The sequence below is a fragment of the Ochotona princeps genome, chromosome 1 (assembly GCF_030435755.1).
Source record: "Ochotona princeps isolate mOchPri1 chromosome 1, mOchPri1.hap1, whole genome shotgun sequence".
Lineage (NCBI taxonomy): Eukaryota > Metazoa > Chordata > Mammalia > Lagomorpha > Ochotonidae > Ochotona > Ochotona princeps.
In genome coordinates this window covers 14,179,355-14,467,712 of record NC_080832.1, presented here as the reverse complement: position 1 = coordinate 14,467,712, position 288,358 = coordinate 14,179,355, and the positions used below count along the sequence as shown (strand labels likewise).

The 288,358-nt window shown below is 44.2% G+C and overlaps 1 protein-coding gene, 1 long non-coding RNA gene and 1 pseudogene across 2 annotated transcripts; 1 reads left to right on the top strand and 2 right to left on the bottom strand.

Moving 5' to 3' along the window:
• Nucleotides 1-8,820: 8,820 nt before the first annotated feature.
• Nucleotides 8,821-8,924, bottom strand: LOC118758323 (U2 spliceosomal RNA; annotated as a pseudogene).
• A 49,366-nt stretch (nucleotides 8,925-58,290) lies between these two features.
• On the bottom strand, nucleotides 58,291-69,845 carry LOC131480385 (uncharacterized). Its single transcript, XR_009245482.1, has 3 exons — nucleotides 69,743-69,845; nucleotides 59,346-59,408; nucleotides 58,291-58,520 (listed from the first exon to the last, which is right to left on the bottom strand). It is a non-coding gene; the product is annotated as an uncharacterized LOC131480385 (long non-coding RNA).
• PLEKHG1 (pleckstrin homology and RhoGEF domain containing G1) lies at nucleotides 68,703-280,357 on the top strand. The gene is made up of 17 exons (XM_004598357.3): nucleotides 68,703-68,941; nucleotides 124,088-124,144; nucleotides 199,584-200,089; nucleotides 228,773-228,873; nucleotides 238,058-238,127; nucleotides 245,852-245,898; nucleotides 250,295-250,445; nucleotides 254,441-254,572; nucleotides 256,987-257,169; nucleotides 257,285-257,380; nucleotides 257,478-257,564; nucleotides 262,841-262,874; nucleotides 264,822-264,917; nucleotides 266,267-266,305; nucleotides 268,071-268,093; nucleotides 269,677-271,291; nucleotides 278,390-280,357. Exons 3-17 carry the CDS (start codon nucleotides 199,682-199,684, stop codon nucleotides 279,451-279,453), a joined length of 4,146 nt encoding a protein of 1,381 aa, XP_004598414.2. The 5' UTR covers nucleotides 68,703-68,941; nucleotides 124,088-124,144; nucleotides 199,584-199,681; the 3' UTR covers nucleotides 279,454-280,357.
• The last annotated feature ends 8,001 nt before the right edge of the window (nucleotides 280,358-288,358 follow it).

Genomic DNA, 288,358 nt, shown 5'->3' with positions numbered 1-288,358 from the left:
CTTCCATCTGCTGGTTCACTTTCCAAATGAGTCAAAACAACCAGGACTGGGCCAGGCAGAAGCCAGAAGCCAGGAGCTTCTTCCTGTCCTCCCACGTAGGTTCGAGGGCCCAAGTCTTTGTGTTGTCTTCTCATGGTTTCTTAGGTACACTGGGCAGGGAACTAGTTTGCAAATGAAGCCGCAGGATGAAAAGGCAGTACACATGTGGGATGTTGGGCCACAGGCAATGGCTTTACCCATTAAGCCACAACTCCCTTCCCCACTCCATCCCCTTTTATTTTTGCATTTTGCATTTTCTTTTTTATATGAAAATATTTAGGTGGTACCAATCTCATCTTGATTATTAAAAGCTAACCTGTGCATGATAAAGATTGTAGTCATTTGGTCAACCAGACAATCAACTAGCTTGCAGAGAATGTGCATTAATATGTAAGGGAGTGTGGAGGCTGGGAGAGTAATGATGTCTGACCAGCTTGCGGGGCCTGGAAGTGTGAGTCACGGGTTTTGGCACAGAGTGTGCCCCAAGTGCCTGTCTTGGGCTGTAAATAACACTGACAATTCAGCAATTCTCTAGGAAACACAGTGTTCCTACAAAATTAAAATTGAATACATTAAAATTCAATACATCCCCACTTTTATCCCACCTCTTCCTGATGGCTTGGCTTCATCTCTTTTGTTTGTTATATCTTCTGGAGCCCATTTATCCACACTTACCCATTTTAACAGACAACTTGGGACTTGGGATCTCCCATGACCCTTTTTCTCTAGATGTAATTCTAAACAAGAACCCATTTTTTTTCTTTTAAAAATAAACAACCACAAAGTGGACAATTAGCAGCGTAATTACAATTGTGGTTTGTCTAGTTTGACTATTCTCCCAAAGAACCGTATGTTAAAGGCTTAGTCCCTAGGGTGGCATCATCGATAGAAAAAGGTAGCTTGGGTGGGAAGGAGTGGCAAGTGGTCCTTAGACCATAGGGCTTTGCCGTCGCTGTCAAGGGAGATTGTAGGACCCTGGACTTCCCCATTCCTCCGGTTCCTGGCTCACAATGTGATCATATCTGCATGTATTCCACTGTCCAGTTTGAGCCCCTAACCAGAGTCCAGAACTACCCCATGCCATGCCATTTGTCAGTGAGTTAAGTAAAACTTCTGTCTGTGTAGGTTAGCTGGCTGAGGTGCTGCACTCTAAGAATGAAAACTCCATTAAGACGAAGAGCAGCCCTGGGTGAGTTCCACCCTTTCCATTGCCTCCTGCTGTCTTGTTTGGATCCAGCTCAAAGGCGCTCTGCCTTAGTGTGGGCTGCCAGGCTGATTTCCAGCTGTTGCTGACCTGGAACAGATTCAGAAGTTCTTGCTGTGCCCACAGTGCATGCAGTCCAGGTGCCCTGGCGCCCCCACCCACATGAAGAACCATCTGTATTTTCCTGGATGCCAGTCTGCCCAAACCCGTGTTCCTCTCTACAGAAAGTGAAGAACAATAGTGACGAGATATGGTTAAGAGTGGGTTCCAGTTGCCTTCTGTGAATCCAAATTTTACATGACCTTGGGCACGGTAGTTAACCTATTTCCAAGTTTCCCTTTACTGGGACTTAAAGTGGAGAAAAGCCTGCTCATGACTGTTCAGGGGACAAAATTAATTAATAGGGATGAAAAGCTTGGAGTAGCATAGTTCTTAACAAGTGTTCATCATTGCTGGTAGCATTAGTATTTAGAAACCCCAGAATATATTCATTGGCAAAGCCACTTTGAATCCTGACACCAAATGTAGAAACTAACCTTTATCTGCTTACCTCCTCCCCTCATCCTCCTATTGGCCAAGACAAGGCTGTTTGGGGTTGTCTAAGGTTGATTCCTCGTGCTGAACATCAGATGTGTCCTTACTTTCTCAGAGACCTCCTATGTTGCCCCTCTCCCTGTTTCTTCTACATCTAAGTTCTACCTCCTTCTGACCCTAGATTCTCTCATCAGTTAAACATACTCCAACTCCAGACTTTCTCACTTAAAAGTGACAGTATTCTGTCTTCACTTTGACCCTTTCATGATCACTTTGTCGTGTGAGAACTCTGCAGAGACAGAACACTGGGGAGCCCTAACTCCATTCTGTGCTGCCCCTCACCTCCCACCACTCCTGTAGGTCTCCTCCCTTCACTCCAGTGCCTCTCACTAATGTCCCTTCCTTCTCATTAACCCCAGTGGACACACCTTCTCTGACTCAGTCGTTGAAAGCCCTCTCTCCCACCGGCGTCACACTTTAGCCTTTCACACCGCACATTCCCTCCATTTTCCTCCTAATTATTTCCTGGTTGTTTTCTCAGTTGAGGCTGTTGGTGCATCTAACTGCTTTTCGTTGTGCCTTTTCCTTTTCTATCAGTGTTTCTTCTTATTTAGTTCTTTCAGTATTCTATTTTGAGACTTTCTTCTTTTCCCTGATATCACGAAGCTATTGCTCCACAATACCCCATAAATCTTCATTGTTTGACCACGTGGATCAGCTCTCATTGGCAAAGATCTACATGCAATGAACAGCTCCAACAGGTGAATAAGTTGAAAGCTCTTCCAGTTTGATGCCCAATAACCTGACTGCCACGTGGTATTTGCTCTTGCTTCCTCTCAAGTCATCACTCTTCTGCCATCTCCGCTCTGCTTCCTGCGACCTTCTTCCCTCCCCCGTGTAAACCAGTAAGGAAATTCTCGGCTGGAATTTGGAGTGTACTTTCCTCTGAAAGGTAGTGCTTAGGAATGTCAATACTTGAGTCAGGGTACAGGAAAAATGGGTTTTCTTGCGACTTTTCCTTACTGACGTAAATCCCTCTTCTGCACTAAATACTTGAGACTAAGCATTCAGGAAGTGGGAACCTTATCAGTGTCCTTGATTATTTTCTCATTGTCCATGTGCAAAAGAGTAAGCGTGGGAGAGTGCAGCAATAAAGCATGGTGGGCTGTATGCTCTTCTGCTCCCACAAGCTTCTACAATATCAAGAGGATTAGAAACAGCTCAGAAGAGTGTGCATGGGGCAAGCCTAGTGTGCAGCCTCAGCATTCAGTTCTGTGAAATGAATGAGGTTGTCTTGGGTTGCATTCCTGGCTTACCCTGAGGAAGACAGTTTCAGAGTTGATATTGCTCTTAATGCAGAGGCTGCTAACTAATGAAGCAAAGCCAAGTTCGAGGACAATAAACCTGTGATGCGTTCAGTGACAGTACTATTCAGAGCGGTTCTTGGGCCGGCAGCACAAGCCTTATGCAAGAGAGTACTGAAAATGCAAATACTTGGACCCACCCAGGATAGAATCCAAGTGAGAGTGGGCATTGGCAAGTTTCCTAACTAATTGGTGTACACACCAAAGAGAGCGGGAACTGTGCTTTCCTCCCTCCTCCAGAACCCCTCGGGGTCTGCGGAACTCCTGACGCTGCCCTGCTTGGCTGTCATGGGGCAGAGTTCGGGCCTGCCAAGGAGCAGGCATTTCCTGACTGTGGGAAGGATGAACCTTCCACGGCATCCACGGGCCTTCGGCCTCCCTTTTCACTTTTGTTACTTGCTATGGGCTGAATCGTGCCCTTCCAGAATTCATACATTCAAATCTTAACCCCCATATCTCCGAATATGATTGTACCTGGAATTACATGTAATTAATTGTGCTTATAGCAGAGAACACAGACACCAAAGAAGAGGCCCGTAAAGTCACAGGGAGAAGACAGCGCCTGCTCCTGGAGGGGAAAAGCTATAGAGGAAACTGACTCTACCAACACCATCACCTTGGGTCTGCAGCTTGCGGAACTGTGAGGAGCAAGGCCCTCTTGATGAAGCCCCCAGTTGCCAGCAGCCCTAGCAAGCTTGTAGCCCACTCCGCACTCACACAGCCATGAGGAACGCTTTGTAGAGGTCTTCACCCAGATAGAGTGCTAACTCTTAAGGTGAGGTATCAGTGCCCTGAGGGTAGGGAGCCGAGCAGGTGTTTGTGCTGGGCAGTTTGTGCACAGCCCCTGAGCTCCAGCCTAGGCCTGTGCCCATAGGGCCAATCAAGTGTGCAGTGTGGGCTGCAGGAGAAAGGTACATCAGGAAGCAGCCTTGTACTGTAAGCCCAAACCCAGAGCCTGGACTATCAGTGTTACCACAGACTATACGGTTGTCTCCAGAAAAATGCCTTCCATCTGACTTGTTGCTTTATACAAGGAGCTTCAAACAGCTTTTGAAGAACTGGAAGGAAACAGTAACTATTTTGGTGCAAAACTTTTTTTTGAAATGCATGCAGCTTTTAAAATAATCTATATATTTTATGAACTTTGTGAAGATTCTTCATATTTGTGTACTTCAAAATGTTTTGCGCTGGGGCCAGCACAGTGGTGTAGCAGTCTAATCCTCTATCTGCAGCACCAGCATTCTATATGGGCACTGTCCCAACTGGTTCATGTCCCAGCTGCTTTACTTCCTATCCAGCTCCCTGCTAATGACCTGGGAAAGAAGACAGCAGAGAATAGCTCAGGTTCTTGCGTCCTGCACCTATGTGGGAGACCCAGATACAGCCCCTGGCTCCTAGCTTCAGTCAGGCCCAGCTCTGGCCATAGCGGCCATTTGGGGAGTGAACCATCAGATGGAAGATCTCTGTATCTCCCCACTACCCCTCTGTAATTCTGACTTTCAAGTAAAAGTAAAATCTTTTGAAAAATTTTCTGCACCACAATAAACGTACGTTTTAATTTTTTCATCCATGGATTTTCTGAAGTTCTCTCAAATGTAAAATGGAGACACTAACGATTCACATATTTACAGTTCTCTCTATCACTCCTGATGGAAAGGTCAAATGAGGTGGCATATGGAACAACATAAAATATAAATGAAACGGGAGGTGTGGCTTTTCTTTCCATTTTACATTTAGCTCCTTGTATTATGGCAACGAATCAGAGGGAGGGCATTTTTCTGAAGACATTTGTATACTCTGTGGTAACACTGGTAGCCCAGGCCCCTGGGTTTAAGCTCACAGTGCAAGGTTGCTTCCTGATGTGCCTCCTTTCCATTTTACCTGGACTTGCCAGGCCTCTTTCCTGATGTAGCAATGGTTGGAAGGCAAGAGCAAGGACACCTGTCTTGCTCGGCTCATGCTCCAGGTGGGAACTAGAGCCCCCAGACATCCAGCTTGGCAGCCATGCATTTGGCAACTTGCCAATGGTTCATGTAAATACGTTTGTATTTTTGCAACCTATTTGTTATGAAACATTTTTATCTCAACTTTGGAGTGTGAGAATATGGGAGGGGAGAGACAGATTGTCTAACAGTGTGTGTGTGTATATGTGTGTGTGCACATGAGCGGTTCTATTCCAATTCTGAGCAGATCCAGTCAGTCCATCTCTGTATCTAATCCCACTCCATTGTGTCCATCTCCTTAACCTAAACCAACACTTCCCCTAAGACTCTCATCACAGGACACTATGCCTTGCGTCAACATGGGCACAATTAGAGGAGAAAGGCATCCTTATTTCCGAGTTTAAGAACAAAAGAATCATGTCAAGAGCTCTGTTCAGCCAGGAAATTCAGCAAGGGTGAGTGTTAAATGACACCAGACAAAACAAGGGAATGCTTTTCAGAGATCATCGGTGGAGTTTAGACTCAAAGACTTCTATTTAATTCAAACCACATAACAACTGATGGTGATATCATTCAAATAAATATCCCACATGGGCCATCTCCTTCCTCTCATATCACAGCACTGACATCATTTTTGCATATGATATCAATGACATTTTCCATATTCTGCTGAAAGGTCACATTTGTGTCCATAATGAGACTCAGCCCCCAGGGAAGCTGCTCCGAGCCACCACCGCCCATTTCCAAAACAATCATGAGAGGAGCCTCCCAAAAGCATGAATCCCAGACAGCAGATGCCTCGTGGGGTGTGAGCTGCAAGTGGTATTAGGAAAGCCCACCCCAGATTATTGTGGACATCAATGCTATGGACAGACCCCCTTGGAGGGCACAGGGTCGCTGGGCTGCCACAGAGCAGATGGGTGGAAGCCAGAAGGCACACAAGAATTGTGTCATCTCTTGTGACTGATCCTTAAACCTCCTAGAAGGCAGTCATGATGGTCAAATAAAACCTTAAAATTAAATCAGGAAGACTAAAGATTCAGAGTTAAGCAGAACTGGGACATATTCTGTTGCTTGCATAGCCATGCAGCTTGAAAAGAATTGCCCTAGCCTCACTGAGCCTACTTTCCCACCTTTTGACAGGATTGATAACATCCCTCCCATAACAACACGGAGAGGGTTGTTATAAGAATTATGAGATAATGCATATATGAGAGTCTCCAAAAAGGTAACAGAAAAGGTGTGTGTGGAAACATTATGCAAAGATTTCGAAATTTGCACCAAAAATAAACTGAACACTATTTTCCAAAACTTTTTGAAGTTCCCTTGTGCTTTTCACATGGCATGCTGAAGGAACGTTCAGAGACAAACCTACTGCCAGTCCTCTGGAAGGGCTACCTGTTGCTTCTCTTACTGTGGCTAGAGACTTTACTGTGAACTGGAACACCTGCTGCAACAGGGACCTCATCTCTTCCCAACCCCTCCTGGGGCTAGCAGAAGGGGGGTGTGAGGTGCATTTACCACTTACAGGGTGTAGTGGTCCCCAGAAAAGGACACAGCTCTTTCTCTGTGAACAAAGCAGGCCTGTGCTCGAGTTCAATTTTGAGCTCATTTCCAAAGTCAGTGAGGATTGTTCTGGCTTTCCGCCCTACCAGGTTCGGCTGCACACTTTACATTGATACTAAGAGCCTCGTTTTACCTCCTCCCGGATGGAAAGTGGTCTGTAGACTGCTAATTTATTTTAGAGTGGATTAGTGTAACATGTTACCCTCCCAGGAGTGCTTGCCTTTCATTGCAGAACACATGGGAGAGAAACAAGATCTTTTGACTACTGTATTGGGGAATGTTATTAGACTGTGTGGGCTTCAGCAATTGACAATGGCTTTCAAAATATCCATGTGGAATAAATGGAGAAATGTAGACCAGAAAAGAGCACAGTGCTATTTATAACAAGTTCATGTCCCTGGTCAGAAAGTGCTCATTAATGAAACAAAGGCACAAAAGGGTGGTGTCCTTGGAGAAGGACACAGGGCTGTTTCTCAGACCAAGTCCTGGTCAGCATTTTTGTCAATAACATGAATGAAAACATAAATGGCGTGCAGAGCAGGCTCACAGATGGCTGAATGATGGCTGGCCAGTTCTGATGATTGTAACCGGGCTATGCTCTTACTAGGCCTAAAGGCAGGTGATGTTGCAGGCAGCACACCCTTTCCCTGTCCTTGTAAGACTTTAGTCTGGCCTCCATGTTGTGGATAAGGCAACTGTGACTCACTGCAGTTAAGAAACTTGGAGGATCCCCACAGCTAAGGGTGACTTGTCAGGATCTGAATTCAGACCCACATAACTCCAAAGTCTGTACCATCTCCTGCCCTCACACAGTCTGTATAGAAGAGCCACATTTCCCGCAAGTAGAAGTGTCCAGGATAGGAGTTGTGGTGCAACATGGTAAATTGCAGCTTGGGATGCTCACAGTCCATCTTGAAATGTTTGGTTTGAGTCCCTATGCTTCTGGTTTAGCTTGCATCTAACGTGCCTAGGAAATTAGCAGGTAATAGCCCCTGTATTTGGATTCCTGCTGTCCACATGGAAGATGGAGCTCCTGTCTCCTGGCTTCAGCCTGGGCTGATTCTCAGGTGCTACAGAGATTGGAGGAGTGAATCAAGAGATGGGGGTTCTCAATCTCTCTCTGTCTCTCTCTCTCCCTCTCTCTTTAAGAATGTGTCTGTGGGCCCGGCGGCGTGGCCTAGTGGCTAAAATCCTCGTCTTGAATGCCCCGGGATCCCATATGGGCGCCGGTTCTAATCCCGGCAGCTCCACTTCCCATCCAGCTCCCTGCTTGTGGCCTGGGAAGGCAGTCGAAGACGGCCCAATGCATTGGGACCCTGCACCCGCGTGGGAGACCCAGAGGAGGTTCCAGGTTCCCGGCTTCAGATCGATGCGCACCGACCGGGGAGTGAATCATCGGACGGAAGATCTTCTTCTCTGTCTCTTCTCCTCTCTGTATATCTGACTTTGTAATAAAATGAATAAACCTTTAAAAAAAAAAAAGAATGTGTCTGTTTCCTCTTGGTCACTCTTTCAAATAAATACTCTTTTTTTTTAAAGAAAAAATAACAAGAAGAAAGATGTGTAGCACAGTGTCTGGCACAGAGATATAGAAATATTTGCACAAAATTTTAAAACAAAAGAAGTTGGAGGGAAGATGGAGACAGAGAGGACCATATCTGCTTTATTCTGTGCTGGTAATCACACCTAAGGGTACTTGGTTTGGCAAATGGGAACACAAGGGTTCTCTTTAAGTAGTAAAGGGCTGCCATGTAGGAGTATTAAATGTCACACAGGGGCCTGGGTATCCTGGTCCAGGTTCTTGGACCCACCTGCATGGTGGGTGCCAGGTCCATTAGCTCTGGGAAGGCTGGAGTCGGGTAAAGTCTGGTTCTCCTGGTCTGGGTCCTTGGGATTGCCTGTACGAAGGATGCCAGGTGCAAGAGCCCCAGGGACAAGGGCTCCAGCATGGCCACATTGGGCCCTGTGTTGATACTGGATGTCTGTTCCTCATCCCTGAGTACTGGGTGGTTGGGAGGCTGGGTATTGCCCCTCCCCTTATCTCCTCCCTTCCGGCAAAAACAGAAGAAATTAGAAAATTTGGAAATAATGATCACACCCACTTTTCCCTAACCCTCCATCCTTCCCACCCTGATCAACCATATAAACATCATTAACAATAAAAATTTTTTTAGGTTCGAAAATAAACAAATGTATGTCATCCAAGGAGGAGAATTTTGATTAAATGAATAGAACTTTCTACACTTGATCTTAGCCAAAAGACCGAGAAGCGATGAATAGAACTTTCTAAAATAATAAGCATTTTTGGAACCCACCTCAAGCTAGGTCATGGGGTTGCAACTTGACCCTGGTGGTCCTTGCGCCCTATGAAAGTACTGGGCAAGGAAAGGATGGCATTGGGGCCATGCTGCGGGGTCTCTGCTTCATAAAGCAGTCTCCCTCACACCCCCAATACACACACATTCACATGATTTCAGCTCTGCTTGTGGGTTAAGGACTTTGGAGGGAAGAGAACTTTTCTCTCCTTAAAGTGCAGTACACAGCTCTGTCTCCTTCCTCCACTGGCCTGGCAAAAATATTGTAAGGATCAAATAGATAAGACCTTTCATTCTGCTAAACACCAGCAAACAAGCAGCCTGGTTTAGTTGTTTGTTTGAGAGAAAAGGGCTAAAGATCGCTAGAGCAGGCTTTTTTGGGGGAAAAGAAACCCTCGAAAGTGCAGCACAGGGTGATGAGAGAGGCACAGACAAGGCTTTGTTCTACGGCTCCAGGCTGGTGCCAGAGAGCAGTGAGCAAATGGAAAACCGGCTGGCATGCCCTGTTTCCTACCGTGCCCTCTCGTGCTATGCACAGCTTCGGACACAGGCCTTCTTGCTGGGAGTCTCATGCTGATGAATTTGAGCTCCGCGGAATGTTGTTGGGTGCTTGCTCCCCCGCCCCCTTCATTTTCAAGGCAATAAACCAGGAAGGGCTCGAGACATCCTCCCAGTAACTGGAATACTAACAATCAAACACACCAAGACTGCAGTCTGCTCGATTATTTCCTAATATTCTCTTTATGCCGATTCCAGCCCCAGAAACCCTGCCAGACGTAGAAAGCTTCCTTCATGGCAGCACAAATAGTTTCCATTTCCCAGCTGAGAGCTGGCATCCATGGGGATCTTCTGATTTGAAGCTGAATGAAACAAAAGATGGCCCAGAACTTACTGCAGCCAGGAAACAGAGACTCAGAAGCCAGAAAACTTCTGCAATAACCCAGAAATCCCCGTGGGGCAGAGGGAGGGCACGTGGGCTGCCCTGTACTCAGCAGGCTTGCAGTACAGCCTCCTAGCTATTTTTAATCACAGATTTCTTCAAACACTTGATGAGTTTTGTAAAAGTTCATCCCGTGCTACACTCTCACCGGTGTGCCTTCAATTTTACTATCCTCTCATTCACCTACATGGGACCTTGTCAACTCATGTATCCACTTGTTGACTGCTTCATTTCCTCCTTTCATTAACTGAGTAAACATTTATTGAATGTCTTAGTCCTTTTTGCTTTGCTATGATGAAACAATCAAAGTTGGGACTCCGTAAAGAAAAGAAGTTTATTTGGCTGATGGATTCTGGTGACTGGAGAGTACACAAACCATGGTGCTGACATCCTGGCAAGGGACACCCCAGCTGCATGGCAAACCACTTTAGTTGGAAGGGAAACAATTGTGTGCAGAATGAACACATGGTGAGTTTCTGTGTTTTGTTGTAACTGCTCTGGAAAGACCTAATCCACTCCTACTGGAACTAATCCATTCCCGGTAGACTACACTAATGCATCTTGAGAGGAGACTCTCCAAGACCTAAGTACCTTGTACTCGGCCCCACCTCTCAAAACTTCCTCCAGCTCAACACTGCCATGCTGGGGACCCAGTTTCAGCACCTGACCCTCTGGGGGTCAAATGACATCGAAATCATGACATTGAGCATCTCATAATTTACTCACCTCTTTAGATTTGCTGCGTGCTCATCAGAAATTAGAATAGGGTTGGTAAAAGGGAATCACAGGACAGTTTCAGCTCAGCCCCATCGCCCCCTCCTCATTGAGCGCTACTTGCTAATACCTCTACACTTTCACTTACATGCAAAATGCCTTCAACCATTTCATCTCCATGTCTGCTTCCGAGAGCCACACACCCACTGGATGCAGTCTAAACAACCGCGTCTTACTGACACCCAAACTTCAACATTCTCAGTACTGAACTCACATTTTACCTTTCCAAAATCATTTTCCTTCAGGACTTGCCAATTCTGTTAGAGGCAGGATTTTTGCTCCCATGGGAATTCACCTTAAAGATGTATTTGATGGTTTCTGCTTTACCCAGGACAATAGTGACTCTCCCATCCTCAGTCTCTCTCAAGCACCTGTTTCATTGCATTTCTAATGCTACTATCCAGGCAGGAGCCCACCTGCTCCTTCCTGGACCATTGTCATGGCCTCTCAGCTGATCTTCCCATCTTTGTATCACCACACTCTGGTCCACCCTAAATTGTGCTGCCAGAATCTTTCCCCCAAATTACAGTCTTGCAATTCACTTATTTACCCATGAGCTGTTTGCTCTAATCCTCTGATGGCATTTGCAGTCCTCTACAGGATAGCTTTTTGCTCCATGTTCTTGTATGTTCCACGTAGCCACTCAAACTAACAAAAACACTTTGCCAGACACTCTCTAGTCTTCCCTGCTTCCTCACTTCTTCTCCTGATATTTTCCCTCTTACTGCCTCCTCCCAACACTTTTTTTTTTAAAAAAAAGATTTATTTGTTTATTTGAATAATTAAGAGAGAGGGAGAGAGAAAAGAGGAGAGGGAGAGAGGGAGAAAAAGAGAGAGAGAGAGGTATGTCACTCCCTAAAATGACCACAACAGCTAGAATCTGGCTAGGCAAAGGCCTGGAGCCAGAAGCTCCATCTCAGTCTCCCTTGTGGGTAGCAGGAACCCAAGCAATTGGGCCATCGGCAACTGCTTTTTTAGGTGCACTGGTAGAAAACAGGTATGGGTTAGTTTAGACCAGAATTAAACATGTCTTTTTATTGAGTTCTTGGAGAAGAATGAATGGAGAGGGAACATTAAGGTGATGACAAGTGTGGTAGAGAAATAGGACATCAGAAAGGAGCAGTGTTTCTGCTATCATGAGGGTCAGTATGCCAGAGTCAGCATGCCAGAATGTCATATTCAAGAGCTTGAGCGAGTCACCATCCAAGCTGGCTTCCTCTAGTTTGCAAAACTGGGCAAGAGCTAAGCTGGCATACATTTGTTGTGAATAGCATCTGAAGAGATTTGAGTTAGGGCTTAGCACAGTGCCTGGCCACATAATGTTGACTGAGTTGTTGGGTGCTTGCTGCATAGGTCTAGAAATGGCAAAGCAAAAAAGCAAATGATTTATAAGTGTAAAGCTATCAAAATAGTGGTAGAATTGAGAAGTACTAAACTAAAAAATAGGTGACAATCTGATTGGGTTATAATGGAAATGATAAAGAGTTCATCTGTATCCTTCACCAGGGATGTTAAAGTTAGGAATTAGCCACCTGCAACACTTGCCTCTGATGCAGTGGTTAGTTTGGCTGGGCTGAACAACTAGTAAGCAACTAGTTATCGTCAGAATCTTGTGGGGAGTGACACCAACAGAGGTGAAGAGTTGCACCTCTCCTGAGTGCATTTTCCTCCTTTGCATCACCAGCAAGCATTATTTCTTCTTAATTCTTTTCACCACAGTTTGGATCAGATTTGGCTCCCCAATTCATGTAAAGATGCAAACTGTAAAATCATAAGTTAATAATAATACAGAGGGTGGAGGCTTGATCTGATTATGGTGCCTGAGGTGGGGCTTCTGAGAAGTGCTTCGATGGGGTTAGGTTGCTGGATGGAGTCCCATTACCGAATCACAACCTTTTCATAAGGAGAGACTACTTAGTGTAGACCAGGGTGAATGTGTTCCCTGTTTTAGTGTCTTTTGGCTTGCCAGCCGATCCTTCCTCTAGACAAGTTTTCACCATCCGCCATTTTCATAAGACACCAGATCAATAAGTCTGCCCAACTTAGAGTTGTGAGCCTCTAAAACTGTGAACCAAAATAAACCTTCTTCCTTCATAGATAGCTTTTCTCTATTATGCTAAACATAGTAATTAATATAATGATTAATCCTTCCTATGGCTCAGCTGACACATCTTCTTCAGCTGTCACAGGACTGTTAGGGTGTGTGATGGATGGACTGCACTGGGCACACCTTGCTTCCCAGCCAAGCTCCTTTTACAGTGACTCATATGGAGAATTGATGCTTTTCTATGGAACCGTGATTTGTGGAGTAAGGAAGGGAATTAATGGTATCTTCTTACTCAGGTAAAAAAAAGGTAACTAATTATTGTTTAGGAAGACGAGTTCTAGGGGCCAGCACTATAATGCAATGGTTTAATCTGCTTCCTACTTTGTTAACAACCAGTTGGAGTCCTGGTCATTACACTTCCAGTCCAGCTCCCTACTAATGCTAAAGCAGCAGATGTGTCTCGGCCCCTGCCACCCATATGGACCTGAATGAGAGTCACGTGCTGCTGGCTTGTGGTCATTTGGAGAGTGAATCAACAAATGGAAAATCTCTCCCAGCCGTTCAAATAAATAAACCAAATCCTTCCTAAAAAAGAAAGAGAAGTTTTAGATTATATGCCTAGACGGTCATCAGATAGCTCTTAGAAGAAATTCCTTCCAGTTGACATGATCTGATCTCCCTGCTAGAAATATTTTCAGAGAGTTGGAAGGTTAGTGGCTGAGCAGGTAGTCTTTCCTAAGTACAACTGTACTTGCAGATAAATTCTCTAAAGCCAGGACTGTTGTAGAGACCTCACTGGTGGCTCCAACTGGCTTGATCCATTGGCAGAGACCTGAGAAATCAGCATTCCCAGTAGGAATAGTCAGTCCTTGCCTTGGAAGGCGAATCCACACAGGATTCACTTTATAAATCCGACACCCATTCAGGCAATAGTAGATCATTAACTCTCCAAGTGTGCTTTAGTTAATTGGCATTTGAAGGTAGAATGAAGTCAGGTTTAATTCAGGAATGCCAGAGACAGCACTTTTAAATGAGATCAGGTGGCTGAATTAGGGCTGCAATTTCATAAATAGGAGGTATGGGTTTATTATTTTGGGTGTATATTTCTTTGAATATGGAAAGAATAGTTAATTTCCAGGCAATTTCACCCAAACATCTAGGAGTTGTTGTGACTATTATAATCTTTCTCTATTGATTTTATTTTCTTTCTATAACAACTAATTCTTTTGTTGAAAGGAGACCAGAGTCTCTTCTGGGTCTCCCATGTGGGTGCAGGGTCCCAAGGCCTCAGAGCCATGCTCAACTGCTTTCCCAGGCCACAAGCAGGGAGCTGGATGGGAAGTAGGGCTGCCGGGATTAGAACCAGCACCCAAATGGGATCCTGGCATGTTCAAGGTGAGGACTTTAGCTGCTATGCTACCACGCTGGACCTGGATCTGTAGTTTTTTAATTTAAAGGTTTATTTATTTTTATTGCAAAGTCAGATATACAGAGAGGAGGAGAGACAGAGAAGAAGATCTTCCGTCCGATGATTCACTCCCCAAGTGAGCCGCAACGGCCGGTGCGCGCCGATCCGAAGCCAGGAGCCAGGAGCCAGGAGTTTCTTCCAGGTCTCCCATGCAGGTGCAGGGTTCCAAGGCTTTGGGACATCCTCGACTGTTTTCCCAGGCCACAAGCAGGGAGCTGGATGGGAAGCAGGGCCACTGGAATTAGAACCGGCACCCATATGGGATCCCTGCGCGTTCAAGGTGAGGACTTAAGCAGCTAGGCCACCGTGGCAGACGCCCGAAACTGTAATTTTAAAAGCCATGAATTTGTATAAAATAACTTGCTCTGCTAAAAAAAAAACAGTGTTTTGATTTGGTACTTACATGATACTTTTGGAGTGAAAACTTAGCACCACTGGAATATATGACTCCAATAAAAAAAGGCAATTTTTGCTTCATTAATGAGTACTATGTAGATACCCCTTCCCCTCCCCCACCAAATAATACAGCAAAATCTAGGGTTTCCAAATAAAAATCATAGATTCTAATTTAGGCACTCAGAAAGCCCGACTCTGCACTTTCTAGGTTTATATTATAACTATAATTATTATCATTACTATTTTACTTGAGAGGTAAAGTAAGAAGGAAGGAGAGAAAGAAATTTCCCATTTGCTGGGACACTCCCAAAGTGCCCACAGCAGCCAAGATTGCATTTAGCCAAAGCCAAGAATTCCAGCTGAGTCTCCCATGTGGGTGCCAGGGACCTAAGCACTTAGAACTTAGACCCAGGCATTTCAGTGTAAGTTGCTGGCATCCCACGTATCAGCTTAACTTGTTGAGCCACAATTTCCACCCCAGAATCTGTATTTTCAGCAAGTTTCAATGGTGATGCCGTTCTGCTGTCCCATAGGTCATACTTAGCAAAAAAACTATCAAAGAGTATGGCTGTAGCAACTTTGTCAATAAAAATTTCAAAACAGAACTTACCCATTGCTCACGGTACCTAGCAATGCACTGCTATGTGTGTACCCGTGAAAACAAACACACATCTATAGAATCCATAGAACTAATTTTAACCAATATTACTTGCTGTTAAACTTCCAATATAAACTGGCTATAAAATGTATTCATAAGAAAGGCTAAATAGTTAATCTTCTGTACACCAATTTTGGATAGAAGCCAACTAAACCTCTAAGGTCTTTTTCATAAACTACACTTAAGTTATTGATTTTTTTTTTTTTTACCTTAAACACAGGGCTTTACATTGATTCCTGTTTCCAAGCAGAGTTCTGTTTGATTTCCTGGCTTGAGTCCATGAAACTGGCCTCTCTTGCCCTATATTCTAAACAGCTGAGTTCAGAAACGGCAGCTCCACATTTCAGTTTATGGAACATTTATCAAAGTCAGTCGATGTTCGTGAATTGACAATGAGCAGCATTTTCTATTTTAAGTTTCTCATTTTCCTCGTAGGTTTAATTTCCTCTCTGGACAATTGAGAACTAAAAGTGCCAATCAATGAGTCGTCGAGTCCTTCAGTGTCTGAAGGGCAATGCTTGTGTTCCATTCATCTTCGGATGTCATCAGCTTTTCCTGAGAAACGTTAGCTGCTGATGAATGAGGGAATGGGGAATGGTTTCATATATGAATTAACTTCCAATTCCAAGTGAACTTCCCAGTTAAACAAGATATGTCTTAGTTCAGTGACCACTGTAGTGCCAGCAATAACCAACTGCTGAGTGTAGATTAGTTTTTCTCAGATGGTTTTCCTCCCTCCCACTCCCTGCAGCAGCAAATGTCAGCTGAAAATTTGTTACAAATGTGAATTATGGAGCCTGATCTTAGAGAAACTGAGTGGGAAATTTGGAGTGGGAAAAGAGATCTGTGATTCAAGATGCCCTGCAGGTGATTCTGGCTGCTTTAAGTGTGAGGACCACTCAAAGACAGCACTGCTTCTTCCAGAACCACACACACACAAGGCTGGTGCTTGACAAAGCGCCTTGCTCAGCACATGTGATCCGTGGGGCTAACGACTGTTCTGAGCATTTAGTATGTACTAGCAACTAGGCTAGGCACTCAGGATAAGAATAACAGAGATAAACTCTTTACTATCCTATTTTTCCTCATCAAATGTGTATATTCACAATTAATATGTTGAATCTGCAAAGTGAGTACATTAACGTAAGGCAGTGAAAAAAGCAGCACAGACAGATCCTAGAAACACTGGAGATTGGATAACCGATGCTTGGTATTCAATTTATAACCACCACACAGGTTGACCAGTTATTTCAGTTTGCCAAGGACTGACCCAGTGTTAGCACCACCAAGGCTCAGGTTCGTAGGAACATGTCAGTCCCAGCAAACAAGACAGTGGGGACTCCAGCAGATGTTTCTGCATTAGGTAGGCATTCCGCTCTTGATTTCTGCTTGTGGTGAAGAAAAAAGTCTGAGGACTTCAGGCAGCTACAATGATGGAAGACCCTTACACTGAGTATGTGGCCGTGGCATGTATGGAACGTCCCTGAGCCTGTGAACATTAAAGAACCACAGTGGGCTTCCTATATAGCTGATTCAAAGCAAATGTATGTAGCTCCCAGAACCCTTCATACCCTGGTGCATACCCTCAGTGCTCATGTCCTACCCTCCTCATTGTGGATTCAGTTCCACTCATGTTAGCTTTCTTGCCAATCCCCAAGCACATAGGATGCTTCCACCCCAAGGTCTTTGCTCTGAATGGCTTTTGTCTGTCTGGAGGACTCCTCGTCCAGTGAGCCTTGGACACTGCCTCCATTTACCCAAGTGTCCTCCACCATCCAACAGAAAATAGCAATGGTCCTCCCTCTTCTGCTCAACCACCCTCAACCCTATACACCGAGCAGTCCTGCTCCCGTCCCCAGCTTTATTTTTTTTTTCCATAATGCTTATCATCAGTTGACTTGCACTTTGTTACTTCTGTGTTTTGTGCAATCCACCATTAGGATGTAGGCCGGTTTTAGCACAGGTGTCTGTAATTTTGATGACACAGATAATATCAAGCCCTGTGAACAATAACCATTTGATGAATGGATAAAGGAATGAATGTTTGAAATAGCATATGTGGAAGATCTTTGAAAAAGGGCGATGGTAGATGTGGGTGTCTGACATAACAGTAAAGGCACCCATGTCCTACATGGGGTTAATTCCTGGCTCCAATCATGCTAACTCAGATTCTGAGGGGGCCCAAATAATGGGGTTCCTGTCACCTACATGAGAAATCCTGATAGAATTTATGGCACCTAGCCTTAGCCTAGTTATCACTGACTACTGTGGGTATTTGGGCTGAACCAGTGAGTAGGCAATCTTTGTCTTGCTGTATCTCTCTGCATCTCAAATAAATAATTTTTTAAATGTAAAGGTGGCAACATCTTCATAAATAAATGTGATAAGTTTCAGAATAGGAGAAATTGTTTGTAACACATAATAGACTCACTAAAATGGCATCTGCTGCAGTTTAACATGATTGGACTCATTAAATTATATGGAACATTAACTCCCAAAGTCATAACTTAATGGTACCAAGAGTGGGGCTGGTACTTAATAAGAGGTCTGTAGGTCAATGCACACATATCCTCAGGAGGTAGTTTTTCTGAGAGGGTTGGTTATAAAAGCCAAACTGTGGTGCTGGCATTGTGGCAAAACATGGTAAGCTGCCTCTGGGAATGCCAATATCCCATTTAAGTGCTGGTTCAAGTCCCAGCTGCTGCACTTCCTATCCAGCTCCCTGCTAACACATCTGGGAGAGCAACAGAAGATGGCCCAGGTTTCTGCACCCACATGGGAGATCCAAAAGAAACTCCTGGCCCACTCCCAGTCCTTGCAACCATTTGGGGAATGAATCAACAGATGGAAGAGCTCTATCTCCATTTCTTCCTCTCTCTCTCTCTGTAACTCTGCCTTTTAAATAAATAAAATCTGTTTTCACTAAAAAGATCAAGTTCATTGGTTATGAAAGTCATTGTCTCTGCTACCTGGTTCAGAGCATCATCCTGCACTGTACATATTTGTTGTACCTTTGCATCCACCATCTGCATAGATGCCCTAGTTCTATATATCAGAATGAAAATTGCCTTAAAATTTGATAAAAAATTATAAGAATATTTATGGTACAATTTCATACTGTGCCTATGGACAATTTTGAAATAGCTCAAATTGGTAGAAATTTAAGTTAGCTTAAATGCTTTGTAAATTGATTTAACAATGCTGACTAAAGTTCATTAAAACCACATTCTGGGCCTGGCAGCATGGCCTAGCGGCTAAAGTCCTCACCTTGAACGTGCCAGGATCCCATATGGGTGCCGGTTCTAATCCCGGCAGCTCCACTTCCCATCCAGCTCCCTGCTTGTGGCCTGGGAAAGCAGTCAAGGACGGCCCAATGCATTGGGACCCTGCACCCGCGTGGGAGACCTGGAAGAGGTTCCTGGTTCCCGGCTTCGGATCGGCGCAGTACAGGCCGTTGCGGCTCACTTGGGGAGTGAATCATCGGACGGAAGATCTTCCTCTCTGTTTCTCCTCCTCTCTGTATATCTGACTTTGTAATAATAATAAAAAAAACCACATTCTATGGCCCAGAAATTCTAATTTTCATTACATATCCAGACATGTATGCATACAGTATGTGCAAGAATGTTCATACCACCACTTCTCATAAAAACCTGAAACTGGGGACTAGTGGCTAGTCCTCGTCCTGTGTAAGCCAGTATCCCATATGGGTGCCAGTTCATATCCTGGCTGCTCCACTTCCCATCCAGTTCCCTGCTTGTGCCCTGGGAAAGCAGTAGAGGATGACTCAAAGCCTTGGGACCCTGTACATGAGTGGGAGACCCCGGTTCCTGCTTCGGATCAGCTCAGCTCTGGTCATTGCAGTCACTTGGGTAGTGAACCAACAGACAGATCCTTCTGTCTTTTCTTCTCTTTGTATAACTGACTTCCCAATAAAAACCTTGAAAGTGTTAAAAAGCAACTCAAATGTCCATTTGTGTAAGAATGGATTAAACATTTGCAGTTTGGGGCTGATGTAGTACATAGCAAGTTAATCTTCTACCTTGTGGAGCCGGCGTCCCATTTAAGCACCTATTCGTATCCCAGATCCTCTACTTCTGATCCATCACTCTGCTTATGACCCGGAAAAGCAGAGGAGGATGGCTCAAGCCATTGGGACGCTGCACCTGTGTGGGAAATCTGGAAGATGCTCCTGGCTCTCAGCTTTGGATCAGCTCAACTCCGGCTGTTATGGCCATTTGGGAAACAAATCAGCTGATAAAATACCTTCTCTCTATCACTCCCTCTTTCTCTGTAAATCTGCCTTCCAATTAGAAACAAACAAATAGGTTTTTAAAAGTTGCAACTAATTAATGCAATTGACTATTACACACAATAAAACTGAGTAGACTGTAAGAATATGCAAAAGAATCCACCAAATAAATTCATGTAAGTTTTAAGAAAAAAAAGCTAAGCACAAAAGATTCCATTACTTAGGACTTAAAAACAAATAAGATTAATGCATGATGCTGGCGTGTTGAAATATTATTATAATTTTCTATCTGGGTAGTGGATAATAGGGGTAGGCTTACTATACAGAAGTGTGCTGAGCTGAGACATCCAATGTGAATACTTTATATACAAGTTTTTTGCCTCAGTAAAAAACACTTTGTAATATATCACATGTAAAACATGGAATTAGCCTTGAATTTTAGACCTGAAACTCACCATACCCATGGTATAAGCGCATCACTAGGTTGTAAGAATGACTAAGGCTGGTGGCATTAAGATTAAAGGCTGAAGTGAAGGTAATCTACATTTGTGATGTCTTAATGATCCAAAAAAATGAAAAAGAAGTGAGAAGGCTGGAAGCAAATATATAAAAAATGAAGTTGGTAATTCTGAGTGATAAAATGTTTATGTACCATCGCACTATTCTTTGGTATTTACTTTTAGAACTCAAAATACAGATATATGTATGTATGTGTATATACACATACACAAAATATCTAAAAGACAAAATTTTAAATGCAAGCAGCTGTTGATTTTGAGAGGAAGTAGTTATGTCATACAGATGAACTACAAAGAGAGGAAGTAATTCCTCTGAGTCATTTTAATAAGAGTAACATTTCTTTCAAATCCTCATGTACACTGAACTTGTAGAATAAAATGGAGCAGTCATGTAAGCTATTATACTCGTCACCCCATCCACCCACTGCCACAAAATGCCACAAAAATTCCCAGGATGTACACAATGTCGCTTGTTCTATTCTTAGTAACAAAACTGAGTAAATCTTGTGTGTTTGATGGGACACAAATGTCAGAGGGCACCTAGTCCTGGCTACTGGAGCTGCAGGAATGTATGGACAATAAACGTATGCCCTAATGCAAACTTCACTTTCTCGCTCAAAGAAGGAAAATTCTGTAAACAATGTGGAAAGCTTGTGAGCCATCTGGGACTCTGGAATGTCGACTCTAGGAAAGTCTGTGCTGGTCTTGGGCAAATAGTTCAAGCAGTGCTCCAGGAACAGCTGGGCTGTTCCTAGCTCTGGCTGAGCTGGACTGAGGAGGATGCTCCAGCCAACACAATTGACTTCCTGGTCTCCTTGCAGAGATAAAACTATCCTCAAGGAAGGTTACCAAAAATAGGAAGTCTTACAATACAAAGGAAACAAGCACTGTTTTTTCCTGGCAGTAATCCTTGGGGGTGGCACAGTAGGAGACACTTTTATCCCCCTGAACACAACATGTCCCCCAGACAAGGGAGGAATTGCAGCTACACAATGGGTCACCTGATTTCAAACTCATTGTTTCTGAGCTTCACTCACTGCTCTGTGGCTGAGTCGAAAGCCACAGAACAGCTGGATCTCACACATCAGCATCTTCTCCTGTCCTGCCAAATGCCTCTTTGGCAGCTTTTTGTGTCAGAGAATCACAACCAGAAATTAAGCTTTTAATTGTTGCTCTCTTTCTGTGTCTTTGCTCAGAAGTAAAACCACGTCATACACTGATTACTACACATGCTCAGCCTGAATGGGTGGTTGAACTGAAAATGAGCAGACCTGCATCGAACAAAAGAGGACGGACTTGTGATGAGACCACCGAAATGTCCATTCTAAAGTAATCTTATACTTTATGTTTCTTCCTGTTTGTCTGAATGGTAATGTGTTGCATGATCTTCCAGAAATTCCCACCTTCCTCTCTACAGATTTCTTGCTCTCAAACAGCCACTCTCACATACATTTTGGAAAACATGAAAACGAATACGTCAGTCTGCACCTAGAAGTGCTCCGCTGGGCAGCCCAGGCTGACCTCTCAGCATGGACCTCATTCCACACCAATACCTGCCCAACCCAGTCTACAGAGCAAATGGTTTGGAAACTAGATTTATTTGTATTAAGTTATAATTTTTTTGAGTGGCATAGTTTGCTCAAATGGTTGGGTTGAGGCTAGAGGGCAGAAGTTCAATACTGATTCCTATCTGGGTAGCAGAAATCCATCATTTGAACTGCCACCCAGGCTCTCATTAAGAAGTTGGAATAAAGTTGGAGATAGAAACCACTACTCCTATACAGAATGGGCCTCTTAGTCATCGCCTAACTGCTAAGCCATACGCTTGATCTTTGATTTTGAATTGGTATTTTGATAGGGAGATAAAACTGATGACCTAAATATATTCATCAATGTCTGATATTCCATCCTTCTATAGAGCTGACAAGATTTGCAGGACTGTGTATTGTCGCAGCTGCAGCAGAAAAGAATGGACTTTGATTTTTGTGGCACCAACTCAAAGCCCATATCACATGTCATTGGCTTCAGCTCCAACTTCAGTCATATTTTGAAATTTCCTGACAAAAGTTAGACAGTTGGCTAAATAACAAGAGGGAATATCATGAAGCTGCCAGCATGAGTTAGAAACCCACAGAAAGACTCTACTTCCAGTTTCAAAAAGTTTATTCACCAAGAGAAATGAGAGCAGGAGGCACAGATCCCAAAGGAGCTTCCAAAGATACCTACCAAAGTCATTCAAATTAGTTTCCCTTTTAAAAATGATTTATTTATTTTTATTGGAAAGTCAAATTTACAGAGAAAAGGAGAGACAGAGAGAAGGATCTTCCACCCACTGGTTCATTCCCCCAAATAGAAGAAATGACTGGAACAGAGCTGATGTGAAACAAGGAGCCAGGATCCTTGTCTCCCACTAAGGTGCAGGGCTCCAAGGTTTTGGGCCATGCTCAATTGCTTTTCTAGTCCACAAGCATGGAGCTGAATGGGAAGTGGAGCAGCCGAATATGAACTGGCCCACATATGGGATACTGACACATGCAAGGCAAGGACTTTAACCACTAAGCTACCATGCTTGGCCTATCAAATCAATTTGTATTAATACATCCCCAGTGTCACATACACACAGAGAAAGTTAGGACATGTGTATCTGATTACCATATAGCATTTTAAAGAGGTATTCTGTAGCTGGAGGGGCAGTTGAAAGATGCTGACCCCACAAACAGATCCCGCTCTTCCCACACTTGCCAATGTTTTGACCAATCTCAGCATGAAGGAGCCAGAGAGCCCACAGAGCTGCCGTACACAGCAGGTAGAAAGAGCAGAGAGCACACCTAGAAGGCCACTCTTGCAGATTCCTGAGTTCTCCTGAGCACAACTAATTATCAGAGCAAATCAGTTTTCAAAATGTAATTTCTTATGTCCACATGTGTTCCCAACACTATCCACCATGTGCTCCTCATCACAGCCAAGCCAGGACTACCTTGGCCTCATAGACCTGTTAGACAAACGGATGTCTTCTCTTTCTGAAGGTATCCCACTACAGGTGTTACCCCATAGTCATGAAAAGTGACTCAGTTCTGAAAGACCCCACATAAGAGGGAGTTCCTAGAAGAACTAAGCGACAGATTTGCAAAGAGTCACAAATACATAAAAAAACAGGAGAATCAAGATGGCAGAATAGGGTAATGACACTTTGAAACAAATGGAGAAACATTAGCCAGAATGAAGCAGAGAAGCACATTCCAGGAAATAGGAGAGAACAGAACGACAGCAGAGAAGTACCAGGAGACCGACAGATACAGGAAAGCAGTGGACACAACAGTGTGGCATTGCAGTGACTGATACACCAGCAGCATTCAGCCAGTAGTGACAGTGAATGCCATCAGGAACCAGGTGGGAATGGGGCATTCACCAGGTGTTCAGGAGGTGAACCCAGACAAAGAACTGCCCGTCATGCTGGTCTGTTTGATTTGACCAGGAGCAGAGATAGAGCTGCAGGTCTCAGCCAGGCAATGCAGGAACAGGGTGGATTTCACAGCCCAGTCCACCACTCTAGAGCCATATCGGGTGCCATTTTGTTTAAGGAAGCAAAGGTTATGGGCAGTAATGCACATGCACTGGGCTGAGAGTGAACTCATTTCTGACTCAGTGAACTGCAACAATGTGGCATCCTACAGGTTCCACCCAAGAAAGGCCCAGGGAGCCCTCAGACCTGACGGACAGCAGATCAAGAACTCTAGTAGTGGTGCCATTTCTTACAGTGTGGAAAAACTTTAAGACTGCAGGGACAACAGTGAGCTGCACATTTGCTGAGCTCGCGAGAACTTAATGAGCTCAGTGCAAAGCACTGGTCCCACTGGAAAATATATCAACTTTGGCACTGTATGGATCAAAATAGGTCCATGTGACCCTCAGACCTAATGGCCAACAAGCTCCTGCAACATTAACACCAACAAATATCTAGCTATATAGGACTCCTGGTGTCTCCCTAATCCTGGGAACTAATCAAACCAGAAGTGGGAGAAAGGTTGTACAGACAACAGTGCAGCCTAAGCATGGTAGCACACGAGGTGGAGACTGGTGAGCCTGCAGCTGGGGCAACAAAAGCGTTGGTGGAAGTTGAACATAAGAATCCAGACCTGGAACTCACTGGATGGAGTGGCACAAGTGACTGCAAACAAAGAGCCATGTACCAACTGCAATAAGTAAAATCAAACTGAAAACCTGTGGGTGACACAGCTTAGAAATCTGCCCCAAAGAGAAGAAATCTGATCACCAAATGCAAAAGAAGAGACACACGCACAATGAATATAATTAAAGACTCCCCTGCAAACGAGCAAAACCCTTTGCCAACCTGAGTTAACTGAGGAAGATTTAGAGAAAATGGGGGACATAGAACTCAGAAAACTCATTTTAAAGCTCCTGATCAACAATGAGAAGCACATAAAGCAGGCATTCAAAGGATTCAGGGACCGTGAATCAAAAGGAAGCTGATACATTAGAAATGAAGAATACAGTGGAGTAAATTAAAAGTAGAGTGGAGAGTCTCCAAAATAGAATGAAGGAGGCAGAAGAAAGAATCTCAGAATTGGAAGATATTTTCGGTCACCAGGGGAAAACAAACAAAAAACTGGAAGCAGGGCTGGGTCAAGCTAAAAAACAAGTATTCAAGAATTGAAAGACACTATTAAGAGGTCTAATATAAGAGTTATGGGAGTCACAGAAGGTGCAGAAAGAGAAGCTGGGATTAAAGGTGTGTTCAGTGAAACAATAAGGGAAATTTCCCTAATCTACAGAAAGAATTGGGAAACAAGATCCAGGAGGCGCACAGAACTCCCAACAGAATCGGCCAAAAGTGATCTTCACCAAGACACATGATTATCAAGTCTCTTCAATGGAACATAAGGAAAAGATCCTTAGATGTGCACGTGGAAAAAAATCAATTGACATACAAAGGAATGCCAATTAAATTCACAGGTGACTTCTCCCAGGAAACTCTACAGGCCAGAAGAGAATGGAGTGACATATTCCAGATTCTAAAAGCAAGAAACTTTTTGGCACGAGATAATGCACCCAGCAAAACTTTCCTTTGTCTTTGAAAATGAAATCAAATTCTTCCACAGTAAAGAAAAGTTTAAGGAATTGCCTCTTCCAACCCTGCCCTATAAAGGATACTGAAAGATGCTCTATTGACAGAGAAGAGGAATAGCACCCAACAAAACCAAAGGCAAATGTGAAGAACATCCCAGTAAAATAACAACAGAAGGCTGAATCAATGAACAACCCACTGCTAAAATGACGGGACAAAATTACCACCCATTCATGTTAACCGTGAATGTAAATGGTTTAAATTAAATCAAACATCAGAAATTAGTAAAGTGGATTTAAAAACAAAACCCATGTATTTGTTTCCTGCAGGCAACACATCTTACCAACAAAGATTAGTGTAAACTATATCACATGGATTTTGATTGTTTTTTGTTAGTTTCATCTCTTCAAAATACTTTCTTCTGAATAAATTCTTCACTGACTCCTAGATCACACAGTAGCTTCATTTTCTTCAAGAATATTCTGAATTTTCTTTTTCATTTCTTCAGTGACACATTAATCATTCAGTAACATGGTATTTAACTTCATGGTGTTGTAAACTTCTTTTTTTCCTGTTGTTGATTTTGCTTCGTGGCTTTTCTCTGAAGGGGATGTGTAGTAGCTGTGTAATGGAGACTGTCATATCCAGTAACATGTTATTCAACTTCATGTCATTGTGAATTTCTATTTTTCTTCCTGTTGTTGATTTTGTATTGTGGCTTTTCATTTAATGGGATGTACAGTAACTTTTGAAATGGAAACTATCATATCCAGATGTGAGGATACAATGTAGTATGCATCTCTGCTTCCAGACAAAGGTGGACTCCCAATGAAACTGTTCACTATATCTTGACAATAGGATTCTGGACTCTCTGCCATTGTCCATGCCCACAATGATGGACATATGACTGTGTTTGAAGAACTATACAATATTAATAATATAGGGGAACGCAGTGTGTAGGGACTTGGGGAGGGGATAAGAGAAATTCCAGAAGCCTATGGAGCTATATCATAAAATGATAATAACAATAATAATAAAAGTTAAAAAAAATTAACTGTAATAAAAATAAAGATGTAACCCAGCAGGGCCAGTTCCTCACTCAAGGTCCTTGGAGCCTGGCTCAGGGAGCCTCCCTCTAAGCTGAACACTAGTGATCATTTCAGGGAACAGGTGTTTGGAATGGAGACTAAGACACATCCCTCAGTCGAGTACCAGGGTTTGCATCCTGGATCTACTTCTGATTCTGGTTCCTACCGGTGTGCACTGTACAAGACAGAGGTTATGGTTCAAGCAGGGGGATAACTGCCACCCTATGTGACAGACTCAGACTGAATCGCTGCCTTTGACACAGCCCAGATCCAGGCATGTGAGGGGAATGAGCCAGTAGATAGGAAGTCAGTCTCTCTAATAAGTAAAATAAAGACATTTTTTCATGCCTTGCTGGTTTGGAGGATGTCACAGAATTTATTCTCTCTCACGTTCCAAACCTCTCCCCTCTATCTTTGCCCTCATCTCATTCTTGTCTCTTTAGCCCTCCTTCTCCCATCTTTGTTCCCAAATTCCTCTCCCTCGACCTGCCAGCTATTTGCAAGAGATTTTGAAGGGTTGTGAGCGAGGAAAGAATAAAGCATGGGCAAGACTGCGACGTGCGGAGAGGAAGGCAGGAACTATGGTGTCCTACAATGAGCTGACTCCCGCTCTTGGGCTCTTTCTAAACGCCCTAATTTACCAGGCAGTCCACACCACACGTGTCTTCTCCACAGCACTCTCTATACCCGTGACCAGAAGGCCACCTGGGTGCTCTCTTAGAGAGGTCCACTGCATTCCTTTGATGTCCAAATCTGGAAGAACAGGGTGGAAGGGGGCCGGAAGCAAAGGAATAACTAAGCCTCATCCCCAGTTCTGCCCTTCTCAGTTAGGGACAGCCAGGTTCCAGTGAATTTACCCAGCCCTGGTATGCTGTTATCCTACCTTTGACCTCTAATCTTTTCACAAACTAGTTTTGCCAATCCCTAGACTTTCCTTGGCTTTAATATTCTCTGAAACAAAAAAAATTAGTTAAAGATGCTGTCTGCTTATGCAAACACACACACATACACACACACATGCACACACACACACACGCATACCCCAAGGCTTTTATCAAAGGGGTCTTTATCATTACACTTGTTGTATGTGCATTTTGTTGCTGAACCTAGAGAAGTGACTTCAGAGTGGTACTCGCTTCAGGCTCAGACTGGCTAAGGAGGACTCAGGATTGTTTCATAGAGTCTAGCTGACATTAATGATTGGTTCCAAGTGATCTGAATGATCTCTTCAACCAAGGTCACAGGGAATAAAGTTGGTCTCTCATGTTTTTCCTAGGCTAAAACAAAATTGCTCCTTTGGAAGCTGCAAACAGTCGCAGCTTTTAGTATAAAGGTTTGATTTCACATCAACCAGTCTCCCTTTTGTGGGCAAAGCTGCTTACTGGGCTAAAAATCATCAGTTCAATCATCCAATAATTACTGCACATTGACCAACTGTCAAAACTACCCTCTGTTCTATGCATGTAGTGGTGTCCAGACAGAGTTCATCTCTTGAAGAATAATGATGGGGAAATGCAATCAACCCAAATGAGAGTCTAATTGCTCTGAAGGAGTTAACAGGGTCAGTGCTGGGGTATAATAGCGAAGGGTGGGTTTAGATGGAGTGTTCATTGTTCATGCAAAGTGAAGAACTAAAGAATGAGGAAATGTCAATCCAACAGGAGAGAAAGGGTGTCCCAAGCGTGGGTAGGAGCAACCCTGCATAATGGGCTGGGGACCTCTGGGAGAGACACGGCTTGTTTGAGGACTGAAGAAAACATGCATGGGCCACGCGGAGGCTGGACCTGTGCATCACTATTCCCAATCCCTGTGGTCATGCATGTGGCTTGAGGACTTTGTGAAAAGAAGGAATGTAGAAGGGCCAACTCTCCCCTCCCGCTGAGCCCCCCCCCTCTCCAGGAGGTATCAAGATGCCCCAGGGAGCTTCAGTCTGTCACACAGAGTGTCAAGTTTCATGCTTGTGAAAGGTAGAACCAGTCCTCCCACCACCAAACTAGTAGTGGATTTTATTCACTTTCTATGTTACGCTTCCAGAAGATCCCATTAACCATTCAGTTAGACCTCCACTGTCAATGGAAAATTAGTTCAAGGCCTGGTTTGGAAGATTCCTTCCAAAGGTGGGACCTGAGTGTGCTCCCTGAGACACAGAGGTAGACTCGGCTGTGGACCCACCCTCCTGGTGACAGCCAGCCCAGGGGTCACCTGCTGCCAGGCAACAGTTGGCCTGTTGGCAAGGCTGAGAGCGAAGGCAGGAAGTGCAGCCACCTTCAGATCTCCTACAGACAGCAGGGGCAGGGGAGGGAGGGTGACAGGCTGCGGTGCTAGCTGAGCATCCAGGCTGAGCAGTCACTACAAATCTGAGTGAGTAATCCCTTCCCTGAGGCCAGAGGCGCCTGCAGGCCTTCAGTGTGTCAGATGGCAATGTGTCACTGGCTTTAGCTGCTATTTCCCAGTGTCCCCAACCCTCAGGATTCATAGTCATCTGCAATAGAGCCCCTTCTGCTGGCTTTGCAGAATTGAGATGAAGTAAGATTTGAGGATATGATTTCAAAGTCTGGGAGCTTTTAGACCTCTTCAATATCTAATCCTTTAACATTTGAAAGTAGGTCTTTCCTGTATATTAGCAATTTTAGGTTTACAGTAACACAGAGTGGAAAGTGCAGGGAGTTTCCTGGTAGCCTCCCACCCTGTCAAACACTCATGGCTTCCTCCTCTGTTGGCATCCTTCAGGAGGGTGGGGAACAGTTGTCCCAATCCACACTCAACTCAACTCCTTTTGTCCTATTCTAAAAACTTAGCGCAGTGTTACTTTTTGGTACATCTTTTTTTTTAACACAAATACAATATCAGAGTCCCACCCCCAGACCAACAATGCCGCAATGTGATTACTTTGCATTCAATGTTTTTCTAATTATCTCAGAATCAGGAAATTCTAAATGTGTGTACCAGTTTCACTCAAGTTTCATTTTTGCAACATAACTTCCCATTTAATATTCTAACCTGACATTTCTTGTGCATTTTTGGTTATGGCAAATCAAAAATCCCTTTTTAGAGGTATGGTTAGGAGTTTTGGGAAAAATCTGCATCTTGTGTAAATGTACCTTCCCATCCTAAAACTTTCCACTTGCCACTTGAAGCACAGAATACCTCTCAGCTCAACTGTCTTCTAAAAAATTATTCAAGAGGGAGAAAGAGAAAAAGAGAGAAAGAGAGACATCTCACCTGATGATTCATTTCCCTAGATCTCCACTAGGTCTGTTCTAAGTCCAGGTGCTTCAGAAGGTAGAGAGACACAAAGTCTTGAGCCATCACCTGCTGTCTGCTCCCAAGGCCTGCATTATCAGGAAGCTGCAATCTAGAGAAAGAGAGGAGAACCGAACACAATCAACCCCAGGTGGGATGCGGGCATTTTGACTGGCATGTTAACTGTTGGGCCATATGTCCATCCCCAGCCAACTTCAGAAACAGTTGCTAGGCAATAGAGCTGTAGAAATAATTCTGAAGCAAGTATTATTCCTACACCAGTGACATACATAGATATAAATACTGACAGTTCATTTGAAACCAGCTCAAGCATTTCATTGTGTTTTCAAATTAGGAGCACTTCAGAATAAACACTTCACTGTCAACAAAATTTCACCACTTCGGTCAAATTAGAGAACTACCACTTTGAGTTAGGCAACAAAGATTTTATAGAAACTGTCATCTTTTGAAATTTATAACTCTAAGCAAATATTTTTATGCTATTTGTAATCAAAAGAAACATTTCACACAGAAAACCTCAGTGAATTGACAAGCATTACATACAGTGCAAGCAATAACAACAATGGTGGTTAACTTCTCACTACTAACAATGCATAGCTCAGCTTGCTACTACAAGGAAATACCTGAGTCAGGCTATCTTACAAGGAAAAGAGGTTTGTTTGGGCTCATGTGTCTGGAAATTCACAGCCTAAGATTGGCCAGTTTGTCCTCTGGTGGTGATGTTCTAGCTGGCAGAGTCACCAGATGGCACAGGGCATCACACAGCAAGAGAGAGTCAGTGCCTGTTTCTTCCTAACTCCAGGTAGTTCTTCCTTGTACCCAAAGAGCATGAGGATTCAGTCAAGGGGTTCCTACCTTAATGGCCTGACCCATCTAATTACTATCCACAGGCATCAATCTCTGAACACTATATGAGGCTGATTTTCCACCCTTTCCATATCACTAACATACATGTCTGTGGGGTCTTAAATTCCGGTGCAAGTTAAGAGACACAAATATTCAAACCCCAGCCCAAGAACAATAGTGCAGCACCTTCACAATGTCTAAAGGAGAGGGAAAAGTCTGTTATCTTAGAATGATAGAGTCAATGAAAACATCCATCAAAAACAAGCAATAGGATATTTTTGGAAAACAATATAGCTGGCTAAAATTGTGATTCATGTAGCCCAAGATAAGAATACTTGAGGAAATTCTGGCTACAAGGAAATGCCACTGGACAGAAACCTGAGCCTACCTGAAGAAATGAAGCACACTAGGAAAGATAAGTCTGCTCTGTTTTTTTCCTCTCTCAATTTCTCTAGGAAAGAATGGTTTGAAGCAAAAACAATCCAATCTTGTGTCTGACTAAGAAGGAAAATGTGGGATAGCAGAATAAAAGATAGAAGCAGATGAGAACATGCTTCTTTAAGTTACAGTGTAATAGCAACTTAGGGTAGACCATCCAAAGTTTAGCACATGCATTGAAATCCTTGTAACAACAATTTTAAAAACAAGAGGTATAGCAAATATGTTAGTCAGTAAACAAAGAATTAAACAGTACAAATTATGCAGTTAATGTAAAAGAAGGGAGAAAAATTAAAAATCCAAAGTGAATGAGTAAGTAGAAAACCAATAGCAAGCTAGTAGTCTATATGCATAATGATAATAATCAACTCACTGAGAAGTTATAAAAAATCTAAATATATATGTACCTGATAACAGAGCTTCAAAGTAAAGAAGCTAAAACTGACAAATAAATAAGTAAATCCACAGCTACTGTTTGAGGTTTTTAACACTCTTCAATAGTTGATAGAAACAGGAGACAATGCTATAGACCAACTTCGTCAAATTGAGAATCATAAACTATGTCACACAAACTCAAATAATTCAGTTTTGCAAATTCATGCAAAATTTTGGAAGTTAAATCATGTGCTGGGCCACAAAAGGTCTATAAATTTAAAATAGTTCAATTATACAAAATAGGTTCTCTGGACATAAAACAAGTGTATTATGCATTGGTAACAAAAGGATACCTGGGGCTTCTCCATGATTTGAAAATTAAATTATGGACTGTAACTAAAGCAGTTAAATAGAAAACAGAGAAACAACAAAGAATGATATTTAATGAAACAAAAAAATAGTTCCTTGAAGATCAATAAAATGTGTACCCCAAGTTATATTGATCAAGAAAAAGGAATGAAGGATGCAATTATTGCCTTGATGCGTAAAGGAGAAATAGTAGAAATTATATAAAGATATTGAACGGAAGTAAAGGAAAATCATAAACAATGTTAGTCCCTACATTCCAATTGAAGAAATTCCTTGACCTACAACAATTACAAGTACTGGAAAGTTCTAGCTAAGGAAGCAAGTTGATGGTATTTTACACATGTCTACAGAGAAAACTCCAAGTCTAGAGCTGATCGAACATGGGAGGAAGAACGTAGATCCATGGCACAAATCTCCTTCTGAAAATAAACTGTCAACCATTTCTTTGTATTGTGCTGCTGTGACAAAATACGCAAGACTGGGTCACGTATAGAGAAGAGAAATTGTTTCTCAGTTATGGAGGCTGAGAGAAGTTCATGACCAAGGCACCAGGTTCAACTGACCAGTGAGGGTTTGCTCTCTCCTTCAAATTTCAGGCAACCCTGACACTGCAAACCTGTGAACACAATGGCTTGCTAATGCATCTGCTAGTAGGTCATGAGACCAGCTAATGGTCCCTAAATGCAGGTAGACATTCTAGACCTTTTTGAAAAGAAAGAATTGGACAAGAAAAAATCTTACCCTTTTAATACTTGTTCACTTTCTACTATGCTCTACGGTTGTAAGGGCTGCATGGAAGTACTATTTTTATCTTATGCTGCGCACTGTGGTTCTGATTTCAAGATAAAACAATATTTACTTATTTTGTGAACCTTGAATTATGCTCCCAGATTCTCATAAGCAAACAAACAAAAACCATTCTTTTCTTCCTGGCATTTTCTAGGATATTCTCATCAGAGAAAAGAAGTGCTCCCAGTGTCCCGGGAAATTCATTGTCCCTTTTTAAAGAATTGTTGCACCCAGTTTCCCCCTAGAATATCTTTTCCAGGACTTTCTAAAAACAAGTTAAAGGTTATAACAACCCTCCCTATGCCATCTGAGACACACTTAGATTCCATTGTCGATACGATCCTTATCAGTCTGAAGAGTGTTTGCCATATAGCAAAGTTCTTAGGCAGAGTCAAGAGCTACACTATTCTAACAGCTAAAATCCTGTGGGCTTTGCAAGCTGTTTTACAGGCATAGCTCTGTCACTTAATGTACTTCTTTCTTTTCTCAAGACAGAGCTTAAAGGTTGTCATGAATAGCATAAAATCGCAACCTTCCCACGCTTCAACGTAGAAGCCCTATCATAAAAACATAGTACATTATCCTGACAACAAATTTCTCCCTGACTTGGGTGACACTCAAATGGACTGCTAACAATGGTGCTGGCGCTGGGCCAGAGTTTTTGGACACTGCTTCTTAACATAAATTGAGTTCACAGAGGCTGGGGTTGCATGGGGGAGGATAATGGATACTTGAAAGACTGTGCACTTTTGTGTCTACACATACAAAGTAGAGCAGTGAATTGGGGCAATTATGCTTGCAATTCTAGAGTGCCCTTTCCTCCCCACATACATATTTTGGCTTGGTCTCTCTGAGCATTTAAACAAAAAGTATCTTTTTCTGCCCTTGGATAATTGCTTCATTTCTCACTCTATTCTGTGCCTGCCAATTCAAAGTATTCCCTAGTCCATAGGAACAGAAGAAAGGCAATTTTGCAAGTAAATTGTTTTGGAAGCAATACTATTGTTTGTTCTGACTAAGAACTACACACACACACACACACACACACACACACACACATATACACACACATACACACATTAGGGTGCTTCTAAAAGTTCATGGGAGATAAAATTCAAAGAGGTTGATTTTCCATGACATTCTGTTCTTGTCTTCGTAGCTCCTCATATAAGTAATTCAACAGGCCATGGGCAGTTTCCCTCTGAGGGTCACCCAAGCAGGGCCATCCTCTTTGCCCATCCACCACGTTGAGGGACAGGAAGGTGGCAGAGGTCATATACTAGGCAGAAAGGCAACACATCTTGGCCTGCTCACTATTATAAGCTGCGTTGACAGGTTTGGAGGACTGGGAAGGGGATGATAGCACTGGAGGGAGAGGAGCTTCCTTCTCTGACATCCAGCAGGAGAGAGATTCCACAAGCAGGTTCACGGCTAGACTGGGTGAGTCATGCACAGAAAGTTCCAAAACAACGTGTCCCCCTTTGCGAGGGCTTTGGTGCTGTGGGGCATATGGCACATGATCAGCGGGTGACTTGAGGCCTAAAGGAGTCTCCTATCTTGTGCTGGCAACAGCGGAAGAGCGAAGGTGCTGAGGTTGAAAGTAAGAATTGAGAGGTCCATCTTGCCATTGTTGTTTGTGCTTTTCACCAATGTGTCAAAGGAATATCACATTTCCTCTTCAAATCATGTAAATACATAGAGGTACTCTATCTCAGAACCCTAGATTGACTACAGCTGGGTGAAAGAACCTGTTCTAAGACAGGAGGATCAAGATGTCAGAAAATGGTAAGGACACATTTAAACAGATGGAGAAACTTTAGCCAGTATGAAGCACATTCCAGGAAATAGGAGAGAACAGAACAACAGCAGAGAAGTAACAGGAGACCGACAGATACAGGAAAGCAGTGGACACAACAGTGTGGCATTGCAGTGACTGATACACCAGCAGCATTCAGCCAGTAGTGACAGTGAATGCCATAAGGAACCAGGTGGGAATGGGGCATTCACCAGGAGTTCAGGAGGTGAACCCAGACAAAGAACTGCCCGTCATGCTGGTCTGTTTGATTTGACCAGGAGCAGACACAGAGCTGCAGGTCTCAGCCAGGCAATGCAGGAACAGGGTGGATTTCACAGCCCAGTCCACCACTCTAGAGCCATATCGGGTGCCATTTTGTTTAAGGAAGCAAAGGTTATGGGCAGTAATGCACATGCACTGGGCTGAGAGTGAACTCATTTCTGACTCAGTGAACTGCAACAATGTGGCATCCTACAGGTTCCACCCAAGAAAGGCCCAGGGAGCCCTCAGACCTGACGGCCAGCAGATCAAGAACTCTAGTAGTGGTGCCATTTCTTACAGTGTGGAAAAACTTTAAGACTGCAGGGACAACAGTGAGCTGCACATTTGCTGAGCTCGCGAGAACTTAATGAGCTCAGTGCAAAGCACTGGTCCCACTGGAAAATATATCAACTTTGGCACTGTATGGATCAAAATAGGTCCATGTGACCCTCAGACCTAATGGCCAACAAGCTCCTGCAACATTAACACCAACAAATATCTAGCTATATAGGACTCCTGGTGTCTCCCTAATCCTGGGAACTAATCAAACCAGAAGTGGGAGAAAGGTTGTACAGACAACAGTGCAGCCTAAGCATGGTAGTACACGAGGTGGAGACTGGTGAGCCTGCAGCTGGGGCAACAAAAGCGTTGGTGGAAGTTGAACATAAGAATCCAGACCTGGAACTCACTGGATGGAGTGGCACAAGTGACTGCAAACAAAGAGCCATGTACCAACTGCAATAAGTAAAATCAAACTGAAAACCTGTGGGTGACACAGCTTAGAAATCTGCCCCAAAGAGAAGAAATCTGATCACCAAATGCAAAAGAAGAGACACACGCACAATGAATATAATTAAAGACTCCCCTGCAAAGGAGCAAAACCCTTTGCCAACCTGAGTTAACTGAGGAAGATTTAGAGAAAATGGGGGACATAGAACTCAGAAAACTCATTTTAAAGCTCCTGATCAACAATGAGAAGCACATAAAGCAGGCATTCAAAGGATTCAGGGACCGAGTCATACAGGAAATGAATCAAAAGGAAGCTGATACATTAGAAATGAAGAATACAGTGGAGTAAATTAAAAGTAGAGTGGAGAGTCTCCAAAATAGAATGAAGGAGGCAGAAGAAAGAATCTCAGAATTGGAAGATATTTTCTGTCACCAGGGGAAAACAAACAAAAAACTGGAAGCAGGGCTGGGTCAAGCTAAAAAAAAAAAGTATTCAAGAATTGAAAGACACTATAAAAAGGCCAAATATAAGAGATATGGGGAGAATCATGATGGCAGAATAGGGTAAAGACACATTAATGGACAGAAAAACATTTAATCTGGCTGAAGTAGAGAGGACATATTCCAGGAAATAGGAAAGGACAGAACAACAGCAGAGGGGTACCTGGAGACTGACAGACACAGGAAAGCAGCGGACACAATGGTGTGGTGGTACAGTGACTGATAATCCAGCGGCATTCAGCTAATGGCGACCTGAACTCCACCAGCAACCAGGTGGGAAGGAACTTTCACTGGGAGCTTGGGAGATAAACGCAGACAAACAACTGTCCGTCCTGCTGGTCTGTTTGATTTGACCAGGAGCAGAGGCAGAGCAGTAGATCCCAGATGGGCAATGTGAGAACAGGGTGGATTTCACAGCCCAGTCAGCCCCCTAGAGCCGAATTGAGCATCATTTTGTGGAAGGAGGCAAAGGCAAGGGAAAGGACTGAGCATACGCTGAGCTGGAGGTGAACTCATTTCTGACTCAGTGAAATGCATCAACATGGCATTCTATAGAACCACCCAAGATAGGTCTGGGTAGTCTTCAGACCTGACGGCCAGCAGATCAAGAACTCTAGTAGGGTTATGTCAGGCGCCATTTTGTACGCTATGGCAATAGCTTTGGGACTGCAGGGGACAACAGTAAACTACGCATGTGCTGAGCTCGCGAAAACTCACTGAGCTCAGTGGATTGCACTGGTCTTGCAGGAAAATAATACTGACTGTGGCATTGTACAGGTCAAAATAGGTCCGTGTGGCACCCAGACCTAATGTCCAACAGGTTCCGACAAGATCAGCGCCACCAACAGCCTAATTATATAGGACACCAGATGTCTTCCTAATCCTGGGACCTGCTCCAACCGGAAGTAGGAGAAAGGTTGCAAGAGACAATGGTACAGCCTCAGCACAGTATCACAGGAGGTGGAGAATGGTGAGCCAGGAGCTGGGGCTTTGGAGACCATGGTGGAAATCTAACATAAGAACCTGGAACTCGCTGGAGGGAGTGTCACAATTGGCTGCAAGCAAAGTGTTGTGCACCAACTGCAATAAGTAAAATCGCATTGTAGACCTGTGGGTGACACAGCTTAGAAACTTGCCCCAAGGAGAAGACTCTGTTAACCAAAAGTACAACGATCAAGAGCAAAAGAAGAGACAAAGGCACAATGAATATTGCCAAAAACTCCCCTGCCAAGGAGCAAAATCATATGCCAACCTCAGAGCTAACCGAGGAAGACTTAGAAAAAATGGGGGGCACAGAACTCACAAAACTCATTTTAAAGCTTCTGATCAACAATGAGAAACACATACAAGAGTTCAAAGAATCTAAGGAAGCAATAAAGCAAATCAAGGCTGATATATCAGAAATTCAGAACACAGTAGAGCAAATTAAAAGTACAATGGAGCGTCTCCAAAACAGAATGAAGCAAGCAGAAGAAAGAATCTCAGAATTGAAAGATATTTCCTGTCACCAGGGGGAAGCAAACAAAAAGCTGGAAGCAGAGCTGGATCAGGCAAAAAAAAAAAGTATTCAAGAATTGAAAGACACTATTAAGAGGCCAAATATAAGAGTTATGGGAGTCACAGAAGGTGTAGAAAGAGAAACTGGTTTTGCAAATATATTTAATGAAATAATAAAGGAAAATTTCCCTAATCTAGAGAAAGAATTGGGAAACAAGATCCAGGAGGGGCACAGAACTCCCACAGGCTTGATCAAAAGCGATCTTCACTAAGACACATGATCATCAAACTCTCTTCAATTGAACATAAGGAATAGATCCTTAAAGGTGCACGTGAAAAAAATCAATTGGCATTTAAAGGAATGCCAATTAAACTCACAGGAGATCTCTCACAGGAAACTCTACAGGCAAGAAGAGAATGGAGTGATATATTCCAGATTCTAAAAGAAAAAAATTGTTGGCCTAGGGTAACATATCCAGCAAAGCTTTCTTTTGTCTTTGAAAATGAAGTAAAATTCTTCCACAGTAAAGAAAAGTTTAAGCAATATGCCTCTTCCAAACCTGCCCTACAAATGGTACTTCAAGATGTTCTCTTGACAGAGAAGAGGAATAGCACCCAACAAAACCAAAACAAATGGGAAGAACATCCCAGTAATGACAACAGAAGACTAAATCAATGAACAACCCATGGCTGGGAAGAACATCCCAGTAATGACAACAAAAGACTAAATCAATGAGCAACCCATGGCTAAAATTACAGGACCAGAGCCCGGCGGCGTGGCCTAGGGGCTAAAGTCCTCGCCTTGAACGCCCCGGGATCCCATATGGGCGCCGGTTCTAATCCCGGCAGCTCCACTTCCCATCCAGCTCCCTGCTTGTGGCCTGGGAAAGCAGTCGAGGACGGCCCAAAGCTTTGGGACCCTGCACCCGCGTGGGAGACCCGGAAGAGGTTCCTGGTTCCTGGCATCGGATTGGCACGCACCGGCCCGTTGCAGCTCACTTGGGGAGTGAAACATCGGATGGAAGATCTTCCTCTCTGTCTCTCCTCTCTGTATATCCAGCTTTCTGATAACAATAAAAATCTTTAAAAAAAAAATTACAGGACCAAAGTACCATCCATACATATTATACCTGAGTGTAAATGTCTTAAGCTCAATCAAACGTCATAGATTAGTAGGCTGGATTAAAAAACAAGACCCATCTATTTATTGTCTAGAAGAGACACACTTCACCAACAAAAATCAACGGAAACTATATCACATGGGTTTTCTGTTTTCTGTTATTTTCATCTCTTCAAAACACTTTCTACTGATTAAATCATTCAATGACTCCTAGATCATACAGTAGCATCATTTTCTTCAAGAACGTTCTTGATTTTCATTTCTTCAGCTACACGTTAGTCATTTAGTAGCATGTTATTTAACTTCATGGTGTTGTTAATTTCTTTTTTCTCCCTGATGTTGATTTTGTTGTGTGGCTTTTCATTTAAGGGGATGTATAGTAGTTGTGTACTAGAGACTGTCATATCTAGTAACATGTCATTTAACTTCATGCCATTTAAATTTCTATTTGTCTTTTTATTGTTCATTTTGTATCATGATTTTTTATTTAAGGGGATGTACAGTAGCTGTGAAATGGAGACTATCATATCCAGATGTGAGGATACAATGTAGTATGCATTTCTACTTCCAGACAAAGATGGACTCCCAATGAAACTGTTCACTATATCCTAACAATAGGATGCTGGACTCTCTGCCATTGTCCATGCCCGCAATGATGGACATATGACTGTGTATGAAGAACTATATTTTAGTAATGATGTAGAGGAACTAGGTGGGGGGAGGGATTTGGGGAGGGGATAAGGGAAATGTCAGGAGCCTACGGAACTGTATCATAATATGATAATAATAATAAAATTTTAATGAAAAAAAAGAGTTATGGGTGTCTCAGAAAGTGCAGAAAGAGAAGCTGGGATTAAATGTCTGTTCAGTGAAACAATAAGGGAAATTTCCCTAATCTACAGAAAGAATTGGGGAAACAAGATCCAGGAGGCGCACAGAACTCCCAAAAGAATCGGCCAAAAGTGATCTTCACCAAGACACATGATTATCAAGTCTCTTCAATGGAACATAAGGAAAAGATCCTTAAAGGTGCACGTGGAAAAAAAATCAATTGACATACAAAGGAATGCCAATTAAATTCACAGGTGACCTCTCCCAGGAAACTCTACAGGCCAGAAGAGAATGGAGTGATATATTCCAGATTCTAAAAGCAAGAAACTTTTTGGCACAAGATAATGTACCCAGCAAAACTTTCCTTTGTCTTTGAAAATGAAATCAAATTCTTCCACAGTAAAGAAAGCTAAAAGAACATGCCTCTTCCAAATCTGCCCTATAAAAGATACTGAAAGATGCTCTATTGACAGAGAAGAGGAATAGCACCCAACAAAACCAAAAGCAAGTGTGAAGAACATCCCAGTAAAATAACAACAGAAGGCTAAATCAATGAACAACCCACTGCTAAAATGACGGGACAAAATTACCACCCATTCATATTAACCCTGAATGTAAATGGCTTAAACTGATCAATCTAACATGATAGATGAGTAGACTAGATTTTAAAAAACAACATCCATCTATTTTTTCCTGCAGGAGACACATTTCACCAACAAAGATCAGTGGAGTTAGTTTCATCTCTTCAAATCACTTTCTTCCTCATTAAAATCTTCACTGACTCCTCGATCACACAGTAGCATCATTTTCTTCAAGAATATTCTGGATTTTCTTTTTCATTTCCTCAGCGACATATTGTTATTCAATAGTTTATTATTTCACCTCATGAATTTTTAATTTCGTCTTTTCTTCCTGTTGTTGATTTTGTATTGTAACTTTTCATTTAAGTGGTTGTATAATAACTGTGTAATGGGGATCGCCATAGCCAGTAGCTACTTCATGTCATTGTGAATTTCTATTTTTCTTCCTGTTGTTGATTTTTTGTTGTCGTTTGTCATTTAAGGGGATGTATGGTAACTGTGAGGATACAATGTAGTATGCATCTCTGCTTCCAGACAAAGATGGACTCCCAATGAAACTGTTCACTATATCTTGACAATAGGAAGCTTTATTTTGCCTTTGTCCATGCCCACAATGATGGACATATGACAGTTAATGAAGAACTATACTATAGTAGTAATATAGTGGAACTCAGGGGTCAGAGGGACTTGCGGGGGAGGCAAAGGAAATCCCAGAGCCTATGGAACTGTATCATAAAATGATAATTATAATAAAAAACCTAAAACAATTGAAAGAAAAAATAAATCAGCATAGATGATCAAACTTGAAGTTTTAAGAGTTAAAGTTAGGTACCAGAAACATGGAGTAGTGAGTGCTGGCACCCAATATGGGCACTGGTTTCAATTCTGGCTACTTCACTTCCCTCTCTGCTCCCTACTTCTGGCCATCTGGGGAGTTAAACAGCAGTTGGAAGATCTTTATCTCCATCTCTTCTTCTCTCTGTAAATCTGACCTGCCTTTCCAATAAAAATAAATAAATTTTTGATTCCACCTCTCACAAAAATGTGGTATGTTGGGTGGGCATTTGGCTCATTTGACTCAGCATTTGAGATACTCCTTATGAATTAGCAGATGGAAAATCTCCCTACCTTTTCATGTCTTTGTGTATTTCTGCATTTCAAATAAAAATGGAAACAATTTTTAAAGAAAAAGAAAACTGTTCCAAGAAAACCTGCAGCAAAGTTTATCTAAGTAACTAAGGAGGTTCTAGAACCCAGCAGCATTCCAGGTCAAAGGTTGTTCAAAATGCAGCAGTCCCTTGCCTCTCATGAAGTTTCTGTTTATAACCAGAGGAAAGGAAGTGATTTACACAAGCAACCTGATTAGCTGCCAGTTGGTGTTTGCCTGAAATGGCCATGTTTGGGCAATTTTGAGGTCCTGATTGGCTGGATCTTAAGCTTTTGTGATTGGCTATGGCTTGGTTGCTTGGTTACAAAGGCATATTCAGGCTGGAATCTATTTACAGATGGAGCTAAGTTGTAGTTCACTGTGAGAGAAGTTACTTTGAACCCGAGTTATCTCTCCTGGATTGTGCCAGCTTTAAGCCAATTTTATTTTTTTAAGCACATTGGAGAATGTTATGGATCTGCCAGTATCTCTGAAAATAACTGTGCAACAGAGCAGGAGAGTGTACTGAAAGACCTCACAGAGCTGAACAATGGGGTTTTTATAGTATGGTGGCTTTGGTTCCAAGGTTTCGGATGGCAGGAGGTTCTATGATGCTCTTGATTTCCTTGATACACAGCAGCAAACCTTGTTGACTCCAAAGAAATGCAGAGCGAGTGTGCACGGGTGTCTTCTGCTTGAAGCTAACCAATTGGCAGTGAATACAAGATGTCTTGCTTCTGAAAACAGAAACTTTCTCTATGCCATGGACCAGGTTCATTGATGCTCTAAAAGAGGGAGGTCCTGGCTGGAGCCATAGAGGCCTGGAAAAAGGTCTATTACTGAATCCTGCAAATTGTCAATAACTGTCGTGGCCACAGGGATGAAACAATGCATATTGCATGATACTAAGGGCTTTTCTGTTTATTTACTGGTCACAAATCAATAGTCATTTCCATTGTTTTGCCTCACAATGTGGAGATATTGTGACGCAATTTATTATTGCTTGAGATCCTAAGCCCCAGAAGGCTGAGATCCACAACCCCGTGAGGATGGGTTTGCATGCTGGTGGCTCAGTTGCATGTCAGGACCATCAGCCACTCACTGGATGCCATCACTCATTCGTTCTCTTCCTCCAATCATTATTTTAAGGATCCTAAACTATCCAACTACCCAATGCTTAAAGGAATACCCAACTGCCCACTGTTGGCCCCCTCTGTCATTTTCCTCCTATGTCTTCAATCCTGTAACCAATGTCATCAAGCTTTCATCCGTTTACTTTCTTTGTTAAGCCTGGAATTGTTGTCTCTATGCCCCATCCAAATAGGACCACAGCTTATTGCAATGTTATACCTTCTCTTCCTAATTCAACCTCAGTGGGTTGGTTAAAATTTTGTTCTTTTTTTATTCCATTTTATGACACAGTATATTCTTCTTAACTCTTCTTTGATCTTGGATAATTTTTTCGGCCACTTGAAATTCTTTACAAAATTGTGTCTTTGTCTTCTGCCTTCTTGGACCTTATTTCTAACCCTGTATCATCTTTGTATTTCCACTCTGTTCCTCACACCCTACTGTGGACACCTTCAAGTCCCTATCCATCTTTAGAGCTCCCTCTCTCCCTATCACTTTTACAAGATCTCTTGTTTACTCTGCAGCTCCAGTTAAACCCTGTATCTCCATTATGAACCCTTCATGTCCCTCAGTCAATTCAACACATATCAAACATACCATCCTCTGTGTCCAGCTGCCTGTGAGTTGGCCATTATTATGGTCCTGTTGGTGTCTAAACTTACATTTTCCCTCCTAATGCTACGACCTCTTCCACCACTGGCCATGGGTCCTGTGCCACCACTCTGCTTCCTGTTTTGAAACTAAAACCCCTAACATTTTATCGCTTCCTAGTACTTAGTTTTAAGATCCAAGCTGTTGTGTTTCTTATTCAAGCACTTACTGTACGGCACTTCTTTGGTCCTCTTATACTAGCTACAGTTCTTGTTTGCTTTGTTTCCTGTTTGGCAGAGATGTCATCAGTGCCAGCGCCTGTTATACTCCTCTTCAAAGCACCCCTGCTTTTTCCTGAGCAGGAAGTCAGATTCCCCCTTTGCATTACAACCACCCATCACAATCATAAGAATCACTACACAAGAGCTCACACATCTCCCTCCCCAGGCTGCAAGGGTCACCGGCATCTGACTGCCCACCATTTGAACCCTAATTGTGTGTCACAGTTGACCAGAGCCTTTCATTTTTGTTTCTAACACATCTCCTTCATAGTAACCCTATACATATAGACAGCAAAGGGCAGATGCATGCCCAACACATGAAGAAATTAAAGTTTAGGATGGCATGCTGGTTGCTCAAGATTTCTGAGCTGGTAAGTTCTGGAAGCAGAACTCATATCACTCAACTTGCAGGGTCCGAGTTTGGCAATTGTTTGTAGCTGTCATAAGCTAAACAACAGTCCTATCACTTGTCTGTTGAAATCTTCCAATGGCTCTTGCTGTCTATAGAAGAGGATCTAATGTCATGATCTTGGATTTTAAAGGATTCCCAGGGGCTTGCTCTAATCTACTTTTCCAGACTTACATCTGGAAAAACAATCCAATTTCCAAATGAACTGCACTGTGCTCTATAACTAGGAAAAGGTAACCCCATGCAACTCTCCATGGATCTCCCAGCCACAGCCTGCTTTGTAGAGTACTCTCATGGCTAGAGCTGGAGTGGTCTGTGAGTGAACCCATGTTGCTGCTGGGCATAAGACACTCAGAAGCAAAATCCAGCCACCACTATCAGGCACACCCAGCCCTGAAGGGTCTGGCCAGTGGCTTTTTCAACCTCATCTCCTGTTGCTCATCTCCTCTGCCACCTGGGGAAGCTGTGCCCCTCAGGTTTGCCCTTGTGTCCCCTCCATAGAGCTTTGCATTGCCTGTTCCCTCTGCCTGGAGTCCCCCATCCCACAACACCTACAAAGCAGACTCTCTCATGGCCATCACATTTTTATTAAGAAGGTTTCCTAACTTCTCTCTTGTCACTCTCCATCTCTCCTGCTTTTAATATATTTTTCCATGCCTAAGACCACCTACCATGTTATCCACGTCTCCATGTATCCACGTATCCCTTGCTGTTAGCATTGCAAGGAATGTGAACTCCAAGAGAGCAGAGACTGAAAGTGTTGTTTGTTCCTGGATCCCAACAGCTAGAACCACACCGGTGCACAGTTGCTGCTCCACTGATACTCACCAAGCATAGCAACTGATCATTGAAAACAAGGGTACTTGTCATCGTCTGTCTCCACATTGTTGGGCTGCGCTTACAGCCTGGCCTTAGCAGAATATACCCTTGGCAGCAGATATTGTAAGAAAGTCTGAAGGTCTACTATTCCCTGTCCATAAATACTCTATTCACAGAGCTACCCTCTGCATGTCTTCCTGAACAGCCCTGCTTCCTCCACGGACAAGAGTCCTCATTCTCCTCCCAGCTCCGGCAGCCATGTGCCCGTGTCCCTATTGTAATGTGTACTGTACCCTATCTCTGTGGTGGGAATCTGTGGCCATATTGCAGCTCAGGCTCCTATTATAACCGTGACAGTCCTGACACAGATCTTAACAATCAATATTTGTATGCAGGAATTGTGCAGGTTGAGCATTCAGCATTACCCTGAAAATCTGAAATCGAAATGCTCCAAAATCAGACACCTTCTGGTTATCAACCCAATGCCACAAGTGGAGAATTCTACACTGTGAAATTTTGCTTTATGTGCAAAATTATTAAGACTCTTGTATATGATGTCTTTCAGGTTGTGTGTCTAAATTGTGTGTCTCATCTGTAAGATATCTCATTACGTATGTGCAAATATCCTCAAATCTGAAAAAGTTCAAAATGTGAAGTACCTGTGGTCCCAAGAGTTTTGCATAAAACTAAATTTGTAAATTGATTATAAACATATGGTTACATATTCAATTAAACTAAAAAAGTAAATATGAATGAATGAGAATTGGGCAGGTATCAGGGAATAAGCAGGGAAACAGAAAAATGCAGGAAAAACCAAGAAGGAACAACAAATTATTAATCATCCCAAACATATACATGCTTCTTTCAGTTTTTGTTAATCCACTCTATAGTCATAAGCTTTATTCACTACTAACTATGATATCCAACAGGTAAAAACACAGGAAGACCACAGCTCTACAGAGTATAAACAATGAGACTAAAAACAGCAATCATATCTCAAGATGTCTATTTCATTCCTAGATATTCTTTGTATTCTGCTTTAACTGCCACATATCAAGACAACATATGGTATTTTTCTTTTTGAGATTGGTTTATTTCACTAGGTTTCCAGTTACAACCATTTTGTTGCAAAAGATAAGATTTCATTCTTTATGGCTTGGTTGAGTAATATTCTGTAGTGTGTGTTCATGGAGCACATGTATCACACTTTCTTTATCCAACCGTGAATTGAAAGACATCTGGGTGAATTTCATGTCTTACTATTCTGTCTTTTTTAAATTATTGGATGACAGCCATTCTCACTGGAGTGGGGAAAAGCCTTATTACCATTTTCATTTGCATTTTCCTGATGCTAGTGATCTTAAACAGTTTTTCATGTGTCTGCTAGCCATTTTTATTTCATCCTTTGAAAATGCCTGTTCATGTTCTTTGCCCATTTCTCTTTTCAAACGATTTTTATTTTTATTTGAGAGAAAAACTTCCAGAAAGAAGGAGAGACACAGAGAGACACTTCCAACTGCTGGTTCATGCCCCAAATGGCTGTAATGGCCAAAACTGAGCTGGTCCAAAGCCAGGAGCCAGGAGCCAGGAACATCTTTCGGGTCTCTTACATGGATGTAGGTCCCAAGAACTTGAATTTTCCTGTGCTACTTTTCCAGGCTATTAGCAGGAATCTGGATTATAATTGGAGCAGCCATAACATATACTGGTACTATAAGGAATGCTGGTGCCACAAAGAGAGGCTTAGTTTAACTAGGCCACAACACCAGCCCCGTTCTTTGCCAATTTCTTAACTAGGTTGTTTGCTTTATTGTTGCTGAGTTCCTTGAATTTTGTATTTATTCTAGGTATTAATCCTTCATCAGCTGCATAGCTTGCAAATATTTTCTCCCATTCTGTCAAATGTTTCTTTGTTCAATGTCGGGAGCACTGCACGTGTGCCCTAAGATGGCGCTGAGACCTCTCCTCCCTCCGGAGCCTGGTGGTACACAGGTTTCAGGAAGTGCCTTCTGATTGGCCCGTAGCTGCATGCTTAGCGCGTGTGCTGCGCGTGATCAGAGCCATGATTGGCGTGCCTGCCGCGTGTATCGGTGACCTTTAAGCTGATTGGACTAGGATTGTACTTAGCGGTGGGGGTTTCAGGAAGAAGGGGGCCAGCACAGGGAGACGGAGGACAGAGTACGACTGGGACGGACGGACGGACGGACGGACGGACAGAAGACTAGGGGTGACGAGGAGGTTGGGGAAATGAAGCAGAGACAAACGGGAGGAAAAGGGAGAAGCCGAGTCGACTGGCTGGGAAACAGACTGGTTGGAAGAATAAAGTGCCTCAAGATATAGAACCTGGAGTGTCGGGTGAATTCTGCGGGACGGAAGACCCCGACAGTTCAATATTTTGAGCTACTGAAGTTTCTTAGCTTGACGTAATCCCCCTTGTCTACCGTTACTTCTAGTGCTTGTGCTTCTGGGGTCTTTTTTTGCCTTTGGCAGTGTCTTTCAGAGTTTCCTTGATGTTTTCCTCTAGTAATTGATAAAAGGATCATAGATTAAGATCCTTGATTGATTTGGAGTTGATCTTTGTATAAAGTATAAGCTGAAGTTCTTGTTTCATATTTCTGGACATACAGATCTAATTTTCCCAGTACCGTTTGTTGAAGACTATCCTTTCTCCAGGGATTGATTTTAGCTCTTTGTCAAAGATTAGTTGGCTGTAGATGAATGAACTAATTCCTGGGATCTCTAATCAATTCCACTGGACCCCATGACTATTCTTGTGCTAGTATCAGGGTTTTTGATTAGGGCTGTCCTATAGTATGCCTTGATATCTTGTACTGACATACCCTTCTTTAGGTTAAACCTTTTCCTTGAGAAAATGACCTGGAGTCATGAGCGGTGGATTCCAGATAACCTTGAGTTCTATCTGCTCATGCAGACACCAGCAGGCAGAGATAAGAATAGACAGAGAACTTTTTTCCCATGCGAGGAGCTTGTTTGCATGAGCCCATATTCATCTGTGCTTCCCCTGCTCTGCCAACATTTTTCTGAAAACCAGTGCCCTACCAGATAATCCACTGGGCCTTAGCAAGCAGAGGCCATGGGCCCATTTCCCATGCACAATGGCTCATATGGGCTGGAGTCATCTACAGGGAGCAGCTGGCTACAATCCAGAAGGTCACTGGTGACCCACACCACTCAACCTGTCTGGGAGCATTGAAGGCAATTACAATAGCTATTCTGGCTTTGACCTCTGCAGCCCAAAACCAACATCTTAACCCCTTTCTTCTCTGCCTTCACTTCTCACTGTCTCCCATGAGAAGCAATAGGCAGAGGCACTAAGTGTGGTGTCTGTGAAAACTCAAGGTAACAAGAGAAGCCAGATGCCTCCTACAGTCCAATGTTCCCATCTGTAAAATGAGTAAACGAATACTAGCTTCAAATGAGATTCTTGGGAAAAAATACTGGTAAACCATCAGCTGGACACCCTAATGTGAACTTTCTGTAACCTCTCGGCTAACTTGTTTATTTATTGCCTTTCTCAACTTGTTAGTCCCTTCACAATTCTATCCTAATATGAACAATCGTATTTGTAAAAATGCAATTGAATCACATATGAAGTGCACAAACCACTGAAAGAGATAGCCTTTTGCTTGGGAGTAGAAACCAAAATCAAATGTATTTTCAGTCAAAATTCTAGGGTATTACAGCTAGCACTGGTTACTAAAAACTGACAAATCAGATTGCACAGCTTTTATTCCAAATCACCATTTTAGGGTATAGGATTGAACTTTATTCAGTGAGTTGTAGCACTTAAGGTTGAATTTTATAAAAGTGGGGACCCAGGTTCTTTGGTGCGGGTGACTCTAAGTGCTAGACAGAGTTCATCTGAATCAGCTGCAGCTTTCTCTCCCCAGCTGGTGACAAGAAAACATCACTGCTTGGGCAGGAGTCTAAATGAGAAGCTTCTTTAGCTCACCAGTGAGATGAGATCCCAGCTCATTTCCAGCTAAGAACAATAACTTTCAAAAATAATGTAAAAGGCAAAGAAATGTTTCTGCATTTGACATAGCAGAGGGAGCTGTTTAAAGACAGTCTTTGAAAAGAAAGAAGACATAAATAAACAAAGGAAAGGAGGACAGGCGGAAGGGAAAAGTTAGGCATTGCATTTATCCTTCAGGAGTTTGAGGGTTTTTTTAAGATTTATTTCATTTTTATTGGAAAGTCAGATAAACAGAGAGGAGGAGAGACAGAGAAGAATATCTGCTATCTGATGGTTCACTCCCCAAGCGGCTGCAATGGTTGGACATGAGCCAATCTGAAGCCTGGAGCTTCTTCAGGTCTCCCACATGGGTGCAGGGTCCCAAGACTTTGGGCCATCCTGGACTGTTTCCCCAGGGCACAAGCAGGGAGCTGGATGGGAAACAGGGCTGCTGAGATTAGAAACAACACCCATATGGGATCCCAGCATATTGAAGGTGAGGCTTTTAGCTGCTGTACTATCGCGCCAGGTGCAAGTTTTTGAGGTTTTACAGGGTGGATGCTGTCTGGTGTCCATCTGGTGTGGGCATCTCTGAGTAGGTGCCCAGTAGATACCTAACCTGACCAGCCAAATGATGATAGAGGACACTGGATCCTGGATGGGCGGAGGTGGGCAGGGTCCACTAAAACAGCTGAAATAGTAAGGGAGGTGGGCACTTTAATGCTGTGGCTGTGTGTAACTGAACTTGGCCAATGCAGAACACATGATCAAAATAGCATTAAGTGGTCGTGAATCTACTGGGTCCTACTGCTAAAGCAGGTGCCATTTCTATACTACTCTGTGTCAAGTGCTATTTGAAGTACTTGACGTCTCAGGTCAGCTCTCTGATGGGGCGTCCAGTTGCTCTTCCCATTTCACAGAAGAGGAAACTAAAGTCTAGTGTCATTAACTTGATTGCCGTGGGACTTTGGGCCAGCAGAAGACAAAGTCAGGAGTTTAACCCAGTATCTGCTGTGTGGACTCCTGCACCAGGAGGTCTGCATGAGGTTAACAGAAACATTTTGTTTTCTGAGGACACAGACGGGATCAGCGCCATGTCCTTTCTCCTGGCTCCCTCACCTCTCCACTTCCTCAGGGCATCACAGACCTCCACATCTCTCCCATCCATCCAGAGGCTGAAGATGTTTTTAAGCTATTATCTCACTTCCCTTATGAAGGAGGGATGGCCCTGAAAACCACACACAGGGAAGTGGCCCACAGGACTCGGGGACCCTGTAGCTGGATCCTGGCACTTCTCATTCTCTCAGGGATGCACATGGGTAGAAGCACATGGATGTCCAGCTGCTGCTTCTCTTCAGACACATGCATATGCACCTGCCGACACGCACACGCACACACACTCAAGCATGCATAACCGCCAGAGAACAGAGTCCTTGCGATGCTGAGACGCCTCCACAGTGGTCGCACGGGTTTGTTAGTCACTTCTGCTTCCACACCTGAGCTTCTCATTGTTGTGGTACTTCTATAATCCCTGTGCTGCTCACGTGGGAAAGGTGGGCTCTCTGCTCCCAGGCCATGAGTCCTCCTCATTCTTCACTCCTGAATCATGAAGCAGGCATAGAGATGGCCAGGCCCACAGGTTCCCAGAGAGGCCTGAGTGGATAGACCCATGTGGGAGCTGGTATGCATTGTCCTCCCTGACTTTGATAAATATCTGACTCTTACCACCATGAACTACAGGTGGGAGATGCCTTGTGCACATTCAGTTCCCCAGATCCTCGAATATGGCGCAACACGTGGGAAGGAAGACGGGCAGCCAGTGGGAGTGCTTCCGGGGGCTTCCACTCTCTTACACTCTTACACTCTCCACTGGAGCCCTTCCCACTGGGGAAGGGGGAGAGTCATATGATGAGGGGTTGGAGGAGACAGAAATGGCATTTGGTTGGGCAGAAGAAGGAAAGTTACATGCAGGGTATGTCATGGAAATGGGCCTTAAATTTCAGTAGGCAGAATAAGGCAGAACTGAAGAAAGTATGGGGCTGTTCAGGCTGTAGGAAGTGGTTTGCTTTAGCTCTGGCACAAGGTGCACAAGAAAAAGCCACAGGATCCAGAGAGAGGGTGAGCACTTGGGCCAGGACGCTGGTTGTCTCTAGCAATGCTGGCTCTGAGGGGTTTGCAGGAAGGCCTGATGAAGGAGGCTGGCTGCATCTGCTGTTTTCCTGCCTCTATTTCCCATCTGGTTCCAAGAACTGGTGCCTCCACGTGGCATGGATGAGGGGACTTTCCTGGACTCTGCGTGCTTGGACTCAGACTGTGCAGAGCCCACAACAATGGCTTTCGATTTGGAAGCAGAAATCAGGTTCTAGGATGACGTATTCCAGAAAGGAGGAAGAGAAGGCATTGTGATTTATTTGTGGAAAGACAAACGCAGAGTGTAACAAGGCTAATTATATCCAACTCCCATAGGCTACTTTCTTCTGCTAGGAGCACGATACTTTACTCAGAGAGCATGTGCTCACTCCTCACCAAGTCTGTATTTCTAAGTGGGAAGTGCTAGAGCATAAGGACAATGGACAGGCCTGCAGAGAGTTCTGGGAATAAGGTAAGATGAAGTCCCAATAGTGTCCCTGTGTGATATGAACATGTGGTAGATAAGTGTACAACACCTCCGAGCAGTCTTGTCCTCACTGCAGCCTCCATCCTTCCTCTGGGGATACATATGTGTCCACTTAAGTTTGGACTTCTCTTTCGTATTCAGAAAGATGTGGAAGGATGATGGTACTTATGTACGCTCCTGCTTAGATTCCTTAGGCCCTACTAGAAACCCTGGCGCTCCCATCCCTTACAATCATTTGTGCATCTAACAATTGTACGCTCTTAACCAGAGATGGAGAACCCACCCCGAGCCCACTGTTGGAAGAACAGTGCCTGATACTTGTACTCACTATTTCAATGAAGAAAAATAGTCTATTAGCCAGCTCCATGGCTTACTTAGGTCTCTAGTAGTGACCCTGGGCAAATGTTCTTGCTTAATGTTAACTCAAAATTTTCTTTTCCTACCAGGAGATATGGAGCCTTTTAAGACAGAGGCTTTCCGTCAGAAATTGGCTGCTTAGATGACTCAGAATAAGAAAGTTGAGGTGGATTGCTCATCAATTTAATAATGCAAAAGATTTCTTCGCTTATATGATGCCATGCACTTTTGAGTCTATTTATTGCTTTGTTTGTCCTGTAATCAATGAACGTGTTAACCCTGTAGCATAAAAGCCTAGTGCGTTGGACTGCATTTTCATAGCACCTGTTGCCAAGCAGCCCGGCAGGTTAGTTATTGTTTCTGAGTCTACTTGCTACAATGTCAGTGCTATGATATGAACCTATGATCACTTTATTAGAGAGACAGCAGAGGGCACATCCTCTTCTCATAACTGTTGTCTCCCATAACTATTACATTCCCACGTGGCACTCGGGGTGCGTGCTGGTCATTGCCAAACACACACACACACAAAACAGCCCAATCTTCACTGCAGAGACCACTGATAAACAGCTTTATGGTCAGGTTTTATTTGGATGATAAAGTCCTCTAATGAGTTTCAGGTGCTTCTTTCCAGCTGGGCATGAGGCTGTCATCAGGGCACCGCATGGAAATGATCTTAACTCAAGAATATTGATAGGACAGGTGTACCCAGGGCTGGCTTTCTACCATCTCTTGTAAAAAAAAATCCCATTAAAAACTGGAAGACTTGAGGCACTGAGGTTTGCTATATGTAGAGAGAATTATTTTGCTTTCCAACTTTCCAAGATTTTGTTTCAGATGTGATTTTGTCAACCTTAAGCGTGGAAGGAAGAGCCAGCTAGCTCTTAAGGTTTCAAGTCTCAGGTCAGATCTGATATGGTGACAACAAGAGAACACATTGCACAACACAGAACAGGTACTACCATAAAACAGCAATTTCTGCTATTCCAGTCTTGCAAAAAACAAGTATCGATTACACGCCACTCTAACATTTGTTTAATTTTAAAAGCTTCATGTTAAAATGTTTAAAAATTACAGAAAACTGGGCCCGGCGGCGTGGCCTAGCAGCTAAAGTCCTCGCCTTGAAAGCCCCGGGATCCCATATGGGCGCCGGTTCTAATCCCGGCAGCTCCACTTCCCATCCAGCTCCCTGCTTGTGGCCTGGGAAAGCAGTCGAGGACGGCCCAATGCTTTGGGACCCTGCACCCGCGTGGGAGACCCGGAAGAGGTTCCTGGTTCCCGGCATCGGATTGGCGCGCACCGGCCCATTGCGGCTCACTTGGGGAGTGAAACATCAGATGGAAGATCTTCCTCTCTGTCTCTCCTCCTCTCTGTATATCCGGCTTTCCAATAATAATAAAATCTTTTAAAAAAAATTACAGAAAACTGGTTTACTCCAGAAAATTGTGAACTCCAAGAGGGAAGGGAATGACTTTAGGATCCTGTTTATTATGCCTTGGAATGACAAGTCGCAGAAGACACAGACACTTGAGGTCTGGTTAATCCAAGTTGTGAGTCTCAGAATACCTGGAATGGGCAGGAATGGGTAGCATTGCAGTGCCTAGCGGAGAGCAGCCTTACCTTGAGCCCAGCAGCTCTTCCCGGGCAGAACAGCCACACTCCGGCCTGTGCCCCATCCCCCTCCCCCCGACACACACACACACACTCACACACACACCCCACCAGCCTGCAGCCTCCAAGCCTCCCCACTGGTTGAAGGGAATAATGGACTCTCTGTTCCCCACAGCCTACCCTGGGAGTGGTGCCTACCGACAGCCCCTCTTCCCCACAGCTGGTGGTGACAGGAATCGCAGAGTCAACACCCTTCAGGAGCTGGGTCCCCACCAAAAAGACTCTGTATGTCCCTTGTCCATCTGAGGAGGTTTTTCTCTGCCAAAGAAAAGGCCTTTCAGACCAAACCCTCTCCCTTCAAAGCACAGCTTCCTTTCACCAGGGCTGTCACGTGCCCTAACAGCTGAAGCCATCTCCCAGGACACATGCTGCAGGCATTATGGTGACTGTGTCCAGAATCTCTATGCTCATAATCTGTCCCCAGCACCTTCCAGCTGAGTGGCAGTGGAAACATCACTCCAGCCTCTCTAATCCTCTGCTCCTTTGTTAGTAAAGTGGGGGTGATGACATAAGGTTCTTTGCTGCACTAAATGAAACAACAAAAAACAAGCCACTTGATGCTCTCCAGCAATCCAGAAATCTCTCTGTAAGAATCAGCTGTCATTATAGCCTCATCTCCACTTTTCATAGTCTCCGAGTGGCCTATAATACAAAATATGTGCAGTTTTTCAAAGTATAAAAAATATACAAGACAATAGAATTTGGAGTATAACAGCCATCCGGACACCAGAGAGAATGCAGCTAAACGTGAACTGAATGCGCGCCCTGAGTGCACAGACCAGGAAGCCAAGCAAAGAGGCAGTGCAATTTTGAGTGATTTTCCTGGTGAGGCCAGAGTATCAGTTCATGACCTTTCGCAGCATTACACAGCAGAAGTCACCATCAGAAAAATGAACCTGACCTGCAACCTGGTCTGGTTTGGTAAGGAAAAGACCCAGGATTTTTTGAAGGCACAAAAGAAGCCAATGATTTTCTCCATAATATATCACCAAAGAAAGAACTTTGGGTGACCCTGAAATTCAGTAAGCCCTAATATGCCTCACTTCACAAGGTTTTATTTCATCCTGAACTGAGTGAAGGAGGAACAGCTGGGGACTGAAGGATTTCTGGCTGTGTGTGGTTGAACTAGCATACATCAAGGCTCTGTCTTCTCTGTTCTGCACGACCATATCATTAGTCATTATCTATGGTGGAGGCCTTGGGGTAGCGCACATCAAATGTATAATCACCAGGTAATACACTCCACTCAAGGCATTTTTCCATGCTACTATATTAACCCTGAAAATATTTCTCTGAGACTAAAATGGCCTTACCCCTTCCTAGTGCAAGAAGGCCACTGAAATTTGCAACAGGAACTGCATTTTTCTAAGGACCCATGTTTGGATCTGAGACTGTTCTAACGCTTCTGCCTCCACCATGCTGCCACTGAAGATTTGCAAGCCCCTGTAGCTCTAATGTACCTTGAGCCTGCATAGGATGGAGTTCCAGGAGAATGCCCATGTCAAAGAGAGTGTGTGCCTTCCCCAAGGGGAAGCACTGTGGTAGCCCATTCACTGAATTGATGTGGAGTGACTCACATCCAAATGCTTGGATTTACAGCCAGCAGATGGATTTAAGGGCTGTTGGCATTTTTGTTGAAATCCATATTTGTAAAGACTGGGTTCTATGAAACTGTTTACCAGAGGCGATATAGGAAGCATCACAGAGCAAGGATTCTTGCAAACTTACAACAAATTCATCAGGGGATGCCATCTGTAATGGAATTCACTCCTACAATTTTCAGGATAAATTCAGCTCCAGCAATTACATTTACGCCTGTGTTCTCTTCCCACCACCACTACCAAGAAGATACTTGGACTACCAAGGCAATGCGTATGTTTTGGAATGTGTTAAGACCAGATGTAAACATTCCCTAGCTAAAATCTGCCATGCTACGTTTTGGTTCCAGTTCATAATCTATGCCCTTGTATAGGTTACAACATGGAAAAATTGAACCCTGATCATGCAATACAGTAGCATAAAACTATGAAATAGCATCTAAACTTGGAAGGGACCAGCATTTTTGAAGATCTCCTCTGATATTAGGAGTTAGCCAGGCTATCATTGTACAAAACTCAATACCAGGGAAAGTACAATTACAACTTTTTAGCATGCTTGCAATGTGTATTTGCTATGTTTTTGGTTTTCTATCTTGCTTGCTTATTAACACAATCATGCCTTGAGGTATAATTGAGGAGATGAAGACCACTAGTGATGAAGTATCAATCTCATCAAGGTTACCTTGAACAATTGTAGGAAACAAAATTCTATCCAAAGGGTCCACGGCCTGATTCCAAGAATTTGCAAATATAGTGAGATATCACCATTTTTTATATCTTAGAGTAGCTCAGTTGACTTTAAAATAAAGCGATTACTCATGACTCCAATCTAATCATACAAATGCTCAGATATAGGGAGCTTTCTGTGTCTGCTAGCCAAAGAAGTCCGAGAGAAGCAAAGTGTAAAAAGATGTTGTGTGCCTTGGCTGGTTTTAAGTTAGGGGATGTATTTTTGTATTGGCTACTTTGTATTGGCCACATTTAAGGACCAGACAGAGAAGGGTCTCAGGAGCTTGGCGTGACCCCCCAGTAGGAAGCAAGAAATGGACTCCTGTCAATCCTCTGAAGTCCAGGCTATGTTTTTCCCTGACCCTCCATGGGAGCGTAGCTTGGCTGACTCGTATATGAAGTCCTCAGCAAAAAAAACAAGCAGGGCCATATCAGGACTCTAATCCATAGAAAAGGGAGATAAAGTGTTTCCTAATTTGTAAAGAGAAGGCTTTATTTCTTACATCTTTGGAAGCTGAGAAGTTCAAGAGCACAGTACTGGCCCCTGGAGAAAGACATCAAGCTGCATCAAAGCCCAACACTGGGCAATGCATGGCAACGAAGTTCAAGCAGCCATGGGGTGTGTTTTTGAGTTAGGACACTAACTCAGTTCCATTTGGTTTCAACCAAGTAAATAGGAACCTATTCACAAAGCTGACTTAGGTGGGTTAACACAGAGTCAAGAACTTACTCGTTCCCAAAGCAGATTGGAAAAATTAGTTCTAGGTTTAGTGCTGGCCTCCTCCATGACCCTTGGCTTTGTCTAAGGAATGATCACATTTCTGCAGGTGAACCACACTTCATAAGGCTGTATTCTGTCATTACCTTTGTGACATCACACCACTGCCCAGTTTTTCAAAGTCCTTTCTCATCTGTGATCTCATGGTCGCTTCATGACTGCTCTGCAAAGCAGACTAAACAGAACAATTATCCTTGCTCTTACTAAAAAGCAAGACAGCAATGAATTTCTAGAATAGCCACTGCTTTGGTAAGTAGGATGGCCACAAACTACTCCTGGCTTTCATCCAAATGCAGTCTTTCCTGAAGATTAAGAAAGGAGCAGAGCACCATGACTGGGGTCAAGAGTCTACTGGCTACATCAGTTCTGATTTCCCCAGCGCATTGGACTCGAATTCCTTCTACCTTAGCTCTCTGACCCCAGCTGCTGTGTCTCCTGCAGTCAATTGCTCAGAGCAATCCCCGGCAGCCTCCTGACCAGTGGCAGCCTTCTGATCCTGCTGACCCCTTAGGTCCCTCCTGACTCCAGGTCCCCAGCCGCCAGGACCTCTTCGCCAGCACCACCCTCAGGGCCTTTGAATTGGCTACTAAAGCGTTGCCTGTCTAGAGCACTGTCTTAGGGACTAGTCCCCCAGACTCCTCAGATGGGTGAATCCCCTTGCGTGTATTCTAGTAGTATCTGTTTCTTCACACACCTGGCACTTCTATCCTCACTGGGACATGATGTCCTTAAGATCTGTGCATCCCCTTCTGTGGCAAGTCTACCAGCCCCTTTTGCTCACACCAGGTCCCAGCACATACATATGACTCAGAAAAGTCACCAGCTAATGATTCCATGGATGCACTCACACACTGGTACTTGGGTGGAGCATTACAGGCGGGGCATGACCTTGAGGACTTCCTCTCGCATGGCCTGCCTGGGAGGCCTATTTTGGCAATGCTAGACCACGTCCTTCTACCTCCACCCTCCCTACACCAAGTTGTCAGGAAGTTAGCAGAAGGCCTGTCCAATAACGGTACTGCATCCCCATTCTTCACCCACTCAAAAAAGAGAGAGAGAGAGAGAGAGAGAGAGAGAGAGAGAGAAAGAAAGAAAGAAAGAAAGAAAGAAAGAAAGAAAGAAAGAAAGAAAGAAAGAAAGAAAGAAAAGCTTCATATTCTTGCCTAGAAAGCACCAGAACCAGCAGTGTACTTCCTCCATTTCACAGGCTGGCACAGTTGGTGTTTCTCACCTTCTCACACTAAGGGCGCTAATGACAGCCATGGTTCCTCCAGGTAACCATTGTAGCAGAGACACCTGCAGGAGCTGCAAGGCCAACCACAATGCCCATGACTGGTGTATCTCCTTCTCACAGCAGAATCTGGTTTGAACAACCACCCCACCTATTTAGCCATTTATGAACAAGTTGGCATTCTCATTTTCTCAGCAAGTATTTCCTGGAAAAGTGTTTGCAAAGTAACATGAAGCAGTCTCTAAGTTCCTTTTCAGTTCTGGAGGATTCTGTCAGTCCGTGATTTATTGTGTTCGCACTTGGGATATGCTAGCCCTGCCTTTATGGCGTCTTTCATTGAACTGGTGCCACATCGCGTCGGAATCCAGAGTTGGACAGCAACCTTGCGAAGACCCTCTTCCGTGGGGAAGGATGTAAATCATGCGCTAAAGTTTCTTCTCATCTAGTTTCAGCACATGCATCCCTTACACCTATGCCAAGTAGTTAGCAGTCTGTTAAAAAAAGAAAAAACTTGAGTGGAGACACAGTGACATTAAAAAAACCACCGATGAATCATTTTGTTATATGAATAACTACCTTCAATCGTGTCAATTTTGTTTCCTAAACTTTTTCACAAACAACAAAAAAAAACATGTATGCACAAGCCTGGCCGTTATGAAATGATATGTCTCACTTGTCTTATTCTATCATTGCCAATAATCACACTTGGAGTGCACCCCGGGGAAGTGTTTTTGTCCTGAGAGAAGAGGATGTGTGGCTGGAACATTCTGAGCAAGAACTTATCCTGGGGCTGTTTGGGGAAAACCTACCACAGCAAGTGGATGAGGAGCTTCTTCTTGGAGGATGGGCACATCCCCTCAATGAACACAGGGAAATTCACGTGACATGTCTGTGGAATACTCCTCACTGGGAGATGTGGTTAACTGACAGGTTTTGGTGGAACAAAACAGCTGATGAGGGGGAAGAGGAGGGTAACAGAGCCGATGTGTTCTGATAGGATCTGGATGAATAGGTTCTGAGTATTGGACCAAGGGGTGTGAGCGCGATTCTCCATTATGGAACCACTGGTATGTGTTCAGGAGTGCCTGCCATGTGTGTTCAAAGGTAGAGTACACAGGATCTCTTCTATACACGGGAAGAGTACCCCATTTCTGTGTGTTCACCTGTCCTTTGCCCCTTTGGCCCTGGCTGCAGTGTCTGTCTTTAACAGACCTGAGGGTTTGTTGGCCACATACTATGGTGAAATCACAATAGTATCAAAATAAAAAGCAATGAAATGAACATTTATTCACCCACATTATGGCGATAACCCCCAGGAAGATGAAAAAAGCCATCAGTGTAAGAGCATGTATAAACAAGAACTGCAGAGAGTGTACACATAGTCATTAAAGTGTTTGAACTTTTCTTCGTAAGAAATCTGTGAAGCAAATAAGACTGACCCACGTAACCAAGGCTCATTTCCACCACCTTCATCCAGGGCAACGTCTTTGTCCCAAGCCTATCAAGCTCTTCTTCTTTCATGTTCCTATTTAGGCAGTCTTGTGGGTACGTAACTGGGCCACATTCCATGCTAATCCACAATGGGTTGATTACGTCCCTGCATCAGAGACAAAACAGATTGTAATCCAGAGAATTGATTCCCAACCAAGCGTGCAGCTTCTCAGAGTTGAGTGCATAAGCAGAGTCTCGCTCAACCATAATCCTAAACTCTACATTTTCCCCAATTAACCTCTGAACAAGTCTGGACAATGCTGACGTTTAATAGGGTGTGTGCTTTTCCAACACAGGTTCTGCCAAACCACCTGCCCCAGCCCCATGTGACGGTGTGCTGATCATCTTCCCTTCCTGACAGAGCTGCAGTTGTGTGCAAGTTAGGCACCTCCTGATGTGGAAGCACGGTGGCCAGAGCTGACAATGGCAGCAGGCCAAGGGACCTGGTGCGCCACTCCTCTGAAGTCTGATTCTTCACCTATCCTCCAGCCACACTTGCTAGCCAGCCAGCTGGGTGTTGCTTTTAGCCATTGGAGGACCTTTTGTGTTGTTAGCTATGCAAACACGACCTTACTGAGCTTGGGCTGCAGCAGCTACATGTGGCCGTGTGTGGGAGTCTGAGAGGGGCCATTTCTCTCTAGGGAAGTTGAGTGACAAGGACTTGAGCTACAAAGCCAGTATTGATCGACTGGAAGGGAAGAAATGAATGCTAGCGTTTCTAGGTGTTTTACAGTTTTCCATTTTTGTGGATTGTATTTTTCGTAGTAAGAATATACTTAATTTAATTAGCCCATGCAAAGGTGTCTTTTTTTTTTTTTTAACTTGCTGAGAGTTTTAAAAGACCCCTTCTGTTCTTGCAAGTTAGAAGGATCCATTTCCTAAAAGAAATAGGAACCCCAAGCATCTTGCTTGGAATGTGGAAGTCAGTTACCCTGAAAGTATCTGATTGCTGGAAGGTGGCCCTGGAGTTGGGCTCTTCAGAATCGAAGTCCTCCTGAAATTACAGAAAACGTTGCTTTGAAACAAGTATACTGAGAGTGTCTAAAGTTCATTACCTTATAAAGGACTCCAATCTTCCCAGGCAGTTGGGGTCTATGTGATTTGTGGGGCTTCAATCTTTTCTCCTATTTCTGTAAAGATCTCTGGTGGGAAGTGTTTACCCATACAAAAGTCACTTGTCCAGCTACAGAGAGTCAGTTGAGAAACTGAGTCAGTTATTTAAAAAAAATGATTTTTTTAAGAGAAAAAGTTTGATAAAAATACCATGATGTTTCTTTGCCTTTTCTTTTTAAATCGTCTTACCACAAAATTCCAAAAGAAAGTGGAGCATCCCAGAGCTGATGTATGGCATATCTGATGTTACTCACTGGGTTTTGCTGAATTTGGCTGGAAGGAGAAAGCCTGGGAACAAGAATTTTGATCATGTGAATAAAATTAAGATTTTTAAAGAGAAGACAAGGTCTCAGAAATTAAAAGGCAGGATGAAGAAGACTAGCAAAACAGATTTGCCCCAAAAGGCACAAATACACATGCGAATGTCCTTATGATGAAAAGTGGATTTTATGTTTATTCTGATTTTATGTTTATGTCATTAATATTTAGTTGATGAAAAATGCAGATTCTAAATATTTAGGGCACATTCCATGTGTAGGCCTTGAGCAATTAATATATAATGAAATATTTGTTCCTACCAATTGCTAAATTTATCCAGGACACTCTATATAATAGAACCAGGGGTCTAAAGATGATGGGTTTTCCTGAGTTTAGAAACACAGGAATTTGCAGAAAAAAAAAATTTGCTTGAGATAGTTTATTTTTTTACTTTAGTGTTTACTTACTTATTTGAAAGGCAGAACATGAGAGAGATCAACCTCCCACTCACTGGTTCACTCCCTAAATGGCCTCAGTGATTAGGGCTGGGCAAGGCCAATGCCAGAAGTAGGAACTGAACATGAGTGGCCAAGACCAATCACCTGAGCCATCGCAGACTGTCTCCCACGGTACAAATGAGCAAGAAACAGAATTCAAGAAGAGCTGCAGCTGAAATCCAGACCCTCTAGCATGGGACGTAGGTGTTCCCAGAGGTCTGAACCATTACACCAACACCTGCTCCCCCAACTCTCCATTTGAAGTCCCTGCTCCTCCGTTCAATCTCACTGCCCACATCTTCATATGCTTCCTCTAAATTGAATTTTATTGCTGCTGACTGCTTCCTTCTTTATAAAGCTCTGCAATATCACAGGATATAATCCAGAACTCTTAAAATATGGTTAATTAACTCACTACAACACAGCATTCAGAAAAGAATAAAAAAATGATTTCAGGTCTTCAAATTTGCACATATCAGTGTTTTTCTACATTCGAAATGAATTTTCCACTTTTTTGGTGGGGCATTTCATGAGATTACTTGGTTATTTTTTTCAATTTTGTGTTTCCCTTACAGAAATGCACTGTAGAAAACTACATTTAAAAGTGCATGTTTTAACTTGTTAAATGTGTCAAGTGAAAGCACAGTTCTGGATCATTTCATTCCTAATTCCGGACCTTGTGAACAACATTTTACAGCTGATGCAAGAACTACCTTTAAAAGCCTCTTTCACTTAGTTTCCTCAAAAGAATTTTTCATGAACTCTTTTGAAGACCTTCTCTCGTTGTCATCATTTAAAAATGTAATAAACAATTTTTTGTAACTTAGAAAAATTTTTTTTGAAAAGTAAAAAGACAGGGATCTTCCACTTGTCAGTTTACTCCCCGAAGCCTGAAACAGAGGGGGCTGGGCTAGCAGCAACCCAGGAGCTGAAACCTCCACCCAGGGACTCCCACTTGAGTAGGAGGGACCTCAGTATTTGAGCCACCATGCTGTTGCCCATCCCCATCGCCCACACCAAGATGTGACCTGGCAGTGAGTTGAATGGTAGAGTTGCAATCAGGACCAGAACTGGAAATCAGGCACTCTGCTTTGGGATATGAAAATGTGTGTGATTTTTTCTGTTTACAAAAGGATGGGGACTCTGAGGCAGAAAAAAAACTCAGGAAGAAATTTGCACTTGAATCTTTTCAGAGCTGGAAGTGTACGCATGTAGCAGTGATGAGTTTTGGTATCACCCATCCCCACGAGAGAACTTTGGAGGGACATTTCCAGCCATGCCAAACACCTGCTTCTGTGAATACACCTCAAATCAACAGCTTGATTCCTTTGGACCTCCCAACACTCAACTGACTGCTCCTTGCTAATTACAAATGTCTGGATACATGACCGCCGTCCTATAAGCCTCAGTTTCGGATAGGCCTTTGTGCACCAAACCATCTTGTTTTGGCAGTCTTAAGAATCCCCTCAGGGCAAATAGAAAAAAAAATGGGTGTGAAAGGTAATTGGCTGGTCAGTGAAATCAAGTCTCCACACTCCTGTTTTCTGCCTTAAAACCTTCCTTGGCATAGCTGAGCTGCAGACCTCATCTCCCAACATGGGTAGAATGGGAAGAACTCAAGCTACATTTGTATCAGTAGGCTGGAGTTGCAGGAAGGCCTTGATTTATAATAATTGTCAATTTCTGGGTTGTAAATGTTCCCACCATGATTGATTAATATCAGTTAGCTCACAAGAGTCGTGAGATTCTCACAGTTGGTTCTGAAAAACTATGTAAGTCAGCTCCAACGCTCTGGCTTCTTACCATTCATAAAAGAGTTTTTGTAGGATTGATTAAACACATTGCAAGTTCTTTCAAACTTCAGATTTGTAAAACGGTATTGTTTTTCTTGGAAAGGGGATTTATACAGTGCAGGTGCTGTGTGTTCCACCATAGTCAGCTGGAGTCCTGGGCAGCTCTTCCAAATCAAGCTCTTAACACTTGTGTAGACAAAATGAGTGGAAGTGCACGTGGCACAGGACTTAGCAAAGAAATTATAAGCACTTTCCTACCATCCAGGTGAGGCTTAGTCGTCAAACGAGCGAAGGTGAGAACAGACTACACTACAGATTATTCAAAAGAAAACTCCCTATCCGCAGGGTGTCTGACTTTGAGAACTGAGGCTAACTGTGAGCTGTCATTCAGAGCACCTTCTCATCACAGTGCACGGTGGGTTTCTTAATGACCTGTTGCTCCAAACAACCCTACTGTCTGTTGTAGAAGCAAGCGACAAAATGGAGAGATGGAGTTGGCCAGTGTCCTGGCAAACTGCAGTGGCACATGGTTTTCACAAGAACAGACATGGTTTGGGGTCACGATCTGGTTCCGACTTCCTTCACTGCTCCTTGCTGATTACAAAATCTTGGCTGCATTATCTTAGTGACCTCTTTTATAAGATGCAAGTTGTGAGGTTTAAATACGATGATGAATGTAGACCACTTAGTGCAGAACTGAGTTATAGTGAATATTTAAAATCCGGGAGAAACCATTATTACGTCTATTAACGTGGAAGTATTTGTTTTATAGCAACATTATTGGAGAAGAGACGAAATAGGAGAAAAAAGAGTGAAGGAACAGGTTTGAGGTTTTGCCATCATTTATTGAGTTTATTGCTTAATGTTTTTAAGCTAGTTTGAATTTTCATGGGTAAAAATAGTCATAGTGATCCCCCTTCCTTATCTAGTATTTAAAACCTAGCACTCAGGCTCGGCAGCGTGGCCTAGTGGCTAAGGTCCTTGCCTTGATCCCATATGGCTGCTGGTTCTAATCCCGGCAGCTCCACTTCCTCTCTGTCTCTCCTCCTCTCAGTATATCTGACTTTGTAATAAAAGTAAAATAAATCTTTAAAAAAAAAAAAACCTAGCACTCAAGACATTGCATTCTTAGGTAAACAAAAATAATTTTCTATCGGGACGTGACTGTGTATGTTTAAGTGGAGGAGCAGACTGGAGAAAGGAAACAATGCTTCTTCTTTTCATTCCTGTCTGAAAAGCTACCCAGAAGCAACTGGAAGCACAAGCGGAGCAAACTAGAGATGCAGAAGGGGAACTTGGCTTTTGGGAATGTTTTCATTTGGCCAAAATAGCATTTGAGCGAATTTGAATTCACGTGCCTGCAGGCTCACCACACCCTCCCCATTCCGTGCTGTGGACATGCGTGTTCCACCGACTGGCCTGGCTTCAGAAAGCATTTGAGTCTCCACCCAGAAAGTTTGCTCATGGGGTGCCCTCCAGGAGAGGCTGTGGGGCTTAGGGATGGGACGGCTGTCTCAGCACTGCCAGGCTGATGTCCCATGTGGCTTCATTGCAGTAGATGACAAGGATGTTCTCCATTCTGAAGATCTTCAAGCTGTCTGTCATATTGGGTTTTGTTTACATCTCCAAGATGTGTTTGACCTTCAGTTAAAAGGCTTCCAGTTTTAGCTCGGCATTTGGAGAACATTCTGCGAATGTCCTGCGAACATTTGTAAAGCATGTGCACTTCCATCCTGCTTGAGTCTGTTGGTTATAATCACTGTAACAGAATTAGAGGAACAGGTCAATGATGCTACTGACCGGGACCTGCTCCCACTTTTATTCTCATGTGTGTCTGGCAGCTGGCTCCCTTTGGTTGTCCTTTCAGCATCTCTGCGTGCCCCTTTGCTTTGCTGTCCTGCTTGATGTCTGGTGTCCTTATCGTGGGCCACTGCCCCCTTGGCAAGCAGGGAATTGTGTTGTTAATGAAGATCTGAAGGGCTCACTACAAGTCAGATGAAGGGTAGGATAATCCTTCACTCTATTAGCCCTGATGGATCATGAACTTGCTCTTGCCTGCTGGAGACCAGTCCTTCAACTCCAGGTGACCAGAGCTGGTCAGTTTAGCTTTTCTTGTGCAGGCCAGCAATGGATACGTTCTAAACCACCGGTATTACCATGTAACCTCCAATTGCTCTGCCTATCCTTTAGGTTCAACTCAGCCAACTCCCAATAATCATGAACAATAGTTACCTTTCTCTGCTTGACGTTTGCATCATTTCTTCATTTCTCTTTTGGGGGTGGGGTGGATGCGGAAGTACAGCATGCAAAAGGAGCATCCGGTCCATGTGGACTTCGATGGTCACTCCCATCTGCAGAGAATTTTAAAGCCCATGTCCTTTACACATACAAGCTTGCCTCTTTGGTCTTCCAGGCTCTACCTTAAATCCTTTCTCCTACCCTACTTTCTGTTACATGGCTAGGATAGTCTAGAGTCTGTGCAGCCTTTCATTTTATTTTTTTTATTTTCATTTTATATGAAAGGCATAGAACCAGAGACAGGTTTTCTATCTGCTGACTCACTTTTCAACTGGCTGCAAGAGCCAAGAGAGGTGGGCAGGCAGGCTGAGTCCCTGAACCCACTCTGGGGCTTCCATGAGGGTATTAGAGACCTAAGTCCTTGAAATGTCACCTGCTGCCTCCCAAGCTGTGCAGAAGCAGGAAGCTACATCAGAAGCAGAGGTACCAGACCCAAGTATGGGATATGGCCATCTCAAGCAGCATCTTAACTGCTGTGCCCAACCCTTACCCCAAGAATTTTTTAGGTATTTATTTTTTATTAGAAAGTCAGATTTATAGAAAGACAAAGATAAAGATCTTCCATCTTCTGGTTCACTCCCTAAGTGGCCACAGTGGTTAGAGCTGAGCTGACCTGTAGCCAGGGGACAAGAGCTTCTTCCAGGTCTCCCACGTGAGTGTAGGGTCCCAAGGCGTTGGGCCATCCTCAACTGTTTCCCAGGCCACAAGCAGAGAGTTGGAATGGAAGTGGGCCAGCCAATATACAAACCGGTGCCCATAAAGGGATCTCAGCGCGTGCAAGGCAAGGACTTTAGTCACTAGGCTACTGCGCCAGGCCCCAGGAATATTTTTAAAAGACTCACAAATCCAAAAGTGAAATTTCCCCCACCCCCAAAAAAGCAAGCCCCCCCAAAAAAACCAGAGACATACTACTTGAGTTTTTCCTGAGATACTCTTTGTTCTAGTAGACACGATATTTCTGATCTTGTTTAATCATAAATTTAGTACAATCACCAACAACATCATAAAAGTTGTCACAAGTCATAAAATTAAAGGGGGATGTGATGGAGGCATTTAACTCTGTGAACTTTGCAAACATTAACTCCCACGAGTGCATGGATTGATGACCCTGAAGTAAGACACTGTGCAAAACTACAGAGCAGCTCTGTGGCTGCAGCCTGCTCTGCACACAAGCCTGTGTGGTCTCCAGCAAGTCTCTGAACTTGGCTGAGTCTGTATCTTTGTAGATAAAAAGGGATGTGCAGCATCTACCTTATTGTGTCTGTACGAAGGATGCATAACATGCTATACAAGATCTTGGCAAAATAAACACATTTCTTTCAGAGACATCTACATGATGGAGCCAGTCTTACTAGATAGGGAATAAGGCATGATTTGAGGGAGAGGCTAGGCCTGTGGCCCTAAGACCCTTCTTGCTCTGTGCTCATTAAGAATCACGAGTCTAGCAGTGATTTCCCCACTGTTGGTTTCCTGGCTGCCTCTCTGTCTGGATTTTTGTTTTGTTTTTCTTTGTTTGTTTGTTTGTTTTCTTCACCTGTAGACTCAATGCTCTGAGTCCAAGTTCCTTTTTGATGCTTATTTAAGCAGTTTGTTTCCCTTTGTAGATCTTGAACAACACAAACGTCTTAGAAAAATTCACCAAAATGTTTGTCTTGTTGGATGTGTCATTAGAAAGTCACCCCAGTGGACTTACCTCTGAAAGGGAGAGTAGCATAATGCTAACATGGAAGGCCACAGGGTAGGATTGTCACAGCTCTCACTTGTCACTTCATTCCTCCCTTCTTCCCTGCCTTCTTTCTATCCATCCACCCAACTACAGATTTGTCCCTTCCTTGTTTCTTCCATCCCTCCATCATGTGCCTATCCAGCCAGCTTTCCCTCCATCCCTCTTTCCTTCCCTCTAACCTTTTCCTCCCTTCCTCCTTCCATCCTCCTCCCTTCCCCCCTTCCTCTCCTCTCTCTCTCCATCTGTCCATCCTTCCTTCCACCCAGCTTTTGATGACAGTGTGTCTGTCAAAGTGTAAGGAACTGAGCTGAGTGCTAAGCATGCACAGACAAACCAGATGCACAGAAGTGAGGCCAGGTGATGTCAAGGCCGGAAACTGCAAATAGGAACAGACTAAGTACAGTGGTTTTTCCTCTACTTAAATATTTATGGCTAATTTTATAAATGAGCTACAGAAAGAGGATAACAATAATAAAATAGAACATTATAATAATGATCATAGTAAAATGGTCAGCAACACTGCTCTTATGCCTTGAAGCCACAACTCAGGATGTGAGTGTTACTTGCTCAGGTGCACTGCGGTACCTTGTCACCTTGGTAGTCATCTGATAGCCAGGATGGTGGCCATAAAGCAAGTCATAAGCAGGTAGTGCATACAGTGTGGGTGGCGGAGCAGCCGGCCAAAGGCATGATTCATGTCCCAGGCTGGGAGGGAGTGGGCCAGCTGGGAATTTTATCACGCTACTAAGAACAGCATGCAATTAAAAAATGATGAATTGTTTATTTCTGGAATTTTCCATTTAATTTTTCTGGACTGGGACAATCCAGTGGTTAAGTTGCCCCCTTGGGACACTAAATGCCATATCAAAGTGCCTAGCTTTGAGTGCCAGCTCTGCTCCCAAGTCCAGCTCCCAGCTGATGCACACTCCGGAAGGTAGCAGGTGGCAGCTCAGATATTTAGGTCTCTGCTAGCAATCTGGGAGACCTGGATTGAGCTCCCAGCTCCTAGTTTTGATCAGGCGTGATTCCAACTATTGCAGGCATTTGGAAAGTGAACCAGTGGATGCACAATCTCTCTCTGTTTCTCTCTCTGTTTCTCTCTCTCTCCATCTCTCTCTCTCTCTCTCTCTCTCTCTCTCTCTCTCTCTCTCTCTCTCTCTGCCGTTCTCTCCCACTGGCTCTCTGTCTCTTTGCGTTTCAAATAAATACAGTTTAAAAATGTTCCCAGATTGTGAATGGCCTTGGGTAACAGAAAACAAGGAAAGCAAAGCTGCAGCTAAGGAGGACTGAGAGCCATTGCACGTCATGCGCTGTATACAAGTGACGCTGCTGCCTGCTCCCCTGTCACCAGCAACGCAGGAGGTAGAGCACCACGCAATGTTCCTCCGCGGTTTATCCAGCTCCTGGGAAGGGTCTTGAACAGGCTTCCAAGACCCAGTTTCTTACCTTTGAAAGGAACTGAGCACCTGTTCTGTCAGCCTCGCAAGGTTATTGCCAGACCGAGAACAAGGATGCTTTGATGGTGGCGAATATCTGTTTTCAGTGTCCCTGCAAATTCACCGTGGCCAATGTCTTCCAAGCATGACCCAGTCCCACAGATTGATGTAATGCAAGTCAGCTGTGGACACTCATGCAAATTATAGCACAAACACACCCTTAGCCCTGTAGAGCACGGTAGCACTGTGTGGCCTCCTGGCACAAAACTCAATTTTGCTTCAGATCCTTATGGTTTTCACAACCATGGAGATGCAGGAAGGCAAATGATCGGGAGACAGCAACCACAAGACTAGCCAACTGTCACCTAGGATTAACTGGGGGCGAGGTTGCCTCCTCCCAGGCGCTTTGTGTGAGGCAGGCCGTGCCATGACTATGCCCATTCTATGGATGAGGAAACTGATCCAATTCCCTAATTCACTCAGGCGGCAGCTGGCAAACTGAAGACTTTTTAAACAAGTACAGCGAGAACGGGTTCACAATCATCATCCACATAGCCTAACACACACACACACCTGACAGGGCGGCCTCCGCCTGTGACTCCAAGTGTGGTGATTGAAGGCATAACCTGACTAACTGCCGGGAAGTTATTCCTGATCCTCCAGCCCGTGCCTGTAACACCCCATTTGCCGTCCCAAAGGTTATTCTCTCCTCACTCTCTTCACTTTTACTTTCTCGAACCAAAGGTCACTTGCTGCCTCGCGCTGAGGTGCCCAGGGTAACGATGTTTCACCACCTAGGAACTTTCCTCCCCTGGTTGCTACAATTTATTACCCCAGGCACTCCTGCGCGCCTCCCCAGAACTGGTGACTACAACAATCCTCCCTGCGACCACTGGAAAGCGAGCACCTGGGAAAAGACCACGTCCAAAAGCTAAACTTAAAGGACTTCGGGGAAAACGAAGCAAAACGATGTGTCTGCGGAAACAGTAGCCGGGTGTTTAAAAAAAAAAAAAAAAGAAAGAAAGAAAAAACCCTCCCCCACACCCCCCAGGCTGTAATTTGACTGCTGTCTTTGGCAAGGCTCCAGAGAGACAAGGGCAAGTGCTGAGCAAATCTCTCTCTTTCTCGGGCCCCCTCCTCCTCTCCACCTTGCAGGGCCCTGGGGCCCCGTGCAGGGAGGGAGGCGGGACGAGAAGATCCGCTGCTCCGGCCGAGCCGCCCGCAGAGCCGGCATCTCCGCACTGGGAGGGGCCGGCCGGGCGCGGCCAAGCCGAGGAAGAGGAAGTCGGAGGCGGCGGCTGCGGGGCGCTCGGGCCGCCCGAGCCGGCGCGGCGTAGCGCAGCGCAGCCCGCACCGTCCCCGCCGAGCGGCCCGCGCGGCCCAGCGCCGGGAGCCGCCCCTCTCCGGTAAGCGCTGCCGGGCCTAGTACCCTGGGGACTTGTCCCGGGATGGGATGGGGGACCCCGGGACCTCGCAGGTGGGGGCGGGTGGGCGGAGCGCAGTCCTTTTGCGCGTCCTCTCCCGGGGTGGACACCGAGGGTGTCCGGGAGCCGCACGTCGTCCGGCCCCCGAGTCCCTGGCCTGGGCGCAGCCTGGACCTGCGCGGCCCCTCGGCGCAGCCCCCGAAGCTGCACCGAGGACTTGCTACGCCGTGCCCGGGGCTGGCACGACCTCCTACGCCGGCTCAAACTGTACAGTCCCTAAATTAGATCCCCGCTGGAAACGCCCCGAGGCAGGGGTCGCGGGGCAGGGGGCTGCCCTGGCGTTGTGGAAAGCCCTGCGCGCCCCACCTCTACAAGTATGACTTGGGAGTGGGAGGTTGGGTGGCTCGAGTCCCGGCCGGGCCGTCACAGGGGTGGTTATAAGGGGGCAAATAATAACACCCACTCGGCTGCCACTTTCAGAGCGTCCGGGTGTCCCGGGGATAGCCGCTCTCGGCATAAGATGCCCAAGTCCACCCGCCTCTTTGTGTCCTCGATGGGGTCCTGTCCTTAAACCTTTAGGGGAAAAGTGGGTTCGCTGGCCCAGTTCCTTCATTCCCTGGGGAACAGTGAGGCCGCGCGTGGTTTCTCCCTGCTGCTGGGCGGAGGTGGGGGCATCGTGGAGGTGAAGTGAGGGTGCGGAGTGGTGGGGAGCCGGAATTCCCCGCGCCCTGGACCCCTCGCTCCCGTGTACCACCCCCAGGTGGTCGAGGCGACTGTACCTACTTTTTGAAATCTTGGAGCGCGGATCCGTGGGAGGGCTGGTGGGGTCAGGCGTCAGTCTTGAAGTCCGCGTGCGCCCCCGAGTGAGCCTGCAAGCTGGCTCCTGCTCATGGCGGCGTGTACCAGGAGGAGACTGATGTGTTAACTCCCATGCAGGTTTGCCTTGAAACTGAGTGCAGGGGGTGGGGGGTCTAGGTGCTGTTGTAAGAGTAACGCTGGTTTGCTGTTGTTGTTGAAGTTACCAGTGTTAAACTGGGCATTTTCTGTTTCGGAGAGTCTGCAGCTGGCATGCTCCTAAAACGCACGGATTCTTTATTCTGGTTCCAGCACTAGGAGAACATCTCCAAGCTCACCCTTTAGCCAGGGACCAGAAGGCTCCTTCCCAACAACTTTGGCAGTGCTCACTGTGTGAAATCTGAGTAAGTGACCCCCAGCTCATGGCCTGGGCCTCGTTTCTTTTAAGGCTGTATCAGGGCACCAGTTTCTGGAGCTCAGGTCTCACTGCCCAACCCACAACAGCTTCTCCCAAGGTTATACATTTGGTCTGCAACACTTAAGACCCCCATATGAACCCCGGGGATGGCTCTCCACCCTTGGCTGCCTTTGAGTCTGGTGCCCCATCATCTGCTAACAGTTCTCTGTGTGGTCCAAACTACAGCATCACCTGCAGTAGTTTTCTTGCTCAGTTCTCCAGATCCCTCCTCATGAAGGGCCATCAGTGCCTGACCTCCCCCGGTGTAACCCCAGAGTTCTCTGCCAGCTGGCTAAGCAAAGGGAGAGTTACACAGCCCTCTAGCAGTCAGATCCATGCCCGGATTTTGCTTTGTCCTTGAAAGAATTTTTTTCCTCCAGTCTGCAGTCTGCATCTGCCCGGTGAGTTCAGCTTCCCTTTAGCTCCTTTAGCAGGCAAGATTGTCAGCTAATGCAGGTTCAGACACTTCCCTGGGAGCTCTAGAGTTGTAGTTCAAAGAGATTAAATAACGATTTCTTAACTAATTGATAGGAAGTGGCCACATAATGCTTCAAACCAAGGATAGCCTGGGCGGTTTTGTTCTTCCCTTTTGAGGACACAGTTTATCAGTGATTTCATTCACCTTTAATAATGGACATGTAAAAATGGGAAATGCTAGAACAGCACTAAAGCTTTTGAGTCCTTTGCAAACTCAAAGTGAGTTCTGGATCTTAATGATAGAATCCCCTTTGGGGCGATTTGTTTCCTCCTCCCCACCACAGTTTCATGGCTGATGGCTGGTCTTTCAGACAACTGTCATCTTTGCCTCCTCCTGGAGCATAGACGTTAAGACACTTCTGGCATGACTTAGCACCGGACCTACCACCTTAGAGATGTGCAGAGCGTGCGTGGTTGACACCCAGCGCCCTGGAATGAGCCACCTGCCTCTGGAACACACTGCTGCTCTCCGAGAGCTTTACTGCTCCAAAGCAATTGGCTAGACCTGGGTTACAGTGAGGCTATGGAAGGTGCCAATCAGAGTTGATCATGTCTGGGTTTTCTCACCTTTCCCTGCTTGTTCCTGTGTAGGTTTCTGATGGAGCAGTCCTTTGATCAGGGCTGTGTGGTGTTCCATAGCTAAGCGTACGTGCTTGGCACACGTAGTGGGCTTTCAAGATGATTGTGGTTCATCAACCCAGGTCACGTGTGTGTGATTCCACCGGATGGAGGTCATATGACGATTCCTGGTGGGCAGAGTGCTAGGACTTAACCCAGGCTTCCTTCCCTTGCCCCTGAATTGCACTACTCCAGGACAGCTGTTTTTCAAATTAAATGTAGTGGCTCACTCCTTAAAACTAATAATAAATTTTAAAAAGTCACTGTCTCTTTTGACTTAGGAAACAGTTTGGGTTCTAATGCAAACCACCAAGTGTTCTGCAAAGGATGGGAGTGGCAGCACTTTCTAGGCTCTCCGTACATGTGTGTCACAGGCATCTCAGATTTGAGGGCTTCATCCCAAGCCATTGTCCGTGTCGCGTGATGAAACGCAAAGCTGACCCCAACACCTGGAGTCATGTAGAGTGCGGGTATCTGTACCAAGTGGAACTTACTCGAGTGCTGGCTTTCAGGTGCTGAAGAGCTGACTCTGTGCATCAGCCCCTGCCGGTGAATAACATCCCATGCTCCAGCAAGGAAGCTGGACATGGGGGAGCCAGTTGCCCCAGCTATGGCCTAACATCCCCGAGTGCCGTGGAACAACCTGGAGCATGCCTGGGTGATTCCCACCTCAGTGACCAGGAGATGAATGTAGCATAGTTCTCATGTTTGGCAGTATCTTTTCAATCTGTGTACATAAAGTTACATTTTTCCCCCTGCTTAGATATGAGCCAAGTAGAAATTTTCAAACCTAAACATGTTGTGATGACTACTAAATTTTTGTTTAAAGGAAGGCTAAAGCCTGCTGAGTACATGGATTCTTACCAATTCTTAACCCTTCTGTCTCTTCCCTCCTCTCCTTCCCCATCCCATATAGTCCTAGGGGAAAGGTAACTTGGAGAGTGTTCATGTTAGGCTAAATCTGAATGGAAAAAAAGAGAAGAATTCCAGTTATGCCCACTTGTAATAACCCGATGGGAGGAGAGTCAGGGTTTTCCCTGGGCCTTTAATTAAGAAAGTTGTTTCGGTAAGCCTTAATAACTGGGGTGCTGCAGTCTCTACGGCAGCCCCTTCGTGCCGGCGTGAGGACGGTCAGCTGATACAGCACTTGGTCAGGAGCTAAAAAGCCCTCTTGCGTGTGAATGGATGGACAATGTTTTAGAAAGTCAAGGAAATGCAAAGCACAAGTGAGTGCTTGGTTCAAACAATGGTTAAAACTTGAGAATTCTCATAAACTGTTCCAGCCATAAATCATCACAGTATTATCTCTGATGCTGGAGGTGGTGAGCCGAGTCATGATAATCAGCAGGTCATGGGAAGAAGTCCTGGATCTGCAGGGGGCTTATATGAAAACAGGTGGTGAGGATCTTAGGGTTTGGGAGTGTGTCTCTGGCATGCACTCTGGCTTTAGGGAGTTTTTGGTTGTTTCCAAGCCTCGAATCTGTACAAGTAAATCTTCTTTTGCAAGCCATAGGCAAGCAGACTGCACACGGAATTGGACATCAGGTACAGTTTGCTAACTCTGTTCTGGATGAGCTCTTCTGTGTTTGCACTTGCCTTCAGTACTTTTGTGGTAATCCCGAATAACCAATTTCATAGGGATGGACTTATGTCAAGACTCCTGTGTCCCTCCTGGTCCCAGTCACCTCTGTGTATTTTCTGTTTACGTGGAGACTAGCATTGTCTGTTAAACGGGCATCTATAGTGTCAGATCTCAATGTTGTACTTTGAGTTAGCTGCCAAGTGGAAAAGCAGCTTGGCTAGTTTAGAGTGAAACCCACATTGGAACAGACCATTGATATGCATATGAAATGGGGTACAAATCCTGAAAATGACATCCAAGGCTTATACCTGCCCATGCACCTGCCTGTGTATCCCTGTGATCCTGCTATTCAAGCGCGCTCATGAGCTGTACTCTCTGCCCCTGAAGACAGACGCTTCCCCCTCCAATGTGAAAATGTCTGTCTCTTCCCTGGAGCCTTTCCTCATATCACTGGGCAGATGCAGGCACCTCGGGCTTGGTGCTTGCAGAAGAGCTCATTGGTGGAGCAGTCAGCATGTCAAGGAAGGGGCCTAAAAGAATTACTGTTGTGATTCCTCTTTGCAGCTTTATCATGCACAGGTACAGAACCCAGCAGAGAACTGTTGCAGGAGCTGAGTATGACTCAGTATAACTTGGGGGTTAGTTGTATGGGTTTTGAAGTCAGGCTGAGCCAAAGGGCTAGTCCTGGCTTCTTCACTTCCTGATGCAGATGCTCCCATTTGTTAAAGTTGATACAAAGAATGACCTCTTCATTGCTAGGAGTAAGTGAGATTTTCCTCTGCCAAACATTTAGGTCTGGTGCGTAGTAATTGCTGAATAAATGCTAATTTTTCTTCCTTCCAGAGCTGTTTCTTGAGATCCTATTATGCCTAGACTTGTGCCTGACCAACACAAGAGGGATGATCTGCATAGAGATGTGGTCAGCAAGGTGGGAGAATCAGAGTGGGATGCCTGCACCTGGTGGTCCAGAAAGCCATTGAACTAGGACTCTAATGATCTTGATGGGTTCCCGTTTCCTCAGATCTAAGATGCCTTGCAGATAGCACTGATTCTAATGTGCCACTAAGAAAGACATGCCATCAATAAGGACTCCTCCTACTGTAAGCGGACCTGTAAGTTGTGAAGACTACCTTGTGCTCAGTAAATAGCTGGTGAGCATTACTCTATGGTTGCATGCAGGATTCAGTGAAGAGGATTTACACAGTTACTAAATTTCCTTCCCCTGGTTCTTAGTTCTGGGATATTGACTGGGACCTGGCAAAGGGTAAAAATGCACAGCATGGTAAATAGAAGTCTCGTAAGACATGTGTGAATGAATACATTTTTAAAATAAGACAACAGTTTGTAGCACACAGTGACCAGAGTGTGTCGGTCAGTCCTGAGTGCTTTGGGCAGCTGTCTGCAGAGATGTGTGACTCCTCCCTTGCAAAGAAACACCATCCTCTGAGCCCTAAGGGCTTTTGCTCAACATTCACTGCTTCTGTTTCCTCGATTCATTTCACAGACATTCTCCTCCTCTCCTGTCTGCCCAAGGGGCTGAGCGTCCCTCCCGTGATGGTGTTGGTACTTCCTGACTGTGGAATGGAAGGGGCTCTGTTGCAGCGCAGTCCTCTGCCTGCTCCAGCAAGCCTCAGGGTTTTCCCATCCTGAGCTGAGTTCCCTCCCAGCATTCTCCCTCTTTCCTCTTGATAGAGTAAAATGCTACAGAGTAAAACTCTGGATCCTTGCTGAAGACCTTTCTCGTGCACCCATGCACCTAGTTTGGAACCTGAGGTTTCCCTCTCTGCAGCTCTCCTTTCTTCCACCCAGGATTCCTTTTACTTCTGCTCCTGAATGACCCAAGGGGCCTTTGGACGATGTTGGCTACTTCTGACTGAAATCCTGTATGCCTTCATGCTGCTTGGATTTTCCTTTGAACACATCATCTGTGTCCCCGGCTGGCACACTGGGCCTCCACACACGGTGAGCCTGTCCTTCCATTCTGCCCCTTTTGGAATCTGTTCCTTTGGGGTGCTTGTCAGCACCTCCCTACCCTCCCAACTCCTGATCTGAAGCCAGAGCTAAATCTTCTTGCTGCACTCCAACCCAGGTCTTCACGGGGCAGCCTCCTTCCTCCCAGGACAGATCCAGGTAGCTGAAGGCCTTCCTACGGTTGTCAGAGCCTTCAGATCATACACCCAGTGCTGCCCCGATAGGCGTCTCTCTACGTGGACACAGGTCCATGCAAAGGGCAAGGCATTCCTGGGCAAGCCAGGTGGGTGATTGAAGACTGCCTGCTGTGCGTGGCTAACAAGCTGGTTGCAGTAGAGGGGGAATGAAGGGGAAGGCCACCAGGAAGCAGGGAAGGGCCCCCAGCCAGTGGAATTTAGCTCCCCTAGCTGTGTGATTACAGGCAGTCCGCAAAACCTGACATCTGGACTTCTCTGCTAGGCTGCAAGTGGGGAAACACTGTAATCTGAGGCATAAATACACCATCCTTCGTTGGTCCCATTTAACCAGGTATCCCTGTGATTAGCTTAAGCATCTGTGCTGTGCTAACAGATTTTAGCTGCCTCCAAGGGGGATGTGTTTGTTGCTCAGAAGGAGCTCTGAGCCCACCTATTCAGATATCTCCCTCTTTTGATGTTTGATACACACACAGCAGGAGGAGGAGGAGGAGAGTGAGTGGTGATCCAGGATCGAAGGTCGTGGAGGGGCTGCTGAAGGTGGGCTCTCCAGGAGATGTAGACTTTAAAAAAAAAGTTATTTATGTAAGAAAAGCTGCCCCTCCTGTGATGTTGTATTTGGAAGTTCTGGGGAGTTATTTGGTAAGGAGTGATGGGGTGGGAGCCTATAGTGTGAAGAAGCCGTTCGGGTAGCTGGGGCATGGGGCAGGGATGCTGATTAGAACGGGCCTTCAGAGAAATGGCTTGGAATGCATCTGGAAGCTTTTGGAGTGAAGTGTTGTGAAGGGAATCTTGATGGTCTTGGATTTTTCCCATTGTTGTTCACTCTGCACAAGATAAATGCTGTTTCCCCCTTCTCCTGTAACAATTGTGAGATTAACTCTAAGGAATGCCATTGAAGGCCAGCCCGTAATGGTTTCTGACCTTGAAACTGATACAGCAAGGAAGATGTTGGTGTGAAAGCGACGATGGGGGCCTTGTGGAGCCCTTGTGGCCTGCAGGCGTACCCCGTTATGAGGCAGGACTGTCTCCACAGTTACAGACTCCGCAAGCCTCTTTAAAGTCATGACAAAACGCTTTTAGGTTCTGTTTCTTTTAGATTTTGTTGAAATGGAGGAAAACATTGTAAATGCCCACACGTTGAGTTGGATGAGTTCCACAATAGTGATGACTTTCAAACTGCAGAATGTTCCTGTAGAATTAAAGGAGACCAGCTGTGTTTTGTGACTGTCATGTACCATGGTGCAGTGCTCCTGGTCTAGTAGCAAAGTTCAAGCAGTGTCTGGATAGGAAGTTCGTGAGCATTTGTTTTTAATCTCTTATAGACATAAGAGTGTACATTTCATATTAAAGACATGATAGTTACCAGTAACTAAGATTTTCGGGGGCTGGACTTGTGACATACCAGAATAATCTTCTATCTGTAGCACCAGCATCCCATGTGGGTGCCAGTTTGAGTCCTGGCTGCTCCATTTCTGATTCAGCTCTCTGCTTATGGCCTGGGAAAGCAGCAGAGGATAGTCCAAAGCTCCTTGGGTTCCTGCACCCATATGGGAGACCCAGAGGAATATCTTGGCTCCTGGTGTCAGAACAGCTCAGCCCTTGCTGTTGCAACAATTTGGAGAGTGAAGTAGTGGGTGGAAGATATCTCTCTCCATGTCTCTCTCTCTAACCCTTTCAAGTGAAATAAATTTTTTAAGAAAATTCTTTTGGGGGCTTGGTGGCGTGGCCTGGTGGCTAAAGTCCTCGCCTTGAACGCGCCAGGATCCCATATGGGTGCCGGTTCTGGTCCCGGCGGCTCCACTTCCCATCCAGCTCCCTGCTTGTGGCCTGGGAAAGCAGTCGAGGATGGCCCAAAGCCTTGGGACCCTGTACCCATGTGGGAGACCTGGAAGAGGTTCCTGGTTCCGGGCTTCGGATCGGCGCAGTACAGGCCATTGCGGCTCACTTGGGGAGTGAATCATCGGACGGAAGATCTTCCTCTCTCTGGTCTCTCCTCCTCTTTGTATATCTGACTTTGTAATAAAAATAAATAAATCTTAAAATTAAAAAAAAGAAAACCAATGATCTAAAATATAAAAAAAGAGAATTCTTTTTGAATTTAGATCACTATTATATGTAGAAAAATCTGATGCATTCTCAGAAGCCTTCTATCATACTGTTTAATGAGAAATTTCATGTTTGATACTTCAGTATCCATAACTTACAAATCAACCAAATCTAATATCTTTGCTTTCTTTGCTTATTTATTGTTTTACTACCACTTCTTGGCCTTTTGGCTAAGATCAAGTGTATTATTGTACTAATTCAAACACTGGTTATAGGACAATAATTATGAAAAAAATGCTGTAAATGGAAAAGATGTTTGCTTTTCTATGGTCTGAATAGGGAAATGTGGAAGAACAGAATTAGGTAATCTGTATATATCACTTGGAAATTACTTGAAAATTCTTTCTAAAGTGGGGACAAAATTAATTAGGACAGCCTGCCTTGTTCATAATAAGCCCTTGATAAGGAATGACTGCTTCATGTTTGCTTGGTGTCACATTTAATTTTTTGATTGTCACATAGTATTTGTACATATTTCTGGGTCACTGTGTGATGTTCTTTGGGTCATTAAATCAATGTGAAAATAACTGGAAAAAGCCACCTGGCTGTTGAAAGAACCATAAGACTCCTAAGGCAAAAGTCCGTGGTGAGGATAAGGAGTAGGACCCAATATTCATTACACCTGAGACCTTAAGTTACAGTTAGTGTTAACACAAATGTGCTTTCCTGTGTTCTGGTGACACAGTGATAAACAATCCAGACTTAACCAGAGTGAAGGAGGGAACTCCATGTGTCCAGGGCTTTAAAGAAAACTAAGCAGGGAATGGAATAGGGCTGGAGGGACTACTGGTCAGAAAGGCCCACGTAAGGGGGTAATCTTGGAGCCGAAGTTTAGATCCTAAACAGAGCCTGCTCCTGAGAGTTCTGACGGGAGAACATTCTAGGTGGAGGAAAAGAACAAATATGGGTAAACCCCGCTGTAGAGAAAGATACCTGCTTCATGAGATGGGCATGGAATAGAGGAACATGGGCAGGACTGGAGTGATAGATCTGTACAACACCAGAGATGTTTGGCCAGCAAAGTGTGACACCAGGCCATTGGAGGGTCTGAGTAACGCCCAAGTAACACTCCAGCTGCCATGGCAAAAGCTGTGGTGGAATGTTCTGGAGACAGGTAAGGGTGTTGTTACACTATTGCCATGGGGCAGAGAGGGTGGTGAGGAATAGTGTGGTTCGAAGCTGCAACACCAGCAAAGACACAACTCTTTGGAGGAGGAGGAAGTGGGTTGGCTTGGGGAGCAAGGGACACCATGTGCTTTGCCCTGCCTCCTGACTTCTCTCCGTATTCAACTTCATTGCCCTCTTGTCCTTGGTTTCCAAGGACCCCTTACCTTCAGCAACGAGCAGCTTCCTTCCCCTGGTCTAGCACTTGGGTTGCATAATTTTCTCTTATGAAAACAGAGTGCAAGAGAGAGAACATGTGCTAGCTATCTTCTGCTGGTTCACTCCCCACTTGCCCACAATATCTGAAACTGGGCAAGGGCTGAAGGTGGGATTGGGAATCCAATCAACATCTCCCACATGGGTGGCAGGAAGCCAATTATTTAGTCTGTCGTAACTGCCAATCAGGGTTTGGATTAACAGAAAGTTGGAGTCAGAACCAGTACGGAATATAGGAATCTTAATGAGACTAAACAGGTTACTGCATATGATACTTTTGATAACTATTTGTTAGCCTGCCCTCAATAAACTTCACACTCTTGAGGGCAAGTGTTTGAACATTTTTTTTCCTTCTACTGGTTGAAATTATCTTTAAAAACATTAAACAAAAAAACAGCAAACTTGGTTTTTAGAAATTACTTGAGTAAAAGTCCCAATTAGGTAGGTAAATATTTAAATGAAAAAAAAAAAAAAAAGATGGGAGAAGGAAAAGGAGACACACAAGAAAACCCAGCAGAGAAATGCAAAGAAGCTGAGTTCACACTTCATAGACTTTTCTTTGGGAAAGTGGTTTTGTTCAAATGTAACGGAAATCTAGCAGTTGTGTTAGTGTAAAAGTGCCATAGTTCTATAGTAAATGTGGTGCTGTAGAAATATGTATGCTGGTGGCTTGTTGGGTCACTGGTTTTTTAACAAACTTGCAAACTCAACAGGAGTTGTGTTTATTCTGGAACAGAATGAGCACTCCAAGAAGTCTTTCTAATGTTCCAAACCATTTGAGTAACTTACGCATTTCTAGGCCGGATATCAACCCTTTGCCAAGCCCATAAGCATGCCTGATTATGTATGGGGAGAGCATCTGGGCCTTTGGGTAAGTTGTGAGCCTCCTGGGGCACAAAGATCCTGCCAGATCTATCCTTCTGTGCCTGCTGGAGGGTGTGGACACTGGCACACCACTGATCTTTAATCAGTTATTGCACTTGGATTCTGGTCCACTCTCAAGTGGAGTTCAGTGATCTTATGTCCAATGCTAGTGTGTGGTTTCTGGTGAAAACCTTAATTCTAGGTTACCCATGTAGAAATGTAAAGACAAGGTTGAGAAGTCTATATTTATTATTCTCATATTCAGAATTTTGTTCTCTTACTAGGAAGAAAACTAGAGCTTAACCACACTGGAGAGTTGTTTTTAAGTGGTCTTATAGTTGCTCTGTGATTTCTAAATTTTATGAAGACAGATCTCCAGAGGAGCACATCATGTTAGAGGGAATGGATTCTGGTAGCCCAGTTTTCCCTAGTATATGGATCAGAAAGTAATCACTCTCTTAGAGCAGTCTGATTTAAACTTTCTGACTCACATAGGCCCTAATGTGTTTCAAAAGAAGTCAAGAGAAACAACATGGAATGGGATGGTCTGATCCTCCACCCTTAAGAAACTTTCTGACACCTATTGGGTTTGGCTTTTACACAGTCCGCTCAAAGTCACCCACCTGATGCTGGACTCATTATCTTTATTTCCAGACCTACTTCTAACTTCCTGGAGTTGTTTCCCCCCACCACCACCTTTTCCAACTCGCAGTTAACAGCCCTGCAGTTCAATGGTCACAGCAAGCCATTTTCCATCTCCTTCCTGCCTTATCCAGTCAGTAGCAACAAAACCTTAAATAGTTCTCCATCCATACTCATTTAGGCATGTCCCTTCCCCTCCTAGGTTCTATCTCTTGCCTGCCACAGGTTGCTGAGCCAGCATTGGTTGATCTTTCCAGAACATAAATCTGACCATTGAATGCATTTTAGAAGAGGCCTCTTCCAATGGCTTAACACGCAGGCAAGGTTGACAGTGAAACAAAACAGAGGTAAAAGTCAGTTTAGGAAGCCTTAGTGTTTCTCTGGTCACACCCCGTCATACTTCATGTCCCATTCATAGAAGAGACCCTGAAGACTATCTCCAAAACATCTGGAATCCTATGGCTTGTCCCAGTCTTCACTGGAAACTCCTGGTCCAGTTCACTGAATTCCCACAATAGGTTCTAGCGGTCTCCTTGCTTTGCCCTGGCCACCTACTGTTTTCTATACAGTAGGCAGGTGATCCTCTTCTTTGTTAACTTTGTCTGCTCTAAAGGTGTTCCATCTGGTCCAGAGATGGGGGCACGTTAGGCGGGCACCATACAAGCCCCTCCCAGTCTGATCCCGATTTGCTTGCCCTGTGGTCTCATTCCTACCCTTCTCGTTATTCATCCAGCATTGTCTCATGATCCTCCATGCAATTCCCCATGACTGCAAAAGCACCAGTCTCAGATTGGTCACCTTTTCCTGAAACCTTTTTTCCTGGACTCAGAGACTCACAGTGTGCTCCTCAGTGTCCCCTTGCCTAGGAAGACTTCCTGTCCTTGCCGAGTGAAACAGAAACCCCTATTCCCCGCAAGCCTTAGCCTTCTGACTACACACCTCATTGTATGCCTAGCATTTCCTCAACCCCAGGAGGAGATTGTATTTTTTTAAAGATTTATTTTTATTTTATTACAAAGTCAGATATACAGAGAGGAGGAGAGACAGAGAGGAAGATCTTCCATCCGATGATTCACTCCCCAAGTGAGCACAACGGCTGGTGCTGTGCTGATCCGAAGCCGGGAACCAGGACCCTCTTCCAGGTCTCCCACACGGGTGCAGGGTCTCAATGCATTGGGCCATCCTCTCCTGCTTTCCCAGGCCACAGGCAGGGAGCTGGATGGGAAGTGGAGCTGCCGGGATTAGAACCGGCGTCCATATGGGATCCCGGGGCGTTCAAGGCGAGGACTTTAGGTGCTAGGCCACGCCGCTGGGCCTGAGATTGTATTTTTTAAGCATCTGTCCTTCCATTGTAGAGAACAGGGACCTTATGTTGTTCACCACTGTTTTGCTAGTGCTTTAGAACACTGCCGAGCATAGAGAAAAGCTTAAACCTTTGTGGATTAAGTCAGTGTCACTTTGGCATTTGCCATTTCCTGACTGTGTAAGGCGAGTTCTGGTTTTCTGATTCAGTTATGCTGTATTCTGCTGTATTCTGAAGCAGAGTGCAGCAGCCCAGGGTGTTGTGGGTGGATAGCTGCTGGTGCTGGTGACAATGGTGGTGGGGTGGAAGGGAGTAGGAGTGATGGAGAACCTCCCCAAATACTCTCTCCATTCTTATCCTCACATGCGTGGGCTTCTCAAGAAGCTTCTCTAGGTGATTTGCTCACCACCTGCCTGAAGAGTCAACTTGCACTCGTGTCCTGGGGGATGTGGTATGATACGTAAATGTGCAGCTTCTAGAGCCAGACGGCCTAGACTCAGCCTGAGTTCCAGCACCTAGTGTTGATATAGCACTTTCCTGGGTTATAATAGGATTACATCATTCTTTAACATGTTTGGAGAACTTAATCCTGATGCAGAAAAAAGGCAGATTGATGTTAGCTGTTGTTTCCATCAACATTTCTATAAAACACACATCTTCCATAAAATCCCAGATCTTCCTTCTCACCATGTCTTTTAATAATCATTCTATTCCATTACTTGTGTGTTGATTTCTTACCTCAATGGAGATTATCAACTCATCCACGTATCATATGTGAAATAAATACTGCCTGCTTGTGCAAAAATTGTAATTATCCACCATCTCTTACCTCCTTTCACTGCTTCGACTGACATGTCATAAGTTACTCTTTGGAGGGAAGGAGTCATCATTTAATTAAGAGGCTTCCCAAACAACCGGAAGTAGAGGAAATAGCATAATGAACCACCACCCAACCAGCTTCTAGATCCAGTAGCTACCACCATTTTGACAAAAGCACATCTCAGGTATCAAGTTATTTTTGCCCACAGATACTTCAGTATGTATTTTCAACTGAGAAGAACATTTTTCTTTATTTATGCCACAAAATCAACACACCTAACCAAAATAATGGTGGTCCCTTTACATCCATAGTCAAAATTCTATGTTTGAGCACGATCTTATTATCTTATTTTGAGGTGGTTTTTCTTTGATCTCCTTTTGTTCATACCCATGCCCCCAAGGGCATAATTGATCCTGTAATGTTTGAATGAATGAATGAATGAATGAATTGGATTCTAGAAGTTTGTCCTTAGAAGACAACTCTGTAAAAGATTATTATAAATGGTGGCTGTGTATCAACTTAGCTTCTCATGATAGAACAAATGTGCAGATGCCAATTCACATAGACTGGAATTCCTGGTGAGAGGCCCAGACAGAAGATTTGGAGTGGGTAGAATTGCTGCTGGGTGTAAAGTGGGAATTATAGACTAGGATGGGGGCCAGATGAGGGGAGAGACTAAAGCATCAAGGAACCGGGAGTGAGAGAATAGGAGCTGAGACAATGGGAGGAGGTGGCCAGGAAACTTTACTTTCTGGTGGCCTGTGGCCTCCAGCCCTGTGGTTCCTTGTTCCCCCAAGGAGGAGCAGGTACCAGAGTGGGTATGGTAATGATGACAGCAGGGATGATGATGATGAGCTGTTGGGTGGTGTTCATTGAATACTAACTAGTCCATGTAATGTTCCAGAGGCCACAGCAGGCACCTGGGGAGTGAACCAGCAGATGGAAGAACTCTCTTTACCTCTTCCCTCCCCTCCTCTCTGTTCCCCTACTCTCCCTTCTTGTTTCCTCCCCTTCCCTTCTCTATTTCCTCTTCCCCCCACTTTTCCCCCTCTCCTCTTGTCTTTTTGCCTCCCCTCTCTTGCTCTCCCATCTCCCCACCTCTTTCCCTCCCCACCCTGTCTCCTGTTCTTTCTCTTCCTTTCTGCTTTCTTTCCTCTCCTTTCCCCTCTTACTCCCCCTCGTTCTGTCTCCATCTCTTTTTTCTTTCTCTGTAAGTCTGACTTTAAAATAAATAAATACATCTTTTAAAGAAAAAAGTCCATTTAGGGGAGTAGATATCAGCTTAATGGGCTTGGTACTTAACAGATTTAATAGACTGGCCCAGACTTCATGCTGCTGGATGCTCGGCGTTCTTCATCAGGACTGTCAATGGGGAAAAAACCAAACAGTGGTATAAAGAGGAAGAAATTAACCTTTCCTCCCAGAGCTAAGTAGGGTAGGTGCATTTAACAACTGGGGATTCAAACTTCTTCTATTCTAAAGTCCTGTGAGCTGCCATGTTAATTTGGGGAAGCCCCATACCTAGTTCAGATTAGAGACTGTATTGTAGAGAGGTGAAGTGGTTAGCTGGGGACTAACTCATTCATAAGAGAAGAAAGTACTGTGAGAAGATGTGACAGTCATGACCATCCATCCCTGCGTTGAACTGGACTCCTCAGAGACCTAGCCAACCTGGGGCTCATTATGACTCCAGGATTGTTGATAAAGGAGAGGAAGAAGCCATATCCAAAAGGCTAACATGTTGGGAGGATGCTTGCCCAGGCATACAGATCAGTATTTGACACTAGGGACTGGTGTTGGGGCTTAGCAGCTAAAGCCACTGCCTGTGACACTGGCATCCCGTGTTAGTACTGGTTTATGTCCCAGCTGCTCCACTTCTGATCTAGCTACCTGTTTATGGCCTGAGCAAAGCAGTGTAAGGTACTCAAATGTTTGGCCCCCTACTATCCACATGGTAGACCTGGGTAAACCTCCTGGCTTCACCTGGCTAAGCCATGGCCATTGCAGACATCTGGGGAATTAACCAGCAGATGGAAGATCTCTCCCTATCTTTCTGTAACTCTGATTATAAATAAATAAATCCTTTTTTAAAAGATTAGAATATTAGAATGTCAGTGTTTTTTTTTTTTTTTACATTTTTTTATTGCAAAGTCAGACACACAGAGAGGAGGAGAGACAGAGAGGAAGATCTTCCTTCCAATGATTCACTCCCCAAGTGACCACAACAGCCGGCACTACACTGATCCAAAGCCAGGAGCCAGGAACTTCCTCCAGGTGTCCCATGTGGGTGCAGGGTCCCAAGGCTTTGGACCGTCCTCGACTGCCCTCCCAGGCCACAAGCAGGGAGCTGGATGGGAAGTGGAGCTGCCGGGATCAGAACCAGCACCCATATGGGATCCCAACTCATTCAAGGCGAGGACTTTAGCTGCTAGGCCACCACACTAGGTCCAAATGTTAGTGTTTAACAGCTAGGCATTTTCAACAAATGCTTCAAATTGCTAGATTTTATTTCATGACAAGTTCAAGGAGCGTTCTTTTCTTTTTTCTTTTTGAAACGTAACAATTTTTTTCCCCTCGAATGATTTAATTATTTTTTTGAAAATCAGAGTTACAGTCAGAAAGCTAGAGACAGAGTCAGAGATCTTCCACCCACTGGTTCACTTCCCCAAGCAGTCCCAGTGGCCAACGCTGAGCCAGACTGAAGCCAGGCGCTTCATCCAAGTCTGCCCCATGGGTGCATGGCCTCAGGCACTTGGGCTACCTTCTGCTTCCATTTTCCAAACGGTTAGCAGAAAGCTCCATCAGAACTGGAGCAACTGGGACTTGAATATGTTCCATATGGCTTGCCAGCATTGTAGGTAGCAGGTTTAGCTGCTATAGCACAACACCAGTCAGGAGCATTCTTTGGAGTTGTCTTGGGAGGCCAGTCACTCATGGCAACATCAGGAAGCACCTGAAAACTGACAGGGAGTGCTTGCGCATCTGCCCAGGAGGTAGACGGATGAGAGCTTCCGTGGCTTCCGTGGAAGGACTTCGTGTTTGGTTGCAGGAGTGACTGAAGCTGCAGTAGTCTCAGTGTCCTGGGGTAACTGCAGGAGTTCTAAAGCCCCAAGGGAGGTGTGATTTACATGTGGCTGAGAACATTACAAAGAAATGCAACTATCTGGACAATCATGATTTTTGCCAAGATAAAGAATTTGAAATTAAATTGTGTATTTTCAGAATTAAATTCTCTGAGTTTTGTTCTGTTGCATATCCTCAGAGAATTACAGGAAATCCTTTGTAACAGGGTATCCTGAGTTTGGGGGATTTGTGAAGTTAAAACAACACTTTTGGTGGCATGCTTTTGGGGAAGATTATCGAATCCATTATGTTTCGCTGAGTTTGAAGAATAGCACTCACTTTAATCACACTTGTTTTCATGGTGGCCAGGAGAAGAATTAAGAGACTTCCTTTTCAGAAAGTTCTTGCTCAGACAGTGCTTTTATCCTCCAGTTGAGTCAAGGCAGTGGCTGTTTCTCTTGGAATTTCAGAAGCAAACCTGATGTCCTCGTGAAATTTACAAGTAAATTGATGTGAAGTGATTGGGCAGTTATTTACTCTTGTGGCACATGGAACTTGTGCGTTTGAATGTTTGCCACTACCTCAAACAGCAGGGGGTTTGCAGGGAAAGTCCTCTGGGTCCTATGGGAAACCTTGGAAGCATAGAACCCTGCGTCTCCTTGGCAGCATTCCCAGACACACCTGGCAAGGTCTGGGTCTCCTTTTAAAGGTATTTGCCCAAGAAAGGGCAGATCGGTGATGGCCCGGGTCACTGGCGAGTGTGCAGCTGCCCGCTGGGCTGAGTCTGCTTGCTTGCAAGCCAGGCAGGAGAGCCTGCACTGGGTTTAGAAATGCAACGGATTTCCTTCCATTCTGCTGGCACAGTGACAGACAAACCCACTGCAGCTATTGATGGGTGTAGCAGCTAGCATTGTTTGGTGGGAAGCCTGGGGTGTGGGAACAGGTCCTATAGGGACAGAAAATAGATTCAAACAGGGAGAGCAAAGAGCAGACTGCTGGCGAGTGTTTAACACGCTGTTGCTTGGGAGGGGCTTGTGTGTGTGTGTGCATGCATGTGTACAAGACATAGTTTATCATATGCAATACTGACAAAACGGATGCATGAGACACACAGTTTGCAAGTAATAAGAATGAGGTAAGTTCTTTCTTGTGGGAGCTTTTGTTGATGTTTGCCAAGCCTCTCCTTTGACAAGTCAGCCTATTAGTAATCGAAGGTAGTTTTGACACTGAAATTGTTTATTTGTTTCAATGTTGAGTAAGACAGAAGGGAAATGATAACAGTGTATGTAATAACTTCACCCATTCAGCGGCATGGGTGACTCCTCTGTGGCACTGGGTCATTGATGGAGGAATGCTGGATCAGGATTTCCTCATTTTGGGGCGCTATTTCCACAAATAACAGCGGCCAACAGGACAGCTTCTAAGCCATAATAATGTTTTCTCCATCTCAGTTTCTGAGGCACAAAGAAAACACCTCAAGCCCTGATTGATAGCATCTGCTAATATTCATGATGTAATATTCCTAATGCAGCTGACATCACCAGCTGCAGAAGGCAGCTACAGTATCAGGCTGTGGAACATCACACTGTAAAACAAAGCAGCACTTTGTAATATAAGACTTGGTTATTTGTTTGAAAACCAGAGTTACAGAGTAAAGGACAGAGAAAAAACTCTTCCGTCCACTGGATCACCTCTAGTTGGTCCTGACGACTGGACCTGTGCCAGCTGCTTTTAGGTCTCCCACATGGGCGTAGGGACCCAAGTATGGGGGCCAACTTCTGCTGCTTTTGCCCAGTCATTAACAAGGAACTGAATCAGAAGTGGAGCAGCTGAGACACAAACTGGCATCCACATAAGATGTGGCTTTACCTACTATATGTCACAGTGCCAACCCCAAAGCCAAACATTTTTGGGATGTAGCTTTAGCAGATGTCAGTTCCCTAAGAGTCATAGGGAGAAATAAAATCCAGTGAAACAAATAAGTGATGCATTTTTAGCATTTATACTTTTGTCTGTATTACAATATATTATTGAATTTTAAGCTTGACCTTTTAACAATGGCTTTTTTTTTTTTTTTTTTTTTTTTTTTTTTTTTTTTTTTTTATCAACTGGCTCAGTAAATTGCTTCAGTGAGGCCCTTGTCAAAATCCCCAAGTTGAGAGAGCCATTCACGACCCGTGGTGTGGGCCTGCAGTTCAGAGGTCATCTGTGTTTGTGTTCAGGGCTCCTCCTGCCAGCACCTGCTCTGCGGGGGAGTTTTTCTTTTTTACTTTCCCTTCCTTGCATCTTGCTCCTGCCCATGTCGGGCTCAGCAAACAAATAGCACCTAGACTTGGTACTCCCCAAGAGAGCAATTGATGGTTGTAAAACTAGATGTGTTTGTTTTTCAGACTCAGTTTCAGGTGCATTAATGCAGGAGCAACAATTTTTCAAAGATTTATTTGCTTTTATTGGAAACTAGATCTTCCTTCTGCTGTCACTCTCCAAGTGGATACAATGGCTGGAGCTGAGCTGATCTGAAGCCAGTAGCTTCCGGGTCTCCCATGCAGATAGAGGGTTGCAAGGTTTTGGACAGTCCTCTACTGCTTTCCCAGGCCACAAGCAGGGAGCTGGAAGGGAAGTGGAGCAGGCCTGTATGGGATCTGGGTGCATGCAAGGTGAGAACTTTTGCCATTAAATTCTGCACCATGGAAGGTCAACTTTCACAGTGAGTTTTTTGAGTTAAAATAACAATGTTTCTGTAGGTTTTTGTTGGAACTCAGTGACGTGCCTTCTTATACATGTCAGGTCTCATTTGATCAGAAGCATGTGGTCATTATATAGTTTATAACTTCATGTGCTCATTTTTATTGCTAAGTTCATTGTTTACATTTTGGTAGCAATTACAGTATTTTTAATCCAAAAGGGGTATGTGGGGGTGGGATAAGAGGGGTGTGAAGAGAAAGGAAAACACTGATTCAGATTTTGTCATTAGAAGTAGTTCTACATTTTTTAAATGTATTGATTGCATTTTATTTGAAAGGCAGACAGAAAAAGGTCACCCGTTTATTGGTTCACTCCTGAAATAACTGCCACAGCCAAGACTGACCAGGACTGCGACCCGGAGCTGTGGGGCTCAATCTGGGCCACTCACCATGCTTACCAGGGACAAGAACTTAAGCGCTTGAGCCATTACCTGCTGCCTTCCAGGATACATGTTAGCAGGAAGCTGGATCCTAGAGCAGACAGAGCTTCATTCCGACCTGGAGGCAGGCACCCCAAGTGGTGTCTCAACTTGCTATGCCAAATATCCACCTCTGTTAGAAGTAATTCTACTTCGATATTCACCACAGCCCTCCACTGGCCATAGGCAGGAAGCCCTAGACACAGAGTGTACAGCTACGACTCAGGTGTACCTCTGGCTCCCAGCCACACCCCAGCCAGCACTGGAGAGTTGTGATTCTGCAGGAAATTACTGCATCAATCTGACCTGTCCCTTGTCCCTCGCCCCATCCTCCGGACCCCTCCACTATTTGTGCAAGAGCGGAAGGGCCCTCAATCAACACCGCCACGCCCTCTGTGGTGGTCAGCTCTCCACTTAATCCAAGCAGTTATGTTTTACTTTGCTTGTCTTCGAAATTGTCAGGTCTTTTGGACTCAACTGTTTTTAATGATTGGAGAGGAAAGGAGGAAAAACAACCACTCCCAGACGCTGGTTCTCTCACAAATGGCAACAATAGTTGGGATTGAGCCAAGACTGAACCAGGGAGCAAGGAGTGCAATCACAGTCCTCACTGCTGCCTCCCAGGGTCTGTGTCAGCAAGAAGCTGGAGGCGAGATCCAGAGGCAGGGCTTGAGCCTCAAACACTGCGCTGCAGGATGCAGGCAACTCTATTGCTAGGCCAAATACCCGCCTCCATCTTACCTATTCTGTTAAGTTGTTAGGTCAGGTGTTTGGTGTAGTTCTTAAGATACCTCTTGGGATATTCATTTCCACATCAGAGTGCCTGGATTCTAGTCCTGGCATTACTTCTCACTCCAGTTGTGTGGATCCTGTGAGACAGCAAGTGATGGGTTAAGTACTTGGGACCCTGTCACCTTGAGCTCTTGACTTGGGCCTGGCCGAACCCAGGCTGTCTTGGGTATTTGGGGAATGAACCAGTGGATGGGAGCTGTCTGTCTCTCTGTCTTCCTCTTTCTGCATCTCTACTCAAATCAATATAGTAAATAAATATTTTAGAAACAGTTTCCTACCTTCTTTGTACTGACGAGTATATTGTGCATTTGTGTTTGATCAGTCTGTGTGTAACTGTGCCAGGCATCATTCATGCATTGTCAGGGGCACTTGGATTCCAAGGGTGAATAAACCTGAAGTTTTGCCCCTGTGGAGTTTTTGCATTTGCTGCAAGGGACAGATACATTAAGGAAGCACCTGATGTTATCAGGAATCAGGGTGGCCAAGAATGGGAGAGGGAAGGAATTGAGATTGGGGAAGGAAGCCTCTTCCTCCTACTTTAACCCAACTTAAAACCAATTTTTGGTGGTGAGAGTAGTGGCCAGGGAGCAAGAGTTCTTCAGTGGAGATGCCGGCATCCCAAATGAGTGCCAGTTCAAATCCCAGCTGCTCCAGGCAAGCTCCCTGCTAATGCTCCTGAAAGGACAACAGAATAGGGCCGGTGTGCTTGGGCGCTTGCTACCCAAATGAGAGACATGAGTGGGTTTCCTGCTTTCAGATTGGCCCAGCCCCAACTGTTGTGGCGTTTGTCTGGGGAGTAAACCAGAGGACTGAAGATAGATCAGCCAGACTCCTTTCTGTTTCCCTGTTAGTCTGCCTTTCCAAAGAAAAAAAAAAGAAAGAAAGAAAAAAAAGAGAGAGAGAGAGAGACTTACAAAAAAAAGTACTGGGGCAGAACAAAGAAACAAAGCCTTCTTCTCTTTGTCTAACGAAGAAGAAAAAACTGCTGGCCTCTAGTAGGCTTTGTCTCTGAGCCTGCTGAACTAGGCATGCTTCAACTCCTTTAGATGTTCCAACCTCTGAAATCAGTAACTTTTTGAGTGTTGATATGATGCTACAAAACCTTTGAAGTTGGAACATTTTGGATTTGGGAATTGGGGATGCTCAACCTACAGATTTTGTGAAATCTGAGCTATTCCTGATTTTAGCATTTTAGGTGAGGATTTTCCAGCCCTTATTAAGAAACTCCAAGAGTTACTGCCAAGAATGTCATTGAGTGAATATATGCTACTTGCCAGAACAGCACCTGGTGAGTAGTAGCTCCTCAAACAGTACCTCTCGGTTATGATGATAATAATGGTGAATGTGTAGCTTGTGCAGGGAAAACTCATTGAGGATGTCAGAACACTGTCGCTGTTGCTTCCTGGGAAACCATACAAAAGCCACAGCATCTGAACTACAGCTCCCCCCTTTGAATGGTGCGATCATGTTAGTCTACTGCATCTCAGAGGGTTTTGTAGTCTCAATCAACTTAAATAATGTTAGTGAACAATCTGAAATCTGAATAATACTGTATGGATATAGACAGTGGTATCAAGCAGTGGTGGGGACCAAGAATTAACTATTTACGGTATCTAATTATTAGGGTAGGCGTTGAGGCACAGTAGGTTAAGCTGCATAGGATGCGCTCATCTCATATCAGAGTCCTGGCTATTCCACACTTCTGATACAGCTTCATGGGAGGTAACAGGTAATGGCCCAAGTACATGGCTCTCTGCCACCCCTTGGAGCCACCCAGATTGAGTTAGTGGCCCCTAGCTTCAGCTTGGCCTAGTCCCAGCTATTGTAAATATTTGGGGAGTGACTAACAAATGAAAAATCTTTCTCTGTCTCTGTCTCACTCTGCCTTTCAAATAAATACGTCCTTTGAAAAGATAAAAGTACCTGATTGTTATCCAAGTATACCAACAGTAATTATTTATGCTTCATATTTATTTGAAAGGTGAAGTGATGGAGAGGGAATCTCCTCTCTCTCTCTCTCTCTCTCTCACTGTCTCTCTCTCTGTCACACACACACACACACACACACACACACACAGTGGGAGCAAGAGAAGGAAGGAACAAAGGAGCAATAGAAAGAGAACAAGATCTTCCATTTACTGCTTCATGCCTTAAATGGCCATAACAGCCATGGCTAGGCCAGTTTGAAGCCAAGAACCAAGATGCCGTCTAGGTCTCACAAGGGGTAGCAGGGTCCCAAATGCTTGAGCTATAATCTTCTGCTTCCCAAGAGTGTTAGCACAAGGAAGGTTGGAAGTAGAGCAGCTGAGGCTCAGAACACGGTGCTCCAAAATGGACGCTTAATTTACTAGGCCACAAGCAGCACCCTTATATTACACATCTTGATCTCTTTGCCTTGAGGCCTGCCTTATAAGTTACTACTTGGTCCTTCTATGTCATGTGTAGTTGTGTTGGTGTGGTTGGTCATGTGTAGTTGTGTTGGTGTGGTTGATCCAACATTGTAGGAAATAGAGGTATATTCAAATCCTGCTCACAGTTCAGGCTCTGTTTCCTTACTGGTTGCTCACATGTGCCAATTCAGAGACACTGATCCATGATGGGAGATTCTGGGTTGTACCAGTATCGCATGTGATATGGCGGGAGGAAGCAAACATCAAATGAATGAATCTTATGAAAGAGAAATGTACGCAAGACTCCATTCTAGATGGCATGGTAGTGTTTCGGCTCGAAGGTATTAGCTGGTTAGCTAATACATTGTCTTATAGTCACAAAGAGGAACCATTCCCAGTGACAGTTTTTTTAATTTAAATTTGCAAAAATCAAATGTGTTTCATTGTGTAGACAGCTCAGTGAGTCACCCATCCTGTCCCCTGGCTCACCCCAGCCCCAAGGGATCAGTCCTTGGTGACTGGCCTTGGCAGACAGCACAGGTTCTATCTCTGGCTTTCTCTCCACTCTATGACCCTTGTGAGACAGGGGACTGGCTGAGCTCAGGAGCTCACCCTGAAAACAGCCCAAAGAGATGTTGCCCAGGAGCGCTTTCTACCTCCACCCCCACCTGTCTGGCCAGCTTCCCCATTCCCTTAGCACCTAAATTCACTGTCAAGTACACTTGGGTTGTATAACCTCTATAGGAAAGTGCCTACTTTCCCTTTAAATTGAAATAAGAAATGACCAAATGGTTATTTCTGCACCAACTGAGTGCCTAAAATTGTGTGAAGTCCCGTTGTGGGCAAGAAAACCAAAGGGGTGGGGTGGGGTTGTACAGGAGCACCGCCACTCAGCCTGGTCCTGGGTTTTGTTTTCAGCTGTGCTACTGGTGAGGAGCTGTCACTTCCTTTTTTATCTCACAGTTAAGGACTCTTAGTGTCTTTTTTTTTCCTGTAGGAAATGAGGGAATGGCTCACTGAGGCAATTTCTGTTGTTTGTGTCAAGTATCCTGTGTGTCAATGACACAGCCTTCAAGTTCCGCTTCTTTTCACCCCAAGCCCAACTTCAGTATAACTCATCCCAGTGACACTGAAATCACAATTGATGTTATCGCTTCCTTGGCCACACAGGTGCAGCTAGAGAGCAAAAACAGATGGGAAGGATTTTGTCTGTGCTGGTGTTTTTCCTTTTGCAAGTCAAATAAGCCTGGGGGTTGGGGCAAAGCTTGAGTTGGTTTTATGAGTTCTTGGACCATTGGTCTCAGTGACAGTGTCACTTAGTGATGAGTCTTGGAGGGTAGACACATGGGATCCTCCAGCAGCACCCCCTTTACATAGAGGAAGTAAATTAGTATGTGTTTGAGAACCATTGCCTGCCTGCAAGGAGCAGACACCTGTCTCAGTCCTGGATGATCCAGTGGAGGAGAGCAGGTGGACTGGCATCTCTGATTCCCCAGTGAGAAATTCAATGTCTCAAAGTCATAGTCTATACCCAAAACTCAACACCTTTACTTTTAATCTAGCATTCAACCTTTGGTGTGGGAACCAACAATGGTAGCCAGGCCTTTTCCAAATGTGGAGCAGGGAGTCCCTTTCCAGACTCTTCACAGGGGTGTGATCCATGATCTCACAGCCCTACTACCCTCTCTGGCTTTGCCCGGAGAGACCATGCATGTGTCTCCTGGCTCCTTAGGCATCTGTGGCTAGAATGAGCCCTTGACCATACCACCGCATGTGCCATCAGGTTTGTAGAGGTTACTTATGCATATCATCTTACAAACACCTGTACCAGCAGGAAAACAGAATCTTCAATTTGTGTCTTCACTCACTGGTCAAACTGAGTATTTTCCTTGACAAAATGGTATAGCATCGAATTGTGCAGAGAATGGACAGCATATTGGATTCCCTGGTTAGATTGTAGGCTTCTTAAACTCCTGAACCCAGCAGTTTATCATCAGAGAGAATTGCTGATGCCAAGTACAACCCCCTTGTAAAAGCCTACTTGATACCCAGTGCGTGGAGAATTGGATTTATTGTAAACTTCTTTTTTCTGATTTCATGTTTTGTTATTCTTTGTAATAACGTAATTTTAAATTTACATTATAGTCAAAGTCTTAAAGAGCTCAGCAAGGAGCCTTGTTCTTACATAAGCTCTTCCTCCAACTTTTTCTCCCAGGATGGCTCCCTCCAAGTGCCATGCTCCAGGCCACTTGCAGGCTCCTGGGCTGGTGCACTGGCTGGTGGGTTCACTTAGGCACCGTCTTACCCCATCCTTCTCTTCCGTTTGTCCTCGGGATTGTATCCTCACCAAGTCTGGCTCGAGAGACTCCTACTACCATAGGAGGGAGTCCTGCTTCTCCAGTCTTCGCACCTCGTCCCTTGTCTTCTCTGCCGTGTTCCCATAGGGTTGTAGAGAAGAAATGGGTATGTTTCTAAAGTGCTTGACACAGAACCTGACTCCTATTAAGAGTGCAAATGGTTGAATCACGTAACTGTCACACCTCATGGGTGAAGGAAAGCTTTTTTACAATGGGCACCCTGCAATGTGAATGCAGTGAAACAGTCCCTTTGAATAAATGCAACCAGGAAACGTTGTTTTGCAGAAGAAAAGTTGGGAGGCTTAGAAAACCTTAGCAGGCACAGCAATCAATCCTTCAATCCAATTCAGACAGATGTTTTTTTGGATTTTGGTGTTGATGAAGCAATGACAGAGACAACTGCTGACAGCTTCTTGTGCGGCCAGCCACACCTTTGTGGGGTACAGCTTGTTCACAGTGGCCCTTCAGTCAGGCTCCCTTCAGCAGGGCAAGCAGTGTGGGATGTCTCTGAGGAGGAGAGAACCCCAGAAATAAGAAACTCACTTCTAAGCCACCTTACACCCCAAAACCAGTTTTATCTGAAGCAGAAGCCTATGATTTTTCCTAACAGTAAACGTGGGCCCAATGCGATGACTCAACTGGCTAATCCTCCCTGGCAAGTGCCAGGATGCATCTGGATACTACTTTGTGTCCTGGCTGCTCCACTTCCCATGTAACTCTCTGATTATGCCTGGGAAAGCAGCAGAGGATGGCCCAAAGCCTTGGGACTGTGCACCCACATGGGAGGCTCCTGACTCCTGGCTTAGGATCAGCTCAGCTATTGGGGAGTGCACCAGTGGATGGAAGATCTTTCTGCCCTTCCTTCTCTGTGTAAATCTGCCTTTCACAGATTCACAGATTTCGTTTTAATGATGACATGATGGTGGAACTCTGCCTTGGCTTGCCCAGGTGCTACAGCCTCAGTGACTCAGTTTCCTCTGAGGCCTGTCTCCTTGGCTTGCGGTGGCTGCTTTCTCTGTGTGTGTCTTTGCAGGGTCCGCCCTCTGTGTGTGTATCTGTATCTTAATGTCCTTACAAGGACACAGACTGGATTAGGTGTCTGCTTTCATGACATCACTTTAACTTAATTACCTCTTTAAAGACCCTCTCCAAATAGAGTCCCATTCTAAGTTACTGGGAGTTAGGGCTTCACTATAAATTTTAGGGGCCACACAATTCCACCCAAGGCAAAGAACTGATAAATTTCCAACATGGACTGAATGTTAGGTGATACTGTGGAATTATCATTTTCTTTTTACATTTGTGTTATTGAAAGGCAAAGTAGACAGTTAAGAGGAGAGAGAGAGAGAAATCTTTCATCTTCTGGATCACCCCCTAAATGGCTGTAGCAGCTTGAACTGGACCAGAATGAAGCCGGGAACCATCTAGATCTCTATGGGTTATAGCAGCCCAAGCACTAGGACCATCATCTGCTGCCTTCCCATGCGCATTAGCAGAAAGCTGGATTGGAAGCAGAGCAACTGAGATTCTAATTAGTTCTCTGATCTGGGCTACTTAACCTACTGCAGCATCATGTGTGGCCCTGTGGTGGAATTCTTGTTCATTTCCCAAGGTGTAATAATAGGTTACTGTTCTATAGGAAAATGCCATTTGAGGGGATACATGATGACATATGTTGAGGGCAGAGTGACGGAGCCCAGCTCCTCATTTCCAAGAAGTGCCATGACAGCAGAATCACGTGAAGATGAGAAGACAGCAAAGATGCCCTGGAGTGAATGAAGGGATGCAACAGAGGCAGCAAACTGTGGTCTGTTGCCCAAATCTGTGAGAACTTCTGCATGTGACGAGGAAACACAGAGGTACTGTGTTAGCAGAAAGGAAAGATGTAGGAAGAGTTGACAGATTTGTCCAAAGAAGGGCATTAGCTTCCTGGACCTTCAGAAGGATTCAGGGTTCATGACCTCACCAAGCTTCAGTGTGATCTTTCCAGAGGGAAGATTGAGCACACCAACCCCGATCCGCAGTCCCAGTGGCTTGCCTGCTGGTTAGGGAGGCATCTGTTTCCTGTCTGCGATTCCACAGAGCAGGCAAAGCTCCCACCACTGCAGCACCAGAAATGACCAGCTCTCTTGTTCTGACTCCATGGGACTGCAGGGAGGCACTGTTGTGTTTCCTTCTTTTAAGCTTCAACTATGACACCAGCCAATGGCCATGGGATCAGACTAAGATTGCAAAAGCTCTTTGAAGAGGTGCTTTTGCTATGCTGTCACAAAAGACTCAGAAGCACACAAATAATGCAAGCCCGAGAGTATGGGACCTTTGAGGAATAATGTCCTGGCAAATATTAGATTTCTTTTCTATCCAAAGACACTGTGTGTTGTATTTTGTCTCCAATGTAGGTCAAGCTAGCTACAAGTATTTGAAGTTGAATGTTTTTTCACTTAGTCACTAGTAAACTAGGGAAAGTTTATGAAAGGAACTATCAAGCAAATCCTTCTTATAATAAATGGGACACTAAGAAGAAAGGAAAGTGGAAACACCACTGGCTAGCCCAGGAGTGGGTTCATCCCCTTGTAGTAGAAGGAGGCATGCGTGCACAGAGCCAGCCCCTACGATGGGAGAGACTACATTAAGCCAATAAGTCCGCAGAAGACGTGTCTAGACCCACATCAGGATCGGGACAAAATATTTATTTAAAAGATGGCAAATATTTGGGTCTTGTAGGGAAGCATTGTAGCAATCAGAAATGGAAAGTTTTTCATCACTTTTCTTCCCGAGATATATTTATAAGCTACCAAATCTTCTTAAATAGCTCATAGTTATGTATTTATGAGAGACTCAAAAAATGTCACTTACTGCTCCTAAATTTTGCGAATGTTACAACACTCTGTTCTGGTTGGAAACCTGCCTTTGAGCATCACTAAGTCATCAGGGTGTCTCCCAAGAGGAAGAGTGAACATTTCCACAGAACCGTTCTGGTGCCAATGTCAAGGGTGAGACAAAATGAAACTTGAACTTACAAGTAACAGTGGCCTTGAAAAAAAAATCAACATCATTTTTGAGAAGAAAACTTATACATCTGGTTTCCTTCTGGGAAATGACTTTAAAAAAAAATCTTATCTGCAACTGGAAAGTTAAAAAGAATTACTGCACACGTGAATAGTCTGACCTTGACACATAGTTTTTGCTTGTTGGGATTGCAGGGTTAACAAAGTTGGATATCCATGCATCCTGCCTCACAAGATTGTGTAGAAATCACTGTGTCAACATGTTTGCCAGAATTTAAAAAGGTTCCCATTATCCTCTGGCTTTGAGCAATGTTGGAGGGGTTCGCTGCCATCTGCAATCGTTGGAAACTCAAATCCAAGATTACATAGATCATAATAAACAACTGCTGCTTGGTGGCCGTCCCAACATGGAGCATGAGGGGCTTTATGGAATACATGCTTTATTCTGTGTCTTGCAAATGGAAACTGGTCTATGCTCATACTTATTGTTAATGATAACGTAACCACAGGATTATGGGATTTTTAGATAGAACCCATTTTCAGGTTAAATATGGCAAATAAAACTCTTTTTTTTTCTGACATATGGATGGCAGATTGAAGCTAAAATAAATGTTTGAAAGGCCTGGTAAGACTACAAGGACTCTCGGAGGAAGCACCGTGGCTGTAGTGCAACTGAATGATGAAGACAGGCCTTTGGCATTTGGACTCCCACATTTAGAGGTTTGAAATGTGATACTTTTCTGGTTGGGATTTTCTGTGTTACTGTAAATCGCTGCTGCTGTTTAATATGTGTATATTTTTCTTGGTATGAATTTCAAAAAGAATGTTGACCCAGGAGAAAGCCCTTGACTAGAAAAGGGGCCTGAGGGTAGCAGCTTGCTACACATGAGACTGCAATCCTGGCTTCTCTTTAAATTCCTTTGAGATCAGTTTTCAAAGAGTCCTCAGCTAATGAACATTTGTTTGGAGATGGTGTGTAGTAGGAACACACACACACACACACACACACACACACATTCTTGTCCTTGCCCTGCTGTGTTGTACCCGCTACGTGTGAGTTATGTATTAACTTGACTCCACTGGAAAAACTCAGGGCTGAATTCATTTAGCTCACTGGAGTTGGTTAATATTCTGTCCCTACTATTAATGACACTGTAGTTTTTCTGCAAGAATGAAGTGATTGCCCAGATCCTTTGTGTCATCCTAAAAGAGAAGAAGCTGCATGGTAACAGAATTTCCAAGTGATGGATCGCACACAAACCTAAGAGATGCTCTACAAGAGCTGTGCAATCAGGATGCAGGGTTGTCTTCTGCAAACAAGGATGATGAGTTTTTAAAGAGTACTGGAAAGGGAGCTGTTAAACCAAGAGAGTATGTGTGCTCAAAGCATGATGGAAGGAGGAGGGAAGGGGGTGAGAAGGAGAAAGAAACAGCTAGGGGTGATGCTGGCCTGGAGAATTAAACTGCCACTGGCCACAGTGAAATAACAGCCATTGGGGCCAACTGGAATGGGAAGGCCGGGATTCCCCAAGCTTGAAGTAGGCCTTGTGATAACTTCAGTACAGCCAGCTGGTAGGCACTGTCATCACTGTGAAATGAACAGCCAGGCAGGGACACATTGCTGCTCAAAGTGTAGGTCTCCAGAAAACATTTGATAAAATGTGACAAGGTTTTGTAGGTTCACAATCTTTGACTCAAAAATTTCATTTTTATATTGTACTCTAAAGAAATAAATTTTTCTGTATACCTGATTCCGTGAAGTCTCTTACATTGCTACAACATTTTTAAAAACCCTGATATTCACTACTAAAGGATTGGATGAGTTGTGGCCCACTCATTTATGCAGGGGCTATTATGAACAATTCATATTTCCAAAGAAATATTTGTTATAAAAGAAAAGTAGTAAGACATAAGAAAAAGGAAAAGATAAAATCAAGCAAAAAGTAATCCATTTTTTAAAAAGTGATTTATTTGTTTTTATTGGAAAGTCAGATATACAAAGAGGAGGAGAGACAGAGAAGAAGACCCTCCGTCCACTGAGTCTCTCCCCAAGTAGCCACAACAGCTGGGGCTGCACCAATCCAAAACCAGGAGCCTGGAGCCTCTTCCAGGTATCCCACGTGGGTGCAGGGTCCCAAGGCTTTGGGCCATTCTTGACTACTTTCTCAGGCCACATACAGGGAGCTGGATGGTAAGCAGGCCACCAGGATTAGAACTGTTGCCCATATGGGATCCTGGCATGTGCAATACAAGAACTTAAGCCACTAGGCTACTGTGCCAGGCCCAGAGTAATCAATTTTTAAAAGCACAATACTACATAGGAAAGAATGGCAAAAGTCAGACCAAAATAGCAGTGATCATAATAGTTATCTCTGAGCTTTGACACTTTGACTTTTATTTTACTTATACTTGATGTATGGGGATTTTTTATAGTTTTTCAAGATTTCTGAAAATCATAGATTCTTACTTTGCTTGTTCAGTGAAAGTTAAAGAGCTAGTCCTGGTCAGCATTTTCCTAACCAGTAGCCCTAGGCCATTTGAAGGGGAATCAGCAGTGATGATGTTCTTTCCATTTGAGCGGTGCATCCACACGGCTCTTCTCAGAGCACTTTGTCTCTCATCCAGCAGGAAGCCAAGGGAAGAGTGGTACCCAGGGATTCAGTCCTGGGCGTGATGGGAAGCCACTGGGGGAGTTTGCACTTGGGAACATGTGTGATCAGAAGTGCTCTGGCTTCTGCGTAAATGATGTATACTGGGAACATACGTGTTAGCAGGGAGATTGACTCATGGGGACATCCACAGCCATCCAGATGAGAGATGACAGGGGCATGGATCAGAGTATGAGCCATGAACATGGTGAAAGGTCATGGAATATCTGTTGAGATGGAGCTAGTGGAATCTGGATAGCTTGGTTGTAGCCCAGGGTATCTGAGTATAGCCGGCACTATCGTGAAGATTGGGGCTCAGGGAGAGCAGAAGTTGGTTAGCAAAGTGTGATGCTGCAGGAGCTGATTCATTCATGCCAGGGTTCAAATAGGAGTCTCCACATGCAGTGGCCTTGCCAGGCAGCTGCTTGGGTGAGCACATCAGCTGCTCAGGACAGGTCTGGAGAGGAAACACAGCAATACATGAAACTTCATGAGGGGAAAGTGCTATTAACACATACACGCTTATTTTGGTGTAGAAAAAGAAATAGAACTCCTGAATAGTTTTTCCATGTATATATATTTCCATGAACTCTTTGAAGAACCCCATGTCTACACTTAGAAACCATCAGCCAATCAAGGGTGTTTCCAGCTTGGGACTGGATAAGATGTCTGAACCAGACAGCTCAGAGAAGAGGGGAGGCGCTTGGTCCCAGGCACCAGAGCAAGGAGGGAGCCAGCAGTGAGGAGGAGATCTGGGAGTCCGAAGTCTCCCCTGTAGGCCAGTGGAGAAGGTGAGAAATGAAGGTGCAGACAGTGGGTCTGTATGTTCCCCGGGGGAAGTGATGGGTCGTCGGTGACCTTGAAAAGGCATGGCCACAGGGCGAAGAGCTGTGTCACATCCCTGAGTCAGAAGAGTATGGACAGGTGCCAACTGGATCAAATTCCATGGAAAAGTAAGAGAGGGCGGCCCTCTTCCCATAAGAAGACACGATCCCTAGCCCCAGGATTCCAGGTCTCTGTCACTGTCACCTCATGCCTACTGAGCCCTAGTAGTAGGAGTCCTGGGAAAGCACACATTTGCAACCTGCATGCCAGCACGCGTCTTCCTCTGACACAGTGCGACTGGGGCTCCCCACTTGCAGATGCTCCACAGTGGCAGGTTGACCAGAGCACTGAGAAAAAGAGGATTGGATTAGCACAGGGGATCTAGGGAAGGGGAGAGGCCCCAGGGAGCTGGCAGTGGAGTTTTTCTAGAAGCCAGCTTCTTGCTGGGGCTTCCCAGCCTCAGGTGCCCAGGGATTGACTGCTTTCTCTGCTGCTGCCACTAACCTGGTCACCAGAGTGTCTCTGTTCCCTGGTGTTCTGAGAAGCAAAACAGAAGGACAACTTTCAGGACTCTCTGTTTTCTGAAACAAGCATGTGGCATTCCTAACGTTTTCCCAAGAATTTCTGTGTGAGTAGCAAAAGGTCAAGAGCTTAAAAATCTTTCCTAAAAATCCCTGTATTCTAATGTTCACCAAAAAAAAGGACTAGATTACACTAACTTGTTTAATCTTCATTTTCCATTATTTACAAACAAGCAAGCAACACTGGAAAGAAGCTAGGCCATGATAATTTCTGAGGAATGAGTGATGTTTTTCCTTTGGTTTTCTTTACTCTCTCTCTGAATTTTTTATACTGTGCTTCTATTATTTTTATAATTTCCTTTAAAAGCCCATTTAGAGATTTCTTCTAAAGTTTGCTTCTCTCTTTGGTTTTCTAATCAGCTCAGGCCATATATTTTGAATGCCTGGTTCTATTTCTGTTCAATTTGAGAGGGAAACATTGCAGAAGCCAAGAATCCTCAATTCACATGTCTCATGCTAATTCACTTGCTTTCTGCTCACCTGACCGCCTCCTGTTCAAAGTTCACTTCTTGGCGTTATCTCCTTTCAGCTCTGTGCAACACTGAATGGCACTGAACTGGGCTGCTTTCATTGTCTTGGGTGCTGTGATGGACAGTTGGTAAGGGGTTGCATGGTAGGGAATACAGGCTAGGGAGTGAGTGAGTGGCCAGCAGGAAGGTCATGCCTCTTGACTTGGCCTCTCTTCCTCCTTGGCTTGTTTCTAGCAGGATAGCTGGAGGCTAGAAACATGACTGCTAGTGGAGAAGGCCGCCCTGGCATCATTACATGGCAGAAGCATAAAGGTCAGGGTGAATGTACATTTTCTCATGTGACTGTTCAGTGGCCCAGGGAGGCAGACAAGAAGGACGCTGTTGCTATTCATTTAGTTATGAGGCAGTCGCTGTCTACTAAGGAATTCCAAAGCAGAGATCAGAGATTCTGTTGCCTGTTTCCTGGTACCAGTCATTGATGGGTTTCAAAGATTTTTAAGCCACGATGCTATATGAAAATAAAAATTTATATGGAAAAATATGTAAAAATAAAGCTGAGTTAAATGTTGCACACAGGTGAAGCAGAATAGAAACAAAGAGCTGAGCTTCCAACAAGAGGAGGGCAACCTCAGTTCTAGAAGGATCTCTACAGTAGGAAGCAAATGAATCTGCTCAGGGAAACTGATGCTAGAGGTGTCTGTGGATTGAGGAGCTCTGTTTATCTAGTGTTTTCCTTTTAAAACGAACAAAAAGAGAACTCGGCATTAAAACTGGAGGGCCTGGATGGGTCTGGGAAATGCACAGGAAAAAGGGAGAAGGCAAGCCAAGGGAATGGTGGAAACAGACCAGGACATTGAGAAGGCTGTCAGAGAGGAAAACCTGTCCTCCGAGAGCACAGTGTGAGAGCAAGAGGAAAGCTGGGTTCATCTGTTTGTTGAGACAAAGTCCAAGGACCTCAGCTGGTGTTTGCCATCTGCTCTTAATTAGAGGTGAGTGGATGACCGTGCAGAGCAGAAAGACATGGAGCTATGGGTGGGAAAGGGGATAAGGCTGTGCAGCCTAGGAGGACACTGTGTGTTTCTGGCCTGGCTTCCATTAACAAAGCACATAGGCTGGTGACTTCACATGCTTTGTACCTCCGGCCTGGCTTCCGTAAGAAAGTGCAAAGGCTGAAGGCTTTACAGCAATGCATTTTCTCACAGTTTTGGGACCAGTGGCCAAGAATAAGGAATCATCGTGCTGGCTTCAGGTGACAGCACGCTTGCTGGCTTGCTGGCTTGCCGATGGCTGTTTCCTCATTGTGTTCTCACAAGGCAGAACAAGAGAGCATAAACTAGTCCTCTGGTGTCTCTTCCTTAAAAAAAAAAAAAAACCACTAATCCTATCGTGGACCCCACTGTGGTGGCCTCTCCTAAACCTGATTACCTCCCAAAGACCCCCATCTCCAAGTGCCACCATGTAGCTATCAGGGCCTCCATCAAGGGTTTCCAGGGAACACAGACATTCAGTATGTAATGGCATCTCATTGGACAGCTCTCCTTAGCAGCCTGACAATGTATCCATAACAGTCACAATGCATCCTGGTCAAAGCTGTCAAGCCCCCAGCCTGTGCTGTGTGTCTGGAAGTCCAGGAGGGAGGGTGTATTTGTGTATGCATCTGTGCACATACCTTGAAAGCTGATTCCAAAGCTTTATGTTTGCATCCTTGACTTACTGAACGCAGTCAGTTTTGATCAAGTTCCAAGTGTACACGGAACCCATTGTGTGTCCAATTTCCAAGGCTATCTTCAAACTCGGAGCTCTCAGTTTGACTTTATGACTCTCTGATCTGTTCTCTTCCTAGCCCTAAGCTCCTTCAGACAAAGAGGCTTGGCATTTACTGCCAGTCCTCAGGCCTTGAGACACAGTGGCCACTGTAGCCATAGTCTCCATCGTGACCTGGCCTCTGCCTGAACAGCTCTATCCTCCTGTGGCTAGGGTTCTGATAGGAGAGGATCTGGGAGAGGGACCATGTGAAGGGCTGCCACTCTTGTGTTCTAAAGAGAGAGCCAAGTATTCCTTCTGTGTGGTGGCAGTGTAGGAAACACTCAAAAGGCTGGTGGGGAGGGTAGATTCCAATCAGTTGCAGCAAGGCCTGAAGTCTGCTTGGAATAAACTTCCAGATGAGGCCCCTAAGGCTTGTGCCCTGGGGGTAGGGATGGAGGTGCATCTGGCAATTTGGGCCTCTCTGGGAAATGCCCTGAAGGGTAGTGGATAGAGATCTAGGCCCTGTGGATAGAGGTCTGGAAGGCTTTCTCTGGATAAGGATGTGAAAGCTGTGGGAAGAATGGATGGAATTAGAGTGGGTCAGTTTCGCAGCCCTGGTGTGGAAGGTACCAAGGTCTGCAAGAGCTCCTCCCTGGGGACTCAGGCTGGAAATAGCACCCAGGGATCTGATTTGAGAGCTGGAGCAAGTTTTTGCCGGTTTATCTTCTTTCTCCCAGTCTGACTCTTTTTTTGACAAAAATAGTCACACAGTAAAGCTAGTTGGCTTCTGTGTTACTCGCCACTATTGGTGATGAATAGTATCACTTTTGTTGTGTAAAAGTATGAGTATAAAGAGCTTCTTATTTGCAAGGGAGCAACTTAGGCATGCTGGAAAATATTGGCTGCAATTACCCTGAATTTCACACCACTTAGCTGTGTGTGTGTATTCTTCCATACATTAAGTATTGTTTTTAAAGCAGAGAGATGGTGTGAGAGAGACTGACCTGGAATTAAATGGTAACTTACTCATCTTTTTGTTTTCGTATGAATAAGGGAGATGCAGAGGGCAATAAATGACTGGATGTGCTCATGTTTAGAAGTCATATTTGGTACATTTAAGATCTAAAATACTCATTGGGGCCATATTGTAACATTATGCATAGGATGGAAATGGAGCACTTTCACTGAAAGCAAAAACAAGAAGCTTTGGGCTTAGGACTTGACTTGGCTTTTCCGTGGTCATCTCTGTTGGTGGCATAGTATTTCATTCCTGGCAGGGACCATCTTTTTGCTTAAACAGCCCATCTAGGCTGCAAAACTGTAATTTTTATTATTTTAAAACACTTTTTCACTCCCACATGACTTTAAAATGAAACCTGTCAATTATTGTCAAAGAGCCATTCACTTGTGTGCACAGCGAACGCTGGAGGAACTGAGCGTTTTGCCAGCCCCACTTGCCTGTGACAGTCATCTGCTCTGAGGAGCGTGGCTGTGAACAAGATCTGTCTTGGAACAGCCTGTCTCCATTTACTTGCTTTTCAGTGATCGCAACAAGGCCTTTGGTGGTTTCAAGCACAATGTAAACTTGTTTTAATAAATATATGCAGTTCAGCAAAACAACTAATTGAGAGCTCCTAGCTGTTTAGCTGGTGGAGTAGTGGGAAGGATACAGGAGACTCTTCCGGGGCGATAGATCAGCCAGTACCAAGATGTGACTTGCCCACAATGCAGCATGTGCAAATGCTATAGAAGACCACATTCTAAGCTTCCAGAAGAGGCAATGCAGAGCTTGTTCTCAGAAGGCTTAGCGGCCAACACAAACAGCCTGCTAGCATACCAAGTTCCTGCAGACCTTGAGCTGTGTGCTTGACACTGGTTGCCCTTCTAGGAGGCTGCTGCAGCACAGTGTTTAATAAGCTTTTGATGCTTACGTTTGAGAAAAAATTCTTTTTCAGACATGAAGCATCCCAGTACATCCAAGCATTGCTGTAGGAATGACATTTTCAGAACATTCCATCTAAATGGAGGTGAGGTATAAAACTGTTCTCCAGCACTTACGTTAGAGTGGGATAAAGGACAAGATCAACATACTTATTTACCAGAGTGTGAAGAAAGGAGAGAGCCAAATATGCCTTATGACAAAGATCCAAAGGGAACACTGAGTCAAGTGGCAGGTGAAGAAATCACACTGTTGATCTGAGTAATGACATTCCCGGGTGCCCGAGGGGGCTCCACCTGGCAGGGAGGGAAAGATGCAAAGAGCACAGCGGAAGGCATGGCTTGGCTTCTGGGAGTCTTTGTCCCAGACCAGGCTGTTTGTATTCTTTTATTTTTGTTTTTGTTTTTCCTGGCTGTGAAACTTGCTTTCAGCCTTTCCATCCAGAGTTCTTCCTTCTCTTCATGGGAGGGACTTGCTTGAGCATTAGGACATAACCCTCCAGCAGCCTAACAGTGTTCCTGGGGGCTTTCTTATTCTAATTAAGGGCCCCTGCTTGCTTTGTAAGTCCTCTTGTTGGTCTTCAAATCTCACTTCTTCTGGGAAGACAGAGTGTGTGACACACTCCTTGTAGAAGGGTAGCAAATATCCAAGATCTAGTGGAATTCTCTCTCCCAGCCCCAGGATCCCTTTATTCAGGCCAGGCTTGTGAAATGTCTGGCTGCCCTGGGGCTGCAGATGGTAAGAAAGAGAGGACAGTACTTAACCTCCTTGGAGTTGAAAGTCTCATTTGGAACACAGGAAAACCAGTTATCATGACATAGGAGGAGGAGCATGCTGAGTTTGAGAGCGATCAGGAGACACACACAGCCTAGCCCTAACTTCCTGGAGGAAGTTGGACAAGTGTAGGTGAAAATAAAAATGTTGATCAAACATGGAAAATAGACTGTCTGGCCCAGAGAGTCAAAGAGCCTGAATTTCAGTCCTTCTTTCATAATAGTAGAGGAAGTGGCTCGGCTCTGAGAAACATGGGTGCCGTTTCTGTGCAAGGGTTGACTTGGGACACGGATGGGACACAGGCTTTTCCAGGGAATACTGGGGGGAAAGATCGGAGTGGCAGAGGCTCAGGTGTGCCACAGAAATGCATTTCTGTTCATTCACTGCTTAAGATATCTTTGCAAGCTTTGTAAGTGATATGATGTTGGGAATGTATGGGGTTGGGAATCAACCTAGAAAACACAGGAGGGAAAGAGAAACTCCTGTTGAGTGCATCCCTCAGTCAGAGGCAGTTACCCCTAACGTGCACTATATGTCCTGGCAGTTAACCCTGTAACCCTGGAATCCTCCTCTCCCACACACTATAATTTGTATCTTGTCCTTTTAGTGATTCATGTATTGTGAGCGTATTGGCAATGTCTCAGAATATAAACTTCTTTGTGAAGCTAAATTTAAGTGCCTCATCTGTCATGCACACAGTTTGCTTTGTAATTCCAACTTCAGAAAACAATAAACAGAATTAGCACATAATGGTTTTTTAGATTTTTCATTCATACACAGATGGCTTGGCAGTAGGGAAACTGGTGACTAAAAGACAAGGAGGAGTGAAAAATATAAGAAGAAATTTACAATTGGGCGGTATTTAGAAAGTATCATGAAAAAATCATGTTATAGATAGCTATACAAGGGTCCAGTATTGTGACATAGCATGTAATGCTATGTGTGCCAGTTCATGTCCCAGCTGTTCTACTTCCAATCCAACTCAGTTCTAATACTTCTAATGGCCCAGGTATTTGGACCCCTTCCACCCATATGGGAGACCAAGAAGAAGTTCTTGGCTCTTGCCTTTGACCCAGTCATAGTAGTCATTTGGGGAGCCAACCAATGGATAGAAATCTCTGTATTGCTCTCTTTACCGCTCTACCACTTTTAACTCTGACTTTCAAAATAAATAAACAAACATATGCTTAAAAGGATAATCTGCTTATATTTGGAAAAGTTTTTCTACTAAGATACATATTTCCAGAAGACTTTTTAAGTATCCTCATGTTTTGTAAGACTTTATGCCATGAAATGATATATAAATACATACCACTAATCTTTGATTTCATTTGCCCAATGCTTCTGGGGAAAGTAGCTGGTTTTAATTTGGAGTAGATTAAAAAAAACTAGCTCGTACATATGTTTTTAGCATGATTTCATTTAAAAATCCATTTTTAAAAATTAGTTGATATTTTGCTATTTAGGTTTCTAAACTATTCAGTGAAAATACTCATGCAATGCTATACTTTCCATTTCCATTTATTTTTACTGAGCTGAGAAACATACCTTCTGTCTGAAGCAACTAAATAACCGATCTGTTCTCCTTTGAAGAATCAAAATCCAATTCAGCATCTTAGGCCTTGGGCTGGGGTTTCAGAGATGCCACCTAGATTGTGCACTTGTGGAGATAAAGAATCCAGTCAAAGAGGCGGAGGATGGTGCTGTCTGGAAGAGCCCTGCTCATGGCTGCTTTATTGATAGGAGGCATTGGCCCTGCTGCTGTGTCTTGTAGGGAGAGAGAGAGAGCATCAACCAGGTGAGAGGGCTTAGAGTGGGAGGGATGGACACCCAGGCTGATATGGATGCAAGACGGAGCCTGGGAAGCAAGGGGACACTGTGGCTGCTGGGCATTGAGTTTGCCAGTCTGTGCAACCTGAGGCTTGCTGCAGTCACAGATGAAGCAAACAAAGATCTGGTGGGCTGCAGGACTGCATCTTGGTGTGTGATAAGCCAGGAGACATGCAGAGTTGTTGCCCCGGCAGTTGGAGATGCCGGTTTGCCCAAAGCTCTAAGTCTCAAGTTTCAGGAGTCCCTGAAACCTTGTGCGCCATCTTTTCAGTGTTGGGCCTGGAGGGCGGAGGCCTGGCTGCAGTCAGTGAGCAAGGACCAGGAGAATCCTCACAGTGACCCTGAGGAAATCTGATTATGTGAGGAAGATGATAGCAAAGGGGAGGAGGAAGGCATTGCAGCCTCTCTCAGGGAAGCTTTTTAGGATGGTTGGGACACCATCATGTATACAGGCTAAGAGGAAAAACCCAATGAAGAGGTGGGGTTTGGATGCATGGAAAAGGAGTGGAGTGTGGGCCCCTCCTCAGTCCGAACCATTTTCCTTTGAGCCAGGGAGAAGAACACAGAAAGGGGGAAAAAAAAAGGCCACTTGGTTTATAGAAAGTTCTGGAAGCTGAGAGTTCATATCCAAGGGCATTGTTTTCGTCTGCCTGGGAGAGTGGGCTGTCTTCTGAGAACAGGGACTAAATGAAAGCTATACCTGCTACAAAGCTGGAGAAAGATAAAAGGAGGGACAGCATCCCTGGAACATTATAGGTGTTTAGCTAACAATCAATCAATCAATCAATGAAGAGCTGCTGACAAACCTTGAGAACTCAGCTGAGGTGCTCACCAGGGATCCATCCTGATTTAATTCCATTTGTGAAGTATCTTCCCTTTTCATCTGCTGAACTATATAAGTTAAAATAGAAAGATAGAAAATAATGCTGTATTAGAGTTTTCCTGGACAGCTGCGAAGTACAAGAATGGGAGGAAGTGGAGGATAATGCTAAGAGAATGCGTAAGGGGTCAGCCATGTTAGATCTGATCCATTAGGCTCCAGCTGAGAGAGGGTGGAGGTGCACAGGGCTGGCAAAGTGGTGCTCTCCATTCTTAGGATGGCCATAGTCAAAATCACAAGCATGTACATTTCATTTTGAAATGAGTTTCATGTGTTGTTAAATTTTAACTTTTATATGATTAAGTGAGAAGCAGTGTAAACTTCCAAAAGCAAAAGATGTCTACTCAGGATGGCACCAGAGAAGGCCAACCATGCGTGGCGTCCCTGGCAGTCTGTGATGGTTTCCTGTTTAATGTCGGAGGTGCACTTGGGGAGTGCGCATGTAACAGTCACTGCTCTTCTGCCTTCTACGACGGAGGGACCTGCTCTGTGTCCACTGAGCACAAGTGACTAGGGGCATGGGAGAGACTGCCTGGCCAGCAGACTAGTTTGAGCTTGGTTTGGGAAGTCAGCTGTCCTACACGCCTTTTAAAACTAAAGTGTGTAGTCACAGTATTTTGAGTGTCTCTGGGTCTTGACAGTGACATAAGGTGAGGTGTGGAACTCTGGACTTCTGGTATCATGTTGTCGTGTTGGTAGGTAATCAAAACTTTACAGTTGGTTTTGTTTTGTTTTGGTTTGGGGTTTTTTTTTGTTTTTTTTTTTGGCCGGGGGGAGGGTGGAGTGATCTCTGGAGTTTTGATTTTAGCTATCCAGGTTAAGTATGCTCAACCTGCATAGTAAACACGTGTGGCCTGAAGAAGTAGTCCAGGAGACCGTGTTAGACCTGGTGACATGTTAAACAGAAGCCGGAGAGACAGTGCAGCCAGCTCAGAAGGTGGAGAGTGGGTGTCAGCCAGCGCAGATTGTCAACTGAAACTGAACCATAGTCAAAGCTTGCCTGAAAAATGTGTAGAGACCTGAAAACGTAGCTTAAGGATAACACTTTCAAAAACTACATGAGCAGAAAGTAAGCATTGAAAATGTTTATTTGCAAGAAGTCAGTTTCCCCATGATTAGAGTAAATAGTTTCAGTTCAGACATATGGAAAAATTTGTTCTTGAATCCTACGCCTCAACTATCTTGGGATAAAATCCGTTATGATAATGAAGTAATGAAATAAGTGGACAATAAATGTTGATTTTGTAGGAAGTACAGCAGAGAGTTGAAGGTGTGTCATCATGTCCGTGCTTTCAGATGAACATAAACACTGGCGTTTCTGCCTGAGAGTTGGAAGCTGTAGTTTACAACTGACTTCAGGGCAAGGTTGGGAAAGAATTTGTAAGATCTTTCTGTCCCAGGAAGAGCTAGAAGGGTTGAGGATGGGGGTGAGGAGGACTGTGATTAGAAATGTTAAGCAATCCAGATTTTAAGGTAGTTATTGCTTTTTTCTCCTGGAGGGGGAAGAGTTCTGAATTCTGTTTAATATGATTATTCAGTGGAGTTGTCCTTACGTCCCACAGACGATGACGGTGAGGGTGGTGATGTTTCCTGTTCTTCAAGGACTTAGAACACTCCACACCAGGGCTGGCTTTATTTCATTAAGCTTACTGCTGTACATTCCAGTCAGTTTCCTGGAGAGCAACTCGATCGGAGCTTTTGCTGCTTTTGTTCATTTTAGTTTTTTGGAGTTTTGAATGCTTTGTGCTGTGGAGTTTGCTTTTAATAAATGTTATTGAATAGCTCCTAACATCCTGAAATAACTGAAAGGGGATTTTAGCAGTCTTGTGAATAAGAAAATAAAAAGGTTGTGCATGCACTTTTTGAGGAATCACATTGGCTCATTTCTGGTTTCAGGATTTGTGGGTCAATAATATAGAATTTATAGTTCCAAACAGTTGAAAAACAAATGTCTAATTTTTTCCTCATCAGTCTTTCTTATCTCAGCTATGTTCACTTAAAGGATTGACATCTCAGCTTACCTGGGCTGTGTCATTATTTTAATTCCTTTCTAAATCCAAACACATTATTAGTCATCCCCAACCATATTTTCACTAAGCTGTGTCAGTGATGTTTTTCTACAGTCTGAGTTATCAGACTCGAGATTTATAAGACACACAATTGATTTAGTAGCCTTAGAGGAGCTCAGATAAATATTAAATATTCATGATAATGATATCATACATGTATGCATTTAAAACATTAAGTGCATCTTAAAATAGGGACGATTGGTAGATGTGCAACAATTGAGTAGAGACCCAAGTACGTTGTTAAATGTATTAAGGCCCTTGGTTGCATGTGCTGAACGATACTCAGCATGGATTTTGATGATATGCTGAGAAGTTACTGACTTGCAAAAAGCAACACTCAGCTTTTTCTACTTCAGATTTAAAATAAATGTCCTGTCTTCTGAGTGTTAAAAGGGGGCCTTCTTAAGTTGAAGGGCATGAAACTCTTTTTATCTTTATGGTTGAGTTATCATTTGTAGATAAGTTCATGGCTTCCTGTGCAAATAATCATCAAGTCAGCATATGTATCTAAAGTTTGAGTTCTCTGTGAAGACACAAAAATGTTTAATGGGTATGAATCCCTTTTCAGGGTCATTAGACAAACTTTAAAGTGTTTTCGCTCACTAAAGACCCCCTATTTTGACTCTTTTTTTTTTTTGGCACGAATAACAGTTTCAGAATAAAACAACTGGATCATGACATGTTGTTCTTGACTTTTTTAAAAAGTTAGTATGACTATAGCACTCACTCTGACCTATGGAGTGGGAGCAGTGTGTCTTTGAGCAGCTTCTAAGTGGTTCAACTGGTTCTCCAGCATAGTTTTGGTGACAGTGGACACGCTAATGGACTGTTGGTATGATTAATGGGGCTCAGCAGGGACCACCTTTTGGTTTGTAAGGTCCTCTTCCGCTTGTCTTTTCCTGCAGTCAACCGTTCTTCACAGGGTACAGATTGCCCCAGGAAAGGGAACTGCTCTTCCTGTCCTTGGCTTTGTTTATCAACTTGCTTCACATCAGAGTTTAGATAAAAATCCCCTGTTGAATCAGTTTCAGTCACCCGCACATGTTTGGAGTTCTAGGTGATTCTAATTTGAGATTTTTCTGTTTGGAAGTTAGATGCCTTATGAATAGGAGTTGATTAATTGTACTCCAAATGGATGTATTGTTTTACCAAGTTAATTTGGAAAGGACATCAAACAACTGCTGTGTTAGTATTGATTGTCACCAACTTAATGGACTGAAAAATGAGGATGTTAGCATCCTTCATTCATCTCTTCTGCCCTGTGACTGAGGTGATAACCTGCTCCTGGTTTGCCCAAAACTTTCCCACTTTCAGTACTGAAAGTCCCATGTCTGGGAAGCCCCTTGGCCCCAGAATGGTTGCTCACCCTCCCTATGACCTCCCGTTGTGCTAGACTTTGAATTTATGTCATAACTTAACACATGTGTAATTCTTATTGTTATGGTATAACAGTAGGTGTTATTTTGTCTAGGTGTTTAAAAAAAAGTAAAGCCTGTATCCCCTATCCATTGTGAAGCTAACTTAACATAGTTGAGTCCTAGAGAAAGAACTCCCAACCTGGGTTGCGTTAAGTTTATTGCTTGAAAATTTCACAACTTATTTCTTTGTGGACCTCTCTGCTTTTTGGGACAGTATTTAGCTTTTACTGTTTTGTTTCATATACAATGTTAACCTCTTTGTTGGATTCATTTTACCATTTGGTAAGCCATCCCCTTGGAGTAACTTGTGAGGTATGTATAATTAATTTGCATGGATGATAAGCTCTGTTGTTAACATTTTTTAAAATGTTTGATTTTGCCTCCACCCTGGATTGATCATTTCAGTCCAATTCAGAGTTACTTCTCAACTTTGCAAGTCTCACACTCTGATACCTACAGTCTTACGTAGACAGTAAGTAAGTCTCATGTTAGCCTGAATGGTAGAACTTGAGTGTGCACATGTGTGTATCTATCTCTTTGAAGCTTTTAGGGAATTTTGCTTTACCTTAGCGCTGAAATCACATCATGTTATCGCTCTTGATCATTTTTGGAGGGGCAGGGAGAAGCCTTTATGAGGTGAAGCCTCATCTAGCTCAGAATATCTTATTAATATACTTTTCTTTTACTCAGACCCTGGTAGATGGATCTTGGATGTCTTAGAGTTGATTCTCCATGTCTTTCCTATTTTCCTTTTTCTTAAAAAATGATGTATTCACTATATATTTGAAAGGCAGTAAGGAGCCAGAAGCTCTATCTGATCCTCTCGAGCCATTGGGCCATCTTCTGCTGCCTTCCTAGGTACATTAGCAGGGACCTGGATCAGAAACAGAGCAACTCTGAAGTAGGATAGTGGCTTGACCCTTTGAGTCAGAACACCAGACCCTGTTTACCTTTGGGGGAAGGGGTGGTTTGTTTGTTTGTTCAGTATATGTTCTAGATATTTCTTTTGGCTTAAATTTTGCAGCCTACTACTGAATGACTCTTTAGCCTTATAAGCTCTGCTATTTTAGCCATTGTGTTGTCTGTTAGAGCTTTGTTTAGGAACCTGAGAATTTTCTAGCTCTTCATCTTCTTTCCATGAAAGGAAAGAAGGATCTATAGATACTAGCCCTGGGCAAGGCATTATACCTCACAGGTGATCTTGAATTGCTTGGAAATTTTCTTCTGTCCCGTCAGACATTTCCTGATTGATTGTTAGGCAGAATGCCTTTGGTTTCCACCTAAACCGCAGCCCTCTTAAAGTTAGTTAGCTAAAGTCTTATTGTTTCTTGCGGTAATTTAGACTGCTATAACTCCAAGCACTCTTCTGCCTTTCAATATCTTCCTTCCCAACCTTGACCTTTCCTAAAAATCTGTGCTGACTGCCCCCCTTCCACCCGACTCACACAGAAGGCCCACCCCCCTCTCAACATTCACTGACCCTGGCCTGAATCTTTCTTGCCATACACCTTCCTTCTTCTGCTGGGGGTCACCCCAGCTTGAAGTGGATTGTTGACATGAAGGCTGTGTAAGGTATCAAGAGAACAAGGAAATCCCCAGACATGGAAGGAAGTGCATGGGGCCTTCTGGGAATCAGGGACCTGTGTGGATCTTGGGCTAATGCACTTCTTAACTCAGAAACTTCACTGGACTAGATTTTTTTCAAATTATTTAGCCCATAGATGACTGAAAAGAAAGCTATTAGAATTCTCTTTATGTAGCAGACAGTAGAATTATATAACCTGGATGCATTCCTGGCATTGCTTTGTGGTTTGGCTTCACTAAATTACTACTTTCCTCACAGCTTTTAAAATATATTTGGACTTCAGTTTAAAGAGTGGGAACTGTGTGTGTAAACATTGTTGAATACCATTCTTTTTAATGAATGAGGAATGTTATTTATATTCTTTCTTCACTTCCTCTGGCAAGCTCATTTCTTAGGGGAAGGCTTTAACTAGGATTGCATTCACCTTAGAAAGTGAAAGGCATTCACTTAAGTGTATTTTAGTTTAGCCACAGAATTCTCACCATTGCTACTGAGGAATACTTGACCCAAATTACAGCACCATGTTTTTGCATTGAATTGCCTGCCTTAAGATAGCAAATGATAAGACATACATCACTGTAGGAGAAAATAAGTATGTTCAGGTGATTAAAGGAACACTTATTTTGTTTATGCCTAGCTATAGGAATTTCTGTCTTTGTTTCTTTTGTGAAACAATTATGCAGTTAATAGTTCTCTGACATCCTGAGTGGAAGCAAGTCGGCAGGAATTGATGACAAAGGACTCCCTGGACTGGACTGAGCCAGTTGGCGGGACAGTGAAGTCTTCAGGTCACATCTGTCATGTTGCTGCCAGGAGGGAGAGAAAACCAGAGGTAGACCACATAGGAGGTCCTGGTCTTTTCCATGTTGGAGAGTAAAGGAATTGTAAACCAAGGCAGTAAAGGTGGTTCCTATCCAATTTAAAATTTTTTTCTGTATTAATTGTGATGCCATTAGGTGATTTTTCTGTTTTTTTTTCCCCAAGATTTAGCCAATATAGAGCTATTTTGGAATCTTAAATGTTCTTGTGCACCTCTGTCATCTTATCAATGGCAGAGCTGAGAGAAGTGAAGTGATCCCCATTTTGTCAATTGATTACTAGCAGAGCTTGGGCGAGTCATAGAGTAGATCTAAGGCCAATGCTTTCCTGTGTTTCCAGCCAGCTGTTCCTTGCTGTATACTAAGCATGTACCCAGGCCAGCATCTCTCATGTAGGATTTTTCACCTGTTGACATGGAGTGTGGTATGGACAGGCTTAGAACTTTTTTTTAGGTAAACTTATGATTACCCGACAAAATGAGTTAATTCTGATTTTTCTTTTCTCTTTTCAAATACAATTTCTTGCCCTTGATATTCAGAAGATGATCTTATATTTTCTCAAAAAAGAAATCTGTAGAGAGCACACCGGTACCTTTCAAACATACTGATAACCAAAACATTCCTTCCCTTTGTTAGCGTAACAAGACTATCCCCGTCTCATTTCACACTGGACCCTGGGTCCTGGGACCTACTCCTTCCCGTCTCTCAGGAACAAATTGACTATCCTTCTTTTTGCAGTACAGGGTTATTTCAAAAGATCCATGGAAAATTGGAATGAAAAGGTAAGTTTTATTTTTGGTGCAAAACAGCTTTGAAACCCATGCATACAGGGAACCCCAAAATTTCATGGAAAATATATGTTATGAAAGATCTATATCTAGGTTTTTCTAATTTTGCATAAATTTTTTAAAGTGCTCTTATGATTTTAGCTCTCTCATCTGACAAAAAATGTGTATGTCAGCATTTAAGCATTTATTTTTATTTTTTTATTGGAAAATCAGATATATAGAGAGAAGGAGAGACAGAGGAAGATCCTCCCTCCAGTGATTTACTCCCCAAGAGGCTGCAACAGCCAGAGCTGAGCCAGCCAGGAGCCCAGAGCCTCTTCCAGGTCTCCCACGCAAACACAGGTGCAGGATCCCAAAATTTTGGGCCATCCTCGACTGCCTTCCCAGACCACAAGCAGGGAGCTGGACAGGAAGCTGGGCTGCTGGGATTAGAACTGGCACCCACACGGGATCCCGGCATGTGCAAGGCGAGGATCCCAGCTGCTAGGCCACCGTGCCGGGCCCACACGTGAACATTTGAAAAAATCATGTAAAAACAAATTCAGGTGTTTCACAATATAGTTTTAAGAGCATAACGGTACTCCCCCTTTCCCAGTTGCTCAGGTTCCCCACCAACATTTATACTTCTTGACTGTCCCACCTAAAACTTGGTTCAGAAAACCTCTGCCTTTAGCTAGTTCTACTTCCCTTCTTTCAGGCTTTGTCTAAGGTACATGTTTCATTTCTCAGCTGAACTGATTCAAGTCAGCAGTGATTTCATGCCACTAAACCCCAGGGGTGCATTTCACTCAGTTGCTTGTTGAACAGTTATTCATGAGCAACTGTCATGAGCTAGGCATCAGGCTTGCTGTGATGCACAAAGGAACAGGGCCTCATGGGGCCTAAAGGGTCATACACATGTTCAACAGATACCCATGGTTGCTGATAGTTAAATCAGAAAGTGCAAATTAGTATGCCAGCCTTGTGCTGGTAAGGTCTGTATTTCAGTTTTTTAGTAGGTGCCGTGACCTCAGTTTCATATTGAACTGTGTCAGTGGATTTCCCAGTGGATCTGGACTCAGGGAGAACCCAGTCCTTTAATCTGACTTTGAAGCTAGTGTTGCATGGCCAGATCTCTATGTTATTATAGGCTGTTTTAATTTTTATATGCTCAAATATCTGTGCTGAACACACTCAGAAACAGAAGCTGAACTATCACTTGGCGCGTGGAGTTGGAAATTAGAAAACCGCATCCACATACTCTCAAGAGAATTTATCCTCAACTAGGTCAACAGCCTTTAAGGAATCTAAATTGGCAGGATAGAAGAGAGAGCTCCCTGGTTTCCTGTGAAGGGGTCACCTGTGACACTCACATTCCCAGAGATATTCTTGCAATGGTAATGATGTGAAGTTTTGAGCCTTTTAAGATCAGCAAAATAGCTGTGTAAATACATAGTGAACTTGCTAATGAGAAGTTTAGTACAAGGGAAACAGACTCCTCAAGCACAGATTGAAAATGACAGGGTTTCCTGGCGTGTGTCTGTTATCACCCTCCTAGTTTCCTTGTGGGCTGCGTTATTCAATGTTAACATCTCCACTCTGTTTAACAGTCAAAGCAGTCCACATGAGCAAAACCAAAGACTTCCAGGAAGTGCAGTTGCAAGACCGAGGAACGTGCAGATGAATACATCACTGTTTAGTTGTGACTGTAAAATATCTTACTGGAAGTTAGCCCTCCTTGTTCAGGTTTCATTCCCTTCCCCACACCCCCCCCCCCACCTCCCGAACCAGAAGGTTCACTGAAAACTCAAGATGGATGTTAAATAAAACTCTGTGATACATTTACATCTTTTTAAAAGACTTATATGTCAAACCCTGCTTTTCTTAACTGATGGGGGAAGATGGAGAAAAAAGGGACTTCCGGTAAAAGGAAATGACCTTTCCAAATACAACATTTTAAAGCAATGCAACAGTTTTCCATACGTCGCCTGAATAAAAGTAGTGTATTTACAGAAGCCTGGTTTAAAAAAAAGATTTATATCTGGCCATAATCTCAATAAGTGAAAGTGAGGATAATGGAATTAAAAGGTAAGTTCATTTTGAGGTAAAAAATTTTTGAAGTTGAATCATACAAGCACTCTTCAAGCAGGGCTGGTAAAAGCATATATGGAAAGACTATATATGTATTGCAAAATACGTTTGTACCCAAACGAACTTATCTTTTAATTTCATTTTCCACAGTTGTACTGGAACACCCTATTAAAATTCACCCTATTAAAATTAGTTTATTCAATAAAAAGCGTAAGAAAACAGATATCCTCTGTTTCCCTTTACCAGTTCTGTTTTTATTTACAAGACAGCTCAAACTTTAGGACCACAGCTTCCGAAATTGTGTTCATGTTAATAGAATTTCACTGTCGCAAAATTTGTCACTGTTTACTAACACATTCTGGACTGCTGAAAATTATTGATCGAGAGTGAAAGAACCTCTGGAAACCTATACCAAAAAATGATGTTTCTGAAAATTTTCTCCGTAACAATTTTGGTGGCCTCCTCATGGTCGCTTCCTTTATTTCATTTTGAATCTGCCAAAAGCCATACAAGTTTTCATACTCACCTTCTCCTTATTTTTTTTTTTAAACTTGATCTGTGGGTAGTCTTGCCCTACCTAAGGTATATCCATTGGTGTGGCACAAAGCCCCACATTTTAATTCTCGAGGTGTATTGTTGTTTTGCTTTCAAGAGCTAGGTATATGTTTGCACCTGCCTCTGGCCAGTGACTCTAGTCAGAGCCCCTGATGGCAGTGGGTTCCATGAGGGAGGAAACTGCACCTGTCCTTATCACTTTAGGTCCTTAATGTCTACATTGGTACAGCTTTACCAAAAGTATATTAGCAGTGGTCCAAGCTGCTTGGAAACTGATAGGAAACTTAAGTTAGGGAAGTGTTGATCGCTGCGTAATAGTGTTTGTGATACTGTTTACTGGCATCCTTTAAACTGTCCCAGGAAGTAGCTCACTGCCTTCTCTGTGCTCCTGGTGCCTCTGACAGCACCTGCACAAGTGAATCTACTCAACTGAAGGGCACTCAATCCGGAAACATTACCTACTTCATATTTTTCCCCCAGTGTTTCCTCTGGCATTGAAAAGTAAAGGAAAATTAAATTGAATTCCAGTTCTATTAGACCAGTGTTTTCTAATGAAGAGGCCCTCTTTGCTGTAAGCAGGATAAAAAAGGCCTACAGGGGAATGGGGTCACCTACAGGAACACCTGACCTCTGAGTGAAGGTTAGAATTGCCCTTGTCAAGCAATTGTACAAATTGTTAGTCTCTTAAAAAATAAAAGGGAAACAGCAAAAATCTAAGGTCTGAACCATCAAAATCCAGTGTACAGAGTACTTGTTAACTGCCTGGGTTTTGTGCACAGTCGATTCACAATGAAATACAACCCAGATTTGGGAAGTTCCTGGTATCAGAGTAACGTCTCTTAATGCACAAGGAACTTCAATAAAGCCTACTAGTATGGGTATATAATCCTGTCAAATCCAGGAATTAATACAAGATAGAAGCTAAACTTGTCTTAAAAGCTCAACTGGTTTCATAGATTATATGACTGCGATGTCTGGTGAGACATGCAAACTTGAACTATAACAAACATGAACCCAGTGGATAGAACTGTAAAAACACAACTGAGAACAATTCATTAGAAACTGAGGATGTATATACTTTTTCCAGGAACACTCCATTTTGTAATGTGAAGTATGTTACTTGGAAACATCATACTTTACTCATTTGGTAATCCCCGGGGGATGGCATAGTGCCTGGCACACAGCAGGCATCCCTACAAAAATCAATCAAATTGTGAGTAAAATTAGTGCATGTCCTGGTTGGGAGATAAGAAATATTAGTTGTTGAAAGGCTTGTACCCTTTCCCTACAGTCTCTGCTTCCAAAAATCTTAAGTTTTCTTTTATTATTATTATTATTATTACTACTGCCTTGTTCTGTTTTGTTTTTCAGTAGCTGGTTGAGACCTGCCAAGTTGCTTTCTAAAGAAGACATGGCTGGTTAGAGATAAGAAAGCAAGACTTAAAATTAGTTCAAGTTTTCAGGGAAGGCCACGGTGTGTCTGTCCTTAGAGGTCTTGATGAGAACAGAAATAAGTCTGTGTTTATAATAGATTCTAAATATTTGTTGAATGACTTAATGAAAACCAATTCTAAAGCACTTATTTGTGTGAATGAAAATTTCAAGTGGCTGTTGAATTGACATTCTTATTCTAAAATGATTAGCAGTTTTAATTCTCATCCTCTTCATTCCCATCTTGTTGAGTTTCTGTTGTGAATGCTGTAGGTGATGGGTTTCTTGCTTGAATCTGTGCAGTCACACTAGCATCTAGTAACCTAGAATCAGAATGTGGGTCTCTGAAAGAACTAGTGAGTTCCATAAACTTGACAAGAATGAGCCAGGAAAAGAATATTCTTTGTATGCTTACTTTTGCTACATTGGTGGTATAGTAACAATATTTTTAGCTAACCATAGCCTTTCTAGGAAAAACAGGATACTTTTTAGAACAATACCTTCTCCAGTAACAACAAAAATAAGATTTCTAGAAATATGTTTGCTAAGACATCTGTTAAACCCTGTATGTTGAAAATAGAATAAGGTTTTATTAAAAGATATTTTTTAAGATCTGAAGAAATGGAGAGAGGATAACATGTTCTCAGCTGTTCTCATTATTTCAGAGATATCAACTATATATGTCCATTGCCATCTCAATTTAATAAAACATGTACATGGTTGCACTTAATTGAATTCCAAAATTTATAAAAGGAGCAAAGATCCATAAGTAGACAAAACAATCCTGAAAGAGAAATAGGCAGAAATGCATAGCATTATTATTTATATTTTTGTGAAGTCCATGATTTGGGAGCTGTGGCTTTGGTAATAAGGATAAGCAATTTTAAACCACTACCACAGTCATCCTGAGACATGCCCATATTTATAACAAACCTGATGAGTAACAGATGGACTACTAATTAGTGGAAAGAATAAAATAGTACTGAGCCAACTGCTTTTCCATAAGGAAAAATAAAATAAAAATGGACCCCTGTCTCACATGGTACATAATGATCAATTTCAAATGGATCAAAGACTTAAATATGAAATGCACAATTAAAAGGTCTTAAAGGAAATACAGAGCATATCTTTTTGTCCTTGGGATAGGGAAACAATTTAAGACATGATAATAATTCGCAAAGAGATACATGTTTATCATATTGAAAAGCTCTTGCTTCGCAAAGAAAAGACACATCATAATCTATAACACGTCTCTGCGGTTTATACATTGAAAAAAATGTATGGTGAGTCCTAATAAAATCGTAAGTCAATCCAATAATTGAGCAAAACACATGAACAAGCATTTCACAGGAATAGTCACATGAGTAGCCAATGACATACGAACATATGTTCGACTTTATTTGTAATTAGGAAAATGCAAATTTAGATGGCAATACCATTTTATACCCTCAAAATAGCTATAGTGAGTGTCAATAATTGGAGCAAAAGTAACTCCCATAAACTATACATGGAGTGTTAAGCTGGTACAATGTCTCTTCAGAAAATTAACAACACCTGTGAAGTCCAACATATGCATGACTAACACCCTAACAGTTTCCATTTGGGTAAACGCAACACAGACTGGTCTGATCATGAATATTGAATTTGAATAGAGTATGTATTTATTTGAATAGAGTGTATATATATATAGAGAGAGTATATACACACACAAGATATTTCAAAAAATTCAAAGAAGATGAGGTTCAAACATAAGTTTATTTTGGTACAACAGAATTGAGATGCTTACATAATTTCTGTCACAATATGCGTTTTCCATGAACTTTTTTGAAGTTTCATCATATGCATGGATTTCAGTGTTGTTTACAACACAATAAACTTACTGCTAACTCCATTTTCCACAGATTTTTTTTTGAAGTATTCTCAAATATGACAGATTTTCCGGTGGAACATTAACCATCTGTACAAACAGTTTAACTGCACAGAGAGCAAAATACCGTGGAGTAATGTCATAAACAGGACGTTGAGTGGGAGAAAGCAAGGCATTTTGACGCCTATTGCCTAATTCAGAAACACCAAGTTTGTCAGAGGGCGATTTCTCCGTCTATCTCCTTCTCAGGCTCTGCATGGCAGAATGAGTGTAGCTGTGCTAGCCACGAAGTCCTCTTTTGTTCATCCGTGTTTATTCAATAGCAGCAGGGAGTGCTCTGTTTCCCTTTATAATAAAATTAGATCAAATTCATTCCCATTGGCTCTGATACGTCTGGTTTAGGCCACATGTCTATCCATGAGCCAGTCACAGTCATAGGGGGAAGAGGTGACTTAGTGAGTGGCTTGACCTCATGAATGTCACTCAGCATGTGGGCTGGGAGTAGGGAAAGGGTGGGTGAAATCCTGGTGTGGATGCCAGAAGAGAGTGCATGAAGGCTGAGTTTCTAAGACAATAGATCATATTATTCTGCCCTTTTAGTAGAAGCCAATCAGTAATACACTAGTGTTACACCGTAATACACTAGTCATTGTTAGTTGCTTATGGCCTGTGAATGAAATGAAACAGCTCCAAGGACAGGTAGAAGTGAGAAAGGAATGTTTATGTTGCTGTCACAAGTTACCTAACTAGCAAGTCAGACTGGACAGATGTGAAACCGCACTCCAAGATGGTGGGTGTGGGCAGAAGCAGGATAAATCCAAATACAGATTTTTGAGAACCTAGGTCATCAACTTTGAAATCTCTTGAACAATACTTGCTTTGATTTTGTTTGGTTGACCCCCCTCTCTTACTGGTATCTTACTGCTTTCTAAAAACATACAGGAAGAACATTGGTAGATTTGTCCTGTTTTGGCATTCATGACATGACTTGTTGATTTTGGGACCTAAGATTTCTGACAACCCTCTATAGAAATTTCTATTTTTTCTTCCTTCCTTCCTTCCTTCCTTTTCCTTTCCTTTCTTTCTTTTCTTTCTCTTTCTCTCTCTTTTCCTCTTTCTTTTTTTGTACTTTGTGCGTTTTACTAAGTAATAATACATTTTGTGCTTATGAGTACATCTTTGTGGCTCTTGTATATGAGATAGTTGGCAATTCAGGAAGAATGTTTTGTTGAGCATCTAAATACTTATTCTCATAAGTACAAGTGTTATCACTAAACATGACTTTAAATCATTCCTCATTTAAGATGCGCCTGCCTAAGGCTGTTAGAAGCTGCTTTCACCCAGTGACGTGGTGTAACAGGCCTTTTGTTTTTGTGCTACCTATAAAAATCAAAGCTGATCCCTTGCACTGGTAATTTTTGTCAGCATCCATTCTGGAATAACTAAAAGCAATCCTATAGTTACTGTCAGTGACACATAGCTTTTAGAATCCCTCCTCACCCGGACTGTTTTCTAAAATTAAAGGTAAGCTTATTTTGGACACTGTGGCTAAAAGGACATTGAGCTATATGGGACTCGGTTCTTTTCCATAAATCCAACCCTGACATTTTATTTATTTTTGTACTCAAACACATTAATTGTGTTTTGCCTATATAAGTTGCATTAAACATCATCTTGTTTGTACTCCAAGCTGAAAGTCTGGTGTTAGGTTTTTGTTCAAAAGCAATACAACATGACTTGTTTCCCCATGATTTAGTGATGGAAATCTACATTTTCTTTTTCACAAATAAAATGCCTCTGGTTATTTATAAATTTCCCTAACCTTCAAGGGGGCTCTTTTGATATAAAATTTCATTTGTATTTAATGCTTTGAATATAGCATATTAGTGGATTTTGCACCAATAGCCAGATAATCAAATATTCTTAATGTGTTTTGTTCTAGAAAACTCATTTTGATTTTATTAAACTGGTTCTGAGGCACTGAAATAGTTTCCTGAAAGTAGACCTTGCTGATTGTAAAAGCCTTTTTATGTTCTCATATTCCTATAATGATCAAAAATAGAAATTCATGGATTTACCTCAGATTGAATTTCCTGATTAGATGGTGCTTTGTCCTCTTTTAAGAAGTACTTTGTCATTTTTCTCATTTCTAATGAGGAAATTGTTGTCCTAACCTAAAGCTCTCCTTAATTGTCTAGCTAGGCTCTCTCCATAAGTGCCATCTTTCTGGACATGGTCTATTTTTAGGCCATCTCCATTTTCATTTGTTTGTGACTGCTGCTAATGTTTGATTTTTTCATCCTGTCTTCCACATCATCTTCTGATATCTTTTCTGCTTGTAGTAGGTTTCTGAGAGAGATTTCTTTGCATTTTCTTGATCTTCTACTAGAAATTCTTGTGGATGACTTGGGTTTCACAACCAGGGGTACCATGCAGGAAAAGGGCTGAAACCACCCCCTGATTCCACACCCTATTTCACTGCCTTAATATTGTCTTGCTCTTCTGTTATGAGAAATTCTTCCTGGCTTCTATCAAGTCATTGGTATCTTCTTTGCAATTCTCTATTTCAAAGAAAAGGAAAAATCAAAGATGATTAGATATTAGAAGCTTCCTGACATATATACTATAATGTGGGTTTTTTTAGTTCATTTTTTGCTTTTTTTTCTTTTTTAAGGTATAGTTCAATAGGTAGGGGTGGCCTATTTCTGGGAGAACACTGGTCTTTTTACATGCAGTCTTTTTTTTTTCCTTCATAAAATTGATCCTAATGTCTCCTATGTGTTCCATTAAAATAATTCTGAAAAAAATAATGTTTAAATTAAAGCATCCTTTTTGTGTTTCTACTATAGGTGGAGACTGGTATCAGCAACTTGCAGATGAAAATATTGGAAAGTTGAAACACAAAAGTGAGCTGCCTTCCTTTTTTTGCCAGTTGTATACAAAATATATGTTGTAAAATGTTAATATGTTAGTAATTTAGGATTCTGCATGTTTTTATTTCAGTACACTAGGTGGGCCAAATAATGTTCCAGTAGTTTTGTAAAACATAGATAAAATTGTTTTCAAATAGTTCTGTCTTGCTATATTTTCCCATGCAGCATAACAAATAATATTCCCAGAGGAGGAAGAAAAATGAGAGAAAATGCATGCTTCAAAATTCCTTGCTTTGTGTATGTACAAGGAGTCAGAAAGGGTAACATGACCCACTTGGGGGTTATTTTTCTCATTGGCCTGTAGGTAACGTTGTGAATGCTTTTCATTAGCCAGAAAATTCTGTATGTCCTTTTTTTTAACTTCTTCAAGGTTTAAACTCTGATCCTGGTTTTGTGGTGCTGGTGCTTGGACAACCACAAGGCGCAAGGAGAGGGAAAGGAGAAGAGGGGCTCTGGGCCCACCTCTCTGGTGGCCTTAGGCAGTTATTTTGCTCTTTGCTAAGCACTTTCATGTGTCATCACACGCTGGCTGTCATGACCTGACACACTGAAGGAACTTGGCCCTGTGGCACAGTGAATGCTTTCTAGAGTGTTCGAAACACCAGGGTAACTTCACACAGATCATGGAAAAAGAAACTAAAGGAAACTCTTAGTTTGGTATGAAAATTTTGAAATCCAAACACTGCTTTTTTTTTTCCCATAATATGCATTTTTTGCAAACTTGTTGAAAAATTTCTCACATATGAAACCCAATCAGCTGAGCCCAGTGTTGCCTTTTTCTTTTCTGATAAATGAACTTTATATTTATGATTTTATGCCAGGCCATTTTTATTTGTTTTTTACCCAAGCAATCAGATAAGTACAGAATTAAAAATGTTAGCGCTCAATGCATTAGAATCTTGTTGCCTTGAATGTTTCATTAGAGTCATAAATATTTAATATAGTGAATACTTAGCCTCACAAAGATGAATGATATTTTAATGGAGTAAAAATCACTGTTGTGTCACAGAGTGCATCGGTGGTTGTTCTTAACTGGTAAAATAATGGTTTCCTCCTGCAGCTCTTCATGACCGGCAAGTAAGTCCCAGGAGTTTTGGAGCCTAACTCATGACTAGCATGCTGAGTGGATTAAAACTAAACACACATCTGTTCTCCTGAGTTGGCTTATTATTAGGCACAGAGATCTGGATCTGTTGTGCTTTTAGTGGCCCATGAAAAAAGTTTAAATTCAATTTCTCTTAAAAGCAGATGAAGCAGTGGAAATCAAAAGAAATTATGTAATATTGAACCCAATTCAGCTGATAATTTTTCATTTGACAGATGTAGTCATAAAATATCCCTATAACTATTTAAAAAGATTTTTAAATTTATTTTTATTGAAAAGGCAGATAGAGAGAAGGAGAGACACAGGAAGACACTCTGTTTGCTGATTCACGCCCCAAGTGGCTCCAACAGCTGGAGCTGAGCCGATCCAAAGCCAGGAACCAGGAGCCTCCTCAGGGTCTCCCACACAAGTGCAGGATCCCAAGGCTTTGGGCTGTCCTTGATTGCTTTCCCAGGCCACAAGCAGGGAGTTGGATGGGAAGCAGGGCTGTTGGGATTAGACTCAGCACCCATATGTTTTGTAGTTCTGAGCACAGTGGCCATCTCTGCCCACTCCCCGCTGGGAAGGTCTGGAATTTTGCTTGTTCTGTAGTTATATATCTGTGTTACTGAGCATACAGTGTAGTCATTGTGACTGACCTGGCTTAAATTATTTTCCGAAACCACCATTTAGTTTAGAAGAAAACATTTTTGTTAGTTGTCAGCTTCGGTGCTGGCATCATCTTCTGAAAGTCCCTAGTTGATATAAGGGAAGTATGTGACATGCCTGAGGGACTTCATTTTTTAAAGAGATCCACGATCAAATGTAAACTCCCTGGACACAGGATAGTTCTCTCTTTTGTTTTCTTCCCATGAGAAAAGCACATCTGAAGACCTATGAGAGAAGCACATCTGTTTGCTTAGAATCTCCACCTTGACGAGGTAACATTCTACCTCTGAGGTGCTTTGAGAGTGACGGGGCTACCCCCAGAGGACTGCTGAAGCCCAATGCCCAGATGATGAGTGACTCTACATGTATGCAGATATGTGGGTAGCTCCTTGGTAGCAAGCAGTCACCTAACAGCAAGGGCCACAGACTGCATGTCTGGGCTGGCTCCACAAGGGTAGCGAGTGAGTCCATTTACTCTCTGATGTCACAGACTTATGGGTAGACTTCATCAGGTAGATGTAGGAAAGCCAGAGAGTGCCTCTCTCTCCAGCTGGTGAAGGTCTGAGGCTAGGGATGTCAGCAGAAAGAATCAAAGGACCTCAGCTCTGTGGTTCTCATTTATAGAAACCTTTGGAAAATCAAAGACCTGTGAACCTATTTGACAGACTTAGCTGTTAATCTTAGAGAAACTAAAAATAGATGTTTTTTCTAGTAATATGGAGTAAGTGTGCGAGTGTTCCTTCCGCTTTAAAACTAGATATTTCAGGTAACACAAAGACAGATGATAGAAATTGTTTTCTCGGTAATATCATCCCTACATTTTAGCCTTTGTATCCTCTGCTTGTCTGCTACCCAGCTGTTTGATGGAGGGTGTCTGCAATGCAAAGATGCCAGTTAAAGTTCCAAGACACATCCAGCCACTGGGGCTGAGGGCAGCCTTGCCTTTACAGATCTCGCTAGCATTTTCTGAACCACTTGGTCATTGAACCACTTGTTGAGTAGAAGAACCTGATGGTGGAATGCTTTGAGACTTTTTAAGGATTTATTCATTTGGGAGACAGAGAGGGAGTTCCCATCAGTTGATTTAGTCCCTAAGTGTCTGTAACAGCTGGGGCTGAGCCAGGACTGAGCCAGAGACCTCAAATTCAGCTTGCATCTTGCCCTCGTGGATAGTAGAAAACACAGCCATGTTAGCCATCATTTCTGCTGCCAGTGTCTGTAAACAGGAAGTGCAACTCAGGAGCTGGAGGTGGCTGTAAAACCAAACACCGTGCTGGGGTAGGCGCTAGTGGGCTTGTTGGTAAAGGTGTGGATGAGGGCAGTAGTGGATTTTCCACCTGGAGCTCACCATGGCTCAGTGTAGACGTGCGTAGTGGCCCATGATGCCTGTGGGTCTCTCCCTGCACGTGACACAGCTCTTCTCCCAGAGGGAAACATTGCTCTCCAGTTTCCACCTCCTGGTCCCGGCCACGGGGGCCATATGCAAAAAAACACATCTGTTCTCAGAAACTGCTTTTACGTCTCTCAGAAATGTGTAGTCTTGAAGCTATAGGCTTTCAGGAATCTCAATAGGGTGGCTTTTTCCCTCTAAGACTTGCAGACAGAATGGTTAGCAGCACACTCAGCAAGGAATTGGCTTTGTTCATCCCTTCAGCTGCCTTATGGGTGACCTTGCTGCTGGGACCAAGGCCCTGTAAGTGTTTGTCTCAGTGTTGAAAGATTTGTGGGAAGGCAGCTCATAGTAGAATTTGCAGTGGCTACAGCATTAATGATTCACATTGTGGAATAAGTAACTTGTTGTATTGAGCTAGACATTGCTAATAATATAACCATCCAGCGGAATTCTTGGCAGCGTGCTGGGCGACAGGGGCTTGAAGGCAGTGTGTGGTCTTTAAGAAGTCACGGAAGTGCTTTCCTTCCATTTCTTCCATTACAAAACCCCTGGTTATCACTAAACATGGTAGTGTTGTGACGGTGATCTTTCAAAATATATAAATATTGAAAGTGCTATGTAAACTATAGTACTTATAAAAGCAGATCCCAGAATGATGACATTCAGAGAGATGGACAGATTTAGCTCGCCCTAAATTCTGGATACCTCTTTCCTCTTAAAAAAAAAAATAGTTGCTAGAAGTTTGTATACATTGAGTTTCCATGGAGACTGGAGACCAATTCTTGGAGAGAGACTTCCTTATTTGTCACCCTTTGCTGGGGAAGGACATGGGTGGGGGAGTGTTCTAAGTATTCTTGAAAGAAAAGTTATCTAAATTTTTAAGGGAGCCTTAGAATTTGTAGTTATATTTATTATATGTTTTAAGGCACTTTTTTCACATGATGGGATGATCTATTATAAAACCACTAGGCTCCAATGCTTGTCATGAACAATGAAAGTTAGCTGATTCCCGGCACAGTGCATCCTCAGTTTTGTGCAATTATGGTAACATGTGTCTGTCAAAACGTGGAGTGAGAAGGTGCTTCATGGTCAAGTAGGTTTGGCATGCCAGCAGGGCTCAGTTCCTTTTACCAACCTGCCCTGAATGCTTCAGGTCAGTCAGTGCTGTAAGCAGTTTCTCAAACTTCTTCATGCCCAGACTCCCTCCTCTGCACATCACCTGTCCCTGTTCCACCTTCCAGATTGCTCACCTGGTCCTCTGTTGGTCTGTGGAATATGGTTTATGAAGTGCAAGTCTCAGGTCAAATATGGGAAGGAGAAGCAGGCAACCATAATGCAGATGTAGACTGGAGAAGAAATGTGGATGAGTTGAAGCAACATAGAGACCTGTCCCTGTTGGATGAGCCAGGAGACAGGATGTTTGGAGAGCAAAGCTGTCTGCCTCAGCTCCCTGTACTCTGCCTGTCAGGGAGCCAACCCTTGGCATTGCTGCTTTTGGGGTCCCTCCCTTGAACTGCCCTTGGTGTTCTGTGTCTGACTTGGGGAGCATCTTGAAGTCGTTAGCTAAAGCCGCTGGCTCCAGCATCAATGAAACATGACTTAGTCATCTCAGCTCCTAGCAGGAAATGTTTCCTAGACCTTTGGCTGGTAAACTACCTCCACCGTGATACTGCTTGATGGATTCTGATGGACTTCTCAGGTGACACATTATTGAAGGAAAGTAGCATCAAGTTAGCGTCAGTTGTTCTTGAGGGCTTCGTGACAGGTGGCCTGTTTGGGGGTGTTGGTGATTCCTGGAGTGACACAAAATGCTGAGCTGTGTGTCTGATGGACACAAGGGCAAGGGAACAAGACTGATTACCCCAAATTTATGAAGTGAGTCACAGAGGCGAAAATCTGTCCATGTGAAGCAGAGTGTGACAGAAAAAAATCAAAAGTTAATCAGAACTGCAGAGACCCAAAGGAATTAGTATGGTGAGCACATGCAATGTACTAAATGTGTCCTTCCTTTGTGAATTGCCAAGTCTTTGAAAATAATGCCTGCTTCTTGTTAGTTTAGGTGCAGATTCTCAATTACATCCAAAGTGTTTGTTTATTATTTAGATCATCGATATCCTTTTCTCCTTGATCTTTTTTTTCCTGAGAAAGCTGTTTAGAGCACTCATTGTACTGATGACTTTTCAGCTTTTTTTTTTTTTTTTTTTTTGATGTGCCTCAAAACTATCTTCAGTATACAATCATGAACAAATTATTCGCTTGGCATGTAAGTAAGTGATAGCAGATCCTCATCCTGTGCAGGTTGGGTCATGGAAATGACCGAAGGCTTCATGCTTTTGACACTGGCAATTGATGATGAGCTAGAAGGACCCCCGGGGCGTGCTCAGGTTCTGTTCTAATCGGCATAGAAAGGTCACCAAAAATGCCCGAAGAGCCAGACACCTTTGGTGGTGCCAGCTGCAGGTAGCGACCCTACTTTATAACATTTGACACATTTGTACAAACACGGGATCAGAGTCCCCAAGCTCCAGACATCAGGAAAGTTGTCTAGCATGGCTTTAGAGCATCAGGCCTGTGCTGAGCAGACCGCAGCCAGCACCAGCCCCTCCTTGCCTCCCAATTCCCAGCCGTCCCCATCCCTCTGCGTTTTCTTGGCAGCAGGTGCTTCGAGAGGCTTGTACTCTGTAGCCTCCGACATCAGCACACCTTTCCTGTGTCGTTGGGAAAGGGACATTCAGGATAAAGCCCTGTCTGAGTCTGGTGGGTTTTAAAGTAATCATTGTGTTTTAAAATTGAAAGACGTGAAGCTGCAACTGATCTTAAGCCCTGCACAAGCTGAGTATTTTCTTTTTATGTTCTTTGCCTTAAAAATGTGGGGTTTGGTTTCTTAAAGTGTTCTAACATCATATATATTCCTTTGATGTGTAAAGTATAGTCATTCCAGAGCAAAGGAACTTGAGAAATTTCACAGCTTCTCATAAATGGAATATTAGAGCAGGCAGACTGTCAGTCACATATTTGCCAAATCGTTTTTCTGTTCTCTACTTTTGTGCTTTGCCCTTCCTTGGTCTCATTTCTACATCATTTTTTTAATGCTTTCATTTGGGAATCTCCTCATCACTTTTAAGAGTGCTTGCTTTTCAAAATAATCTAGACCTCCTAATATTCTTGTTTGACAAAATACAGTTTTATGCAGCTTCATTGCTTCTGAGTCTGAAATCAACCTTCCTTCCCCTTCCCACTCCTCACCCCGTCCTCAATGCTGCCTTTGTCAACAAGTCTCACAAAGTGCACCTCACCATATACCTCACCTGTTCGTTGCTACTTCCACTGCTTTGTAGAGAAACAAATGAATCGCAGACTGTCTACCACAAACTACACATGATATACTTAATTTTAATTTTACTTACTTTTTAATAGCTATGCTAATCCGGCTTTGCAGGTTATGCAACTGAAACTCTCAGAAATTCAAGTCCTTCTTGAAGCCACACGATGACCAATTTTCATAACAGCTTCAAGTATAAGTGCAAAAGCAACTCCAAGCAAGCTTTTCCCTATGGCGACCCGTGCTCCCAGCCTCCCAGCCCAGCCATACTGTGTACCTCTCTGTGTTGAACTGTGCATTGTCTTTCTTTAGTTATTCACGACTCACGAGCCTCCTGTTTAGTTAGCCCATCATCTTAGGCCATCCAAAATGCAGAGGAAGGATGTCTCATGTCTGGTCTAACATTCAAAACGATAGGTTGCTTTCTGTAGAAGCTCCCAATCCTTTTCTTTGCATCCCGAGGACAGTTGGTTTTGGTCAAGAGTTTTGGGGCCGTGAGAACGTTCTCTCCTTTCTAGTGTCACTGTGACAGGTATGCAGTGCTCTCTGAGCTCCGACCTGCCTGGGAGCTGGCAGGACAGTGACTTGCCTTGCTGATTGTCAAAGTCATGATAAATCCGCGTATGTTTCAGTGAGGTTAGTGGAGAGTCTGTGCATAATGCCCACTAGAGTGAGTGCCCGCCCTTGGCAGGCTGTCAGACAGAGCCAGAGAGCAGCAGTCATAATAATGTTATCTCAACCTTATCTGTCCTTTTAAATTCAGTCCAAATTCCTTCTCCTTTTGAAATTACTCCAACCTGATTTTATCTGCCTCCTTGTCTAAGTCACTGTATCAGTTAGCCTCTAAACAATTCACTTAGCGGTTTTAGTGGTGTATTGCCTTTTGATGCTGTTTGGGGGTCTTAAAAAGTCCTTTTTCAGGGGCCTACTTGGCTACCTTTTCTGAGTGGTGTTCATTCCTTCTGTGCTGGACTTGAGTGATTCAAAGGCAGAACCAGGACTCATGCATGGTACATAGTCTATGCCTGTGTATAACAGTTCTGAAACATTTTTGACATAAAAATGAAGAAATTTATATGCATCCATAAGAAAGCAAAAACCGAGTAGACTTTAAGCAAAGAGAGTTCGCCGGTAGGCAGCTGCATCTGGCATAAATAGCCCAATTTCTTTGTTCATGATTTTTTTTACGTTAAAAAATATGTTATTTACCCACCAAATTGAAATTTTGAAAAGATATTTTGCTCTTTAGTGTCCTTGGCTTTGGGGATATCAACATTTCCCTGTGTTGTATGTACTTCTTCCTAAAACCACGCATTATTGAAGTGATACAGTTTTTATGTATTTTATTTGTGGCAGTAACAATTTCAGTGGTTTTTTTTTTTTTTTTTTGACAATCTTTACATAGTTAGGGTAAAAAGCTTCAAACCCTACAGGAAGATAGGTAAGACAATTAGTTCCGTATTGTTTCCTTCATATATCTGATGTAAAAGGGGATTTTAAGGGAGAAGCCCCACCCAGTCTCCCACCCACCCCAGTTCCCTGATGTGGGGCATGCCCCGAGGATCTTTCTCAAGTGGTTTTGATAGTTCAACAGTTAGGAATTGCTGCCAATCTCGCCACTGCAAGCACGATGAAGTCGTTGAAGAATCCACTGATTGACATAGTCCATCTTGGAGTCTCCGTTTGCCCAGTTTTTCGCTGCCAACATATAGCTGAGGTGGTTTACTTGTTCTGTCCTCTGTCTTTTCATGATTAGAGTTCTGAGTCCAGCAGTTTGATTGGAGGGATCCCCAAAGAAACTTTGTCTGAGGTGTTCCCAGACCAGATTCCTGTATGTACTAGCAAGTACAGGGCCAGGCACAGTCCATCACCACGATCAGCTGGTGGTTGCAGTTGCTGGATTGGTTCCGTTTTCAGCCCTGTCTTCCAGTGGAACCAATGGGTGCTGCAGTCCAGCCTGATTCTGCTCAGCACATACTTGGCCCTCACACAGACCAGTGTGGGCTGAAGCCTAGTCAGAGCGACCCACAATAACCCCCTCTAGGCCCACCCCCTGTCCTGGTTTGCCAGTATGTGCAGCAGACCAGTCCAGTCTGTCCCATATCCCATTCGGTAATTGTACATGTCAGTGGGTTTTAAAGCTTAGTTCCATCTAACCAGCTCAACTATCCAGCCCTCACGGATATTGTTGGCTGCCTCTGTCTAGCCACCCCAGTCCCTGTCCTAGTTTTTGTGCCCTTCAGTGGGGGTGATAACCCAAGAGGGAGGAGCCCTCTATTTCCCTCCCAGGCTACTTCCACTCACGGATTATGCACTCTCCAGGTGGTTCTGTGGTTTAACTTGACAGAATTAGCCCCCAGTGTCAGCTTCTGCTGTGGCTAAGCCCAAACAACTTTCACCCACTCTAATTGTAGATTACACCAGTAGGATCAATCAGCCCAGCCTGGCTCTTCCTTGATCCAATCCACATGAAGCCCACAGGTGTTGTCGCCCTGCCTAGTCTGGTCTGCCCCCATCCCAGCTCCCGCTCTCCAGCAGGAGTAGCTGTCCGGCAAGGGAACCACTCCTTAATCCCCTGCCGGCTCTGCCCCCTCCCTTCCTGTTGGGCACTGCGGTCACATCTGGCACAGGCAACCTCACCTTGGCATTCCATATTGTGTACTGCTTTTGTTGCGACCAAACCTGGCTCGACCCACACTGTTCTGGTGTTCAGATTAGCCAGTGGATGATGTGAACTGATTCAGCCGGCTCTGCCCCCAACCCTTGCCAAATGTATGCCAGTGGGACTCCATCCATGACCTGTTCTGGGCTGTTTCCTTTCATGCTTCTTGCACTTACCAGGAGGGTCTGTGTCCTGCCAGAGGAGTTGCCCAGGCTCCTCCGTCAGAACCCCTCCGAATGCCAGATTTTGCGCACACCAGTGGGTCCACGAACCAGCACCACTCAGTTTACTTCCTGTCCTAGTAGGAACAGTGGCTTTTCCTAACTGGCCCTCAACCCAATCTGGCTCTGGCTGTTGGAATTTGTTCATAATTTTAAGGATGAAGGATTTTGCAGCATAACGTTGATAATTCTAAAAAGGTTTACTATCAAAGGTTTCTGATAAAATTGTCTTTTAAATTCTGGACAATTGTAAAACCTAGTTGTACATACAAATAAGTTTTTGTTTTTGTTTTTTCTTGGAGTAACTCTAACATAGGAACTATTTTTAGTTTTTTCCTAGTATTTTACAGACTTGAATCTCTTTTTGAATATTCTAATGCACAGTTGGTTAAAGCCACGGCTGTGGAGCCTGTGGATGCAGAGCACTGATTATATTTAGTGAAGGAAGAAAGGCATGTCCTTGATCTGCCAGGCTTAGCATTGCTAAATTAAATGGTGCTGTGAGATCTTTGGAAGGGGCCCTTCCTGGTGGAAGAACAGCCTTTCTGCTTGGGGTCAAAGCAGGGACTGAATCGTTGGAAACCTCTTCCCTTGCTGTGGAAAGGTATCCTCCTGTGGAATGCATGGCTCAGTAAGTGAACTTGGGGCTCTGAGCTCCCAGTGTTGCTTCCCTTTCAGTGGACCAATATTAGGTGGAACCCTGGACTGGGCTGGCCCCGACACCAGCACCGTTAGAATTCTGTAGAAAGAAAAGCAAGCACTCACCAAACACCCTTTGGAGCTTGCTCTGTGTTTAAATGGATTGTACCTGTCGTTGTGAAGTTCAATGAGCATGAGAATAGTAAAATGTTGGAGTCTCCTGATGGAGTTAGGAATTTCTTCCTTTGGAACTCAGCAAAATGTTATGCTATATTGTCCACCTAGAAACATTCAACTCTATCATGCTTAGGTTAAGAAATAAGATTTCAAAAGCTTCCCACTTTTGAGGATTATTTATGAACAGGAACTTTCCTATCTGAGAAACTTGAAGTACTTATGAAAATGATGGTCTTGCTCAGAGGGTCGTATTAAAGCAGAGAAACAGATGGTGAGAGGTTGGTTGACATAGCCTGCTGACCTGCCCCAAGATGTTCAACACATTCATCTGTTTGTCTTCCTCGTGATCTCTGACTCTCTGGAAAGACAGCCAACAAGTTTTTCTCTTGATGATTTCCACCAACTTCTCAGAAAGTCATTCAGAACCATAGTTAGATGCATCATGCATGCTTCCAGAGCTGAATTCCAACATCAAATGCTTGGCATTTATCTAGAGACAATTAACTCTCTCCCCAGCTCATCCTGTCAGAATACAGTTGGACCTCTTTATCCATGGGGGCCATATCTGCAAATTCAATTGACCACAGGTCAAAGTTATTTTTAACAAATTACATTTGTAGGAGTTAGCATTGTGATGTAGTAGGTTCAGCCAGCACCCCATATTAAACCTGTTCAAGTCCTGGCTGCTTCGCTTGTGATCTCTTCCCTGTTAATGGACATCTGGGAAAGCATCAAGTGATGGTCCAAGTGCTTGGATCCTTGAACCCATGTGGGAAACCATACTGAAGCTCCTGGCTTCAACCTAGCTATTGTGGCCATTTGGAGAATGAACCAGCAGATGGTGTCTGTATCCCTGCCTTTTTGTGTCTGTAACTCTGCCTTGCAAATAAGTCAATTAATGGGTTTTTTTTTCCAAATTACATCTGTGGGACTGGCACTGTGGCATATCAGCTTAAGCCGCTACATGCAGTGCTGGTATCCCATTTGGGCATCAGTTCAAGTATTGGCTGTACCACTTTTAGTCCAGCTGTCTGCTAACGTACCTGGGAAATCAGTGGAAGATGGCCCAAGTACTTGTGCCCTTGAACCTGTCTAGGAGAACTGAAGAGGCTCCTGGCTTCAGCCTGGCCCAGTCCCTGCCATTGTGCCCACTTGGGAAGTGAATCAGCAAATGGAAGACATCCCCCCCACCCCTGGCAGCCAGCGTCCCTGTAACTTTTTCAAAAGAAATATCTTTAAAAAAAAAAAAAGAAGCAAATTACATCTGTACTGAATATATAAGGTCTTTGAAAAAACCTTGGCATTATTCCAAGTACAATGTACTAAGAAATGCTTTGGATAGCACCTGTAGATTATATTATGCATTATGAGTCATCCTGGGATGACTGAAAGTAAACAGAGGATGTCTGTAGGTTCTCTGGAAATATGTTGACAGCCCTTTACATCGGGGACTTGAATATCCTTAGAGTTGGGTGTCTGATGGCTGTCTGAGGACTAATTCCCAGTGGATACAAAAGGAGGAATGCAGTAAGCACTTGCTCAGTCAGTGGGCTGAGTTGCGGAATCTCTGGCTTCAGGAAAATGTGATTCACAAGTGAACCATTGACAGCAATAACACATACTCTGTATCTTTGATTTAAAGCACCAGTGAAGACTTACATTTCAATGAGTATAAATAAAATAGTATATGTTTGGGCAGAAAGATCTTAAGACAACCAAGACATTTTCTCTTCTAGTATTCAAAGAACATTCACGTTGATGAAATCTTTTCTCTCCCTCTCTCTCATCCCCACATTCAGAAGTCTCAGTGGTACTGATAGAGTACCTTGAGCTATAATAGTGACCCTAACTCAAATTTGGTGTGGCAAAAAATGAGTCACTAAAGCACTCTAAAGGGAGAGCAGCCCTCAAGGTACATTGATTCAGTGATCCAACAACATTATGAAGGCTTGCACTCTTCCCTCCTTTCTGCTGTCTCGCTCCTGGGCAGATTCCTCTAAATGGTCTCTGGATGGCTGTTATTCACAAATGCAGTAACCTATTCCTTTGTCCACATGTATCAGGAGAAAGAGCAAAAACTTCCCAGCCATTCAGCGCAAGTCCTTTCTTACAATCTGTTGGAAGCAATTTACATCAAGGAAAGTAATAACGGTATTAAGAATGCCAAATAGATTGGCTTATATTCATCAGGACCCACCCATAGAGCCAGGGATGCTCTCAGCTTCACCTGTACCCCATGGCAGTATGCAGAAGGGATGGGGTGGATAACTCAACAAAGCACATTATTGAGAACAAAATGTGGCCATTCATGTGTGGCTGTTGTTCTGAATTATTGCTCTCCTTTTGTTTTCTAGTTGAAACCCACTTCTGAGTATGACATCAGTCTCAGATGCTCATCCCTGTAGACTGTTGCAGAATCTGCACCCTTACACAGCATTCCCTGAGTTGTTTTTGGCATCCTGACCTAAGGGAAAGGGAGTTTCTCATGTAAGGAACAGGTGTGGTGATGTCTTTATCTTCTGGTCTAAGTTGCTGACTTCTTGACCGGATGTCCTGGTCAAGCAGCTGACAGGGACCTTCCCTGGTCCATTTTTTCTTTGTTCTTTAGTGTGCTGGAGTCATGCTGAATTCTGTGTGCACTTGGCAGAGATGCTCTTATCCCACTATTTTCGGTGAAAATTTAGCCTAATAAAAATGCTCTAAGCTTCTTCCACTAATTTTAGTATTCAAGAATGGGCTGTGGGGACCAGGCTGGGAGAAACTAAAGTTGTAGAGGAGTTGCTGAGGATGACTTCAGAGTCCTGACTTGGATGGTCAGGTGGGAGGAGGCTGTAACCAGGCTCCCTGTGGGACTTGATGCCCAAGTGAATGGAGCAATGGCAGTGATTTGGAACCTTAGGTACCTTTTGAAGTGTGGTAGCTATTGGGAAATGTGTTCGTGACTTCAGACTTTGACACAGGGCTCAGAGAGATTGAGAATTCAATCTGTTTACAGGTTGCAGGTCACTTACCACCTGCTACTGTCACCACAGGACAAAATTCTTTTGTTCTACTTTCCCAACAATATTACATCACTGGAAGACAAAGCCTAAAGAAAAAAGAATCCTTCTCTTCCTGCCTGTGTCAAGCACTTTAATGATTTGATTTAATAATTAATGTCAAGGCTGGATGGGAGGCTTTCTTCCTACTGAACTATTTTTCTCAGTTCTTGAATCTACCAAAATTAGAGCTGCTGGAGAAAGGCTATTTTTCCTCTTGCTAAGAAATAGATGACAAAACCCCAATATTAGCGTCAGTTCCTTTATTCCTTAAGGTTTGACAAACCAGGGAAACTTGTCAAGGATGTAAGACCTCACTACAGAGTTCAGCTACTAGAAAGGTACAGTTGAAGTTGAAGAGTTGTAGTGTACAAACTTGGCCTCGGTGGGCCTACGTGTTCCCATTCAGAGCCTTGCATCTACTTCTCCTATAGAGTATTATTTAATAGATGTTGGATATCTTCTTTATTTTTGAAGACTTATTTATTACTTGAAAACAGACAGGGAGGGAGGGAAGGAGGTAGAGAGAACTCAATCTTCCATCTGCTGTTTCATTTCCCAAATGACTGCAATGGTCAGGAATGGGCCAGGATGAAATCAAGAGTGAGAAGCTTCTTCCAGGGTCTCCCATGTTGGTGCAGAGGTGCAAGGACTTGGACCACATTCTGCTGGTTTCTTTGGCAATTAGCAGGGAGCTGGATCTGAAGCAGAGCAACTAAGACACAAACCTTTAAACCACGACACCAGCCCCATCCTTTCTACCCACATTGGAAATGCTCCAATTAGAATAAGAATTCTCCATTTAAAGAAAAAGGAAAAAAAAACCACATTACAATAGACGTATATCGCTTCTATGGAGTCTTCCTTCTAACTGGCTGTACTCTGGACAAAAACCTAATGCAGCTTCCTGGACAAAATACTTAAGTAGCCAAGTTGCCACCTTTCTGCAGTCCCATAGAACTGTGGTTGTCTGAAGTCAACCGATACATTCAGGTTGGTGTGTTGCCCAAAGAAGAGAGCTTAGGAACAAGGGTAAACTTGCCTTCCTCTCATCCAGTGAGGTCATCAGAGAATAGTACTAGCTTCCACCTTCAAGGATTTCTGGTTGAGGCCCGCAGTGTTTCCTGTCAGGACCAATCCCGTACCCTTCTGCTTCAGCCATGTCAATCCATTTGCAGCCAACTTGCAACTAGTTAGCATTTTGTGCAGGTAGCCAATGTGCCGGGTGTCTGCCACTATTGGTGCCCACCTTAGTCATATGTAGCTATTCATTTTAGACGCAGAGAAAACCTGGCCCTAATTGTTTCATGTTACAGGTCCAGATCTGGTGATTAAATTTGAGCAACAAATTTATGTCAGAGACTGAACTGCAATAAGGGCATCTTATCCTCCAACCTAACACAGTCACCATCAGACCAACTATACTTATAAGATAATTTCCTCCTGAATGAAGTGTTATATGAAAGCTCTTGAAAGGATAACAAAAAATGGAATTCAAAGGTACAGTTATTTTGGTACAAACATTTTTTGAATCTATAAATGGTTCTTTTATAAAACATATTTTCAACCAAATTTTTGAAGAAGACCTCTTATGCACAAGGGCCCTTCAGAAGTTCACAGAAGATGTAACTAAAAGATAAATCAGTTTGTGCAAAAAAAAAAATTGAACTGCTTCTGAGCCTTTTGGCCAAGATCAGGTGTTGAAATCTATGCTGATGGGAGTCTTCAAAAGCTCATAGAACATGCAGGACTTAATCATTAGTTGTTTTAAATACAGTGTTGTTGTAGACAAGACTTTAGATTTAGCTATTTCAAAGTCAGAGTTAGAAATAAAGAGAGATCTTCCATTCTCTGGCTCACTTCCTAGGCAGTTGCAAGGGCGAGGACTGAACCAGACCAAAAGTCAAGAGTCAAGAGCTTCATCTGGGTCTTCTGCTGATTTCCCATGCCATTAGGAGCAAGCTAGTTTGGGAGTGTTGCAGCCAGGACATCAATTGTTCCCTTTTGAGGTGCTGGGCCTCACAGGAAGTGGCCTTACTCATTTCAGCCACAATGTCAATCCCATAGACATGATTTTTTAAGAGTTTCTAGATGTAAGTTTGTGGATACTTAGTCTTTGACTAAGACTATACATTGAGAAGGCATTGAGTTTAAGTTTTATTTATTTGAGAGGCAGAAAGAGAGGAGGGTTCTTGCATCTTGGGGTCACTCCTGAAAGCCTACAATGGCTGAGGCTGGGCCAAGTCAAACTCAGGAGCGAGGAACTCTCAGTCTCCCACCTGGAAGAAAGGGACCTAAGTATTTGAGCCATCATTGAGTACCTCCCTGGGTGCACCTGAGCAAAAGATGAATTGGAAATCAGTCTGGGATTTGAATCCAAGCATTCACATGTGGGATGCAGGTGTCCTAAGCGGTAGCATCTCTGCTGTAAGGTGGCTGCCTCCACAGTCTGTTTAAACCACCTAAGTCTTGTGTTTTAACAAACATCTGAGAACCAACACTGTGTATTGTTAGTTCAACTGTGAGGTGGCGACTGGGGGGCCTTCTGTCTGTTGTACACAGCTAATATTATGAAATGTCTCAGGAAAGAGTAGACTGAAGCGCGGAGCCCCATGACGACCTTCCAAAGTCTGCATTTTCTTTGTTTCTGTCCGTCTACATTTTCATACTTGCAACAGATGTACTTAAACATTGCTTTATTAATTCATCCAGAAGTTTTGAATTTAAACTAAATTTGCATTAAAATCACCTAGGGGAAATACAGCCTGATTTTTCTCCTTTGAGCTGGCGAACTTGTACAGAAACTGAATTCAGGAATCTGAAAAGGAATGAAGCCGTGGAAAGCAGGCTTGACTTTCCCGTAGAATTACCCAGGATAGTAAATTCCCCAGCAGCAAGCTAAGTTACTACCTTCTTGTAGATGACTACTTCTCCCTGGAAAAGACTTCCTAACCAACAGGTCTAAAGGTGATAAAAAATTCTTTTCTGTTTGTGGTATGTGTCTATGTACAGCGAAAAGTGGATACATAGTGACATGAAGTTCTCATATGCAAAGGTACTTCAGAAAGTTTGTAAACAAATGGAATTTGAAATTTATTTTGGTGCCAAAGGTTTTCTTATTAAATACTTACGTAACATTTTCTTAGTATGCATTTTCTTTTTTTTTGAGCATTTTTTTTGTAAAGATTTATTCATTTTTATTACAGCCAGATATACACAGAGGAGGAGAGACAGAGAGGAAGATCTTCCGTCCGATGATTCACTCCCCAAGTGAGCCAAAACGGGCCAATGCGCGCTGATCCGAAGCCGGGAACCTGGAACCTCTTCCAGGTCTCCCACGCGGGTGCAGGGTCCCAATGCATTGGGCCGTCCTCGACTGCTTTCCCAGGTCACAAGCAGGGAGCTGGATGGGAAGTGGAGCTGCCGGGATTAGAACCGGTGCCCATATGGGATCCCGGGGCTTTCAAGGCGAGGACTTTAGCCGCTAGGCCATGCCGCCGGGCCCTTAGTATGCATTTTCATGAACTTCTTGAAGACCCCTCATTTGTATGGGATTGCAATTTTTGCACCAAAATATCTTTTAATTAAATTTCGTATGGAGTTTTTATTTTTTTTGAAGATTTGTTTATTTTATTACAGTCAGATATACAGAGAGGAGGAGAGACAGAGAGGAAGATCTTCCGTCCGATGATTCACTCCCCAAGTGAGCCGCGACGGGCCGATGCGCGCCAATCCGAAGCCGGGAACCAGGAACCTCTTCCGGGTCTCCCACGTGGATGTAGGGTCCAAAGGCTTTGGGCCATCCTCAACTGCTTTCCCAGGCCACAAGCAGGGAGCTGGATGGGAAGTGGAGCTGCCGGGACTAGAACCAGCGCCCATATGGGATCCCGGGGCGTTGAAGGCGAGGACTTTAGCCGCTAGGCCACGCTGCCGGGCCCTGTATGGAGTTTTTAAAGTGCCCTTGTATAAATACTACTTTTAAGGGATACAGTAGTGAAGACTGACTCTGAAAAAACGGTTGTTCTTGGACGTGGAAGCTTTATGCGCCTTACAGAAGGCTCCATGTACCCGGAGGTTTCTATGTCTTGCTGCCCACACAGACTGAATGAGAACTCGACTGTTGTTTGTGTCTGCCAAAAACAGACCTCAACCATTAGCTATCATACCTGTAACTTTTGCCTAAAACAAAAAAAGTTATCATGGGAGACTTTACTAACCAGAGCATGCTGCAAGCAAAATGCAGAATGATTTGTGTTTTTGTGGTTGCCTGAAATATTTTTAAAAACCTTCAAAAAAGGAATTTCCATTTTCTTAGAGAGCTGTGAGTTTTCTTTTGTCAATTTCTAGATTTGTATGTGTGTATATTCTGAGTTCTTCAGTAAAATGCAATGGTCCATTTGAAAAATTATTCCCACATGAAGCATAGTTTCTATTATTGGGTAGTCTGCAGTGATCTTTGAGTGCTGAACTCTTCTTTGATCCGTTAGAACATAGTGGTCTCCATGGAGTCTGGCTGGCGGGTGACCAAGTCAAGAGTTCAGCATTCCAGGCAGCTGGGAGCAGTGCTCCCAACCAGGCCTGACCTGAAATACCGATACAAAGGACTTTAAAATCAGAACACTTTCTATGCAGGCGCTGAAAGCAAGTGGACTCTTTGCAGGGAGAGGGTACATCAAAGGTTAAAACATTGTGTCATTTATTTAGATTTTTATTTATTTCTGCGAAAAAATATTTTATCTGAAGATACAAAGTATGTTTCCCTAGTCCCCCTAATTTGTACTACATAATGCAAAACAGAATTTCTCTTATTTGAACTTAAATGCAAATAAAATAGGAGCCAAATTATTGTGCCCAATGTATTTGCTACATCTGGCAATGATCTTTGAATTTTATGGTAGTGACGACTCAAAGCAATTGTTAATCCACATTTATTTTTAAACATTTTAACTTAAGCCTTCTGCTCAGGGCTTGGTGCTTCCCCCATGTTGCTCTGCAGGAAAACCTAAATTAAGATCATGGTAAACAACTGATGGTCATCTTTAAACCTAAACATTTGCCCTACTACACTGCGGATTCAGGGAAGACAAAAGATTTCTGATTTAGAGTGAGCCCTTGAATAAAGGAAGGACACACTTGTAGATAGCTTGGATGTGTTTTTGTTGCATGAAATTGAGTAGGAACAAGGACGAAAGAGATGTTGTGTGCGTGGGTGTGTGGTGGAAAAGGCTTCTCCTGCGGTGGTGTTTGATTTGCTGTGAATCCCTGCTCTGACCTAGTTTAATGTCTGAAACTGCTCGAATCTGGGCTTTCATCTGCGGGAAGAATTAACCCACCAGCTGACATGTAAACTCAGGGGATGTTCTTTGGGGTTACATTTTTGTCTTACTTTCAATACCTTTCTTATTGTCAAAGACACTTGAACTATTTATTTCGTTCTTGGGCATCATCCAAAGAATGGTTCTGAAACTTTAATCAGATTCTTAGCCAAAGTGTTCATGTTGACATTGTTCTAGCCCAGATTTTGATTCTAAAATATACTTCTAATTTCCTTTTGAAATCATTCCTGAGATAACTAAGGGATTTTATGATATTTAAGGAAAACACTGGCTTTATTAATTTTTCTTGCTGTCCCTCAATGAGATAGTTGCTTATTTTCTCCATAATCCACATGGATTTGGATAGAAGAAAAAATATTGTCACATGTATTTTCACATGTGTTTTCAAAGTAAATAGGCAATAAGGAATCAATTGTCAAAAATCAGTAATATTGACTATTTTTGTAATAAAAATTTCTCAAGGCAGTTCTTTTTTTTTAAGATTTATTTATTTTTATTGGAAAAGCAGATATACAGAGAGGAGAGACAGAGAGGAAGATCTTCCATCCAATGATTCACTCCCCAAGCGGCCGCAATGCCTGGAGCTGAGCCAGTCCGAAGGCAGGAGCCTGGAGCTCTTTCGGGTTTCCCACGCAGGTGCAGGGTCCCAAGGATTTGGGCCGTCCTTGACTGCTTTCCCAGGCCACAAGCAGGGAACTGGATGGGAAGCAGGGCCACCGGGATTAGAATCAGCAACCATATGGGATCCTGGTGCGTGCAAGGTGAGGACTTTAACCACTACACTATCGTGCCTGGCCCAAGGCAGTTCTTTTTTGATAGCCTCTCACTGACCCCTATCTCATGGCTTTTAGAAGGAATATGATTCATTTAATCAGTTTGTAAAGACACGTATTAAAGTTGTGTTCATAGCAAAGGATGTATATTGTGTGTGTGTGTATCTCACTTATTACTACTTAGATCTGTTCTCTACCTGCTATTGACCACAAGTTTCTCCCATGATGAGTGCCGCGCTAGAGTTGTTCCAGCATGTCAATTCTAAAGCTCAAAGTGATTTTAAAAACAAGAGTGTTTGCATTTACTTGCCCATAGAACCTTAGTACCCTAGAATTGTGAGGGAATTGGATCCCAGGGAAGAATCATTATGGGCAAGAGAACCAAAGCCCAAAACCACTAAGGGCTTGGTTGACTAAGGAATCAGTGCCAGCTTTGTCTGTCACACAGGCAACATGATGGAAGGACTTCACGTGCCAGGCACTGTGGAGGGAGCTGAGTACAGAGATTCAAGTATAAGTGACACCCATGCAGAGTTGAGGCTAGTGAAGTAAAGTGATGGTTTTCAAAGCCATAGATCAAGTGTCTGATTCCAACTCAACGATGAATGGAGTGGGTTAAGAGCATAGGGTACTCAGAGTGTGGATTCTGATCAGCAGGAGGAGTTAGTTAGAGGTTAGTTAGCTCTGAAGTTGGGGTGGGAAGGAAAGAAAGCTTGAGCTGAATTAATGAAAGCCAGAATGAGAGAGCTAATGAGCAACAGAGAACAGGGTGGAGAGAGAGCTGAGAGCTTTGTCATGCATAACCTTGCTTTCCATGGCTTTTGTTGTTAATGAACCACGGACACACTGATAGGAGAGTGATGTCATTTAGCTAAGTTTTATGAAGATCCACACTCTTGCTGTGAAGAAAATGAACTGCAGACAGTGGAGTGGAAAAGGGTAACATGTAACAGACCTCATGTTCTGGGTCAGTCAGCGGATGACAGGAGGGCCCAAGACTGAAAAATTGAGCTTTCTGGCCACATTGAGGATGCTCATTCATCATTTGGGTAATGAAAACTTAGGTGATTGAAGGAATGAAAAGAGGAAAATATAGTTATGTATTGCTTCTTTGTAGATGCTTAATTTCATTTCTACACACATAATTTTACAATGACAGGGAGGTGAAAATTCCTGTGTTTCCAGGTTGGGTGGAAGTCAAGGGCAGCATCCACAGAGACAAGTGAAGGTATGATTTAATAAAGTAACTGCTGCCTTCTGTTGCAGTGCCTTCTCCGGAGATGTCTGCAGATAGGCTTGCAGCATGGCGTTTGCCCCTAACAGCAGGAAATAAATTAATTCAGCATTTTCTGCTACATATCAACTCTGCTTATTTTTTGCCCTCAAATTACACACTCTGGCAAGATTTCTCACTTGCTAAAGCATCTAATTATTGTGTTTGGCAGTCATGACTAGTTGCATTATATAAACAAATGCCTACTTCAAACGTTGAAACTTATTTTTTTCATAGTCTGCCAGAAAGTGAGACTATTTGATGTGCAGTTAGGATGCTGTCTTTCTGATTATATAATTTAGGGCTGGGAGTAGTTTGGGTATTTATCTGCAGTTCTTATGCTGCAGAAAATTAGCCTGTAGTGTCTTCTCAAAAATGCAAATCCTCATGCATGTACTCTAAAAAATATGTTTAAGATAATCTCCATCAGTAAGAGACCTTTGCATCTTCCACCGTATGCACATGTCTCCAGTACCAAATTATCTTGAACATTCTGTGTAATTTTAACCTCTGCACAGATGTAGCTCACTTGAACCCCATCTTACTCACAATAGAATCCCCAAGGGTTTAGATGGAAGATGCTGTAGGCAAACTCAATTTTCTCCTTCCTGTCTGTGTAGAGTGCTTGCTATCCAGTGCTTAAACACCTGCAAGAATTGTGTCCAACATTGAGACAGAGTGGACCAAAACACCACCTGCAATGCTGACATCCAACATGAGCACCTGTTTGAGTCCTCGCTGCTCCACTTCCATTCAGCTTTCTGCTAATGCTCTGGGAAAATCAGTGGAAGATGGACCATGTACTTGGGCCCTTTCACCCATGTGAGGATGTAGATGAAGCTCCTGGGTTCAACCTGGCTCAGCTCTGACTGCTGTGGCCATCAAGGGAGTAAGCAGGCAGAGGCAATATCGCTTTCTGTGTGTGTAACTCTGATGTTCAAATAAATAATCAGAGAGAGAGAGAGAGAGAGTTAAGTGTATATTCAAGAATTCCTCTCAGCTAACCAGGCTCTAGGACACTGTATACACCTGTATTCAAACAAAACATCGAAGAAAATTTTTTTCTAAACACACGCACACACACACACACACACACACACACACACACACAGTATTTAGCCATGTGGATTTATTTGAGGAAAAGTGGAGGACCTCTGGATGCCTGTCGTCCTCTCAGTCTTCATGATGGCCTTTGGCCGCCTGTCTTCAAACCTGGTCTGTAGTGCTCTTGTTCACAAAGTTGACCCTGCGGCACAGCAAAAGTCTGAGTCATCAGGGAAAGTTAAATTACAGTTTAGATGCTGCTCTCACTTACTTACTGAGTTGGGAACTTGCATAACTCCGTCTAGGGGGAAAACATTAACAAGGGTTGAAAGAAATTTCTAGTGTTAACCCTAAAGTTACCAGAAAATTCAGTTCGACGGACCTTCTCATCCCTTGAGGAATTTGTCAGATTGCTGTTTTATTTATTCTGATAATAATGACAGAATGAATGAGTTCAGAGTCCAATTTCTCTTTGCCCTGTCTCAGACTCAGCCTGCTACCAGGGAATTACATAACCTCATATGAGAAATAGATCTGCCTAAATGAAGACCAGAGATTCAGTCAGGTTCAAGCTGGCTTTATCAAGTATTGCATGCTTATGACACTTGCATTTTACTTCTGCTGCAAGTTGCTTGAAGTTGCTGATGCCAGATCACACCTCAGGCACTTCCTAGAAAAGGTGCACAGTAATGAGGAATATTTTGCTACTTGAAAATGTAGTGGCAAACTCAGAACTTCTGGTGAACTGACGTAGCACATTAACCAAAAAGTATTTAATAATCAATGGCAACCTTTTGGGGGCTCACCATACACCAGGAGTCAAGAGTAAGTTCTTTGCATGGACCTGACATTCTTCTTCTACCACTCTATGGTAACAGCTCCTGAACGTCATCTTCCAGCTCTCGTTATTTATTCATCCACGGGAGGTAAACTTGTTGGACTCACGAACCTGATACTGTAGTTTGGATGTGGCTCCTGTGGTAGGCAGAGAGTTGGCTCTCAGTGTCACAATATTGAGGCTGTGTGGCACCTTTCAGAGTTGGAGGTCTGGGGCCCGGCAGCATGGCCTAGCGGCTAAAGTCCTCGCCTTGAAAGCCCCGGGATCCCATATGGGCGCCGGTTCTAATCCCGGCAGCTCCACTTCCCATCCAGCTCCCTGCTTGTGACCTGGGAAAGCAGTCGAGGACGGCCCAATGCATTTGGGACGCTGCACCCGCGTGGGAGACCCGGAAGAGGTTCCAGGTTCCCGGCTTCGGATCGGCGCGCACCAGCCCGTTGCGGCTCACTTGGGGAGTGAATCATCGGATGGAAGATCTTCCTCTCTGTCTCTCCTCCTCTGTGTATATCTGACTGTAATAAAATGAATAAATCTTTTTAAAAAAAAGAGTTGGAGGTCTGTAGGTCATTAGGGCCACTGCCCTTGGAAGTGACTTTGGCACTGCAACTTTCCTGGCTTCCTGCTTTTAGCTGTGTGCTCTGGCTGTCATGTGCACTGCACGGTGGTCATGCCCCAGAAGGTGATGCAGCCTCGTGAGAAGAAGGGGGTCCTTGCAAGAAGCTGTGCTATACTATTTTGACTTTCTGCCTCCCAAACTGTGAGCTCAAGATAGCTCTTTTCTTTATAAACTCAGGCTGCACCAAGTATTTCGTTATAAGAACAAACAATTGACATTTGCCAGAAGTCATATGGTTCACAACTAGCAGAATTAGTACTTGTACTCATATCTGTCAGACACCAAAACGTTTGCCTGTAACCACGTGCTCCACCTGCCAGGCACGGAGCAGTGTCTGGCAGAGGGAGCTCCTCCAGCTGTGTCTCTTGGTTTCCCATGCTGCTGGTGTGCCTGGAACATCTTGAGTCTTTCATCCACTTTCTGTGATGGTTTTATTTTGGCCTGCTATCTTTCATGATAAGATGTCAACTTTGCAGTGGGAGAATAGGCACGAGAATGTCTTACATCTAGGAAGGTGAAATTACATATCAAAAATGAAGCTAGGTGAACACTGCTTTCAGATATCATGATCAAATACCTATAAAACAGGTGAATCCAGAAAAACACTACTAAAGTAGAAGTAAATATAAACACAGGATCAAAAAGAAAAAACTTTCCAGGATTCAGATCACCTGTCTTGTAGTAGGTCTTGCAGTGAATTCCCAGTGAAACCAAGAAACCTAAATCTCCAGTAACAGCTTTGCTGTGATAGAGGAAAAGAAATCGAAGGAATGGATGGACAGATGCATTTATGCAAGATTTAAGACCTTCTAAAGGGAAAGCAAAATGAAGCAACAAAATAGCAAAATATGCACATGGAAGAAATTAGAGAAATATATGTATCACATATCACATAAATATGATATGAAGCATATATGATATATATCATATGCAATGTATAATACCTATAAGAAATTAGAGAATATACATGTGAGTATATCAGAGTCTAACTTGAGCAAGGATGTAAACAGAATAGAAAATAAATAGAAAACCAAATATGAAGACATAGTCAATCTAAACGAACTTTAAAAGGAAGACAATATATACCTTCCAAGTGAACAGAACTCAAAGGGCCCCCCTAGATAGGTTGTGTGAGAAAGCAGATTTACTCATGTCTTAGTGCTTGAAGTGTAAATTATCTCCAGTCTTTTGGAGAAATCATAAGAATGGAGCCTTGTCCTCTGAACTTACAGTGCCCTTTCTGGGGATGGATCCCAGGGGAATCATGAGCTAAGCATTTGTTGAGCAAGGGCAATGCTACAAGCTGTGAAACATGGAGTTGAAAGTTTTTTACCAGAAGGAACAATGCAATTCAAAAGTGCTAAGTGAGACACTTTCAAAATGCCTTCATGGAATTCTTTATACTCGGAAAAGATAACTCATCATCTAAGGCCAGGGGGTTTGTTCTGCTGAGTGATCGCAGGACCTCACTGCCCCGCACTCCAATTCCTGTGTGTCTTGACAGCCCACTTCATCCTGCAGGGGTTCGTCTGCACCCCTGACACCTTCACTCAGGCTATCACCTCTTGGTTGGTCTCTCTCTGTACTTGTGCTTACAGACTCCCAGCTGTCTTCCAAGCTCATGAAGAGCCTCCTTTCCAACACGAAGATTTGGTCTTGGTCATGGTATTCCTCCATCTATAACATCAAGTTTGAATTCCTTATTAGATGCACGAGATCCTCCTTGGCTTGCTTCCTGCTCACCTCGATCGTCTTGTCTCTTTCTTCCCCCTTTCTACCCCGTCCCCAAAACATGCTGGTTCTACTTTACTGCTTTGTTTTAAGTTCCCCCAAAATAAGGAACCTGAGTCCTTGCACATGGCACTCCACTCCCTCAATGCCCTACCGTGCCACTCCCCAACCCCCGTCTCTAGACTGGATGGCTCCTCTTCAGGACTGTTTGTTCTTTGGACTCAATTCATACAACATCCCTCCAGGTACGTCTTAATGCTATAAGCCTCTTCCCAACACACACAGGACACAGAGAGGCGACCCTAGGTGAGGTTCCCTTGGGGAACCCATGACCCCCATAATACTTGCTGCATGGCTCCTCCATAGAAGGTTGTTTTCACCAGGAAAGTAATCCTAAATCTAAAACCTGTTGTCTGAACAGTCATTTTCCACTTAACTTGGATCAAAGTGTATTAACTTGTCTCATAGTGCTGTATTCATGGCAATACTGTCTTCATACTGTTTTATTTATAATAGTACCCACATCCATTTAAAATTATGGGTCAGAGTTGTATTTCTATGCTTATTTCCTTGTGACTGCACAAGCTAACACAGGTTTGAAAATGGCCAGGTTTATGAATCTCCAAAAGGTATGATGGAAAAGGAAGGAGGGGAGAGAGGCCTCCAATGTATCCTCAGAGAGATTTGGATCATCTGAGGGAAATGGGAAGTAGCTGTGCAGGAGTAGACCTCCTTAAAGGTATTCCACTCTGGGACTTCACCAATTGCCATATATGAAAAAATCTGTTTAGCCAACTGTTCATTCATGTAAAAGTCTCGTTGCAAATGTTTCATCAAGAGTAAAGAAGGGAGAATTATAAGGCCTTTCCTTTTTATTACATTTTTTTAAACTTCATTTATTTGAAAGGCAGAACAGAGAGGGGGAAAAGGATGAGGGAGAAGACGATGGAGAGGAAGGTGGGGGTGGTAAGAGGGAGAAGCGAGAATGAGGGCGAGATCTTCAGGTGCTGCTGCCTCACGCCCCAGTGGCCACAGAGTGAGTGGTACTCCAGCTAGCACTCCAAAGGGAATGCCAACTTCACCATCAGTCAATTTAAACTGATGCGCCATACACCTGCCTTTCTAAGGTCTTAAGTTTGTTTTCTTGCCATTAATATAAGTAGCACTTTTGACACCTTAAACGTAGCTATGAATATTAGCTGATACCTGAAGACAAAATGCAGCACAAAACTCAATACAGTCCCCCTACTTTTTGTGGCCAAATGTTTATCCAGTCCCTGGATAAACTTCAAAATTCTATCAAATGAGCTTGGAGAAATATAATTCCATGTACTGTAAATAACTCTTTTTAACCACGAATTTTAAAAAATATACATATTTATTTCAGATGCTCTGGTAAATGCATGTTTTTATATTAGATTCAGCCTGAATTACAAATCTTGACCCAATCTAATTGATGTAAATGGTAGGAATTAATTTTGTGCAAGAGAGATAAGAGCTAATCCAAATCAATCTACGCGTTGTAATTTACCGGCGTATGCTTTTTTTTAAAAGGGAGAAAAGTGCTGGTATGTTCCCTGACTTGAGGTACTTAGTAATCCTTTTTATTATTTTTTTTTTAATTATTTATTATTTAACTTCAGTAATTACATTGTATTATGTGACACAGTTACATAGATACTTGGGTTCTCCCACCCCTCCCCAAACCCTCCCACCATGGTGGATTCCTCCACCTTGTTGCATAACCACAGCTCAAGTTCAGTTGAGATTTATTTCCCCATTGCAAGCGTATACCAAACATAGAGTCCAGCATCTTATTGTCCCGTCAGGTTCAACGGCTTCTTAGGTATACCCTCTCTGGTCTGAAGACAGAGCCAGCAGAGGAGGTACTTAGTAATCCAACGGAGAGTTCCATAATGTAATGGGCTCCAATTTAAGGGTAGAATTAGGAGAAACGAACAGATGGTTGTTTCCAAGGGCCGAATGTTCAGACTGTTGGAACTTTTCTGATGATTCACAAGCAAAATAAATGAATGTAAAAATTAAAAAGACAGCAAGTCTAGCAGCATTTAAATTTAGTTGCGTGAGTTTTGTGATATTGGGCTGTCATTGATGCAGTTTTTAAAGCCCACTCTCTCAAATGGCAACTAACCTTAAGCTGGTAGTCATCTTAAACTCAATCTCCTTTTGAGAAAATGAGATAGAAACCCTGAATAGAAGGGAAGAATATATGAAAATTTTTCTACAAATTCAATATTTGAACAAATTCCTCTTACTGTATATGTAACTGGAGTCCATCCACATGGATATTCTCCCTACCTTACTCTGGTGTATGGAGAAAGTAAATGGAAATCACTTTCACCATGTTTTAAGGTCTTGGTTTGAGAAGACCCCACTGCCTTAAATTTCTTTCTTAAATATCCATTTACTTTTATTGGAAATGTAGATTCATAGAGAGAAGGAAAGACAGAGAGAAAGATCTGTCTACAGATTCATTCCCCAAGTGGTCTCAACGGCCAGAGCTGAGTTGATCCAAAGCCAGGATCCAGGAGTTTCCTCTGAATCTCCCACGTGGTTGCAGGTCTCAAGGCTTTGGGGCCATGCTCTACTGCTTCCCAGGCCGCATGCAGGGAGCCGGTTGGGAAGTGGAGTAGCCTAAACACAAACCAGTGCCCATATAGGATCTTGGCACTTGCAAGGCAATCATTTAGCCACTAGACCATCATGCCTGGTCCTGTGATTTGTTTCTTAAGTTGCTGTGCTTTTGATAAAGGACAGCCTTAAGAGTTGCTAATATATTTAAACCTACATCTTAATTTTATCATGTATTTGCTGCTGCAGAGTTTTTTCTTGCATTTTATGGCGGTGTTCAGCCATACAGCATTTCCAGGGGCAGAGAATGTGACTGTGGAACTGCAGCAGGAGATACATATGAGCCACCTACCTTTCACCAAAGTGCTCCCTTTGAAGAAGCTGTAAAATAATGTGGTGTCATAAAATGGATAGTGTTTTCCCATGGGAATTAGTTGATAATTACAGGTTGCTTTCTGTGGCAGAATTCAGCGTCTAATTAGAAACAGCAGTGTGTGTGTGTGTGTGTGTGTGTGTGTGTGTGTGTGTGTGTGTGTTTTTCTTAAAAAGTACATCTATAATAGTAGTATGATTCACACTGGCTGTACCCAAATCCCCACTATACAAATTGTCGGTTCACTCATCCATTCATTCATTCATTCAACAAGTGCTTGATGTGTGTATACCAAGTGCCTGGTGCTATTCTAGACTTTGGGAATTTGATGAGTCAAAAGCTCATGCCCCCTTCCATCAATATTATAGACAATATTAGAAAGGAGGGGGCCATGAAGTAATCATTATAAACTATAAATGCCAGAAAGGGGAAAGGGAAGCCATTGTATTGAGGAGCTGATGAGTGAACCAAGCTCTAATAGATTGGTAATAACTGTTTTGAAACAAAAAGCAGTGCAGAGAGATTACAAGTCCTGGAGAAACTTATGGAAGAATTGTAAGTGTGGCCATGTCCATTGGAGAAAGCCAGTCAGTCAGTAACATGGCAATGAGTAGGATGTGTTGATCTCATCCTAGAAGAGATGGAGGCACATGGAAGAGTTTTCATATGATGGGATAAGCATGGTGTGACATCATATTGCAGTCTGGAAGACTCCGTTTTGATAGTCCTGCCCTTTCCTGGAGAACATTCTGAAAATTAGAGTAGTACAGGTGAAAAAGGACCAAGGCCAAGAGAGAGAGAAGAAAGTGATTTATAAGAGAGAGTTGGGAAGTGAAAGGATAAGTAGAGGTGGAGATACCTGGAGTGAAGGAGAAACGGTGCAAAAAGTAACTCCAGAGTTTCTAGCTGGCAGAACGCTGGAAGCGATGCTAGCATTCCCTGGGAGAGGATTCTGCTTGGGATTAAGATTGCGCTTCACTTGAGGCATCTTACGTGGCAGGTTCCTATGAAATCTCAAGATTGAAACATCAATAATCATGTAGATGAGTTCGGCTAATGCTCAGGTGTGTGGCCAGAAGATGCGATGAGACAGTTGCCAGAGTCACTGTTTGATCCTGCGAGAGAATGACAGGCAGTGTTGACAGGGGTAGGGAGAAGAACATGATTTTAGGGGGCCATATTCCCCAAGAGGAGACAGTGCTTTAAAAAAGAGGGTGTGACCCAAGTGTCAGGTGTTGTCAAGTAGTAAGAGACTGATAAATACCAGTTGTGTTAAGTGGCATCATATTGCAGAGAGCTGGTGTGTGGAGTTGAGGAAGCGATGAAGAGGCAAGCATGGATAACTCCCTTGTGCTTTTCGCCCTTGAAGGGAAGAAGAGTATTGCAGTTGGAAAACACATTTTTCCCCTTTCATTTTCCTTTTTAAAAAAGAAAGTGTTGTAGAATTTCCTTTATGATCTTTGTGCTGAGAAATAACCAGGGGTCCTTCAAAAAGTGCATGCAAATGGAATTAAAAGACGAGTTTATTTGAGCAAACATTTTAAAATTCATGCCAACTTTTTTTTGATGCTCATTTTCTCTTATGAACACAATTCCAAAAAACATTGGCACCCACATAAACATCTGATTTTTTTGTCCTGTGAACTTTTTGAAGTTCCCTCATACATACACAAATGGCTGCACATCCTCCGCAGTCAGTAAACAGGCTCGATTCTCCTTCCCCTAGAGCTGTGCACAGCTATTGCTCCTAAATGCAGTTACTTGATCTGAAGGCCATTGCCAGGTGCAGCCCCAGTCTGGCTCAGGAGTATCTGGGGGAGAGCACCAGGAACCTAGACCCAACTCGAGACCTGTAGAGTGGGAAAGTCTGAAATCCAAATGTTTTTCTGGCCTTGAATGAAGGATGGGATTTGCAGCACTCCTCAGGCGCCTCTGCATGGCCCTAGCAGTAATAACACACATTCTACCTTGACTCTGGTGTGCATAGAGCTTGCGATATTGTTTCATTGCTGATGTCCAAAATATGGGTGAACACAAGGATCTCCTTTTCCTGTAGCTGCTGTCTCAATATGTCTGCTTCAAAAGTACCACATCTGTGTGGGTCACAGGCAAGCATGGCAGCCTGCCTGCTAATGCCTCTGGCCTCATTGTCAGGCCACCAAGCCACCTGCTTATGAGAGTAACGCCTGAGCCCCACTTGCACCTGCAGACCTGCACTTGATAAAGAGTAAACCAGTGGGACAAGGCCATCTTAATCTGAGCTAACTCTGAAATGACCTTGAAACTGTTCACTGGGCCATAGTCAAAGTCAACTGTAAGACTGTAAAAGCTGATCACGGCCCGGCACAACATGCTGCACATTGTCATGGTGAAAGCAAGCAGCCCACACTCAGACCAGCTTTCGCAAGAGGCTTCACTCTTCAGGGGTCATTTTGTTCCTTGAACGCAGAGACTGAGCATGGACCCTCTCCTTCCACCAAGATTCTGAACCAGTCTGAGAATTGGAAATAATGTACTTGGGTGGTAGACACCAGAGTGTCACTTTTCGTTCATTTATTTATTTCATTTATTTGAAAGGCAGAGTTACAGAAAGAGGAAGTGAAAAGAAAGGGAGACAGGGAGATCTCCCATTGGGTAAAATGGCCACAATGGCCAGGGTTGGGCTCAGTGGAAGCCAGGATCCTGACATTCGATTTTACTCTCCCACATGCATTCAGGGGTCCAGGTACTCAGGCCATCTTCCCAGGTTCATTAGCAGGGAGTTGGATCAGAAGTGGATCAACTGGAACTGCAACTCCTATGGGATGCCAGTGTCATTGGGGCTAAACCTGGTACACCGTAATGCCAGCCCCTAGGGTCTCACCTTTGTGGTTGGCAAAGCTAAAACAGTGGCATCGGTATGCTAGGTCTATGGGCGGGTGGACATCTTCCCATAAAACTTAGAAGCCATCCTGCCCAGTGAGCTAGACTGGAGCCGCACCTACGGTACAGGAGCAGAGCCCGTGCACGTCAAATTAATGGTGCTGAGAAGCAAAACACAGCTATGCTGCTTGGGGCCAGCGCCCTGCCCAAAGAGCACAGCTGGATGGTGCCTGCCCAGAGTGACCTCCTGCACGCGCCTCACAAGAAGTGTGTGAGAGGCCAGAGAGGGACCGGGAGCTCCTGGAGCCACCACCTTCATAGCAGGAAACATCGGGAGCAAGGAGGAAATGCTCCCCACACAGCCCCGCCCAGGCCCCAGCAACTGCTTCCTGAAGTCGTAGGGGGAGGTCAAACATTTGCTGCAAAGCTGGAAGTCCTGCTTCAAGTTGATGGCTTCATGCACATTTTCACAGATGACAACCAACACATTATGGGCTGGCTTGTGTTTCTTTAATCAGCATTAGGACCAGAGCTGTGGTGAGTCCTAAGGGACTGCAGAGAGGCACATAGGCCAAACCAGCCCTCTGCACACCCACTGTACACCCGCTGGGTGTACACCCAGTAGGGTGAATGAGACAGTGTTTACATCTGTGAGCTTCAGCAAGCAGTTGGTAACTGATAATTGCCGCAGCAAATTAGGGCAAGCACCTATGAACTGCAGGCTGTTGAGAGCACCACTGGCCTTTTAAAAGCCTTCAGCAGGATTCTGGTTTGCTACAGATCCTGCCTGAAGACTCAGCATGTTTCCTTTTGACACAATGAGGAGGGTGTATCTTCTCACATGACCAATTTGGGAGAAGGTGATCTCAAGTACTGGCTGTTGAGCCATTTCCCTTCGTCCCTTGGGGGAAGAAAGTGCTGGCCTCTAGAGGGTCTTTTTCAGGAAGTACATTTGTGTGAGCTGGGAAGGGTGGGGTTGACCCTGCAGGCAGGACATTACTCTTCTTCCTCTTCCTGATCATGTTTCTCACAGCAATCATGGTCATTGCTTAGCTTCCTGTTGGGGATAACCTTGGACATTGGGCGTCCACCTGCTCTGCCACCAAGTGAAGGACAACAAAGCGTTGGATGCTCTTGCCATTCAGCTGAACCCTGAGCTCGTCACAGCTCTCACCCCACTCCCTGCGCCTTTTAGTAGTGGCCAAGGCATGAGATAGCTGAAGCAGACACAGAGCCACTCTCTGCAGCATAGAAGAAGCAGGAAGCTGCTGCCTTGACAAGTCACGTTCTGGCACAAACCTCACAGGCAAGTTATGCATGGAAATTGTGGGCCATGGCGAGTGGAGAGAAGACAAGGCAGTCCTGGGAGATGGCCCTGCAGCCATGGCATTGGGTAGCTGCAAGCAGGGGTTTCAACGATGGCTGCTGGCTATGGCGATAAAGTGCAGGTGTGACTAATATCCTGGCTGTGTTGTCCATTCCCTTCACCCAACAAGCTGTGTTCTGGCTGTGTTCCAACACTGGGCACTGGGATATTGGAGTCTGTGATCTGATGTCTGACTTTGAGAAGCTGTTTATGTTATCCTTGGTTTAAATCCAGGTTGGCAATGGAAGGGAACATGGGAAGGTGTAGGCACAGATCCCTTGGACCTGCTAGAAAAGCTGTTTCAGGATCATGTGTGTGGTTGGGATACAACTGGTGGGATGAAACAGGCAGGGCAAGTGGCTGTTGCCACCGATTGCAGAAAGGGCTGGAAGAATACCTATGTGGCCCGTGGGGAATTCAGCAGTGGGGTTGGCAAGCTGTGTCTGAAGTGTCCAGTGGCTCCACTCGCTGTTTTCCTCATGCTCTTTGCATCCCCTATGATAGCTTAATGTGGACAGTCTCCTGTGCCTCCTGAGAGGCTCCCACCACAAAGCACATGCCTCCCACCTTGGGCTTCTGCTGAGCTCCCTGGGGATGAGAGCAGAGCTGTGTGGCAGCAGGAGTGCTCAAGGTCTCCAAGAAGCACTCCCCTGGGAGGAAACCATCAGCTGTTCTTCAGGGTGCTCTCTGCTCCTTTAATTTCAGTGTTGTTGTGTTCTTCGGTGCCTCTTCATCCTCAAGCTGGTTTAAGGCTGATCTTGGTCAAACCTCTCCCCCAAGTCCCTGTTTCTCCTCATTCCTGGAAGAGTACAGAACTGCTTGACACTGAGTTCTCAAAATAGAGAGGATTCTAGGCTCCTGGTTCCTGCCCCTACCCCATCAGGATCTCTGGTGGTTCCCCTCGGTTAGGCCCAAGCTCGGGGACCTGCTCTGATTGAGCCCCCTCCCTGGAGGTGCAGCAAGTGGGCTGAGCAGAAGGAGTCCATGGTCAAAGGACCAGTGCTCCATGAGGAAGCAGAAGCACCTGCAGGGAGGAGCAGAGGGTTACCCCAGATGCTGCCCCACAAAGTGATTGGGCACTGGCTGAACACCACCCTGATGCAGGGTGCTGAGGGAGTAGCACCAACAGCTCCCTACTCCTACGCTGCCTTAGAACCCCAGCTTTTATCCACAGTGACACCCAAATCTATCTAAGCTAATTATCCCAAATAATGATAAGGGAAATGCCAGCCAAAGTCGCATCTGTAAGTACATAGACTCAAAATACTGTTTCTTTAATATACTATGCATAGTTAGTTTTACAAAGATCTCTTTATTTGAAAGATAGCAACAGAGATCTTCTATCTGCTAATTACCTGCTGTAATGTGTGCGACATCCAGGTCTGGACCAGGCTGAAGCCATGAGCCAAGAACTCCGTCCTGGTCTCCCACAGGGGTGGAAGTGGCCCAGACACTTGGGCCATTTCCTCCTTCCCCAGACACATTAATAGGGAACTGGCAATCTGATATAGGATGCCAGCATAACTTGTACCACTACCCATGGGTGGTTATTTTTTAATCAAACATTTGGGGGAGATTTGGGGAATCTGTCCCCTACAGAAATAATTCTTTCCTTATTAAATAAGGTGTAGGGAGGGAGAAGGGTGAAGAGTTACAGATCATTCCACCCACAAAGGTCACAATGACAGTGAAAAATAACAGAAGTGCCTCCACAAACCTACAGCTAAAGTTTTTGCCACCTGTACTGAATTAAAAGAGCATACAGAAAGCCTTAAAGATTCTGGAACATTCCAGAACTACCTGCTCCCTCCAATTCCTGTAGTACATGGTTCTCTAACCAGTGTGCACCTGCCACCTTGGCCAGTAGGAGGCGTCTGCGAGCAGTGTACTATTTGCATGTAATTCAGTTACTACCTACTCAGTGTGAGGCAACTTCAACTAGTTCAACCAGAGTGGTAATTGGGCCATTGGAGTCAATTTGTTTTTTAAACTTTTGCAAGTTTACATGACTGATGTTTTATTAAGCCTTTTAGCCAACTCTCCCCATCATCAAAAGTCATTAAAACTCTTTCTCATGCTCAAAGGCCAAAATAACTCTGGAAGAACTCTAAGATGATTAGAAGCACTTTACATATATTGTAAACAAGTTCTGCTTATGAATATGCATGTTTCAAGTTGAAATAGTAATGGTCCAAAATGTTGTTCCAATTCAAGTGAGAAAATGGGCTCTGACAACAGAAACAGCTTCCTAGGAGCTTGCCCCCACCTCACCCCTCACCCTGGGAGGCATTGCTGAACGTTGAAGAATCGGACTTCTGGCTCAGGTTCTCAGCTTGGCAGTTAAGATGCCCGTGTCCTACTTTGCAATACCAATGTTTGATGCTCATCTCTGGCTCCTGACTCCAGGTTCGTGCTATGCAGACCCTCGGAGGCAGCAGTGTTGGCTGAAGTCACTGGGTTTCAGTTGTTAACATGGGAAGCTGGACTGAGTTCCCAGCTCTGGGTTTCAGCATAGACTGGTTCTGGCTTATTGTCTGCATTTGGAAGTGGGCCAGGAGACAGGAGCAGGTGCTTCTTCTCCATCTCGCTATCTCTTTGCTTCTCAAGAAAGTAAATAAGATTAAAGAAGACAAAAGAGAAAAAAAAATTGGGCCTCTCTAAGGAACAAAATACAGAATGAGAGAGAACCCTCCCCCCCCCCCCTTAAAGGAGATATATGCCACTCTCTCTTCTCTACTAGTCATTCTCCTCTGTGGAGTCCATTCCGGGTCCTTGCTTTTATCTCCACTGTTGTGTTTTCTTGTCTGATCTCCCAGACTTTCCCTGGCCTCCCAAGGGAGGTCTAACAGCACACGAGGATGCGTCTGTGGGTGGAGGACGGAGGCAGGTGGAACTGCCCAGACCTGTCTGCCTTGGGTGTAGCACCTCCCAAGAGGATAGGCTGATTCTGTGTGGCAGTAGCCTGGCCAGACTCCGCGCCACCACCCCCACAGGACCGCAGCTTCCTGGGGAACATGCTGTCAACAACCATGGTGGGGGCTCTGGTCAGAGGATGGAGGAATCGGAGCTCTCCCCGAAGGTCCACGCCCAAACTGCTCATCCCACAGAGGCAAGAGGCTACCTGCACTCAGGGTATGTGACTGTGTGGCTTTTTTGAAAGGGTTCTGGGTGGTGATCGTCAACTTGCCTGCTTTTTCTCTGTCACATAGACTTGGTGAACTACCATTTACTTTTCTTCTTGGGCTGCCTTGTGGGAGGTCTGTGCTGCTTGCCTTGGTAGCCATCCCATGGTAGGCGACTGTTCCCCCAACTCCTTTTCCTTCAGAAGCCTCCATTTTCAAATGGAATTCTTGCTCTGTGAGATTGGTGTTGGATTGGTGGAACAGAACACGTATCCTGACTTTTGACCAGTTTTATTGTAAATCATTGCTTTATTAACTCTGATGTGGGAAATAGAAAAAAAAAACATTGGCTTCTGGGTTCCTCCATGAATTAGTTTTATTTTCTGTTTTGCTACTGTAGTTGTAAGGTGACAACAGAACTTGTGACAAAAATGTAGCTCCCCTGGTGACTTAGTTCGTAAGTTTATTGTGGCCTTTCCTGAAACACATTTTCATTAAGATGGAATAGTTGAGGAAATACCTGACCCCATTGTCTCTTGTCTAGACCTTGGCCTTTGAGTGCCACTTGCTTTGAAGGGGACTCTTGATCAGCCTGTGGATGAAGCACAAAACCAGCTGCAGCTGCCGTCAACCCCCGGGGCTTCTCTGAGCTGACTGGCTGCCCCGCGTAATGTTTTCTGATCCAAGTCCCAAGAATTTCCTAAGCAACAGACACTGCTACTTTCTGCAAATCCGTATTGGAAGCCAGTATGTGCCAGACATCAATGAGGACCACATACTCTGATCAACAGCTAGCCTACTTTTCAGAGGCACAACAACCGAATGTTGTTGTTTTCATTGTTCTGATGGTGGCTTCCAACCCTACTTTCTAGGAAAGCTGACCAAATCCGAGAAGATCAAGCCAACAGATTAGAAAGTAGTCTGATAAATATTCTTGTTAGGATGCTATACTAGCCATTTCATCAGGTATCCCAAAGGTAGAAGGTTATTCCATGTTGCTAAACTGCTAAAAGATTAGTGATTACTTGTGAAGCCTACATGTTCAGCAAGAAGAATGAGTCATAGGACTTCAAACGCTGAATACCTGATTCTGTTCCTTTGTTTCGCTAATGAGAAACGGGGCTCAAGGAAGTTGGTTAATATTCCTCAGGAATCATGGCCAGCAAAATGACCGAGTGCTTACTCCAACATGTTCTTCCCAGCCCCTCCTCTCCAGGAAAAGTTCTGCAATCATATCCATGGTCTTAGAAGGTAGCAAAGTAATATGCCAACATGTAAAGAATTTCCACTGTATTATGAAGATATAATTTACCTGCCATGCAATTTCACCCATTTAAAATATGTTAGTCAATGGTTTCTAGCACAATATCCGTTGTGAAATTTTAAAATACTTAGAATATAAAATTTGCCATTTTAGCTAATGTGAGACATTAATTATAATCATAAACATCTATTATATGTATATATCATCAAAATACACTAATATACCACATTAATATTATATGTTACATTATTATATATATTATGCAGCGAGCACCACTACTTCCCTAAGTTCTCATCATCCCACACAGAAATGCTGTAAGCATGAAGCAGTGGCTGGCTGCCCTCTCTCACCCTGCCTTTGTCAGCCTGGAAAACACTTTCTGTGTCTGTGAATTTGCTACTCCTAAATACTTCTAGTAAGGGAGTTCTACAATGTGAGCTTTTTCTGACTTCTCTGTACTCAGCACAATTTTCACAAGAGTTATCCCCAGCGTGTGCCCGAAGCTCATTCCTCTGGATGGCTACCGGATGTCTGCTCTAACCCTCTTTTATTCTATCCCTCCAGTGTCCTTTGCTGTCTAACCTGTTCCTGAATTCTTTTGGACAGTTCTCAATATTCCAGCATTGTTATGTTAAAATCATTTAAAGTGTGAAGCACTTAGAAATGGATTTCATTTCAATTAGTTCCTCAAAGCAGAGAGCATAAATTTGTATCTATTTTAAAGTGCATTTAACACCCATTCCAGGGCCTACTGTACAGGAAATACTGTGTGCCTTCATGTTGAAATGGACGGATGAGTGTGTAGGAGAGAGATTTTAAGTGAACAAATATATGATCTTGATGTTTTAGTTCTTTATTTTCCGAAACAATGATATTTTCTTTAGACCTAACAATTTAGAGTCGCTATTGTTTCACACTCATAAAATCACTAAATATAAAAAGGCCATGTGTTATGTAATACAAACACTCTGCCTTGTCACGATTAACTCAGGAAATCTGACAATGACCGGCTCATGCCTGGAGTGAGTGTTTGGTGAGGTTGGTCATGGAGGGCCTTGGAATCACCCAGTTGCTAAGTAATGTGAGGTGGGTGTTAGGTTTTAAAGGCATTTAAAGTTCTTATGTTCTTATGCGCAGCTAATTCCCACGGCCAAGTCCTCTTTGCACGGTTAGTTTACTGTGAGCCGAGATACCAGACGCGATGAGATATTAGGAGGTCCTCTTATTCCAACAGAGTAGGAGCAGGAGTGGGGGCAGGGGGGACAGGAAGGGAAACATCTCCTGCCATGGTGGCAGGATGGGGGTTGCCAGGGGGCAAGATGAAGGATGGGGGAGAGCCAGATAAAAAGGGAAGGGAAAGAGAAGGGGAGAGGAGAGGGAGGACTCGCATGGAGGGCACATGTGGAGGTTCATTTATACAAAACAAGTGAGCCTGCAAGGTGTGGGGGGCGAGGGGGATTGGCTGAGAGGAGGGGCTGTGTGGGTGGGCTCCGTGGACTAGTAACTGAGATGATCTGAGCCACAGGTAGGTGGGTGAGGATTGATTAGGGAGAGGGGCTGCGACAGATTGAGGGTGGTTCTCAGGTAAGAGGCCATGAGGTTACATCTCATTGGTGGATAACTGCAAGGGGAAGCAGGAAGTGGTGCTGGGTAAAAGGTGGGATGTTTGAATCACTCCTCACAGGGGGCAAGCCCTTAAATTAACAACTGCCCTTTGCCCCAGCTGCAGGCACCTCGCTTCTTAGCACTGGGCGCTGTCATGAAGACCCTTACTGGAGTAAGGAAACTAAATGCAGTGGTGAATTTCAGTGGTTCTGGTGGTTCTTAAATGCCACATATAACTAGATTTCTTCCCGTTCTGCCCAAATAAAGGAAGGGTGTATTTCTTTATAGTTGTCCTTCAGTCATGAGGATGGCCCCAGGGGCCCCTGCAGGTGCTAACAGCCATGAAGGTCCTATTCCGTTATACAACATAGTACAGTGTTTATGTAAAAGCTACACTTAGTCTCCTGTATACTGTTAGTAATCTCCAGGCTACTTGTAATAACTAATACAATGTAAATGCTGCATAAATACTTGCTTTACTGTGTTGTTCAACAAATAACAAAAATAAGAAAGCAGCCTGTGAAAAAGTGGATGCAGAAAGGGGCCTGATGCAATGGCTCAATGGCTAAATCCTTACCTTGCAAGTGCTGGGATCCTATATGAGTACCTGTTTGTATCCTGGCTGCTCCCCTTCCCATATAGCTCCCTGCGTATGGCCTGAGAAAGCAATAGAGAATGATTCCAAGGCCTAGGAACCCTTCACCCACGTGGGAAGACCAGGAAGAAGCTCCTGGTTCTTGGCTTTGGACCAGCTCAGCTCTGGCTATTGCGTTCATTTGGGGAGTGAACAAGCAGATGGAAGATCTTTATCTCTTTCTCCCCTTTTCTCTGTAAATCTGATCTGCCTAGCCAATAAAAATAAATAAATTTTTTTAAGTTGGTACAGAAAGTTTTTTTACACTCAGATTTTCCCTTCCCATGGTTGGTTCAAACTTTGGAAGCAGAACTTGAGATACGGGAGGCCGGGGTATATATAAGTAGCCTGTTGTTCGGGGTACTCAAACACGCCGTTCCTGGGCCTTAGCTGTTTAGAAAGGTGTTGGTGGAGGAGGGTGAGAGGAAGACAGAGGCAGAAGGAAATCCGTGTGTAGGAGCTGACGCCACCACAGGTCCTGTTTTGTAAGTCTTTTCCCCAGGACGTCTCCCAAACACTCAGTCACAAACATTGGCAGATTTTACCTTGTAGCCTAGTTCCTGGCTTTGTGCTGTGCAGTCTTGTGTGTGTGTGTGTGTGTGTGTGTTGTGTCAGAAAATGTAGCTTTGGAACGTCTCAGGGCACAGAGCCCCAGCCTGTGACACTCATGCGTGACTCAGCAGGTGCAACAGCATCCATTGCCAACTCTCCCAGAGGTCCTCTCTCTTTCTCTGGATATGGAGCCCAGTTGGCTGGCTAGGGCTTGGTACTCTCCCAATCCGCCATGCTCAGCGTCCTGTCCAGAGCAGGGCTTCCTTTAATATTGGAGAGGCATGACTTTGAAAACAGGAAATACAAGATATTATGAAGTCGGGAACCTGATTCTCATCCCTGGCCTGTGTAATCTGTGTCAGTGCTTTGCAAAGCATACCTGGTACTTAAGTTGTTATTGCTTTTCACAATTCAAAGGCCTGCAGCGGGCCATTGGCCCAAATATAAAATAATAATTTCTGACTGACTGTGGAGCTGTATACCCTGTAGTCAAAAAGAAAGCCCTTCCTTCCTCATTTCTTAGCGACAACCTGTAATCATCCCTGGCAATTTTTAAGATTCCTTCTAAAGCAGCGTGTCGTCTGTTCATGCCAGCAGGGAAGAGCTGCTCCTCGTATCAATGGAATGGTTCTCATTCCTTCCCGAGTCAGCCACCCACTTGGTGAGGACAGGTTGTGGTAACACCCAGCCAGTGTGAGAAAAAAAAAATCAGATCATCGAGTCAGTGCATCCGCAACTATATACTGAGCACCTGGGAGAAGTGGTGTGACTCATTTAAGAAAGCGCGGCTCACCCAAAGCCACTGCCTCATTCAGTTCCAGTCCTGACAGGATGTGGCCCAGGTCCTTCACTAGGTCTGGAAGGAATATGAAGCAGGCTGGCCAAGCCTGTATAAATCCCACCTAGAATCTCAAAAAATAAATTTATTTATTTACTTTTATTGTAAAGTCGGATATACGGGTGGGGGGAGACAGAGAGAAAAATCTTCTGTCCTTTGATTCACTCCCCAAGTGGCTGCAATGGTCAGAACTGAGCCAATCTGAAGCCAGGAGCCTGGAGCCTGGAGCCTCTTACAGGTCTCCCACGTGGGTGCAAGGTCCCAAGGCTTTGGGCCGTCCTCTACTGCTTTCCCAGGCCACAAACAGGAATCTGAATGGGAAGTGGGGCTGCTGGGATACAAACTGGCACCCATATGAGATTCCAGCATGTGTAAGGCGAGGACTTTAGCCACTAGGCTGTTGTACCAGGCCCCCACCTGGAATCTTGATGCTTATGCGACATATAGCCTCACAACTTCAGTCATACTTACAATGAAGATTGAGAAATTGAAAATCATAACTTGAGGCTTGGTTTACTTACATAGGAAGGAAATTTCCCTTTGTAAAAAAAATTACTCTCATTTTGTAATTAATGGTAATGACTAAAAATACCAGTAATGCTTTAAAATGGTTTTTACTATACCTGTCACTATTTTCTGATGAAATTTAATAGACTCCTACTCTGACCTATACTTATTTTAATTAGTTCAAATTCAACTATATAACTCATACCCCATATTGCTTCATAATTAACTGTATAATTACCACTTAGCAAAAGCCCCTTATTTTAATTAAAGTAACCGTGGGGTTCTTGATTCAATAAATATTCACCAAGCAGTTGCTATGTGCAAAATGTATAGGAATGTTGGAAAGAAAAGAATTCCTATGGCTTAACCTTGATCTCAGAAACACGTTTGTGCTCAAGAGAAAGCCAATGTAACTAAATGCAGCAAAGAATGTGAGTAGACAGAATTGAGTACTAAAGGTATGCCAGGAAGAAAGAATCCATTGTAAGGGACAGTAGAGAGTCTCCCCAGTAGTTAGAGTTTGAACTGGACCCTCCAATTCATTGTGGAGACTTTGAACTTTGCAATCAGGACCAACAAAATGTAAAGGTTTGCTCCTTTCCTCTTCAACTGGTGCGGGTTCTCCTAAGGAGAAGAGGAGGATGTGAAATTCATTCAGTCATACTGTCAAAGCAACGATGGTTTATATCCAAAGGCCCCAAGGTCACGGTGCCTTCCATAGATAGAAAACAGTAGAAGGGACATCCCAAACAAGTGGCTTGTGGGTAAAACTGAGTTGTCTGCAATGGCTTAGTCCTGCATCAGAACCCAACAGGCTCTCATATCCAGATAAGGAACTGGGCTTTGATCTGAGAGTCTGGGAGGCATCCTCAGGCTGTCTGGCTGAGGGTAAGCTGTATCTGGAGTATTAGAAGATGCGCGAAGACAAGGCTGGAGGAAATGGGAGACTGAATTTAGCAGGTGATAGTAAGAAAGTTATGGCAGTGATTCAGGCCAAATCTAATGAAAGTAGGATTAGAAAGAACAGCTGAATAGAAAAGAGATAAAGTTAACCAATTGTGTTTTATGACCTAAGCAAATGTTATTATGCCTTTGATTTATTAAGCTGTATTGTCTGCAAAGAGTTTTAATTTACAAAGGTGACTGAACCTGTTGGAGTTTATTTTGTGGAGGTGATGTGGAAAGGTTAATGCCATTAAGGAAAAAAATCTTTTTTACAAAAATAAAATATTTGTTTGCTGATTTAGATGAAAGGCAGAGTTATAGAGAGAGAGGGGAAGAGACACAGAGAGATCTTCCATCCTCTGGCTCACTCCCAGGACACTAAAATGGCACCGGCTGGTTCAGGCCAAAGCCAGGAGCCAGGAACTTTTTCACAGTCTCCCACGTGGGTGCAGGGGCCCACACACCTGGGTCATGATGTGCTGCTTGCCAAGGCACATGGCAGGGAGCTGGGATCTGAAGTGGAGAGCAGCTGGAACATGAACCCTTGCCATGTGGGACACCAGCAGTGCGGGTGATGGCTTTGCGCAGTGTGCTGTAGTGCTGACCTCAAAGAGATTCTTACTGCTTACTTACATTTCCTCAGAGGAGCGAGCACACCACCCCATGCAGGATCTCCTGGGGAAGCCTGGGCCACAGCTTTCATTGGCGGTTTGCTGAGAAAGGCAAAGGAGGGTGGGTTAAACAGCTTAGGATGCACTAGGTAGACTAATTCTGACTGGAGTGGGAGTCCAATAGGCTATACCTGCCATCTGGCACCTGGTCCTGGTTTGATTTAGAGTAAGGGAAATCCTGGTGTGGTATGTTAGTTAACAGGTGGTTATAAAGCAGGGGCTCTGTTTGTTAGGTTCTGTGGCCTAGTAGACATCAACAAGACAAATATGGGATCTAAAAACTGTGCATTACAGTATCTATCTCCATACAAGACATAGGGCTAAAAGCACCATGTGCTTTATTGTTTAATCCTCTTAGCCATCTGTGGGCAGTGCTGAAAATCCACATTTTACACTGAAGGCCACTGGGACCCAATTCAAGACCCAACTCCTTACTCAAGGTCATACAAATCATGACAGTTTCTGAGCCTGGGATTTCACCCTCTGCATCATTGGTTCCTGCTCTTTGTTCCTGACTGCTGCACCCCATTGCATCGGGCTCTCTCTTCCTGATTTTTCTTCCCCACTTTGAGCTTGGGATGGGAAATGGATTGTGTTTAGCAAGCAGTGGCAGAAATGTACACGCACTCTCTGCCTCTGAGTTCACTGGAGCAAGGAGCAGAGGTGAGTTGGTATGGTTCACTGCCTCTCGCTCTCACTCTCTTGCTCTTCCTCGCTCTTGAAATTTCTACCTCTTCTGTCATCGTAATGTGAAGATGTATGTGTTTATATGAAGGGGCTTTAGAAAAACTAATGAAAAATGACCATTTTTCCTATGAATATATTGAATCCCTCTCATGTCCTGGGACAATATTTAGTGTGTTTTAACAAACAGAACTACAATGTGTGAGTTTGTCGTTGTCCCCTCTACCATCTGGAAGTTGCTTCTTGAATTTTGGTCTCTCTGCGTCCCTGATCGTTGTAACTCTAGGACTTCGAAGCTCTTACGTCAGCAAATAAAGAACTCAGCTGACTCCTTCTTCCCCTGCATGGTCTGTTAGGGTCCAGATGGCTGAGAGAGTGAGTTCCCTGAGGTGCAGTCTGAGCTCCTGCATCCCACATTCCCCCCTTGGGTCTCACTGCCGTGTAACCCCTGGCTCAGGCCAGGGACGTCCCAGGTGGTTTGTATCATCCCAGCCTGGCTTTGTGCTCCGACACAGAGCCTCCATCTCTCCCCGCTACGGAGGGAAGATTTCAGTGTTAGATTGTACAGGCTCCAATACCAGCTTCGCCACCTACTAGTGGTTGGACTTTGAAAGCGACTCTATCTCTCAGGTATCAATCTACTCTCCAGTACAAGAAGTGACAGCAGTCCCTGCCTTGTAGGTTGATGTGAGGATTAAATGATAAGAAAGTTGAAAGGGGGCCTGGCATGCGGTAAATACTCATAAGCTTTCCGTGTATTGATTATTCTGTAGCCCTCACTGCTGAGCGATTGCATCCTTCAGGTTGTTTGCTAGTTAATTCGTAGTATCTGGGGCTACCTTCCTCTTTTCAACCATCACGTCTGTCTGCCTTCTGTGCTGATAAGTTTTCACAAATCCTTGGAGTGGTCCCACACTGACATTTTAATCGCAGACAAGGGTGTTTAAAAGAGTTTGGAAGATGCGCAGCATCTATCTGTCTCCACACTGAAGTTCCTGTTATGCTTTTGTTTCCATGTGAACCCCGTTTTTTCGAGTTATAGCAACAGTGAGTTATAGCAACTAGTTTCTGTTCCAAAGAACAGTGTTTGTCCTTCTTGAAATTCAGCCCTGATTTTCATTTTCTTTACCTAAAGGCTGCATAATTTTTTTTTAGATTTATTCATTTTATTACAGCCAGATATACAGAGAGGAGGAGAGACAGAGAGGAAGATCTTCCGTCCAATGATTCACTCCCAAGTGAGCCGCAACGGGCCGATGCGCGCTGATCCGAAGCCGGGAACCTGGAACCTCTTCCAGGTCTCCCACGCGGGTGCAGGGTCCCAATGCATTGGGCCGTCCTCGACTGCTTTCCCAGGCCACAAGCCCAGGACTTTAGCTGCTAGGCCACGCCGCCGGGCCCAGGTTGTGTAATGTTTTATGCTTCTAGAAATTGAATTTAACTTGATGTTTCTGAAAGTGTTCATTTCTGGAAATTTTGAACCAGTTCTTTAAAAGGTGTCAGTAGGGCCCGGCACAGTAGCCTAGCAGCTAAAAGTCCTCACCTTGCATGTGCCACTGGATCCCATATAGGCACAAGTTCTAATCCCAGCAGCCCCGCTTCCCATCCAGCTCCCTGCTTGTGGCCGGGGAAAGCAGTCCAGGACAACCCAAAGCCTTGGGACCGGCACCCACGTGGGAGACCAGGAAGAGGTTCCTGGCTTCAGATTGGCCCAGCTCCAGCTGTTGCGGCCGCTTGGGAAAGATCTTCCTCTCTGTCTCTTCTTCTCTCTGTGTATCTGCCTTTCCAACAGAAATTAATAAATCTTTTTTTTTTTAAAGCTGTCAGTAATAGTGCCTTGTCTTTTGATTTTTTAAATGATGAGTTTCATGGAGTTGATTTTTAGATTGAGACAAGGCTGTAAAAAATGTTAAAAATTCACCAGAACTATTTCCACTCTATTGACAAGGATCTTGGATGGAGAAAGTATTTCTTCCATATGCCTTTATGGAGTCGGGATTGGTGCCCTAGTTCAATACACGAACGAGATGGAGTCTGGGTGGGGTTTAATGTGTCAAGCTTTCTGGGAGTTTCATGACATAGCCATAAAGGCATCTTCTCCTTCCTGGTATAGGAGAAGCAGGTGCATCATGGGAGTGTGGACGTGGTGGTGTTACAATGCAGGGCTAATTGTCCTACATTCCCCCTATATCAACTTCAACTCACCTGCAGTTTCCTGGGAATCTTTGTAGGGTACCTGAGATTAGAACTTTTATTTAAGATTTATTTATTTATGTATGTATGTATTGCAAAGTCAGATATACAGAGAGGAGAAGAGACAGAGAGGAAGATCTTCCTTCTGATGATTCACTCCCCAAGTGACTGCAATGGCTGGCCGGTGCTGCGTCAATCCTTAACCGGGATCCGGGAGCCTGTTCTGGGTCTCCCACGTGGGTGCAGGGTTCCAAGGCTTTGGGCCACCCTCAACTGCTTTCCCAGGCCACAAGCAGGGAGCTGGATGGGATTAGAACCAGCGCCCACATGGGATCCAGTGGCACGTTCAAGGCGAGAACTTAAGCCGCTAGGTCATCACACCAGGCCCTAGAACTTTAAAAAATAAGAAGGAAGGGGGCCTGATGCAATAGTTCAATGGCTAAATCCTCTCTTTGCACATGCTGAGATTGCATATGGTCACTGGTTCATGTCCTGGCTGCTCTACTGCCCATCGAGCTCCCTGCTTGTGGCCTGGGAAAACAGTAGAGGATGGCCCAAAGATTTGGGACCTTGCACCTGCATGGGAGACCCAGAAGGAGCTCCTGGCTCCTGGCTTTGGATTGGCACATCTGTAGTGAGTGTGGCCACTTGAGGAGTGAACCAGAAGTGGATGAAAGACCTTTCTGTCTCTACCTCTCTGTAATTCCGCCTTTCCAATAAAAATAAATAAATCTTTAAAAAAAAAATGGAGGTAAGAATGGGGAAATTTAAGGACATTTGACTGGGAACTGAGTCAGGTGCCTGGGGATTGGACAGGTGACTTCAGGGTTATTGGGGACAAGTTTCTCCTATTTCAGAATCTTGCCTAGGGCTGGCCCTGGGAAGGGGAGCCCTTTGGAGAGGTTCTGCTTGGTCATTCAGCTGATGCCAGCGGGGGGCATCAGCTCTTTGTGTACAGATGGAAGGGAGTTTGGCTTCTCCTCTTATTGAAACATCTGTTTACTGTGATCAGCCTGGCAGGTGGGAGGCTAGCACAGATAGTTTCCCATGGTGCAAAGGGAAAATGCTGTTTTGTTTCCTAATACCAAAGCTGCTCTCTGGTAGTGAAGAACCAAAATGTCTCCATGGTGGTACTTGCTTAGGAACATAATTCCATTCCTTAATGACAGAGCCAAGGAATCTGCTTCTTGTGAGGGCATTGGTTCTTCTGCTGGTTGCTTTTAATAATGGTGGAGTAAAGGGCAAATGTTGGCCAATGCATCAGATGGGATCAGCTGGGCGCCACCTCATGTTATTTCAGTTCTGATCTTGTTATATTCATGTTTCAGGGATATCATTACCAGGCTAATGGTTTTACTCTGTAACCTAGCTATATGTTATACAAATAAGATACTTTCTTCAATTTACTCCACCAAATTGAAATATTTAGTTTTATTTTATATATATGAAGTACTTTCAAAAGTTCATGGAAAATGCAAATGAAAGTTTGAGTTTATTTTGATGCTAAAAAAGTCCATGCAATTGTTCTTAATATGTGTTTTTCAAAATCATTTAAGGACCTCTTGTATACAGATTTCAACATTTCCTGAACCAAAGTAAACTTATGTTTAGTTGCATTTTGCATGATCTTTTGAAGTGCCCTTGAATGTATGTATGTATGAGCATGTCTATCTGAAAACAGTATTCTCAAAGAGCCATCTTTAGATATCGTCCCAATTTTAGTGCACATCTTTTAGATATCTTTAACAACCTGATTAGATGGATTTATCATGACTGCAGTGATGAAAGCTCTTAAAAATTACTCAGGAAATGTTACAGAATGTAAATATTTCCTATGTGCCAGGCACTAGATCAAATTCTGAAGCAGCTCATCTACTCTATTGCAAAAAGGAATCAGAATGTGTGTGCATTTGAGTGTGTTTAGATGGATTAGGATCAATGTGTTTTAAATTTATGTGCATCTCTTACTTTAAGAGAATTCAAGTGACTCCTCTGGTAGGCATTTGTGTCTATAGATTATGTCAAAATAGATTGATTTGATTACAGTTGTTAAGCTCTGTGAATATACCTAAATACATGTGTAGGGATTTTTACACAGTTTCTTTGCTCAACATTGGCCTTTTCTGGCACACAGGCAAATTTCAAAATAGAATCACATGACATGAAGTTGTTCTTTTGTGTTTCTTAATGACCAAAGTGTCCTTGTTGCTGGTGGACTCTGAGTGCATCCTGTGGATAGTTGCTGTACTGTAGATGTGCAGTGTTTTATTCTCAGACCAAAGCTCCTTGAAGGATGCTGGAGATTCTTTGTACTACATATTTTTAATAAGTTCCCATATATTTATCCATATTTCAAAATAAAATTTTTTTAATTTGCATTTTCTTATTTTATTTGAAATGTAGAGAAACAGAGAGCTAGAGATATTCAATCCTCTGTTTCACTCCCCAAATGCCCACATGACCAGAGCTGTCCAGGCCGAAGCTACCCAAATCCTAATTAGAATTCCCCATATGGGTAGCAAAGATTCAAGTACTTGAACCGTCCCTGCTACACCCCCAAGGTTCTGGATTGAAAGTGGGAGTCGCACTTGGATCCAGGCACTTTAGCATGGGAAGCATGTGTCCCAAGCAATGACCTGAACCATTGTGCCAAACATCAAACTAAAATGTTTACATTCAAAGTATTATTTACTTTTTTGAAAGGCATGGTGACAGAGAGATTGAACGTGCAAGCTTTCATGTACTGCTTTACTCCCTGAAGGCCCAGCTGGGACTAGGTCAGACCAAAACCAGGAGCCAGGAACCCCATCTGAATCTCCTACTTGGATGGCCAAGATCCAAGTACTTTGTCATCTGCTGCCTTCCCAGGTCTCGCTAGCAGGAGTCTGAATCAGCAATGGAGTTGCTTCTGCTGGAACCAGGCACTCTGCTATGCGATGCAGGCATCACAAGCAATAGCTCCCCTGGTCTCTAGAGCACTTGCTTGAGGTGTCACGTGCCTGGGAGAGGTTCAGAAAAGATACCATCATTCAGTCTGCCATAATTTCCATATATTAAGTCCTGGGAAGTCTCCCTTATGTAACAGATATTTTTGCTTGAATGTCATTGTCTCCAATTCTCCTTGCTTATGAGGAAGAGACATGTCGGATGATGAATCTCTGTACCCGTTCAGGTCACATCACTTGCGCTGTCTACCTGCACCTGGCAATGGCCAAGCCCTGATCTTAGCTCAGTACGCATGATGCTATTAGCCTGTTGATGTTCAGAGGACTGTTAGTGTGTGCCAGGCATGACCAGGCCTTATGTTTATTAAACCATTTAAGCCTCAGAACACCCAATAAGGCCACAAAAACTAAGCAGTTTTAAACATGGCAAGATTAATAATCATTAAACACCATCCTTACTTCCAAAATAGTTCACTCCATGCGAGAATTAATGAAGGCAGTGGACCCTCTTCACTAAATGAATAAACAAAATAAACAAAAAAGTCCTATGAATTTTAATATAAACAAAAGAAAACTTTGAAAGTGTATAATTGTTATTCTCTTCTAAGGATAAATCCTGGCGATCTTCCACAGCCCCTGCTAACTCCTGCTTTGTTTAGCATTGATAGAGCCAAATTTTAGATCACAAGTTTTAGTCAATAGCTCAGAGTGAGAATAATATTTACTCTGGGTAGTACACAGGTTCCTGTTTCTTCAAACTGGTTGTGTATGCTGGTGTGTGCTGTGGCCACAATGAAGTACCGATAGGACCATGAATCATGGGTAACGGGCCAAAGGCAAGAATCCCCCATGTCACAGCCCCCTTGGCAGAGGAAACCATGCCAGGCTACCCTGCCAAGCCAACCAGTCCTTGCCGCTGCCCCAAACTCTGCCTATGTGAGAGCAGCTGGCCCCCGCCATATCTCTGAAAGATGTCACAGATTGAATAGGACACTGACTCTCAAAGTATTCCCCAGGACCAGTGGCACAAACCATCTGAAACTTGTTGGAAACATCTGGGCTAACACCTGCCCCCACAGAACCAGACAGCCTGGATGGGACCAGGAGCTCTACTATAAGAATCTCCCAGTGGTCCTGATGCTGACTAAGATATGCAGATCCTGGAACTGGAGCATCTCAGGGATCCCTATTGTAGGTTCCACTTCTTCTATAAAAGAAAAGACTTAGAGTAGGTAAATTTGCCTGAGGCTCCCCTTTCACCCCCGAGGTATAAGCTCTCTGATTCTATAAATCCATGAGATAAATGTGCAGTGTTGCACAGGCACTAAAAGGACAAGACATGAAATCTGATTACTTAGAGTTACTTCAGGCATATTTACTGTGCAGCGTCACACACCCCAGCAATCTTGCACTGGCTGCACATTGAGTTGTTTAATCCATAAAATATAGATGGTAGCAATGCTATCCAAGAGAATCTTAGTCTAGAGAGCCGTGAGATATTAATCTAGAAGACCTCAAATAGTGCCTGGAACTTAGAAAATTTTCATGCATATTAGCTACTTAAACAGCAATTAACCTGTAATATTTTTTAAATCAATCTGGAAGGTGATGATGTTTTGAAAAATTTTGCTTTTTATAGGGATATGATCACATTCTTGTGGCATGGCTATGGCTCTCTAACTTGGCAATACCTATGCATCATTTTGGGAGAAAAATACTTGTATATCAGTCTTACCCTCCAGAGAACAGGCTGCACTGCAAATAGTGTGTGATTCCAGGTTCATACCTTGGTTGTCAATGGCTTGCAGGATTTCATGTCTCTTTTATACATAAGACAATGTGCTTGGTGCCTTTGAATTCTCTTATATCCTGTTATTCCTCCTTGAAAATATAGCACAATGAATTTCAAATTTTTTCGCTGGTGAAAAGGGGGCATGCATTTTCATGAGGCATTTTGAAAAAGACAAGTGCAATAATAGCAAATGTCTGTGTTTTAATTGGCCCTTGAACTTGCAAGTATCCTCAATGGTTGGTGATCCAACTCCATTATTTTCTTGTTAGGATGCTGAAATTGAATCTTAGTTGGACATGAGGGAAAGAGATGGCCAGGATCCCAAGTGCAGACCCATCAGCACCCAACCAGTTACCTCTGCCCTCACCTAGGGCTAGGAAAGATTCCCCATGCAGATGTGCTCTTGATGTTCCATTTGACCTCAGGTCTATCCCTTCCCCTGGTCTCCTTCCATTGGCGATGGGCAACATCTCACAAATTCTCAAGCACTCCTCTTGTTTCTTCAGAACTAGAGACAGATGTGGTCTTTTCCTGCAGTGTAACTTAGCCTGGACTCCTCCACGATTTCTGGCTAGCCTTACTCATAATCCTTTATTCCACTTCCCAGTGCCTGCTTTAAAGTGCTTGAGGTCTGCTTTATTAGAATACTTCTGCTTTGGGATAATGGGATCAGGAGAGGGCTGAGGGAGGGTTGCTGGGGGCTGAAAGCAGCTTTGACCTCCCCCAGAGCTGTGGTTCTCAACCATGCACGGAAATGCAGGGTACCTAGTGCCCACTCCTGGACCTCATCCCTGGAGATTCTGATGAGGTGCTCTTGGGCAGGGCCCAGCAGTGTGGCTGCTTGTTGAAACTCCGGCAGATGCTGATGTTACGCTAGGTCAGGCTGCCCTAACAAGGCACCGCAGACAGTGGCATTTATTTTCTCGCAGTTCTGGTACCTGGAAGTCTCACAATCAAGGTACAGGATCAAGGCAGGGCTGGTTTCTGGTGAGGCCTCTCTTGCAGGTGGGTTGCAGGTGCCTGTCTTCCCTCTGTGCCCACCTGGCCCACAGTATGGAGGAAAGAGCAAGCGCACTGCCATCTCATCCTCTGGGGTCACTTGCTGGGGCCACTCCGGTAAGCTGAGTTAACCTTAGTTACTTCCAAATAGCCCTTGGGAATGAGGGCTTTGCCTTCTAAATTTGAGGACCACAAGTAAGTCCATGATAATGACTCAGGAGCTATTTGAGAAAGGCTAATGTAGTATGTATTCTAACCGTTTCATCTGGCAAGCATTTGGTTTATAAATAGATCAGAATCCCTAGATGTCTACAAAAGAATGGAGGACAAAATACATTTTGAGGATATGCCATCAGAACAGTCATTTTCTTTTGCTCTAAATGACGGAGTGTCTTTGGAGGCTTTCTTGGCAATGAAATCACAGGTAGGGGAGTTGGGGCAGTTAAGACACCACTAGGAGTCAGAGTGCCCTCCTTTGTGTTCCATGTCTGCTCCCAGTTCTAGCTTCCTGTTAATGCATACCCCAGGAGGCAGCAGGTGGTTACTCCAAGAACTGAGATGCCTGTCCATCCACATGGGACACCCTATGGAGTTCTTTGCTCCTTGCTTCCACCAACCCCAGCCCTGGGCTGTTGAGGACAAGCAAAAGAGAGAGTTCTTTGTCTCCCAACCTTTGAGATAAGCAACATAGATGAATACAAATTATAAGCTGAAATCATGGGGTGGTATTTTTCCAGAGAACAATCCCTGCCCTCTGATACTTTCTTGGCTGTGACTTTTTGCAGAAGGCTGTAGAGTGTGGTGTGGACTGACTCTTGTCTGGACCCTCTCTCAGCTCATCTCTGTGAAGGCAAAGGCGGATCCCATTGGGCATGCCAGGGACCCCGCATAGGGGGAGGTGGGTACCTCTGCCCTCCAGGAGATGGAGGTGGTCTGAAGGCAAATGGACTTGCCTGATTCGACCCTGCAGTCACTTCTCTCCTCAAAGGAGCTTCAAGCTTTCACTGTTGTCTTCCATGCCAGGATTAAGGGAAAGTGGTTGGTTTTATGTTTCTGCCCCTCCTACTGGAAGGTCTCATGGATCAGAGATGTCAGAGGCCTCGGTCTGTAGGATATTGTGTCTCCAACCTTCAGAAAGAAACATGGTTTGCAGAGGGCAGTGGGGAGGGGCCTTTTTGCTTTCCAGGAAAAAGACTGAAGGTAACCGGGGCCTCTGAGCTTCCTGAGCATGGCAGGTGCTCTGCCACATTCAGGGACCACTGCCTTCATCCTTTCTTCTTGTCCAGAAATGTATTTTGTGGTGAAACCAGACTCCAATTCTAAGTCAAGTCTTCTGTCCTATTGTTAATTTAGTTTCTTTTTAGAAGATTGGTCTATTTATTTACTTGAAAATCACAATTAGGGAGAGAGGAAGGGAGCAGAAATAGCTTTCACCCATTATTTCACTTCCCCAATGACCTTAGTAGCCAGAGCTGGGCCAGCCTGAAGTCAGGAGCTTCTTTGGGTCTCCTACATGGGAGCAGGAACCCAAGCAGGATGCCAATGCCTCAGGTGGCAGTTTTTGACCACGTGCCACACTACCAGCCCTTACTTAGCTATTTATTTACTTAAATAAATAAATTTATTTGAAAGGCAGAAGAAACAGAAAAACAGAAGGGAAATATTTCATCTACTGGCTCACTCCCCAAATGCCCACAGCAGCTGGGCCTGCGCCAGATCAACAGAGACTGGAACTCCGCTTGGGTTTCCCACATGACTGGCAGGGACCCAAGTACTTGAGCCATCATCTGCCCTCTACCAGGATTTGCATTAGCAGAATAGGAAACGCAGTAGCCAGGACTTGAGCCAAGACACTAGATATGGATCGTGAGTGTTCCAAGTGATGCCCTAGCCATTATGCCAAACACTCATGTCATCTTTTCAGAAAAAGTATGACAGATCTAGTATTTTATGAGGGTAAGAAGAGTGCGCAGATTTGGGCATTCATAGTGGCTCTTGGCTTGCATTTCAGAAGAGCATCAAGAACAAACTCCCACTTCAATATTTCTGGAAAGGTAGATGGATGGCAGATCTCTGAGTGCTGCTAACCCATACAGTGTGTCATTCTGGGAGGTCTGTGGTTTGGTATATTGCTGGGAGATTTTAATTTTATTTATTTATTTACTTATTTATCTTAGATATATTTATTTTTATTGGAAAGGCAGATTTACAGAGAGAAAATATCTGCCAGCTCACTCCCCAAGTAGCTGCAATGCCTGGAGCAGAGCCAGCCAAAGTCAGGAGCCAGGAACCTCTTCTGCGTCTCCCACACAGCCTCCTCCTCAACTCCCCACATAAAATCTATAATGTATGCCTGAAAGATATCTGAAGTTTTTCCAGGACGCATCTTAGCCAGACACCATATAAATCATTTTCAGTCAATCAGTCAATCAAAACAAATCAGCCAGTTTGGAGAACAGCTATTAGAAATCTTGGAGGCTCAACCAAGTTCAACTCAGGTTTACCTAGGACAGGCCTACACAGTGAATTTGTTCTAACCATTGTAATTCCATGCAAGCTTAAAGCGTAGGAATTCCTGGAATCATTTAGAACAGGCTCCACTTTACATTATTTGTGTGTTGTAATGGCAGGTGCTTTTGTGTGATCACTATTCCAGCAGTACATGAATCAGGCAGCCACAGATGACAGCTCTCCCGGCTTAAGACGAGCTGCTTTGTAACCTGCTTCACAGTTCCAGAATGCGGTTCTGTAGGAGTGGAGATGAGACCAATGTGGAAATAAGCAACATAATAGGAATGCTAGGGTGAATCTACTGTTACGTAAGGAGGGCAAAGTTGTTTGTAGGGAGTGTTTTTCTCTGGAGAATTTGAATGGAAATGTCTATCAGGAATTTTACCACATAAGAAAATATAGATGATACAAAGCTGTCCACCTTTACGAAGGCCACTTACTCCCATTTTTGCACCAGTTCTGGTTGTCATGTTTGTATGAAGGCAGCCTGGGACACCATGGTGGAACCACAAGTTCCTAAGCTTTAAGAACCTCAAGAAGAACTGTCTACAGTGTTAAGAAGTGGGTCACAATATGGATACATCGTCCCGAATCACACCATCTTAGGTTTATTTGAAGATTTGGAAAATTCTAAATGTCAGACTCCAGAATCCTCCTTCCTCTAGTCCAGCCTGAAATCCAAAGATGTGAGAGCTGTTTGGCCAAAATGCCAACCTTATCCAGGAGAGCTGAGATCTCAGTAACCTCGACTCTGGTTATTGTGTCCTTCCTGTATGTCCTTTCAGAAGCAGTAAATGACATCTTAGATCAAATAGAATCACTTCAGCTTTGTGAGCGTTTTTATTATGAAATCACTGGGATCATTGCCAACAGTCATTGTGGTAACATAATTCCTCAACACTCTGAGAGCAACTTAATCCACTGGGTTTGCCATGTTATTGTGCCTTAATTTATAGAGATTCCTAAGTAGATGTCTTATGTCTGGAGTCATGTTGGCACCTGGTAGTTGTTCCTGAAAGTTCCTGGTAGTGGGCTCCTTAGGACAGGTAACCAATTGATCTTGGGAAATGCACAGTCTTGGATGTACCTGGTCAGTCGGAGGCCCTAGAACTGTCAAGATAAACTGAGTGTAGTGACCACTGTCCCCTCCCTCAAGTCTATTCTTTGTGACCCATCTTGTAGAGCACCTTTGATGCTGGTTTCAATATGATTATGCCTAGATAAAAATACTAGGCTGAGAAATTTGCATTGTGACTTCCTGTAGCCACAGTTTGTAAAGACCCTATCCAACTGATCAAGCACAAGCAGAGTCCTGGTTACAGCTTGAATAGCTCTGCCCAGTGTCTGGACGAAGGAACAAAGCACGGAAGAGAGGAAACTGATGTGTACAGATTAAAGGGTGGGATCACTCAGAGAAGTGAGAACTTTCTAGAATGAGTGTGTTTGTTACAGTAAACATCGTTAGTCCTTGTTTGTTACAGCATATTTGCAAACAAGGTTGTTCAGAATAAAAATAATTAGGTTGTGTGGTCATTGTTGGTTCTGTGTCAGGTATACCAGCGGTCCACACCCACAGGAAGTAAATCAACCTGTACACTCTCTTCCAGGGGATCGTTCTGAATGTCCCCAGCGCCACACTCCACACTCTTCAAGGACAAAGTGTTTTTGCTGTACCTGAAGGCCTGGCATGGGAGGAACAAAGAGAGCATTTCCCCCCCAGTGGCTATTTTCTAAAAATGGCAAATCTGGAACATAATTCCTGCTAGTTCCCTGACATGAAGGTTGTTAAGATTCTAAAGACATCTTCCTCTCTGTCTCTCCTCCTCTCTGTATATCTGACTTTGTAATAAAAATAAAGTAAATCTTTAAAAAATAAATAAATAAATAAAGGGCCCGGTGGCGTGGCCTAGTGGCTAAAGTCCTCGCCTTGAGCGCCCCGGGATCCCATATGGGCGCCGGTTCTAATCCCGGCAGCTCCACTTCCCATCCAGCTCCCTGCCTGTGGCCTGGGAAAGCAGTTGAGGACGGCCCAATGCATTGGGACCCTGAACCCGCATGGGAGACCCGGAAGAGGTTCCTGGTTCCCAGCATCGGATCGGCGCGCACCGGCCCTTTGTGGCTCACTTGGGGAGTGAATCATCGGATGGAAGATCTTCCTCTTTGTCTCTCCTCCTCTCTGTATATCTGACTTTGTAATAAAAATAAAATAAATATTTAAAAAAAATAAATATTCTAAAGACGTTTCGGTGGAAGGAGTAGGAAAGCAGCCTCTCCGGACATGCGGAGAGGGTGAGCAGAGGGCAGTGCCGTGCCCAAATGCCCTTCCATGCTCCCTACAGCCACACGGGCCCACTCTGCTCCCCAGCCACTTCCAAGTGAACCAAATCTCCAGGGATCACTCATGCAGTTAGTAAATATTTGAAAAAGGTGCGAATTCATGTGGGAAGCCCAATAGCGTATCTCCGATAATGACTATGGGATGGAGATGAGATGTGATTTCTCTTGTGTTTTCCTATAGTTGTCCTTAAAGAACTTCAGCACAGGGGCAGAAAGTTTGTTGTAGTAGCTACTTAAGACACCTAAAGCTCAGACTGAAGTCCTTGGGTTCAAGCCTTGGCTCCGCTTCTGATTCTAGTCTTATGTTAATGTGATCTCTGGGAGGCACCAGGTAATGGCCCAAGTACTTGGGTGCCTACCACCTGCATCACAGAACTGTATTGTGTTCCTGGCTCTCATCTTTGGCCTGACCTAACATTTGAGGATGAACCAGCAGATAAATCAGTTTCTCTCTATTTTTCTCTGCCTTTCAAGTCAGTATATAAATAATTAAAAGAACTTCAGTCCCATGTGAGAAAGTACCTTAAAGATTACAACTGCCTCCAAGTGGGCTAGGTTATCTGAACAGGCTTGGAATGTGTGTAACAAACTGTCTCCAAGCAAGCTGGACACACATAGTGAGGGTAAGTAAGTAGTCATTCAAAGCCCAGCTAAGGAATTATTCTAGGATACCCCAAAGCATCCTTACAGGAATCACAGATCGTGAGTGCAGGACTCCAGCACACCTGCCATCCCCTGCTAGAGAAGAAGCTCCATAAAAGCAGAGTGTTTAAAAAAAAATCATTCCTTAAGACTCAGAGGTGAACCATGACAGCTAATCGACCTTGGAAGGATTTCCGTATCCTTGGAGCGGTGATATCAGCAGCATCTCAGAACTACCGAAACCACAGGAGCTCAAAAAATGCTCCACAGTGGGGACCCTGGGACGACATCGGGTGGCAGTTCCCCATCACCCTGGTAATGCAGTGGTTGGAAGCTGGGCGTGGCTTTCCTTCTTGTATCCCCCTCTTCCTCATTTACAGGAAGAAGGAAAAGAAAGTATGTGAACCATGGTCTCACCCACTATCCACCCTAATCAACTATGTAAACATCATCAAAACTAAAATTAAAAAATATATATATATATATATATATATATATATATATATATATATATTTCTTTCTATTGGAAAGACAGATCTACAGAGAAGAGGGACAGAGAGAAAGATCTTCCATTTGCTGGTTCACTCCCCAAATGGCTGCAGTGGTTGGAGCTGAGCCAATCCAAAGCCAGGAACCAGCAGCTTCTTCCTGGTCTCCCATGCAGGTACAGGGTCCCGAGGTTTTGAGCCATCCTCCATTACTTTCCCAGACCACAAGCAGAGAGCTGGATGGGAAATAGAGCAGCCAGGACACAAACTAGCATCCACATATGGGATCCTGGCTCTTGGAGGTAAAGTATTAGCCAGTTGAGCCATTGTGCTCATCCTAAAAATGTTTTTACCTGTTTTCTTCACTGCTGTATCTTCAGTGCCTGAAATGGTGGGTGGCACGGTGGCTGCTCCATTGTAGCTACCAAATTCAAACAATGTTTCTGGCATTAAAACAGTCTAGAGCAATATTTTGTTGACTTGAATTGAGCAAGCCACTAATCTAGAAGGAGCTTACATCTGACATTATACCACCATGACGAAGCTGGGGTCCGGACCTGGCATTGTGGCACAGTGGATTAAGCCTCTGCTTGCCACACCAGCATCCTGCGTGCCAGTTTAAGTCTAGGTCGCTCCATTTTGATCCAGTTTTCTGCTAACGTACCTGCAAGAAGCAGTACATGATGTCAACCGCAGGTCCTAGTGAAGAACCAAATGAAAATCTCAATGAAGGGACTCCTTCATGAAGGGCATGGGTGTGGTGGGGGGGAGATGCGGGGGAGCTGTGGCCAGGAGAAACAGTCACATCAGGAAACCTCTGCTGCCCTTCTGCTGGGCTCTTCAAGACAGCCCCAGGGCATCAGTGGCCCACTGGAGCTAGAAACGCCCACAGAGGGCCTCTGCCATGGAGGCGCTGTGTGGGATGCGGCCCAGGGCTGAATACTGAGTCAATGAACTGTACCTGGCTGCCTCTGGCCCTGCTTCATAATGTCAGGGCCTCGGATTAGCCAAGCCTGTCTGGAACTAGCCAGGAAGCCAGGAAGTGGGGGAGACTGAGGGCCATGGGAGTACCTAGCAACAAAATGGGGCTTGGGGGTCACATGGAGAATACATACCATGTAAATTCGCTTTTATCCTTCTGGTTATCATGCATTAATACATATTCACTAAATGAGACTACATACAAGTGGATAGAGAAGGAAATTGCTGTGCAAGCCCGTGGCTCAAACGTCCACCACAAATGTTTCGGCTCTTTCTCTTCCTTTGTCTCTTCTCCAATTTCCTTGTAAAGGATTTGATCATTTTAATTCAAAATAATCTGAAATAAATGTGGCTGCACTTGTTTCTTGACCTAATTAAGATTAAACCTGCGGTGGAACAGAGCTCTCTTTCTCTTTCCCTTTGTTCTGCTCACATAAACAAGTTGCTTCATGTACCTCTGTGGGAACAGGGAATGAGGCTAGTGCTCAGACTCCAACTTTCAGCGAGTTTGACTCTTAGCTTGGAGACCAAGTAATTAAGTAGAAGATGAAAGATGAGTTCAACTGAGCTTACACTTTAAGATTGGAATGGGAACATTAACACAACCTAATTGAGCTGGCGTTTACTGTCAACATGAAAGTGACTCTCCACTTTCAACGGGATGGAAATAAGATTTTGGGAACAGAGGGGGAAACAGTTTTTAAAAAAATCAGAGTAAATACTTAATGTCCACAAACTGGGCAGCTTATGTCCGCATTGTCCCCCATGGCTGCATGCCAGCGTCACAGCTGTCACACTTTAAGGCTTGTCCAGTCCTGCTGGGCAGGCACTCCCAGGAGGCAATGTCCATTCATTGCACCTGGCATGGAACCGGATGCTTAGTAGGTTTCAGCAAGCTAGGTAAGTGCTGATGTTGTTGGTACAAGTGCACAGAGGATGTGAAGGTTGGTGCCGTGTGCCCTGAGGTTCTGGAAGGCAAGGATCGGTATCCTTACAGCAACAGACCTTGGGGCTCGCTGAAGTCTTCGCCTAGGGTTGGTGGCTCTCATCGCCCCTGTGAGTGTAAAAAACAAAATAAAACATATATCCTAGAAAGCGATGTCATCTCGGCTCATTGAGAGAAAGTCTGTTCTCCTTTCCTGAAGTAGAGCATGTTTTCGGCCTTATGCAACTGTCTGTCCCCTGCCTTGGGCTAAGGACATCCAAGCTCCAACCACCTCCCTTAGTTTCTAAAGAAATTACTAAGTCTCCCCTGGGACAAACTCCTCTGTTTGTGATCACGCATCTTAGAGGTTAAGCTGTCAAACACTGTGACATTGGAGAGGCTGATTATGATGATCCTAAGGGAGTGGAATTGCTGAGGAAGGGACAAAAACAGAAAACCACCCCATGAAATAGAGTGTCCACACCTCAGCTGCTCTAAATCCATCATGACAGATGAATGAGCTGCTGCCCTGCAAGGGGCTGAGCCCTCCCTCTTCCTCCACTGCAGCCTTGAAGCTGTGTCCAGAGAAGAGGAGGAAAAAAAACTGGCAAGTAAGGTTTGTTTCGCTCTTCTGCCACCACGTGCAGTTACTGAGCAAGCAAGCCTGAAAGTCTGCAGCCTTGACACTTGCAACATTGAAACTCTGAGTCTTAATTATTATTCGTAGAAATACTGAGGCTGGATTCCAACAGAACATCCAAGAGCCTTCTGCAAATTCAAGTACATTTTTAGAATGTTTTTCAAAGTATAGATTGTGTTGGATGCCTTGAGTTGTGAATGGATTAGATGCGTGTTATCTCCTGGAAAGGAATGTGTCTGGAAGCAGACTGCATTCTTCCAGGGATAATTCCTTCATTGTGCTTAGCACAGGGAGTGCTCCAAGGGTGTCCTTAGAGATGGGACTTGTAGATTGTTGAATGCAAAAGGCTGTTTGTAACATATTTGCTTGCCTGATATCTAAACACTGTTCAGTTCAGAAATAACTGACACTTGATTTCATCGTCCCTGGAAAATAAGGACTAAATATCCTAATTAAAGAACAGAGGGCAAAAACAGAGCTTATGATTGTGCCAGAAGCAGAGAAGTGAGCCCCAGGAGGAATGCCTAACAGAGCGAGATTTCAGAATCCCAGGGTGTGTGTCGCTAGGCCATTTCGGTTCATTTTGTGCAGACTGGTAGGTAACTTGATTGCAAGGGTGCGGTGAGGGTGCGGGGAGTTGAGGGGCAAGCAGGAGGTGGGCTTTGTTTTCTAAAATTCGTGTGATCTTGTCTCAATGCTGACATTTTAAAGTAATAGACAATGTGAAGAACTATTTTCATTTGGATGATTTGAGTACTGGTAACTATTTAATACTTACATTTTGGTTCCTGTTGTTAGATTTAGTTCTCCTAGACCAACACAAAGTAATGTCATTTAATCTCTCCCATGCTGCACTGTTTTCTTTTGCCTTAGAACTGTGTCTTTTGCTGAGAGCAAATAGTTTCTAATTCTGACAACAAATTCACTTGCCACTAAAATTATTTCACTTTGAAACTAGCTCTTAGAAAAAAATCAGCTTAGCTTTTTCTTTTAAACAAAGTTCAAGCATACATCAAATAGTCCATTGAAAATGGAACATAATGATTTGATTTGGTGTGAAGATTCTTTTTTAATTTATGCATAATCTTTTCCTACTGTGCATTTTGCTTGGACTTTTTGAAGAACCCCTTGTATGTATGGACTTCAGAAAATGTTTTATACCAGAATAAGCTTGTTGTTCAGTTACATTTTCCATGAACTTTTCTGCAATTTGTGTGTGCTTATATGAGTGAGCATGAGTGTGTATTTGTGTGTGTGTGGTTTGCTTTGTAGAGCAAAGCAAGGCAATATTTGCAGCTGGTGACATTTTCTGAGTTTAGAGTAGGCCAGCTGGCAGACAGAGTATAGATTTTGAACAACACATAAAACACAGAGGGTACTAGTTCATGGTGTCTCACCTGGAGAAGGAAGTTCATTGTGTCCTTTTAAGGGATGTTAGGGGATGGCTCACAGCTCTCTTTAATGTTTGCCACTTTTATTCTGTGGTATGCTCCTAGAAAATGTAATCTCATACATTTTTTTAAGTTCTAGGAGGCTGAAAATATATTAGGAATATTTTGTCAGCATATATTAGAAAACAGTCAATTTTATCCCTTGTCTTATCATATCCCGTATCATAAATCAGCAAACAGCCCCCCTCCCCTCCATGGTGCTTCCTCCAGCATTCACACTGAAGTGCTCCATGTGTAAAGTATTCTGTGCGTCTTTAAATGCCCTTAAGAATATTTGCCTTGAATGTGAAAATAGAAGATTATTTTCCCAAGCTGTGTCATCTTACATTAGAACATGAAGCATAATCTCTGCTTGCCCTCAAAATGTGAGCTTAGCTTTGCCCTTCCTCCCCTCTTGGGCTGCCCTGTCATCTATGGCTGCCCAGCTTCTTGGGGTTGGTGCCTGGCTTCAGAAACGGCTGTCTCCCAGAGGACAGGATGCGTTAAGTCTCTAAAAGGATGTGCTGCCCATACTTCCCTCATCTTGCTCCCTGGCTTTACTGGGCAAACCCATCCATATCATTCTTACAGACTCTGGAAATGATGGACAGGCTAATCCATGCCACTGTGCCATGAACCCCAGAGCACCTCCTTGGAGGCGCTGGAGGCTGGGGGTGGCAATGGGTTTTAGTGGATGAATTGACCTTCAACCAAAGCGAGCTCGTGTGTTTAGCACAGGTGAAACATCCCCAGCCAAAAACCTGAAATACTCCAGCATCTGAAACATTTTGAGTGTCATGATGACACCACAAGTAGAAAATTCTATGCCATACAACTTTTCTTCAAGCTCAAAATCAGTTAACAATGACATGAAATTGCTTCTTGGGTATATGTGTAAGACAAATGAATTTCATGTTTAAACTTGGGTTCCACCTGCAAGGTATCTCATTGTATAGGCTCATGCTTTCCAACTTTGGGGGAAAAATAAAACAACTTACAATCTGAAATGCATTTTGATAAGGGATCCTCATTCAGCAGTGGAATTTCAGGCCCTATGGCTGACTCCTAGGGAGGGATGTTCTAACTGGTGGGGACTTTCTGGCCCTCCCCCAGGAACACTAGCTCGGACTTCCCTGCTCACTGGTCTGTGTTCTGGTTACTATACACACATCTGAAAGATGCTTTCAGTTACTTGCAAGTGTTATGAGAGCCTCTACTTTGGTAACAGCTGACAGTTTTGGTAAAGCAGAAACTAGGGATGGACAAATAAATGGCTGTCCCATATGACCCAATATGGCCTGTACTGTCACTTCAAAGCCATTATTTAGGACTATCCTCTGTCCAAGGGGAAGCTTAACAGCATGGCCACCAGCCCCAGTCAGATCAGCAGTGTTTTTTGTTTAATTGTATCCTTTGGAACATATCTCAGGAATGGCCTTGTTTCTTGGAGTGGGTGTTTGAACAGTGGTTAAAGCTGTCTCCTGGGATGCCTGAGACCCACATGGAACTGCCTAGCTTGGAGTCTCAGCTCCGTCCTTCATTCCAGCTTTCTGCTAATGTGGACCCTGGCAGACAGCATGTGGCATTTCAAGTGTTTGTGTCCATACCATGCACAGGATGACCTGGATTTAGTTTCTGGCCAAGCCATGTCTCTGTCTCTTTGTCTAACAGATAAATAAAATATTTTTTAGGCTAGATGGAAACATTAACCTAATCTGTTGCTTGAGATGCCTACATCCCATTTTCAGAGCTCCTGGATTCAAGTCTGGCTCTGTTCCTTATTCCCGATTTCTGGGAATGTGGAAGACCCACATTGAGTTCCCAGCTCCTGGGACAGCCTGGCTCTTGCAGGGCTTGGGGAATAAGCCATCAGATGGGAAATGTGTGTGTGTGTTTCTCTCCATTTACCTCTCTTTGCCCTTCTGTATCTGACATATTTTTTTTAAAAAAAAATAAAGCCCTTGTTTTTTGGCAAAATATAAAACCCAAATACAACAATATCTCATTGGAAGATGGCAGTTAGGAGAGTGGCAATCAGAATGTTTCCTGAGGACATGGCCAGCAGCTGCTTAGCCAGAGAGCAGGGGGCAAGTCGCCGTGCAGGACTTCATGGGCACCTCTGAGATGCGTGTTGCTCCTCACCTGCTGGAAAGGGACACCTCTGCTGCGGCCCTGGAGTGGTGGACACACAGACTGTCCTTGGAGGGCAAGAGAGATCGCTGTGGAGGTCACCATGAGGGGGTGGGGCGAAGACCCGGCCTCCTGAGCCCAAGGAGGACCCTTCCTTGCAGTCTCCATTTCATGATTGACATGATCAGTGGGTGAGGGGAAAGACATGACTCCATCACATTTTCTTCTGCCCTCACAATGACTTACTGATGTAGCTTTGTGCATAGTCAACTTTATTTGAAAGGGAATTGGCATTAAAACAAATCATTAAGTTGTTAGCTTACAGCCACTTCACAGGCATAATGGGAATAACCATTTTTAAGATGCTCTGATGGGATTTGTCCATAACCACAATGAGTGCTGTAAATTGAACTTTTTTTCCCAAGGATATTAAGTCTTCGTAAATGTGGACCTCTAGGGGTCTATACATGGACCTGAGTCAGACTTTAAGTTTTGGTTGCATGGTACAGTGGTATCAGTTTTCAATTGCATTTTTGTGCTTCTAGAAGACTTCATCTAAAGAACTCAATATCTTTTTCAAATATAAACTTTTTTACTGTTTAGATAAAAATAGAGATAGCATTTTAAGAAGAACAGGTGGCCTTAGGGAACTGAGGAACCCTAAACAGTGTGAAGGTTTACTTAACTTGAAGTCTTGTGGGAATTAGCTCATTTTGCCTTTGCTATTTAATTTTCGTCAATTGGCAGTTGCGGTACTTGGTTGTCCCCTGAAGTTTCAATGTTCGATAGCTATCTTCAGATAGAATCTTAAAAACAGGTTTTGGAAAAGTCATACTTAGATGTATTCTTTAATGACTTAGAACCATGTTATCCTATTGATGGAAACAAATGATCCAAATTGGTATTTCAGTCCTGCACCCTTAACCACCACACCACCTTAGGCACCCCCCCCAACATAAAAATAAAACTCACTTTAACACTTACACAGTGGTCGTTTTGCCAGCACACACACTAAAACTTAGATCCAGGATGTGTCTGCTGACTTTGAAACAAGCTCATGATTCAGGAATTGAACTTGAAAATATCAGAGTTCCCAGATCTTGCTTATTTTGTGAGGTTTAATGAGAACTCTGGCCCGGGACGACAGGGGAAAGCCAGAGCGACTGCGGGCGAGTGTGGGCTGTATTTGATGTTCACAAAAGAATGGAAGTGGCAGGGTGTTGCTCAGTGAAGTGTGCATTTTCAACTCACCCACAGTGGTGTCTATTGTCCTGCCTCTCAATTGAATGATGTCATGTTTCATTTAAGGCTCCTGGTGATGCTGAAGTCTGTGGTCTGCACACGAGGGGGAACAAGGCAGCGAGAAAGTTGCCAATCAGGTTTTTGTAAAGCCTTTGTGTGTCGGGTTTTGAGAGATAAAAGCTGACTCATGCAATATTTCCGCGGAAGCCGCTGCACTGACTTTAAAGGCTGCTTGTTTTACCTGATTGAGCGCTGCGTGAGGTCACCGCATCAGCGGAAAGCAGACGACAAGTGTGTGAGCCTTAGTGGGGTCCAGGTAGGTGCTACGGCCGACAATTTCTAGAAAAACCGAGGCCGGGACTCACTTGCTGCCCGCCCCCGAGTGGTGGCTGCACCAGGGCTGCAGCGGGACGCTGTCGCTGAGGCTCCGTCCCTGTCTTTGGGACCGGGGCTGGGCTGCAGCAGCTGCTGAATTTCAGATACGGCCGACTCACAATGGAGTTAGCGCACGGGATGGTTTTTTCCCCCTCCATCGAACTGCAGTCTGTCTTATAAGGTCTTTGTTTCGTTTCTGTTTGGTTTCTTTTAGATCTGTTCTTGATACTAAGTTGAAATGCTGAGAGAACTGACATCCGGGACTCTCAGGAGAAATCTGAAATCCTAACTTGTCCTGACTGAAGGCTCAACATTTTAATAGGCTTTCTCCTTGAGGTTCAAACAAGCTAAGCTGGAGGAGCAAAATAAACATTTGTAAATTTTACGCCTAGCAACTGCAGTGATAAAATTTAGTCGAGGTCCACTGACAACTAAAGTTGACTAAGTAAAGTTTTTAGTGTTTATTGCTTAAAAAATACTCTATGTTCTGAACAATAATTAGGGAAAAGGAGGCATGGGTTGTGTTAGATACTGCTGACTTTGTTCTCCTAATTTTTGAACTTAGTGATACTAACATCTTTGAAAGAAGGTAACTATTTGGTCTTCCTTTCATTAAGCACGTGTTAAATATAAAATGATTACAATTTATAATATTTAAATATTTGATACAATGGAGGTTGTGATTATCAATTTCCTTAGATGCCTTTTTCAGATCATAAAAGCAATACGTTTACTGAACAAAAGAGATATTTACATGAATATCCAAAGGAAAAAAACGATTTTTTCTGCTTGGTAAAACCATTGTTAATATTTTATTTATGTAACCTTTCAGTCTTTTGCTAATGTTAATAGTAAAGATGATGCATTTTAGTCTCAAACTTGGGGTTGTGTTCTAGTTTTTAAACCACTCATTTTACTCCACTGTATATCCTGACCACTGTTACTCCCTCCAGAACGTGGCATTTAGTCATTTTGTATTGTACTTTCTGGATAGATTTATTTACTCAGATCTGCAAAATTAGACTTACTTCATTTTCTCTTCCTCATCTTTTTTTCTCTTTTTTGAAGAACATGTGTAATGTGCTTTATAGAGGGGTTATTTGCTCAGAATGCCATCGTTAGACACTTAGCATTCTTTTCTTCTTATTCTCCTTTTTCTTTAAGGAAATATTATTTTGCTTACTACCTCCCTTCCAGCTGTGCCAAGATGTTTTTGGAGCTGTGTTCAATATAGACAGAGCTGGTATACATTACTGGCATTGTGTAGTTATTGCCTGGCGACTGTTACTTTCACACGAACAGGAAGGTGATATTTCAAGTGAGGTGGGATTGTATATTACTACTCAATCCAAATGAAAAGTGCACTTTTATGGCCTTTGCAAATCATTTTTATATTGTATCATCTAAGACCTGGTGGCACTGTATGATGGAAAAGAAAATTGCTGTTATGGGGCCGTTGCTGTGTGGGGCTTCAGCTAGGAATAAGTAGTGCAGTGGTGACAGTGACCCGCTGCTCATGACAGGGCTGGAGTCCACTGCAGGGTGGATGGGTCCTGGGAGAGCACCGCGTGCAATTGCTTCACTTCTAGGCAAGAGAAAGATTGAATGATTAGCATAGAACTCACTGGTACAGAGCCGGACTGTGCGTGGAAATCCTCTGGCCATGGAAGTCTTATTTTGTAAATGAATTTCTGCCCATCCCTCCACATCAGTTCTCACTATACACATGATTGGGGATGAATATATTCCCTCCCAAACACACACAAACATACACTCACACAGGCATGACATATACACATACATATAGGCCCGCTGGACACCTGGCACCATGTACTTTAGATGAATAGCTTATGCTCGGGTCTTCGTTTTCTGGTCTCTAAACTTCCTTTTCTGCTCTCCTATGTAATCAGTCTATATATAAGAGATAGCAAATTCAAAAATTTCTGATTTGCAGTGTACCTCTGAGCACTCTGTACTTAATGGCTCTAAAGTTTTCCTTTTCTACCTACATATTTTTAAAAAGCAATATAAGAACTTTAAAGTTGGTTTTCTGGAGTTTTTGGAAGGTAATTTTGATAGACATGGCAGTCACATGACGGTCCCTCAAAAACTTCCTGAACGTAAGATCAAAAGGTGTTTATTTTGGCACAGAAAAAATTTAAATCTATGAATACTTTTTGCTTCATATCTATTTTTCATAAAGTTGAAGACCTCAGATTCAAAGTTTTTTTGCACCGAAGTTACTTTATCTTTCTTTTGTATTTGTCTTTCTTAAAAAAATTATTTATTTTGAAAGGGTTACATAGAAAGAGAAAGACAGAGAGATCTAGTCACTAGTTCATTCCCCAGAGAGCCACATTGGTCAGTCCCGGGGTAGGGAGAAGCCAGGAGTTGAGAGCCTCATCCGGGTCTCCCATGTGAATACAGGGGCCCAAATACTTGGGCCCCTTATGCTGCGTTTCCCAGGCCATTAGCAAGGTGTTGAATTGGAACAGAGCAGCTGGGATATGAACCCATTCCTGAATGGGTTACTTGCATCAGAGGTAGTGAGTATAAAGACTGTGCCACAATACCAGACCATAAAGTATCTTTTAATTCTTTTTTCTGTGAACATTCTGATGTGTCTTCGACTTGTGCTGAATCCCATATATCATAATAGATATCATTTGGGTTATCTCTCATTGTGTGACAAATCACCCCAAAACCTAGTGGTTTGAATCAACAGTGACCATTTCTCATCTTTCATGGCTCCTGAGTGAGCAATCAGGGAGAGGCCCTGTGGGTGGCCCTGGTTTGGGCATGTTTGTGAAGTGGCAGTGGGCAGGGCAGGACCAGGCCTTTCTAGAAGGCTTCTCATGCCCACGTCTGGTGCTGTGGCTTGGAACACTCAGGCAAGAGGTGGTAGCTGCCAGGATACCTTGGGTGCTCTCCACATGTCAGCATACAACTCCTCACAAAGTTCCTCCAGCATGGTTTGATGATAATCAGGTTGTCATGTGGCAACTCAGCACATGTCCAGGGATTACAAAATTCCATCCTCCTTCACACTGTCTGTGCTTGAGGCATTGGTAGGTAGGGTCCCTGCCACATCTGGGTTCCAGTGGAAAGGAAGAAGAACATGGATGAATGATGCCTCACGTCTTGAGAAGTGGACTTCTAAAGGGCAGAGATCATTTGCATTGGTGAGAATTTAAGCAAAGGCAGTGGCACATTGAAATGGACTCAGCTGATCTTCTGTTTACTGAGATTGGTAGATAACAATTCCTGATAATTTCATTCATTTCCCCCCATATCAAATCACCACAAAGCATACCTAAAAGAAAAGTAAAGCCACAACTACATTTGCATAAAAGCTTAGGGAAATTTCCTTAGGTCTCCTTTTAACAGAGAATCCCATGTCACTCCTTAGCAAAGCCAATTTATCTCAATTCTTCACGGCCTTAACTAGCTACTGCACCCCCTCAACCGAGGCACTTGTGCTTCCTGGTTTCTGTTGCTATAAGAAAATGCTGTGGACTGCAGGAATTTTCAAACTGTGCATCACTTCGGAAGCTGGGAAGTCCCAGAGCAAGGCACCAGCAGATGGGGTATCTGGGGTGACCTGGTCGTGGTAAGTGGAACCTTCTGTGTGTCCTCACATGGTAGAAGGGGCAAGCCGGGCACTGGACCCCTTCAGGCACAGAGAGCCCTCATGACCTATTTACCTTCCAAAGGCTCCACATTCCACGCCTGTCACCTTGGTGCTCTAGTCTCAGTGTATGAATTTGGGGATGGCCACATCCATGCTTGCATAGAGCCAAGCAGCAACTTACCTGAATGGTTTAGTATCAGACTTCACAGCTTGAAGGCAGCTTTGTTTCTTAACCTTCCATCTCTGTTTGAGCAAAAACATTTTTGCACGTTGTCTTTTCCCATTCTTGATCTACTTAGACAAATACTTGCTTTACTGACTCAATTTTTTAAAGTGATATTCAGCACTGTTTTGTATGCCCTTTGGTCATGTGTTCTTTTTAAAGAGGTGGCTTCTGGGGTTACTTTGCTCTGTTTCAATGAGGTTTTTTGTACACTTGTTTGTTTGTTTACTGTTGAGTTGTAAGAGTAACCTGCATGTTCTGGATCTTAACTTTTTATTGGGTCTGCAAGTCTCTTTTACCATTTCATAGATTGCCTTTGTGTTTTAGCCAGTTGCTTCCTATGTTGTTTAGAAGTTTTATAGTTTAATAAGATTCCACTTGCTTATTTTTGCTTTTGTTGCCTATTCTTATGGTATCATATCCAAGAAATCATTGCCAACATCAATGTCAAGATCATTTCCCCTCTGTTTTTGGTAGCAGTTTTATAGTTTCCATTCTTATGTTTAGGTGTTTCATTTATTTCAATTAATTTTTGTGTATGGTATAAAATAAGGGCCTATCTTCATTCTTCTGCATTTAGATATAAGGGAAAATAGTAGATGTGTATACCATGGGCTTCTCAGTTATAGCAATAGAAGGACATTCTTCTGCTTAGGACAACATGCTTGAGCCAGGAGGACATTATGCTAAGTGATGTAAGCGAGAGAGGAGGACAAAGATTATATGATATCACTCATATGAGGAAGCTAAAATAGTGAAAGAAGATGAGAGCTGAACTGTGGTTAGAGAAATCTCAGTCAAAGGATGGAAATATTCAATAATATCAGATGAGTTAAGTTCTAGAGATGTTTGCATAGCCCAGCGCTTCTAGTTAATAATACTCAACTGTTTAGTTACAAAACCTGCTGAGAAAGTAGATCTGACATGTGTTCTTATGACAAAATAATAGTAAAGAAAGCAGAAGTATCTTTTTATAGAGAATAGATATGTTTATGGCATAAATTGTGGTGGTTTCATACGTATATATTTATCTTTAAGTCAGTTTATGTATCACAGCTTCTTAAATGTAAATCATGCCTCAAGTCTGAAAACCACAAAAAAATCATAAATGCTATCTGAATTACTTGATTCTGGAAAATTTTTAAATCTGTAATTAAAAAATCACAAAGATAGTACAAACTTCTCATAAGCCTTCACCCAAATTCCCCTAATGTTAATATCGTATATAACCATAGTACTTTGGTCAAACGTGGTAACAAGGTTTGTTTTGACTTCTTCATCACCACATAGCTAGTAAGTATGTTCTTTCAATTGAATATGCTGAACATCTACAAAAAGTAAGTTGTACAGCTGTAGTCCCAGTACTGTCATGAAAACAGCAATCAGGTTGGTATTTTAGAAAACCAAGAAGTGAAGGCATATATTGCTATGGCGTGACCTTAAACTCTTGAGTTCTCCGGTATGTTAGCAGCGTTGGGGAGATAGATGCTTCTTGGGGACTTCGTACTGTCTCTGTAATACATAAATGTGCATTTTTAAACTTTGAAATTTAAGTCACTCCATCAGTTGTTTGCAACTTGGAGCCTTTGCCTGGATCTGGTTTCTTATTAAATGAAATGTTGTGGGTTGAGAGTGTGGCTTCATGCTTATTCTAGAGTCTTTCTGTGTCCTTCTGCCCTGTGAGTCATAAGGAACTACGAAGTTCTCATTATTCATTGGTATTGAGCGCAGCACATTCTCTCGAATTCCATAATTGCCCTGCCGAAGAAATCAGTCTGGGCCTCTGCTGTCTAGAATAGCAATGAGCACAACTTGAAAAACCCTGCCTAATGCTGTGCCCTCCTGGGAGGAGACTTTCTGACTGGCCGTGTGTCTTTCTGGGAGATGTGACAGGGAGCCGTGGGCTCTGGAACCCACGAGACCTCATCCTCCAACCATAAATATGGTCAGAGGGTACCATGGAAAGTTAGGCATTAAACACAAGTCAACCTGAGAAACAAGTTAGAGCTGGGAACATTGTTTTGGTTTCTGGCAGTAACATTCAGAAAACAATTAAAATGATGGAAATTGGAAGAGCAAAGAAACAAAGTCAAGGAATTTGAGCTCTTTTAACTGGAAATACGTTAGGGAGGGGAACCTAGAAGATAAAATGTATGGAAGCTGTCTGGCCATGATTTCCTTATAAAAAGGCTGGCACAAAGGGAATATTCTATTTTTGTGGCTTTGAGGCTAACAAGGACATTTGTAAGAATCAAGGCGATGCCAAGGCCTCTAAGGTGCTTCCACTCTCCCACCTCCAGGCCTAGAACCCCATCCTCACAATGGGTGGAGCCAACTTACTTTAGGGTAAATCTGTGGTCATGAGATCCACCTGATGCAAGCCTTTAGGAATGTTGGTGAAGAGGTTCTTGAAAATTATTACGTGAACAGCCCTGTGTTTGGGATTTCAACAGAGAGATCAGGAGAAGGGTAGTAGGAAATTACATAAACATTAATACACCTGCCAGCATCTTGACTCAAGCACAGGCACAAGCATTCATACTCTAACATTTGTCTGAGTGTGTCAGTTCATCATGGAAAAGCCTTTGCTACAAAAGTTCTGTTTTTGCACATTCCTAATATAAGAGGACGTCAAAAGGTTTGTAGAAAAAAGAAATTAAAAGATAAGTTTAGTGAAAAAATTAATTCATTAATTGAATATTTCTCATACTCCTTATTAATGAATGAAATTTTTAAAAAGACAAATTTTGTGTTGCATGACTCTCCTCGTTCCCTATTATTTGAACAAATGTGAATAAGAAGGTAAATTTAAGACATGCAAAATAATATAATTATGTAGACTACCTCTAGATCAGCATTATCCAACTGAAATATGCTTATGGGCCATACAAACAATTTTTAAAATATTTAAAAAGATTTATTTGAAAAAGTGACAGAGAGGGATAAAGAGCTCCCCCATCTGCTGGTTCATTCTCCAAATATCCCTAACAGCTGGCTTTGAGCCAGACCAAAGCCTAGAGCTCAGAATTTCATCTGGGTCTCCTACATGGGGGATGGGGTCTCAAGTACTTGCGCTGTCGTTAGCAGGGGCTAGATTGAAAGCAGTGTAGCCGGGACTTGAACCATCATGATACGGAATGTGAGAATCATCAGCAGCAACCTGACCACTCAGTAGGTGTGATTTTTAATTTTCTAGTAACTAAATTGGAAAAGCAGCATGAAATTGGAGAAAATAATTTTGGTAAGAGTTTGAGTCATTGGGCCAGGTGGTTGTATAACAAGGGAATTCTCTGTCTGTGGTACCGGCATCCCATTTAGACACTGGTTCTAGTCCCAGCTGCTCCACTTCCAATCCAGCTGCCTCTTTGTGCCCTGGGAAAATATCAGAGGTGGCCCAAGTCTTTGGGCTTCTGCATTCACATGGGAGACGTGAAGAAAGCTTCTGGCTTCTGGCTTGAGATCAGCTTAGCTCCAGCCACTGCAGCCACTTGGGAAGTGAACCTGCAGATGAAAGATACTCCTCTTGTCTCTCCCTTTCTACAAAATCTGCCTTTCAAATAAAAATAAATTAATTTTATAAAGAGTATTAGTCACTATTCTAAAATGTTATTTCAGCATGTGATTAATATAAACATTCTTTGTGCATTTTATCCCTTTTTCTACATCATTGAACTCAGGTATGTGTTTGACACAGCACATCCGTTTCAACTGGCCACTTCTTAAATGCTCCATAGCCATATGTGGCCAGTGGCTACTGTGTTAAGCATGTTGCCCTGGGAAAATGTGTTCATCATTAAGGAGTTGTAACAGAAAACAGCGGACAGGACAGGTTAAAAATCTTCAATTATTTTGAGGGAGGTGAGAACAAGACTAGACGGTTTTTATGAGATACATTTCCATATATGAGAAAACTGTAATTATTGTCTAGCAATGAATCACCATAAAAGATGACATCCATTAGCAAATATACTCTCATATTACCTGTTATTATACAGCCTGCCTTTTAATGTTTCACTTGTGTCATTGGTAATTTCCAAAGGTATTTAGTTTAGACTAGCACATTTGGCTCAATACTAAAGACACCAATATCTAAGACTTTGGGTTTGTATAGAGTGCTTGGTTAGCAGGCCAAAAGGTAAGCTGCATTCAGTGTGCCCAGACCTGTGGCCTGGTACAGGCAGAAAAGCCCAACTTGGCATAGTTCCAAAGCTAGGATGGACTACCAGTCTGGCCTAAGTTTTACATCCTACTTTCCCCCACCTCTAGCAGGGTTCTGAAAGGCACTCATACTCCTAGCAGCCCAGCATGTACCTCATTAAAAAAAAAAAAAAAAGATTTTATTTCCTGTCTGATCCCTCAGTCTCAGTATGGGCTTTCTAACTTGGTGAGAAAGTAATGAGAGAAAAGAAATGATAAGAAACGAATGAGTCTCTACTATGTTGTTTTTGTTTTTTGGCTTTTTTTTTTTTTTTTTGGCAGGGGGAGGTGTGGTGATAAGGTGTATGTATGTATTTGAAAGGCTGAAGGGCAAAGAGAGAGATATTTTTTCCATCTGCTGGTTCAGTCCACCAGATGGCCAGGACAAAGCCAGGAGCCTGGAACTGCATCTGGGCCGCTGTGTGGCTGGCAGGGGCCAAAGCACTTGGGCCAGCTCTCACTGCTTTCCCAGGCAGCTTAATGGGAAGCTAGATCCAAAGCAGAGCAGCCAGAACTTGAACTGGGGCTCTCATGTTTGATGCTGACATCACAAGCAGCCGTAACCCAGTGCATCACAGTGACAGCCTTATTGTATTAGTTTTTGAACTAACCCCGATAATGAATGCAGCATTAAGGTTTATGTAATAGTTCTCTGAAAGACTGACCCATGTCTAGACAGAATATCAGAACTTGCCCTGGAGGCCAGTACCCAGCGGTAGGAGGGATGGGCTGTTTGATCTTGCTTTTGATGGATGTTCTAGCCTTTCAGATAAATATTTCCACCTTTCATGTGGTCCCAAATCAGCCCCCTTGGATTCCTGCGACCTTGAAGAATCTTCATAAAGTTCCCATGTTAGCACTCATTTCCTGTGTTGAGATCAACTTAATGGTGACAGTTATGGTAGATGCCAGCGGGAAGAAAACCTTGCTATGTGAAATACCCATGATGTTGTGAACACCAGTCCCCAGCAGGGGCAAGCATCCTTTGCTGCAAAGCATGCTGAAATATATGACTACATCTTGGACATTTGCCACACTCAAGTTGAATCAAGGTTTTTGGGTCAAGTGCATCTTAACAACTAACCGATCGATGTTTTATAGGCCATAAAGTTGTTGTAGCACAAACAAAAGAAAAACCTTCAATTTGCTGCAAACTCATACCAGCTATAGTGGTTATGTAGAAAAGCATTTCTTAACGTATTTTCCCTTTTCCGTGCCTTCTGGTTGATCCAGAATCGATTTTTATATTCAGAATTTTATTTTGCATTACTTTTGCATTCATAGAAAAAGTCAGGGACCAATGCATGGCACAGCAGTTAAGATGCTGCAACATATAGCAGAGTGCCTGGGTGTGATTCCTGGCTCCATTTCCAAGTCTAGCCTTTTGCTCATGTACAGCTGGCAGGTAGCACATAATAGCTCAAGTGTTTGGGTCCCTGCCACCCACATGGAAGACCCAGATAAAGTTCCTGCTTCTTGGCTTCAGCCTGGTCCAGCTCTGGAAGTTGCAGACATTTGAGGAATGATGGAAAAATCTCAGTCTCTCTCTCTCTTTAATAGTTTGCAAAAAGTGTGTAGAAGGTTAAGTCTTGATGGATTCTTTGTATTCTAAAGACGTTGGTACAAACTGACCTGAATTATACTCAAAGCTATAAATTCATATTCCTATCAAAAAGTGATAGTTAATCTATGTTCTTATTCCTGTGTCACTTATGACCTTCCCAAAGCATAAGTTTTACTTTTTTTATTTTTCTAACAAAACTGTCAATGTAGGTGCTGTTAATGAGGTGCGCTGCTGTGCCATAAAGCACTCTGTTCCTAAAATCCTGAGCTCCAGTCCTGTTGCTGTGGGAGGAAATGCTGATTCTGCTTTACAGGGGAAGATGAGAACTTGGCATTCCCTCAAATGCTTCTCCAACTTTGCTTTTCCTGTTGGCCCCTTTTAAAAGGACCCCAGATCATACAGTACTGCTGTGGGGATTAAGTGACCTTTTTGACTTCACATACGGTCTCTCATGTTCTCTTCTAAGCAGTAACAGCCTCATTTCTCATAATTCCTCTCCTAATTTGGCTTCTGCATTTATGATGTAATTGTCTAATTACACTATCATTTTGTAGCATTCCCTGTGGAGTGTGATAGTTAATCAAAGGAACTCTCTAATAACGCAATTCCATAAATGCCACGAATGGAGTGCTGGTTTTTAAAGAAAAGATTTAGAAAAATGTTGTGGTGAGAAGTCATGTTTTAAAGAGGTGTGGTATTAATATTTCAGGATATTTTTTTCTTGCCTGGTGTAGAAAACCACCATCTGTGTGAACAGAGAAAGGCTGAGTGGTCACCATCTATGCAGTTGAGCAATGGTGCTACCATGAGTCCAGCTTACTGTGTTGTGGAATTGTGGTGGAATACTTAAAGTCCTAAGCGGTGTTTCTCATAACTCTTGAAGAATCACTCAGGGTCCTTTTTAAAGCACTTCTGGTGCTTTGTGGAAGTGGGTGGGTTCCTTGTGGTCTGACTGCTGAGCCTTTGATTTCATAAATCTGGATTAATCTGCCTATGAGTCATTCCAGAGGGTCACCCTTTGAGACTAAGGCCAGTTGTTGTGTTTCCCCAACTCTAATAAACCTAATGAACACACTATGATTGAATTAAAATGCAGATTCCTGCTCCCTGGGCCCAGGACAATGCCCAGATCTCTGCGGGTCTAGCAGGCTCCCAGGTGATGCTTTTCGTAACTCCATTTTTACATTGTGATGCAGCACAGGTACCTTTGACTCACCTGCCGTGGCTAATACGGCTGCCTTCTGGTGACTGACTACACACACATGGGCTAGGTTTTAGCCTTTCGCTTCCCACCTTGCTTATCTTGTTCTATTGCTGTTTTCTTTCATGCATGTAGATGGGCACCAATTGGCTCTCAGAGGCCCGTCAGCTGTAGCTGAAATTCCAGATCCCAAGACGACAGCCCAGCACACCTGTTCCCCAGGACCCAGAACCATGGAGCTCTCCGACAGTGACCGACCCGTCAGCTTCGGTTCCACCTCCTCCTCGGCTTCTTCTCGGGACAGCCATGGTTCCTTTGGTAGCAGAATGACCTTGGTTTCCAGTAGCCACTTGGGCCTATTTCACCAAGATAAGGAAGCAGGGGCCATCAAACTGGAATTGATGCCAGCAAGGCCATTTTCCAGCAGTGAGCTGCCAAGGGATAGCCCTGCTGGGCAACAGAACATGGATGAGGACAGCACAAGGCAGCCCAGCGCCCAATGGAGTGGGGACACAAGTGGAGTGCCTGAAGCCCCTGCGGACTCTGCCACCAGCCCCAAGCTCCTCTATGTGGATAGAGTGGTCCAGGAGATTCTAGAGACTGAAAGGACCTACGTGCAGGATTTAAAAAGCATCGTGGAGGTAAGCCAAACTTGGCTTTCAAAGGTGGTTCATGCAGGAGATATATGCTTGCCAAAGCAAGTGTTGGGAGTGGGCCTCCTGGGGTGCAGCGGCATGCTGAAAACTCCAGCCGTAATTTCAGAGAAATCCTCAAGCTGTGCTCACAGGCTAAAATCCTTTTGGTATTTGTACTAACAAATGATTTATGTGTTGGGAGCAAGAATGATGGTGTTGTGGCTGTAACAGAATGGTGTCTTTGTAAGTCCTGTGCCGAGTAGCTCAGAGTTCCTTACGCATGGGAGAACAGATGAGGATGGAGTAGGGCTTCCAGCCTCCTCATGTATGAGTGTCAGGTGTACTTTACTCCAACCGTCAACTACTTTGACCTTAAGCACAACTCTTTCTTGGTGCCTGAGAGCTTCTAAAGCTATGGAAGCGTGGGTTCCGCCTTCAGAGATGGGGATTTCACTGCTGGGGATGGTGAAATTGTTGCATGGCCCTGGGAGATTCTTGGGGTACTCAAGCTGGGAGTCACTGAGGTGTGCTGGGCTGGTGTTTGTGTGAAGGAACTGAAAAGCAGTGAACAACCACAGATGGTGGACTTTGCCTAGCCTCAGGTTTTCCTTTCTGTTCACTTTTAGAGTAAATAATTTTACTTAAATCATTGCATGCAAATAATTAGTGTAATTACATATCACTTGCGTGAAGTCTTCTATGTACTGAGCTCAGCTCATGTGCCAGGTCACATCCCGTGGGAATTCAGTGAGTCACCTGGCTGTGATTTAGAGGCTGGTTTTCAAGGATCAAGTAAGAATCAGCAGAGGAACCCAGATTTAACTTATTCACAATTTGTGATTAAATTTGTTAGCATTTCAAGGGTGAAATTACATATGCAAATTACACTCACTTCGCTACCTTGAAAAATGCCCAGTTCTTTTCCTTTGCTTGTAACTGTCTCCCGTTTTAGACCGTCCCTCTACAACATTTTTCAGAGCCTAGCCGAATGTGAGCTGATGAATATGTTCTCCACAAATGCATTCATTCCTAGAACTTCACAGAAATCTAAAGCCTGAGCATGATTGAGTTCCACACATGGCAGAACCAGACACTGTCTGCTAAAAATAGTTAGGACACAACTTCCCGGTAAAAATAGAAAAGTCAACTGATGCTCAACCAAAACAATATGTGGCACCAAATGTAAAATAAAGTAAACCAGTTTCTCTCTTTTTTTAATTTCAAACATGATGTCATTTGTACTCAAGAAGAAATACCTGTGAAATTTCAACAATCGCTCAGGAACGCATGGTTGTTTAAAGTTTTCTTTGATCTAGTTTCTTCCTTCTATCTTTCCTGGAAACTTTTCTGCCTAATCAAAACTCACCTAGTGAAACATTTAGTTACTGAGCTGTATATTTTGTGATGTTGGTTGGTCAACATGGGTGAGAAGAAGTAAGGTAAGATACAGATGAAAGAACACAGAAGACAAAATTTTTTTTCCCTCAGAAAGTTCCAGTGTAAGTTTTATTTGAAGCTGTGCAAACGTTCTTGCCTGTGATTGGTCAGCTTTTTCTACAATGGCCAGATAATAAATAATTTAGCCCAACTAGGCCTTATGTTCTGTGTCACAACTGCTCAACTTGGCCATTGCAGCTCAAAGGTAACTGCAGGTACAGCATTCAATGTACAGGCCTGGAAGTTCCGCCACACCCCTAGAGCCCCACTTAACAGGAGGCTGTGTTAGACAAGCACCTGCTCCACAGGATTCTTGTGAGAATGAAGTTAGATAGTATTGAAAAGATAAGATAGCGGTACCTTGCACAAGGTACACAATTAACAAGCAGGAAATGCCATCATTGCCACCGCCAGTGGCCTTAGAATAATTGGCTGGTTGAGAATGGTCTCAGTATGCTTTTTACCAAAAGTCTCCCACCAAAAAATCAAATTATTCAATTCATTACGGCAAAAATTCAAGTAGGGAACAAATTGAACACAGGAGGTTCCACCGCTAATATTTTGAATGAAATTGGATCAATGTTAAAGTGCTTGCTGAAAACCCACGGATAGTGACAAGAGAAGAAGGCAGCGGGCCTGGGCAGTGACTGGGGAAGCAGAGTGACTGGGAAGCTGGGCAGGAAGGCACAGGCATCTGGGGTAAATGTACTTTTGTTCCAGAAGTCACTTGAATGTTCTGTCTTCCATCAAAAATGAGTGAGTGGAAATCCTTTCTTCATCTCCAGGGTCACTTCTATCAAAATATCATAACTTCCACAGAATGGTTTCACAGAAGAACTGAGCCTGTTGTCAATCATTCTTTTCCTTATGTTGGAAAGACAGTTACAGAAAGAGGGAAGGAGAGAGAAAAAGGAAGAGAGAGAGGGAGGGAAAGAGGGAGTGAGTGAGGGACGGAGGAAGCAAGAGAGAGACAGAGAATCTTCCATCCTTTGGTTCATTTCCCAAATGGCTGCAGCTGCTGGAGTTGGGCCATTCCAAAGCCAGAAGTCTAGAACCAGGAGCTTCTTCCAGGTCTGCCTTTTGGATGCAAGGGCCCAAGGACTTTAGCCATCCTCTACTGCTTCCCCAAGTCGTTAGTAGGGAGGTAGATTGGAAATAGAGCAGCTGGAACTCAAACCCATGCCCATATGGGATGCCAAAGCCCCAGCTGGAGATATAACCTTATACACCCCCATGCCTGCCCAAATCATTACTTTTTTTATGAAGCATGACCAATTGTTTTTCCACTTGCAGTAATGCTACTCAATGAGTACTACAATCTGGGTGTTCTTTGAGTAATTCCAAAATTTTATTTATTTGAAAGACAGATGGACAGATGGAGGAAAGAAGGGAAGGAGACAGAAAAAGAGAGGTCTTTCTTCATGACCCAAATTTCCACAACAGTCCGCACTGGACCAGGCTGCAAACCGAAGGCAGACACCCCAACAAGCTCTTCCCCATGGGCAGTAGGGTCTCAAGTGCTCAGGCCCTCCCAGATGCATTAACAGGAAGCTGTATCAGAAACAGAGTGGCCAGGACTAAAACTGGAGTTTTGATACAAATGGTTTTAACCTGCTGTACCACACTGCTTGCTCCTGGTATTTTTTCAAAACACAAATTATTGATTCCTTTCACATCTCTGCCTTGATCTGTGTCTGACATATTTTTGTAATTCTATACTTGACTTCCCTAACATTCTCTGTTTCTTTTTAATGCAGACTAATGGTTGTTCATTTTATATTGTGGTCAGTTCTTACATTGCCTAAGAGACAGATTTTCTTCCAAGTTGGCTTCTTCTAAAAAAGAACAGTTTCTGTGGGGGAAAATCAACCTCACTGCTCGTAGAGATAATTCAGTTTTCTGATTTTTAAAATGTTTTGATGGGACATTAAAGTCTGATTTTATAATATGCATGAATACCTGTAATGACTGGTTCAGTGTGACTGGTATGTCCAGCACCATGTTGCATGTATGCAGTGGCACAGCTTCTGACTTGGTCTACTTAGCTTGATCAAATCCCATGAGTCGCATTCCTTGGCCATCATTCTCAGATTCATTTTCCTGGTGATACATTTTACCTCTGTGCTGTGAGCATGTCAGCATCACAGCTGAGGGTGGAGTTTTGTTCTCAGAGTTTGTAAGTGCTGATCTTTTGGTGAAAGTCATTGCTACACATTCACTGCTCTGAAAGACATTATGCAAACGATGACTTGACATGGTGCCCTTCTCCAGTCCCTGGCCTCTGCTGTGTGATAAGGTTGAACACACATACACAAAGAATGTGCTTTTTCCTTTCCCACTCCACTTACAAATTCAGAAATCTCTAATACTTTCTGAAAATTGAAAAAGAGCATTGCTTTTATCCTGTTGCCCTTGTTTCCTTGTGTTCCTTCTCTGCATCCTTCCATCTGGACCTATCCTCTCTTCTCCCTTCCCTCATGACCACTGTGGTGACCCCATCTCTGTTCCTATGCCCCACATCCTAGTTACTGACTTCTGCACACTTGACCTTTGAGAGAGGCAAAGATGAGGGCTCAACTATCACTCCTGCCCAAAGGAACAATGGAGCTGTTATTTCATTTTTATATATAACTCCTCAGCATATTTAAAGATAAAATGAGATAATAAATATGAAAGCACTTAAAAAGTAAAATAGCTAGTGATATAATTGTGGAAAAGTAGAAATTCATAGTTGGAGCATAGAAAATAAAAGCCTTTTTCATGTTTAATGGGACCTCAGACTGACTGAGCGGGACCTATTATGGGTAGAGTGTGTTTCTTTTAATCTTTCCAAATCTTCTACAAAAAGAGTCTTTGAGCGTCTCATAAGATCTGGCTTCAGATATAGTTCGTGACCTGTTTTAGCATTTTAGTGAAGTTTTAAAATAGTTGCTAACATTTTAAGACTGTGTGATTAGAAGTTGCATTCCTACTATCAAATGGCATCTTTGAACTCTGATAGATGCTACATTAAGCCATCGCTTAGGACGTGAGTTTGGTGAAAAGGGGGAGACGGTATGTTGTAGATTTTTGTTTGTCTATTTTCTTCCATGGCTAAGGAACTAAAATCCTTTCCAAGTACCTTTACTCATAAACTGTCTAAGAAGTTAAGAAATGAAAAATTGTAACCCCAACATTGACAATGCACACAGCCAGAACTTCAGGACTCAGATTTACTCAACAGTGGTAGTGAAACAGGGGTGGAAATGGTGACCCTCGCTGGTGGACTCTTGTGTCATTAAGTCTGTGTGGACCCTCTGTTCAATGAGTGACTGCAGAGTGTCAGGACAGGAAGGAGCAGGGAAGGTGGCCCATGACACCGTACGCTCTTAGCACTGATGGTGTAGAGTTAGTAAGCAGGACAACTGTGCTGCTCTTGGAAAGTGAGCCTTCTTCAGATTTATGCCTGATGAGAGAAGGATGCCCAGCCACAGGGCTTGGGAGGCTGTGCAGTGAGTTCTCCATGCCCTCTGCCTGACACTTAGCTCCGAGTGCGGTGAGAGATTTGTTACTGGATAATCTGAGTTGGATCTTGTCCTAGAGCACCCCTCACTGGAGGACACACCATGGAGTGTGGCAGTGGTGTCTGATAAACACAGTTTCCCCAAAGCATGCTGGAGAAACAGAGTGGAAAGGGTGAAATGTCTCTGCTTCTCTCTCCGTGGTTGTAACTGAGTGCTTGTATAATTAGCCCTGGACCAGCGCTAATTGCTCTGCAGAAATGTTGTGTGTCAAGGGACAAGGCTGATGAGAAGAGAGCTGTCACTGACTTTATTGTCTTTTTATTTGTAGATGTCCTCGCTTCGTACTTTCCCTGCAGCTTAAATAACGTTTATTGTGCTAACACTTTTTACGAGGGTCATTTGGACCCTAGTGTTTTTAACACTGAGGGGAAAAACATGTTTGTTGCTGGAATGAAGAACCTGGCAAGGATGAATTCTAACAAGTTTTGTTAGGTGGGTGGCTTTATGAGGCACTTACACTGTAGGACTTGGTTCTCTTTCTCCTTTGTGGAGTTTGAGCACTTTTATGTGAATTAGTCTCTTTTTCTTCTAAGAGTTTTTATTATAATGCGTGAATGTGATCTTTCTTAAAATCATTTAAGATGGGCCTGGCATGGTAGCCTAGAAGCCAAAGTTCTCACCTTGCACACACTGGGATCCCATATGGGTGCTGGTTCTAATCCTGATGGCCCTGCTTACCATCCAGCTCCCTGCTTGTGGCCTGAAAAAGCGCTCAAGGACTGCCCAAATCCTTGGGACCCTGCACTCATTAGGGAGACTCGGAGAAGGCTCCGGGCTCCTGGCTTTGAATTGGCTCAGCTCTGACCATCGCGGCCACTTGGGGAGTGAATCAACAGATGGAAGATCTTCCCCTGTCTCTCCTCTCTGTATACTGTTTTTCTAATAAAAATAAAATAAATCTTTTTTAAAAAATCATTTAAGATCTATAATCATTTAGAAGTAAACTGGTTCATTAGTTTACTTTTTATGTTATTCCTCAAAGTATACCTCTAATCACTCTTCATAATTCCCAAATCTCTCTTGATTCATTTCCATGCTTCTTTGCATGATTGTTATTGCTATTGCTGTTATGGCCACTTCTTCCCCTCTCAGCCCCGCTCTCATCTCTCACGCCACCCCATCCCAAACCCTGCAGTAGCAGCACAGCTTAGAGGATGGCCATGGGGACAGATGCTGATTCCTCTTTCTTCCCCCTGCAATCCTGGGAGGGAGGGTGGATGTAGAATTACTCTTTCAGTCCTTTCCTAATAGGTTTTGAGTGTTCTGGAAATACCTTCGGATTGATTGTTACATGACCAAGGAAAGTGGTTCCCAATGGAGAGTGTTCAATAAATGCAAAAACACTTAAGGTTTGCTGAGTTGCTGCACAAAAGTAGCTACTGCGGACCAGCACTGTGATGCCTACACAGCTGGCATCCTATAGAAGTATCCATTTGAGTCTCAGCTGCTCCACTTCTAATCCATCTCCCTGCTAATGTGCCTAAGAAAGCAATGGCAAATAAGTGGAGTGCTTGGGCCCCTGCAACTGACAGGATGATCTCAATGACGTTCCTGACTCCTGATTTTGGCCTGGCTCAGCCCTGGCTACTGCAGCCATATGAGGAATGAACCAATAAGAGGAATCTTTTTCTTTCTCTCTCCTCTTCTCTTCCTGTCCCTCTCTGTCCTTTCCTCTCCATCTCTCTGTAACCCTGCCTTTCAAATAAGTTGATAAATCTTTTTAAGTACTGGCAATACATAAGTTCCTATATACCAGTGATGGATGCCAAGTTAGGTTATTTTCTCTAAACTTTATGGCCAGATATTGGGCCAAAATTTAGGGGAAGAAACTCAAATATCAGGTTCTCCTGGGAGCAGAATAGACAGTGTCCTGTACCACCTTAAGTTTTTTAACCATAATATCACCTCATTAGACCTCAACAGTTACAACTTCTTAATTGTCTACATATCTGTATGTCTCAATAAAACAAACACCAAGAAAGGAGGGCATCTGTAGTACTAATATTTGAGTACTTACCATGTGTGTATCGAGCACAATATTAGCCACTTGTGTCCCATCATGTGGGTGCTGTTGCAGTTGCCATGCAGAATGGACAGAGTAGAGCCAGCTCATCCTAGGTCACCTTGATGATTATCAGTAAAGTTGGACCTGGAACCTGGGTCTCTTTCCAAAATCCACTCCCATCACTATTGTGTACACTGCTGTAGCTAGCACATCTCTTTGAGACTCTCTTAAGGATGGGAAACCTTTTTCTTTTATTTTTGGCCAGGGGCCATTTGGATATTTATAACATCATTCATGGGCCAAGCACAACTTACCAACTTACCAATTAACCTGCAATAGATTTATTGAATTTCAAGTCCCTCCTGCAGTTGCTTTGGTAGGGCTGCACCAGGAGATACTGTGGGACTTATATGCTCCCCAGGCCGGACGTTCCCCACCCCTGCAACAGCAGGTGCATAGCTTTTAGCCATCTTCCTAACCTTTCTGTGGCAGGCACAGTAGCACATGGACTTCCAGATCCGATTTTTCTTGGTTTTGGGAGATACTCGTATGTGATATAGGATGTTGAACAGCATACCTGGCTTCTCCCATTAGCTGCTAACAGAACGACTGCCATCCCCTCTTGTGACAACTAGAAATATTTTCAGACATTGCCAAATTCTATAAGGCACAAGATTGCCCCTGGTGGATAATTACTGCTCTAAAGAGTAGTAAGGATTGACTAGGCTACAGAAACACATAGATGCCCAAATCTGTGGCTTAATACTACAGAATTCTACTTCTCCTGTCATGGTCCTTTAAGAGCCTAGGTCATTAGGAATGGCCTGCTCCATGCAGTCATCTAGGATCCTGGCTTAGCAGGCTCTGCCATCTCGAGCTTGCAAGGTTGCTGCGCTCCTCAGCGTCTTAGACAGCTTATATGAAGGGCAGGAGCATACGGACACCACATGGAGGCAGTTTCTGGTGTTCAAGTGTACAAAATGTGCAAGTAACATGACATCCCTTCTCTGGACCCCCTGATAAGAATCTTTTTATGAGGCCACATGAACTCTTAAGGAAGCCCAGCCTCTGTAACCCCAAAAAAGGTAGGAAACGTTTTTGTACTGCAGTATGCATTATATATGATTAAGATATTCTCACTGTAGACTCTCCATTCCTAAAAAATAGGAAAGCAAGAAAGAATTTGGTAGTGCTTTCCTGCTGAGATTGTACATTTTTCTCTGTATATAAATAACCCCACAGAATATCTTAAATGATCTCTTTGATCTCAGAGTGGAGTCAGACCCATTTGTCCTCGTATTATTTCTCCTCTCTGTCTTCTTAGAAACTTCCATTATCCCCTTTCTCTATTGCTTTCCCATTAGTTTTACCTCTCTCCCTCCTTAAGTTGTCCTACTCATTGCTATCTATTTGGCCTGCCAGGAAGGCCCTGCTAGCAGTGTAGCATTCCAGGCTAAGATGAGCCTTCTGAGCTGGACTAACCCAAAGCCTGGGACTGTGCCTATCTGGAGAGTGTTCTGGAAGCACAGAAAGGGGAAGGGACTCAATGAAGGCAAAGGATGAAAGCCCTTGGAGGCTTCTCAGAATCCTACTTGCATGCCGCGAGTTTTTTGCCATGTTGATAAAGTTTCTTGCATGTTGATAAAGTTTCTAAGAAAATAGAATGCCTTTTTTCTTACTGCCATGCCTTCTTTTAAATTCAGCCTGGAGTCATTCTGAGAAGCCAAAGTTATAACCATGGGCACTTGCATAAATAGGAGGAAATGAAAAACAAATTATTAGAATTATTTCAGCATGGATGTTTGCCCATAATAAATTGAGATCCATTTATGTTTTTTCAGAGGTGGATTTTAAGAAGATAGATCTATTAATGTAAATTATTTATGCCGTTACCCGTTATCTTGGGCACTGTGGTGATAGCAAAATGAACACCAGTTGGTAAGAACTTTGATTGCAGTGACCTTGACTCCTCAGTGTCTCCCCAGTAATAAGGTGCAGATTTATGGAAACGTTGTCCTTGAAGTCCCTGAGCATCTTGATTGCTTTTTGATGCTTGGGACTGGGATGGCTGATTGTCATGAGTCCATGTCTTCCAAGCTGTTAGAGGTCCCGAGTCAAGCTTTATAAGACATTCTTCCCAAGTTGCCAGAATGCATAATCTGAGTATCAATTACAGATAGGGGTTGTTATTATTCCTGTGTCAAAGGACTACAGTTCAAGAAGTAGTACAGTGCTTGAGGGAAAGTTCTGGCAGACTAGTTGGGTTTCACTGTCTGCCACTCACTCTGCTGCAATATGATATGAGACAAACACAGCCCTAAAAATCTCCACGGTGCAGAATCACCTGGGGCAGAAAGCTCGTGAGGGAAAGGGATTCTGAGCATTGCCCTGACCAAGTTCCTCCATGACATTTAGAAAAGAGAAGAATCAAATAAACTGGAGGCACAAACGTATCTAAAGTGAGTTTACCAAATATGACCCTGCATCTAGAACAAGATCTGAGGTTGCTTGTGGAAGGCTCCCACACTACCACCTTAGGAGCACGAAAGGGAACAAAAGAAAGAAGAAAAATGTGAGAGAAGAGCAGGAGGACAGAGAAGAAAATCTTAAGATAGTCAAAGAGCAAAGAGAAAACCTGTGGTTGCAGCTGTGCGTGTGCAGGGGCAGCTGGTGGGGCACCCGCTGCCGGGAGTGGAGTGCTGTGGCTTTCAGTTGGGTGCCAGTGGGGGGGAGGCCTCACTGTGGGCAGGTGCCTTGTGTTCTGTGCTGTCCTATGAAATGGGATGCACTTTTCTTTTTTGCAGTCACCTAGTGTTTCTCATGGATGAATTCTTCCATAAACAGACAAACCTGGAAATGTTGACTAAGTTCAAATTATTCCCTAATATATTATCTGGTACTAAATTCATCTTTTCAAGACAAATGTTACAGCAGAACTGTAACCTCCACCATTTCTGCTCAGACTAGAAGACTGAAGAATGCTATCCCTGTTGCCAAAAACAGACTTCCATTAATATTAAATCAGACTGATGAAAGCTACCATAAATATCCTGAGTGAACTTTTAATTTCTGCCTTACAAGAAGCATTGTGTAAAAGAGTTTCATGTTGCCACAGTGGTTTTAGAATTCATATTTTATAAAACTAACATAATTAACTTGTAGAAGATTGCTCTTTTACTGAAGAATTTGCATGATTCAGTCAAATATTCTCATCCAAACTGTAGTGTGTGATGGCTATAAAACTTGTTACATCTAGGAGAGTGAGTCGAACAGTGGGCTTCTGATGCCAACACGAGGATAATGCTTTTCACCAGTACTTTTGGTTCAGCATTAGTGTATACTGGTATTTCAAGAAGTTCAAGGAAATTCACATTATGAAAAAATTATGTATAAACTTCAAAATTGTCTTCATCAAAATAAATCTGGGGTGAACATTAGGCTTAGCTGCTAAGACACCACACGGCACACCTACATCCCCCATCGTAGTGTGGGGTCCACCTCTGTCTCTCTGCCTCCCAAACAAGTAAATATTAAAAAATATATATATATATGGGGCTGGTGCAGTGGTGTAGCAGTGTAAGCTTCCACCTGTGGTGCCAAGGTCCCATATGGGTGCCAGTACAAGTCCCAGCTGCTCCACTTCTGGTCCAGCTCCCTGCTTATGGCCTGAGAAAGCAGCAGAGTTTTGCCCAACTCTTTGGGCCCTGTACCCACATGTAGACCCAGAAGAAGCCTGGTTTCAGACCAGCCCAACTCTGGCTGTTGTGCTCATTTGTTAAGTGAGCCAACAGATGAAAACTCTCTCTCTCTCTGTATCGTCTCTGTCTGTAACTCTGCCTTTCCAATGGACAAAAAAATCTTTTCTTTTAAAAAAAAGTTTAATTTGTTAAACATTTATTTATTTGAAAGATTAAAAAAGAGAAAGAGAGACTCTTCCATAGAGTTATTTACTCCGAAAGCAACAGGGCCCAGGTCAGGGAGAAGCTGGGAGCCAGAATTCCACTGGCCTCCCTAAGGAGGGAGGGGCCAGGTATTTAGGCTGTCAGCAGGTGCTTTCCCGCCACATTAGTGCAAAGCTGGTTCAGTAGCAGGGCCTCTGGAACTCAAAGTGGTGCCCCATTACAGCATGCCAAAATTACAAGCGACAGCTTAGCTTCCACTAAAACGCAACACCAGCCTGTAAAAGTATCCTTTTTGATGAACTCTTTTAAAAAAGATTTATTTTATTTATTTAAAAGGCAGAGTTACATAGAAATAAAAAGGGAGAGACCTTTTTTTTTTTTTTTTTTTTCTGTTGGTTTAGTCCCCAAATGGCCATAACACAGGTGGAATTCAGGAGACAGGAGTTTCTTCTGGGTCTCCCACATGGGTGCGGGGCTCCAAGGCCTTGAGCCATCTTTCACAGGGGCATCAGCAGGCAGCTGCGTGGGAAGTAAGGACTCCATCTGGCACGCACGTGGACTGTTGGCACTGCGGTGACAACCTCACCCCTTATACCATAGCACTTAATGGTGAACTCCACTTTTCCGTGAACTTTCGTGAACTTCTCTGGTCTTCAAGGGCAACCTGCTTGGAAGAAGTAGCTGAGAAGAACTTGGAAGAAGCCATACTCCCACAGACTCAATTCAGTATTCATTTTATCTGCATAATTAAGCATTTAAAAAGTATCTATATCTAAAAAGGCCCCTTCTCTTTTTGTGAGGCTTTGTTTTAAGATAACATTTTGAGTTTTAATGAAAAGCTATTTCAGAAATTTCGGTTAACTTGAGTGATTGCGGAGCCATTATTACTGGTTTGCGGAAGAACAGCTAGTATAATTCAAAGAGTGCCTGTGGGGCAAAGTGCTGTGGAAGATTTGCTAAAACAGGTCCTGTTCAGTTGGGTTAGAATCACCTGCCTTTTGGCTGTGTGCCATCTAGCATATTCAGTTATACTGAGTGGGCAGAAAATTATAGAATTCAGGAAATTATGTTCTAAACACACCAACCTTCAGTTGAGAAAACTTTCCCATGGCCAGAAAATTTCTATCAAAAAAAAAAAAAGTGTTGCTTGCACTTTGTGAAATGGATCACAGAGAAAGTTTACCCAAGCCACATGATCAGCATGGAACCAGAGTAGGTATCCAACAACCCTCTTCCAAAACATCTTGACAAGGAAGAGGTAGCTTAGGCTGATGTAAGACTTGTGAAACTGCATAGCCTAGTAGTTAACCGCTTGCTGGTCATTCATGTTTTCAGTTTTTGCTTTGTCATGTAAAGGAAGCAGCACTCTGTACAGCAGCTGGCATGATGACTGTCATGTTCACAGACTGTGGTAAAGTGTACGTAGAAGCGACCATTTTGACCATTTTGACCAGTCAAGTGTTCAGTGGCTTTAAGTACAATTGCATTGTTGTGCAACCATCGGCACTTCTCTGTGCTGAACTTCAGAACTTCTCTGTGAATCCTAACTGAAACATGTGCCCATTACAGTCAACCATCCGCCCCTCTCAGCCTCAAGCAACCAGGATACTGCTGCATCGTATGTATCTCACTCTGTGTACCCTGTCTAAAGCAGAATCACGTAATGTCCTGTTGTGAATGCCTTTTTTCAATTACGCTAATGTTTTCAAGGTTCATCCATGTTGAGCCTATGTCAAATTTCCTCCCTTTTTAAGGATGAAAAACATCACGCCATAGAGGTGGATACTGTGGTGCAGGATGCAAGTCCTAGGTTGAGACCCTTATCGTGCCCAAGTGCCTGGTTTGAGTGACAGCTCCCTTTTGATCTAGCTCCATGTTCGTGCGCACCCTGAGAGGCAGTACACAGCGGTTCTAATGCCACCCACATTGGAGATCTGGGTACCATTCTGAGCTGCAGACTGCAACTGAGCCCAGCCCGCCAGGGTCGCAAGCATTTGGAGAATGATCCATCAGAGGGAAGATAAATCTTTCTTTCTCTCTCTTTCTTGTTCAACCTTTATAAAAAGAAAGAAAATCTAATTCCAAAAGGTGTTTAAATATATGTATGTTTGCATGTGTGTACATATACACTGTGCATGCACACCGCATTCCATCAATTGATGTACTTAGGCTGCTTCGACTTGAATAGATTTTTTTTAAGATTTTTTTTTTTTTGGAAAGTCAAATAGACACAGAGGAGGAGACAGAGAGGAAAATCTTCTGTCTTGAGTCACTCACTAAGTGACCACAATGGTCAGAGCTGAGCCAATTCAAAGCCAGGAGCCCGGAACCTCTTCTGTGTCTCCCACGTGTGTGCAGGGTCCCAAGGTCTCCCATGTGGTACAGCATCCTTGACTGCTTTCTCAGGCCACAAGTAGGGAACTGGATGGGAAGCGGGGCTGCCAGGATTAGAACCAGCACCCATATGGGCTCTGGGTCATTCAAGGCAAGGACTTTAGCTGCTAGGCTAGTGCACTGGGCCCAACTTGCATAGATTTTGATAACAGTAGAATCATGTTCTGTTAGATTTTCATCACCACAACAAAATACCTAAAGGACCTTGCTTTATAAGCAGAAAAAATTGGTTGGGGCTCATGATTCTAGAGGTCCATAGTCTGAGATTGGGTGGCCCCCATTGGTTGACATCAGCCAGGCATGTTCTTGTGGAACAGAGCATCACGTGGCTGGAAAGGCTGTGTGTGGAACATGCGCACATAGACAGCCAGCAAGCAAAGAGGGCAGCTGGCTGGGCTCAGGTCTTATAACCAGCTGTCTTGTGAGAGCTGCTTTCTGAGGGGGAAGGGTACTAACCACCCCCACTCTGCAACGTAAGAACCTGCCACTAGACCCACTAGTTCCCAACACCATGATTGGATCAAGTGGCCAAGCCTCTAGGACTATTTTATGATTTCAGTTGTAAATGTCTGAGTTATGGGGCCATATCCTATCCCAAACCCAAAGCACCACACCAGATTTTTTTTTTAAAGATTTATTTATTTTATTACAAAGTCAGATATACAGAGAGGAGGAGAGACAGAGAGGAAGATCTTCTGTCCGATGATTCACTCCCCAAGTGAGCTGCAACAGCCGGTGCGCGCCGATCCAAAGCTGGGAACCTGGAACCTCTTCCGGGTCTCCCACGCGTGTTCAGGGTCCCAATGCACCGGGCCGTCCTCTCCTGCTTTCCAGGCCACAAGCAGGGAGCTGGATGGGAAGTGGAGCTGCCGGGATTAGAACCGGCACCCATATGGGATCCTGGGGCGTTCAAGGCGAGGACCTTAGCCGCTAGGCCACGCCGCCGGGCCCCACACCAAATTTTAAAAGTAGAAACAACTCATTTAACTATATATCCTGAAAGAGTGAGGAGTATTTGATATGCTTTCTAGTTTGTAACATTTTATATGGCTGTACTCAATATTGTGTCCGCCATTTACGAAGCTACAAGAAACCATCTATTGAGTAAAGTTTCTGGTCCTTTGTGGTCATGAGGAGATGGAATCCACAGAGCCCAGTGATTCTCCAAGTGGACATCCCAGTGCTGCTGCTTGAATAACTACATCTCTGGAACCTGCAGTTTCTTTCAGTAACCCCTACGATGTTGCAGTGCTTAACTCAGAGCAAGCATTAACTCAACGGTGGATGGCTTCTTCTTTTTAAAACTTTTCTTTATTTATTTGAAAGGGAAAGAGATCTTCCATCCACTGTTCACTCTCCAAAAGGCTGCAGAAGCCTCAATGGCTCAACCTTTTACACCATAACGCTAGCCCCTATGGTTAGTTTCTTAAGTCCCAGACCCTAAACATTGGCCCTTTCATTTAGTGTTAAGAGGGAAATTGGGAACAATTAGGGTCACTTCCTTAGTGACTGCTTGAGACAAGCAGTTAATGAGATGCCCCTTTCCCCTCCTGACTACAAATACAGGTGGTGTTAGGAGGAAAAGCTCTCCTGTTAGCCAGCAGGACCTATCGGTTGACGTGACAGTTAGCAGATCGAGTTAAGACTTTGGGAACCAATTTTACCAGTTTCTCTTCTGAAGCAGGAGTTGGCTCTGAACTTCCACCACCTGTTTGGAAGAGAGTAAGGAAAATAGGACTATGGGTAAAATAAGTACATTTACTTCTAATCAAAATAATCTGGAATGTTCAAGGCGACCGTGGGAAGGAAATCCACTTGAAGACACCTTCTACTTCAAAAATAGGAATAAGTAAAACATCATAGCAATCTCTTCTGAAAAACACACAATTAACTGGTCATCAGTGAGATTTATCCCAAGGATACAAGCCCTCACAAACAGGTTCAAAGGGGCTATTATTTGAGCAATTAAGAGCTATCATCTAAGAAATCTGGTTAGGAAAAACAGCTGAAAACGGGGTGCTTTGCTAAAGCCAAGGCTGCACATGGGATTCACCTGCAGGGCTTTTTCCAACACTCGCCCCTGACTTGCACCCTGGCCTGAAGAAATCCTCCTCTCTGAACGCTGACTCCAGCTTTCCTTAACGCTCCCTAGCTTCTAATAGACGGTTAATGTACCAGCGGCAGTCCTGATGGAAATTTTCTTTGTCACAAAGCAAACAACTGACTTTGAAAAAAGAAATTATCAGGCCCGGCGGCGTGGCCTAGCGGCTAAAGTCCTCGCCTTGAAAGCCCCGGGATCCCATATGGGCGCCGGTTCTAATCCCGGCAGCTCCACTTCCCATCCAGCTCCCTGCTTGTGGCCTGGGAAAGCAGTCGAGGACGACCCAAAGCTTTGGGACCCTGAACCCGCGTGGGAGACCCGGAAGAGGTTCCTGGTTCCCAGCATCGGATCGGTGTGGCACCGGCCCGTTGCGGCTCACTTGGGGAGTGAAACATCGGATGGAAGATCTTCCTGTCTGTCTCTCCTCCTCTCTGTATATCCGGCTTTCCAATAATAATAATAAAATCTTTAAAAAAAAAGAGAGAAATTATCTAATAGTCAGGAGGAGAGAGATTCCAACTGTTGGTTTACTCCCCAATTGCCCTAAACAGCTGGGATCAGGCTGTAGCCAAATCCAACAACCAGGAACCCAATTCAAGTCTCCCATGATAACCCCAACCATCCCCCCTGCCTCCCAGATGGAGTTATGAGCTGGATCTAGCAGAAAGGAAGACCCAGGAAATGGAGCCAGAGTCAAATCCAGTATTCTGGGGCATTGCAAGATGGCCTAGTGGCTAAAAGACCTCGCCTTGAACGTGCCAAGATCCCATAAGGGTGCCAGTTCTAATCCCAGCAGCCCTGCTTCTTATCCTGCTCCCTGCTTGTGGCCTGGAAAAGCAGTTGAGGACTGCCCGAAGCCTTGGGACCCTGCACCTGCGTGGGAGACCAGGAGGAAGTTCCTGGCTCCTGACTCGGATCGGTGCAGCACCAGCCGTTGCAGTCACTTGGGGAGTGAATCAGTGGACAAAAGATCTTCCTGTCTGTCTCTCCTCTCTGTGTATCTGACTTTGCAATAAAAATAAGTAAGCCTTTAAAAACATCCCGTACTCCAGTGTGAAACATGGAGACCTCCGCCGCTAGGTTATGTACTCACCCCAAGAGACTTTTTAAAAGTAATTGTCAAAATTTTAATTGACATAAAATTACACCTATTCATGGGGTGATGTGAGAAATTTTTAGTGCATGTGTGTGACACTTAAGGATCACAAGAGATGGGATATCCACTGCCTCAGTTACCAGTTCTTTGTATTGGAGACATTTAAATCTCTTCTGCTATTTCAAAATATGTAATTGTTTCCAAATATTCTTACCCTTCTGGGCCATAGACAACATGAGAAGTAATTTCTTCTATCCTGCTATAACGTATACCCATTAACCACACTCTCTCTAGCCTTCCTGTCTCCACATTCTTCCTGCTTACTAGCAGTCACTATTCCACTCTACCCCTAAGGGATCAAGTTTACGGCTTCCACAAAAGAAGTGAGAATATGCAGCATTTGAACAACAGACTAAAAACAGCACAAATTACCCCCTCATCCCTGTGGAATATAAATGAAAGATGAAAATCCCAGACTTTCAAATCTGAAAAGCTCAGGCTTTCAAATCTGTGAGACCTGGATTCCAACCTAGACCCCACCAATTCCCTGTGTCATCTTGCACAAGCTATTGTTCCTACCTGCAAAATGCGAATAACACGTTTGTCGTGAAGATGCAATAAGGAGAATGTTCAGCATAGCACTGAGGCATTCGAGAGGGAAATCTGTCTACTAGTTCACTCCCCAAATGATTGCCACAGCTGGGAAGCAGCTGGGCCAAAGTCAGTACCTGACATTCCGTCATGGTCTCGTACTGGCAGGGGCCCAAGCCATTATCTGGCGCCTTCCAGGTGTTTTAGCGGGCAAGTGGATTGGAAGCAGAGGTGGAACTCAAATCAGGTATTCTGATGCGGGATTCAGTCATCCCAAGCTGCCCCTTTATTCTGTCATTATTAATCTAAGTGGTATTATCTGGACAAGACCAATCAACTGTGTTTGCTAATCTGTATCAAAGGCAGTATGTAAGAAAATATTTCCAGCTTATAATCTTCAAAGGATATGTTCTTCTGTGTTGCAATTGTTACTTTACCCGACATAGTGATATGTGGCTGGAGTCCACCTCTCATACAGCGAAGAGCTGCGGTGGCAGAATGCATTGTGATTTTTAGCATTTTTATCTGAGCTGAGTTAAACTGAGCTTAAAATCATGGAAGACCTGAGTGGGCCCCAGGCGCAGGCTGACAGTCAGCTGGGTGCCCACAGACAAGCAGTCCATCTGACCTCAGCTTCAGCCTTGATAAATGAGTTCAATTCAGAAAGCCTCTGTCTACAGAGGACTAGTAACCACACCTCCACCAGCCTCGGCTCTCAAGAACACAACCAGGAAATAAACGAGTTCTTTGAACCACCAAAATAGCTGTTTCAAATGCCCAACACTCATCCTGTGTCTTTACCCAAGGGGAGGTCCACGCGTTCACTGTGAGCCCGTTTGCCCTGCATGTATAAAATAAACTTAATTATTCATTTTCCTAGCCCACAGCAAGTGGAGGAGGTGGGAATGGTGGATGTGACAGTTGGGTGAGTTAGGGCAGCCAGAGGCTAATTAATGTGAGGCCAGCGGTGGTCAGCTGCTGTCCTTCCAGTTGGGTGAAAAGAGTGAGAAGAACTTTGACTGTGGTGGTGATGGTCTCCAAAATGAAGTGTTTGGTGCCTTGACTTTCAAAAGTCAATTAGCATAGGCTTTCCAAATGCTTTTTATTGTAGTAAATTATATGAAACATCACCTTTTAATGATGTGTCAGTGTGGAGATGATTGGCATTTTAACCACTTGTCGGTGGGAAATGCAGTAGCATAAAGAATACAGCATCGCACAACCATCACCATGGTTCCATTCTCAGCAACAGGTCATCATCCCAAACAGGCACCTGTGCACATTCGAGGTCCTTTCCCCTGTCTTTTGGGTCTACTTGTTGGGTCTCTCCTATGAGTAGAATCACACAAATTTGTTCTTTCTGTGTCTGGTTGTCATCTCTGAATGTTTACTTCCCCATGTTTACCTGTGTTGTGGCATGCATCAGAACTTGATAGATTGTAATTAATTTTTAATCTTTAATGAAGGAAGGTTCTTATGCAGTAACAGATCCCTCGACAAAAGTGAGGTGGCACCTTACAGACAGCCAGACTCACCCTTATTTTGGCTGTGCAAAAGGGAAGGAGGGTGCAAACCATAATGGAGGTGTGATGAGAAATCGCAGGCGTTTCTCCAACACAAAACCAAGTCCAAGCTTTGTTCTGAGTGTCGACATTGTTCATTTTGTTAACCTGATTAAAAACATCATCCACAATGGCCAAGCTCCACACCTGCCACCTGACAAAGCAAGCCACAACCTAAGTCCGCTACGTGAAACAAAATCACACCGAGGCAAGGTTGTTCTGTCTCTCTGCCTGCTTCCTAAAGAGTGTGTGTGTGTGTGTGTGTGCGCGCGCGCGCTGTGCATTCATGTGAGCATACTGGGGCTTGCTATGGGAGCTATTCCTTTATACTTTATTTTGTGTAAGAAAAAAAATGCCTTTGTGTCTGCATCAACAAGGTATGTTACAAGTATTCCTTCAGCTTTACAATGGGGTTTAAAAGTTAGGTTGTTAACCTTCCAGAAAGCTCCAAGTGGGAGATGAGTAGGAAGGGGTGCTGCTCCTATGAGGGAGCAACAGCTCACAATAAGGGGGAAAGACTGCTGCTTTTGTCCTGCTTTCCAGAAAGCCCAAGATAAATCAAGGGGCCCTGGGCGCAATTGACGGCCTCCGCAGGCGTTCCAATGCTAATGCACTGAGCGAAAGGGGTGAGAGTTAATCTACTTTTGATTAGAGGAGGGAGTTCTTTTCTTGTGCAAAGGCTGGCGTGAGTTGGGTGGGAAGAGTTGAAACTGCAATAAGAGGCTGAAGAACTTCTGTCAGCATGGTGTAAAAAAGGTAGCTCCCTGAGACAAAGGAGTGGGCAGGAGAGGAATGTGTGGTTGGGCTCCCATTCACAGGAGCTTCAGGAGGAGCCCCCCACCCTCCCCACCCCCACACCCCAGCTTTGTTAACCCTGTCCTCCTCGGGCGCTGCTCTGCTTTCCAGGAATCCCTTCCACAGGCACTCAGCAGTGCTGGGCAGGCTAGGGCAGAGTGCCCACTTTGCTTGGCCTGCTGGGTTGTCCATAGTGACATCTGATCACACTGCATGTGGCTACCTGCACTGCCTTTAGTATGTGACTGAAAATGCACAAGCCCAGAGTTGTCCCTGACCCAAAGCAGCTAAGACCCAGAAAGAATGTGGAAAAATGTGGAAGCTCGAGCAAGGCAAGTGTCCATGAGGGGAAGGGATAATCCCAACAATGGGACTAGGATAGGTAAAAACAGAAAAACCCAGGGGCAGGTGTTTGGCTTAAGGTGAGATATTCTTTGAATGGCTGCGTCCCATATTAGAAGGCCTGGGTTGGAGCCCTACCTCATATTTTTAATGATTTATTGATTTGAAAGGTAGAGTGGCAGAGAAAGAGATCTCCATCTGCTGAGTCTGGAACTCCAAATGGATTTCTTGTGTGGGTAGCAGGGGCTGGAGGACTTGGGCCATCTTCTGCCTGTCTTTCTAGGAGCATTAGCGGGGAACTGGATCGCAAGTGGAGCACCTGGGACTTGAATGGGCTCTTTGATTTGGAATGTCCTTGTCCAAGATAGCAGCTTAGCTTACTCTGCCGCAACACTGGTCTACAAGCGGAAAGGAAGACAGAGAGCTAGCGAGCACCAGGGACTGGGAAAATTTCTAACAGTGAGTGTGAATGCACATGCTGGGACAAGAAGGAAAGAGAAAGATGAAACATGGGCCCAGAAATGCAGGGCTACTTATCTACCTTGAGATGTCCCTCTGTGCTGAAAGCCAGGGACAGTTACTGAAGGATTTTATACAAGAGGGGTAACCTCATCTTAGAGTTTCAGAAAATCATTTGATATTGGAGGGCTTACAGTGCCATGATGGAGGCGCTGTAGGGATGTCCTCACAGAATCCAATGGGAGATGAGAGCCAGATCAGGACTGTGATGAGAGAGAGGAGGAGTCAGTTCCAAAAGAGATGGAGGAGGGAGGAGAGACAGGACTCCCTGCTCACGGAGACGCAGCCAGCTTTGGGGTGGCTTCCAACTTTGAGTCTTATTTAACTTTCCTTAATTATCATGCTTGAAATTACCCCAGCAGAACTCTGATGATAATTAACATGAATCAGTTTCTTATTTTCAGGTACTTTATGCACTGCCAAGGCTTCACATCCCTGAGCCACCACATTGGGTACCTGCATCTTGTGCATTAAGGGTTGTGGCCGCACATAATTGCATCTGTCTGCTTGCTCACCTGCCCTGGGACCAGGAGAATAAAGAAGCTGGGTGCTGTGTGCCTGCACCTGGTGAGGAGGAAAACGTTCAGAAATGTGGGACACAGAAGAGCAACTCTTAAGAGTGGCAATGAACTTCCATCATTTACCTTCTACAGCTGGCTTAGTTTCAAGACCTTTGACTTTTTTTGGAATTTGTTTTATGTTTATTTGAAAGGTAGAGTCATGGAGAAAAGGAGAGGTAGAGAGATCTGCCATCCACTGGTTCAGTACACAAATGGCCACACTAACCAGGAGCTGAGCTGAGCTGAAGCCAAGAACTTCTTCTGGGTCTCTCACATGGATACAGGGGTCCAAGACCTTGGTACATCCTCTGCTGCTTTTTCAGACCAGAAACAGGGAGCTGTATGGGAAGAGGAACAGCACTGCAGGTCAAAGATTAGCCTGCAGGCCACCACATTGTCCCAAGATCTTTAACTTTTGTTTGAGGTGCTAGCGTTGGGCAACACCTCATTCTGTAGAACGGAGTGAGCTGGCCTGCCTTGGTTTGTAGGCAGAAAAGGGCTGAGGAAAGCAAAAACAAAGAACACAAAGCCGGACTGGTTGTTTCAAAGTTAATTTCCTCTTAGGGTTGAAACAGTGGGACTTCCTTATCTTTCTGGCTCAGGGAACTGAGCCCCTTCTGATTGGCTGCTGTGACTAGGCTGGGCTGCTTTGGAAAACTGGGCTGGGCTCAGTCTGAGCAGGTGGTGTTTAGCACAATTGACTCCATCCTGATCTGCTAGAGCATATTGCAGGAAGCTTGTCTGAAACAGTAACCTCCTCTAAATTTACCAGCTTTCCAGCCTGTGCCCACTGGGTACCTGGCAGTTTGCCAGCTTTCTAGTCTGTGCCCGGCACTGTGCTGTGCTTCAGCTGATTTGGCATCACACTGGGGCTGCCTGTTTGGAAGGTTTTTAAACACTTAACGTTTATTTGCATTAAAATGCACATCAATGGGTGGATAAAAATAATGATAAGATGAAAGCATGCTGAAAAAAGTAAAAATAAGAATTGATTGGTTGCAAGTAAGTATGGAAAAATATTTAGCATGCAGCAGGATGTGTGTCCACATCTCTGTTTAAGAGGAGCCTTTAATTTTGTGGCTGATATCAACATGTTATAGTTTGAAAACCCTAGGCACAATTTTCAAGCCAATATTTAATAAAACAACAGAAAAGTAAATTTTTCTGCTGTGACTGTTATGGAAGAGACCTTTGCGATTGTTACAGTCAACAATAACATTTAAGTTCCATGCAGCATTTGTAACAAAATTTTCAGTTCCTTTATCATTCTTTAGGTTTTGTGTATTTATACATATCAACTTAAAGTCAGTCAAGACCATTAATTTATCCTTTTTTAACATTTAGTTTTATTTGAAAAGCAGATTTTACAGAGAAGGAGAGACACACAGAGAGAAAGAGGTCTTTTATTCACTGGTTTACTCCCCAGCCACACAGACCAGAGCTGAGCTGATCCAAAGCTGGGAGACAAGCTGGGAGCCAGGGGCTTCTTCCCTGCCTCCCATGTTGGGTGCAGGAGCCCAAGGCCTTGGACCATCCTCTGCTGCTTTACCAAACTATAAGCAGAGAACTAGATTGGAAGTGGAGAAGCCAAGATAAGAACTTGTGCCAGTATGGGATGCCTGCACTAGCAGGTGAGAGATTAGCCTATGGACCCAAAGACCTTGATTTTTAAAATGGTTATCAGAAGTGTTGAGAATAATGAGTGTCCATTTGCTTAAAGGATGTTGGTACACTCATGCTAATGCTGTTTCTTAATGCCTACATCTTAGATTATTGTAGCCTCCCAGTTCATAAAGACTAGGGGAAACTAAGAGAATATACCCAATTGTGTTTGAGCCTAAATGAGTGGTGAGCCTGCAGCATATTCAAGGCTAGGACAGTTTTAGCAGCATTCTCCTTCCCTTACTCCTGATTTCCCCAACCCCACTCCCTCCCCAATATTCTTTTCCTGGGAAAATCTGCCAAGTCCTGTTCACCTCCAAAGCCAGCTGTCCCATCTCCTCCCATTGTAGTCTCCCAGTTCACCTTGTTGCAAGGAAAAGGTGGGGAATCAATGGAGGGGCCTGAGCCACTACATCTGTTATTGCCACCACTTGACAAACAGATTGTGTCCAACCCTTGTCACCTGTACTTCACCTTGTGTTGAAAGTGCAATCCAAGGTAAAGAGGCTGACGCTGCCCGGCGTCTTGTTCTTTCCTTGGAGCCACTCAGACTTCAACATGATGCCCAGAAGATCCACCTCTGCTGCACAACTGGGGAGACCGAAGTGAAGGCTGACCTCCTGGTCATGCTCTCCGTCCTCTCCTGGGGATCTCTCTCAGCTCTCCCTACCTCTTTCTCTCTTAGTCCCCTCTCCTCTCTCTGCCCTGTCCTTCCTCCTTTTCCCTCATCTGTTTCTCCCCCTGCTCCCTATTCCTCTCCCTATTCCTCTCCTTCTTTACCCTGCATGGGGTCTTTGTCTCTAGAGGGAGCAGCCCAGATGAGCAGCAGACATGGGAGGTGTTTATGTCTTTGCAAATGCCCCCTTCCTGGAGTGGAAAGTGATGGAAGAAAGAGCCGTGTGGACCCTGTTCTACTGAAAGCCATCTCAGTGCCTGAGATCCTTAAGCAAGTGCCCTCACCTTGCTTGGCTCCTTGTTTACATCTCCTTCAATAGCACTTTCCCCTCCAACCCCCGCCCCACCGCCTCTCATCCCACTCTGCAACTCCCTGGCAGTTGGCTAGCTCCTGTTCCATTTTCTTTAACAAGGCTCCATCCACTGATCTTTGGTCTCATCACATGCTTCAGTGGCTGCCACCACCTGCATAGCAGGAGCAGTTCTCTGTGATCACCCTGGCTGTCTCCCTCAGTAGGGTGTGAGAGCTCTTTGACATGCCCTGCTCCAGCCTCTTGCTGCTCAGACCCTTCCCTGTGGGTCCAGCTCCTTCCACTGCCCTGGCCTTTTGCCACCCTGGCTTTGGTTTTCTAATCCCTCTCGGTCCTCCTGGGTGTGGTGTCTCCTGTCTTCCTCTCTCCATACTCACATGGCAAATCACCCTTAAGGATTCAGCTTTCCCCCCAGGCTCCCTGGCCCCTGGATCGGCCACACCCGCTTTGCCCACTCACCCTTCCACTCTGTAGACTTTCCCAGCAGTGCAGCCTTAGGGCTGGATTGCACTGCTTTACTTATGTTTGTCTTTGATGAGATTGGGAGCTCCTGGATGGGAGGAGGGAGCGGGAGGGGGGTGTCATGTTTTATTTCATTTTTAAAATTTAATTTCTAACTTTCAAAACAGAATTTGATACCTGTTCTCATGGCCTCTGCAAAAGGTGAGATGAGGGATGGGTTTGAATGGATGAATAGGAATGTGCTTTTAAACCATATGTACAAATGTGAGTTATCCTGGGTTCAGTGGCATCCAAAGTGATGTAGTGCCATCCATAGTTGTATGGTTGCCTACCCATAAGCCCAATCGATCCAAGATCAAAATAATAGAGAAAAAAAACATATGATTGTACTGAACACTTTCTATACATCGTTCTTCTCTAAGCAATAGAGCATTGTGGTTACTCACATAGTATTTATGTCATCTGGGATATTCTAAGCAACTTAGTTGACTTCAGACACACAGGAGGATGTGTATGGATTCCATGGACATACAAGCCCATTTAATATAGGGGACTTGGGTGTTGCTAGTCCCAGTTTCTTGTGGACATCGAGGGACAAACGTGCATGCAATTTAGGAAGCAAACTGCTGGAGAAACAGATGACTAGTTTGTAGGAAAGGTGGAGGAATGGAGGGAAAGAACAACAAGACTGTACAGTAATATACGTGTTATAATTGCAAACAGCAGTCGTTTTCTTTTTAAAAAAGATTTATTTCTTTGAGGGGAAGAATTACAGAAAAAGAGAAAGAATCTTCCATCTGCTTTTTCACTCCCCCACATGCCCCAGCAGCCAGAGTTAGGCTGATCCAGAGCCAGGAGCTTCTTACAGGTCTCCCATGTGGGTTCAGGGGCCCAGTGACAATAGCAGGGAGCTGAATTACAAGTGGAGCAGCCAGGACTCGAACTGTCATCCTTATGGATTGCAAGTGCTGCAGGCGGCGACTTTGCCCGCTGCACCCTGGAAGTTTTCATATTATGATTTATCTTCTCTATCATGTTAACCAGGTTATAGTGGTGGGTGTTTGGTGTGGCAGTTATGCCTTGTGGGCTGCCCATGTTCTGTATCCAAGTGCCTGGGTTTGAGTCCCACATACATTCCTCCCAAGTAACTTCCTAATGGGAAACCATGGGGGCAGCAGGGGGCTCAGGTTGTTGGGTCCCTGCCACTCACGTGGGAGAACCAGACTGAGTTCAAGCTGCTCATGTCAGCTAGATCCAGCCTTTACTGCTGTGGGCTTTTAGAAAGTGAACAAGCTGAGAGGAGCGATTCTTTCTCTCTCTCTCTCTCTCTGGCTTTCAAATGAATAAGTACATGAAATTTTTCAAAGATTAAGATGATTTGTTTTGTATACATGTGTTTGTACTTTAGGTTGCAACTTTTTAGATATTATTTCAGAGGAGCATGTTGACGGAGGAGTGTTAAACAACATTTTTTCAGGGCATCTTGTAGAAAGAAGGGAAATTGTCATTGAGAGCACTGTATTTGGCTGCTGTTCCAGATCTTTCCAAGGAAAGGAATCTCTATAGGGTCCTTTCTATAACATCTGGACCAGGGCTTCGCCAACTGCTTAGGGTCAGGCATGCATGTGCACGTGCTTTCCAATCTGTCACATGCTGATTCTTCCGTAACAACAATTACTAGAAATATGAACCAGAGAAGTTAAACAAAACACAAGATAAATTTCATCGGATTCGGCTAATAACCAACTATTCTATCAAATGCCTGTAAACTTTTCTCCCTGCTTCCTTTCAACTTCTGCCCTTACCTCGTTACAGATGGACAGTGTTTGCTAACTGGCTCCTGTGTGTCTTGAACATCTTGGTACAGCACCACAAAAGGCACTACATGAGCATCTTTAGTATCAGACATTACAAAGGATGTGGCAATGAATGAGAGGAGGGCACTCATGTGCAGATTTTATAATGATGGGGATCTTAGGGACATCATCTCATCAGAAAACATGTGTTAAGGGAAAGTTGAAGACACAGAATAGAAAATGATTTGAGAATGAAAAATGCGTGTGTGTGTCCTAAGATTCCCTGCCTTTCTCTTTCACCAGAGTGAACTTTTTCATGCTGCTGTAGAATCATTTTTAGTGCAGAAGTTTTAAATTGATTCTTCATCATGAACAGCAGGATCACCATAGCTGCTGACAAACACCAATAAAATTAATATTAGCTATCAAATGATAGGTCCTAATAAATTGCATTGGGATCTTAACTCTGTCATTTTGAGCACAGAATGCACTGTTATTATCACTGAACTTCAAACCTCTCATTTTGGCTTCAGATGGTTACAGCTGTGAATGCAGTACATGCTACAGTAGCTTTCAGTAACTGGGTCAGGTTTAGAGTACCATATTTAAGTGACTTCACTGAGATCAGAGGAGGGAACAAGTTGTGGCCATGTGACTTTGATCTGTTTTCTGGAGTGACCTACAAAAATTTGGACTCCTAACACTGTATTTTCTCAATAATTTCAGCAGATGAGCAGCTTTGAACATCTCATTTCACTACCCTAGAGCCTGAGGGTTGTGAAGCCCTTCCAGCTGGAGTGGAACCATCACCAGCGGGCAGTGAACCATGGCTCTCTGTCTCTAACCCTAGATGAAATTCTGCAAGTCCCTTCACTCACATCCTTCTCTCTCATGAAGGATTTTGGATCGAACTTCTGCATGTGAGCAAGCTTCACACTTGAAGTGAGCAAAGGATGGGCCATTCTCCCTTTACCCCCCATTCCTTCCGTGTAGATGCAGCCCAACCAGATCCTCTTGTTTTTCTGCCTCAGTTTTGCATACAAGGTGTCCTCCTACAAAGTCTGGTTTAATACAATTCAACATAAGCACTTAATCCATACAGTCAATGCAAGTTGAATATTTTGCACATACATAATTTAATGGAAATATTGGTGAATATTTTTGTCTTGAAAGTATAGGTTGTACATATTTTTCAACATGTGCAGTTATCTCTAGCCCTTCTGCATTTTTCTTCTTTGGGCATTAAGTGTCTCCCATGCAGGTACTTACTGTTCTATTCATAACTCGAAGAAGAATAGATCTTGATATTGTGAGGTTTTAATGCCAACTTCACTTAAGCCTGATTTAGTTTCTTCAAAAGAAAAAAGCTGTTACCACAAAGCCTCTTTAAAGAAAACGCTTAGGAATATTGGTTCACACGTATAATGATTTTAGTATGAAAGAAGAAAAATTTATTTGATGCTCGCTGTGAAATGTGCTACTGAAGAAAGTTAATGGTATATCCCTGTTTTTCGTTGGAGGAATACAAAGATGTAAGAATGAATGTGAGTGATTAAAATGGGGTATAGGAGTGGGAATCGGGCCAGTGTTCCAGATGTGTTGGCAATGGCTGCTTTTCCTATCAAGTGCATGACTTCAGAAACTTACCTACTTCCGGTTCCAGCTTCCTGCTTCCTGTTTCCTGCTAATGCGCACTCCAGCAACAGCAGGTGATGGCTCAAGTTCCTCAGTTGCTGCTGTCCACTTGAAAGACCTGGATTGGGTTCTGGGTGTGCGGCTTCAGTCTGGCTTCAGTCGCCCCAGCTATTGTAGGCATTTGCAGTGTGTGTGAACCAGTAGTGGGAAGAACTCCGTGTCTCCTGTCTCTGTTTTTCCAAAGGAAAAAGTGTGAGAAACAGTGACTTGCTGGTTCTTAAGTTTGGGGCTCTGCTTTTGCCCATAGCACACACCATGTTTGCTGTGGGAGATTGGCAGGCGGTTTTGGTGGTAGGATGAGCATGGTCTGGGAACATTTTACAGGGTTGCTTCCTCAAGCACCGTGGATCACTATGTTGCTGTTGGTCAGGAGCCATTCTGCATTGTTCAGCCCCGGGGAAGGGGATTGTATTTATTTTTTATTTTACGTTGTTTCAGCTGTTTTCACTTTTTTCTTTATTGTTGTCTCGCCTCCTACAGAGTTCCTTTGCAAGCGCGTTGCTGGGGAAGGGGAAGCGCTTTGCCATGAGCAGAACCTTTCTCAGCAGGCCACATAGCTGCTTAGGCACGTCAGCTTACCCTGCTGCGGGTCTGAACCCACACTGCATCTGTTTCAGAGCTGGTTCTCCGTTAAAATGTGTAAAACCACTTCCAAGATGTTTGTGATCATGTTAGCACAAGTGAAACACACTTAATTTTTTTTTTAACTTTTGAGAAATAAGTTGATACTTAAGATTAAGCTTAGTTTTATTCTTTAGCAAATGATAGTTGTCTGACTCAATATGTTTAATTCTGTCACATTTTAGAATTTTTATCTCCACTTTCCTACTGTATAAATTTCAGAATATCTTTTTCACCATACATATGTGTGCATGTGTGGTGTGTGTGTTGATCAGTCAAGGAAATAGTAGGTGATGTTATGTCAAAATTCTGGCATTAATGGTTAACCGTGGTCGTTATCTTGTATTTTATCCATCAAGGGAAACTGTAGTATGTTTTACAGGTATATATTATAAATGCTACTTTCTCCTTGCTGAAAGTACTTGTATAATTAGGTACATATCATAATCATTAACAAGAAAATAGCTGTATTATCAGAGCTAAGGAGTACTTTGGTATCATAATCATTTGAAATACAGAGGAAAGATGAATCATGCATAATGAACGCATACTTTGGTAATGCCAGGAGTGTTGAACACATCCCTCTTATTGATTCCATAGGACTACCTTGCCTGCATCAGGGACCAGACCAGACTTCCCCTGGGGACTGAAGAAAGAGCCTCCCTCTTTGGAAATATCCAGGATATCTACCATTTTAATAGGTAAGCTTCGTTTCTTTTTTTTTTTTTTTTTTAAAGATTTTATTATTATTGGAAAGCCGGATATACAGAGAGGAGGAGAGACAGAGAGGAAAATCTTCCGTCCGATGTTTCACTCCCCAAGTGAGCCGCAACGGGCCGGTACACACCAATCCGAAGCCGGGAACCTGGAACCTCTTCCGGGTTTCCCACGCGGGTGCAGGGTCCCAATGCATTGGGCTGTCCTCGACTGCTTTCCCAGGTCACAAGCAGGGAGCTGGATGGGAAGTGGAGCTGCCGGGATTAGAACCGGCGCCCATATGGGATCCCGGGGCTTTCAAGGCGAGGACTTTAGCCGCTAGGCCACGCCGCCGGGCCCGGTAAGCTTATTTTCAAGTGACCATTCACACTCGGCCACATTGCAAATGCTCTCTAACATGGAAAGCAACACCATCAGCAGGAAACCCCCCAAACTGCTGGGCCCCTTTTTGTGGACAGTCATTCCGCCAAGTTTTCTTCCTAAAGTGTCCTAATTCTTTCCATCCTTATGGCTCGGAAAAGAGTCCTCAGCACCCCTAAAGGGCAGTGACATCTGCCTTCTTTTTCTTCTTTTGCTCACCGCCCTCATGAGTGTCTATCATACTTCATGGTAGAGCTTTTTTTTTTTATTTTTTATTTTTTTATTACAAAGATATACTCAGAGGAGGAGAGATAGAGAGGAAGTGGAGCTGCTGGGATTAGAACCAGCGGCCATATGGGATCAAGGCAAGGACCTTAGCCACTAGGCCACGCTGCCGAGCCCCATGGTAGAGCTTTATATTATTACATCTGCCACTCTTTCGCCCCCTTCCCACCCAACCCTCAGAACGCTCCACAAAGACAAATATGGATTTCATTACAGCCCAAGTGTCTGCAACATCTTCTAGCCCATAGCAGGCATTCAAGCATTTATTGAAGGAATGACTGACTGAATAAAATAAAATAAAAAGGAAACTCCCCCCTGCGATTGCTGTGTGCCTGAGCTCATACACATAAAGTTTCAGTTCATACCAGCATAGAAAGCAGCAGAATGTCAGCCGGCAATGATGGCGACTTTGTTGTAGTGAAACTTCATTGTCAGATTCCAGCCTGGTCTGCCACACTGACTCGACTGTAAGGCAAGCTAAGTCCCATCTGTGTACTAACATGGATAAGTGTCAGTTGCTTGGGGACAGGATCGAAATCTTTTGCTGCTTTTGAATTCCTAACAACTAGTGCCGGCATGGCATATGTTCCTGGAGTCAAGTCAACTCACCCTTTAATGCTGAAAATGTAGGGTGGGGGAAACGCCAGTGCTGGACTAGATTTCTCTTGTATTTGACCACATCAACTTCTCAGACCAGTGTGTGTGTGTTCTGAGTCATGGTTCTCACCCATGCACCTGAGTCACTTGGGAAAATTTTTTTCAAAAATAAGGTGACGCTGAATTCTCCATCCAGAAATTCTGATTATTTGATCTAGTGTGATGCTAGGGCATCAGGATTTTTCAGATATCTTTGGGTGTCTGTAATATACAGCAAGAGGTGGAGTAACAAGGCCTGGCATGATGGCCTAGTGGCTACAGTTTTTGCCTTGAATGTGCCAGGATCCCATGTGGGCGCCGGTTCTAATCCCGGCAGCTCCACTTCCCATCCAGCTCCCTGCTTGTGGCCTGGGAAGGCAGTTGAGGATGGCCCAAGACTTTAGGAGCCTGCACCCGCGTGGGAGACCTGGAAGTAGCTCCAGGCTCCTGGCTTCAAATTGGCTCAGCTCCGGCCATTGTGGCCGATTGGGAAATCGATCAGTGGACAAAGGATCTTCCTCTCTGTCTCTCCTCCTCTCTGTATATCTGCCTTTCCAATAAAAATAAATAAACATTAAAAAAAGGTGGAATAACATTAGGTAAGTGAGTTCAACAAGACAGAGAGAAGGCATAAAAAACTGGCTTAAGGATTCCCAAGCCTGTGTGTTCATCATTAATTCCCCAGAGGTGAGCGGCCCCCAGCTAGCACTAAGTAGGTAAAGATGCTGTGAGCCCCTCTGTGGCTTCTGTGTGCACAGAGAGAATGGCACTGTTCCCTGGGAAGAGGTGAGAGCTCCAGATGCTGGGAGGCCTCTGGCCCCAGCCCTCTTTATTATTTATGGAGGGCTTCATTTGGGCTGAGGTCCTGGTGTGCGAGATGTATCTCCCCTGGAGCCATATCAGGTCAGCCTCTCTGGTTCCACAGCACAGGCGTTCAGCTTACCCACCAGGGTACAACCCTGTTTTCCAGGCCACAGGTCATGAAGTTGTGGCTAACTCCTTTGGGAGCTCTTACTCCCTGGAGGTAAAATCTTCACGTGTTCCACATTTAAAGAAGGGAAGGAATGATTTAGCAAAAAGGAACCATTCCATTGGAGTCCGGCCTATCAAAATTGATTGATGGAGAAGACCTTTACATTACTGGGTGGATTCTCTCCATCTTTGTTGACTCTGAAAGTCTAATATGTCTCAAGACTGAGTCAGAGGGACTGGGTACTGTGAGGATGGTGCACCGTCACAAGCCGTGAACACTGTGCATGTTCCCTATGTAGATCATGGGTATAGCCCTCATCTGTGCATTATCTCGTTTAACCTTTGTCACTCCATGCAATATCACGTAAGCATTTTAAGCATTTTTAGACCAGGAGTCAGTCTAACAGTGTTGGAAGTCCTTTATTCAAGGACCAGCACTGAAAGTCCAATCTGGTCCATTTGACTACTTGGTTTTGTCAAATCTCTAGTTCACTCACTGTATCTTTGAGTCATGTAGTTAACTGCTTTTATGTTTTGACCCCAAGAGTTTGCATTTACTTGCTCTTAAATCTAAATTTAGAGCTTAAATGTCTTTGATATTGCTATATTAGTTACGTAAAAGTATTGATAGGGCTTTATGTTAATGCTTCATATGAATTCTCTATACCTAACATCATTTGATTTCAAGAGACAATTATCTTGCAGATCTGTTGTTGGGGCTTGCAACAATAAATTTTCAAGTTCCCATTACTATTGCAGGTCCAGATTTTTTCAATATAATATAATAATACTGTTGCCAAATACACAAGACCCAAGTCTCTAAATTAAAGAGAGTAAAAACGAATAGTTTTCTGCTGGCCTGAAAAATTCAACAAATTTAATTTATTTCAGGAAATATTTCCAGAACACAGAAAAGTGTAGAGTTGATACAGTAGACACTAGTGAGCTCTCTCCAGCTTTACTAAAACCTTTCTTTGTGCTGTACAAAAGGACCTCAAAAAGCTGATGGGAAGTGGAATTAAAAGCTAAAATGGAAAAAAATTGAAATCTATGCACAGTTGTTTCATAATGTGTATTTTTATATACTTTTTGAAGACCCTTCATGTTCACGTTACAACTTTTTTTGAATCAGAGGATTACAGATAATGTTGCAGCCATTTTTATACCCTTTCCCAGTAGCTCTGTGATAAATGACACACTGACGTGCTGGTAAAGTGATTTTTCAGAGTGTGATGAGGGAGGGCCAATGCAGAATTCATTTACAAGATTTGCCCATTTCTGTGATGGAAACTTTGATCACAGCAGATTTCAAAGATCATTGAGCATTAAATTGAGCACTAATTCACTACAGATGTACACAAAACAGCCATTAGTGGGCTCAGTATGGCACTATAATGTTGAAGTTGCTAATACATGCTAATTGGTAATCTTCATGGATTATAACTTAAAAGATTATATAGGACATTATAACTATCCCTTGTCTTTTGAGATTAAGTTTTTTATTTTAAAAGAAGTTGTATAATTTGAATATCCTCTGTATTTTTTACAGTAGGTTTTTTGGATGCGTTTAATCTCAATTCTTAAATACATTTCATTTTTCTTCTAAAAGCCTCAAGTTTTTCCTCTTCATATTTGTCCTGAATCTTCATGGAATTGATGGACAAATGATACCTGAGAGAAGACCCAAATTTCTGTTTTCATACAGCTATCCAGTGGCCACAGCACGGATTATAAACTGATTTATATAGCTATATTGCTCACCTATCAAGTTTGCCTGGATATGTTGGGCTGTTCCTGGGGGCTATGTTCCCTTTCATTGTTTCTCCAGTCTTTTGTCTATTTGTCCATCAAATGTTTTCTATTAAACCCAGCTTGTTTGTCAACACTGGTTAGTTGTTTTTTTTTTTATTATTATTCTGAATTGTGAAGTGATTTCTTCTTTAAAATTAATTGGTGAAGTTCCATGAAGCATTCTTTTGGGATTTTTTAAATTAGAAATGCATTAAATTTCTAGACTACTTTTGTCAGAATTGTTGCTTTATGCTGAGTCATCCCCATGAGAACCATATAAGCCCTTCAATTGAGTCTTTTAAAATGTCCTTTAATTGTGTTTGATAATTTCCACCTCACATTCATACTTGCCTCTTTTGGACAAATGTCCAAAATAAATTTCCTAGATATAGCATTTGATGTCTTTTCGATCATACTATTTTTCTAACCTTTAGTTAGATACTATTCTTATATAGAGGAATAATTTTTGTATGTTGATTCTATAACCGACTTTCTATGCCTTCACCATTGATTCGAATAATGTATAGATTTTCTTGGATCGTTATGTCGGCAACAATGTTAATCTGAAAATGCAACTTTTTTTCTTAATGAAAGTTCTCCAACTCTATATGCCTTGTCTCATTGTTCTGTCAGGAATTCTAATTTGAATCATAGTAGTACTAAAATAAACTCTACCTGGTCACACAGCGACTTGTTTGCATTTTTAAAGAACTCCTTTTATACATTTCCACAAATGACAGTAATAAATGACTTTTTTTCTTGTACTGTCTTTTATTTGGTATGTGACTAGATTTAAATTATTATTTCATAAATTCTTCTATCGTGAAATGTTATGGAATGCAGTTGAGACTTGGTGTTTTGTTTTGCTTTTGGTAGCCAAACCTTTTTTTCTTTCTCATAATCCCTAGGATAGCCTAGAAATTTAAGACTTTGATTTGGTGTCTGAAATAAATCCACAACTGGTTAGGAAACTAAGCTGGTCAAAAAAAAAAAAAAAAAAAAAAAAAGAAGAAAGAAAGAAAGAAAAACACTCTTCCCAATTTAACAACTCACCCAAATCATTAAGCTTCTATTCCTGTTAACCAAAGAAGAAATACCAACTTTAAAAAATATGATATCCTTCTTTTGAAATAAGGAATGGTTACTAAACTTCAATTTGAAGATTTAAGAATAAACAGTAAAGAAATGAAGAGCACTTCTCCATTTTTATTTCCTGTTTGTAAGTGGAGTTTTTTTTAGCAGATTAACATCATGCAAGCTCTCTCTTACATCCTGAAGATTGGAGTGAAAATGCACTTTTTCCTTTAACTATCTCTTTTATGCAGTCCCCATGTCTCAGAACTAGGTTTAATGTTATGGGATCAATGACAACATTGCGTAACTGAAGGTGGTAAGTTATGTAACCAGGAAAGAAAGGGATTGCTCTGAGAATTCTGATCAATGTACAGTTAATTTTGTTTGAGGAAGTAAGTAAAACCTGAGTGAGGTGTGTGTGTGTGTGTGTGTTTTCAAGCAAGCTGAAAAATCACCTAGTCTCTGCTTTTCTTCCTCTTGGTGTGTAATTTAGAAAGTGCATCATGTGACACACAGGACAACAAGATGGATACGTTTCTTTTTAGTGCATTCATGCCACCAAAATGCCTCAATTACTGTCCAGTGGTAGACATGTTTCTACCTACAGCCTTCATTCAAAGCTGCACTTCTAATGCTGATGTTAATACATTGGAGAAAGCCAATGGAACATTCTGTTCTCACAGACACAGCAGTCTGTGGAAGCTGCAAGAGAAAACACCAGCTAACCTAGCTAGATAATGGGAAAAGGAAGTGCTGCTTAGAGTCCACTGTGGACCGGAAGGGACAAGCCCCATTCCTTAGTCTCCTGTAACATAAAGCAGTGGGGCCCTCAAGGTCATTAATATAGTTCCTGCCTTCAAGTTCACATCACTGGTCAGGGAAAAATCCACGTACAGCTTATTCTGTGAATAGGAACAGAGCTTCCTCCAATTGAGATCTTAGCTCACGTAGGAAAGCTGATATTGTCTTTATGCCTGTCTTCCTCAAAAATGAGGAAATGTTGAGAAAAATCACTAAGGGAAAAAAGAAAATATTTAAATCCTGAAGGCCAGATGATTCTGATTTAATTTTGGCTTTCAACACCAACAACTATGTACGGTTACACCTTCCACCTGTGTCCGTGTACATCAGCTACTCTGATGCACGGTAAAATTTTTGTCTCTGTCTCATTAGGAAGTAATTTGAGGAGGTCAGTCTTGCTCTGTTCCTTGTGCAGTGTCTTCAGGGGCTGATCTGTCCATTCCAGGCCCTGGATGGGCTCCCATCACAGGTGGCATATTTTTTATGAAGATTTGTGAATTTGCAAGCCATGGCAACAAAAATGGAGAGACAGAAAGAAAAAGAGACCTTCCATCTGCTGGGTCATTTCCCCAAATGGCCATGGCCCCAGTGACCAGGACTGGTTCAGGCAATAGTCAGGAGCTCAGAACTCTGTCCAGATCTCCCCAATAGGTGGCAGGAGTCCAAGCACCTGGGCTATTCCCGGCAGAAGACTGGATAAGAAGTAGAACCAGGACTCAAATTGGCACTATATGGGATGCTGGCATTGAAAGTGCTGGCTTAACCTGTTGTACTACAAATGCTGGTCCTACTGGCATGTTTTGTTGGTGTGTTGTCTTACTGTATCCCCACTTCCTGTGTGGCATTCTTGGGGCCACAGTGGCTCCCTTCCTATACCTCACCCAGAAACAGAGCAAACTCATTCTGTGCTAGACTCACTTCCCCTTTCCTTTTCCTTTTCTTCTTTCCTTTTTTCTTCTTCTTATTTTCCTTTATTTATCTCTCTCATTTTAAACATTATTTATTTTTATTGGAAAGGCAGATTTACAGAGAGAAGGAGGAGAATAGGAAGATCTTCCATTTTGCTCATTCACACCCCAAAGTGGCTACAATGGCTGAGCTAATCTGAATCCAGGAAGTGGAAGGTCCTCCTCTGGGTCTCCCACATGGGTGCAGCATCCCAAGGCGTTAGGCTGTGCTCTATTGCTTTCCCAGGCCACAGGCAGGGAGCTGGATGGGAAGTGGAGTAGCCAGAAAATGAACCAGTGCTCATATGGGATCCCCAATGCTTGCAGGGGGAGGATTAACCAATTGAGTCATTGTGCTGACCCCTCACTCCCCCATTTATTATAGGGCTTGCTTTCCAAGTCTTCCTTCCCTCTGATATCACATCCTCTGAGAGCCTTGCATGACTGCCCCAATTCTTTCCAGTCCTACTTAGCCTCAGATGTTCTCCATCATGTTACACTCTATTTGCTCCCTGTCACGTATTACCATGTGACAGTGTAGTGCAAGTTTTCTTGTTGACCGTATTCACCTGTGGTTCAGATTTAGGTGCGACAGGGCCTCTGTCCCTGTCTGCACTTCCTTTCTCTTCCTAGGGCCTCTAACACTGCCTAACATGGGAGTCTTTCAGTAAGTGTGGTTCAAGGGCAAGAGAACAGCTACTAGGATAGTGTTACTACGATGCCAGCCCCTGGGAGAAAAAGCACTGGAAAAATCCGTGGCTCTTTCCTTGCAGTTCCTATTTTGTGGAGCCTGTCATTTTATGGAGCGTATTGGTTTTTTTAGAAAAACTGGTGAGGTAACAGGGCATGGTAACAGCACATAGGGAAGACGCCACCATCCCGTAGGTTCTGGGTCTTGAGTCTGTCAGGAAACAAAGGCTTCCTAAGACACGGACAAGCAGGCACAGGGTTCAAGAGCTGGGGCTGTTAGCCATCGGCTACTTGCAGTTTGTGAGGAAGTAATTAAGGGTTGAACTGGAGGGCATCTGGAATTCTTGACAACAAATGCTGACCATCCTTTCATAGGAAATGTGCATCTAGACTTGGATGGGTCTCCCAAAACACTTCCTCCTACAAGCAAATCCAGTCTGAAGACGAAATTTAAATTTGACCTAACATAGGGAACTTACACCTGAGAATAAACATGAGGAAGTCTGCACACAGTTCTTCCTTGCTTGGAAGGTGGATTTAACAGGGTCCTCCTGAAGAGTCTCAGGGGTCGTTGGACCACACTGGAGAACCACTGCTTGAAGTCAATTTCCACATTTTCAGGTTGGCTCAGAATGAGTAAAAAGACTCATCCCTGAAGCCTATCATCACAGAGTTTCAGAATTATACAAACTTTATTAATTAAAAACCAACAAAACCAACCACATAGAACCCAGTGGGAGGATGAGAATGGTGTTGGATACTCGGTAGCAGCACTAGAGCAGTTAGGTGTCAGCTGCTGAACACTCAGAATGATTCCCGATGAAGAGTCCTATATCCATTGTCATTAGATGCCAAATGCAAAGGGGGGCATTTTTAAGCAGGAATAATCTCAGAAACCTTACCTCCTATTTTACCCATATCAGAAAACAACAGGTACTTTCATCTCCATACATGGACAATGGGACCTAGAAGGCAAGGGCACCCACCACAGCAGAGTGGCGAAGGCCATGGTCAGGACCATGTTGGAGTTTGGAGAATAGCTCGTGTCAGATGAAGCAGAGGGGCTCCAGGGGAGGCTAACAAGAAAGAAATGCAATGAGAGAGAGTCTGATGTTTGTACACAGTGAGATGAGATTTATGCTTTTGGCACACAGTTTGAGAATTTAGTCGTGTAGATTTACATTTGAGGAAAGATCTTTTCTTCAAAGCACTGTCTCTGTTTAGAATTTGTATATGTCACTATGGTTTTTCATTGAATGCCTAGTTCTTCCAGTGGAATGCAAGCTGCACAAGCTCATGGCCCATAATTTGCTCACTGATGAATTGCTGGTGTCTGGCTCTGGCCTGGTACCTAAACAATTTGATGAGTGAATGTTTGTGAGCATTTATTAGTGAACTTCTCCAAGATTTGGAAATCTGAAAATGATACCGCTGTGACCTCGCAGGGCAAGCCCTCTGTGTAAGCCTTGGATGCAATGCCAGTAGGTCCTCAGCTATCCAATGATATGATTTCTTGTAAATGTAATAGCAGTCCTGAAATTTGCAAGTTATATAAAATGTCCTCAACCAGTAACCTACAATCTAAAACTTCTGACTTTTTTTCTTAAATTAGTGAACTTCTGCAAGACTTGGAAAACTGTGAAAATGATCCTGTGGCCATAGCAGAATGTTTTGTGTCCAAGGTAAGCATAGTTCTCTTCCATGAGCCAACCAAGATGGATACAGAGCATGAACGGTTTTCATGTTCAAATTTAAATGATTGGCTTCTTCCATTAATCTCTCTGGGTTTTGTTTTTTTCAGTAACAAGCAAAAAGCTAGACTGTTACTGGGGAGAGGGAGAGGCTATGACATTGTCCTAGAATTTGTAGTTACTGAGGAACTCATAGTAAAATCTTGAAAGGTAGGAGAGGACATTGGAGAAGAATATTAGAAAAATAAATATGTATAAAGTATACCACTAAATCAGTTATGCAAATTCATTTCATGTTTCATATTTGTGGCACAGTCTGTGTCTATATTTTCAAAAGAAATTTTGAAATCTGTATAGATGTGAGGGTCTTTAGAAGTTGGTGGGAAATATGGCTCATGAAAAAGCTTATGGATTTCAAAATTTTCTTTGAATTCCAATTTTCACAAAGGTTTTGAAATCCTCATATATAATACCTTGTCACTCTTAAAAATACAGTAGTTCTTTGGAAAAAAGTCTCCAGCAGAAATTGTTTTGCAGCAAACCTTCATAGTTTATGGAGTTAGGTAAAAGTTTGAAAAGCACATAGGTTTCGGCAAAGTTCATGATGGTGCTTTGGGACCGACAGAGAATTAGCACCTCATGTATAGCCCTCATGCCCAAGGAGAAATGGGAGAGGTCATCCAACCTGTCCTTGCCATGGACTCATTCCACACACACAGTCCTGGCTGACCATGAAAACCCATCTGGCTGCCTTTGCACTTGATCATAGCAGCCTGGGTTTTTTTGAAGTCCTTAGAGGCAGCGGACGGGCTTGTACATGAAACTCTCCTTGCTCGTGGTGAGTATGTGCAGTATGTGCAATGTGTACATATGCTTACACACGTACACAATACTTTTTGTAAGTTGCCTGAGCCCTAATCGATTCCCCTTCAAAGATAGAAGCTTGAAAAATAGAGAGAGAAGGTAGGAGAAATTGAAAGGAGTAAAGAGATGCTGAGTGTATCAAAGAAGATATGTTAAAATAACCACAGTGCATAAACAACACAGCAGCTTTCGGAAATGTCTGGGCTTTTACTGGTAAGTGTAATCACAAGTTGATTAAAGATGTTCCAGCATACGCTCAGCACTGGCTTAATTATTCACATAAAAGTTTGTTTATGGGCCCTGTTGCCAACTCCCAGATCTCATTTTTCATTGTAATCTTGCCAAGTTTCATTAGAAGACTGACCTCAGCACTCCCCGGTTTCACATGCAAGCAGGGAAGTGGGAGGGAGTGCCGGGCCCTGGCTCAACCTGTGTCTCACTCAGCACCCTGAAATTTAGGAGATGGTGTGCTTTCTGAAGCACTACCAGCTGCTGCCCTCTGGGGAAGGGTGGCAGATTGCTGTAATTGAGAGGCCATTAATGAAGGAGGTAATGCTGGCGTGTGACTCCTGCTTTTATCGGAATTGCTGGAGCTTCCACCAAGACTCCTATTGGAGACCTGGCTTGCTCCTGGGGTATGTGGAAGTTAAGGGACTTCCTACCTCTGCTCACAAGAAGGAGTTGACATTTTCTAGAGGGACAGAGATGAAAGTTCCCTTCTGGCCGAGAACATCTTGACGAACTCTTTGCTACCTGCCTCCCTGCCTCCCCTTCACTCCCACTTTGGCTGCGAGCAGCACTGCCAGTGGAAAGCTCTTAGGAACCTGCAGGTGGAAGGGGAGGGAGAGCGAGACTCCAAGGCAGAAACCTTGAAATTAAATGGATGTCTTCACTCTGCTTACCCATTGGATAACTATTGGAAGACTAGGTATTTTGGTGCCCCACCTGCTTACCCGGTCAGTGCTTGCTGTCATGTATTTTGGCCCCTTCCTGATTGTTTCATCTCACAGTTGACTCAATTTGAAAGAGTTGAATAACTAGTAGAAAATAGATATCTATTTTTTTATATTTTGCATGTATTTGTATAATATATTCCCCTTAGTGCTGCTGAAAAGGATTTGGGCTGGCATATATATATATATAGATATAGATATATGCATATATGTTATATATAATATTAGACAGTAATGGTTAGCCTACTAGGAACTGCTGGTTTTTTGTGTAAAACCATTGTTTCTAAGATTCACAGAACTTTCAAAATCTAAGCTCAAACTTGTGTTCAATTCTCATTTAAGGAAGTGTGGCTGATTTAAAGTAAAACTTACCAATTTAAGACAACTGTAAATACCAAGAGTTCTGATGGTCCCAAATGCTGGGAAATTCAAATGTGCAGAAATTGTGGCGCTGTGTGAGTGCTGTTTGGGACGTAGGTCAGTCACAGGATGTCCGAGTCCTTGTTTTCTAATGTGGAATTTCAAATGATCATGAGGGTCTCCAAAAGCAAGGAAAATCAGCGTGATGTTGTTCAATTCCAAAATGAGTGGGATGAGAGGCAGGAAAGGAGCTGCAAGAAACTCAGAGGGAAGGAAGGCCAATCCAGGGCAAAGCTGCAGTCTGACATTCACTTACTACGAGGCCTTGGACGCGTCACTTGGCCTTTCTCATCCCTGGAGCCAAGCCTGGTTGCAGGCACCAGCGGAAGGACTCAGTGCATGGAGGAGGCCCAGGTTGAGGCTATGGCACTGAGGTTCCTGTCTGCTTTCATGAGGATGGGGACTGTCACATGAGCTTGAGGTCCAGAGGCAGTGGGTGGCATGGCTTTTCAGAAGTCAGAAATCTTAGTTTCTGCGTCCTCTAACTTGTAGTAGTTGGCAGCTAATGTAGATCTTTGAAGTATTGTGCTTGATAATCTGGTACTAAGCCTAATGTACCGCTGAGGCTGAGGGAACAGACACTTTCACAGCTATGGGAATACACAGCAGCAAAGGCCCTAAGAAGAGAAAGTGGCTGCCAGTAGGATCTGAATTTACCCTTCCCCTAGCATTTCTACAGTCAGTAGCCTAGTGCAAAGACACAATGACTAATCCCATAAATATGATGCAATTATTTGTAGTAGAATTTGCTATTGAAAAGACTAAGAACAGCCCACACGTCCTTCACCAAGTAGCAGGTTGAATAAATGATGGTATATCCATATAACAGAGTGCTATGAAGTAGTAGAAGAAAAAAGACAAAAAGCAAGCAAGCAAACAAAAACCTATAGCCTGCTGTACTGTAGGAGCCTGGAGAGTGGCTAGCAGGAATGTATCGCGCTATGGTTCTCACGGTGGGGTCCCTGCTCCTGCAGCATCAACTTTACCAGGGCATATTTTAGAAACACAAATTCTCAGGTCCCACTCCAGACCTGCTGAATCAGAAACTTCAGCAACAGGACCCGGGAATATGTTATAACAAGCCCTCTGTGAAATTGTGACATACACACTCAAGTTTGGAAATCATGAAGTTTGGAAAAGCATGATTTATTTGTCTAGGAAAGAAGATACACCTATGATTAAAAATTGGTTACTGATAAGAGATAGGGCAGAATGCAAAAGAAGAAGGCAGACTTCTTTGATGAGGATTTCTTTGTAGAGTTGAGCATTTAAAAAAGTAGAGCTTTAAGCAATAGCCTCCAAAAACTGAAAGTGAAATGAAAAACTAAAATAAACCATGTCCCAAATTGTGACTTACCACAGTAGGGGAATTCCAATTGGTCTGCAAAACATGAGTATGCTATGCATGAGGTACAGAAAATACATACTTCACTGTGTTAGTAATGATACTATTTGTGGTGGTGTTGCTGTTATTATTCTGAAGTTATGGAGTGTGTCATCGAATAAAGCAAAGAAGTATTTATGTCAGTGTCACTGAGAAAGAAAATGCAGACATTAAGAATGATCAGGACTGGTTAAAAATGCTGTCATCCTGAATCAGAACTTATAAATATTAGTGTGAACTCAGGATGTATTTTAACCTTAAGAAAAAAAATGCTATGTTCCTAACTCTGACCTCTGATATAAGGCTAGAAAGGGTCTGCCTCATAGCTGAAGTGTCTACTGCCCCAACTGGGGTCTCCAAATACAACTTCCCATCAAACAGGATCAGGGCTTTGAAAGAATGAGTATGGGCAGGCAATGCACAGAATGGTCTGGAATATGTCCTGCCATAGCAGAAGTTGAGAAGCTCCTGGAGGGGCCAGGCCAGGACTGCTGCTACTGGCCAAAGCTGAGGTCCTTGGAGCAGCAGTGAGAACAACTAACCAAATCTGCTGAAACACGCTAAATGTGTTTATAATCACAATATACAGGGATATTTAAAAAGCCAAACTGGTCAGCTTAGTAGGATGCAAGAAAACGAATGCATGATTTTGGAAATTTAACAGAAAAGTGAAACATTTCCATTGCCCTTCGTGTACAGATCACAACTGAAAAGTCACCGTTAGTTGATAGAGGGAAGTTGCTTTGGGGAAAGTTCTTAACTAATAAAGGAGGAATAATAGAAATAGAGACATCACTAGTTTGCAATACCTGGTGAATTAATGGTTGAGGTGATGAACACCATGTTTGTGAGCATCACAATGAGAAAGACAACCAGGGACCCAATGCGGCTAAAGCCCTCACTTGTATGGGCAGGGATTAAGTAGGGGCGCTGGTTTGTATCCCAGCTGCTCCACTTCCCATTCAACTCCCTGCTTGTGGCCTGGAAAAGCAGTAGAGGACAGCCCAAAGTCCTGCACCCATGTAGGAGACCAAGAAGAAGCTCTTGGCTCCTGACTTTGGATCAGCTCAGCTCTGGCTGCTGAGGCCACTTGGGGAGTGAACCAAGCAGATGGAAGATCTTTCTCTGCATGTCTCCTCTCTGTAAATCTGACTTTTCAAAATAAAAATAAATAAACTTTAAAAGAAAGACAATCAGATGTGGCATACTTCTAGATGCAAGTGCAGTTCAGCCCATGGGATATTTGTGCCAAACAGTGGAACCTAAATCAGGCACTTCTTGTCAACCACAAGGAGGATAGTGGATAGGACAGGTTAAAGGGAGCTACGGGCTTGGCATCAGCAAGGTCAAGGCTGTGATGCTGCAGGAAAGAACAGTCTGGTTTCTTCAGCAGCTAATATGTAAAGGAAAAAGTTAGATGGGAATTGAATGTTCAAAGAGACTGATATCAGCCAACTGGTGTGTAATGTATAAAGGAAATATGAACAGCCACGCTGATCCATTAGCATATTATGAAGTCACTGGATTGTGGTAATGGCATTGTGGTGATTTTTTTTAAAAAAGCTCTCGTTTTGGAGAGACATGCTAGTGCAGCTGCAGGTGAAATGGTAAGATGTCTAGAATTTGATTCAAAGAGGCATGAAAGGATGTGGGATGCAGGTAATGAGCCAATGGTGTCTTAAAAGATTTGTTTTATCTTTATTCGAAAGGCAGAGATGTAGAGAGGAAGGACATGAAGAAAGATTGTCCATCTGCTGTTTTACTCCCCAAATGGCTGCAATAGCCAGAGCTGAGCCAATTGGAAGCCGCAATTCAGGAGTTTCCTCTGGGTCTCCCACACGGGTGCAGGGGCCCAAGGTTCTAAGCTGCTCACCTAGGCCAAGAAGCAGGGAACTGGATCAGAAGCAGAGCAGCTGAAATATGAATTGGCACGCATAAGGGCTGCTGGCTTTGCAGACAGAGGGTTAACTCATTATGCCACAGTGCCAGCCCTGAGTTGATGATTACTGAAGTTAGCTCATCTTATGCCATCCCCTTTACCTATGTGTGCATGTAAGTTACATGTTTAATTGTATCCTAGTTGAATTTAACAGGAAAAATAGTAGATAAAGATTCCTTTTGAATAAGAAAAAAGTTAAAATATCAAGATTACCTTTAAAGTATGCACTCCTTTGGAGTCAGGAATGATTTCAAAAGCAAAGGAGAGTGAAGAGTTGGGAAAGGACAGAATGTGAAACCCCCAGAGTAGTTGGTCACCCTTCCTCACGTGGTAATTCCATTTCAGATTTTACCAGAGCTGCTGGTTCATTGGCCTCAACCTATTTATTAGCTGGCAATCTTCAATTCAAAAGCTTTCAAAGTTTTGTGTAGCTTCTGCTACTTTACCCACGCATCTACAAACATCTTTCTCTTCACAGTGCAGGAAAAGATTGGACAAGATTATGAAATCCACCAGAAAGATTTCTGGGGGTCTCCAACAGAAAACCAAGTGTTTTACAATTCACCTTTCTGAATGACATAGCTCATTGGCCTCACTACATCATCATTAATTGTAAACTATTTTACAGCTCTGTCCATTTTTGCTAAAATTTAAATGATTATTTGTCTTTTAGGACTTGTTTATCTGAAAATCAGAGTTACAGAGAGGGGAAGACAGAGAGATTTTCCATCTGCTGGTTGATTCCCCAAATGACTAGGCCAGGCAGATGCCAGGAAACGAACTCCATCGGAATCTCCCATGAGTGGCAGGGATCCAAATACTTGGGAGTGATCTTCTGTTTTTTCTAGTTCTTTAGTAGGAAACTGGCTTGGGAGGGAAACTGCTGAGACTCAAACCAATTTATCTGGAATGTTGGCATTGCAAGTGGCAATTGAATGCCCTGTACCATGACACGGGCCCCTGTGAATGATTCTTGATCACAGATACACGAATGATTCTGTTATTCCCGGGACAGTTGAGTTCTTTGCCTGCTCATCACATAGGAAAAGCCTGTTTTCTCTCTATGTATAAATTCATGTCAGCAGTCCTCATTGACTTATGTGCTTCTCTTTTGATCCAGTTCTAATATCTTACTATTTTTCCCTATTAATTAATTAGGGAAAAGTAGTTACCTAAAATGTTTAACCGTTCTCATATTTGCACGGAATTCATGGTTCTGCCTTTTACAAATTATTCTCCAGTGAACAAGTATCAATTGATTACTTCCCAATATCTGATAATGTGGAAAGGCATCTACGTGACTGTGATACCATGGAAATACAAAGAAATTTTAGGGAGCTAGGAGTAAGAGCATAGCCAGACAAGAGCCCCACACTCGGTGGTCAGACGTTGATGAATACAAAGCTTTGCTGCCTTGCTAGATGAGTCCCTGGGGGGAGCCTTTAATCCTGCACTCAGCAGCTCCAGGTTGAGTAGAAAAGAGGGGGCTCATTGCTTAAGCAAGACTTGTGGGTCAGGTGCACACTAGATCCTTATCCCAAAGGACCTGACAGCACTACATGGGAGACACACCAACGAGCAGAGAACTCACTGCCATTCGGGAAATGCCACTGGGTAGAACCCTACTGGGTAATGTGGAAGCTCAGAGTAGGAGCAGTTGGCTTAGCTCAGAGCTCCAGGAAGGCTTTCTGGAGAAAATAAAGGCTGACTTGAGCCTGGGGCTCTCCATTGGAAAGGGTGAGGAAGGCAGACCTATGTCTGCAAGGCGTTGAAAGAGTGTGGCAGCTTTCTCATGCCTGCAGGTTACACCAGCACATGCTCCCTGCATGCTTTTGAGTTATCTAACCCCTCTTCCACTCCCACACTTCACAGCCAACTGAGAAGCAGGAGCACCTTGGGGCAGAAACCTTCACAGCCAGGTTCTTCGTCTCTGGTCTCTGTCATCAGATTCACTGTCGCACAGCAGCTGCCCCCCACACATGTGCTGGACTCAGGTGGTGTCAGGCGAATGTGTGTTCTAGGGATAGAACAAGGTGGACGGTTGCCTGAGGGACTGACTTGGAGGACAGGCCAGTGTGACAAAAGGCCTGAATGCTAGTTCTTCATATTATTTTGAAATGAGCGTTGATGTCTGTGCTTTTCTCTTTCATTGCAGAGTGAAGAGTTCCACATTTACACCCAGTATTGCACTAACTACCCCAGGTATGTAGCAGAAAGGAAGAGAAGTACTTGTGTCAGCTTTCATGTGATTGCAGATCAATTGGTCTGATATGTGTGGTTGTCCAGTGTCGTATGCCTGTCTCTGGGAAGAATGCTAAGGGGAAAAACAACCTTGCTGAGAACAGATTACAAGGGGCACCAGGTGCTGGCTTATTCCTTTGGGCTGCAGGGATCCCTGCAGAGCCAGTACAGAGCGAAGTTGTCAGAAGAGACCAAGAAAACTACCAGCATCTTCGGTGGAAAGCCAATGAGTCAGTTGCATATGGCTGTAAGCCTGGTCTCTCTCTTCCTTCTCTTGCACCGTGTTTTTAAGATTGGGAAGCACCTCTTCCCCTAGCTGGGGAGAAAAAACGTCCTGGTTTTGCTCATTGGGTTTTGTGAACCATCTAAGTTTAACAGAGTTCACACAAAGGCAAGTTTTGTTAAGCCAAGATGAGAAGAGGAGCTCTTCATCTCCCCAGGCCACCAGCTCCACCATGCGATGACAGAGGACGATGGGTGGGGGAGAGGTCCAAGCAATGTATTGATCACCTCAGTGTAGGACCTAAGGGCCCCAGACCATGGGTCACAACTCTAGGCAGTTCTTTTTTTCTCCAGAAGACATCCACCAGCCTGAACTGACTACTGAACACCGTGTTAAATGCAACAAGTACAAAATGTTGAAAAGTGTGTTTGCAACATGCTAGAGATGTTGAGAGATTAAGGAAAAGTAGACCCCCCCATCCCACAGCCTTGCCCATTTGTCAACAAGTCCAAGTTCATCTTTGCCCTTTCCTCCTTCCCATTTTATGGATGGAGTAGCTGAGGCTCCCATGGGCAGCTTGCTGCTATAAGGATCACAAGCCAGTGAACAGCCAGGGGAGGATTTAAACTGCAGTTTTTCAACCTCGGGCCTCATGATGCTGCATCCACATTCTGAAGAACGAGCAGTTCGATCCCAGTGATTCAAGACAGAGACAGTAGAGGGAGGAGCTTTGGGGATTGTGTCTCTGCATGATCCCTTACAAACTGCAGCACTGTTGGAAGAAATGGCTTCTTAGTATAAGCTCACAACATTGCAAAGCTAGGTTTTATGATTTACAAGGAAAGGAGAGCTCAAGCCCAAGGGTGCCGTCTTGGATGTCCAGCAGTTTCAGAGCGGAGACACCGTTGTTTGTGCAGGAGTGTTTTCAAGAGCCTGTCACTCATGAGGCACTGTTCCAAGCTGAGTGTAGGTCAGCAGGAAATGGGAGCCAAGGGCCTGGACCTTCAAGCAGTTTCTGTTCTTCTAGGGATTAGAACATGGGGCAGCCAAGAAATGTTACAGAGGCTCAGATACAGACATGTGAGATGCAACACATCCGGTTACACGTGCTGGAAGGAGAGGATGCCTGGGAGGAGGGGCAGAGGGTCTGGAAGGCACATTCAGGGCCAGTTCCTAGGGTACGTTCTACTTGGAGCCTGGCACTGAACAGGCTCTGTGAACAGAGGGGTGCTCAGGAGGTAGTCCCAGGGACCAGGCACTTCTGTGTGCAGCTCTCTCACATTTCTAGGGGAATATTTCCCTTGGGTCCTCCTCTCCAGGCAGTGGCTCTAGAGGTCCTGGGGTACCATGTGTTCCAGCCCATCTGACAGTTTCCCCCTTTGGATCCTGGCTGTGACACTGTCACCCTCACTCCTGGACAAGTATCCACTTTTTTCACATCCACCACACCCAATGATTCTGCTGTGAAGAGGTGCATGCTTCTCTGCCCACCCCAGGATGCACAGGCACCCTCAGGTCCCTTCCTTAGGTGCCTGCCTGCGTGGAGACTTCTGGAAGCCTGGAGCACAGCGCACTCTTGAGCAGGTGCTCAAGCCTGCAGATGGAGCATCAAGGCAGCAGGTTCCAACAGTGACGAATGTTAAGGGAGTTCAGGTCGCAGGATGGGGGAGAGACACTCCAGATGGAAAGAAAGAGATTTGAACAGATACTTCTCAAAGGAGATAAACACAAAAGGAATCTTTTTTCTTAAAATTTGTTTATTCACTTGAAAGAGTTACAGAGAGAGGGAGAGTCAGAGAGATCTCCCATCCATTGGCCATTTCACTCCTCAAATGGCCAAAGCAGCCAGGACTGGTCCAGTCCAAAGCCAGGAAGCAGGAGCCAGGAGCTTCATGTGGGTTTCTGATGTGGTTTCAGGGGCTCAAGCTTGTGGGCCATCTTCTGCTACTTTCCAAGGTGCGTTTGAAGGAAGCTGGATCAGAAATGGAGCAGCAAGGTCTTGAACCACTGCCCATATGGGATGCAAGCCCCATCAGAGGGATTCTAAAGGACCTGGCACTATAGTGGCTTACGTCCTCACCTTGCACACGCCAGGATCCCATACGGGTGCTGGTTCATGTCCTGGCAGCCCCACTTCTGCTTCAGTTCCCTGCTTGTGGCCTGGGAAGGCAGTAGAGGATGGCCCAAAGCCATAGGACCCTGCACCCAGGTGGGAGACTTGGGAGAAGCTCTTCACTCCTGGCTTTGGATTATTCAGCTCTAGCCCTTACAGCCACGTAGGGAGCGAACCAGTGGACAAAAGATCTTTCTGTCTCTCCTTCTCTCTGTAAATCTGACTTTCCAATTTAAGAAAAAAAGGATTCTAAGGGCTTAATTATAAGACTTTAATTCACTTTCTTCCATGGAGATGTATTTTGTTGTTTAACTGTATGAGTTGTATGATCTGAGGGTTGTCTCCTTAATTTCTGTGACATGTTTGGGGGCTGTTCACGTAACCTCTTTGGGAGTCAGGCTGGAGGGAAAATGCTGGCCCGTTTGCTGATCCCTGCGGCAAGGCACTTCCCAGAAGGACACTGTCCAGCTGTCTCAGAAACTGAACTTCAGATGTGCAGAAAGGGGTCTGGTGACATGATTACGAAGCATTAAGCCACCATCTGCGACATCACCCCGTGGTGTGAGTCCAGGTTTCTCCACTTCTGATCTGACTGCCTGCCAGTGGCCTGGAAAAGCAGCAAAAGGTGGCTCGAGTGCTTGGGCCTCTGCCACGCACATGGGAGACCCAGATGAAACTCCTAGCTTCCGCCTGGCCCAGTCCCAGTCTTTACAGCCATTTGGGGAGTGAATCAGTGGATGGAAGATTGTGTATGTGTCTATCGCTATCTGTAGCTCCGATTTCCAAATAAACAAATAAAAATTCCCTCACAGGGAAGTCAGGCTGGGAGGAGCTCTCTAACGAAGGAGGTCCCTTCGCTGTGCCTTATTTAGAGGTGGCCATTGGAAGGGTGACAGATACCCTGGCAGGGAGCTGAACATCCAGGCAAGAAGAAACTCCTTTTGCCAATCACTTATTATTCACTCACATATTTCTTTATCTACTCACCTTGTACAGAAATATAGAGACCTCTCATCTACTGATTTACTCCTCAGAAGGCTACCAGGGCTCAACTGGACAAGGTGAAAGCAGGGGGAAGCCACAACTCCATCCAGGTCTCCCAAATGTATGGCAGGTGCCGAGGTACTTGTGCCATCACTTGCTGCTTCCTAGGGTGCACATTAGCAAGAAACTGGACTTAGGAATGGAGCTGGACTGGAACTTGGACATTCTGATGTAGGATGTTGGATCCCAAGTGTTGTGCTAATCCCTGCCTCAAACAACCACCCAGGAATTCTTTTGTCTTAGAGTTCAGATGCCGACCCGTAGAAATAGAACACGGATATACAGGGTGAACGCCGCACAAAGACGCCCCAGCGGGATGGAACCAGACCTAAAATCTCAATCTGTTTGCCAAGCTATGAGACCTGTACTGCCAGTCTGGGAGTAAGGAGCTCCTTGCTTCGAAGCCCCCAAGTGCATGGGACTACCCTGCCTGATACAGAATCTTTCCTGACTCACTCACCCAAAGGGACTCCTTTTTCTAATTTGCCCAGAGGAATTCCAGTCAGGATATAGCTCTGTGGCTGCCCTAGTTCTCTGAGGGCAGCTACCCTGGCACTGCTGTTTAAAATTCAGTTACTTGGCAGATGTTGGATGCATCAGTTAGGATACTGCTTGGGATCCCTGAGTCCCGTCCTAGAGTGCCTGGATTTTATCCAGCCCAGGATCCACTTCCAATTCCAATTCTCTGTGGTGTGTCCTCTGGGTGGCACAAGGTGATGGCTCGAGAAACTGGGTCCCTTCCACCCACTTTCCACCCACTTGGATTCCCGGGCTCCCAGCCCAGCCCTCGCTGTTGTGGGCATTTGAGAAGTGAGGCAACAGATAAGTATTTCTCTGTCTCTGTCTTCCCTTTCAACCTCTCTGTCCATCTCTGCCCTTCAAACAAATAATAAAATTTTTTTTTTAATTTTAAAAATGTCTTGAATACTCACATATATGCATTGCAACTTGGATAAGAATGTTGGCTTTTCCTGCAGATCCGTGGCAGTGCTAACTGAGTGTATGAGAAACAAGATTTTGGCTAAGTTCTTCCGGGAGCGTCAAGAAGCCCTGAGACATTCCCTGCCTCTGGGGTCCTATCTCCTGAAGCCAGTGCAGCGGATTCTCAAGTATCACCTTCTTTTGCACGTGAGTGGCTGCCTGCTCCAGGGCACTGCCCGGGGAGGCAGGGTCGGCTTGGGGGAAAATACCAGAAAAGAATATCAACCTATGAAGTGTGTCCCACATTCCTACCTGGCAGAGGACTAATCCATGTGGAGGACTTGGAGATATTCATCCTGTAGACCCGCAGCCGCATTGACAACAGCCAAATAACAAGATTAAGTTTAGCTTTGATTCTGATAGGAGGCAGGAGCACTACAAACTGGGTAGTGGTGGTTCTGGGCAGGGAGCTACCATCTTAATGAGCAACAGGTGATTTAAAAAAATTTTTTTAATGAGCCTCAATTTAGCAGGCATTTGGGGGGAAAGCTGTTTGACCAGTGCTGGCTATTGGCTGAAGAGAGAGGGGACACACGCCCATCGGGGAATGGCATCTGGGCAAAACTGAGTACCATATCTGGGATGTGTTTTTATGCCATAACTCAGTGCTTTCACAAAATTTAAGGAGATCTTAGACATGAAGCCATCAAGGTCTTGTTTCTTTCTTTGAAGACTTGTTTTGTTTTTATTTGAAAGAGTTTCAGATAGGAGAGAGGGAGAGAGAGAGAGGTCTTCCAACCACTGGTTCACGCCCCAGATGGTGGCAGTGGCCAGAGTTGAACTGATCTGAAGCTGGGAGCCAGAAGCTCCTTCCAATTCTCCCATGTGGGTACAGGAGCATAAGGACTTGAGCCATCCTCTGCTGCTTTCCCAGGTCATAAGCAGGAAGCTGGATTGAAAGTAGAGCAGCTAGGACGTGAACCAGTGCCCATATAGGATGCTGGCACCACAGCAGAAGCTTAGATTTCTATGCCATGGTGCCAGCCCCAAGATCTTGCTTCTTATCCACTAAGGAGACTGGTTTTAAAAATGGGTAAATTGTCTCTATCAAAGATTATTTGATAGGACTCTTCTATGGAAGTAAGAGTTGCCCTGCCCATGTCCAGTCCTGTAAAGTGTCCATGTTTACTGTAGCTCAGTGGCCCTCAGTATAAATAGACAGTGATTTTGAATTAATTTTATGGAATTTTAATTCAGAGCTGTGTCGACATGCTCATCATGTGTGGGGACTTCGTGTGCTTAAGCATTCCATGTTTCTAACCTGATTAACCCTCTACGTTTGTTCAGTTGACACACATGTATGAACTTTTTCAGTTCAGCTTTACTAGAATTTGCTTTGCTTTGCCTGCTTGCCTGGGTGACTCATGCTTGGAGAATGTTGCATTCTGTGAAGCCACACGAGAGATATTCTTTAATCGAAAATTAAATGGAGCTAATGACTTCTTGGGAGGGTAGAATTCATTTGCTAGATTAGTATCCAAAGCATCCCTAAGTCAATAGCAGCTGTCCTGGGACAAATGACGGCTGAACTCTGGGAATATGGCTTCTGAGACAGTGGGGTGTCCCACCATTATCTAATTGTGGTCTTCAAGAAAATAGGGTGGTCACCAGTCCAAAGTCGAAGATCTCAGGCTGTTGACCCTGGACAGGGAATAGGAAAAAGAGCTTTTACACTCTCTGCTAAGACCTGGCAACAGAGACAAAGGGGAAGAAGAGTGGCTGGGTTCATCCAAAACTAACTTCTGGTCACTTTTCAAGTGTTTTTGCTTTTCTGATTGACTTACACAGTTCCCTCCACGTTGTATGCATCATTTCAGACTTGGAAAACCACCATGAAAATCCCAATAAGATATCTTCTCTCTGTCTCAATCCATGAATTTTTTAAAAAAGATTTATTTATTTTTATTTGGAAGTCAGATATACAGAGAGGAGGAGAGACAGAGAGGAAGATCTTCCATCCACTGATTCACTCCCCAAGTGGCTGCAACGGCAAGAACTGAGCCAGTCCGGAGCCTGGAGCCAGGCGCCTCCTCTGGGTCTCCCACACAGGTGTAGGGTCCCAAGGTTTTGGGCCATCCTTGACTGCTTTCCCAGGCGACAGTCAGGGAACTGGATGGGAAGCAGGGCCGCTGGGATTAGAAGCAGCATCCATATGGGATCTGGGAATGTGCAAGGCAAGAACTTTAGTCACTAGGCTACCATACCAGGCCCCTCAGTCCATGTATTGATAAGCAGAATTCCTTCATAAACTTAAATGAGGAAATACTATTTTTAGAAACTTGCTCTTAATCTTGCACCTACCTGAAGGTTGCGCTTTTTAGCGGTTTCTTGGGGGGATTTTTTAAAAGCTGAGTTTAAATATGGAAAGAAAAATGTGAATTCTTGTCTGAGCACTCAGTACAGATTTACAAAGTGTTACTATAAGGTTGATGAAATTGATCTTCCTAAATTGTTGTGTTGCTTCAGCTGTTCCCCTGAGCGAGCTGGTGATGGATGGCAAATGTCACTGCAGTGATCTGATGTTCATTTTTGCATACTGCCTTAGATGCTTGCCTGGCATTACTGTTAGTCTTGTTTTTACAAAGAGAGTTTCAGTGTGATAAGCGGGTATTCACCACCACTCTGCTAGGACCTGGGGGAGAAGATAAAGAACCAAAAAGAAAGTAGCAGTCTCTCTCCATCTTCTTTTGAAGAGTTGGGACAGAGATCATGTCACCCTCTCTCCTCCCTGGGCCTGTGGGACCGGAGTGCTGGGGTCACGCTCCACACGGCTGACTTCTCACGCTCAGAGGACTGGGTATACAGCCACGTGATCTGTCTCGGCGCACCAAAGGGCCGTCTTGCTGAGCTTCATATGGAGGCTAAAACCTTGACAACGAGAAAATGCACCTGCTATAAAGACTTAAAAAACAGATGTGGGGCCCGGCGGCGTGGCCTAGCGGTTTAAGTCCTCGCCTTGAAAGCCCCGGGATCCCATATGGGCGCCGGTTCTAATCCCGGCAGCTCCACTTCCCATCCAGCTCCCTGCTTGTGGCCTGGGAAAGCAGTCAAGGACGGCCCGGTGCATTGGGACCGTGAACCCGCGTGGGAGACCCGGAAGAGATTCCAGGTTCCCGGCATCGGATCGGCACGCACCGGCCGTTGCGGCTCACTTGGGGAGTGAATCATCGGACGGAAGATCTTCCTCTCTGTATATCTGACTTTGTAATAAAATAAATAAATCTTAAAAAAAAAAAACAGATGTGTACTGTACTTCTTACTCTTACATATTATCTGTGAGACATTTTTAATTCTGTGGAAGACAAAATATGGTGTTTTTTAATAAGAATCAGAATTACAACAAATCTGAAATTGTGGGTTGGAGAGCTATATGAAACGACTTCGAAAATTTTATGGCAAATGGAATCAAAAGATAAATTCATTTGAGTGCAAAGAAAATTTGAAATCTATGCATAGTTTCTTCCTAGTATAAATTATACATGAAGTATTTGAAGACCCCTCGTGTTATATTGAATACCAGGAAGATCTCAACGCTGAGCTATAAAAGCAATTTCCAGGGAGCTGGAGTTGGGGCAGTTACGTGCCATGTCAGCATCTCAGGTGGACCCTGGTTGTTGTCCTGGCTGCAACCCTACCGCACCTGGGAAAGCAGTGGTTTATGACCCAAGTCCTTGGACTCTGCAGCCACATGGGAGACCTGGATGACATTCCAGGTTCTTGGCTTCAGCCTGGTCCTGCCCCGAGCCATTGCAGCCATTTGAGGAACAAAGCAGAAGACAGACAATTCCTCTCTTGTGCTCACTCTCTCTAACTCTGCCTTTCAAATAAATAAATATTTTAAAAGACCAATTTTCATATTTGTTATAGTAACTATAGTGTTTCTGTGAGATTTACTAGCCTGTATACATGTCTGATCCTTTTAATCCTAGAATTTTAATGTGCTTTTTATTGTTCTTACTCATATTTTTATTCCCATGTCACAATTTTACTGCAGATGTTTCTGAGCTAAATTACCTAGAAGTCTTAAAGAACGATGATAGCATATAATAACAAAACTAAAACACGAGGGTCTAGTCACTGATGTGCCATTGGCCTGAGAAAAAAAGATGGGAGGTGACCAGTTTGTTTTGTGTTGTTTCTAGGAAATAGAAAATCACCTTGACAAGGACACGGAGGGCTACGATGTGGTGCTGGACGCCATAGACACAATGCAGCGCGTGGCCTGGCACATCAATGACATGAAGCGGAAACATGAGCACGCAGTCCGGTTACAGGTGCGCCCAGGATGCCATGCCTGGCAGCACTTCAGGGGCACCAAGTTGTGGTTATTTTCTAATCAATTAGCAAGGCTGCTGAGGGTGGGCCGAAGTCTGGTCTGGCAGTTGAGTCACCCAGTCCCATAGTGCAGTGCTTGTATTAGAGTCATGATTCAACTTTAGTTTCCACCTGGCTGCTAAACGGACACCCTGTGGGAGTGAAGGCACCACTCCCATGAGACCAGTCCCCAGCTTCTGGCTTCAACCTGGCCCAGTGCGTGGCACGGTGGGAATCTGGAAAGTGAACAAGTAGGTGGAAACTCTGTTCTCAAATAAATAAATGGGGTGGGCATTTGACCCACAGGTTGCCAATCAGGATGCCCATCACCCATATTAAAATACTTGGTTTATCTCCTGAACCCTTAACTTCCAGTCTATTTTCCTTCTAATGCCAACTCTGAGAGGCAGTGTGAACCAGCAGATGGAAAATCCTCTCTCTCTCTCTCTCTCTCTCTCTCTCTCTCTCTCTCTCTCTCTCTGTCTCCTCCTTTCCCTCCCCCTTCTTTCCCTCCCTCTCTCTGTGTCTGCCTTTCAAATAAAATGAAAATCATAAACACAAACTTAAAGAATAAATAAAAATCATGTGTGAAGATGGTTCCAGTGTCATGTATCAGTCACAAAGATCATCAGAGTTTCCCCTGAGGAAGCTCAGAGTGTCGGTGTTCGGTGTGGCCACATGAGACAACCACAGGATAACTTTTACCCTAATAATTTAGCTCATATCCCCTTCCATGACCCAAGGTAAAAATTTGTGTCTGCTATGGCTCAAATGAGTCATTGCAAATTGGTGGTTCTTGTTGAAAGTGACTTCTTTAAACAACTTGAAGGTCTTGTGAACCCCTGTTGCTCTCACGAGCTCACGCACACCCCTGTGATGCGGTGTGGCTCCTCCCTGTGAAACTACAGACAGCTCCCTGGTGGCAAGGCTGAGGCCATGACTCTGAGAGCACCAGCTCAGTTTCCTTGTGTATAACCAGTCCAGTGAGAAGCTTGCTGAGGTCCCACCCGGCACCAACAGCATAAACCTCAGATTCCTGGGAACTCTTAGTAGATGCTGGGCCATTCATTGTGTACTGGGCACCTCAAAAGATGTGACATTTAAAGAACAGAGGCTGTACGTGGGCCAGAGGCTAGTCCTGGGCTTCTGGTCATCCCTAGATCGGGACAGAAAAAGCCTGGAGTGATTCAATGCTGTGCAGCGTGTCCTTGCCTAACTTACAAGAAAAAAACAGACTACTTGGCTTATAAGTCAGAACAAACTCTAGGTTTCACATCCGGGCAGCAGGAGTGTGGCATGATGCCCCTGTCAAAAATCAGTATCTCTCTCTCTTTCTCCTCCACTCCCTACTCTGTCTCTCCGTCTCTACCCCTCAAATTGAAATTGTATGTGTGTGTGCAGGTGCATGCATAATTTTAAGAGAGAGTAGGAACTGGCATTTGGCCTGGCAACTCAGATGCTGAATGAGGTGCCTGGGCCCCACGTTGGAGTGTCTGCATTGTCTGTACAGCTCTGGCTCCTGGCTACAGCCTCCTGCTAACACAGACCTAGCAGGCAGTAGTCATGGTTCAAGTAATTGAGTTCCTGCCACCCATGTGAGAGATGTGGACTGAGTTCCCAGGGCCAGGTGTCCACCCTGCTTGGCTTCGGCTGCTATAAAATTTGGGAGAATGAGCCAGCAATTGAAACTCCCCCCACCTTTGTCATTGCTTCTCAAAGTAAAAATGTATATGAAGCATATATATTTTGTACTTAGAGACGAGATGGCGTTCTGATCTTCCAGGCTGTGTCTCAATTTTGCAGCGTTGCAGACGCGACATCGGACGTCTGTCGCTCACTTGGGAATGGCGGGGTGACTGGTCGCTGTGCCCTGGGACTTTGCTCAGCATTCTGCAGAGCTCAGGACAGACTCCGGCTCCAGTTCATCTCTGTTCCTCTTCACTTCTGTTTTCTACCAATGCAGTGTTTGGTGAATTCCTTAACTAAGAGGGGCTTGTAAATATTTTCATTTTTCAACGAACATTATAGAATGAAGTTTCTTTAAACTGTTGATATTGATACACAAAGAATCCCAGGGAAGAAGGCAGCTGCTTCTCTTCAAGGGTAGGGGCAGCCTGAGAAGTCCCCTTGTCCCAGCTTTGTACAGCTCACTGCCTGCTGGCCAGAACTGTAAAGGAACAGAAATAACGGGTTTGGCAGGTCATCCCCTTGTAGCCTAACTCCGAAGGGGTCCTGCCCATCAAGGCAGGTTTGCGTTGTAGAGCCCTGGACGCCATCAGCCACCACGGGGCTCCTCAGACTCTGTCCCAGGCCTTGGGCCACCATGCTGACCTCGCTGGCCCCTCGGCTGACCCCGCAACACTGCCCTCCTCAGGAAATCCAGAGTCTGCTCACCAACTGGAAGGGGCCGGACCTGACAAGCTACGGGGAGCTGGTGCTAGAGGGCACCTTCCGCCTGCAGCGGGCCAAGAACGAGCGGACGCTCTTCCTCCTGGACAAGCTGCTGCTCATTACCAAGAAGAGGGACGACACGTTCACCTACAAGGCGCACATCCTGGTAAGCTGGCGCTTGCGTGTGAGGGGGTGCGGGGGTGCGGGGCGCGGGCCAGGCCTGGGAACCACTCCGCGCTGGCCAGCCTCGGTCTTGCCCAGCTCCGCTCTTGTCTGTGCAGTGCGGCAACCTCATGCTGGTCGAGGTGATCCCAAAGGAGCCGCTCAGCTTCAGCGTCTTCCACTACAAGAACCCCAAGCTGCAGCACACAGTCCAGGTCAGTGGCAGGAGGGGATGCCGGGCATCGGGAACGGTCACCTGGGTACCATAGAGGCAGCAGTTGTCTGACTGTCCAAACTGACTCCTCCTCATAGGCGAAATCCCAGCAGGACAAGCGCCTCTGGGTTCTGCACCTGAAGTGGCTGATCCTGGAGAACCACTCGGCCAAGATCCCAGCCAAGGTAAGCCCACAAGGTCACAGACAGCAGCTGGGCTGCCCCATGGGGAGCAGGTGAGAGGGAGGCTAGGGAGGGCTCAGGTGTGTCAGGGGCCAGAGGTGTTGGGACTGTCACTGTTTTTCTCTTGGGGACTTTAAACAAACAAAAATAATAATAATAATGATAATGGGGGAGGAGGAACTTTAAGGAATTAAACAGTAATCGAGGATAGAGGCTTATTCAGAAGGGGACTGGGGCCCTCTTGTGAGTGAAGATGCTCCCTTGGCCGTGAAGCGGGTTGCAGGTGTGGCCACGGACTGACTGATGAAATGGCAGAGATGTGAACCAGGTACTGTGGAAAGAGTCGTGTTCAGTTCAGTGCAATTACAGCAAGGGAGGAAAAAGCCATTGCCTCATTCTTGAAGGATGAGGAATATTTTTATTGGGTGGGTGAAATGACTGTAAACATTGTGCTGCGAGAGTGGCATAAACAGAGATGAGAAGCAGTGAACAGGTGCATGGCCCACAGCTGGGGCCTGGGCAGGCAGGCTGCATTCTCAGGATGTGGGATGGGGAGGAAGGCCATTGCACTTGGCGGGGGAGGCTGTGTGGAGGGCCCCAGGTGCACACAGAGAAGAGTTTGGTCTCGTGGTTTTGGAGGCCAAGGATGGGGATGGTGTGACATGTAAGTTGTGGGAGAGAAGTTGTGGAGGCTGGACAAGAATTAGTAAAACAACACAGTGGTCTGGAAGATAGATAAGGACCCAATCCATGGAGACCCAGTGTAACAGGGAGAAGGTGCAAGGCAGGTCACTGAGGTAAAGGGGACGGGGTGGTGTCCCCAGGGAGGCAGGGTAAGTCGGGACTTGGGGTATGGTGACGTGGGGGAGGAACAGGTTGGACGAGAGTAAGAGCAGGTGCGGCTGCTTCACTCATCCTCGTGCTGGGTGGGGCAGCGACAGGTGGAAAGTCAAGTTCTGTAAGCTGAGGAGCAGGAAGGCCCCCTCCCTAGAGATGGTCACTGAGGCCCTGAGCATTGACAGGAGGACCCACAAGAATGTGCAAACGGAAGAAAGCGCTTGCGAAGCCCAGCCCCTGAGTGAAGTACAGGGGCGAGGGTAGCATGGAATAGAGCCAAGGTAAATCATGGCCAAGGGGTCACAGGAGAACCAGCCAGAGAGGGGAGCTGAGCTCGCCAAGGTGGGTGGAGGCCTCAGCTATAGGGAGCAGAGAAGCCATCCAGAGTGCGCCGGGACTCCAGAAAGATGACAAAGGAAAGGGATATGTTAGATGTGGCAGGCGAGAGATGGGGGGCCGGTGGGTGCGAGTTGAGAGACAAGAGGACAGGGAGAAGAAGTCAAGTGTAGCAAAGTTCAGAAGAGGGAAAAGGTGGTAGCCTAGGAAAAGGTGAATTTGGAGCAGAGTGTGTGCCCTGAGCGGGTAGCGGGCAGGGGAAGGGGAGCCAGAGATGGGCAGGGCAGGGCAGGGCAGCAATGCTTGCTGGAGAGACCTGGGCAAGTGTATGCAAATGGGATCCAAAGCCCAGAGCCAGAGGAGATGGGAGAGGACAGTAGATGCTGGGGTGGACTTGAGGGAGGGGAAAGGGTTGGGCTCACTAAGGCAGGTGGCAGCGTCCTCTGTGACTGAGTGGGCAGAGTCAGGAGGGAAGCAGGCCTGACCTAAGATGCCATGTACCATCTGTGGAAGGCACTGCAGATCCAGCTGCAGCAGGTTGAGGGGTTGGGAGGAGTGGTCATTTTACAGCTTGCTCAGCCACTTAGCCACTGCTGGACAGGACCTCGGCGCCCGTGGGTTCCTCTGGGCTGCAGGTGGCAGAGCAAGCTCAAGGCACAGGGAAAGAACTGATGGATCCTGATGGCTGAGCTGAGTGGGGCAGGAGATGTTTGCCTCAGTGCATGGGTGGAAAGAAAGCCTTGCCGGAGACAGAGCAGGAGAGATGAGACGGTAGGGCTCTGTAACAGTAGAGGGGACACCTGGAGGCCTGCCCACCTGCCTGTGTGTGCGCTTGGCACCTATAGAGTGCTCAGTCCTGGAGCTGATTCTGTATGCCATATGGCTGGTGAGGTGGTCCCTGAATGGCCGAGAAGCAAGGCAAAGCAGAGAGGGGGCTGTAAGCCTGAGAGCAGGAGGCCAAGGACTCCTGAGCAAGAACAGAGGCCCTTAAGCCCTCCATCTGCTCTGGAAACGCATCTGAAGCTTGCCCTCGGGGCTGGCAGCCATGCCCTTGTGCTCAGGAAATGAATGTACACAGGTGTGACCTTAGCCTCAAGGAGCCCGAGTCTCCTCGGGACGTTGGGAGGTGCAGGGGAGCCTGAGCAAAATGGTGACCGCATCTTCCTTGTGGTGAGTCATTCGGGCTCTGGCCCTAGGCCTGAGCTGTGGCCAGGTGTCCTGGACAGGCCCCGCCTAGTGTCTGCCTGGCTCCTGGGAAGTCACAGCTGCTCAAGAGGTTCTGAGAAGCAGCAGCCATTACGAAGGGACACCAGCTCATGTCGCTGTCCTGCCCCCCTCCCCGCCACGATGTGTGAGCGTCCCTGGCACTGTCCCCCTTTGGTCCAGGATGCCCTTTGTGGCTACAGCATGCTGCGTGCATACACACTGGGTCACGTGCTGGAGACTCGTATTCCACTCTCAGCAAACCACCTGATGAAGTTCATCTTCCCCTTTCCATTTTGGTTTAGAAAGGACGCACGCAGAGAGGCCAGAGAGATGGCCATGTTCAGATGGGTACACGACCAAGCTACATCTGGCTGGCTCCAGGGAGCATCTTGGCCCTGCTGACCGCACAGACTAGCCAACTCTCCTTTTCTGAACTCTCCATTATCATATCCTGATACTCTTCCCTGTTATTTGAACAGGACTGAGTTGATCCTTTCACGTATTTCCTCAAGCACTTGCTCTAATTATTTTCTTAAAGCTCTCAAAAAACAGTCCTCTGGAATAGAAATAGATGCATAGTGGGAAATTTTAACCACCAAAAGTATCACCCATTGCATCCTCCCCACAAGGCTGTTGGAAATTTATTCAACCAAACTGGTTCCTCCTAACCACAGTTGTTCCACTCCATGATGGTCCTTTACTGACACCTACTGGACATGTTGGGAATCACACTTTTTAAAGTGTCCAGACTAAAAATACTAAGTTCTTGATATACCAAAAATACCAAGTCAGAGGTTCAGATCTAAGCTAGCCACGTTGACTGTTGATATGTAGGCTATGAATGAACTGAGAGTAAAGGCAAAAGTATTTTTGAATTTGGTAATATTAGCATGGTTCTGGAATTGCTCGTCTCAGAAATGGAATTAACGTCTGTGTTTGAAATTAATTGCAGTCTGTGTAGTTGAAGATATTACCAGTGTAACTAAAACCTAAGCATTTACTTTCTTGAAATGTAGGTATCTGTTTTGAGGCTTCCTTTTCCTCCATCGCTTTTTAAACCAAATATGATTTCTGCATAAAATGACAGTAAAATTACTGTTGAAGCGATTTTTAGAATGGTGTTTGTGGGTTAAGTTACACTGTCCTTGCAAAATGAAAAATAACAGTTAAGAGTCAAGAAGGACTCCACCAACCATTTTTTTCCTTCCTGGAACCCTCGGATAAATTAGCTCATGTGAGGGCCATTCATTTACCCTGGTATGTCTTCTGAACCATAGTAACTTATATCAATAATAAAAACAGCCAGCCCGAGGCAGCAGAACCTTGAAGGATGGAGTTTGGGTGGGGAAAGTAAGAGGGGCTGGGGAAGAGAGGTCACGTGTGTTGGATGTAGGTGTGGGTGGGGCAGAAGGTAACTGCCAACCATTTGGACCTAGTAGGCAGATGCCGCTGTCCCATCCTGCAACTGTGGAAGCAAACCTACATGAGCGACAACCACTGTCTGATTAAGGGCAGAACTGGCAGCAAAAAAAAAAAAAAAAAAAAAGATCCTGCTGAACCCTGGGTAGACACCATAGCTCTTTGTCACTCTCTGGGAGGTTTCAGGGTGCCCAGAACAAGATAGCAGGAAATATGGGGAACAGGTGGCTGTTAGGAGGGAGGCAGCAGCGAGAGGGGACATCAGCTAGCCTTCTGACAGCAAGCCCTTCGTGGCTGAGAGCTCCATGTCTGCAAGTTCAGCCATCCTTGGTGGGACAGAGCTGCACCTGTGCTGGTCCCGTGGAGACGTTTCCCAAACAACAGAGAACAACAGCTGTCGGCTTGGCGTGTGTGCTGTGTCGACTGCCCTAGGTCCCCTGGAGCTGATTGGAAACCTCGCTCAGATGGTTGGGGGAAGAATGAATACTGCCCTGTTTGCTCTGAGGGACAGGAGATCCATAGGGGCTTCTAGTCCCCCTGCCAGCCTCGTGATGCCAGAGACACCCGTGTGGGTGGATTTGAGCCCCGGGAACTTGTTCTGTGGACCATGAAGTGTGAGCTGATGAGCAAGCCGATGAGGTGATTGGCACAGAGGGAGCGTGGAGAGACAGAAAGGGCTGCACCAGCTGGACCCGCCGGGCGTCGGGCGTCTCCGTAGAGGCTGAGTGCAGTGTGCCTTCAGGCTGGTGCTGTTGCCGGGAGTCTTCGTCCCCCATTTCTTCTCCCCTCCCCCCTCTGCTGGGAAGATCTCGGTGGGGGAGTTCTGGATGTGGAATTACAAGCCCTTACCGACAACACTGACCAACCACCTAGGTCCTTATCTGTGGGAGAAGCACGTGACTCCTTCAGCCCAGTGGCTACGACCTTGTTGAGCCAGCTGTCCTGCGCCCTCAATTCAGTGATTTCCCTGTGATGAGGGACAGGCAAGGACACCCTGGGCAAGCAGAGGCAAACAAGAGACCAGGTGTTGCTTTCAGCACGTTTCCTCATTTCGTTGCACATACGTGTGTTATCTGCTCATCTTCTTTAGCCCCTCTTACACACGTAGGCTAAGATCTGTCCAGTTGTCCTAACGATATAGGGCAGGGGCTGGTGTAGAGATGCCAGGATCTGTGGCTTGAGATTTTGGCTCAGTAGACCAGGATTGGGCAGCAGTAATCTGCATGCCTTTCAATAAGCTTTCCAGTGGCTACAGATGCTCACCACGGCTTCAGAACCAACCTCCCTCCATCCTTTCCTTTCCTTCTGCTGTGCAGCCTCAGCTGTCCACGTGGGGGCGCTCATCCACCTCTCCTGCACTGTGTATTCCTTGGTTATTTAGCACTTTTTAACCCCATTTACTCAAGTGGAATAAGATGGTTCAGTCATTTAAAGAGTAAAATGAGTTAACTGCCATTGTACCCACACTTTCTCTTTTTCAGGCCAAGCAAGCAATCTTGGAAATGGACGCCATCCGTAAGTACTGATTTGGGATTTTGGTGCATTTTGGGGTCCGTCACTTTCTCCATATTAATGCTTATTTTATAAAAGTACCAACAGTAAGAAAATAGCAGCTTTAACAGGCAGCACGACCCCTTTGATCACAGCTTCTACACTGATTCTTCCCGGTGTGGCAGTCACTGATGACAGCCGCATGTTTTGTGTGTTTGGATTTGTTTGAAAGGTAGAGTAATGGAGTGGAAGGAAGAACAGTTAGAAGAAGCAAGCTTTTCCATCCACTGGTTGGCTCCGTGAATGCCCGCCTGGCCAAGTCAAAGCCAGGTGCCGCGAACTCCATCTGGGCCCCCCACATGGGTGGCAGGGCTTCAGTGATCTGGACCAACTTCCTCTGACTTCCCGGGTGCATAAGCAGGGATCTGGGTTGGAAGCAGAGTGGCTGGAGCGAGAAGCAAGACTCTAATATGGGGTGCCAGCCTCACAGGCGGTGGCTTAACCCACTCACCACAACACTAGTCTCCCATTCTGCCTCCCAGCCATCACCCCAAGCACCTTGCCTTTGAGGAGTCCTTCCTCATTTGCAGACACTACCTCCCTTCCCTCCAGCTGACCTTCTGGTAACTGCAGGGGAGAAAGCCCCAGGTCAAGTGCAAACAGGAGCACAGGCTGCGCCAAGAGCCTGGGTTCCCCATTCAGGTCCAGCAGTCCAGAGGAACAGGCAGAGTCCCGCCGCTGAGCCCCCAGCTGTGCCCTGGAGTCGTGTCTATGTCCCACAGGAAGCACTGTTGTGTTTTGGCTTCTGAAGGGGTGGCAAGGGCATGGGTGGATATGTGCCCTTTGAGAGGAGGGGTGGATGAAGGCAGAGAGGCCGAGAAGTCAGCTGCTCTCCCAGCTCCTCCATCTTGCCAGAGCGCTGGCTTATCCCTGGCTCAGAGCTGGCCGGTGAGCGGTAAGGTTCCATGAGTATCCAGGATTGCTTCCACCTGCCGGTTGGTGCCACATGTATTGCCAGGCCCAAGCAGCCCGACTCAGGGCAGTGACCATCTTTGCCAGGCGTTGAATTCCAACTGGGCGGAGTGTGAGCAGGGGAGATCCAGGCCTGCAATCGAAGGACCCCAGTTCTGGTCTTCTCTTACCTTCAGACCCTGAGTCCTGCAGTTATTCCCCCTCAAACTTTGGGGCCTATGAAGTTGACATTCAGACCTCAGAATGAAGCCACGAAGTTTCTTAACCTGAAATGTATGCACCCCGCAGTATGGGTGTGAAAACACAAACTTGAACAAAGTTGGTGAAAATTCCTTTTCATTTGATGGAAGCTAAAGCTACCATCCAACACTCGTAGAAGAAGCACTCGGAGTTGTGGGGCCAACACTGGGCTGCAGCGGGTAAAGCCACCCTGCCGGTGATGCTGGCATCCCAGATGGGTGCCGGTTCAAGTCCTGGCCGCACAGCTCCTCATCCAGCCCCCTGTTAATGGCCTGCAGAGAGTTCCAATGATGGACCTTTGTGGGAGACTAGATGGAGATTCTGGAACTTGGCTTTGGCATGGCCCAGCCCAGGCCGTTGTGATCATTTGAGGAGTGAGCCAGTGGATGGGAAATATCTTTCTCTGTTTCTCTGTCACTACTCTCTGTGTTATTCTGTCTTTCAAACCTAGAAACTTCTGAAAGAACGAAGTCATGGCACTAACAATGTCCATGGGAACTGACAGGGAACCAGTTAGGCAGCCAGGGATTGTCAGTTCCACTGTTGAGAGACAAAAGGGAGGACCTGGAGCCAACAGAAGGCAAAGGGGGAGACAGCCAGGGGTGGGACACCAGGACAGTGGCGTGGTTACATCACCAGCACCAGGAGGCCCGGTGCAAACCCTCTTGGGCTAAGGTAAGGGGGAGGGGGACATGTATCCACGTGTGAGCAGAGCAAATGAGCCGAGCATCCTCACCCATGCCTGCCCTTGTCTTACAGACCACCCTGGCTTCTGCTACAGCCCCAACGGAGAGACCCGAACATCCTGTGCTGCCAAGGACGGTGCTGCCCCCTATCGGCTGAGAAGGAAATCAGGTAAGTAGGATGCCGGCCTCCACACCCGGCCCTCCTGGACTCCTTCCAGTTGGACAGGCGTTGCTGGCCTGATTTCAGGCTCATAGTTTGCATTCTGCTGGGTGTGCTGAAACTCTGAGCTGCACTCTGTACGTCTGTTAACAGAGAAACACATCAGTCGATTGCCCAGGCTGTGTTCAGCAGCCCTTCACTGGTGCGCAGACATGTCACACTGCCAGGGTCACACACAAGGCATTTTTTGAGCCTGACGTTCCATTGCACTCCACTAAGTCTTCTCCCGTTCCTTGGGTTTAGGTTCTATTTAAGTCAGAATTTACTGAGCATTTATGTCATACCTAAAGACTACGAGCATTAGGGTAAATAACGCAGGTGATTGTAGCTACAAGGCACTTGGGATGGGAGAACCCCCCCACCAAAAAACCCGCAGAAGAAAATGGAAATGAATACCAGTCTGTTAGATTAGAGCTGGCAGAGGCTGGGTGGAAGTAAGCGATTGGAAACCAAGATGGAAGGAAGAGTGGAGAGACAGGACAATCTAGTTCTCTAGGGACAGGAGAGGATGTGTCTCAGAATGGAGTACCCTTGAAGGACTGGGCAGTGAGGAGACAGAAGGGGTATAGCAAGGGGACATGCAAAGGCCCTGGGGCCTGAGCCAGCAGATCATGGGACTGACAGCTGTGCCAGTCATTCAGCCTGGCTGGAACATGGGGTAAAGGAGTGGACAGGGTACCTACAGGGGCACACGTAGACTCTGCAGGCTAGGGAGGGGTTCGAAGCAATGAGCTCTGAGAATATGTCATGTCCAGAGCCTGGCTCCACATGGAGAGTGGCGTGGGCAGTGGGAAGCTGCCCTGACTGGTTAAGGCTGCGGCGACTGAGTAAAGCACTACAGAGTCTGCTCAGGCCTGCCGTGTGGAAACCAGGAGCAATTTGTCCTCATTGTTCCCTGGGGAAGGCAGTGTTCCTGCTAACCACGACAGGGAGCACAAATGAAGGAGTGGCTTCTGCAGGAAAATGATGGGCTGATGTTGACACTGGCTGGGTGAGCACAGTGTCTTGACGTGGAATGCGGAAGTCAGCCTCAGCATCCATGGTGGTATAGCTAAGGAAATGGCTCAAGTGGTAGATTTGGTGAAGTAGGGGGTTTGTCTTCCTGGGATGTGACTCTTGAATTCACAGCTTCACGTGGATCCTGCCACTTGGCTTCATTGCTTCCCAGCTCCTCCAAGCAGGAGGGATTTGGTGGAAAGTTCTAGAGCTCAGTGCATCTGTCAGCGAACTAATGTGTCTTTGTAGAGGAAAGAACTTTGCCTTCATTTAGCAAATGATGCTTCATTTTTTTCTCCCAGAACCGTCTTCAAGATCACATAAAGTTTTGAAAACCAGTGGTAAGTCCTGAAATGTGTGTTCTTTTACCCCTGTTGTTGTCCACTTAAGCAAACGATGAACAAAAGTAAATGCCACACTTACAAGTTTCGTGATTGTATTACATGAAGGTTAACTTCTGTAAGTAAAAGTATCCCACACAATATACAATCTGATGATACAAATATTTACAAACTCTGTCACAGGCATAGAGAGTGACATCTTAATATATAAAGAAATCTTGGCATCGAATAAAGGTCTCGTTTTAAACACAAGAGAGCCGCATACAGAAACAAATTTCCGATAGGATTTCTTTACATGATCTCTCATTTGATTAATCAGAGAAACTATACGTTTAAATGAAATGAATGGCAAGAGAAAAGCTGCGAGCCTGGCCAGGAGATGGCCTCACTAGAGCGCTGGCGGCAATGTGCATTTTTGCACTGCTTCAGGGTCCAAACTCGGTAACGCCCACTTGAACTTGAAATGTGTGTTTGCCTTTGGCCCAGCTCTTTCACCTGCATGGACATCTCCAGCCACACATGCGTAGATCCAAGTGGGCGCTGTTCTTCGCGACGTTTCTAACAGGACACTGTGTGAAGTGCTGTCCTAGCGGGAAAAGCTGAGCCCGTGTGTACCTGTGCGCACAGTGGAGTAGTCGATACTTAAAACAATGAAATACCCAACTCTTTATTAAGAGTATCTTCATATTCTGCAGGAAATATTACATTCAGACTTTATTCATTTATAAGATGCATTGCGTTTTTTATTTATGTGGAAAGCAGAGAGACTCTTCCATCCATTGGTTCAGTCCCCCAGATGGACACACAGCCAGGGCTGGGTCAGGCAAAAGGCAGGAGCTGGGTGCCTCTTCCAGGTCTCCCACCTAGGTGCAGGTGCCAGAGATCTGTGCTATCTTCTACTGCTTTTCCCAGGCACATTAACAGGAAGCTAGGTTGGAAGTGGAGCAGACAGGACTTGAACCAGTGCCCATCTGTGATGCTGGTACCAGAGGCAGAGCTTAACTTACTATGCCATAATGCTCCCTCATGCATCTTTATTTTAAAACCCAAAACGTAATCGTGTTGGGGTAGAGATAGTTTAGGATTTGGAAAGATGCGTACCCCTGGGAGCAGGATTTGTGGGGAGGGAATAACCTCATATTCTGCTAAAATGAAGCAATGGAGCAAGCTGTGAGAGTGTGTGGAAGGATGAGCTTAGCAAATTTTCTCCACCACCACTTCACTTACAACAATCCTTTGCGCGTGGCAAACGTGACTGACTGATGGATACAGGCTGCCGTCGCTCAGTTAAAACCAATAAAGCAGCTGAAAGTCGAGAGCAGCGCAGTCAGATCTTTGCAGAGTTTTCATTGTGTGGGGCACGTGCATTATTTTAGGGAGCATGTCATTTCTCTTGGGAGTTTTTGAAACATAATTGTGCTAGGCTTCGTTCTAGGCATTCAGGAGAGCATCTGAACCTCGGATGCATGGAGAAACATACTAGGGGACTTCTAAAAGTCCATGGACGGTTGGAGTCAAAGGGCAGAGCTAATATCATACAAAAAAATGTTGAAATCCGTGCGTCGTTGTTTCATGACATGCATGATCCCGCGAGCTTTCGGAGGATGCCTATATCATGTAGGAAATCATAGAGTATAAACAGAAGATTCTGTACTCAGCTGGTTAGTATTCAGTCATTATTTGTAAATTCTCTTAAAAAAGTGCTTACCTACAGATGAGATACAGTTTTAATTCTCAATCTGAAAAACAATCTTTTCTTTTTCAGAAACGGCACAAGATATGCAAAAGGTAAGTCCGGCCACATCTCCTACTCAGCTTTACTCATCATTTGTAAGCACCCTAACCTGGCTCATCCCTCAGCTGACTACTAAGCAGATGGAATTATCCTGCATTTAGAAAATGGTATGTTTAGGAAAAGTGCCTGCCCTCTGAGTTATTTACATTTCCCTTGAGTGAGGGCTTACGCCTTCCTGCTCTCCCCACCCCCGCCTCCTCCCTGTTCATGTTTTAGCTTAGCCAAGGGTACCTTAGGAGCTGGGGCCTTAGCTGAGGATGCGTAATGCCTGCACACTACAAGTGATCCAGAGATCTAACTTGCATTGGGCCTCCACTCCTACAAGATCAAGGTCTTCGCCTTCTGAGCGCAGTTCCCTTCTTGTAGTATTGGCCTTCAAGGGCAAGGATCAGAGCTGCCACCTCAGGATCCAGCCCTACTGCTGGTGTACAAGGTGTGATGAGATGGGAGGAAATGACACCTTGCTATGCCAAGTTTCTGGTACTGTGAAGAAGTTAAGAGAGGAAATAAAAATGGTATGTCCCATGAGCAGGTATACACCCAAGTTTGTTTCCTAAGAATAGTAGACTTTGCATCTTATTTGGGTGGCTTGTCCACTGTAGCTACTGATCATTCAGTCTGTTCAGCATTCCTTAGAAAACTAACTATGGCTTCCTGTTTATTCTGTGTAAATACGGATACAGCTATGCAAAATCTCTTGCCACAATTCAGTTATATCCTAGCTAAGCAGAGGATCAGTGCAGCCCTGTTGATGGAGGCTCCAAGTGCTTAGGATGAAATTTTTTCCCTGTTGCCTTCTTCTCTCTTCCCTCCCTGATAGGCAGACACTTATTCTAAGACAGTATTCCCTGCTTCTTTGGGAAGTGATAGGAAGTTCTTGCTAATTTGACATCTCCGGTAAAATAATGTATTTGTTCAGAAAATTCATCCATGGCACTAGTTTGAACAAAATCTTAGCCATTTCAACTCTTTTGAAGCTAATTACTTGGTGGGTGGTATCAGAGGGTGATCCACTCCTGTTGGCCCAAGAGAAGGCCACCTTGTTTTATTTTATAAGATATCAATAATGCCTCTGATTTTACTTTTTAATATGCAATTAAATATTATTTAGTTAAGTCTCATTTGAAAGAAAGTGAAGGTATCATTAGGTCAACAGTGGTTTAAATGAGATCCCCACAACCACAACTCCTTGTCTAGAATCTACTAACCAGGCTCGTGGTGCTCAAGTTCATGACGAACCTGAAGATCTAAGCAAAGCCCTTGGAGTGTATTTTCAGTCACCAGCAAGGACTTCTGGTACACCAGAAACCATGCTAGCAGTCAAGCACTAAATCTAAAGCTTTGGAGAAGAAAGCCACTGGTAGAAACCAGATGTGGCTCTTGACAGCCATGGCCATTCATTATACAAATGATTGTTTGCAAGTGCACACCTGGCTTATTTGAAGCATCTAAGAGTTTTCTGTAGTTAGCTCATGTCCTGCCTGAGGGCCAGGGTTCTAGAGTCAGCCAAGGATTTGAGTCCTGAACCCTGTATCTTGTCCCTGGTGTGGTGACTCAAGTCTCCCTCTGTCCTCAGGTGTCCCGGGAGGAAGGCTCTCCCCACCTCTTGTCAGCAGGGCCGTCACCTGCCCAGAGGAGCAGTTCCGCCATTCTGAGTGTGCTGCACGGGGCTGGTGCCATCAGAAACATCTGGACCGACCACCAGATTCGGCAAGCCCTGTTTCCCAGCCGGCGTTCCCCGCAGGAGAATGAAGAGGATGATGACGATTACCAGATGTTCCTGCCGTCCTTCTCCTCCTCCTCGGATCTGAACTCGACGAGACTGTGTGAAGAGAGCACGTCAAGTCGCCCTTGCAGCTGGCACATGGGACAGATTGAGTCCACAGAGACCTCCAGCACCGGTCACAGGGTTGTGCGGAGGGCCAGCAGTGCAGGGGAGAGCAACACCTGCTCTTCCGAGATGAGATCTAGGGACAGCGACGGCTGTCAGTACAGCTCAAGAAGGGAACTGCGGAATGGCCCCAACACAGAAGGGCGGGAAGGGGTGATGCCCTTTGGGTTATCGGTGGAGTTGACTGCGGATGATATAGACCATGTCTATGACAACATAAGTTATGAGGACTTAAAGCTCATGGTTGCTAAACGGGAAGAGGCTACAGACACACCCCCTAAGCCTGGTAGGGACTCTGTTCGCCCCAAAAGCACCCCAGAGTTAGCCTTCTCCAAGAGGCAAGCTGGCCACAATAAGAACTCTTTGATCACAAAAGCAGAGGGGACTCTCCCGGATAGAGAGGCACTGAACCAAAGCACACATGACCTGCAGGTGGTAGAGGAAAACATCTATGACACCATAGGGCTGCCAGAACCCACGTCCCTTGACTTCAAATGCAGCAGCCTCAAGCGCCCCAAAAGGAGCACATTTCTGGGGCTGGAGGCTGACTTCGTATGCTGTGAGAGCCTCAGGCCATTTGTGTCTCAGGACAGCCTGCAGCTGAGCGAGGATGATGTACCGTGCCCGCAGGGCCCCGCGGAGAGCGACTACCTGAATTTGCTCTATAACATATCGAGCTGTAATTCGTCCACAGCAGACAAGACAGTGTCTGACAAGCTGTCCGAAGAGGTAGATGAGATCTGGAATGACCTAGAAAACTACATCAAGAAAAATGAAGACAAGGCCAGAGACAGGCTTCTGGCAGCATTTCCTGTGAGTACAGAGGACGTGCAGGATCGGCTGCACATTCAGAGCACCCCGGAGCCCAGCCGCCACACCATGCGCTCCACGTCCATGCTGTCACTTCCCGATAGCCAGCACAGGGCACCCCGGGCCAGTCAAACCCACTACCTGTTCGAAGAGGACCTCGTTTCCAAAGAAGACTCCTTTCTGAGTCTGAACCGACTGTCTCTGGCCGGCGACACACCTCCCGTGGACAACCCCTATGACTTGGCCATCTGCAGTCTGTCCCAAACAGACCCCGAAAACCCAGAGCCTGGCCTGGATGCCCCGGATAAGACCAAAAGCAGGGTTTTTATGATGGCGAGGCAATACAGTCAGAAGATCAAGAAAGCAAATCAGCTTTTAAGAGTGAGGAGCCCAGAGCTGGAGCAGCCGCTAGCCAGTCAGCATCTGAAATCCACTCCCAGGGATCTGGCTGCCATCTTGGAGGAGAAAAAGCAAGGCGGACCTGCCATTGGTATGTTCACTTTGATTTCCTTCTTTTTGACAGTGAGATGGGACCGCAGGTTTCTGATTCTCTGCAGCCTTAGGGCAGCTACACCTGCGAGAACACTGGCCCTCTAAGCAGGGGCCCCCCTCCAAAAGCAAGACGGGGCTGATTTTGCCCCACTTTATGGCCACTGCAGGGTGCAAGATACAGTGTGATTTTGGTCTTGGGGAGTTTTGCTGTGTGTGTGATGTTGTCACTACAGGACTGGTACTTTGAGAAACACTCTGTGGCAGCCTACCCGATGACAGGAAGCAGTTGGCTTTCATCCATGATGTCTGGCTGCTGGCCTCACGCATCAGTATTTTGTTAGAGGAAAAAAGAGCACTTCCAAGGGGCTAAGGTCTGGGAATAGGTGGGATAGCACTGCCTTCTGCTTTCAACCCCGACAGAAAATGATGACTTCTAACAAAGACAGGAAAAAAGCATTTATTGCCCTTTCTGTAGATGGTCACACCATCCACATTGCGGGTGCTTGCTCACATATTTTGGTCGCTACTTGATTTCAGAAATTAGAAGTTGTAATGCATTTAACATCATTGCATTCTGAATTATCACCTCTGAATCCAAGAACTTTCATTCTGTGTTTAAAGATCTATTTATTTAAAAGCAGAGTTAGAGAGAGAGAGAGAAACACAGAGAGCTCTTTCATCCGTTGATACACACACACACACACACACACACACACACACACACAGCAAAAATGGTCAAGGCTGGACCAGGCCCAAGCCAGAAGCCTGGAACTTCTTCCGGGCCTCTAAGTACCATCTTCTGCAGCTCTCCCAGGTGCATTGGTAGGGAGTTGGATCAAACCCTGCACTCATATGGAATGTTGAGATTGCAGGCAGCAGCTTTACATGGCGTACACAACATCATCCCTAAAGCTTCATTCTTTCAAAGGCTTCATCTCTATCGTGGGGTGGAATGGAGCCAGAGTCTTAGATCTGATACAGGTAAGATCAGAGTTAAAATAATGAGGTAGTCATCGTTGATTTTCTTTTTTTTTTTTAATATTATTTATTTAGAGGGTCCGGTACAATGGCCCAATGGGTAAATCCTCCTCTTGCAAGCATCGGCATCCCATCTGGTGTCAGTTCATATCCCGGCTGTCCCACTTCACATTCAGCTCCCTGCTTGTGACCTGGGAAAGCAGTAGAGAATGGCTCAAAGCCTTGGGACCCTGCACCCACGTAGCAGACCCAAGAAAGAACCTAACTCCTGGATCCTGGCTTAGGATCAGCTCAGCTCTGGCTACTGTGGCCATTTGGGGAGTGAACCAATGGATTCAAATCTTTCTCTCTGTCCGTAAATCTGATCTGCCTTCCCAACAAAAATAAAATAAATCTTTTTTGTTTAATAAAAAAAGATTATTTTGAAAGAGTTATAGAGAGGGAGAGAGAGACAGAGCTTGGATCTACTGGTTCACTCCCCAGATGACCACAATGGCCAGTTCTGAGGACAAAGTCTGGAGCTGGAAGTTTCATCCAGGTCTCCCAAGTGGGTTCAGGGTTCAAAACACGTGGGCCATCCTCCCCCACCTTTCCCAGGCGATTAGCAGGGAGCTGTATTGGGAGTGATGCATCTGGGACTCGAACTGGTGCCCGAGTGGGATGTCAGCGTCTGAGGCGGTGGCTTCACCCTCTGTGCCACAATGTCAGTGTCATGGTTGACGTTTTGAAGGACAGAATGCTGATCTCAAGGGACACTCTGAGGTGTGAATAAAACACCATGAAAAGAAAAACCCAGACACAGTGACTGTCACTGCAGACCCAGAGAGATGTCTGGGGCCAAGGAATCAGCATTTTAACTGCATATGGCCTTTCCGTGATGTTTTAAGAAACCCTGTCCTCAGTTTTCTGGCAAAGGGCCCCTTTAGCATCAAGTGACAGAATCAGTCCTACTCCAGAGGGATGGGTTCAGTTCATTAGCTTCTAGACACATCCCTGGCACATCACACAAGATGCAGCCTTTAACCTCTGTTCATTGGAAATGACTTCTTCATCCCCATAGAAACCAGCGATGACCAGGAAGTAAGCAGGAATTGTGGAATGAATTCACAATTTCCATGACAAGAATTTAGAAGAGCATAAGAATCATCTAAAACTTCCATTTTCAATGGAATTTCCCAGATAGGGACGTGACATCCTGGACTTGATGTGTGAGGGATTTTATAGATGCTGCCTTTTCATGACACAAGGATTTAGAGTGATTTTTATGTGAATGTGAGACAAGATACATTGCATATCTTTTTCTCCTTGCAATAATGCACCAAAAGCAGTTCATGTCCCAGTGCCAGTGTTGCTAAGCTGCTGTGTGGTTACACTTAGAATAACTGACTCTGGCTTCAGAGGACTGTTTGGGGCAAGGAACAGGAGGAAGACGCATAAGTGACCTTAGAAACAATAGTTGTCCATTGTAACTATTGGATAAGAGAACATAGAATATTGAGATCACTGGTGATGATGGGTGTTACAGCAGATGATCATGGAAAATGCAGCTATTGCCTGGCCAAAGTTGTTTTAAATATGGACCATCCCTCAAAATGCAAAACTCTAATCTTGGAAGCATGTCCCTTCAATACCAGATCTGTAAGGTGACAGCTATATTGAACCGTCTTCTTTTTACCTACCTTTTAAACATTCATTGATTTCATTAAAAATAGATTTGTTAAAAGAATCACACAGAGAGAGGGAGAGATTGAGAGAAAGGCCTTCAATCTGCTGGTTACTTCCTAGATACTCACAATGGCAGGTGCTAAAACAAGCCAAAGCCAGGAGCTTCATCAAGATCTCCCACATGGATGGCAGGGGCTTCGGCCATCTTCTGTTGCTTTCCTCTGGCCATTAGCAGGGAGCTGAATCAGAAGAAGAGCATCTGGGATATGAACAGGTGCCCTTAAGGGAAGCTAGCATCATCGTCTGTGGCTTTACCGACTAGGTCACCATGCTAGCCCCAAGCATTCATTGATTGCACAAGGATTTTCTTTGGCTTCATCTCACATTTGATCAGTCTGTTCTCTTTTCTGTTTTGCCTGCTGATGTCTTCTTGGGATCCCATGAAATCTTTTTCCAACTTGGCATCTGGGTCCTTTCTTGACATGGTGGGCTACTCCCAACCTTCTGTTCAGCAAAGAGTCATCTTCTTAGGGTGGTATCCTTCCTGGCCACTTGGCAGGAGCATGTCCCTAGGGCCTGCCAGAGCTGACCAAGCATGCCAAGCCCTCTGCCATCTGAGTGATCGAGAGAGACCACTTCCTGTGCCCACTTAGCTTTCAACCGGTTGACATGATGACTCCTTTTCTCTTTCTTGTTTATCTGGGCACAGGACGTCGTAATCGAGTGGACCGGTTCTCCAGACTTCTTCGTATGGGCCTTGCCACTTTGCCAGGAGCTTGCTCTCGGTGTTGTGCAGAAGGAGGAGCAGCCTATTCACCTGCTGACACACTCGAGGATCTTTATTGAACTCGAGCCGGGGTCTACAGTCCCCGGGCCAGATTTCCGCCTATAAGTCACCCAAAAAGGTCTAGTTGCTCCCACCTCTTAGAGACTGTTGTAGCATGCTGGCCATCCTGTTCCATCAGCCCTCTCTCCTGGGAGGCCTTGGGGTTACTGCTTCTTGGGTGATGTTTATATGTGAGGATGTTCCATAACAGGCTTGAGGGATTGTCTTCCTTGTGCAAATTAGGAAAGGCACCTAGAACTCAGGATATTGGTCACAACATCGGCATCTCACATTGGAGTACCTGGATCCCATATTCAGCTCTCGCTCTTGACTCCAGCTTCCTACTAATGTTGACCCTGGGAAGCAATGGTGATGGCTCAACTCACTGGGTCACCGCCACTCAGTTGAGGGGAGACCTGGGCAGGGTTGCCAGCTTCTGGCTTTGGCTCAGCTCAGCCCAAGCCCAGGAGAATGATTGGCAGATGAGTCCATAAATGGAAGCTCGTTCTCTCTCCTTCCCCTTTCTTTCTCTCTTCTTCTCTCCCTCCCTCTCTAAGAAACAAGTCTAAAAAATCAAAACAGTATAGAAGACACCTCAGCAATATCTGAAATATGGACATTATTCCTGTCTTGAAAGCACTATATTTGGAATATTTGGTCCTGCTGTTGTCAGGGAATGGTGTTGTCTGTATTCCATGAGCGCTGTCAATGCTGGCACAGAGACCTGACTTACAGTAAGCATCTTAGACCAGAGCTATCTGTGGGGTGACGATGGCATTGCCTCTAACTGATCAATTCATTTATTCACACTTGGTGTTCTGGAAGCGTGTCTCATTTACAACCATGCAAGTTATAAATTCTCTTTGAAGACCAAATTGATATAAGATTAGATAAGCACAACATAGTGTCTACCAGTGCTATACTTTTTATTCAGAGCTCTCTGTTATCCAAAGATCAACTGTGCCCTGCATTATTTACCTAGAGGAAGCATTTGTACCCAAGGGCGGTGCCACCCTCTTGCTGTCTGTTTTGCTGCTGTAGCCTAACTTCTTGTCTGCCCTTCCACTCCCCATAATAGGGTCTCAGGGAAAACATACCCATTTTTAACATTATGCTTCAAGAGAAGAGAGTTAAAAAGATTATCTGAGTAATTGAATAGTTATTGAGACCAATTTCTATCTGAAACTATTGCTATGTACCCTGTGGTAAGTGAGGAGGGGATGAGTTGGGAAAAAATAATGCAGTATTTTCTCAGTATTTGCTCAGTATAGTCTCAGCAAGTAGCTAGATTAGTGAACTAACCTCTGAAACAATGAGCATCACAATCATTCACACAGGTGTGTGCAGCCATTAGCTAGGTACACACTAAGAAGGTAAGACATAGACGAGAAACCATGAGGAAGGATTCAAGGAAGAAGAGCCTTGTGGAAGAGCTTGAGAGATGGGTAGAATTTGCACGGAACAGGAGAATATGATGAGAAAGACAAAGTCATGAAAAGTGCTATGAATGTTCTGGGTAAAATTCACACAGGACTTTGGATTATCAGGGGATGAAGGTAGCTGTGCCAAGGAGACTTTCCTGGTTATATTTTGCTGTGATAGCTCCTCTGAGTTTTTACTTTGTTGTACGTTCCCCAAGTTGTCATCTTGGAACTGTGAGAAAGTCCACAGCCTCCTAAACATTCACGGGGAAAGCTGGTCTTCACTTCATGGGGCTGACCCGGGAAACATAGTGGCCATTTGACTCCCATACTCTCTCTTAAGGTGTTGCTAAATCTTGATAGGTGTTAAGAGTCTTCACTATGCCTTTTAGGGAGTAATTTCTCAGGTTTCTGTTTCCAGAAATTTCTAAACCCCTTCCGAGGAATTTGGATTTGAAAATCCAAAGGACTGACTATAGATAGGATTTTTAATTAGAAGGCAAACAGACTATTTATCTTGATTGCAGGGAGTAGGGAGTGAGAGAAGAGAAGATGCTGTAATTAAAGGGTAGAATGAAAGCAAGCTGCTTTCTGGCCTTGGAGAAAATAAACTCAAAGGAAACAGCAGAAATTCAGCTAAATGACTAGTTTAAATTCAACGACTAATATCAACTTACTAAAAATATCAGAATGTTAAAGAAGAAATGTAACATCACCTATTGGTGTGACATATGGGATTTCTTTCACAGACACCGGTTTGGCTGATCTATAGGGTGCAGGGAGTTCTCTGATTCTAGGGTGGCCCTGAGGGAGCCAGGATTATGGTAGGGGACAGCTCTTGAATTGGCAGCTCTAAGATCCCTTAAATTATGGCTGGCCCAAAGGAACGGTCTGCCCATATTCTGGCTCAGTTAGTGTTTTTAGAAATGTCTGTCTGGAGGGGGCAGAGAGGAGAATGGCATATGACCTTGATTCTCAGATTATGGAAACAACTGTGAAGCCTTGACCTCAAGCCAGTACTAGAGAGCATAAGGCTATGACTTGTTAGTTATAATTCCTTACAGAGAGAAGGAGAAACAGAGAGGAAGATCTTCCATCCACTGGTTCACTTCCCAAGTGGCCGCAGCAGCCAAAGCTGAGCTGATCTGAAGCCAGGAGCTTCCTCTGGGTCTCCCATGTGGGTGCAGAGCCCCAAAACTTTGGGCCGTCCTCTGCTGCTCTCCAAGGCTACAAGCAGGGAGCAGGGTTTGCAAGTAGAAGAGCCAAGACATGAACTGGTGCCCTTATGGGATGGCGCACTTGGAGAGAGAGGATTAGCCAGTTGAGGCCTTGTGTTGGCCTTAGTATTCTTAGTGTCTTGGAGGCAGAGGCTTCAGTGTCTGACCTCTTGGACTGGGAAAGGACTAGTGAATCAGTCAGTCCCTAAGGGTTAGCTGCTGGAGAGAAGGATCTCCTCTAGACAGTGGTCTTGCAGATAGCAGTGGCCAAAGGCTGCCTGGAAGCAAGTGCAGGAAGAAACTCCATAGGGTGGCCGAGAGCAGATAGGAAGCCAGGGGCAGCCCCTGCAGAGAGCAGTGTGGTTGGTCCTGCTTCTGTTCATAATCACGTTGGATGTTTCTCATTGCCCCAGGCTTGGATGCCTGTCTTTATGTTGGTTTTTGGCACGAATACTGTTTCATGCTTCCAAGCAACACCACAGATTTTCATTACATATAGTGGACACTGACAGACCTGCTGCTGAACTTGAAGGATGCAGAAGTTGATCAAATTAATGAACTTTTAGGTTCATATGCATATATTTTTTTGCTTTCTTCTTTAACTTACATTTTTCATGATCAATTCCATAGGCTTAGAAATTTCCCTTCCACTCTCCCCATCTACACTTCTCCCATATTGTTTTCTTGTTAATACAATAGTATAGTCCTTCAACAACAGTCACAAGTCCATCATTCCTCTACTTAAGTGTATCATGGCATTGTAGGTACAGACACTGGTAGAATCCAGCATCGTGTTGGTGGCATTTATGGCTTGTCTTATTAGTTGTATTGCTTAGTATTCAATGGTTACTCATCCCCAAGCTTAAAAGTACCATCTACTGTTTTAAATTTTTAAAACTCTATTGGTTAGGATGTTATCTTCTTAGGTTAAGTCTTCACGTGCAAGAATAATCCCATATGTACTTCTGATTTCAATATTTGCCTTCTAGGTGCCAGGATTGCTGAGTATTCTCAACTGTATGACCAGATTGTATTCAGAGAGACTCCTCTGAAAGTTCAGAAGGATGGCTGGGTCAACCCCCAAGAATCCTCCATCCTCAGGGCTGCATCACCTGCCCCGAGCCAGCACAGTGGTGATGACTGGCTTTGGAATTCAACTTACAGCAATGGATTATTAGCGGATTTCTGTCCCCGGCCGGAGCAAGACTTGAGGTCCAACTATCCCACTTTGGAAATCAGTACCAAAAGTCCTCCCAGACAGTTGTCGGCAGCCTGCTCTGTGCCTTCCCTACAGACCTCTGACACTCCCCTGGGCACCATACAGAGAAGCAGCGTGATAGTGAACCAGCCCAACAAAGAGAACTCATGTCATAGCCACCTTTACAACTCACTGGGCAGGAAGGGAATCAGTGCTAAATCTCAGCCTTATAACAGGTCGCAGTCATCGTCCTCAATTTTAATCAACAAGTCAGTGGACTCCATCAACTACCCTAGTGAGACAGGAAGGAAACAGCTGCTGTCCTTACACAAGAGTTCAAGGAGTGAAAGCCACCAGGATTTGTTGCCAGGTGTCATGGACTCATGCCAGCAGGGCACTGGAAAACACTCTGATCTTACACTCCAGGACTCACAGAAAGTTCTGGTAGTCAATAGAAATGTACCCCTCAATGCCCAAAGAGCAACACAGAACTACTTTTCCAATTTCAAAGACACTGAAGGAGATGAAGATGACTATGTGGAAATCAAGTCAGAAGAGGATGAGTCGGAATTGGAGCTATTTCACAATCGTAACAGGAAATCTGACTCAAAGATGACGGATACGAACCTTCCTGATACTGTTGTCAGCAACAACACATCTTACTCTTTAAGTAGTCCATGCACTCCAAAAAGGCCAATGAACAACAAACTTGAGGGTTCACCCTATCTGACATCATATAATGATTCTGACAAACTGAATGACTATCTGTGGAGAGGGCCTCCCCCCAATCAACAAAATATTGTCCAGTCTTTAAGGGAAAAGTTTCAGTGTCTTAGTTCCAGCAGCTTTGCCTAAAGTTCTTAGTGACTGCTGCCTGAAATGGCTTCTTGTCATGTTCATAAGCCCTGGATAGCAATGAGGTGTTTTATACTTACAAGGTTAAGACAATTTTGTAATAATCACAGATGTAAAAACTACTTCCTTTTACAGCACAACTTTTGGAACTGGGCTGACAACGCAGCCAGGATTGTACTGTAGCCAATGTCAGCTTCTAGCACATTATTCTCTGATGTTAACTGTCTCCATATTTCATGTAAGTCAGTCTTACTTGAAAGTTTTTAGGTTTTTTTAACATGACAACCATGATGTTGTTTTCCATTTCCTGACAATGCCCAAACTTTTAAGAAGTGCAATACTCTTATCACGTGATCCTGAGGTCCTCCATAGTTTTATCCTAGGATCAAAGGGATGGCAGCCAGGAGACTGTTTCCACAGATTTAAAAGGAAAGTTAGTTAAAGGGATTTAAACAATGATGGTTGTATCTGACATTTGTGTAACATTTGCGGCTAAACCATAGACTAACGTAAGCCAAAGATCTCTAACTACAGTATAGTCTATGGTGCCCACCTGGAAGTTTTGACACTGATATTCTTTGTATCATTTCATTTTGATGCACAAAGTGCTTGCCTGTTGAAAGTTAAGACATAGTAGGATCAGTCTGGTGTAAAATCCCTTTTCTCTGATCCTGGACAAGGCCTAGAAAATGAGCTGCTTGTCATGTTAACTGTGTGATTTCTGGGGTAGTATCAATAATTGACTTAACCAAATTCAGCAAAATGCAAATTCACTCAATTACTTATAAAAAAGGAGGGGGGGTGTGCTGGGAACAAATTTACTATCCCTTCATTTGATAGTTTATGGAGGAAAAAGCCCACCTGGAAGCTCTCTGTGATCCAAAGCTACACCATCAACTGAAATAAGGAAGACATCCTTTCTAGCAGCTTCTCTTACGTGCCTTCATGAGGGCGAGCCTCCGCGCTTCTTCCCAGTCCTGTTGCTACACCATACATAGCAGGGGAATCTTTTCCGTTTGCTCTGACACATGGAAGACCCAGTCTTCAGTGACAATAACATCTTCTGTGTTGCAATCAAGGTTTTAAAACAGCCTTTCCTGGTGATGTTATAAAGGAGCTTCTATTTAGGGAAGGAAACCAAAGAACAAAAGCAAGAACCTGCAGGTACAAACTGACATCAAAGAGGCTAAAGAGAACAAAGAGGGTAGAGGTATTGCTGCTTCCAGAACGTTCCAGGTGACTGAAGACTCCAAGATAGATCTCACCTTAAGCAGGTGTAAATTCTGAGGCTCTCCTTGACCCACTCATTTTGCATTTTATTTTATTTTTCCCCTATTCTAATTTAAAGCCAATCAATTCCCATTTGTTTGAAATAACATGTAAAGGGAAAGGAGTTTTCATTTAAATATAAACAATAATACTGAATCAGTGAGGACTTACTATGTCTTACCATGATTCTTCTGCTTAAGTCCCATGCCTCTTTAACTGTAAACCGTAAAATGTGGCCATGTGTTCCTGACATTATCTTTCTTTTTAAATAATGAGAAATAGTATGGGTTGCTTGCTTCTGCTAACTATTCGTTCTTCCCGTAGTTTATAAAACAAAGTCCTTGTTGAATAGCATGGTTTTGGAAACATTCCTTCCCTCATTTAAACACGATAGTGACTTTTCAGACTTAAGCATTATCAAGAAAGACAAGCATCATAAAGAAGTACAGTCTAAGACTTGCTAAAGAATGTGTGAGTTTGCCGATTTAGAACAGTTACTTGACCTGTCTCCTAGGAATGCTGTTTCCCACTTTTGCTTTTGGGATCCAAATTCTATGTAGTCCACTTGACTGTGACCTGTGACTCTCAGAAATCATCCTTCCTTTCAGTGTTGTGTTACGTGACTGTGAGGTCACCTGTGGGGAGATGCCCCATGGCACAAAGGTGGGTGTCTCGCTGCACAAAACATCTCTGCAGTTCTTTCATGTCTAGGACGAATCTGTGGCGTTACAGAGCACTTCTGTTGGCCAGAACGCAGATAGTACATGATGTGTGTATATATGTAATCGTGTTAACATTTTTTTCTGCAAGTTATCAATTAAGTACTCTCGTCAAACAATTTCTTTTGGAGGTGGGGCAGGGGATGTATATAATTGGGGGATAAAAAGTTATCTGCATTTAAAGGTATGTCAACTTCTTTTTAGGTTCCTGTCCTGAAGGGTCAATTTTTTAAAAAAATAAGATCATTTTTTTACCTACTCTAGTAGGGGAGAAATGAGTCTAGGAAAACATAGTTTAAATACTGTATATAATATAGTGAGAATTAGTTATGCCTATTATTTAATAAAGTTTGTAAAGTGCAAAGTAAGTTATAGTCTGAATTAATGTGTTTATCCCAAGAACACCAAGGTTTTTCCAAACTGGGTCATGCAGGAGAAAGGCCCAGGTACTGCACAGTGGCCAATGGCTGCACATTGTCTGTGTCCTCTCATTGCTCCCGAAAGACTGTTGTAGCATTGGGGAGGATTTTGCTTTTCTTAGAGGTGACCAGATACAGGTCATTACCAAAGTACCTTTTTAAAATTGATAGTTACAGAAGACATTTCTTTAGGCTGTTTTATTATAAGCAATTAATTTGGTACAAGTGAAGGTTTGTTTCATGTAATTTCATGTTCTGAATTTTCTAAACAAAAATTGTTGAGGGAACAAAAACATGCTGATACAAACTGGCAGTTATGGATGTTCTCCAAAGCAATCTCTATTTTCAGATACAAGCATGAAGTCCTAATCTGCTATGAAGAAAATATGATGGGTTTTCACAAAGTTCACTGCTAATACACATGGTGAAAGCACTTCACACATGGATTTCCAACATTTTGAACCAAAATACGGTGCTTTTTAGTTCTACTTTTCTGTGCATTTTTAAAGTACCCTCATTTAAGCTGTTGAATTTGTCTCACACTAAGGAAATCAGGTATAAAACTTTCCTTTAGAATGTTCTAGGATAAAGAGTTTCTACATTCACATGGAACCTTCAGACCTGTCTCATCTTATTGTTGGCCACCCTGAAGTTAGGAATGGCTGGGTTTGCTACAGGTCATCATAGTTAAATATGGAGAAGCAATGACAAAAAAAAAAAAAAAAAAAAAAACCATGTCCTGTGTCAATACTCTCCAGAAATTAAAACCTATGGAAAAAGAAAAAAATTGTAAAAATCAAACTTTTAATAGTGAGCTGTAAATATGGCTGCTGGATATGAATATTTAATAACTTGTTATGTGTTTAGTGTCCAAAAAAAAAAAAAAAACTCATTTTGAAGAGCAAATTTTAATGACATTTCAAGAACCTTAACATCCTCTTTGGTGTATAACTTTAACTGTATAGTGGTAAATACACCAGGTTGTACCACTCAGAAAGGCATCACAATAAAAAGTTTATCTTTTTGCTAACTGACATGTTTACACATGTTAAACTTTATCCTATGTATAAGATTCTGAGCTTTCTGTTGTGCATTCTGCATTTTTTAAATTAAAAGTCTGTGAAGACTTGAGCCTTCTCTCCTTGTTAGCATCTCATCTTTTTCTCATCTTACTAGTATTTTGGAGCATGGAGTTACCCTGCACTAAGAAGTGTTATACAGGCAGAATCTATGTAAATTATGTAATGGAAAAGTACGAAAATAGAAGGTGTTTGATCCACAGATACCTGGAAGCTCCTTTGCAAGCAGCCAAAAAGTTCCATTTTTTCCAGGTTTATTTGAAAGGCAGATTTTTTACAGATAGAGAAGGATAGACAAGGGCCAGAGGTCTTCTGTCTGTTGGTTCACTTCCCAAGTGACTGCAACAGTTGGAGTTGAGCTCATCTGAAACCGGGAGCTTCCTCCTGGTCTCACACGCTGGTGCACGATCCCAAGGACTTTGGGCCATCCTCCACTGCTTTCCCAGGCCATAGCAGGGAACTGGATCGAAATAGAGGAGTTGGGACACAAACTGGTGCCTATGTGGGATGCCAGAGCCAAAGTGTGAGAATTTACCTGCAGCACCACCATGTCGGCCCCCTAAAGTTCATTTTGAAACTTCAGAAGAATATTCTAAAATCTAGCATGTGAAATGACAGTCTAATTTGCTTCCTTGAAGCAGCAAAAAAGAAAAAAAAAATTTTTCTAGCCAGTGCTGTCTAGCCCCAGGCCATTTGTAGGTGTCTAGTCCATGCTCTGCTAATGAGTAAGCAGAGGTGAAAATTTGATCACAAAGCATGAGAAGTGCATTCAAGTCATATACACAAGGGAGAGGAAAAACAGCAACCAAATTGCTTTTAAAAATTCACAGAATGTTCAGAAATTAGTGTCATCTGATTATTTTTGGTTCTATCATTAGGAGAGACTACCTGCCTGGCAAAGTCTGCTCCCCCATCTTGGTCTCATATGAGCTGGTGAATGTTGCAGCCTGGCCCGCCCCACACCCTGTTTTTAGGGTGCTGCAGCCTGGACCTGCCTAGACTTTTCTCGATCCCTGTACCCAGGAGTGTTAGCAGGCTCCATGGTCACACCTCAGCCCATCACCACCCCAACTCTTGAGCTAACCAGCAGGACTTGCATTGCCACAGGGTTTGGCCCACATATCTCCCACAGAATCTACCCTCGGACCTGATTCTCTTGTGTGCTGGTTAGTGTCATGACCCTACCTAATGTGACCCATCCCCTGTTCTGACATTCAGTCAGGTACTGGCATCTAGTCCTGCTACACAGGCCCCAAGCCCTAGCTTTTGCATGGACTGGTGTGTGGTGGTCAGCAGTGTTCTATCCTAACAAGCCTGACTCTGGACTCCCATGGGGGCTGGTACATGATTCTGACCCATACAGATCTTCCAGTCTCCCCTCCAAACCACAAGGTCTAAGTCCCCTCACTTAGCTGCAAGTACAGTGGCCCTGTCATTGAATACCCCTCAGGATTCATTCCTTACCTACACATACAGTGGCCTTATCCATGAATGTACCTAGACAGTAATTCTAGATCCCCAAGATCCCAGACTTTACCACCAGGTGGCCAGGGGGCAGAGCCCAACTCCCTTGTCACTCTGGCTGCCCACAAGCCCAGGATTTGCCCACTGCCTTGCAGCAGTGGACAGGGAGCTAGGATCCCCAGCAGGAAGCCTGGCTTGGCACAGGTTCTCCCAGCCACAGCCACATGGCTGGGAGATTCAGACACCCACACGTCTGAGCAGACTTACCTGGACTCTTCCAGCAACATTTTAAGCTAAGTATCCAGAGGGGCCATGCGGGTGGGATCATTGTGTCCACCTCAAAGTTCCCTTTAGGCCATATTCCTTACCAAATAACTGCTTTTGATACAATGAGGAATGCCTGAAACACAGATGAAGTGGAGGTAAGGGGTCTAATGTCTTCATTTTTACTAGCAGAACACAAACTTGCCCAGTGTTTTACTGTGGCATATGCCCATGAGCAAAGTATCCTCTGTGTGTTTACAGAAAACCAAGCCCCAGCTTTCCAACAGTGGCATTATTGCACAGGCATCCTTCAATAGGAAAGGAAGAGAAGCAGGCAGTTCCACCTCACTGGTTCCAAAGTCACATCTGTTCAACTCAGCATTAAAGAACAGGGCTTGGACAGGCCTCAAAAGTTCTGCTGCTTGGGGCAAATCCAAGCTCCTGACACATTGTTCTCATGCAGCCATCCACTAAGACCAGAGCGTGAGCAGATTCTCCCATAGAAACAGCTGCCCAGGGGCTCAAACGTGCAGGTGTCTTCTACAGCTGCTTTCACAGAAAAGTCAGCTGGCCCATGTGGGCCTGGATTCTAGCAAGGCACCGCTGTGAGAACTGAGAAAGGGGATCTAGAGTGACGGCCACCCTCAGGGTGAGAGCTCACCTCGACTGTCTCCAGGAGGCGGTTCCCGTGCTCTCCATGATAGACATGATAAGAAGACCAAGTGAAAGCACCCACAAAGCACTCAAACGCAGTTCTTTTAGGGAGAGAGGAAAGGCCCGCCTTGTAAGTTCAGACAAGCATGTGTTTTAAGTGTCCGCTGAGTGTGTTGCCACCTGCTTAGGGGGATATTGTACCTCATCTACTTGACTAGTTCACATACCTGCCTGGCTTCTTTAATAGGCCTCCGCAAGCCTCAGGTTGTGACACCAAACTCTGTCCTCTCCACCCTCCTTCAACTGTAGGAATTCACTGAAGGCATAAACTGCTCTTCATACTCGGATCCATGTGGGTTCCAGAGGGAATTTTCCTACAGGACATCTTCACCTGAGTGTCCACAGCTGAAATCAGTCTCCACCTGGCTCTCCTCCACTCCTCTCAAGCCCCTTGTCTGGTGTGTAGGCTGCCTGACCAATTGCCTGGCCACCGCCTCTCCCACCTCCATCCTCCTGGCCTTAGCCAGATAACACATCTAAACACAAACACAAGGAAACCATCCCTCCACCCCTGCTCCCGCTGCCCAGAAACAAACTCAGTCCTCCATTCACCCCAGAAACAACCATCAAAAACCGGGAAGAGGGGTGTCTAAGATGTCCCCCAGGTTTGCACACTTACAAATTCTCCCGCCTCAGGTTCACACACCCTGGCAAGTGGCATGAGGGTTGTGGCTGGAGGCCAAGGGCATCCTGACAGGCCAGCAGCACAGACTACCTGCACTGCTTCCTCTTACTGCCCCCCCCCTCCCCCCGCCTCTGCCAGCAGCCTAGGTGAAGGTTGCACACACACACACAGGGCATTTGTCCACTGCTGAGCAGGGCAGGAAGCTCTGACCCTAAAGGGGTAAGCTGGCAACCCTGGACAGCCTTGGAGGCAGACACTGACTTGCCCTGGACAGCAAACACACCTGCCCTTAGACCTTTTATCTGTATCTGTGTCTTCACGTGATCTATGAATGCCTTTGAACTGAAAATCTGGGGCTAGAGCTAAGGTGAGATAAGAGGAAACACAGAATGCAAGAGATTCAAATAATTTTCTGGAATTGAAACTTCCTTTTTCTTTTCAAAAGTATTTCCCAATATCTCTCAGATATGTTTATCTAAAAGGCAATGTGACAAATGGGCAGAGAGAAGAGGAGAAAGAGATTCCTTCTGCTGGCTCACTCCCCACATCTGCAACAGCTGAGCCTGGACCAAGCTGAACTCAGAAGCCAGGAATCCCATCTGCTTCCCCTGTGTGGGTGGCAGGACCTCAAGTACTCGGACCAGTATCAGCTGCCTTCCAAGTGTACGAACAGGAAGCTCCATTAAAAGGGGAGTAGCAGGGACTTGAACCAGAACTCTGGTATGGGCATCCCAAGTAGTAACTTCACATGCTGGGCCACAACTCCTAACCTACAATATTATTAAAGATGGAGAAACAAGGTTGTTCCCAAGCAAATGAGAATATCTGGTAATACAATATTCACAAATGGATTTGGTAATATGCATCAGTAAGATTAAAAATTCATAATCCTTAGACCAGAAACTATACTTTTGGGCATTTACTATAAGAGAATCATCAGCTGCCATTAAAGATTTATTCCACACACACCTCCCTTGCACAGCCATACACTGGCGAGTGGTGAGATGGATTTTGTAGACCAGCATGGCTTTGTACGTTACAACACTTCTTTTTTCCTGGGTCAGGCTTTCCTTCTTGACTACACAGAGACCTGGTCCAAGGCCACACCCTGGCAGCTTTGCAAAAGTTATGCCTTATCCAGAGTTGCACCCGAAACCCAGCAAACCACTCATGCCTCAGGTGGCTTCCCTCCTAGCCAGTGTCCTCTTGCTGCTGTTTGGTGAGTCTGGCTCAGCATCGTTCGGACCACTTACACCAGCAAGCTTCACATTCTGTTACTAGAGCTGCTGCCCTCCTGATCCCCTTCTCCGACTCACACGCCTGTCCTGTGTCCTCCTCCACTGCTACTGTTCCTCCCAGGGCTGCTCCCTGTGAGCGCTGGACACCTTGGGTCCCACATTTAAATTCCCACACATCCTTATCCTTTCACTTGCAGCCAATTCCTTCAACATGTGGCTTTTACCCATGGATCTTCGTTAAAGACATAGTTTCTCTTAAGGAACAATTTTTAAAGCTTTATTTTTTGGACAGGCAGAGTGGCAGTGAGAGAGGGAGAGACACAGATCCTCCAACGGCTCATTCACTTGCTACATGTGCACAACAGCTATGTGAGCCTGCAGCTCCTCCAGGCTTTCCACATGGGTGGCAGAGACCCAAATACTTGGGCTCACCTGCTGCCATCCCGGCTGCACAGCAGCAAGAAGCTGGATTGGAAGCAGAGCAGGACAGGGAAGCCAGGCGTGTATCCCAAGTGGTGTCTTAACTCCTAGGCCAAATCCTTCTGCTCACTAAACAAAGACCCTTTGTGCATAGGAATTTCTAATTTTTTTTTTTTGCACCAACCTTATTTGTAGATTCATTTTCCATGAACTTTTTGACATGCCCTCACACACAGTCCAGTTGTTTTCCATATCAGGACCTTTGAGTATCTGGTTAGTTTCTGTGAGTCAGTTCTAATCAACTTGGTTTAGACTCTGTTTAACTTGACGACCTTTTCTGTTCAAGTCTTTCATCCACACAGTATTGATATCAATGTTGGGAAATCCCCTTTGGAAACCACTGAGCCACAGAGTTCATTAAAAAGGTCATATGTTCCCTTGTAATTCAGCATGGTCAAGAGGATTGCATCTTTTATATGAAGACATCACTCTGCTATTTATTTCTCCACTTCCTTGTAGTTTGAGAACTGCTACTACTAAGCATGGTAGATACGTGTTCCCACTATGCAGGTGGACCCCTAGCTATCCTGTTCTCCTTTCCCAACGAGGTACACTGAAAGCTTGTAACACTACAGCTACTTTTGGGGTAAGTAAAAAAAGATGTTCAGAGCATATCAAAAAACAACAAGGAATG

Bases quoted from the DNA above. Each gene is read 5' to 3' on its own strand.
- PLEKHG1 (XM_004598357.3), top strand. From the start codon at position 199,682: ATGGAGCTCTCCGACAGTGACCGACCCGTCAGCTTCGGTTCCACCTCC. The intron at 238,128-245,851 runs GTAAGCATAGTT...CTTTCATTGCAG, and splicing joins CAGAATGTTTTGTGTCCAAG to AGTGAAGAGTTCCACATTTA. The intron at 245,899-250,294 runs GTATGTAGCAGA...CTTTTCCTGCAG, and splicing joins TATTGCACTAACTACCCCAG to ATCCGTGGCAGTGCTAACTG.